This window comes from Acomys minous (assembly GCF_964271855.1).
Source record: "Acomys minous genome assembly, chromosome: 12".
Classification (NCBI taxonomy): domain Eukaryota; kingdom Metazoa; phylum Chordata; class Mammalia; order Rodentia; family Muridae; genus Acomys; species Acomys minous.
In genome coordinates this window covers 112,911,051-113,176,080 of record NC_140493.1, presented here as the reverse complement: position 1 = coordinate 113,176,080, position 265,030 = coordinate 112,911,051, and the positions used below count along the sequence as shown (strand labels likewise).

The window sequence follows — 265,030 nt, the reverse complement described above, 5'->3', positions numbered from 1 at the left end:
GGTTTTTTTGTTTGGTTTTTCGAAACAGGGTCTCTCTATGTAGCCTTGGCTGACCTGGACTCACTTTTTAGATCAGGCTGGCCTTGAACTCACAGCGATCCACCTGCCTCTGCCTCCTGAGTGCTGGGATTAAAGGCATGCGCTGCCACCACCACCCGGCTTCCTTTAGTGTTTTGTTTTTGTTTTTGTTTTTGTTTTTAATTCAAGCCAGGCAGTGGTGGTGCACATCTTTAATCCTAGGTAGACAGATCTCTGAGTTTTAGGCCAGCCTGGCCAGGAAAACCAGTACCACATAGAGAAACCCTTCCCCCCCCCACCTATCTCTCTCTCTCTCTCTCTCTCTCTCTCTCTCTCTCTCTCTCTCTCTCTCACAAACACACACACACACACACACACACACACACACACACACACACACACACACACACAGTGTGGCCTAAGTCCTCTACTTTAAGTCCCAGGATTTCATCTTCTACTTGTCACAGTTCCGTACAAAGCCGAATCTTCTGTTAGTCTTTGTGTAAGAGAATTAAGTTACGTATAGAACAAACTGGATCCGTTCGAGCAAGTTTGTAACCTGATTTACCCTGTCCACATAAAGACTGATAAATAAGTGTTTACAAGAGCCTTTTATTCGTCATATTAAAAAATTCAAAAATGCCTAACTGCTGATCAGCAGGCATGTGGCAAGCAAGCAGAGTAACCCTGGAGCAGCACAGACATCACAGCACAGGGCACCTCCAACAGGGAAGCACAGCACCCAGTGAAAGAACCCTCCAGTTCCTACCAGACACACAGCAGAGGGCCACAGGCTTAGTGTGTCCTTCACTGTGAACTCTACAGATTTGCACACATCACAACACATCAAAACACGTACGCTGAACACACTCAGTCTACCATATATGCCTTTAACCCTCAAAGGTGAGCACCATAACCTACAGTGTGGGTCAGCTGTGGTGTCTCAGCTAATGGCTTCCTAAGGGACCTTTTAGCACTTTAGATTCTGGTCCACAGAGCAAACCAACCAGGTTCAGAGAAATCTCCTCTACAGCAGCCTGGATCCTGTCTCAGCTGAGGACAGGTACAGGCCCCGCCCTCTCCCAGGACACCCATCAGGTACCTAGCCCTTCCTCACACCCTATTCATCCTTTGCCCTTCACAGCCTAGCACCCAATACCACCTGCTCCAGTGGACCAACTTCTAGACCAACACAGTCCTGAGCAGCACACTGCACTTGGGGACTGTTCCAGTTTGGGTTTCTATTGCTGTGACAAACACTGTGCCGAAAGCAACTTGGGGAGTAAAGGGCTTATTTGGCTTATACTTACACACTTACACAGCAGGCTTACACTTACACACTTACACAACAGTCCATCACTGAAGGAAGACAGGACAGAACCTTAGGGGCAGGAGCTGATGCAGAGGTCGTAGAGGGTGCTGCTTACTGGGTTGCTCCTCATGGCTTGCTCAGTCTCCTTTCTTATAGAACCCAGGACCGCCAGCATAGGTGTGGCACCACCCACAATAGGCTGGGCCCTCCCTCATCAGTCACTAATTAAGAAAATACCTTACAGGCTCGCCTACAGCCAGATTTGTATGGAGCATTTTCTTAATTGTAGTTCCCTCATCTCAGATGACTTTAGCTTTAGCCGGTGTCACATTGACATAAAACTATTTATTTAGCACAGGGATGCCAGGACTATGTTCATGCCTGACCTCCCTGCTTGCTGAGACCCCACACCTGGCTGCCAGTCACAGCCTTCCACAAACCTTGCACCTGCTACTATCCCAGTAAATCCTGCCTCTGGGCTCCAGGCTGAGAGACAAATACCAGCCAGGGAGAGGAGACCTTGGTCAGAGGCTCTGCGGTGCTACGATGTCACCAGCTCTCAGACTGTTCTCAAAGGCAGCAGCTGATGTGACTGGCACTTGGGGCTAGCCCACTGTCCTGAGACAGCAGCTGATGTGACTGACACTTGGGGCTAGCCCACTGTCCTGAGGCAGCAGCTGATGTGACTGACACTGGGGGCTAGCCCACTGTCCTGAGGCAGCAACTGATGTGACTGACACTGGGGGCTAGCCCACTGTCCTGAGGCAGCAGCACACGGGGTAGGTCATGTTCCACATGTATTTTTATAGAATGGACATAATAAAGTATGTGTAAGTTTTAGCCTGGTATGGAAACCTTAGCAACAAGTAAAATGTGCCAAAGCCACACTTAGCTACCAGTTATTTTTCCTAAGAAACTCCGAGAAAGGGCAGAGAACCTCACACACAACATTAGGTACCAATAATCGGAGGGCAGAACCCACAGGACACGGGGCCTGAAGTGCGGGCGGGGGGCTCGTGGCAGCAGGTGAGGGCAAGCCTGCTCACATCCTTCCTGGCAAGGAGGCTGTTCACCTTTTTGGGTTTTGTTTTGTTATTTTTAGTTGTTGTTATTTGCTTGTTGTTGTTTTTTTTTTTTAAGTCTGTCAAGATTGGTTATGGAGAAGTACAAATTCTGCACGGTCTGCACAGCAGAGCTGTCAGGAAATCTACCCTCAGGGTTTAAAGTGGTCAGGGACTTTAAAAACCGTACCTGGCATGTTCCTCCTAATCCAAGGTTCATGAAACCATGAAACATACCCTCTTCACATTGGCATTACAGTGTGAAACTACTCCTGGTACTTAAGACATGCAAGTAAAAATAATTTGATGTGATTTCTGGAAACAGTCGTTAAGGCAGTTGATTTTTATTCCTTGGCCAGATTTCTCAAATATGGTTCTTAATCATCTGATTAAACAGATAATCTGAACTTGGAAACACATTTTTATTGAAACACAAAAAGATACATAGTCACTTCAAATCCAAAATATCATTTTGAAAGGTCAATCCACTTGTGACACCTGGTGGGAAAGCTGTCACACAGAAGGACATGCCAGCTGTGCTTGTGGCTGTTCTCAGGGGCGGTGCCAAGGCAGAGCAGCACCAACCCGGGAGGACAGAACCAGGAGGGGACTAACGGCCAGAGGAGTTAGCACACAGAGGGACGCGCAGGTGCCGCCTTCCGTGCCGTGCACCGTGAGTGCTAAGTTGGTATTAGAGCAGTTTCCCGCTTCCTGGGTTATATGGTGACCACAGTATAATGAAAAAGGTGATTTTTAAAACCCAAGTCAAAGAGAACATTACAGTTACACACATTAAAACTTACCTTATGACCTGGAAACAGTTAGATATGTTGCCAACTGCAAAATAGTCTGCTGCAGTCAAAATATCAATGCCATGAGGGAAGGTACCCTGAAAAAGTGAAAGTGGAGAAAAAAGAAAAGGTGGGAAACGGCATCTGAAGCGACTGGTTACACGCACACAGCAGGGCAGCTGAAGCTGAGCCGCAAGGGCTCATGGGATGCCTAGCTGGTGTGTGTCGATATCTATCCTGACTGCCTGGCCAGACGCTGCACTTAGTACAAATCATCCTCAAACCCAACTGTTTCAACTTGAGAGGCTGCAGAAGTCCTTCCTTTAAAGAACCCTGGCTGAGGTGTCACTCTCGGGGCTCGGCCCCCCTTTCTGGTCTCAGCAGTGCTGAGGTGTCACTCTCGGGCCTTGCTCCCACTTTCTGGTCACAAAGACAACAGCACAGCCCTCCAGAGCCTGTGGAGCAGGAGGGCCAGTGGAGGGCAGGCAAGCCCCTGCCTGGCTTTGAAACCTGGACGAGGGCTACACCCCACAAGCTACCATGACGACGGATGAGGCTAATAGAAACAGCCATTCTCAGGGACAATAGCTAACCTCTGAGAGTATTTTTTTTTTAAAGCAGCCATTCAGTCCCCAAACTCAAAAACAAGAGGCAGGCCCTCCATCCTCACCTACTGAGGACACTCCTACTAGGGCTCCAGCCCTGAAATTGTCACATTATTGGTATTACCCAATACTACCACCTATGATAAATAAATAAATAAATAAATTACAATCTATATAAATAACTTTACAAATGTAAGTGTAGAAAGCTTATAGCTGTTGACCCAGAGGTGGCTCTATCCCAGTAGTACATGAGGGTCCCAACCTGTGCACAGAGCTGGTATAAGTCTGTCAAGCCACACCAGGAAAAGCGACAGGTACCCACCAGCAGCCTTGCCTCCACATCCCTAACCCTCACACAGGGAGGAATCTACTCAAACGCAGGGTACCTCCCCTCTGCACGGCCAGCTAGCACATCATACATCCTAGCATCTACTAGCACATACACCCTTCACCCTTCCCAGGCTAAGCCTGCATCCCCAGGGCCTCCTTCACCCTTCCCAAGCTAAGCCTGCATCCCCAGTGCCTCCTTCACCCTTCCCAAGCTAAGCCTGCATCCCCAGGGCCTCCTTCACCCTTCCCAGGCTAAGCCTGCATCCCCAGTGCCTCCTTCACCCTTCCCAAGCTAAGCCTGCATCCCCAGGGCCTCCTTCACCCTTCCCAAGCTAAGCCTGCATCCTCAGTGCCTCCTTCACCCTTCCCAGGCTAAGCCTGCATCCTCAGGGCCTCCTTCACCCTTCCCAAGCTAACCCTGCATCCCCAGGGCCTCCTTCACCCTTCCCAAGCTAAGCCTGCATCCTCAGTGCCTCCTTCACCCTTCCCAAGCTAACCCTGGTGCCTGATCAATAGTACCTCACACTCCACAAACACTACCCACTAACGAGCCCTCTTGAGACAGGAGAGAGGGGCCCCCAATCCTCTTCCTGTGAGAGTGATGGCCTGAGGTACCTGATGAACCAGAAAGTTATCCAGAGGTTGAGCTGGGGCAGCTCCTGGCTCTGCCTCAGTGCACATCTCTATGTGATGGACTGGGAGATGTAAACGAAGTGCACTTTTCTATCACAGCTAAAAGAGGACAGAGGAAGTTCAATGTTTAAAGAAACTGATAAAGATACCATCTGGCTAGATTCTCTCCAGATATGTGTGTTCTTAAAATCAACATATACTTTCAAATTATATTCCCCCTAGGAAAACGCTGGTCCGTTTAGAACTAGCGAATCATGTACCATGAGGCACGCTGCTCCAACCACTGAAACCACTCAGTGAGGCACAAGACCCTGCCTTGGGTGTGCCTGCTTGCTGGATGAAGAGTGGCTTTGATTCTTTATACAGAAGTAAAACATTTTGCTTTACTAAATGCCTTGGATTGTATAGTTGTCACGGAGACCCCACTCATTTGTAACAGTGAGAGAGGAGCCCACAGCCCAGCAACAGGACTACAGCAGCCTGAGTCACAAGAAGAGAACAGCGCACGACTGGGCAGGCAAGTGGGAGCCCAGGTGTGGCTGTGACAGGAAGAAGAATGGACAGGTCTAAACTGCTCAGCCCAACACCAGACTAAGCAACACACTAGGCCCCTGTCTGGCCACATGGCTGTCCTTCCTCCCTGGAAAGAGGCCTCAGCACCCTGTAGCCCAGCTTTCTTACTTGAATACAGGGTAGTCTGGGGTCTGGGCAGGACACTTGCACAGAGCTGTAACCTAGGAACCCTCCAAGCAGCCACAGAACTATGCAGCCCCACAGTGGACATGGCAGCTGCCCATGGCTAATAACCTGCAGACCCCTAGGCTTCAGGAAGGGCCGGAGCACACACACATTCACACACCCCTGTCATAAAACCCACTGAACTAGCTACTTGGGGGTCTTGGCCTGGAGGGGGCAGGCAGGCAGGATCTAAACAATTCTGGCGTCAACGCCTACGTCATAAGCAGACCAAGCCAAGCAGGAGAATCGCTCGGCAGCCTGTTACTTACTAGACTACTCCCAGCACCCTCTACTATAAACACATGGCTACTCACAAAATTCTGACCCACCATCACGCACCCAGGCCATCTATACATGTGTGTATTCTGCACATCATTATCGCGCCTGGCCACCCTACCTTCCTCACTTGTAGCATTAGCAAGCGCCCTGCCCACCCCCTATCAGGAAACCTGTGGTGGTTTGAGTAAGAATGGCACCTCGACTCATATGAGTGAGTGCTTGGTCCCTGGAAAGAGGCCATAGGGAGTGGCACCACTAGGAGGCGTGGCCTTATCGGAGGAAGTGCGTCACTAGGGGGTGTGGCTTTGGCCTTGTTGGAGGAAGTGCGTCACTAGTGGGTGGGCTTTGAGGTCTCAGAAGCTCAAGCCAGGTGTAGTGGCTCGTGGTCTCTTGCTGCTGCCTGCTGATCTGGATGCGGAAGGCTCAGCTACCTCCCCAGCACCATATCTTCCACCATGACAATAATGGACTGAACCTCTAAAACTGTAAGAGAGCCCCAATTAAATGTTTTATCTATAAGAGTTGCTGTGGTCATGGTGTCTCTTCACAGCAGTAAAACGCTAAGACAGACCCTTAGAGCAATCGTTCTTAGCTGGTTCCTCTCAGGGACTGTTCTTCCGTGACCCTGTCTGTCTTGGTGGCTCCCGCCGTGCCCAGACCCTAACCCAGTGGTTCTCAACTGTCCTAATGCTGCAGCCCTCAAACACAGTTCCTCAGGTTGTGATGACCAACATGAATTACATGAATTATTTTCATTGCTCCTTCATAATTGTAATTTTGCTCCTGTTATGAATCACAGTGTAAACATCTGTTTTCTGGTGGTCTTAGGTGAGCCCTGGGAAAGGGACATTTGATCCTCTCCAAAGGGTTGAGAGTCACTGCCCCTGCCCCCTCCAGCCTTCTGCCAGACTGACCACAGACCCCAGTGTGCCAGAGTCTTACACGTGAATAAACCAAACCACTTTCAAGGCCTGTGCTGGGTGTCAAGACACCCCAAGCAGAGCTATTAACTCCAGTGAACATCAAGGGCATCTCTGGGGTCAAGGGTTCTGGAAGGTGAGGCCAGAACTTATTCCAAAGAAGCCAGCCTCTAAATCACAAGCTAGGGGAGGGCTAAGGGACTCACTCACCTGCTAAAAGCCGCTTGGTGCCTGACACATACATGTACAGCCCACGGCGTGAGGCAAGATCCTAACCCGCATAAAACACTCATACATGGGTCTCCTGAAAGACATGGGAATCCGTGCTTCCCGGTCACCTTACGGCAGGTCTTGGATCAGAATTGCCACATTTATTAGCGTGCTCTGAGGCGAGGCTCTCTCATTACCCACACCCAGCACCACAGCAAGATATGAAACTAAAGCTGTCAAGATTCCCAACTAAGCCTACAGGAAGTTTCAGAAATAAAGATTTATAAAGTGGCCATACCTGTCTCCCCACGTTCTCCTGGAAGGCAGCCTAAGGAGCAAAGAGAACAAACACAGGAGGTAAATGAGGTTTGCTTCTGCTAAACATCAGAAGATAAATTCAAAACAAACACAGTACAGTGTAAATGACCCATGGCTTTACTTTTTAAATAAAAGTCCTCGTTGTTGGCTGACCAGAGCCCTGAGGGCGGCTTGTCACTGTTTCTATGTCCTAGTGTGCTTTAAAACCACAGTTCAAGAATTCCATTTGTAAGATTAGCTATAACCTGAAAGTGACCTTTCACTGGGAATACACTTTCACACTAACACCCCAATGAAGGTCCCAGGGTTCAACTCTGAGAACAAACCACATGGGTCAGTTAGTAGAAGCCAACTCCTAAACACTCATCTTTAGGAACTCTATGACCACAACTCGCCACTGTCCCCAAACTCTCAGGGCGGCCTCCTGTGAGCGCACCTGTCTCCAATTAGCTCTCAACTACCTGAGGCCTGCATGCTAGACACAGAGTCAGGGCAGGAAATGTCCCATCTGAACTTGAACAAAATTAAGTCCTTCTAGGTAAATCCTGTACAGATGTCTCTTATTTCTTCAGTGACAACTTTTCCATCTCCCTCACTGCCCTACCTAGGACTGTCTCAAGCAAGTGACAATGAATCCTCATGCCTGGTTTATTGCCCAGTAGAGTTTTGAATGTCCCCCAAAGCACTCACAGCTGAGTTCCAACCAGGACTAGAGACAGGTGTAGCTTCATACGGAGCAGGAGCGGAGCTACACACAACAGGCACCATCAAGCAAGCAGAGGGAAGGTAGTGGTGACAGGAGAAACACCCTCATCTAAGATGACACTGTGGCATGGTTCAGGAGGTTGAGAGTACTCACAGATGCACAGAAAGAGAACAAGTTTAACCCCAGAACCCCAGGAACTATGCATCAACCACACAGGACTGGTAAGCACCAGGATAAAACTATCTCCAGGACAGACCTTCATGATGGGGGGCCAAGGTACAAAGTGACTCACCCTCAAGTGGCTCTCAGAATTTTCTAAGATGGGGAATACAAGATGCTTTTTGCTGCTTACCACTTTGCAACTTTTGAAACACACCCTTGGCAGCTTACCTTTTTTTTTTTTTTTTTTGTATCTGAGAATGCTTTGCCTGCCTGTATGTATGTCCGGGATGTCAGAAAAGGATGTTTGCTCCCTTAGAGCTATTGCTATGGATGGTTGTGAGCTGCCATGTGGGTGCTGAGAATCAAACTGGGTCCTCTGGAAGAGCAGCCAATGTTCTTTAACCCTGAGCTCCAGCCCCTTCTGTTAATTCTTTTGTTTTCCAAGACAAGGGCTTCTCTGTGTAGCCCTGGCTAGCCTGGAACTTGTTCTGTAGACCAGGCTGGCCTCGAACTCAAGAGATCTGCCTGTCTCTGCCTCCTAAGTGCTGGGATTAAAGGCATGTGCCACCACGCCTGGCCCTTGCAAACACCAAAGAAAGATGATGTAAGGAAATACAATGTCAACTTAAATATAATGTAATACTTACAAGCAGAGACATCTTCAAACAAAGTAAAAAATTAATGTAAGATTTATGTTGAAAAAATCTTGAAAAATAAGAGGTCAGGGGTCACCCAACACAATGAAGGCCACAGACCACATGGACATCACTACAGAATATGCTACTAACACACACAGAAAACAGAAACATGCTGGGAGCAGGGTTAAGTGGTCTGTAGCCTTTACACTGAAAATGCTCACCAAAGAAACAGACAAACAAGCCTAAAACCTGTTATGGAGATGATGATGCTGGAGGGTGAAAACAGCCCATACACTATGGAGGGTGAGAGCAGCCATAGACGAGGGGTTTGCAAAACACACACTATAAAGGACCAACATCCAGACTCCATAAGGAACTCTCAAAACTCAACAGTGAAAACTAACCATCCAATTACACAACGACTAAGACCTGAAGAAACACAGCTCACACAGGAGGACACAGACAACATCCTAAACAGCCTCTAAAACCACCACCCACTTATCAGCGAGGCCAGGAAGAACCGTGCGCTCCCCACCACATCTCAGCAAAGATGGAGAACACATGGCAATACAGCCACCTGGAGGATAGTTAGCAGCGCCCTAGAAGGTGGGACCCAGAGACTGTGCTCTAGGCATGCACCCTAAGAAACAGAAACTAGGCTCCAGGGAAACCTGTATCAAAGTGCTCATGATAACCCTCTGCCAGCAGCACCAGGCTTAACAAACCAGGGCTCGGGTAGAGAGCAAAGCCACTCACAGCAGAAGGCGATGGCTTCCCAACACACTGAACACACTCAGTGAGAATTCCGGTCCCAACGACCGCGCTGCCTCAGCAATGTAAGCATTACAAAGTTGAAAAGCAGACTGAGAGTTGCTAGCAGTTAAAGAGAGAAGCAGCCATGGTTTAAAAGGATCATGCAGGGGCCTCTGTGGTGGTGACTACTGTTGCCTTCATTGTAGGGGATCCACAGATACGTGGGAGATGCAGCCACACAGAACTCACGTACAGGACCCATGTCCACAGGACTCACACAACTAAGAGTCCTGACTAAGACAACTGAATTGTCTCCGCCTAACATGTGATGTTACCCAGTAGAGAGAGTAAAGTATTGCATTCTTGTAATTCCTCAGGGGAATCTCAGTAAATAAAAGGCAAAGAAACAAAGAATGAATTACAATGAAACATCAAAGGAAATACTGGGTGATGGATTTGAAACTCGTGTGTGTGTGTGTGTGTGTGTGTGTGTGTGTGTGTGTGTGTGTGTGTGTGTGTGTGTGTCCTCATTTCCTCTCCATTCCTCATTACAAGCGTCCTGCAAAGCCACACCCACTGCCTGTCATCAGGAGAGGAACCTGCCTTTTCACAAACTCAGCACACCTAGCCTGCTGGATACTATCTAGAACCCTGGAGTAACTAATAACAATGTAACTCTAATTCTTTCCATCAGGCAAGCCCAGGGCTCCACTGGCAGCCCCTGTGCCAACCACCAGGCAGCCAGGGACCTCTATGAGGATCCAACACAATGACCCTGTTACCTTAGAAGCAGTGTGGCCACCAGAGAAGGGACCCAGGAAGAGGGGCTGGGACAACCAACAAATGAAAAGTAAGCCCACAGAACTAGCAACCTGTGGCACTCCACTGCTCACACCTCCTGGACTCCGGCATCTCACAACCTTCAAGAACAGATTCAGAAATTCTATTCTTGAGAACACTGACAAACTGAGTCCAACATAAAAGAAAGGACTTTGAACAAGTGGAAATTAGACCAACAATAATAGGTTGGCTCAAAGTCTGAAAATCAAGTATACAGTATACCACATGAACACAACAAAAGCCAAAGGCCACTTGATTACCTCAAAATTAAATATATATTCATGATTTTTAAGCATGAATAAAATCAAAGTAGCTATAGGAAAGAACTTTTCAGCTGCTAAACATGCAAGTCAAACAGTGCTCCCTTTTCCCAGCCCCATGCTTCTGTCTGACCTCAGGAGCCCCTCTCCATCCTACTCTGAGGCCTGGCTCCTCGTCACACAGAATGTACCCGTGACATGGCCAGCTCATCCACAGCTCACTACACCAGCAACCCTGGCCTTTTCCTCAGTCTCAAAGCAGTCACAGAAGTGCACCACTCACGTCTGTCTCCATGACCACCTGAGTCAAGGATGTGGAGCCCCTGTGCTCAAACCATGAGAACGCTCAACTCCACATACCTCACAGCCAACACCAAGGATCGTTGCTGCACCCCCCTCAGCTCCTTAGCACCCCAAATGTGTTCAGCTGCTGGCCTGCTGAAGCATCACCGCACCCCTGGATTCCTCATCTGAGGTCCTGAGTTATAGCCTCGCAGAGCTCTCATGGCCCTGGCCTCGATCACTCACTGATCACAGCAGTCAGGTGTGTGTGGAGTCAGCCGCGGCTGCAACATCCTCAGGCAGACAACCCTAGGAAATCGCCTGTCTCTGGCCCTTGCAATTCGTGAGACTCGGGTCTCATCGTGGGCTCAGATAAGGAAAGCTACGGGTAGACGAAGCAGGAGAGTCCAGCAAACACCCCTATTGGTACCCAGATCTACTTGAGCTGCTTCTATCCAAACCCACCCCAAAAGCCGGACCTCAGGGGGCCTGGGTTCTGAGCTTGCAACACAACACGCAGCTGCAAGGCCAAAGCCCTCGCAGGGAGACGCACCCCGGCGCAGCCAGGAAAGCCGAGCTAACCACAGCTTAGTAACAACAGCTCCTCCTGGGGCACAGAACCTCCTGTCCTTCCTGGAACAGCCGTGCTATGCCATGTGGTTAGAGTCACAGGGTAAATTCCTTCTCCTCCTCAGAGCTTGGGCTACCCTGAACTTGGTCTGGTTAATAAGCAGGAGCCCGTTCACCTGTGCTTGTTCAACCCTGAGCTCCCAAGAGGCCACAACAAATGCCCTACAAGAGCTACCATGGTGAGTGTTTCACTCAGGTCTCTCGTCTGATCTCCTTGGCTCCCATGGGGTACGGGTTTTCCAAGGAGACGGAGGCCCACATGCAGGACACGGGCGACAGTTACAACCCTACCTCCAGAAAAGGAAGGCACTGGGACAATGAAACTCACAGAGGCTGCTCTTCTGCAGTTCACATTTCGGTCAAATACAGCAGTGATGACCAGTGCACTGTAAAAACAAGGAAAATTATTAATTAAAATGAAATATGCAAGGCCTGGGAAAATAGCTCAGGCAGTAAACTGCGTCTTGCAAGCATGAGATCCCTCATAATAAGAATGCTGGTGAGGTGGTGTGTGCTTACACTGCCTGTGCTGGGGCTGCTGCCTTTAACCTGACAGCTGAATACCAGGCCAACAGGAGCTGCACCCAAAGCTGTTCCCTGGCCTCCAGTGCGTAATCAAGGGCACAGACCACGTGATGTCTTTGCACTGTTCACTCATGCGAGCCTCAGACAGCAGGAAGCTCAGGGTTCTAGAGGCTGCAAGAGATCTAAGTGAACTCTAAGACGTCAAGCATTACAGCCCCCGCCCACCTCAACACGCGTCCTTAGATGGTAACCCTGAGCCTCTAGTGCCCTCTGTCTGCTGGGATCACGTATACAAGAAACGCCAACGTGACTGGTGCCAGAGAACAAGATTTGGCAGTATGTAAATTGCCACGCCTGGGTGGCTGACACCAACACTCCCAGACCACACCTGCCTATGCCTCCAAACCACACTGAACAGCAAGGGCTCTCTGCACCCTGCAGGCAGCTTGCCCCTTGGAAGCACCGAAACATAGGTTTCAACATTTCCCACAGGCTTAACCCACTGTGAGGCATGATGGGGCATGCATGGGGTTGAGAGATATGGGACACTGTGAGGATCAGATGAGGTCAGCAGGATGGAGACCAACGCTGGATCCCTTGGAGAGTGACACTGCCGTTGCCTCAGGGCTCTGATGGCGAGAAGGCCACCGCCACCACTACATGCAGCCTCTGGACCCTGGACCCCAGACCACAAGTCAAAATAAGCCTTTTCTTTACAGAGCAGTGTCCTTCAAGTATTTGATATGGTAAAGAGAAACCTGCGAACAGGCAGTCAGCCAGTTACAGCAGTCACCATGGAAACACCACATGGAAGGCAGGGGCTAGGTCTCAATCTTTCCTACAGCCGGAAGCAGTAACATCACGCCAACCCAGCCTTTCCCAGCTCTCATGACACCCAACAGGCTTTAATTAAATCTTTTCTCTATATACCAAGCTTCATTATTGTCAAAATCAACAAAGTCCTTGCTCGTTCCCATCTCTCCTGCAGCCACCAGCAGTTACTGTGATGGGTCCCACCTGCAAGGGGACACTGCCCAGGGAAGCACTTCCCCGTCTGGGATTGGAGCCCAGGGGTGGTCTCTGCAAACAGCTGGGTGCAAGGCCTAAGGGCTATGGACCAGCCAAGTCTGTCTTTCGGCCTCATTCCCAACTTTCCCAGCCATGCAGTGGGCACTACTCCAGGCCCAGGAGGCAGAGCTGTGAGGCCTCAGACCTCACCCCCGAACGCCCACACTCTGCGGCACTACCTCCTATGGGCCTAGGCAGGAAGCCTCCACACAAAGGTTGGAGCCCTGCACTCAATCAAAGGGCACTCAACCTGCCACAGGAGAGGGCTAGTGCAACAAAAAAATATAACAAAGGACTGCTCTGTGGTTCCAGGACACAAATGCGAGGGGGACAGGGGCAAGCTTTCCTGCTTTGTGGTAACCGCACCTGGCCACACTGAGAAGAGAGGAAACCCAATTTATAACAACAGAGAGTCATCCTACCTCATCATGAATGTTTTAAAACTGTTTCTGCCTTAACACACCACAGCAGCTTTCGTCAACAGTCTTCAGATCATAAAACTGACTGAGGCCTGCACACTTGTGGTTTCCCAGTGACTCAAGCCATATACATAACTGTTGTTAAAAAGATGATGATACATTTTGTGAGTGGTGGTGGCACATGCCTGTAATCCCAGCACTCGGGAGGCAGAGGCAGGTGGATCTCTGTGAGTTCGAGGCCAGCCTGGTCTACAAAGCGAGTCCAGGACAGCCAGGGCTACACAAAGAAACCCTGTCTCGAAAAACAACAACAAAAATATATTGCTGCTCCCCCACAAAATTCAGAGGACATCTTAGAAGACGGGGGGTCAGGGGGAAGAATGTACGAGCTGCGGTATAGGAAGAGTGCTGTCAAGTCTTGGTGGCCACTGAACTCACGAACTCGCTGCTGCTGCACATATCTGCACAAGATGAAGCAAACAGATCAGTCAGCACGTTAGCAGACAGCACTAACTGGACCCACTGGACTGCAGAAAGAGAAGAGGACTGGAAGGTGGGAGGAGACCTGGTAGGGTTGCCAGGACAGTGGGATGGCAGAGCTGTGGGTGGGCAGGAGCAAGATACATTGTATAAATATGTGAGACTGTCAAATGTAATTACAAGATATCCTAGTTTTTTAATTAATTTATTTATTAATTATAGTGTTTTGCCTGCGTGTACATCTGCAGGCCAGAAGAGGGCACCAGATCTCATCATAGGTGGTTGTGAGCTACCATGTGGTTGCTGGGAATTGAACTCAGGACCTTTGGAAGAGCAGCCAGTGCTCTTAACCTCTGAGCCATCTCTCCAGCCAGAGACTCTATTTTTTTAAGAGTACATTTGGTATTTACTCTAAATGTGCTATTAGAATAGAAATTTAAGTACTGTTCTATATTAGAGCCTTGCTTTATTTTATTTATTTATTTATTTGTTTGTTTGTTTTTCGAGACAAGGTTTCTCTGTGTAGCCTTGGCTGTCCTGGACTAACTCTGTAGACCAGGCTGGCCTCGAACTTACAGCGATCCGCCTGCCTCTGCCTCCCGAGTGCTAGGATTACAGGTATGCGCCACCACTGCCTGGCTGAGCCTTGCTTTTTAAAACCATGTTTTCTAGGAAAAGAAATTAAGAATTTCTGCTTTCCTTTAATGTCTGCCTAGAGAAAGTGTAGGCTGATGGGACTGAAAGGCCATGCAGCAGGAACTTCCTGTTCGTGTGTCTGGCTCAGCTACTATGTGAAGCCGTGAACTGACCAGGGAAGAGGGGATGAAACCGTCTCAGGCTGCTCTGTCCTCTCCAACATCATGCACATGTCCATTTGACCTGACCGCCTAAATCCCAGCCAAGTGGCTTCCGCACTGCTCTGAGGCCGTGACCTGTGGACAAACTACTCTGCCCAGGCAGGGTGACCGAAGTCAGAGTCCAGGTGTTCACTCTAGAGGAGTCAGGCCATTCGGAAACTGATGCTGTTTTTTTCATAGCCCTCTACACAGCCTATCCATCCAGGCACTGGGCACCGGATGAGGAAAGCCCCCGCTGGTACGTAGCCCGCTTCAGCCAAGTGTGGTTGGAAAGCCAAAGCTGTGCAAGAGGCTGATGGCAGCATTAGTTTCCATGTTTTACTTCCTTCCTCCTAGGGATGAGGTGCTGCCAAATTCACCTTTGTTTCCTAAAACACTTTCCACAGGTTACTAGGTAGCTCTACAGCTGCAGCTGAGGCCTGATCGGGTAGGTGGTCCTTGTCCTTCTCAGCTGTGTGGGAGGCTGAGGAGGTGACACACACGCACCTGTGTGGGAGGCTGAGGGGGTGACACACACGCACCTGTGTGGGAGGCTGAGGGGGTGACACACACGCACCTGTGTGGGAGGCTGAGGGGGTGACACACACGCACCTGTGTGGGAGGCTGAGGGGGTGACACACACGTATCTGGGGGGGTGAACACACACACATCTGTTGGCATCTCACCTGCGCTCAGCATCAACACAAGAAGCCCTCCTTCCATGGGGACCATGTCCAGCTGGAAGGCAGCTGTAGCAGGCCTGGCCACCTGCTTTACTTATGGAGCCACCCTTCCCACAAGCACGCCAACAGGTCTCTGTGTTACCAGGCTCCTCAGAGCCTAGGAGCCAATCTTCTCCAGGCAGTCAGATTGCTGGAGAAGTTCTTCTTGGTCTCTGACACTGAACATACACAAACTGCTCCATGCAGACCTCTGGAAGGTATGAGTGAGCAAAGTGACCCATAGGCCATAAGGGCTGGGACATGGAGGCAGAGTCCAGCACAGGCTGTCACCACAGAGAAAGCCTGTGTGTAACAGGTACCAAACACAGGCAAGAGAAGCAACAGCCTTTCCCGCTACCATCAAGTTAGCTTTTCCTTAACCAGATGCCTTAGAAGTCACTGCTTCATGAAGAATTTTCTTTCTTTTTTTAAGGAGGGGAACCAGGACAAGAACTCGTTCTGTGGCCCAGGCTGCCTTGAACCCACAGTAATTCTCCTGCCTTAGCCTCTCAAGGGTTAACACTGCAGGCATGAGTCAGGACTTACACGTTTCTCAGAGGTTATACTGTGGTAATGTAACAATGCTTGGAAAGCGGTGCACTGTAAGTAATAGTAAGCTTCTACGTTAATTAAGACAAGCCTGCAAGTACTTATGAGTACAACAGGATTTTTGTTTGTTTGTTGAGACAGTTTCTCTGTGTAGCCTCTGTATATCAAGTTCCAGAATTGCTCTATAGGCCAGGCTGGCCCCAAACTCACAGACATCCACCCACCTCTGCCTCCCGGGTGCTGGGATTAAAGGCATGTGCGGCCACTGCCTGGCTATAACAGGTTTTGAAAGACTTCCAATTTGGGCTAAATTCTTTTTGTAACTGTGCGTGCCTGCGCGCGCGCGCATCCCATGCATGCTGAGCCTGAGGATGCCAGAAGAGGGCTTCAGATTCCCTGGGACTGGTGTTACAGAGAGTTGTGAGCTGCCATTGCAGGGCTGGAATTGAACCCAAGTCCTTTAGAAGAGCAGCCAGTACGCTTAGCCAGCCACTGAGCCATGTCTCCAACCCTGGACTAAGTTCCTAAAAACCAACTTCCTACTTTTAGAACGAGACTGGCTTATTTAGTAATACAAATATGTTTCGGGCGCAAGAGCGTTAATGATACTAGTCCAAAGGAAATAGGAAAGCGTCTTCCTCTTTAATCATCAACAGGAGGATGATCTTGAGTAAAAGTCATTATACCCCTCACTTCAGAGAAAACCTACAGAACCACCCCTGGCGCCCACAGGAAGCCGCCACCCGAGGCGAGGTGCTTGTGGCTGAGTCCACCTGCTTCATTTCTCTGGGTGATAGCTCGCCAGGATTTACCAACACAGAAGGGTTCCTCTCTCTCTGGTATAAGCCAAAGGAAAGTGGCATGCCTCAGCCTGCCCCTCTCCCCCTCCCCACAGTCTTACACCCCGGTCCAGCATGTAAAGTGAGAACAGCATTCACCCTAAACTCATCTTTTTTTCCCATTATTGTGATGTTGTACAGCACTCAAAAGCAAGCACACTTGCTTCTACAGGAAAACAATAGCATCTCCATTCGAAAGTGGGTTTTTAAAGAGAGAACTAATAACTCGTGTCCATCTGTGCCATTTTATGTTGCAAATCGCATTAAAATATACGCCCTGTATTTTACTGACTTTTCCTAAGCCATATAAGCAGAACAGAGTGCTTTGGGGTCACAGCCAAGACAGGACAAAGTTGGGCCTCACAGACCAAACCTGTCTCCAGTTGCTGGCCTTCTCCTCAAAACTAGAGTTTTTCTCTCTCTGGAAGCTAGGCCATTCAGAGAAGCCAAGAAGAATAAGACATAGCTTTGAGCAATGCTTGCTATTTCCTTATTTTTTTTTTTTTTTTCAGGACAATCTTGCCCTGGAGGAAGAGATCCTACAGAGCCAATCCCAGGCCGTTCACAAGCAGCCCACGCTGCCATGCCGGTTTGCACGGTGGAGGTGAGAGTCAGGAGCTGCCCCTGGCGCAGGCGGGCCTGGGCCTGGGCGTAGGGAACGTCAACAGAGCTCAGCTTACAAAAGAGTTTCAGGTGAGGAAATCACTGGACGGTGACAGGCAGAGCGTTCTGGCAGCAGCACTTTGCTTTCTTTTCCTTCCTGTAGACTGGATTTTGACTTCTGGTTAGAAAGAAACATCTAGATAATACACAACCATCTCATCACATTTTCACCTCACATCTTACTGGTCCTGCGCTGCGCTGGACTTTTCACAAAGCCAGATTTGTGCCACAAAATAGTCAATCCCACTCCACCTGTCTTTTTGCTCAAAGCCAAAGAAAGACAGTTTTCAAAGGCAATAAAAACAATTTCAAAGAGATAAAAGTACACCTTAAAAATCGTTGAAAATTCCTAATGTAGAGTTAGCACTGTGGGGAACAACAATTAATCAAGTTTCTTCAACCAGAAGTTAGCAAAGGCTGCCGCTGCATCAGGCGCCAAGGCGCAGCAGCCTCCTCATACCACTTCCCTGGTTCTTTCTGACAGATATTTCTATTTTATTCTGGGAACTATATTTGGATCTCAACTGTACTTTTACAGGCTCCACTGAGGGGTTTGTGAAAGTAAAGATACCAAGATTTTATCATGTGCCAGCATTAATGGGCTTAAAACCTGGTAATTAAAAAGCATGGTCACTCATGACAAACCTCACAAGCAGGTCTGCAGGGCACACCCGACCGATACTCAGACGGCACAGTGCTCCAGGCAGGAGGTAGTGCTTGCCCTAAGCTCACTGGCGCACCTGACTCACCAGGTGCCCTCCCCCGCTGATGCCTGGAGTCAGATGGGCCAGGAAGGGCCAGGCACAGGTTCCTCAGAACCTGTCCAACCGGCTAGAAATCTGCAGCAGAGCAGCTCCAAAGGGCACCGCTGCCCATCGGAGGCAGGTGTGGGCAAAGGGACCAGAAGAAGCCTTCTCAGTAGAAACTCCACAGCAGCTACCACTGCCTGCTGCTGGCTGCTAGCTTAGGAGAATCAGGCATCTGTGAAGGAGAGGGCTGGCAGCCCAGCAGCCAGACAACTGCTGTTTCCAAGCACACCATACAGACATGAGCTCCACAGCAACACCTCAGGTTTGTCCCACAAGTCAGCAAGTCCAACCTCTCCGAGCCCAAAGAAACAAGGGCACCCACAAGAGTTTGTGCAGACGACAGCCAGAGATTGTTGCATACCAACTACTCCTCGGCCAGGAAATTCAGTGTCGTTCCAGAGACTGATTTGTACGTAAAGTGAAGGCCATTGCTACGCCCACCCACTAAGTCCCACCAGAAGCAGCAGTCTACACATCACACCTGACATCTCAACCTAACACCTCCCCGTGGGACATCCCACACTCAGAGAAAGCTCGGCTCACGTAACCTCTGGGAGGACCATGCCGAGCTCCCTTCTGCAGTCCTTGGCAGTAAGCCTCATGGCCAAGAGCTTATTATTTTTTGGTGTTTCTTCCCCCTGAGCATGAAAAGAAGACAAGAGTGTGGAGTAGGAGACAGGCAGAGAGCCAGGCCTGACCCTGACGTGGCACTGACGGACTGCCAGGAGACCGTGACGATGGGGAGGACCCTGGGCTCTGATGTGCAGTTAGTTGCTTCTCTTCCCTGAGTGGTGAAGGATGACCCTGAAGCAGCAGATTCCTTCAGCAGCTATGGAAGCTCCTCACCATAGGAAAAGCTGGAGTTGAGGAAGGCAGGACAGAGCCCAAAGACACAGCAGCGAACTTCAGAGTCACGCCTACCACGCGTCATGCCTACCAGCCCTGCTTTCCTTTTCTCTTTCTTTCTTTCTTTCTTTCTTTTTCTTTCTTTCTTTCTTTAAGGTTTTTCAAGACAGAGTTTCTCTGCACAGCTCTAGCCGTCGTGGAACTTGCTCTGTAGACCAGGCTGGCCTCACACTTGGAGATCCACGATCCACCTGCCTCTGCCCCTAACTGGTGGGATTAAAGGGGTGCGTCACCACTGCCCAGCTTATCAGCCATGCTTTTCAAAGACTGCTTGTTCCTTTACAAAATCACCCAGTATTGTGATACAAGTTCTGCAGCATGAAGTGAAGACAGGCACTCTCGTGGGAACTGTGTAACCCTGGCTTTTCACTCTGGACCAGGTGCCCACAGGTCCCTACAATCGTGAGGAAGTTGGCTGGGACTTCTCATCTGTGCCTCTTGCCTTCAAAAGCAACAGCACGGCCTTGAGTCCCTTACATTTAACGAAAGACAATGGTGAGACAGCCGCACGCACATTCCCTCTGACACGGCCACATGCTCGCAGGCCAGCACCTGTCCCCATTATCTCTTCCTCCCTCAGGCCGTCCTACCTTCCTACCTCCTGCTCAGAGAGGGTAGAAGAACATGGCACGGCAGCCTGAGAGATCGCTGCTCTCTGAATAGAATATGTCAGGGTTGCTTTTACTTTGAAGCAGGAAGCAACTGCACATCAGAGCCAAGGGTCCTTCCCAGCCTCACAGTCTCCTGGAAGTTCCTCAGTGCCACGTCACGGTCATGCCTGGCCCTGGGCCTGTCTCCTGCTCCACACTCTGACCTATTTTCATCTTCAGAAAAAGAGAAAAAAAAAAAGATAAAAAGAAGACGGCGACAGTGCCAGCAGCTACCCACCTGCCGGAGTCCTGTGGACTGAGCAAGACGCCGTTGATGTGAGGAGCTGCACCGCGCTGGGATACTTGTGAACAAGACAAAAACCTTTTGGCTACATATACAATACAGTGTCAGAAAGTTGAAGGTGAGGACAAGAAAGCAGCTGCAAGAACCTTCCTCAAAGCCACATAAGTAGCAATCTGCATGGCAATAGGGAGGGCAGCAGAGCGGCCACAGCGTGGACAGACCATGGACAGCTGAGGGAAGCAGAGCGGCCACAGCGTGGACAGACCCTGGACAGCTGGACTCTTGTCCCTTCCCACTCACAGCCAAGTCTGCAACCAATGGCACAGCGTCCTGAGACCCACACGTTTGTCACGTTACACACCATCAATGTATGCTTATGCTCCACAGAACCAGTCCAGAGCAACTGCTCCTGAGAGCAGGTGGCTCCAGTAAAATGCCCAGCAGGAACATTCTGGAGCTGTGCCTTGGGATGAGGGGTGGGGGGAGGGGGATGTTCCAAGAGGCCTGGAAATTTAGCATCTTAGCTCACACTTCCAGAATTGTGGGATGTTTTGTCTGTTCTGAGTCCCTAGGCTGTACGTCCAGTGCTTACACCTCACTTCACTCAGCAGCCTGCAGTGTGAACAGTCCTGGAGAGCTCTGCGAGGCAGGGGAGAGGGCAGCACCCTCAGAAGCGGAGCCAGGTGCTTGGTCGCTACGCTGCAGCATCTCCAGCCAATGCGGGCCAAGGCCCCAGGTGTGGGGCGGCAGCTCCAGGTCTGCAGGCTCTAACTCTGGGCCTTCATGCGCCAGGGACGCTACCGCAGTTCCCTTGCTTGACTTTCATGGTTATTTGTTTTCTTTTCCCTTGGGAGGATGCAGAACACGAGTCCTCAGCACGGGTGACTCTATCTCTGTGCGGCAATTGGCACAAAACATTGGGGTGGGGGTGGGACGACAATGTTTTCTTTCCTTTGAACTTCATTTTGTTTCTTTCTGAGGAGGCAAAGGTAGGCACCGAGTAGCTCAGGGAGTCCACCCTGACGCGAATGTCGTTAACGGGTCCCCGCTGCCTGAGTCATTGCATGCTCACTCGGGCAAGGCCTACGGTTTCATCTGTCCTCAGCACCTTGTGGCTGCAGAGTCACTAGCAGCGTGGAATCCGGAGTATTCTAGTGACTGAGCGTTCCTCTGTTCCCATACATGTCACCTTTCTAAATATTCAGCAAGGTCTGAAGTGGGACCTGGGGCCCATTTGCTTCCCTGGACAGCCGTGTTTGGGACCCTCTCTCTCCACATAGCAGATCCTGTCCCATCCCACAAGACATGGTAGTCATTTCCTGTCTGATCCACCTCTTAAAGGGGAAGAGCGGAGCCCCAAGATGCTGGTATTGGCAGCTGGCTGTATCGAGCGGCTGACCGGAGGCCGACAGATTTATGTTTGTCTGAGGTACGTCTGCCATGTGGCACAATCACCCTTCAGCACAACCGACAGGCTTTACCTTGAAATGGCTGTCACAAAAGGTGTGAGCTCCTGGGGTTCATAGGCGCGTGCAAAGGCCCAGCACACATAGCAGGCAGCATCCCTGACGTTGGCCCCAACGCTGCAGGCACCTCGCTTCTCATCGTAGGTCAGTGCCTTTAAGATCACCGTGACAACTGGCAGGAAACAAAAACAATGAGCAGCTGATGGCACACCATGCGGCAGAAACACAGATAGGCCATGCACTCAGGCTTGCAAGACTCAAAATCTGCTCAGAGAGCAAGCAAACAAACAAACAAATGACAAAAAGGAAAAACCCTGAAAGGAAAGCAAGTCCACCAGCCCAAAGGTAAAGAGGCATTTTTTAGTTTCTCAAGCATCGCACAAAGTAGTGACCCTACTTCAAAACAAAACCCACAGCTGGGCTGCCAAGCTTGTGGCCACACCAAGAGAGGACAGAACTCAGAAGCCCACGCCAGGATAGAAAGGGGAGTGGTCGTGACACCCACAAATGAGGCAGAAGGATGTGAAGACATGGGACACCATCCTAGCTCTTGTTATCACAGAGGGGAGGAAGCACCACCATGGGGCCTGGACCACAGAGGGGCCTGGACGTCCCAGGCCTGAGGAGGCAGACACAGAAAGCCAGTCTTAGTTGCCCTGTGTGCACAGGATTGTCACTTGTTTCACTATCTCAGCTGTCTACAGCAGCCAAGAGATAGGGTCATATGAATTCCTCTTCTGGTTCTAGTGAAAAATACAACCAAGCAGTTAAAACACATGCACGCATGAGACAGACGCAGACACACACACACACACACACACACACACACATACCAGTTGATACAAAGAAGTGAGAGAATTTAAGATGTGTGCAGGAATGCTGGAACATTAACTTATTACTGTATTTATAGCATTCCTGAGAATTTACTCAAAGGACTCTTAAGTCAGTGTATCACAGACATACTTGCTCATAAACGCTTTTTGTTTTGTTTTTGTTTAAGACAGGGTCACAACACGTAGCTATAGCTGGCCTCCAACTTGCTATGTAAATCAGGCTAGGCTAGCCTCGATCTCGGCCTGCCTCAGCTTCCCACTGCAGGGTTTGAGGGTGTGTGCCACCGTCCCCAGCACATTCACCGATGTTTATTGGCAGCACTGTTCAAAATAGCTAAGTTACAGAACCAATCTAGATGCTATCCGTCCAGAGAAGGGTGGGTAAAGGAAATACAGTACATTTAAACAGTCACATTTTATTCCACCATAAGTAAGAACAAATCAAGGGGCTCAGTCAGTGAAGTGTCTGCAAAGCAAGCCTGAGGACCTGAATTCAGCTCTCTGGCGCCCATATAAAAGACAAGCATGTTAAGGTGTGTAACCCCAAACCTGGGTACATGAGGAGACAAAGGACCTCTGGAGCTCGCTGGACGACCAGCCTAGCCACATCAATGAGTTCAGGCTCAGAGAGAGAACCTGTCAGAAAATGAGAAGGACAGAAGGTACCTGACACTGATGTCTGACTTCGGAGTGTGTGTGTGTGTGTGTGTGTGTGTGTGTGTGTGTGTGTGTGTGCGCGCGCGCGCGCGCGCGCGCACGCAAGACACAAATGAAATCATGCTATTTACAGGAAAATGGATCCAACTGGAGATTATCATATTAAGCAAATTAACTCACTTAGGCAAATGTCGTATTTTTCTCTCATTTATAGATCCTAGATCTTATGCAAAAATCACATATACATATGACATGAAGGTAGAAGCAAAACTGTTTGGGGAAAAACAAAAAGGACCTGACAGGAGAGAAGGGAAAAGGAAATGTGGTGAGGAACACAGTAAAAGTAGATTATACACTTTTATGAAAATGTCTTTATGAAAGCCAGTACCGAGCACAACAGCTATATGCCAACAAAAAATTAATTAAATAAGGGCCAGTCAGTAAAGCACTTGCCACACCAGCATGAGGACCTGAGTTCACGTCCCCAGTGCACACGTAGCCTGGTAATGCTAGCCCAGGAGGGACGGAGAAGAGACGGTCCCTGCAGCCTCACGGACAGCTTATCTCGCCAAATATGAAGAGCCTTGTATTAAAAAATACTGTAAGAAGAGAAGACACCCACAATTGCCCGCTGGCCTCCACAACACACATACATATTATACACACATCTACCACACACAAAAATAATGAAAACAAATGTTACTGTGCCTGCTCTGTGTGCTCCTGTGTGTGTGAAGTACAGCTTATGAGAGATGTGCACTGCTCTCATAGCTGAGACTTTGCATTTATTGAGTCACACAAAGGAATTTATTTCTATGTGTAGGAGGTTGTAGGTGGATGTGCTTGTGCACATGTGCAGGTCAGAGGACATCCTTCAGGAATTATTTCTGTCTTTCCACCATGTGAGATCCAAGAAGTAACTTCAGGCTGTCAGAGTTGGTAGCAAGTGCCTTTACCTGAGCCATCCCAACAGCCTGGAACTTGATTTTATAAGATCAATTGCTAATCTGTTTAAGTCTCTTACAATGGAAGGTGTAATACAAAAACTTAAGAAAAACTTTGATTTTTACAGAGCAAAGAGAGATTATTCTTTTAATGTCACGCTAAATGGACTTTTCCAGAGGAGAATGCTGGCAGTCTCCATTTCTTGATCCCAGCCAGACAATCATGCAGAGACAGCTCTCACTAGTGTTTTAAAATGTGCTTAAAACAGGACTGGAGGACTAGCAATACGGTTCAGTGGTACAGAACTGGTGCCTAGCGAATGTGAGGCTGGGTTCAAATTCCAGCACCAAACCTGAAGAGAAACAGAGGAGCACCCTGCTGGCATCCCAGTTCTGGCAGTGCCCACAGCTAGGCGTTCTGTGACATGGCAGGAGCTGGCCACCAACACTGAAGCTGGCATGAAAATCAAAGACTTTAGTTATTTACTAGCAGCCCATGCAAAGGACATGCGAGTGTCCAGGGACTCTTACGCCCAGAAAAGTGGAGCATCTGCTTCCAGGACTACATGTGTGCCACCCTCAGAACCCCCAACAGTGCATTCTATACCCTGACCACACACGAGTACCAACTCTGTGTCCCCAGACAGTGTGAAGACTGGAGACTGGTACTGTCAGGTGTGTGTATGTGAGGCACCTCTCTCTAGCATCTCTATCAGAATATAGCACCCAGAAATATATAGGCAACACACACACACACACACACACACACACACACACACACACACACACACACAACTAACAAACAAACAAAACTTGAAGGACTATCAATGTTATAAAAACAAATCCCTGCCCTTTTGCTTCTAAGGATTTTTCTATATAAATATCAAAAGTAGTCATGGTTCGGTGGAAGCTATTTCATACACTTGAGGTGCTTCAGGGAAGCTGTAAAATGTACACAGGACACACACATCCTAAGGGAGCACTGTTGCCTGTAGTGCACCCTCATTAAGATGCTGAGTCACCCAGCGTGGTCCTGCTGAGAACCCACCTCTCCCTGACAAGTCACAGCATCAGGACATCTGACTTGGGACAGACTGTGGTCTCTAGATGTCCAAGACACAGCCCGTATTCCCAGCAGTTTCTCACGTAAGCGGCCACCCTGAGGTCTTGGGCATCATGGAGAGCCTAGGAAGTAGTCATCCCAGGGCCAGCTATTCCCGCCTCCTCACAGCCGAGTCAGCCCCACCCACAGGAACAGCTCCTACACCCAACAGCTCGGCCCAGCCCCACCTCCTACCATGGCAGAGCTGGCTCCTCTGGGTCATTCTTGAGGTCCCTGCCAGCTCCTACCCAGCTCCCAACTAGCCCTACAGTCCACCTCTCTGCTGGACAGCCACTGCAATGTATGTCCCAGAGACTCCCTACAGGGCCTCTCTGCCCCCGAGGGAGGAGGCGCACCACCAGGCAGACTTTCTGGAGCAGGAAGCAGTCTAGCAGCAAGCCAGTTACCTGACAGCCCTCTCATTACTCCTGTACACACCTCACGTTTCCCCAAACATGGAGCTAATGGTTAAATATAAACCTAGCAAAAGAGAACCAGCATGGCTGCTGTAGATTAGGAATTATATCTACAATTATCTTAACCTGAGCTACATCCAACCTGCACTGCTGAAAAGGTCCTCTGTTCTACTGACACAGGCCAAGCTGAGCTGGAATTACTCCTAGTTTGCTACTATACAGCTCAAATTCACAACTCTGTTAATTAGCAGGGCTGCCCACTAGGGAGCAAACAATGTCAAGAAAATTGGCTGTGGCACCTGTGGGAAGGTAGTGTCCATATACGTGGTATCCGCTGCCAGCTGGACTCCCTGGAGCTCATACAGGCACCGCAGCCCAGATGCTCTGGGCAAGGCCGGCCAGCAAGCCTCTGGCCTCAGGGAAAGCTGAGTGTGTTCTCTAAGTGTCAACTTATCACTCCACAGGACAAAATCAATTTCCAGACAGGCAAGTACGAGTGGCAGTGTCAGCATTCTCAGTGTCCACCTCACATCTCCCCTGCACCGTGCTAGCAAACTGTCTGGCACCACCCAAGAGCAACCCCAACAGGCAAACACAGACCTCATGCACCATAGAGCCAGCCACAGCACGCCCAGGTTTCCGTCCCCAAGTTGAAGTGAGATAATTTTGGAAACTAGCCCTTTTCAGGGACTAGTGACAAAGCCACCCATGAGAAAATCAAGTGACGGGTCTGTACCCACTAACAGTATGTGGTGAAGGACTTTCTCAGGGCGTAATCCTGTTTACTGTTCAGAGAACTGAAGGCCTAGGAGGTCTCCAGGCGGTTCCAACTGCCCATCCAACTTGAGAGGCCACTCCCACCCTGCCTGTCCCTAGGACCTTCAGAGGCCACCATAAGCTGAGCCTCCCGTGCCTATGTCCTTCTACACGTGTAAGTTAGAAAAGCAGAAAGTAAAGCTCATGAGGGCATCAGGCCCCAAAGTCACCCAGCAAAACCCTGACTGGTTTCCCCCCTTTCTGGCCCACAACCCAGTAGTCAGCAGTCTTCAGGGACAGCATCTGGCTCTTCTTGTGCTGAGATATCTAAACACATCCTCCACAGATACACAGCCGTCACCAGGAGGTGACAATATGGTGTGAAGCAAGTGCCACCAGCAACTGGCTGCTAAGTGGAGGCTGGCACAGTAAGGGCAGGATGCTATGATACAGATCACTGGAAAGGACCTGATTCGTAGAAAGGACAACTTGAGAAAGCAGTAACAGCTTCTGTATCAAAAAAAAAAAAAAAAAAGGCCGGGCGTGGTGGCGCACGCCTTTAATCCCAGCACTCAGGAGGCAGAGGCAGGCGGATCGCTGTGAGTTCGAGGCCAGCCTGGTCTACAAAGTGAGTCCAGGACAGCCCAGGCTAACACATAGAGACCCTATCTCGAAAAACAAAAAAACAAAACAAAACAACAAAAAAAAAGGCGGGGGCAGGGGGATGCCAGACTTGACTACTGCCTCTGATTCATCCAAGGTAGTGAGACTGTCATGAGAAGACGGGTTGGGCCTGTCTGCTGCTCCTGAGATGGCACCTCTGTGGATGATCTCCTGAGCTGTGTGCAGCCTCTGCCATGTGAAAGGTAGGCCTTCAGTTTCCAGCCCTGCTATTCAGAGATCTAGGAAACAAGACCCAGGGTATCTTTAGGGGCTACAAGGGCACTGAGCACTCACAAAGCTGGGCTCGGGGAGGGGGGGATGGTGATTTGGGACAGGAAAATCTTTGCCTTCAACCTTTATATAATCATTATCAGACAGAAATTCAGAAACAGCTCTTCCCAGATTCAACAGGTTTAAAATAAGGAAACTATTCAATAGCTTTGAACAAAAACCCTTTCTCCTGGTTCCAATTACACACTCCAAATGCATGTCAAATATATATATCATACCCCAGAGGGCTTCCTTTTGGCAACTTGGGAGTCCAGCAAGGTAATTTAAACACCCTTCTCTCTGGACAGCATGTCATTTGCTTAACGCAGGCTGCCTAGGGAAGAAGCGGCCTCCAGGTGAGAGACGTGATTTAACCCCCAGAGCCCCACACTCCTCACTGCAGGGTCTGTACAGCCTATAAGCCAGGGACACACGGATATAGGTATCCTTTGCATAAGTAGAAACAACTAGCCCATAAAAATCACCACACAGTTATATCTCTTGATAGCCACTCAGCCATATTAATTTAAAACAAGTTATCACACTGGGCAATCGTGGATCGTGCAGGTTCCTGAGGTGTGTCTGGTGCAAACCCCAGGCTTTGCTCGACCTTCATAGTCAAACTCGATGGTAAAGAACTTGCAGAGATAAAGTATACAGTGGCCTAAGCAATCCCAAGAGGACAGTATGAAAATGTATGAAAGTCACCTCTTCCAGTGCAGCCCAGGAGGCTAACAACAGGCAAGGTACTGGCCATGGGCAGACAGGCACACCACAGGGAGCAGTGTCTCCCAAGCTATGCATAAATCCATGCAATACCCTGAGCTACCACATCCCATGAGTGGAGCCACACTTAGACCCAGCCTGAGCGTCAGAGTCCTAGCTTCCGAGATCAGGTGTGGCTGCAGGACCTGCCCCTTGTACCAAGAGCCATCGCACCGGCGTGAGGAATGTAGTCCAACCTGCTCAGGGAAAATGTCCCTTGAATACGCTGAAGATGAGTAGAGTGGTGCACAGAACATCTGGCTCCGTAGACCTCTGGGTTAATCTCCCACAAGCCATGGCAGAACGGCCCCAGAGGTCCCTCACCGACCTGCAGCGGCAGCATCTGGCCTGTGGCTATGGAACCCTGTACTGTGAGGGAAGAGAAGCTGAGCCGTGTGGATCTGGCCTCCCTTGAAGAGCCAGGAACGACTCTCCGCACATGGGGAGCACACTTTCCACGCCCAGTGCTGCAGGGCACCTCAGTGTTCACCCCCTGAGCAGGTCATTACAGTAAGCCCGCATTTAATCTAGAAAAGGGCTCTGCACTCATCTGGGTCCTAGAAACCCTCCAAATGTACAACCAAGAGCCAAGGCCCGCCTGTCACGCAACCCAGACAGGTGTCCTGAGGATCCCAGGAGAAACTCCCACAGCAGGTACAGTTACCAGCTTGCAGCGCCCTTCAAAGGTGCTGCCTCACAGGAAATTCAGTCACAGGGGAAGGCACTTCCACTAAAGGTGCAGTCTCACGAGGGGAGGACCCTTCAGAAACGCTAAACCCGACCCACCTACACCAGCCTCCTGGGTGGCACAGCAGATTCTTCTAGAAACCGTGACAAGAAACACAGTAAAGTGCCCATGTCCACCCACTTCCGTGCCTGTCAGCTGGAGAATCAGATGAAACGCACAGGACTAGTAAGAAATATGGGCACCTATAAACACAACCTCCCTGATGGACGTGAGGGAGTGGACAACAGAGGTGCGTCAGTGGCAGTGAGTGTGGCAGTGAGGGGACACAGGTCATGTGGTGACACTATATTAGAATCTCAGCTACAGGGGTAGTTTAGGCAAAGTCACATGTGGGGCTGATGGCACACGACACAGACAATTCACTGTTGAAAATTTGAAAATTAATTGTTCAGTATAAGGTATTTTGTTATAGGAGACCCTAAGAACGTCAAGAAAGCACGAAACCCTGAAAGTCATCCTGCTGAGTGTGGTTTAGCACCTGTCCAAATGGAGAGCCCAGATGTGCCTCTCCACGTGTTACTGGAAGGCATGGTGAGTGGTCAGGGATCTAGGACACCAACGGACGTCCACTAGGCTCATACACAGATGTCGCAAGGCTTTGTCCTGGCACACACAGCAAAGCTTCCATGTGAAGCCAGTCTTGCTAGCACTCTGCAAGCTGGGATCACAAAGTGGATTGCTGTGAGTTCAGGGTCACCCTGAGCTAGTGAATGACCTTGTCTTTAAAAAAAAGGAAAAAAAGAAAGAAAGAAAAGAAAAGAAAAAACCACACAAACCAAACCAACCAAATAAAACAGCTTCTGTGAGAGCCCACGTGGTGATGGTGACAGGGAGGACAGAAAGCAGGGGTTCACTGGAGCCTCCATGGATGCCAGGGGGTTGGCAGCAGGGATACCAGTGCCTCCCCAGGGCTCTGCGCGTCTCTCCAGAAGGAGCCCCTACCTGCAGGGCTTACTCACAGGGCAGCTAACTGGCAGCAGTTCCACCTCCCAGTCACGCTCACACCCTGGACATAGCAGCTACCACAGGTCTATGCTGCCGGCCCTTCCAGCAGAATGGAAGGTCATCTTCACAGGCAAGACGTGGCTCCGCATCACAGAGTGTTGGTAGAGCGCGGGAAACAAGCTGCAGCTGCCACAAGGGAAATGTGGGATCCAAGTGCTGTCGACAGTTGAGGCTGAAGGGAACACCCAAGCCACTTCACCAGCAGAGGCCAACTGAGGCCTACAGTTATAGCCCAGACAAGACAACTCAAGCGAAGGGCAAGCAGGTCAGCCTTCCAAGACACCATTGCCTTTGGATTCCATCTTACTTGTCTTGACCCAGTGTTCCACAGTCTGGCCCATGACAGAGCATGCACACAGCTCCCACAGGCCCCAACCCACCTACCCATGACTGAGTATACACACAGTACAATGGACACCATTTCTTCTGCCCATGATAGAGTTATGCACACAGCACCACAGGCTCCACAGCACATGTCCACAGCAGGGGATCCTCACAGCTGGGTCTCCCCTTCTCTGTGTTCGCTACGACTAGACCAGCCAACAGCCCCATGAACCCCATCTTGTATTACTCAAACTAAAGCAAGCAAGGCCAGTGCAGCCTCCCAGGGGAGCAGGACACAGGATAAGCTTCTCTCAACTGCCCAAATACACAAGGACCACAACAAACAAGGTCACTGCGCTGCGGTCAGAGGCCGTGCCAGGAGCTTAGTGGTGCCCAGCAAGGGCACAGTGAAAGACCACCAGGCTGACAAAAAAAAAAAAAAAAAAAAAGACTCAATACCTCCACCATCGTCAGTCAGCCAGTATATCTGCTGGCTCTCAAGGTCACTGGAGTGCTGACTTCCCGGCAGGCCAAGCCCGCCCAGGTTTATACTCAGGACTACACTAGTCTTTTTAAGTGATCCTAGTGGTTCTTTGCCAATTAAACACTCCTGGAGACCCTGTGACACCATTTTCAACAAGACCTAGCATTGGCTCCCTGTATCTCTGCCATTGGTTCCTGTCCCAGAAGCCGGGACCTGTCAGTTCCTGCCTGCTGCCACCACCACAGGCCACCAAAGAGGAAGGGCATGGCATGGCATAACCATGAGGCAGGACCGAGGGCGTGCTCTGTGCTGATGCCGTGCTGCTGGCACAGAAACACCCACAGCTAATGACAGAGTGGCGGTACGAGGGCATGAAAGAAGCAAAAACAGCGTCCAGGAGGATTAAAGGCTAAACCAGGAAGTCGAGACCAGTTCTACCTGACTTACAGCCAGGGTCCCCAGCCCCTAAGGGCAATGCCACCAGTGGCCCAAGATAGTGACCCTGGCTCTAGCCTCTGGGAACATCACAGGTATTTCAGAGACAGCAAGATCTCAGGAGACTGCAGTGTCAGAGAAGTGCCCTACGCCAAGGCAGTAGTGTAAGAGATGCACAAGACTCCAGGAGGAACAAGTGACCCATGATCACAGAGGGCACCTCAAACATGGTAGCACGTCCTTAGTCATGGTTAATCTCAAGCCTGGCACCCATCTTTGACTAAGTGACTGGAGAGGTTCTGGTGTGTCTACAGGTTTCCTGGTCATGACCTGGTGGGTACAGCCTGCGGAGTAGGCCTCAGACTTGCCATCGCACTGCCTAGCGGTCAGCCTTGGCCACCAATTCCAAAGGATGCTCAGCTGGTATCTGCAATTACGAAATCTAAGCCCCACGAAAAAGGCGGCGAGTACCTATGGCCTGCAGGGACGGCTCACAGGCACACAGCATTCATTCTTCATGTCGCTCATTTCCTCTGCAAAGCCAGGTCACTGAAGGAGAACAGTTATGGTTTACAAGAGTCCGAAGCGAATGAAAAGGCTCGTGTGCTAAAGGCGAGGAGGCCCAGCTGTTGGAGCCAGTCACTGAGCGGTGACCAGACACGAGGGTGCTGACTTAACGCACTCGTCTGCTGATGGATGTCTAACTTGATGGGACTAATGGGCAAAGGAGGAACGTTAGGGGGCAGACGCTTTTGGAGGAAACAGGTGGGTGAAGGAGTTCTATACCACGGATCCCCATGATAGAACAGAGGACACCCCAAAAGTTGTCCCCTGACCTCCATGTGTGCTCCGACATGCATGAAAGACATACAAAATAAAGATAAACCTTACCTTAGTTTTTTTTCATCAAATGTCATCAATACTATCAAAGTGTCTAAAATAATAGAAAAATGTAGGCAGAACAGCACCCTGAGTGTACTGCAGAGCCAAACAGGGCAGTGTCACCCACACTCCTAAGTATCACAGCTCAGGGCTGGCCCTATGCTGATTTCCACTTTCAAAAACACACAAGCCATGTAACACAAGTAGAGAGGCTGTATAATGTGCTGACCCCTATAGACACATGAGCAGTAAAAACTGGGGCACATACTACCTTGATATGTTAACACTTTCCTTTACTGAACAACATGTTAGTTCACAGAGAATACCAACTTCCAACTAAATAATTACCAAATAAAAGCAAAAAGATTAAAGACACTTTTAAAGGTTTCAGCTTTTTGTTTTGTTCTGTTTTTGAAATGGATTTCACCATGCAGCCCTGGCTGACTTTGAGCTCATAGAAATCCACTTACCTCTGTCTCTCAAATCCTCAGAGTAAAGGTGTCAAAAACCAGGTAAAAGCCCGTTCTCAATGCATGTGTGCATGCACTCAGACACGTTCACACACCGTGCGCAAAACAAACAAAAACACTAAGGAGAATGGTAAAAAAAAAATATATATATATACTGATGTAACACAGATACTACTATCAAGGGTATAAGAAGACCAACAGGATGATAGAAAATATCTGCAAATCATCTATCTAGTAAGGCTTTGGTCTCCATACTACATAAACTCCCCATAGCACTAGGCAGACTGGGGCAGGTAGATCACAAGTTCAGGGTCATCCAAGAAACACACACTCTCTCTCAAAATACAAATGTCTCAAAAAATATACATACATATAATATATATATATCAAATGTCTCTCAGCACCCCCATTCACACCAGGTATGGACTGCTGGAATTTTTTGAAGTCTGTTTTCTTTGGAGACATTACATTACGAGGTAGGCCAGGGTGTCCTCAAGTGTGTGTTCTGCTTGCCTCGTTGTCCTGAGTGCTGAGGAGACAACAGATGTGCTATGATACACAGCCTAAAACAGATGTATCTCTGGACGAGGTATTTGCCCAAACAGGTAGATACAGAAACAGCAACAAGTACGTGAGAAGATGCTCAATATCATTAGTTACTGAGGCAAACGCAAGCCAAAGTCACATCAAGACACTCCTTCATACCAACAGACTGGGCATAAAGGTTGATTTCCTTTTTTCAGAAATAAAACTGTGGTGCTTGCTACGAGAGGTATACGACAGTACTGTGCTGTGAAAAAGCAATTTCATGGACAGAGGACTGTCGTGAGATCTGCTGTGAACCAAGAGGTAAGGGAGGGAAACTATAATTCAACCAAGACTGCTGTAGAAATGCCCACAGCCAAGAGGCGGCAACAACCCAAACATCACTGTATTCAGTCTTTAAAGGAATTAAGTTCTAAAACAACTTTGAATTCACTGTATCCAGTGAAAGAAGCCAGATCCAGAACTTCAAACTTACTAAATCACAGAGACAGAAAACAAACTGGTAGTTGTCTGTGCTAGGGAAGGACATGGTGACTCTGACTGGGTTCTGGTGTCTTCTGTGGTGATAAAAATGCCTTAGAATGAGACAGAAGCAATGGCTGTGTAACCCTATATCCCACATGTCACTGCCTCACTCACTTTAAAGTGGTCAATGGATCTGAAGATGGCCCACGCAGGAGTGAGAGGACCTGCATTTAATCCCCAGAATTCCCTGGTTTTTGTTTGGGCTTTTTGTTTTTTGTTTTTTTAAGGGCCAGACATAGTAGTGTGTTCTGTAATCTCAGTTCTGAGGACATCAAGACAGACAAATCCCTCGGGGACAACTGGGCAGCTGCCCTACCCTACGAGAGAAGCTCCAGGACAATCAGAAGCCCTGTCTCCAAAACCAAGGCAGAAAGCCAGAGGGGGCTGGTTCAGCGGTTAAGAGCACCTACAACTCCAGGACAAGACTCAGGTTCAGTTCCCAGCACCCACACCGGGCGGCTCACCAACAGCAACTCCAGGTCCAACGCCCTCCTCTGGGCCTCTACAGGCACCTGTATACATAAGCACAAGTTTAAAACAAAACCTTTAAGAAAAAGGTGAAAAGTGCCGGAGAAATGACACCTGAGATTGTCCTCTGGCCTCCTCACACTTGTGTTTACACACATGTTCGTGCACACACATATGCACTCACACGTATATACAGAAATCCAAAGAACGATTTTGTAGAACACTACACAAAATATTTAAATAAAAGATGAAATTGCCGGGCATGGTAGTGCACACCTTTAATCCCAGCTCTCGGGAGGCTGAGGCAGGTGGATCTCTGTGAGTTTGAGGCCAGCCTGGCCTACAGAGTTAAGAAAAGAAGCAGTGAAACCATTATACAGAAAAGGAGGAGAGGAAGCAGATCAAAGCACACGCTTGTAATCCCAGCACTCAGGACGCAGAGGCAGACGGACCGCTGTGGGTTCGAGGCCAGCCTGGTCTACAAAGTTAGTCCAGGACAGCCAAGGCTACACAGAGAAACCATGTCTGGAAAAATAAAAACAGAAAAAAAAGATTAAAAGACTCTCACTGCACCAGATAGGAAGTGATGGGCTCAGGACACAGCCAAGCAGAAAGAATAACCTTGAAGATCAAGCTTGGTAAACAATGTGACAGCAGACAGCAGGTGCACCACTCTGGGGAGGCCAGTCAGGGAAGAAGGGCTGGGTCTTCTGCACATCTCTATCTGCTCGCTGATATTACTACCATATTTCTTATGCTGGTATTATGTGTAGCATGAGGAGAAAAAATGGAAATCTTAATGTTCATTTTTAATTTTTACCTGTCCCTGTGCAGTTTAACTAGCTTCTGTCTGTAGCTGTGAGCAAAGCAAATGCACCCGGGAGATCAGGTTCCTGAGCTATGCACGCCTGGAAGACTAACATGTCCCAAGCAGGGCTAGAAAACCAGGCCCCAGAGCCGCATGGCTGGGCTGGGAGAACAGGCAGGTGAGGAAAACTGTGGGAATCCTCAAGACTTGGCCCAAGTTCACAAACCCAAACGGAGTTTCCCAATCAGAGACAAAGCCAGCGCTGCTCAGCGTTTCAGGTTTCCCTTTAGACACAGAGCCCGGGCGCCAACCAACACCAGGAGGGACTGGAAGAACTGGGGACTGTTGACACAAACACAAACAAAAAAGCCTTTCACCCTCCACCACTCACCCTGAAGGCTCTTGAAGAGCCACAAGGAACCTGGCTCTACACAGCTTAGAGGCAAAAGAGGCAGGAGAACACGTGCCCTACACAGGCTGCCCACAGGCCACACTCTGGTGCAGCCAGGCCTCCCACCACAGGTCACCTCTCAGCGAGGCACCAGTCACCCTCAGGAGCCCTTGTAGAGAAAGGGTCTTACCTACCTACTCAACAAAATAAATTATCTCCAGTCTATAAAAGCTCAGGGTGGCATCGCCTTAATAGAGAAGCAGAAACCTAAGTGACAGTATCACACACCTGACCCTTCAGGGTCCCTGGGGCCTACACTCACCCCTCTCAGGGAAACAAATGACAAACAAAATGTCCTCTCACACTCTGGCCCTGTCCCACTAGAACTGCCCAACTTTGTATTGCCAAACTTGGTGACAGAGTATGTAAAACCCACTGATAGTCTTAGTTTTCCTTAAAATAAGAAACCAAGTCCGAAACATACCAGGCATGTTCAAGGAGCAGCCCATGGGGTGTGTATGGACAGGGAAAGTGTTAAATGCAGCCCTGGCCCTTCACAAAATAGTAAAACTACTTAAAACACTGAGGGAGGTTGTGTCTGTTTCAGTAACTTAACTACAGGTTCTCAAGTAAGACCTCTGTAGACGAGAACGCTGTGCTCCAGGTCAAAAGGCTGGACAGGCCTGAGTCCCAAGGCCTGCCCCGCTGACATGTCCACCTTCTGCCTGTAGCAGGTGAGGACCCCTAAGGCTGCAGCACAGGGCACAGGCCTCACTGCCTCACCAGCGGTCACAGCCCGTATCTGGCCAAACATTTTGGAGAGGTCCTGGGTAACAAGAAGAGCAAGGAGGGAGGAAAACAGATCATCCCCACCTTGGCCAGATGCCCCGCTGGGCCGGCAGAAGCTCTACTGAACACCAGCCCCTGTCCCCTGGGCCTTTGGCTTTGAGCAAAGCAAGAGCAATGCCTAGGGCCAAACCCAAGTCTAGGAAAGTGTCCAGACCACTAGGACCAGAGCTTTCCACAGCCCAGCCAGGGCTTACCTTAACACAGATGGAATAGAGGGAGGCTTGGGAAAGAGATGAAGGATGCTGGGATGGGACCAGCCATCACCTCAGGGCTAACAAGACTACGACCCTTAGGGGCTTGGCAAAATACTTTGTTTCCACTACAACCCAAACTGAGAAGAAATTCAAATTAAGAAGCCCTGAGAAAGAATGGTGGCCCACGCCTTTAATCCCAGCACTCGGGAGGCAGAGGCAGGTGGGTTGCTGTGAGTTCAAGGCCAGCCTGGTCTACAAAGAGAGTCCAGGACAGCCAAGGCTAACACACAGAGACTCTGTCTCAAAAAGCCAAAAAAATAAAAAATAAAAAACTTAAGAAAGAAAAATAAAAGTAACTTAAAAAAAAATTTTTTAAAGAAGCCCTGAGAGACAGATGCCATCTTCAATGGGGGAAAAAGGCCATGGAGGCAAAGCCAAAAACAGGCAAAGCCAAAAACAGGCGAAAACCCAGGGTGGACCCTGGGCCTCCTGCTACTCCTCCAAAAAGCTCAGAAGTACAAGACTGCCACAAACCCCTAAATCCTGGACACCACCCCCAGGAATCTGGAACTGGGCAGGATGGAGCTGCGCTGTCCTTCTCCTGCTACCCAAGGACCTGGACTCTACCCACTCACATCACCAACACAGAGCTCAAGATCAGGAGAGACCTGAGTAGAACCCTGCCCCTGGGGCCTTGAAGGACTCTGGGAAGCTGAAATCAGGCTTGTGGCAGCACTAGAGCAATTTCCATTTCCTTTTTACTTTCCGGACGTTCCTCACAAAAAGGAGCACACAAAATTACAGGAAATAATCATCTTGTGACTATTTGTAAGGAGGTCAAAAATATAAATGATTGCCCTTCCTTCTTCAGAGATGGTTTGTGAGACAGGCTGCTGTGTGAAATGACTCAGCCAGACCTGGCAACCTGCGAGCTGACCCTCTTAGCCATTTGTATAGCCCTGTGCCGCTCTGCAGGAGACTGTGAGCTTAGCCCAAGCACAGGTGAAAGGGTGTTTAAGGGACAAGAAGGGACTAAGAGCCACACTGTGGAGGGGTGCCTATGCTACACACCTGACCACACGGCTTGCCTTCCATACCCTGCAATGCAGGAAAGTGTCCTTCAGACGCCCGCTGCCCGCCTCCCCACCCCACCCCCTACACCCACCCACCCCCGGGGAGACCTAGGAAAAAAGGCTCTGGTGCAGAGGCGCCTGTGTGCGCTCTGCTGGGCGCTGCTGTCCAGAGCTGGCAGCTGCCCACACCCACTTACACCCCAGCTCACCTCCATGCCACATGATGAAAGTGTTACCTACCAGGCTAGCTTCCTGGGTCAGGTTACTTAACCCCTCTGTGCTCCTTTAACTCTTGTAAAGCAGGTGCACGGCAGTTCCCATGACTACAAGGAATGATGCAAGTGGCACTAGGCACAGGGACCCACACGGAAGATGCTCAGTAAATACCAACCGCCATACCTAGCCCTCTCCACAAGACTTTACTTACTTCTCAGAAACTTCATCAAGACATCTAAGGCATGTAAAGGAGTTCAGCCCTCACTAAAGACAGAAAGGCTTCCTTTTTGTTGTTGTTGTTTGTTGTTGTTGTTGTTGTTGTTGTTGTTGTTGTTGTTGTTGTTGAATAGCTTGGGTGTTTTGCCTGCATTTATGACTATGCACTGTACTCATGCCTGGTGCCCTCAGAGACAAGAAGGCGCCATCAGATCCCCTGGGACAGCAGCCATAGATAAGTTTCAAGCCACCATGTGGGTGCTGCAAATTGAACCTAGGTCCTCTGACAGAACAGCCAGTGCTTTTAATTGCTAAGCTATCTCACCAGCTCCCTCCTTCCCTTTCTAAGGCATAAGCTAAGAGGTCCAAGAGAGCTGGGAACATAGCAACAGGAAGAAGCGCTGGGAGGCCACAAGCACATGAACCAAAGACGAAGCCCAGCCACTCCCTGCCCTACACAACAGAATCCACAAAAAGCCCAAGCTCATGGCTACCATCAACTCAGGGAGCGCTTTCAGCCAGGAGCAATGGAGAAGCCCCGCCCTGCAGGAGACAGAGCGGAGTCCCTGCTTGAAGCCCACAAGCCATCCCATCCTGTCAGAACCACCACTGAAATGTTCAGAGCAGTTAGAACAAGGGATCAAAGCAAAGCCACTAAAAACTCTCAGAAACCAGAGATCCTGACTGTGAAATACGCTTCCTGGAAATGTTAGAAGATACAGCTAAGGAAACAGAGACTATAAACAGAAAGACGAGGTGACTATTATTTACTCTCATAAAGCTGGAGATTGCCCTTCATCAAATTCAGATGCCATCAGGCCACAGATGCCAAGCCACGTAGGATGATGGTGGCAAGGCTGGGCCTCAGAACAGGCAATGCTCACTAAATGCCACTCTTCAGAGCCAACCACCTGCTGCATGAGGACTCTCTGTGAAACAGCATTACGTCGACGTCTGCTCAAGTGTTCACTGGTGGAGTGTGGCATTAGCCACTCTATGCAGTGCAGAAAATGAGACACACAGGGTTAGAGGAGAGGGCAGGAGACGCAGAGGTCACACAGCAGCAAAGGCAGCACTGACCCAAGTGAGAAGTGTCGTGGATCCTGGGAGTGTGCTCCCAGACAGGAAGGAGACCGAGCTCCCAGGAGGATGTAGAAGGTAACACAGAGCAGAACAGCCAAGCCTCTTTTGCCACTAAGGGTGGGGGGGGCAGGGGGGGTCAATTAAAAAACAGCTGAAATCAGTATTGCAAATTGGAATAAAGGAGTAAATAACAAATACTCCATGAAAGGTGAGTGGGGGGGGGGGCGGTCAGACACCCAGCAGTTCCTAACCTTCCCTTGAACCCAGCTTGCCCCAACTGTTCCATAAAAGTGCACCAGAAATGGGGCCAAGCTGGCCTCTCAGCCTTGCCTCTCTGACTTCCTGTCTTGAAGTCCTGAGACGTGGCAGAGCAGCTGGGCGACGTCACCATACTGGGGAGCCTCAGCAAACACCCAGGGAACAGGAGCACTGCCTCAGGAGCCCAGTTTGCAATCCCTCCAAGACCACAGAACGCAACAAATTGGTGAAAACCTCAAGCCAGAGTGTAGGCAGTTTGCTACCCAGCAAGAAATGCAGGCATCCCAAGGGACATAGAAACAAGACAAAGTAACTGAATCAAGTTTTAAAGAATTAAACATACAGGTGAAGCCAAGTGAAATCTTAAGCCTTAAACAGGCAGTGGGAAGGCCCCAGTGCTCCAACCCTAGGGAACCGGTCCTTGTGTGTTTCGGTGCTCTGGCCCTTGCCAGCAGCTTCAGATGTGACCAAGCGCCTGGCAAACCATCACACTGTCCTTTCCAGGTCCCCAAACTGACATCACATTCCAGCCTTCACTGCAGCCTGTACAAGCCTCAGAGCAGATAAGTAAGGGGGTGAGGGCGGTGGGAGGGGGACGAAGGGTGGAGCGGGAGAGGGGGGAGAGAGGAGGGAGGAGGGGGCCCCCAAAACTTAAAATCTGAGTTACTGCTTGAAGAGGGGGGTGTGAAGGTGCACACACCGCCGACGCCCAAATGACAGACAGCACATGTCAGCTCCACAACCAGGGCAGGCCCTGGGCATGTTCCAGCAGGCAGGTCCCTGTGACAAGGCAGCAAGGTTAGCATCCTCTCTGCCACCTAAGTTCTCCCAGTGACCTCGACAACAATTATAGGGAAGAGGGGTAAAAATCACAAAGGTGGTCAGAGGCTTCCCTGGCCCTCGCAGGAGAAACACTGTTAGTGTTGTCTCTGGTGACATGTCTTTGGAGATAAATTTGTGTTTCTCTGCTGTATGTGCACACGCTGGGGCACTGGGGGTTACTTCTACACCTGGATCGTTAATGAACAACAAATGCTTAGAAGAGATGTACATCAGCACTGAACTCTGTATCCTGGGATCCTGACTCCTCTGCAACTGGGCAGCCCTCACCCCCCATCCCCCCCGCCACCCCCACCCCACACAAGGTGAACCTAGACCCCTACGGGGCTCGTAGAGTGGCCCAGGGCTCTCTGGGTCCCTGCTCAGTGAGACTGAGTGGAGCTCAGTGGGTGCAAACACTTGAATTGTAGCTGCAGGCAGAGGAATATCAGGTGCATCTCTACGCCCCGAGGGCTCAACTCCTACACTTAAATCCCTCCCACTGGAACAGCCGGCTCCAGTTTCACTGAGCCAGCCAGCCAGCCAGCGTGAGAACAGATCCTGCTCCTCAGCCCTCAGCACCGTACACAGAAAGACTCCGTATCACAGCACTGTCCACCTCCGGTAAGTACTTATGATTTCTTCAAGTTTTCTTTCAAAGCTGCTCTATAATGTGTCTTGTCTAGGTAAATCGCTCGCTGTTGTCTCCTCTCTGCCGCTCTGTTCCCTGAGGGTTACTCAGAACCTGGCAGGTGCATCGTGGGGATGCGGACCACAATTGCAAAACTCCTAATGGGGTTGATACTTTATTCCAAGACTCTGAGCAAGCTTATTTAGAAACTAAGCCTTATTTTCTGCTATAAATTTATTTGAAAAATAAACCAAAACATGAATTTATACTATTGCTTAGCTGTTTCCTGCTCTTCAAAGAAATAACAATAAATTTCAAGATAAAAGAGGCAAAAATCATATATGTACATAGAGATATAACTATATTAACTGCTGGATTGCATTTCTAGTTTAATATCTACAACTTTTCAAGTTTAAAATAAGTGCTGCTTTGACAAAACCTTTCAAAAACAAGAAGCCAACAAAGTTTAAGTTTTTGTTTGGCTATTAAGGTTACTCAAGGGGGGGGGCATTTTATTTTCTTATATGAGACTTCCCATAAATCTGTATGAAAATACTTACTGTTGGAATAATCTGCCAAATCAGACCAAGTCAGACTGCATTTAAGCAGAATCGCCTACATTTGTTGTCCTGGTGTTTGCTGAGCTCTCTGGTATTTTAGACTGGTGTGGTGAGGAAACATGAGGCAAGGTGAGCTCCGGTGCAGTGCTGGTCTGGGGGCTGTGTGCGCTTTGTGTACTAACACAACAGAGCCTATCTGCTTTCTGAGTTTTTTCTTCCGGACATACTCTAGCAAACTGCTTCCTTCTAAGGCTATGGCCGTCCTAAGTTCACCTTCATCTTAAAGAACAGAAAGTTTAGGAGGGAGTGGCAGCCAGTCACTGCAAAAGCTCAACTAAAGGAAAACTCACAAATCCCGTTCTTGCGACACGCCGGTGGGTAGGCGACAGTGGCGTGCCCGGCAGTGGTGCAATAACGCCACATCACAGCGCTGTAATTACAGCATGCCCTTCACGACGGTCCACCTGCGAGGCTTCGTGCCAGACAGCTGGACACCACCAGGAGGAACCTTACAGCACTGCCTCGGTCTGCAGGTCAATTCACAGGGCCCGTCACATCGCTGCCCTATAAAGCAAAGCTGTAATTACCTCCATTGTGCCCTATCAGAGTTCTTTTCAATTATTCTTTCTCTTGTCTGATTTCTAAGTGCAAGCCCCTTAGAAACTTCTAAAGTGTGCCAGCCACTCACTGCTGCCTTGACACCAGCGGCTACGATCTGCTGGAGTTTAGTACTTTAAACACAAACAGAACCCTGTGGCCAACTGAAACCACACAGTACTCACTGTGTGGGCAGGTGTCCCGGATGGCACACTGTGGGCAGGAGCAAGGTTGCTCTCAGCCCAGGGCCTGTCCAACAGCAAAGGCAAGCAGTTGACTATAAGAGATATTGAAGTCTCAAGTCACACAGCTGATGTATGTCAGCAGAAAAATTGGGACAGATCTTACAGATCTTAAGCTAGATACTGTTCATGTTTTTAGGTCACTGTACTATTGTAGATAGTCTATACTGCATTGCAAGATGATTCAGAGAAGAAAGTCTTGGGCCAGCGTTGTCTGGGGAGGCATGTCTGAGAACAGGGCTTACCCAAGGAAGACACAGGGCACCTGAAAGCTCTCTACCAAAAGCCCTTGGCCTAGGCTGGGTGTCTGTGAGAAGACTCCCTCGTGAACGCCCTGGCTATCAAAGGGAAGTGAAAGGGAGGAGGTATGGTGGCAGGGAAACTCCTCTGGAATTGTGTCAGCATCACATATGCTAAAACTACAGTTCCCAGGCAGTCGTAGCTCTACAGACAGCTTTCCAGAGACGAAGTCCCAAAGCAGTAACAGGGCCACCCAAAAAAAGGGACAGTCACATGCCCTTCTTATGCCTTTAGGAAAAGCTTCACCTTTGAATACAAATCCAAACTTACTGTAAACAGGCAGCATTCTGTTTGGGCAACAATGTGCGCTTTGGGGAATATTTAACACCAGCAGCTGCCCGACAGCACAAAGTCCAGCAGGTATAAACTGACCAAACAGGACTTACTGTAAGCCTCCGTGCCCACAGACATATGTGCCTGGGTACAGCCGTGGCTGTGGGTTAGTTTCTTCATACTCATAAAACTCATTTGGTTAGGACAGAGAACTCACAGGCTGACATCATCATCCAAAAGCTTACAAAAGCATCAATTTTATCCCACTTACTTCTCTAACACAGTCGTTTTATAGACGAGTTACACCCGCCTTACACCTGCCTCCAAGCAGTGAGCTCTCTGCTTTAATTAGCAATTGTGAAATCCTGAGGGGTCAGTTTATCCAAAGTTACTGAAACTATTTCAGTTGAGCCTCGGCTTCCATGCGCATTCCCTTTCAGTTTCAATTAACCTCAGTAAATATCTCAGCCCTTGCACAAGAGCCGCTGGAGCTCATCCCACCCAGCCTGCTCGTGGTCCTGGGGAGGAGCAGGCCAAAAATTTAAAAGGCAAAAGCTCACAACTTCAGATAGCGGTCCTTTCTCTCCTGTGTGTGTGTATGTCTCTCTCTCTCTCTCTCTCTCTCTCTCACTCACAGGCAGTAATAATTATTATTTCAGAGAAGAAAGTTACTCTTTAGGACAACATATGGTGATTTGTAAGGCATAAGGAAGCCTTACTTATTTAATCACTGTAGGTGTTCAGTGTTTGACCATGGTGCCGTCATGACTTCCTTCCGAGCCTGTCCAGTGCACACAGTGTGCTGCCCGTGGCCGTCCTCAGCAGCTGGGAAGCAGCTCACCCTCGATGTATGTTTGCAACTGTCATCATTTTGATCGCGATGCTCCCAGCTAGTGATGAAATCATCCGGCTCAGATCTGTGCCATGACATATCCTACACAGCCCTGGGAACCGGACTTGCAGAGGTTCTCACGCCTTCACACTCCAGAGTGTACTGAGCGTGCCAGCACAGGCCCACTGACTTATCCAGCTGCCCTCATCAGCTTAGTCAGACACGGCTTCTCAGGTCCCCTGACAGAGGCAGGGAGCACGCACTTCAGGTACAAGCTGGCCACACAGAAAATTTCTTCACATTTTTTCCTTTTAATAGGAAGGAAGTGAAAAAGTCATAAGGCTATTATTAAGTGTTAATATGATCAGCTTTGACAGGGTGCCTTGTAGCTTCTGAGGCAAAAGTCAAGGGGCCCCTTTGACAACTCAGTCTGTCATACCCCCCTGAAAGAGCCGAGGATCCTAGCTTCCTCCCAGCCCTAGAGCACCTCACATTGTTTTGTTGTTGTTGTTATTGTTTTGTTTTTGTTTGTTTGGGAGGGTTGATGTTTTGGGGGGGTTGTTTTTTGTTTTGTTGTTGTTGTTTTTGTTTTTTGAGATAGGGTTTCTCTGTGTAGCCCAGGCTGTCCTAGACTCACCTTGTAGACCAGGCTGGCCTCGAACTCACGGGGATCCACCTGCCTCTGCCTCCCGAGCGCTGGCTCACCTCACATTCTTATCCGGAGTCTGTGCGTCACTCACTGCTCTGCAGGCCAGCTGAGCCACTGTTCACCCAATAGCTCCTTACCAGCCCTAAACCCTGGTGACAAGGTAGTTGGGGAAGGGCATTTCAGCTCTTTGTGGGCTTGTTTTTGTTTTTTGGTTTTTGTTTTGGAAAAAAAAATCTTGCTAAGCAGCACAGGCAGGCCTTAAACTTGACACCCTCTACCTTAGCCTCCCCTAAGTGACAGAACTGCTGGTGTGCACCACAGTGCTGGACAGAGTTCTTTATGTTTAATATATATTTTATTTATATATGTTATATATATTTAACACACAAATAAATAATTTAGAAGAGAAACCAAATAAAACCAGATACCATCCTCAGAGTATAAAGAATCTGTTCCTATAGCTGGCCAGTGTGCACGCACATACTGAGAGCAGGGGAAACAGACAATAGTCTGACTAATCCTAAGACTCTAGTTCTGCTTCTAAAGGCGAGTGTCTGGCTGGGTCTAGAGGGCATGGCTCACAAACTCAAGTTTTGTAGCTGAAAACATTCTTCTTAAATAATTTCCACTGAATATCATTTTTAAGTGTATAAAATACTTAGCAGGAGACCCTTCCCTTTCCATATGCCCTGTACAAATCAAGGTGCCTGGCCTCAACAGCTCCACCCAGAGTCACCCAGGCAGGCAGCTGCACTAAGTGCTCAGCTTTGGGCTAGGAAGCACTTTAAGAGCTGAGCACAAGGGACAGCTGGAGCAGGATGGCGTCCTCCCTCCGCCTGGACGCCACCGCTCTGGTCTCCTGAGAAGGTATATCCCAGGAAGGGCGAGTCTACCAGCTAGCCCCAAACACTGGTGAGTAGCAGGACATAATGTCACTCCCCGGTCTGCAAATCATCCTAACAGCACTGCAAACTGTGTCAACCCAAATTAGCATTCACGTTTGTACTGAGCCAACATAAATGCTACTTACTACAGCGAAGGGTACAGGTCAGTGGTAGAACATTTAGCCAGCATGAAGCTATGAACCTGAGCCTCTCCGCCCCTCCCCCACAAAAAGTTTGTGACTTTTAGAAGCAGTAGAATGAAGTCCTATGTCTTAAATATGTTTAATTTTAACAATTAACACACAAAGTATAGCGGCAGCATAGCCAAACAGGGCCTTGTAGCATTAAGTAAACCGTGCCAGAGCACACTCACTAAGTGTCTGCACTCAGAGGGGCCTCTGGTACAGAATCCTATCTGAAACCCAAGGAAATGGACGAAGGGAAAGTCTAGATCGCAGGATAAGGTCCTCAAAACTCAGAGAATCATCTCTAACACTGTGCTCTCTTGGTCCCCAGGCAACTCTTGCATGTCAGACTTTAGACAGTATCGCAGGAAACTGACAGCCAGCAGGGCAGCCTCCTGGGGATGATGCAGGAGTCACCTGATTTCTAGGTCCAAGGCTCCTGGTCTGCCCTAGCATGACAGTGCAGACACTGACCCGTCACCCGGCACCTGACGCCAGTCTCTGTCTGCCTCCACAGTTTCAGGTGCCAGATGGAAGGAACGTCTCTTGTTAGGCCCTCAGCACGTGGAGCTGGCTTCAAGTAAGGTCTCCGAGCAAGAGAGAAGACCAAGATCGAGCCCTTCAAAGCCACCACAGCCTGGTCAAAGAGGGGTCAGCAGTGACCACACACGGAGCAGAACAGAGTCCCACACAAAGGACAATGAGTCTCCTGAAGGAACGGAAACCAAAAAAGCCGCACTATATTCCACGGCCCCCAGGAAAGCCATTTAAGTACAAATGCTTCCAGTGTCCTTTTACGTGCAATGAGAAGTCACATCTTTTCAACCACATGAAGTATGGCCTCTGTAAAAACTCCATTACCTTAGTGTCAGAGCAAGATCGCATCCCCAAGTGTCCCAAGTCTAGCTCACTGGACCCTAAGCAGACACACCAGCCAGAGCCCACCTTAAAGCCAGCCACGTCCAAGTCTCTCACAAATGGACTCTCCAGTTTTGATCCAAAGTCTCAACAGGTCTCTGCAAAGGAAGATGCCAAAGAGAACCTAGAAACACAGGCTCGAGTGACCCACAAGGGTCCCCAGAAACCAGCCCTACAGAAAGAAATGACACCAGAAGGCATTGTGAGCGCCCAGCCTTGCCTCGAGAGTGGGGTTAGGCCTTCAGCATTTGTTCCAGTTGGAGAGCACAGACTTAGGGGGCCGGAAGACGCAGAGGCTCCTGAAATGCTGGCATTAGCCAACTCTACCACCAAAGCCACCCCTTTCCATACCAAGTCTGCATTCCACACTCCTGGTTACCCCTGGAAAGCTGGCCCCCCGTTCCTCCCACCTGAGTTCCCACATAAAATCCCATCTACAAAAGGGTTTGGTGCCATCTCCCCCTACATGCACCCTGCAATCCCAGAGTACCCTCATCCCTTCTACGCAGAGCATGGGCTGGCTGCCATCTACCCCCCCTACCTCCTGACTGGGAACACGCCTGAGTGTGAGACCACCCTGCTGTCTGTCTATGGGGCCCAGGACCAAAGGCACTTCCTGCCTCACCCTGGACCAATCCCAAAGCACTTGAACACATCCCCATCAACGTATGACCACTACAGATTTTTCCAGCAGTACCACTCTAACCTGCCACTTCCTTACGGGTTTTACAGACCAGAGTCTGCGTTTCCACCATACAGCCTGAGGCTCCCGCCTGTTAGTGGGATCACACGAGACCAGAGCTCTCGCCTGCTTGAAGAAGTAGCCCTGGCTTACCCAGCCTCAGGTCCCTCGGAGTTAAACCTTTCAAACTCCCACAGAAAGCACACAGAGGTTGAGAAGGAAAGTCCAGTTCCTGAGGCAAAAGATCCTTCTAAAGACGGGCAAAGGGATGCAGAAGAGGCCAAAATGAGCCCCAGAGCAGGGAGTGCTGCCACAGGCTCCCCAGGACGGCCAAGCCCCACCAACTTCACACAAACAAGCCAGACATTCGAGGGCCTGTGTGACCTCTCAAACAAAGCGGCCTCCTCGGGAACCCTGGAGCGATCCCAGCAGCCTGAGCAGAGCCTCACCGCCTTCAAGCCTGTCCAGAGAGGCTCAGAAAGTCCTCACTCTCAGCCTCCTGCAGACAGAACAGAGTCTCCAAAAAGGTAAGAAACCTTCTTCAACAGTCTCCAATGTAGTTTTGTCCAACACCAAGTCCACACTTGCTCAGAATCCTTTATATGATCACTTTGCTGAGATTTCTCTTGATTTCTTCTAGCCTTCAGGCCATGAACAGTGACCCTCCAGCGCAGACGGGGACCAGTACCTCTTTCATCACAGAAGCCCCACCCTCCAGCCCAGAGGACCACTCCAGAATAGCCCCCCTCAATCTCTCCAAGAAGGTGGAGGCACACCCTGCAGCCACGTATGGACCCGCGTATGCAGGCGATGCCCAGGCAGACACCCTGGGCTTCTCGGAGCTGCAAGACCTGCCACTCAATCTCTCTGTAAAGGATCCCTGTAATGCCTGGGCTCCGAGGCCTGTCCTCCCTGGCCCACCACAAGGCGCAGAACCTGCTGCGGCGGCGGCGGTGGCGGCAGTGGCTGCGGCTGCTCTAAAGACTGAGACAAAATGTTCTGAAGATAGGACAAGCCATGTGGAGGCACAGGAAGACAAGGCCCACAGCAGGACCACCCCAGACGCACACACGGTGGACAGTAGTGACGAACAGAAGCAGACAGCAGCTGTGGCTCTCTGTCAGCTGGCAGCCTACAGCCCAGGGAACGTCCGAGTGGGTGATGAGGAAAGCACATCCCAGGAGTCCACTTGTCAAGATGCGCCCACCCTGAGTTCCACAGACAACCAGGAGGCTCAGTGTGACCTCAGACCCAAAGGGCAAAAGAGGACAAGTCAAAGGGATGCAGGAAAATCCCAGCAAGGAACTAAAAGGCCAAAGCTGAATGAGACTGTACCAAGAGTGCTCACTCTACGTAAAAGAACCCGGGTGTCCTGAGGCCTCACAGCCTCAGTGCTCTGGCTAAAAAGATGCCTTTCACACTATGTTCTGAGCAGCATCTTCACTTTTTTGCTTTTTTGGAGGAGATGCGGTCTTGCCCAGTTGCTCAAGCTGGCATCAAACTTGTGATCTCCCTGCCTCGGCCTCCTGAGTGCTGCGCAGCCAGTATACCCACAGTTACCTTCACTTTTTATCAAGTCAATTTTTATAAATACAGTTTCTCTTTTCTTCTCAAAAAAGACAAAACACTGTAATCTTGTTCAGGTTTTTTTTTTGTTTTGTTTTGTTTTTTGGTAAACATTAAGATAAATATTAAAAGGTGTTTCCACTTCTGGCTGTAAAAAAGAAAAAAGAAAGAGAGAGAGAGAAATCTGCGTGGCTTCTGCTCTCCAAGGCTGATGAATTAAACTGTGCCATCCTGTTTGTAACTCACCAGGGAAATATACAGAACTAAAAACTAGCTCAGCAGTGTGCGTCAGCTCACAGAAAAGACCTCTCACATATACTATTTTTCAGGACTAGAGAACTTTTACTGTTTTACTGTATTCCTATTAAATATAGTTTTGTGTTTTGATGCCAGAAACATCTTCAGTTTGGGCATCAAGTGTTACATGTAAAGTGCTGTGATTATTTCTGACTGAACCATCCACAAACATTCAGATTTTACGAATAATTTATTTCTATGAGGGAGATGCAGCGCTGGTGAAGGTATAATCAACTTATTCTATTTGCTTATGATGTCACAGCAAACTTTCTCACATAGCCTCATGTTCCAACTCCCTAAGATGATGTACATGTTGATTTCCCAATAAACTCATCGTGAATTTCAAGAACACATAAACCAAAGATCAGCATAAGCTCTATGGTATTCTTTAGTGTTCTTCTGTAACATTCAGCAAGAAAGACTTGGCAGCTGAGGGCAATGAAACTAAGAAAGTGCTTCTGAATTGGCAAATCAATTAGTAGCCATAGAGTCCAGGCATGTACAGATCTTCACCCCTACGGCTTTTCAAAGGCCATCTAGGGGCCCCAAGTCTCAGAAGACAAGATCAGGAGCCCTGGCAACTAATGCTCCGCAGGAAGGGTTCTACCTTTCTCACTCCCAATAGCCCCTCTACCTCTGGACAGAGGCAACCTTTCACCATGCACTCTAGAACCAAGCTGTAGACTGAGCACAGGAGTCCATGGTCCCTTGTTGAGAAATCCTTTTGTCCAGCCACACAAGACGCCGCCCAGTGAGGCTGAGCAGCATTCCACCTTCAGATGGTATTAGCAATAGAGAAACACTTTGCACCTGGTTAAGTGCATCATCTACAGCTTCAAATGCCAACATATAAAGGGGATACTGGGTTTTCATGACATCATGGGATACGTAAGACCAGTGCTGCAAGCCATCTGTAAAGGTGCAGCAGGGTCCGACTCATGGAAGCAGGCCTGTGTTACAGCCTGGCGAGGCAGGGGGAGACCTTCCCATGCAAGCAGCAGGAGACCGTTAACATACACTAACCCAAACTTACTCCTTATGACATAAAACCAGCAAATACAATCATCTTAATTTTCCACCCTGGCTTTTTTTATGTTTGCCAAACATACACCAATATGTTTGGCAAAGAGCAAAACGTGACCCCTCCTGCTCCCCAACAAGGAAAGGCCTTCAGGAAAGAGGAGTGAGCACTATGCCCCTGACCCAAACAAAGCCTGGCGTTTACAAAGTCCTGCGGCATGCTTAACCCGTATGAGAACTCAGCCCTCCATTCAGGAGTATGGTAGACAGCTTGACAGCTTGCCCACTGTCTGTACCATCCTAAATAGCAATCGAGGAGAGCCTGGCCAGCTGCCACCCGGGCCTGAGTGAGGCTTGAAACAAATAGGAGGTGCGCAGCCTGTAGAGAACTGCTCTGTACAAGGTATGCTGGAAAAACACCACCCTGCAGGCGCAGCTGCTCAAAGGGACACTTTCAACAGCATCCCCACGACAACCAGAGAAGACATTCTATCTGCGTATAAAACAAAAGGGTTCCCTATGACTACACTTAAAAAGGGAAAAACAGACCAGAGTCTTATTTGTTTCCCGATTTTGACCTCTCTACATTCACATATGATTGACTTAAGAGTAAAAGCTGCTCATTTTACAGACGAAAAAGAAAAAAATAAGTTAAACAGAACTATCATATAGCCTAGTAATCCTACACCCGGTGCACTATGTAGACCTAAGAACAAATCTGAGAGATACTTATTTCCTCTCACAGCAGCCAGAAGATGGGTCCCCGGGGAGAGCAAACACAGTGGAGCATTGCTCAGCCTTACAAAAAGAGGACATTCTGACACACCACAGTAGAAGAGCCTTGAGATCATTACACTCTACCCACAAATGGCAAAATACTGCACACACTTTATGCTTACATGAAGAATTGGCAAGACTACAGGGCTAAAAAGTGGCATTCTGCGGGGTGGGAGACAGGTCACTCATATGAAATAGGTGTTCTGGAGCCAGGTGTGTGGCGTGGCTGTCCAACAGTGTGAGCTAGCGGGTGTGTGGCGTAGCTGTCCAACAGCGTGAGCTAGTGGGTGTGTGGCATGGCTGTCCAACAGTGTGAGCTAGCGGGTGTGTGGCGTGGCTGTCCAACAGTGTGAGCTAGCGGCTGTGTGGCGTGGCGGTCCAACAGTGTGAGCTAGCAGATGTATGGCATGGCTGTCCAACAGTGTGAGCTAGCAGATGTGTGGCATGGCGGTCCAACAGTGTGAGCTAGCAGATGTATAGCATGGCTGTCCAACAGCGTGAGCTAGCAGGTGTGTGGCACAGCTGTCCAACAGTGTGAGCTAGCAGGTGTGTGGCACAGCTGTCCAACAGTGTGAGCTAGCAGGTGTGTGGTGTGGCTGTCCAACAGTGTGAGCTAGCGGGTGTGTGGCGTGGCTGTCCAACAGTGTGAGCTAGCGGGTGTGTGGTGTGGCTGTCCAACAGCGTGAGCTAGCAGGTGTGTGGCACAGCTGTCCAACAGTGTGAGCTAGCAGGTGTGTGGTGTGGCTGTCCAACAGCGTGAGCTAGCGGGTGTGTGGTGTGGCTGTCCAACAGCGTGAGCTAGCGGGTGTGTGGCGTGGCTGTCCAACAGTGTGAGCTAGCAGATGTATAGCATGGCTGTCCAACAGCGTGAGCTAGCAGGTGTGTGGCACAGCTGTCCAACAGTGTGAGCCAGCAGGTGTGTGGCACAGCTGTCCAACAGTGTGAGCTAGCAGGTGTGTGGTGTGGCTGTCCAACAGTGTGAGCTAGCAGGTGTGTGGTGTGGCTGTCCAACAGCGTGAGCTAGCGGGTGTGTGGCGTGGCTGTCCAACAGTGTGAGCTAGCGGGTGTGTGGCACAGCTGTCCAACAGCGTGAGCTAGCGGGTGTGTGGTGTGGCTGTCCAACAGCGTGAGCTAGCAGGTGTGTGGCACAGCTGTCCAACAGTGTGAGCTAGCAGGTGTGTGGTGTGGCTGTCCAACAGTGTGAGCTAGCAGGTGTGTGGTGTGGCTGTCCAACAGCGTGAGCTAGCGGGTGTGTGGTGTGGCTGTCCAACAGTGTGAGCTAGCGGGTGTGTGGTGTGGCTGTCCAACAGTGTGAGCTAGCGGGTGTGTGGCACGGCTGTCCAACAGTGTGAGCTAGCGGGTGTGTGGTGTGGCTGTCCAACAGCGTGAGCTAGCGGGTGTGTGGCACGGCTGTCCAACAGCGTGAGCTAGCTGATGCCAATGAGCAGAACACTTGGAAATGGCTACAACACACATATTACTGTTTTATTTTTTTTTAGCATGTTTTTTAAAAAGTGAACAATGGAATATGTCAAAATCCATTGAATTACATTTTTAATGAGTAAACTATATCTCAATTTATATTTTAAAACAAAAAGCAAAAACCCTTCCTAAATAATCCCAGCAATGGTCTACTGTGACTGGTCTCTTCCCACACCACCTTCGACAGGGCAGGAAAGGACAGACAGATACAAGACACAGACACACAAAGCAAAGTACAGGAAGGCAATTCACCCAACAGCAAAGCCCGAGGTGCCACATCATGGTGCTCACCTCTTTACAAACTTTGGGTGTCTAACAGCTCAAAAGGGCACAAATGCTAAAAACTAAACAACAGTGCAACTCTGGGCGTTGGTCAACATGGTCCTGCCAGAGGCCTCCTTGCCTGGCACGTCCCACAGATGTATCTCTGGGCCAATGGAGATCGCCAACCCTCCTGCCTCCTCTCCCCGTCTCTCTTCCACAAGCATTTTTCCTAATAAAAACTCTTGCATATTTAATCCTATATGGCATTTGCTGCTTAAGAGGACCCAGACAGATGCCATAACACTATCCAAATGTTCCTTGTTGAATGATGTCATGCAGTGGGACAAAACAGGAGCTCTGCACGGAAGTGTATAGCTGGCCAAAACTGATAGGATCAACTTTTACAGAACTCTGGAAAGTAATCAAACATTTATGGCAACCAGAGGCATAGGGAAGGAAGGAAGCTCCTTAGTTTCAGCACTCATTGATACTTTATCATACCATGTCTGATGCTGAGATACAAGACAGACTGCAGGAACCCAGCACAGACAGTCACTGGGTCATGGATACAGACGTGGATACAGTGGGCCTCAATACATCTGACGGGCAAGTGCCTGGCTGTATTGAGGAGGTTTCTTCTGGAGGTGCCTGTTAAAATAATCAAAATATTCTGTTTTCAACAAAAACAAAAAAAAAACTGCAAGGCAGAAAAAGAACAGGAAAGTATAACCCAAACACAGGGGGGGAGGGGGAGTCTCTGATGCAGCCCAGATATTTGAACTTATCAAAGACATTTAAAATAGTCAAAGGAAAAGCGCAAAATGCCAACAAAGAGACAGAAATTACAGCAACTAAACAGAAGTTGTGAAGTTGAGAGATGAGAGCTGGCACGGAGGGCGTGATGACTGCTGACCACGTGACAGGGTCTACAGCGCTAGGAGACAAGCTCCTCGACTGAGTTAACTAACTCCTCCCAACGTGGGATGCACCAGCCACGAGCAGGAAAAAGTGAGCCAAGCACCAACACCCGCCTTTCCCTGCTTGTTAACTGTGGGTGCAATGTGAGCAGCTGCCTCACACTCCAGCTGGCATGCCTTCTGCAACCAAGGTGGACTGCACTCTTAAAATTCCTAAGCCAAAATAAGCCCCTCCTTCTTTAAACTACCTTTGTCAGGTGTCTGGTCACAGTGATACAGAACCTAACTAATACAGGGGCTCACAGTCAACTGTGCACAAGTAAAAGGCAAAATCAGTAAACATTTAAGACAAGAAACTGAATCCCTCAGTATGAGGAGCGGGGAAGAGGAACAGAACCTAAGAGACCCAAGGGATACAATGGGACACAGCTACACACCAAGATGAAATCCCAGAGCGAGAGGGGGAATGTAGCAGATGGAACATTTAAGGAAGTCAAAGCTGAGCACATCACAAGTTTGAATGAAAGACACACGCAGAAGGCACAAAATCCTCCATTGAGTAAAAACAGCAAAGAAAAGATAGGAGGTTTTAACCAAGTATCCAAAGACGTGAGAATGTTTAATTTCAAAACATAAAACTGAGGGTGGGGGGTGGGGAGAACCAACCACAAAATTAGTAACACAGGTGTATACTCTATCAGACTATGAACACTAATCAAATATAGCCACAGAGAAAACATAGCCAGAACTCTACACAAGCCTACGCAGGCTAGTCATGAAATGTTCAAGGAGCAACCCCCTCCCAACCAAAATGACAAGGACTAAAACCAATGAAGCACCCGAGCCACCTGAGGCAAAGGCTAAGGACCAATGAGGCACCCGAGCCTGAGGCACAGACCAAGGACCAATGAATGAGGCACCCAAGCCACCTGAGGCACAGGCTAAGTGGTCCTTCGATAATGGCTCAAGTCTTTATCCATCAAAGCAAAGATCAAAAACAAACTCAGCCCGACTGTGTGGGGAAGCACATGTGGAAGTGCCCCATGCACATGCACGATGGTAACTTGGCAGAGCTCTTTAAAGACGGCCTCACTGCTCCTTCCTAAGACTTGGCCCGGTCTGCGCTCCCCACGGCTGTGGTAAAGCTGATCTGACCTCCCTGACTTCAGCGTGCCCCAGGAAGCTCCCATTTCCTCTTCTGGCTACCAACATGCTCATCTACACTCTGTCCTCCTGGACCACGTTTATCCAAGTACCTCACCCTGATGTGTGCGTGTTCCTTTTCCTCCTTTTTGAAGAGACAAGGTCTCCCATTTAGCCCAGTCTGACCTCAAACTCACGGTAACCAACAACAGCCTTGAACCACTGATTCTCTTGCCTCCACTTTCCAAGGGTTGGGATTTAGTGCTGTTGCTTCCTATCCATTTTTGCTAAACTGACAGAAAGCCGCATGGTATACAGTGGCTGTGAGAAGAAGCGAGCGTTCAGCTGTGCCCTCACAGAAAGCCGCATGGTATACAGTGGCTCTGAGAAGAGCCGAGCGTTCAGCTGTGCCTCTTCTGAGGTCTAAAATGAAAACATAAAACCATCCTTAAGATGCTCAATGTTGCTGTCACCATCTTCACAAAGGTTTCAGAGTCCCTGTCACCCTTGTGTGACATGACAGGAGATAATGCAGTGCGCCCCTGGCACAAAAAGAAGCTTCAAGGGGGTTCAGTTCGCATGGAGGCTTGCAGGACAGGAGGGAAACTCCCAACAGAGAGATCACTGACTACTTTATTCCGCGTCATGTTTTACAGTTTGAAACAACAGCTTGACATTTCTCACTCATGACAGTCCAGCTGGTGGGATGTACGGTGTCTGAGGTCCTGAAATATGGCCCAGCACACACATAAGCTAGTCCCACAGAAGAAAGCCAAGGAGAAGCAGTACTGCTTCAGGTTCCACAGCATAGCCAAGTTGTAGAACCTCATTAACTAGGTTTCCACAGCTGAGTTATCTGCAAAGGCCTGCTGCCCTCATGAAATGAGCCAGACCAATACATGGGCCTTAATGGTCTAGAAAACCCTCCCACTGCTCCTAAACACTGTGTCTAGTCCTTTCTGACAAAAAACAAAACTAAACAAAAAAACAAAAAACAGAAATAAAAACCAAGAGTGTGACTTTGCCACACTTACTACACTTCCTCACCAACAAGGCAGTCTTAGCTGTAAGAACAGTGCCCAGTTTCAGCCTTCCTCCCTGGTCATCAGGGATGCACAAACCCAGCCATGATGGCCCACAACAATTACGTTGGTAATTATCTTTTAAAAAGAGGGAAGGCGGGGCTGGAGATATGGCTCAGTGGTTAAGAGCACTCGCTATTCTTCCAGAGGTCCTGAGTTCAATTCCTGGCACCCACAAGGCAGCTCACAACTGTCTGTAACTCCAGTTCCAGAGGATGCGACTCCCTCTCACAGACACACATGCAGGCAAAACACCAATGCAAACAAATAAATTAAAAAAAAAAAAGAGGTAAGGCAAATAAATAGTGGTGAGGATGTGAGGAAAGTGGAGCCTTCACACGTGACTGGGGGCAATATATAACAGTGCAGCCATGTTAGAAGAGTCTGCTTGTGGGGACCTGAGCTCTAGACTCTTTCCCTCCTGTTGGGTGGCCACCCTAGTCACGATACGAGGATTTGGGCCCAGTCTTACTATATCATGGTAGGCTGTGTTCAGTGACTACCCTGGGGAGGCCTGCTCTTTCTTTTCTTCTTTCTTTTCTTGTTTGTTTGTTTGTTTGTTTGAATTAGGGAAAAAGTGGAGGAGTTGATCTGGGGTCTGGGGAAGAGGGGCTGTAGGGCAGGGAGGAGTGGAGGGAGGGAAAACTGTGGTCCAGATACAATGTATGAGAGAAGGAAAAAAGCTTTAAAGAAAAAAGTCTTCTTGCTTCTTGAACTGATCCATCACTTCCACTCCCGGGTCTACATTCAAGACAAATGATAGCACATGTCTACACAGAAACTCAGACACGGATGTCCACTGAAGCATTACTCAAAAAGTAGTAAGGCATAGACAACCAAAATGGTTACTTAAACTGCCAAGACTAAGCAAAAGCTAGCGCTTCTACACAGTGCAGTCCCCAGCAGCACCAAAGGGGTGAAACACCACTTAGTAACCATCAGAAAGTACACAAAGTTCAGACCCCGAAGAACAAACACTGAAGTCTGGTTACACGAAATGTCTGAAAAGGGCAAAACAGAGCAGCAGACGACGGCCAGAGCTGCCCAGGCTGGGAGCAGAGTGGGAGTGGCTGTTCTGCAGCGCAGGAGTTCAGCCTGAGGCGACGAAAATGCTCTGAAGTCAAATTACATGATGTTGCACAATCCCAAATATGTCCGAGACCACTGCAAACTTTAAGTGGGTGACTATACAGTATGTAAATTATTACAATAAAACCGCGCTTTTAAAAGCATACGGCTAGGTAGACTACTGCTCTAGACGAGCTCCCTGTGTCCCAGCGCCCAGTGCTAGCACTACTGCTGGGCATCCGTGAGGTGCAACCCACATAGACCAGCGGCTCTCAACCTATGAGTCACAGGCCCGTTAGGGGTTGGCTGAACAACCCTTTCACAGGGTGTGCAGCAAATACTTAACATTATGGTTTATAACAGTAGCAAAGTCATAGTTTGGAAGTAGCAACAATATAACGTTATGCGTGGGGGGTACCACAACATAAGGAACTGTATTAAAAGGTGGCAGGCAGCATTAGGAAGGTTGAGAACCGCTGCTCTAGACCACTCTTCAGGAGGGTCTTCCTGTCCTCTGCCTCCTTCCCTCCAGCTGCACACGAGGACCACGGCTGCAGCGTTACTCCCAACAGCTGGGTTCACGGTCTTTCTGCACGTGCGCTGCACTGAGCCCCATCCTGAAGCTTAGCCCCACTGTTGCTGTCATCCATCAGGACACTGTCCCTGCAGGCACAGTAACCCACTGTGAGGGCACCAAGCCCTACAGCTTCAGGGGTGACAGTACCCCTCACGAGTGAAAAATGGTTCCAAAGAAAGAAAACCAAGTATTTCCAGGGTCCATGGCCATCCAAATGCAGCATGCAGCTGTGACAGGCTAAAGAGGTAAATCAGTAAATTACAAAGGCTGGCATAAAAAAGAAGCCCGGGATATGCACACACCACGCCTTTCCCAGAAGCACTGCTGTGCAAGGCTACCCATACTGAGGGGCAGATGCATGCACTTCAGTTACTTACCCTCTGAGAGTCTCGATGGCAGCAAGAGGCCTCGCCTGCCCAGCTCCGCCAGTGCCAGACAACCACCATGCCAGGCCTTATCCGTCTCCTGGAAACTGAAACCAGAGTTCTAATGTCAGCTCAGGGTTAAAGCCCACAATTTTGCTTTTTGGTTGTTTCTTGTTTTTGTTTGTTTGTTTTGTTTTTCAAGACAGGATTTCTCTGTGTAGCCCTGGCTGTCCTAGACTCCCTTCGTAGACCAGGCTGTCCTTGAGCTCACAGCAATCCCCCTGCCTCTGCCTCCCACAGTGCTGAGATTACCAGCATTGCACCACCATGCCCAGCTCAAAACCCACAATTTTGCAAGAAACACAGCTGATCCACTATCTGGGCCCATGAGCCTTGCAAGACAAGTAAGTAAGACACTCAGACCCACTGTGAGCCTAACTGCCACACCAATGCTACTCTTCACAACGCCCAATAATAATGAACGGACTTTGTGTCAGCTCCAGACCAGCACAGAGACATCTGCAGCATCAGACCAGACCACAATCCTCCAGCCTCAGCACACTCTTCAGACACAGAGTCAACAGAGATCCCACCCAACTCAGAGGACAAAGGAACAGATGGATGCTTTTAAATGGCACCAGTTACCTGAGTGATCACATTCAAGATTTTTAAAAAATGATAAAATAAAATACCCACTGTGTCACATGCCTCTAATCTCAGTACCTGGGAAGTGAAGACAGAAAGGTCACAAGTTAAAGGCATCTCAACTACAAAAGTTCAAGCCTAGACTGCTGAGATACATGAGAGCCCAGCTAAAGAAAGAAACAGAGATGGGGAGGAAGAGGGGGAGAGAGGAGGGAAGGGAAGGGGGAGGGGGAGAGAGGAGGGAAGGGAAGGGGGAGGGGAGGAAAGGGGAGGGGAGGGGGAGAGGGGAGGGAAGAGAAGGGGGAGGGGGAGAGAGGAGGGAAGGGAAGGGGGAGGGGGAGAGAGGAGGGAAGGGAAGGGGGAGGGGGAGAGAGGAGGGAAGGGAAGGGGGAGGGGGAGGAGGAGGGAAGGGAAGGGGGAGGGGGAGAGAGGAGGGAAGGGAAGGGGGAGGGGGAGAGAGGAGGGAAGGGAAGGGGGAGGGGAGGAAAGGGGAGGGGAGGGGGAGAGGGGAGGGAAGGGAAGGGGAGGGGGAGGAGGAGGGAAGGGAAGGGGGAGGGGGAGAGAGGAAGGAAGGGAAGGGGGAGGGGAGGAAAGGGGAGGGGAGGGGGAGAGGGGAGGGAAGGGAAGGGGGAGGGGGAGGAGGAGGGAAGGGAAGGGGGAGGGGGAGGGGGAGGGAAGGGAAGGGTGTTAAGTTTGGCTATGTTCCCAGGATGACTGCAAATTTATAGGCTCAAGCGACCCTCGACCCTTGTACCTCAGCCTCCCAAGTAGCTGGGACTACAAGAACTCAGTTTTGCACCCAACTGAAACAAGGTTTCCCAAGAAACATTTGCTATTTAAACTCTGAGTACTGCAGAGTTCTCTTCAGGGTGTGGCCTATTGTTATTACAATGTGAGTGATTGTTCTCAGACTGGTCAGGGCTGCTCTGAAGTTTCTGTACTCTGTAGCCAACATAAACATGGAAATGCACATCACACACACAAAAAGCAAATCACATGACAGGCTTTTACCAATTCTGGCTGAATTCATTTGACAGTAAAGAAATGTGTAGGGAAATCGTCACTGAACTGTACAGCCAACAGCTACCTCACACATGGGCTATGAAGAGGTCACTCGTGTTTACAGGACGGACACAGCTTGGGCCTTCACAAGCTGCTAGTCGCACCTGTCCTCCCACTCACCACCACTAATAATGACTCGCTCATGATCACAACCCTCAAGTGCCAAATGTCTTACCAGGTGTCTGCTCAGAGGCTGTGATCACCTCAAATCTTGGAGGGTTTGGGTGTTTGTTGTTGTTATTGAGACAGAGTTTCATGTAGCCCAGGCTGGACTCAAACTCACTATGTAGTTGAGGCTGGCCTTGAACTCTTGCTCCTCCTACCTCTATCTCTCAAGTGTTGGGATTATTCCATTTCCAATCTTTATGTCCCTCAGGGTTTCAAATGGAGAGAGATGCTGCCTCACACCTTCCATGAAGATTATCAGCATCAAGGCAATGATGGCTCACATACAGCAGCCAACATCGTTTCTAAACCGCATGGGCGCCGTGAGGCTCCAGGCAGGTGGGCCTGAGAAACTGCTATCACTACTACAGCCTCATACAACAGGGGTCCACAGAGAGAAAGCACAGAATGCTGAGACGCTGAGAATGGGCCTCTGCAAGGACCCAACACCCTAACCCTTCCAACCAGCGTGCTTGCTCCATGTCGCACTGAGGGTTCAAGAGCAGCAATAACGCCTTTCCTCTCCCTAGAACACATGCACAGAGCAGGGTTCACGTCTGTATCTATTACAACAAAAGACACATAAGAAGGTTAGTGAGCTAGAGTCCAACGTCAGACGGGGACTGTGAGCCAAGAGAAGGAACACAGTCTGGAGAAGTAGAGCACGCCAGGGCCCTGTCGCCCCAAAGGGAGTGGGCTCAGGGTGCAGGAGAAACTGGAGGCAACAAAATGTAGGGGAGCGGGGCGGGAGGGAGCTACCTTAACAAAACGTCCTAAGTGACCAGAGGGAACGTGTAGAAACACCCTGAGAGGGACAGCAACAGTGCTTGGAAAGTGATGGAATCCCAGCCCTTCCTAAACCTCTGCTCACTTGGAGAGCAAAAGGGCCCTGCTGTCCTCGGAAGCCAGCGCGAAGTCCAGGCATCACCTGCCAGCACATCCATCCCGTGACCCCCAGGAAGGAGCTCCAGGGACAAGGTCTAAAATCTACAGAATCTTGAGAAAAGAAGCTATGCATGTTTTCTTCTCTCCACACTCCACAGTGAAATCCCCACAGGAGTGTCTTCTGCCCGCACTTCTCCTAGACTTGCCATCGTCCCAGACAGACAGTCTCTGACACTCTCTCCTGTAAACTGCAAACTGCCACTGAGCAGCGAGGCAGAGTGGACCAGCGAGGACCAGAGTGGCTGCTGGTGCGCCGTCTCTAAAGACACGAGGGGGAGCTCAGAGGCTGAGTACACGCTTCCTGCCACCAGTCGCAGGCACACAGACTGACAAGCCCAGAACAGTGCTGCCAACAAACGTCCATGAGCAGTGAGGGTCTGGACAGGGTGGACGCCCCTTCTCAAGCCTCCACTTCCAAAGCCCAGAAAGAAACCGTCACACCCAGAGTGCTAATCACTGGGAAGGGAACAAAGCCAACACTCCTGTCCATGACTGCACCCTACCAGCCCACGGCCCCAGGGGCACACCTACCCATATGCCATCACACGCACAGGCCATGTGTCCCACACACCCAAACCGTCCAAGCACAGGCCTCAGTCACTCAAGAGTAGTAGTAGCCACTCTGGTTAGGAGCAATGAGACATAAATCCAGAACATTCCCTCATTCTAAGATGCTCTGCCCACCCACAGTACAGGCCAAACACCTACACTTGCAGGTGAACACCTACACTTTCATGGGTTCAACACTGACTTCATCTCTTTCTAAAGGTACATAATACATGACAGTGTTGAAAAGAACAACATATCAGATAACTGAAGTTGTCAAGTTTAACTTGAAGAAATAATAGGCTTTGGGGTTCTAACAAATAGCTCTATTGAAAGAAAATATAATAATGCAAAGGCAAAAGGCCACAGTTTGCCTTTGAGGGTGGTGACCTACCTGAAACAGTCCAACACAGACCCCACCACATCATCAGCCAGCTCTCTGGGAAGCCTTCCAGCCATCCGACCAATTCTGAAAGAGAAAAGCCACGGTCCATCACCCGTGCATGGCCATCTTGAGAAGGTCTCCCGTCACCCAGAGGCAGGCAGGCCTTGATACTGCTCAGCAGCCATGCCAAGGGCAGGGCGGGTGGTTCCTCAGGCTCATTCACGGGCACGCGGGTCACCTTTCCCTGAGTAATGCGGACACTGAGCTCATCGCTGACAACTGCCTGAGTACTAGATGGATGCTGTGGGCTCCGGACTCGGCCCTCTCACCTAATGGTCCTACATCCCCAACAGGATCGTCCAGGTCCTGCACGGAGTAAAGCCGGGGACCTCAAGCCAGGTCCCTAGAAGGGTCCTCTCAGTCTGTCTCACTGCGCACTGGTCTATCCCTCCCAGCAGAAGGACTTTGGGCCAAGATATATCTACTGTTGACATAACTACAAATTCCCATGGCGGCCCATTCCAGTCTGTGGAGAGCTTCACACTTGTGATGCCAGGGAGAACTGTGAGGAAGAAACAGCACAGCCTCATTTTGTGTTAGCTGTACAGTTCTCTCAACAACCTAAACACTGAATTTGTATAAACCAACTATTACTAATATCAGCCTTGTTTCATGTTTTCTTCTCTCCACAGTGAAATCCCCACAGGAGTGCCTTCTGCCCGCACTTCTAGACACGCCATCGTCCCAGACAGACAGTCTCTGACACTCTCTCCTGTAAACTGCAAACTGCCACTGAGCAGCAAGGCAGAGTGGACCAGCGAGGACCAGAGTGGCTGCTGGTGCGCCGTCTCTAAAGACACAAGGAACAAGCACTGCCTCTGCCTCCCGAGTGCTGGGATTAAAGGTATGCACCACCATGCCTGGCTTTTTAATTTTTTTTTTAATTTATTTATTTATTTATTTATTTTGGTTTTTTGAGGCAGGATCTCACTATGTAGCCCTGGCTGGCCTGGAACTTCCTACACAGATCGAGCTGGCCTTGAACTCATAGCAATCTGTCTGCCTCTGCCTCCCAAGTGTTGGGGTTAAAAGTATGTACCACATACCCAGCCAGTAGTTATCTTTAAATGTACGTTATATAAAACAATAGCTCTATCATTTGAAAATCTGCAAAGTATTTACAACTCTCAAAGCTCACAAAGTTTTTCAGGAATGAGGAGGGAACACAAGGACACACGTGCCCTCACCTCCGCCCTCACCTCCAGCACTCAGCAATGCCCCCACCCAGGGCAGTCATACGCACCCTTTGGCTGCAGACCACCGCACGACTGTGTCCTCATCCTTCAGCCCAACCAGTAGCTGCTCTGCAAGAACCAAGACACAAGGAACCATCAGCCTATATAATGCTCAACCCTCTTGCTTGAATGTGGACTATCCCACCATCCTACACGCTATGTAGGAAGACACTTGCAGCTGTGTGTTCTATGTTGTCCATAGGTCGTGAACTACGCTGAGAATCTTCATGTTAGCCAGCCACTGGTTACACGTGAGAAGCTGGGGCAGTTCTGCCTCAAAGACAGTTTGGAAATCCCACCACTCAAGAGGCAAAGGCAGGCAGATTTCTATTGAGTTTGAGGCCGGCCCGATCTACAGAGAGCGTTCCAGACAGTGAGGCCCTTTCTCTAAAACGTAAGAGTCTTAGTTGTATTTTTTTTTAACATGAGCGGTGACTTGGGACCAAACGTGAGTTGTCAAGTTTGGTCCCTTCATCCACTGAGACATCTTGCATGCTCAAGAGGTCTTAATTTTATTTTAAATGTGACCCTGTGTGTATGAGTGTATCGCCTGCATGTATGTATATGTACCAGGTGAATGCCTGGTACCTGCAGATGTCAAAAGAGAAGTCAGAGCCCTGGAAACTGGAGTTACAGATGCTGGGAACCAAACCAGAAGGCATTCTAAACAGCTGAGCTATCTCTCCAATCTTGGATCTTAAATTTAGTTACAAGGACTGTTTTTAAACAATCACAGAAAAAGGCATTTCTGCCACTTTCCAACAAGAGGAGCCAATAGGACAATCAGCAGGCGGCAGCTGCCTCCCCAGGTAAAAGAAGGGGTGCGGTCTTTAGGGGAGCAGAGGGTAAAGGAATATGCCTAAGGCAGGTGGGCAGCAACGGAGGAGCACTCAGCCTGGGTCTCTGGAGCTAAAGGATGCTTAGCAGGCTTGGTGTTGCGCCATAGCAACCACACGAGCAACACCACTGTGGTCAAGGACACGGTGCACATGGCAGGTGGAGAAAGTCTGGAGGAAAAGCATGAGTGGTCAGAGCATGAGAGAGGCGGCCGGCCAGCTCTGCCCTCTCCTAGCCAGGAAGTGCTGGTTGAGAACCACACTTTATGCATCACGAGGCAGCAAAGAGGGAAGAGTGGGTGGGCAGCAGTGAACCTGAGGCTGGACAGACTCCAGGCCAGGACCCTGGTAAGTGTGGAGACCTACAGTCGTTTGAGGTGATCCCTGGGGAAGCGTGCTTGGACAGGACAAAATCATGGAGGCCACTTCCCTGAAGACACCCAGGGAGAGAAAGTTAAGAGTCAAGCTCCAGCCGGGCGTGGTGGCGCACTGGGGAGGCAGAGGCAGGCGGATCACTGAGTTCGACGCCAGCCTGGTCTACAATGCGAGTCCAGGGCAGCCAGGCCTACACAGAGAAACCCTGTCTCGAAAAACCAAAACAACAGTCAAGCTCCAGAAAGGCAATGTGGGGGTGTGAAGAGACAGTGGAAAGCTGGGGCTGCTGGGCCGAGCGTCCACGGAGGTCAGGTCAGTGACCATGTGCTCGGTGTGGTACAAGAAGTAAACTAGGAGAGAGAGGGGGAGAGTACGCAGAGAGGGAAAGCCCGACTGTGCTGGAGAGGCAGGCACGCGTGACAGTGCTGTGGGCTGCACTTACCTATCACACTTTCCACCCCCTCGGGGACATCATAGTCTTCATCACCATCAGAAGTCACACTCTCAGACGGCAGCTTCTGCTCACTCCTACCCGGTGCAGAGAGCTGCAGGTTGGCAGCCAGAGACCGGCAGCCACGCTGATACCTACGCAGAGCAAACAGTTCAGGTTGGTAGGTTCAACCTGGCCCTAGGAAATCTCTCCCACCACAGAGACTGGAGGAAAAGGAAGACCACTGATGTGATATCAACAGGACAGACTCACAGCCAGCCAACCTAGGCCAGACGCATGCCCTCACTCTGAAGAACCCTCAGCAACAAAGCTTCATGGCAGAAGGCAATGGCAGAGCTGGCCGTAGGGTACACATGGAAGCTACCAGGCCCTTGCCCTTCCTGACAAGCAAATGGCTGCCTTCTCCAGCTGTGTGGCCTTCTGGCCTCAGCCTGGGCCACAGGTCTACGAGGCCCACTCCTTACCTATGGGCCAACTGCAGCTCTGAACAGATCTCCCAGTTGCCTGGGGAACCAATGATAACATGGCTCATGGTCACCAGTCTGCCCACCATCTGGCTTAGCCTTGACCAGGCAACTCCTCCAAAGAGTCATCATGCCTGAGCAGCTCAGCTACAGAGTGAATTCAAATCAGGAAGGTAGCTTCTGCCTGGCTCTGTAGGCTATGGAGAGGCCCAGGGGAGCAAGGCAGGGCGCTTCCGTCCCCACAGAAGACCACGTGCACTACCCTTCGCCTGGACCCCACAGGCGCTGTGTGGGCGCAATGTTGTGTATGGTGTTAAAGTTATCCTTGTATTTGTTCAAATGTGGCTTTCTCTGCCCTTATCTGGTTGCAATCCGGACATGACATGGTAATGCTTATTCTAAGAATCTCCTGTCTCAAATTCGTGTAAGCACTGCTCCCCGTTTATTCTCTGAATTGTCAGTAATTGACAGAAGAGAGAACAGGGCTGGATTTGTGTTTCCAGAGAGGGGTCAGATCCATTTGGCCATGAGTAGCCATCCTCAGACACCACGAGAGAGCAGCTGGAGGAAAAGAAGCCTTAACATGAGAGTGTCTCGGGGACTGCGGCTGAGAGGTAGTTAGATTAGCCTAAAGAGCTAAAATAGATTAGTATTGATCAATTATTGACATAAAAATTATTTAATAAAATTAAAGTCTCTGTCTCTATTATTTGGGGCTAGCTGGGTTAAATAAAAATGGCCAACTCTGTATATCACTCATCAGCACTGTGAAGACTGCAGCAAAAACGCAGCCACACCTGACATGCTGGGTGGCCACACCTGAGGTGCTGTGAAGGTGTGGGGTTAAGAGTGCATGCCACCATGCCCACCAAAGCCTAATTCTACTAATAGTTATATCATTACATGAATGAAAATAAAGACAAAAATAATGGGAATACTAAATTATTTTCTTTTTTAAGCCTGTGAGCATTAACTGAACACATCTGTTATGTCTCTGAGTACACTTCTGAACACATAAGCCAGCTAGAGTGTAGGTGAGTCTTGTTCAATCAGCTGGCACCCTGGGCAAAACAGAAGGCTGCCCCTCCCACCTGTCAGGCTCCCACCACATCAGAGGCTCCTCCTGGGTCTCCAACCATTTGCCCTTCAGATCTTGGGTTTCAGCAGCTCCCATACATTGTCCATATCTGTTCTCAGAACACCACAGACACTCACAGATCACTAGCCTAGTGAACAGACTGGGTGGAGCGTACGATGAGCATGTGAGACATCTCTAAGCCATAAAAGTAACCATTCCCAAATTACACACAGCAACCATCAAGTGCAGCTCATCAGCAGAACGCATGCATGAACCCTGGGTTCAAGCTCCAGCACCACAAAAATAATCTTAATAGGAATAGCAGCAGCACCTTCTGGTCTTGGTGGCTCATGCCTAGAACCCAGCACTTATGACTGAGGCAGGAGGAGTGTGAACTCAGGGACGCCCTGAGCTCCAGCAGCAAGGCTGTCTCAAAACAAAAAAAAACAGAAAACAAAACCCTGTATTGTAAGGCTTTATTTTTGTACACGTAATAATGTAACTATTAATAGAATTAGGGTTTGGTGGGCACCTGTGTAGCCCCTCAGTATGGCTGTGCAGCACTTTGGGGGGGGGGGAGGCGTGGCGGGGGTTCTGTGTAGCCTTGGCTGCCCTGGACTAGCTTTGTAAACCAGGCTGACCTCAAACTCAGAGAGATCCGACTGCTTCTGCCGCTATGCCGGGCTGCTGCATAGCACTTTTGTGCTGTTTTTCCTGCAGTCTTGAAGAGACTATGCCCATCAATAAGCAAAGACACTTCCATTTCTGAATAAACCCGTGACAGAGTTTTCTGAGTGCCGACCAATCAGAACCAACGACCTGGAGGTCCAACTAAGCAGCACCTCAGGGACAGGCAGGGCGAGCTTCTCCCATCACCACCCACACCTCAGCTACTCTTCACGCTTCAGCTACTCTAACTGAACACACTGGGTCAGAAAACAGCCAACAGGAAGAGCACCGAAGAAAAACGAAAGCTGCTTGCTGTTCAGCCCACACAGCCTCTCCTCTTGAGATGAATGCAAGGTCACTGGCCTATCTTACCTCCATGCGGCCACCTTTGGCTTCAGGAAAGTCAGCCCCAGCCTCTGGACAAGCTTCACGCCGAGCTTCCGCAGCAAAGTCTCACTGCTGTTGGGGAGTCTGCATCCATCAAGGCACTGGAGCACAGAGTGGGCTGCAGATGAGAACGTGCGATTGATATGGCAGGAGGTGGCATGCATCCCTCAACAGGCCAATCCCATGGGCCACACTGAGGCCCTGAGCCCCTGGCCAAGAGACCCTTTTCTCCCCAGGCTACCTGCCAAAAACAGAGTGAAGCTTAGTGTCCCTACCATGCAGCAAGAAGAAGAAAAGGCCCAGAGCACTGGGGAAGCCATCTTGCTGCAAGCAATCATGCAGCAACTAGGTGGCCAAGACACAAGGACACGTGTGGGCAAAGAAGTCATCCAAGTGTCCTAGGGCTTCTGGGTGGTTTGTGGTATTCATGGAGTGCTCACTCAGCACCGTGCTGCAATGGAGGTGATGCTGGCAGAACACTGAACCCAAGCAGAGCATAATGGAAGCTCCCTCTCTGAGACCCCAGGCTATGAAAGCCTTTCACGGGACTAAAGCCAGGCGGAGCCTCGGACAGAAGCTTGGGGCTAGGTCTCTGAGACGGGCCTGAAGTAAAAATACACAAAACTGGCACCAGCCATATACAGGTGAAGAGAAAAGAAGACAGAGCCAATACAAGATGCCTGGACAGCCGGGCGTGGTGGCTCACGCCTTTAATCCCAGCACTCGGGAGGCAGAAACAGGCGGATCCCTGTGCATTCGAGGCCAGCTTGGTCTACAGAGTGAGTTCTAAGACAGCCAGGGCTACACAGAGAAACCCTATCTCAAAAAAAACAAAACAGAAAGCCTGGGTAAAGGCAGGACTGAGTGACAGAGAAGTGCGGAGAGGGGAGAAGGACAGGAAGCACAGGAATACGCTGAGGAGAGAGGAAGAAGTGAGGCTGTGCAACGGAGACGGTGACAAATGAAGTGACAGGCTGAGAGGGGAGGGACATCAGGAAGAGACAATGGAAGGAGTGAACGGGTACAATACAGGAAGTGGCGGGCAAGAGAGGAGAGAGGAAGCAACGAGGAAGGGGAAGAAGTGACGGGGATCAGAATGAGACGACAGGAAAGAGGGAGGACGTGACCTGAGGGAATGAGTGAAGGGAAAAACAAACCAATGGAGTAAGAGTATGAGGTGATGGGGGGGATGAGAGGATGAGGAGAAGGGATAAAACGGAGAGAGGGGAGGGAATAAAGTAAGGAGGAAGGGATACAGAGACATGGAGAGGAGAGGGGGATGCTATGATGAGAGAGAAGATGATGGAAACAGGGAATGAAGGAGCCGGGATGAGGTGACAGGTGAGGTGACGGGGAGAGGGATGAGGTGACAGGTGAGGAGATAAGGTGACAGGTGAGGTGACGGGGAGACGGGATAAGGTGACAGGGAGAGGGATGAGGTGACAGGTGAGGTGACAGGGAGACGGAATGAGGTGACAGGTGGGTGACAGGGAGAGGGATGAAGTGACAGGTGAGGTGACAGGGAGACGGAATGAGGTGACAGGTGAGGTGACGGAGAGAGGGATGAGGTGACAGGTGGGTGACAGGGAGAGGGATGAAGTGACAGGTGAGGTGACAGGTAAGGAGATAAGGTGACAGGTGAGGTAACAGGGAGAGGGATGAGGTGACAGGTGAGGAGACGGGGAGACGGAATGAGGTGACAGGTGGGTGACAGGGAGAGGGATGAGGTGACAGGTGAGGAGACGGGGAGAGGGATGAGGTGACAGGTGGGTGACAGGGAGAGGGATGAGGTGACAGGTGAGGTGACAGGGAGAGGGATGAGGTGACAGGTGAGGAGACGGGGAGAGGGATGAGGTGACAGGTGGGTGACAGGGAGAGGGATGAGGTGACAGGTGAGGTGACAGGTAAGGAGATAAGGTGACAGGTGAGGTAACAGGGAGAGGGTGGAACAGTGGGGGTACATGATGGAGAGATGAAACAGGGTGAGAGGGAGAAAGTGGTGAGTACAAAGGATGATGCATGCCAGCAGGAGATAAGAGGACAGGGACGGCGACTGAGGCAATCTGGTGTCACATGGGAAACAAAGCTGCTGCAGGCCCAGGTGACCTGAGGGCCATGTTTACTGTTCCCAGGCCCCTCCAGGATCAAGTCAGGGCACTTGGGACACTGCAAACCCAGGCCTCCACCACGAAGCCTTCACAAGTTTTCTATATTTCAAATAAGTAGAATAGTTTATCAAAGTTATATTAAAGAACACTGACGGCCCCGGAATGCACGAAGCCCGGGTTCTTACGTGCCTACTGACAGCCAGAGCACCGCACTTGCCTGTGTTCCCACAGCTCAGCACAAACATGCGCTCCTTTGAATTAATCTTACCGTAGGGAAGACAATCTTCGCGTTTTCCATGCTTAAATATTTGAGCCTGAAAAAAAATAGTATGTTTTAAATACATTTCTAAATTTAAAATGTACACAAGTTATTGGAACAAATTCATTGCATCTTCCTGAGGTTCCGCTGTGCAGACACCACCGAGCCCCAAGTGAAGAGGTTCAGTCCGTGACAGAGGAGAGTCTAGAAAAGGAATCTTCCAACAGGTCCCCCCGGCAAGAGCACATCAAGGGAGTCTAGTCCTCCGAGGAGCTCGGATCCTAACCTGCAGTATACAAGACTGAACCAGGAGGAGGTGGGACAGTCCATCCACAGCTACAGATCAAAGGGTCCACACAAAGGGAGAAGCCACACAGTCTTTCCTTACCTCTCACCAACTTAGTCAAGCCAGGAGGAGGGTCCACCCTCCTCACTCTCCTCACCTCTCACAGAACTGGCTTCCACCCTCTGCCACAGTTTACCCTTCAATCTGGTTCCTCCCAAGCTCGCCGCCCCCCATGGTAGCCACACAACATGTACACAGTAGCATGAATGAATCTGAGGGCAGCAGCCAAAAACTACCTGATCTTCACTAATTTTCTCTCAGTAGCACACTAAAACACAGGTCTTCACTAAATTACTGGTTCTTACTAGAACATTGGTCCTCTGTCAATTAAAACAACAATTCTCTCAACAGCTGCAATCTGTTCTTGACCTCCAAATTGTTGCAAGCATGCACCCACACCCACGCCCACGCCCACGCCCCACACATGAATAATATATATTGTTTTGGTTTGGTTTTTGTTTTTCAAGACAGGATTTCTCTGTGTAGCCTTGGCTATCCTGGACTCGCTTTGTAGACCAGGCTACCGGCCTGCCTGTGCCTCCAAGTGTGATTGCTTGGGTTACAGGCGTGTGCCATTAAGCCCAGTGAACAATGTTTTTTTATTAATCTATTTATTTACTCAATCTACATCCCGGTTGCAGGCCCTCCCACCCCTCTCCCCACTCCCCATCTCCCTATTCCTCCAAAAAGGGGAGCCTCCACCCACCCACCCCGTCAAGTCACAACAGGACTGAGTTCATCCTCTTCAGCTGTGGCCTGGAAAGGCCGTTCTGTCAGGGGGAAGTGATCAAAAAGCAGGCAGCAGAGTCCATGTCAGAGACAGCCCCGCTGCCCTCCTATGGGCCCTCACTACACACTGGCCTTCACTAGAACTCTGGTTCTTCTCACTGGAACAACAGTTCTCTTTGATTAGAGCTCTGATTTCACACATTTACATGCATTAAAAACATAAGTATGGGCAGAATGGTGGTTCATCCCTATAATCTTAGCACTTGAGAGTCAGAGACAGGAGGATCACCACAAGTTCAAAGCCGCCCTGGTCTACACGGCAAGTTCCACGGTAGTCTGAGCTACATAGGAAGAACGCTGTCTCAAGAAACAGGCAAACAAGACATAGGCATAAACACACGTTAACACGCAACTCGTTTAAGCTGGCATAAACAGAAGACACAGCCATCAGCAGTGAGCTGTGTTCTGTCCCCTGAGCTCCATCCTCCACATCTTCCCAGGAGGCCTGCCTGCCAGGACAGACCCCTCCCTGTCAGGACCCCCTAGGGCACAGCAGTCAGCAGTGAGCTGCATCCTCCAGGCCAGGGCTCTGCCAGCCTGACAGTCCCAGGGTCACCTGCTGTCAAGTCCCCTTGAGCACACCCAACAGCAGCTCCCCTGCCTTCCGTTTTCCAGCCCACGTCTCTGCCTACATCCCAGGTGGCCAGCTGGCACCAAGAACAACCAAATGGCTAGAGGCCAGCGTGAGCCAAGGCAGTGCGGCCCCACCGGAGCCCAGCTGTCCTACTGCAGCACGCCCTGGGTCTCCTCACACAGCCGAGGCACAAGAAGATGACCTGAAACCCAACCTTGCGAAGATGATCGAGGCCTTTAAAGAAAAAATTAATAAATCCCTTAGAGAAATACAGAAAATACAATCAAATAGCTAAAAGAAATGAATAAAAGTGTTCAGGACCTGAAAATGAAAATAGAAGCAATAAAGAAAACACTAATTAAGGAGATCCTGGAGATGGAAAACCTAGGGAAGAGTAAAGGAACTGCAGGTGAAAGCATCACCAACAGTGTACAAGAGACAGAAGAGAGCAGGGCGCGGTGCCACACGCCTTTAATCCCAGCACTCGGGAGGCAGAGGCAAGAGAGTCGCTGTGAGTTCAAGGCCAGCCTGGTCTACAAAGCGATTCTGGGACAGCCAGGGCTACACAGGGGAACCCTGTCTCAAAAAACAAAGAAACAAAGAAACAAAGAGATGGGAAAGATAACCTCAGGCACTGAAGATACGATTAAAGAAATGAATGAGTCAAAGAAAATGTTAACGCTAAAAAGTTCCTAACACAAGAGATCGAGGACACTATAAAAAGACCAAACTTAAGAATAATAGAAATAGGGCTGGAGTGATGGCTCAGTGGTTAAGAGCACTGTCTGTTCTTCCAGAGGTCCTGAGTTCAGTTCCCAGCAACCACATGGTGGCTCCCAACCATCTGTAATGAGATCTGGTGCCCTCTTCTGGCATGCAGGCAAAGCACTGTATATGTAATAATTAAATAAATATTTTTTTTTAAAAAAAAGAATAATAGAAATAGAAGATGATTCCCAGCTCCAAGGCCCAGAAAATATTCTCAACAAAATCATAGAAGAAAATGTCTCCAACCTACAGAAAGAGATGGCTATAAGCATACAAGAAGTTTACAAAACACTAAGTAGATTGGACTAAAAAGGAAAATCCTCCCATCACATAATAATCAAAGCATTAAATGCACAGAACAAAGGAAGAACTTTAGAAGCAGCAAGAAAAAAAGGTCAAGTAACATATAAAGGCAGACCTATCAGAACCACACCAGACTTCTCAACAGAGACTCTGAAGCCAGAGGGGCCTGGACAGATGTCTTGCAGACTATGAGAAACCACAGATGCCAGCCCAGACTACTATACCCAGCAAAATTTTTAATCACCATAGACGGAGAAAACAAGATATTCCATGGCAAAAGCAAATTTCAACAATATCCATCTACAAATCCACCCCTACAGAAGAAACTAGAAGGAAACCTCAAACCCAAGGAGGCTAACTACAACCAAGAAAACACAGAAAATAAATAATTCCACACCAGAGAAAACAAAAGAGTAACACACACCGCCACCGTCGCCCGCCGCCGCCACCACCACCACCACCACCACCACCAGGAATTAATAATTATTGGCCATTAATATCTTTCAACATCAATGGAAACAATTCCTCAATAAAAAGACAGGCTAACAGAATGGATGTGAAAACAGAATCAGAATCCAGCATTCTGCTGTATATAAGAAACATACCTCAGCAACAAAGATAGACATTACCTCAAGAGTAATGGGGCTAGAAAAAAAAGTTTCCCAAGCAAACAGACCCAGGAAGCAATCTAGAGAAGCCATTCTAATATCTGATAAAATAGACTTTCAACCAATATTAATCAAAAAAGATGGGGAGGGTCCCTTCATACTCACAAAAGGAAAAGTCCACCAAGGTGACACCTCAACTCTGAACATCTATGCCCCAAATGCAAGATCACCCATGTTCGTAAAAGAAACATTACTGAAGTTTGAATCACAAATCAAACCTCATACATCAACAGTGGGAGACTTCAACACTGTAAGTGGACAGGTCAAGACAGAAGTTAAAGAGAGAAACAATGAAACTAGCAAACACTGTGAATCAAGTGAACCTAACGGCTATCTACAGAGCATTTCACCCAGCACAAAAGAACACACCTTCTTCTCAGCACCACAGAACCTTCTCCAAAACTGACCATATACTCTGTCAAAAGCCTCGACAGATAAAAGAAAATTAAAATAACTACTTGTATCGTATCAGACACTCATGGGTTAAAGAAAGAACAACAGAAACCTACAAACTCGTGGAAGCTGAACAACTCTCTACTCAATGAACACTAGGTCAGGGAAGAAATAAAGAAACAAATTAAAGATTTTCAAGAATTCAATGAAAGTGAGGGAACATGTCCAGACTTAGCCAGGCAGTGGTGGTGCACGCCTTTAATCCCCAACCTTGGAATGCAGAAGCAGGTGGATCTCTGTGGGTTTGAGGTTAGCCTGGTCTACAGAGTGAGTTCTAGGACAGCCACCGAGAAATCTTGTCTCAAAAGCAAAACAAACAACAAAACCTTCTGGGACACAGTGAAAGCAGCGCTAAGAGGTAAGTTCACAGCACTAAGTGCCTTCATAAAGAAACTGGCCATCTTACAAAGAGCAACCTATACACTCAATGCAATTCCCATCAAAATTCCAACACAATTCTTTACAGACCTTAAAAGTGCAATTCTCAACTTCAATATGGAAAAGTAAAAAGCCCAGGATAGCTAAAGCAGTCCTGTACAATGAAAGAACTTCTGGAGGCATCACCATCCCTGATCTCAGCTGTACTACAGAGCAATAGTAATAAAAACTGAACAGCATTGGCATAAAAACGGACAGGTTCATCAATGGAATTAAACTGAAGACCCAGAAATAACCATACAATGGGAAAAAAAAGAAAACATCTTCAATAAATGCTACTGGTCTAACTGGATGCCTGCATGGAAAAGAATGCAAATAGATCCATATTTATTACCCTGCACAAAACTCAAGATCTCAACATAAAACCAGATACACTAAATCTAATAGAAAAGAAAGTGGGGAAAGCCTTGAACTCACTGGTACAGCAGACAACATCCTGAACAGAACCCCAACAGCTCAGGCTCTAAGATCAACAATTAATAAACGGGACAATGCCTGTAATGCCAGCACTCAGGGAGGCCAAAGCCGGCAGATCTCCACGAGCTCGAGGCCAGCCTGGTGTATAAAGTGAGTCCAGGACACCAAGGCTACACAGAGGAACCCTGTCTTGAAAGACCAAACAAACAGGGCCTCATGAAACAAGGCAAAGGACACTGGTTAGGAAAAGATCCTCACCAACCCTACACCCAACAGAGGGCTAGTACCCAAATATATAAAGAACTCAAGATATTAAACACCATCAAACCAAATAATCCAACTATAAAGTAGGGTACAGAACTAAACAAGAATTCTCAACAGAGGAATCTCCAATGGCTGAGAAGCACTTAAAGAAAGGTTCAACATCCTTGGTCATCAAGGAAATGCAAATTAAAACGACTCTAAGATTCCATCCTACACCCATCAGTACGGCTAAGATCAAAACCTCAAGTGACAGCATATGATGGCGAGGATGTGGAGCAAGGGCAACACTCCTCCATTGCTGGTGAGAGTGCAAACTTGTACAACCACTTTAGAAATCAATATAGCCCTTTAGCAGAAAATTGGGAATAGTTCTACCTCAAGACCCAGCTATACCATTCCTGGGCACATACCCATAAGGCACTCCACCATACCACAACAATACCTGCCCAATTACGTTCATAGCAGCTTTATTCATATTAGCCAGAAACTGGAAACAACCTAGATGTCCCCCAACCAAAGAATGGATAAATAAAATGAGGTACATTTACACACTGGAATACTACTCAGCTATTAAACACAAGGACATCATGAAATATGTAGGCAAATGGCTCAAACTAGAAAATACCAACCTGAGTGAGGTAACCCAGACACATGGTCTGTGCTCACTTAAAAGTGGGTATTAGCCATAAGGTACAGGACAACCGTGCTGCAGCCCACAGACCCAAAGAAGCTAGGTAACAAGGAGGACCCAAGGGAGGAGGCTTCAATCGCACTCAGAAAGGGGAATAAAATAGACAGCTGAAATGGATGGAGGGAGGAAAAAGGATGGGAGGGGGGTAAGGAGGAAACTGAGGGTGAGGATCAGGTGTGGGGAGCGGGGGCAGGGGGAGACTTAGAGATTCCCAGGGGTCTGGGGTGGGGGTCGCCCTAGCTAAGACTCCTAGCAGAGGGGATATGGAGCCTGAACTCACCACCTCCTGCAGCCAGGGAGGGAGGGGACACCAACCCACACACAAAACCTACCCAAAATCTGTCCTGCCTACGAGAAGCGTAGGGATAAAGATGGAGGAAAGACTGAAGGAAAGGCCCAACTTGAATCCCACCCCATGGGAGAGAGCCAACTCCTGACACTATTAAAGATGCTCTGTTGTCTTCTGAGAGGCTCCACCCAGCAGCTGACAGAAACAGAAGCAGAGACCCACAGCCAGACAATAGGCAGAGCTCGGGGTGTTTTGTGGAAGAGTAGGAGGAAGACTAGAGGGAGCCGGAGGAGTCAAGGACACCACAAGAAAACCTCCAGAGTAAACCAACCTGGGCCCATGGGGGCTCACAGAGACTGAACCACCAGCCAAAGAGCATGCATGGGCTGGACCTAGACCCCGCACATATGTAGCGGATGTGCAGCTTGGTCTTCACATAGGCCCCCTAACCACCGGAGCAGGGGCTGTCTCTGACTCTGTTTCCTGCCTTTGGATCCCTTTCCCCTAGCTAGGCTGCCTTGTCTGGCCTCAGTGGGAGGGGATGCACTTAGTCCTGTGTGACTTGAGCTGCCAGGGCTGCTTGGTACCCATGGGGGGCTGGGGGGAGGCTCTGTCTCTGAGGAGAAATGGGAGGGAGGAGGGATGTGAAGGTGGGATTAGGAGGAGAGGAAGAAGGGGGCTGTGAACAGGTAGTAAAGTGAATGAATGAATGAATGAATAAATGAAAATTTTGGCATAAACACATGTGATGGCATACAAGACACACACACATAGGCACCAAGCTCACAACCAGGTGCTGTCAGGGTCTAGTCATCTGCTTTGCACCCTCTTCAGTCCATACATACATAGTCTCATTGCCCCCCCCACACACACACACAAATAAATAAATAAACAAACAAGTAAACAAATAAAGACTGAGTAAGCTTCCTCATAGAGATGCTGGATAGAGAAGCTGGAACCAGCCTGCCCAAGTGCTGCTGGGCACAGCCAACTATCCTACATCACAGGCCAGCACTGCCTGGTCTCCTTTCCTCAGTCTGTGAAGAACGGACAATGACAATACCCACCTCGCTGAGCACCTAAAGCACATCTCTGTTATTCGCAAACACATTCCCCACAGAACAGAAGACAGACCTGGATGACAATCCCCTACCAAGTAAGTACAGAGTTGTGTTCAGTGCACATCAGGGTGGCATCTGCAGTGGACAGGAACCAGCAGGGAGACCCACAGCTGGACAGGAACCAGCAGGGAGACCCACAGCTGGACGGGAACCAGCAGGGAGACCCACGCCTGGACAGTGTGCACAAACGGGGTTTGCAATGCTTGACGAGTGCTGAGTCCTTATCAAACCCCACCTGGTCTTCTGCTTGTTGTTTGTAATGATTTTCATTTTTGTGTGTTTGTGGCAAGATTTGTTTTGTTTTGTTTGAAAAAGAGAGAACATAAATGTGGGTAGATAGGGTGGTGGGAAGAGTTGGGGGACAGAAAAAGATACGATCAAAATATATTGTATAAATTGTGTTTGTTTGCTTGCTTGTTTTTTCAAAACAGCGTTTCTCTATGTAGCCATGGCTATGTATGAAAAGTGTAACTAATAAATACCTAAAAAAAAAAATTTTTAAGAAGTGTTCCCTGGATTTAGTTCATGTGAGAGAAAACCAGAAGTTACTTCACACTAACTCAAACACATCAAACACCATATATTTTACATATAAGGTATACATTTAAAGAATCAACATCTCTCAAGCAGAAATATGGAGGATTCATGTGGGGGTCAGAAAGTGTCAAAACAGCTCCTGGACCAGTGGGTAAGTGAGGACAGCCTCATCACATGTGGGCACAGCGGGCAGACAACGCCCTGGCAATAGGCACACGGCCATGTGGCACGCTCCCACACCTGCAAATGCCCAGTCCAGCTTCTACTGCCTACCCGCCCCCCACCACCCCGCCACACAAGCCAAACTCAGTGCCTGGAAGAGGGAGAAGCAACAATCTAAACCTTCCTGAGAACAGCACCAACTCTCCCCACCCTCAGCCATTCTAGGGGCTTCAACCTAGATTTCCAAGATGGCACTAGAGTGCACGCTCAGAGAAAAGTCAGGAAGACAGCAACTCTCAGTGTAGCACCCAAGAAAAAAAGAAAGGGAAACCTTCCCTGGGAGAAAAATGAATACACGACTTTGATTTTTTTTTTTCACATAAAAGGCATCTTCACAACACTTAGGGGGTTGGAGCACAAAGAAAACAGGTTACAGCCAGCATGGGCCACACCGCATTTAAAACAATTGGGGTTTGTTGTTGTTGTTGTTGTTGTTGTTGTTGATGATGATGTTGTTCATAGCACTTCTCCCTCTTTCCACTGCTGATCAGTGCTTGCCCTGCCCTGGGGGAGAGTGACTCTCAGCTTCAGAGGAACCTGAACAGTCACACTGATTCACACACACACTCCACTCTTGTGAACAAATAGGAACCAGCTAAAGCCACCTGCTTTTCTGAAAAGCACAGGCAACACCAAGGCAATTACACCACCAACAGCTTGGGGAAAAAACACCTCTCGGCACAGGAGGAGCAACCACATCTGTTTTTGTTGTTCTAGAAACCAGCCCAATGTAAGGTGCAAGCGAAACAAGTTTCCCAGCAATCATCCTAAACCACCACCACACCTTTCTACTGCGACCCACCCAAGCTCGCTTCCCCTCCCTGGGGCATGCTCTCCAAGCCTGTAAATCACAGGCTGAAGAGCCACACAGAAGCAAGTTCACTCTGCTGCCAAGCAAGAGGTGCTGGTTTGAGGCTCCCTGAAGGCACTGCCAAGTTCAAGCCAAGAAAAGCAACTCCACCCCAGGCCCTTGGAGAAAGGTCCCTGCACTGGAGCCCAGGTATGGCTGTCACTGAAATGCAAGGTCTCTAAGAAGCTTACCCATCTGAAACCTTGCGAGCACTAACCAGCACTAGACCAGACTCAGAAACCACAGCATCAGAAGAGCAGGTTACCAGAAGGCATTCCAAGTCCTGTTCTGTCTCTCGTGAGGGCGCTACTGTACGCGCCCATGCCACCTCACAGATGGGACAAGGCCCACGGCGAAAAACCAAGTCTCCTCTACTGCCTTAACACTAAGAAAGTTCCGCATAATGAGAGGCTTAGCAAACCAGCAATGATAGAAATATAAGGCATTTTTAAGCATGTCACACAGGAGATCAAAACCCAAGCAGAAACAGAAAGCCCAGGCTGAGCACCCAGACAATGCCAGGTTCTTGCCTAGGCCAGAGGATCTACCTCTATCGACTTCTTCAGCAACGCCAAGGCACCCACAACAGCTCACTCCTGAACTCCGCTCCCCAGCATCGTAGGGAGGAAACTCTTTTCACTAAGTAGAGCCTAGAACTTTGCAGTCTGGCACATCTGCTGGCTTATAACAAATACAAGTGAGAGATGCTTTGTAGGACTCACTGTCCAAGAGCTGAGGCTAGAAGGGGAGAGCTCAGATACAGGCAGAGCCCAGCCCCCAGGAGCAGCATCCAGGCCAGAGGTGTCACCTGCCCAACAGGCCGACTGCTGAGATCAGTCATCAGTGCCCTCCCTCACAGCCTCATGGCAGCTCTACGACCACAAAAGCTGCACTGAAGATTTCTAGCTTGAGTGGCTCTGCAGAAGACGACCTCTGGGCCACTTCTGGACTCCTAGGTCAGGCCAAATTCTCAGGATATAAGCCACCCCCTGGGCAGTTGCAGGTTTAACCATATCCCAAAGGCAAGACTTCCAGGAAAGAGGGCATTTCCTTCCTTACTGGAGAAGCAAAGCAAGTTCCTCTTCCACCACATAATGAGAGAGATTGTACCACCGGCAGAAGAACGTCACACGTGAGAAGATGAACCATCAAGTTCAGATTTGTTTATGCATGTGTATGAGACAGGGTGTCCCCTATACAGCCCAAAATGACCTCAAACTCAAGATCCTCCCGCCTCGGCCTCTGACTGCTACATGACCAGCATGTACCAGCGCAGCCAGCTCAAGAGAAGCAACTCTTCATAGCAAAAGACCCTCACACTCGCCCACACCAATGTCCTGCGTGAAGTGAAAACTCACGGATGGGAAAGACCTCTGACAACAGGAAAGGGACCAATGTGGAAGGCAGCTAACTCCAGCCCCTCAAGTCTGTGTTACTGCTACTTATTTCAATTTTGAGTACTTTTTAAGCAGAAAATAACCATTTCTCAATCAATTGACAAATGTAAAAAAGTGTGGTAACGCTCCTCCCACTGAGAGCCCGGGCCTGAGGGCAGCCCCACAACACGGGGCTTCCCAGACTCAAAGGCAGGAGCTGCGTCCAGAGAAGAACCCGGGCACGAGGAGGAAGGAGGAACGCCGTATGGCTGAGGCATCTGAAGTCAAAGACGAAAACCCAAAGCTCCCAAATGCAGGCAAGGTCGGTGCTGGCCCCACGCAGAAGTCAGGGAACTGAGCGAGACTAAGGAAGCACAGGCCAGGAGAGGCTTGAGGCTGTGCCAAACCCACGGCACACGGAGGCGGGGAGGGGCAGCACAGAGGCCCTCCATTACTTTGGGCTCACTACAGAAGGCACAGACCCTCTGTCATAACGCAGCCCAGCAGGCACGTGCTGCTATGGAGGGCTCTCCTGACAGGGTTAGGCTGCCAGCACAACCTACTGAAGGGTCCACACACATAAACCAGAGTTTACAGACTCTGTGGAAAGAACCAATGGCAAAACAAAGCATCAGCTGCTCAAAGCTCTTAAAAAGAGCAGAGAGAAAACAACTTCAGGGAGCTGATACAGGTGTTTCTCATTGTCCCCATGACAGGATGACTCAGCAACAGGGCTGGCTGGCCAGTGGCCCAGCTGCTCCGATGACCAGACATCGGTAACCAACCACACAGATGTTCAAAACCAGGCCAGCAGATGGGGCAGGCTTGAGTGAGGGCAAAGGGACTGATGAACTGTAGCATGAAGGCTTGTGAGGGGGGGGTGTGTGTGTGTGTGTGTGTGTGTGTGTGTGTGTGTGTGTGTGTGTGTGTGTGTGTGTGTGTGTGTGTGTGTGTGTGTGTGTGTGTGTGTGTGTGTGTGTGTCTCACACACACACAGTGTTTCTGTCTGTCTCTCTCTTACATGGTCTCTGTCAGTCTCCCTCTCACAGTGTTTGTCTCTATCTCTCTCACAACATCTCTCTCTCACATCTCTCTGTCTTTGTCTCTCTCTCTCACTCAGTGTTTGTCTCTCTGTTACATGGTCTCCGTCATCTCTCTCTCTCTCACACACACACACAGACACACACACACACACACTCAGTGTTTCTGTCTCTATCTCTCTCATAACATCTCTGTCTCTCTCTCCGTGTCTCTCTCTCTTTCACACACACACACAGAAAAACACACACAGTGTTTCTGTCTCTCTCTTACATGGTCTCTATGTCTCTGTCTCTCTCTCTCTCTCTCTCTCTCTCTCTCTCTCTCTCTCTCTCTCTCTCTCTCTCACACACACACACACACACACACACACACACACACACACCCCTACTGTCAAGCTTCTACATTTACGAAACTAAGGAGGACAAGTGATGTGACAACAGGCATGAGGTGAGGTTGTGACTCCAGGTGTCTCAAGTGTACCCCTGCCCACAGAATGGGCACTCTAGAACAAGGACAGACCGCAGGAAACAAAAATCAAGGGCAAATCAGAGATGAGATGTCAACAGGCAAGGCCTGAGGGAAGCATGTGAGAAAGAAGGAAGGCCAAAGAAAGTAAGGGCAAGCAGATACCAACGCCTGCCCATGGGCCAGGTGAGGGGGCGGGGAGTGGAGCTGGGAGGTGTTCAAATGGCCTGCAGCAAAAACCACAAAGGCTAAAGGTAGCACTGGCCTCCTCAGCCTGCAGACTAAGCCAGCTCACACCAGCAGGTGGGCAGACAGCACTTTCTAGTCTTTCAAAGGGATGAGGAGGATGAGGCCTGGGACCTACAGATCCTTTCCCATGGCAGCTGTGGAACCCTGCACTGCCTGCATGTCCATGCGCGTTCCTCCCGGGCTCACCAGGGCTCACCTATGCACAGAGCTGAGCTGCCTGAAACCAGATACGGTACAGCTCAAAGCCTGAATCTACAGAAACACAGCATCCAGTGCTGCACCCCACACTATCACACATATTCTCCACAGAGCCTACTCTGGGGCTGCAGGATGGCTTAGTGGGTAAAGGCTCTCGCTGCCACGCCTAAGGCCAATCCCTGCAACTCATACAGCTAAAGGTGAGACTTACTTCTAGAAGTTGGCTCCCACACGAATGCCACAGCCACAAAATACATAAACACGGTGAAAAGAAAAGCTGCCCTGACACAAAGACACAACCACCCAGACACTATGTGTGCCCTTGACACCATGAGCGTCAGCATCTCTAGAAACAGGCTCCAGAGAAGCCCACAAGACCACGGGCAGGCCTAGCTCTGTTGAAAAGGCATGACCAATGCTGGTTAGTCAGTCTGCACACGCTCTGAGGCAACAGAGGTCTTCCAGATAGAGCAAGGTCCCACACCTATGCCTCAGGTGAGATGATATACCGAGGAGAGATGAAATCCAAGTATAGCTAAAGCCTATTTGGAGGCCAAGGCCAGGACTGGCTGGTCAGGCAGCTGAAGGCCCAGGATACGGGTTCCTCAGGCCTACCCACATAGTTTAGCTAGTCAACAGTCACCTGACCCAGGCACCTGACCCCTTCATCCTTTAAACCACATGTCTACAGTCTCCTGGTACCTGCCGCACCACAGCCTGGACGGACCTATGGATCGCAGTGCCCTTGGCTTTCTTGAGTTGTAATACCATTGTTTGTGAGGTTTCTGTGTTTCAGTAAAATGCTGTGGCTTTTTGTTTTTCTCCATGCTGGGTGAGCCAGGGCCCTCAAGCATGCTAGACAAGTGGTCTCTGGCACTGAGCTACCCCAAACTATACGTCTAGTAAGAATTGTACCTTTAATCAATAATAAAATAAAATTTGAATTTTGTTTTGTTTTTCAGGTCAGTTTTTCTATGTGGCCTTGGCTATCCTGATATCTCCCCTCCCTTCTCTCTTCCCCCACACACCTCGGTAGACCAGGCTGGCCTCAAATTCAGAGATTCACCTGCCTCTGCTTCCTGAGTGCTGGGATTAAAAGTGTGTGCCACCACGCCTGGCAAATTTTTAAAATTTAAAAATAAGAAAACTTAACTGCGAAGGACAGATGGCAAGCAGAAGAGTGTCTCCTGCCACCAATCTACACACGCAGCACCTTCCCACCTTCCCACCAAGCAGCCTGTTCCCCCATCATGGCCACTGCAGGGGATGCAGAGATGGCCCCACAGCGGTCAGAACCTCCAGGTCTCAGGGAAACCACAAGCACACATTACCAACCAGTAAGCAAAGCTAAAATACATGTAAGTGGCAATGTTTTATTTTAAATATTTTTTCCATCCTCAAATATCCTCCATTTGCATTAATACTAATTTCAGGAGTAAAGGGGCCTTCCAGAGAAATGATGTTGCCAAACACTTGTTTCCTTCCCACAAGAGTTAAGAATCAATGCTGCGAGAGGACTGTGCTTCGAGGGAAATAAACTCAATCCTAGTTTCGATGTGACTTGTTCAGAGTTCACCTGTTTCGCCTAGCCCACACTAATGAACAGGTGGATACAAATGAAGCCAAGTGCATCAAAGGAAACATGCAATCCTGAAGCTCGGTGCACCTGCAAGTTTCATCACGCAGACACCCAGCCCTCTGCCTTCAGGTCTGACAAGCCCATGGTGAAACTGCCCCACCCACCCAGCCTAACTTCCTCCTGCCCGGGAGCCAGATCAGACCCAAGTGACCCTCCAGGCGAGAGACAGAAGCAAAGTGGGAGACTGTGGGGACTGCTGCCCCAAGCAGCTGGAACTCCAGAAGCTTCTGTGGGGCCATGCCAGGCACTGTGAGCCCAAGAGGAGACCACCAGAGCTGTTGATCCACAGCAGTTTCATTCATCCACTTCCCAGGATTTCAGTTGTCTGCGTCAGACAATTGCTCACCATGCTCGGGGCAAATCTCTCTAGATAGAGCAGAGGTGCTGTTGCCAAACCAGCAAAGCGCTGTGCCCCAGGCAGGGCTGGTCTCATCGCCTCCTCCCTCGCCAACACACCCAGCTTGTGGGGGCAGGGTAGGGTAGAGACTCAACTTTCTAAGCCTCTGGGAACCCTTTTTACACCTCAGGAGGAAGGAAAAAGAGACAATTTCTCTCCCTCAACACTGGAATTTGAAGATGTCCAAATAAAAGGCACACATGTCTAACTGGTTTAAGTCACTAAAAGGAATCTCAACCCACTGGCATAACTGGCAAGGAGTGGGGCAGGAACCAGCCCACAGTGTCTGCGCGCAATCTACACAGCCTCCAGATCAGGAGAAACAGAAAACCTGGGAAGACACAGAGAGACAAGAAACAGGTGACCAAAGAGAACAAAAAGGCACTCGGGAGGCAGAGGCAGGAGGATCGCTGTGAGTTCCAGGCCAGCCTGTCTACAAAGTGAGTCTAGGACAGCCAAGGCTACACAGAGAAACCCTGTCTCGAAAAACCAAAACAAAAAACAAACCAAAAAAGAAAAAACAACAACAACAATAAAAAAGAACGAAAAGGCTGTAGGCAAGGTATGTAAAACTAGACGAAAAGCAGCCATTGCGGAAACCCAACAGGCACTCTGACCGGGACCTCTATTGCCCCCTCAGTCAAAGCCCGCTGGTTATCACCACCTCCCACAGGAGCCTACACCCCCTAAGCAGGAAGCCTGTCTACCCTGCCAGCCACAGTCTCTATGGCCAGGGCCAGCAGCACAGAGCACAGAAACTCCTGGACCAGGCTGCTGAGAAGCTCGCTGTAGACCCTACAGCCCCTCAGAAACCCAGACTGCTAGCTAGGTACAGTGATACACACCCATAACTAACAAAAGCTACCCTGAGCTACAAAACATGGTCCTTCTCACCATCCCTAACACCAGAAAGCACGCAGACAGCTGACAAAACCGATCTAAGACTAATCCCCTGAGATTAATCATGTGTCACATGTACACACACATATACACGCTAGATAGATCCAACATGTTTCCCCCAAACACCACCGTGGATTACCAGACTTTAGCCACATTTCGCCAGACCTTCCTGTATTTTCCTGATGTAAAACTTTTCAGCAAGGGCTGGAGAGATGCTCAGAGATTAAAAGCAGCGCTGCTCTTCCAAAGGTCCTGAGTTCAATTCTCAGTAACCACATGGTGACTCACAGCCATCTATAATGAGATCTGGTGCCCTCTTCTGGCATGCAGGCATATACCCAGGAGGAATACTGTATATATGATTAATTAATTCATTTTTTTAAAAAACCTTTTCAGTAAGATTCATGCCAAGCCAGAACTGTTGGCACACACCTGAAATTCTAGCACTCAGAAGGAAGAAGCAGAAGTATCAGCACTCGTTCAAGGCCAGCCTGGTCTACAAGTCTCAGGCAAGCCAGGGCTACATGGTAAGACATGCCTCGTTTTTAAAAAGTGGGTAGGAAACCAGGCATGGTGGCACACACCTTTAACCCTACCCCTCAGGAGGCAGAAGTTGGTGGATCTCCGAGTTCAAGCCCAGCCTGGTATACATAGGAGTTCCAGGACAATCAGGGCTACAAAAAAAGACCCTGTCTCAATAAATTAATTAATTAATTAATTAATTTTTTAAATGGGGGTAGTGGTGGGGTGGAAAGTGTACAGCAGGTAGGGCAGGGAGGAAGAGAAATGGCTCAGCTGGACACAGAAAACCTTCAACAAGTTGTTTTGAAGTCATTATTATTGTTGCTATTGTTGTTGCTGGGCTCAAAAGATGGTTCAACAATTAAGAGCACTTGGATCACCACACAGGTACATCACACACACAAACAAAACTGTAACACAAGTTTTGGTTTCTTTGTAAACTTAGTTGTGTTATGTAAATATGTTTTTTTTTAATTCCAAGTGTGGGATTTTAGTTTGGGCTTTAGTTTGTCCACAGCTGATAACTGTCTCCTGTGGGACGTGGTCTCTGCCAGCTGGTAACGGCCTGCCTTGTGCAGCACGGAGAGGGGCGTGGTCTAGGATTCTCCTGGAGAGACGGTGTGGTGTGTGGTGTGTGGTGTGTGGTGTATGGTAATTTGGAGAGACCAGAGAAGGATGGCTCAGCTCAGAGGAGGCTGCTCGCTGCGTTTGCTGTTGGTGGAGGTTGGTGTTGCCCCGAAAGAACCCACTGACCCTAAACAGCCGGGGGAAGTAAAGGTGTCTGCGCCCCCTCTCCCTGCTAACGTTCTTTCTCATACCCGGGGTGAAGGGTTGGTGGAAGGGAGGTAGAGGCTTCGATACCCCAAATAAAAAAGGGTTTAAAAACAAGTGTCAACAACAAACAAATATAAAAAAATTAATTAATTAAAGATTCATGCAAAACATGAAGAGCTCACACCCATATCTCTTAAACTAACCATTTCTACCGACCTCTTCACCAGAGCTGCCTATGAGACGAGGGTACAAGACCTACCATGGTTTATAAATCAGCAGCCCATCCTGTCCGCTTCGCTCCTTACTCCATGCTTCAGGGGGACACAGCCTACACCAACCTCTACTGCTGCAGTCAAAAGGGAAATCACAACAAAGCCCGCTTTCGTCACCGCTCCACACAGCTGGAATAAAAGCCTCTGGGGTCGGACTACACACCTGTACTTGCACACCCCAAAGATGTCTCCACAGACAGAACCTCACACTTCACCAATATGACAAAACAGGCAACAATGATCTTTTATATTTAGTCCGTGTGTGTGGACATGTGTGTACTACAACTGATAAGTGGAGGCAACCATAACTTTTCTAACGATTTAGCCAGGCGTGGTGGTGCCCGCCCTTAATCCCAGCACTCGGGAGGCAGAGGCAGGCGGATCGCTGTGAGTTCAAGCCCAGCCTGGTCTACAGATTGAGTTCCAGGACAGCCAGGGCTACGCAGAGAAACCCTGTCTGCAAAAACAAAAACAAAAAACAAAGATTTATTTCTATCTATGGGTGTGTGTGTGCGAGCATCTGTGTGTGTGCGAGCATCTGTGTGTGTGTAAGTGTCCCCAGAAGCATCAGATCTCCTGCACCTAGTTACAGGGGGTTGTGTGCCTCCCCACAGGGGTGCTGGAACCCCACTGGTGCCCTCTAGAAAGGCAGCACAGGAGCTCTCTCAAGCGCCACAACCATAATTTTTAAAAAAAGACTTCAAAAACAAATTATTATATTTTTTAAAAACTATCAGGCGCTGAGTAAAAGCTATATGGCTCAGTTGCTTGCCTAGCATGTTTAAGGGTCTTGGTTTGACACCTCAGCACTACCAGAAAGAGACGGGGAGAGAGGGGGAGAGAAAGGGGACACTGTGAGTCAAGGAGTATCAAACACCTCTCAGTACTATCTGCTGAGTTAAATATTATCATACGCACTTTTTAAAAACTACTGATATATACCCAAGAGAATTATAAACATAAGTTAAATTTAAAAATAAAAACAAAAACTTCTTTTATGTTCCCAGTGGCATTAATCACAACAGTCAAAACCAGTCACGTAGTAAAACATTTTCTGGCCATAAACAAAGAGTGAAGAACTGACGACACGTGGCAACTGACACGTGGCAACTGACACGTGGCAACTGACACGTGGCACAGGGTGGAGAGACCTTAAGGATACCGTGTTCATCAGTGACAGAAGCCCATGCTGCATGACTCTGTACATGCCCAGTGTCCTGAAAGTCCCCTCCACAGACAGATGCAGTCGGGGGCCCCTGAGGGGAGACAATGGAGGCTACACAACTGTGGGCATAGATAGCAAAACGAACGATCCAACTGAAGTGTTCATCGCAAGCACATCATGTCTTGATTTCAAGCTGCTAACACAGCAGCGTGGGAGCACAGGATAGGTTTCCCCCCTGGGTGTGCTGAATGGCAGACCTCTGCAATGGCAGCATTCCCCCATTCCCACCAGCAGGACACACAGCTGCAGACGCAGGTGGAAGGCGTCCAGAGAGCCTCCACTCACCATCCATCCTCAGTCACACGGCCCTGGCCCTGACACCTCCCACCCAGCATCAAGATCTGTGTAGGTGTGCAGAAAGCCAAACCCAAGATGCCTTCAAACTTCTCCAAAGGATGGTGCTTCTGAGTGACCTGTCAGCTGCCACTACCGCCAAGACAAGGACAAGAAGCACTCTCAATCTCAGCCACTGCAGGAAAAACAGGAAGAGGCTGCTGACCCTGGAGCCCTGACCCTGGAGAAGGTTATGTGCAACTCTGCAGAATGGCCAACCTCAGAGACCATGGCCTGACAGAGCTACCCGAGCCTTCCTCTAGAATGCTGACTCTTAATACCACGGCGCTCCAGAGCCTCTGTGACCTTGTAGACAAACTCCAGACATGGAGAGGTACCATGACCCTCTGAACTCTGACCACCTAAGACAACAAAACCTTAGGATCCACCTGTGACCTCCTGAATGCTGGTCCAGAAGCCTCCTAGCCTTGCTCACAAGGCTACATCCTCTTTGTGATTTCACACTAGAGCTTTTCTTCTTCTCAATATTAAAAAGCCATATACCAGACAAGCAGAGAAGACCAGCACTTAGGCAGGTTGGGCACAGTGGGCATCTCCAGGTGGGTCCCCATGTCTAGGTACTAGAAACTCTGCCATCCACTTATCCCACAGGAATTGGATGTCAAGCCCTCCGCCTTCTTTCACTAGGGCTAGCTTCACTAACTGCTCCACAGCAAAACTAAACAAACCCTGCAAGGATGTGGCTGCAGTTCCACAGGCACCGCTGCCCTCTAGTGGTGAAGCACAGCTCTGCAGCGCTCTCCTGTGAGCCACCACTCCAGACCAGGCTCATACACAAAGCACACAGAAGTAGAAAATGAAAGCACAACCCTGTGATGTGAAAGAATTGAGCTCCAGTAACTTGGATGTAGAGTGAATGGAACCATCAGTTTGGGCGCAGTGCCAATCCCTTCCGTCCCACAGCTCCACAAGCTGTCCCTGGGGCAGAGCTCACCAGGGCCTGCAGCATCCCATCCATGGCAATGACACCTTCAATGGTCTGGAAGGAAGAGTGGGACAAGGTGCAAAGGCTCCAGTCTAAAAAGCTGGCCATCTTTCTCTGCTTGACGTCAGGCCGTGTGATGAACCTGCAGGGGGGAACACACACAGGAGATGCTCAGTAAGACTCCAGTGTTGGAAAGTCGCCCACATCCCAGTCGCCTTAAACAGGTCAGCGGCTTACAAACATGGAAACCAAGTCCCTGACCGTCATGGCCCAGCAGCCGGTTCCCCATCAGAATCTCTCAGGAAGTTACTCACAGGCCTCACCACCCTGCCCACTTCCCTCCTGGCCCCAACTCACCCAGATGCTTCACAAATCAATGGACATCTTTATCCCCATCACGACCAGGGAACACCTGCCTACCTCCCAGCCCCAAGTCCTTCCAAGTATACCCCCCTAACCTCAGCATTCATCCTCAGCAGCCTAGTCCAACAGCCAAGCCCAGCCCAAGGACCGCTCTCCACCACAGCCTTTACAGGTCACACAACCTCCATCCAACACCCAGCTGGCGACCTGAGCCCAGACATCAGGCCCACAAGGAGGGGGAGAAAGAGAAAAGAAAGGGAGAGACAAAGTGGAGAAGGGTGGACAGAAGGTGCTGCCCCCCTAAAGGAGACTCAAAGACAACCGCAGGGGACTGACTGCCAAAGGAAAGCTGAACAAGGAAGGACACCAATGAGGTAGCAAAGTCTGTGTCGGGGGGAAGGAGCCACGAGACGCACAGCTGTAAGAACAGGGTCTGATGACTGTCCTAACTGCAGTGTCAGGTAGGAGCACAGAAACTGAGGTGTCAGCAGGTGACCGTAAAGTAGTTCCTTGTGAATAATGGAACTGTCTGCAGGGAAGGGAGGTACGAGTCCTGGGGACTGAGTGGTCCACTTTGGGGTGTTCCACATGCAATGCCCAATAGGGAGTCACATGAAGTACCAGCCAGTGTGTTCTGTGAGGCCACAGTTCAGAGACAAGTCAGAAGTCTGATATCCGCTCACCCTCTGGTGGCCTGACTATCTACCCAGTCCTGGTCACTGCGCCTGACTAGCCAGTTAGAGTTCCATCCACAGTCTTGTTAACAGATCCTCTCAGCACACACCGGCTGGTACCAGCAGACTGCGCTCCAGCCCCACCCAGAACTCGTACAGCCAAGCACAAGTGGACCGCTGGCACTCCTCATCATCCGATCAGTGGTAAAGACCCCACGTCCTGTGGGTCACATCTCACAGGGCACCCTCGGGGTTCAGGCGACCCTATTTCCATACAGCCTGGCCCAGTTCTTGCCTGACCCAGTGCTCCTCCTGTTCACTGTAGGTGCACACGGGCAGGGCTTTTCCCTAAGCAGCGCCTACACAGGCTGGTATTTGTCCTCCACCTTCATCCTGCCAGGGCAAAGTACACCATTAAAGATTAGAAAAATGTGAAGACGCTTGCTTTGTTACCAGGTGCTAAAGAAGAAGCAAAATTGAGGCGTCACCAGGCCAAGCTGCAGAAGCAACAGGGCGTCCAGCGGCACTGACAGCGACGAAGAGGGAGAGCAGCAGTGTTGGCATGTTGTGTTGAGATTATCCCTGTACTTATTCAAATGCTGGTTTCTCTGCCCCTTATCCAGACATGGCATGGTAATGCTTATTCTAAGAATCTCCTGTTTGAAATTCATTTACGCATCACCCCGCCCTCCCGTTTATTCTCTGAATTGTCAGCAAAGCTGATCGGCCAATAACTGAGCAGAAGAGAGAACAGGGCTGGACTTCCATTCTCCGCGAGGGGAAGGGAAAGGAGAAATCTGACCATGAGGAGAGGCCCAAGACAGCTGGAGCAGAGGAAGCCTTACAGTGCAGGGGTCGGGGATCCTGGCAGGGAGGTAGTTAGGTTAGCTTGCAGGGTTAATTTAGACTAATACTGCTCAGTTATTGTGCATGGAAACTTGTTGGATAAAACTAAAGTCTATGTCTTGATTATCTGCAGCTAGCCGCGTTGGATTAAAAACTGCCAACTTTAATATATACACTCAACAGGTGACCCTGGTGGCTACCAGCAGCAGAAACAGAGGACAGCGCCTTTAAACAGCAACAACTCAAAGCAGGCATCGTACAACAAAAGGCAGCTGGACAGGTCAGCACACGGCTGGAACAACAATGACAGCAAAAATAGAGAAAGACATGAGTAGGGAATTCAGACTACAAGACAGAGGCTGTGAGGAGCCAAAAAGATACCTACAAGCCCTGTGTTCCTGAGAACCGTCAAGGCCGAGGGCCTCAAACTACCCAAACACTGAACATTACCAAGCACTTAGGAATCCCAATACCTACACCTCAACACCACCTGATGCCAAGCACTGAGGGGCACAGACACTCCTAAAGCTCAGGGTCCCGGAGCCTTTGGCTTTGTAGGACTCAGGACACCTGTATCAGAAGCTTGCACAGGACCCCTAACCCTGAGGACACCACCCGGGGCTGCTTCTGCCTGCTTATCCCTGAAATTTGATTCTATCAAATGCTAAGGTGCACAAGACACCAGCAGCAGCACTGGCGTTTCCACTGCCCACCTGGGAATTCTACCTAAGCACAGCTAAGGCGTCCCCAGGCGGCTGAAGCCAGTGGCTGGATTAACTTCAACACGGCCTCAGAGTGAAACGGCAAAGGACAAGTAACAAAGCCCACTCTGTAAGAATCCGTGTGTTTGTATGCTTCAAATTAGTGCAAAATAAAGACTAACTGAAATATGAAATATCCACACAGTGATTCTAGAACTAGTAGTTAGCTATTAGAAGGGAAACTCCTCCTGGCACAAACTCTATGTCAGTGGTTCTCAACTGTCCTAACACTGCAACCCTTTCATACAGTTCCCCATGTTGTGGTGACCCCCAACCATAGAATTATTGTCATTGCTGGTTCATAACTGTAATTTTGTTACTGTTATGAATCATAATGTAAATATCTAATATGCAGGACATCTGATATTTGACCCCTGTGAAAGAGTCGTTCAACCCACAAAGGAGCTGAGAACTGCCTCTCGATACTAAAGAAATTCCAAATGGAATTAATTGTTACAACAACAACAAACACAGAAAAACATAAATTACTCCTAATAGGTTAAGATTTAAGTTTTAACAGTAAAAATAGCCAAATACATTTTTTTTAATTCTGTTTGACATTAAACTTAAAAACTGGACTGAAGAGATGGCTCAGGGGTTAAGAGCACTGGCTGCTCTTCCAGAGGTCCTGAGTTTAATTCCCAGCAACCACATAGTGGTTCACAGCCATCTATAATGTGATCTGATGCCCTCTTATGGCCTGCAGGTGTACATGCAAGAAAAACAACTGTATACATAATAAATAAATAAATCTTTTAAAAGTAAAATAAGCTGGGCATGGTGGCGCATGCCTTTAATCCCAGCACTTGGGAGGCAGAGGCAGGCAGATCGCTGTGAGTTCGAGGCCAGCCTGGTCTACAAAGCGAGTCCAGGACAGCCAAGGCTACACAGAGAGACCCTGTCTCGAAAAACCAAAAAAAAAAAAAAAAAGTAAAATAAAATAAAATTTCAATCTTTATTAAAAAAAAAAACTGGACTGCAGATTTTCACCCTTCCCTTTGTTCCTACAAACCAACCCTCCAGCCTCACCCCAGCTCTACAACTGAACACCTTCTGCAGCCTCCCCTGCCCCCTGACCTCCCGTGGACCCCACAGATCCTAACCTTTACCCCACCCCCAGCAGGACACCCTGCTAACCCCAAGGCCACTCCTGCCAGGGACCCAGCAGGACAACACTAGAACGTCACCTCTCCCTCAGCTCCTCTAGGTCCAATCCCCCAGCCTCACCCCCTCCTGCGTCTATGGCGCTGTCCTCCCTGACCCATCCTCAACAGATCACAAAGACCTTCTCTTCCTTCCCCCAGCATCTCCCACGATCCCAGCCCCCAGCACCAGCAGGCGTTCCTGGGAACACAAACTGAGCAGGCCAGGGAAACAGGTAAACTGACTAAAGACCCTCACCACTCCCTTCTCTCCTCCAAATTTAATTCCCAGTCTCACCTCTGCTCAGCAACAGAACACTGGCTGCAGCTTCCTCCTGTTCACATCTCCTGTGGATTCCACAGACTCCCCACCCCACACTGCCACCGCCCAAACACACTCTCCCACCCACTGCTTTAGCCTAGTTCCAGACACCAGCGCAGCAGGCCCGCTGCTAACCCACAGGCCGCTCCTGCCAGGGACCAGGCAGGCTGACAGCATATCTTCACCTCTTACTCTGTTACCCCAGATCCAATCCCCAGTCCCATCCTGAATTCTGTAACAGACACCTGCAGCAGCCTCCCTGCCCCGCCCGCCATCTCTAGTCGACCCGCAGGTCTTCCCCTCCTAACTCCACATCCCTCCCTACCTCCCACTTCTCCCCCCACCTGCTGCTTTAGCCCAAGCCCCAACTCCAACAGGCTCTCCTTGCTAATCCACCCACAGGCTGCTCCTGTGAGGGAACCTCTCCTTCCGCTCCTCAGGTCCCCAGCTCTGGGTGTGGCCAGCCCTGGGGTGACCGCTCTTCACTATCCGATTCCAAGGAGACAAAACCAGTAGACTCTGGCTGACACTCTGCTCTCTCCGTCCTGGGATGCTTCAGACTCCTAGCATGTCTCTAATACTAAGTGTGAGTCCCAATACCCAGAAACAGACTTTCCCGGGACCCCACTGGCCACACCCATCGTGGCCACAGCAACTCTTATGAAGGAAAGCATTTCATTCGGGCTGGCTTGCAGTGTCAGAGGGTTAGTCCAGTCTCATCGTGGCGGGAAGCACGGCAGCGTGCAGGCAGACATGGTGCTGGGGAAGCTGAGAGCTCTACGTCAGCCATCGGCAGGCCGCAGGAAGTGACTGAGACACACTTCCTCTAACAAGGCCACACCTCCTAACAGTGCCGCTCCTTATGGACCTATAGGAGCCATTTTTATTCAAACTACCACACAGGTCCACAGAAAAGTTCCTACCAAGCAACACACAGCCTTCACACTCCACTAAAAGCCAAAGTGGAAACAGAAACAAAGGAACAAAACACCGCCCAACAAGGACAAACCCAGATATAAGCTCCCCAACCTATGATCATGCCAATCCCAGATGCCTGGACGCCAGAGTAAAAGTCCAATCAATAACTTCCAGGGCACTGTGTCTCCACTAGACCCCAGCAGCCCTACCAAAGCAGGCCCTGAATATTCCAACACATAAACAGCCTGTGCAAAGAGAACGGAGGTCCTTAAAGAGGAAATGAATAAATCCCTTGAAGAAATCCAGGAAAACACAAACAAACAGTGGAAGAAAATGAGTAAAAATTTTCAAGGCCTGAAAAAAAAAAAAGGCGGTGGTGGAGCACACCTTTAGTCCCAGCACTCAGGAGGCAGAAGCAGGCAGATCTCGGTGGGTTCAAGGCTATCCTGGTCTACAGGACAAGTTCCAGGACAGTTAAGAATAGACAGAGAAACAGTCTCTCAGAAAAACAAACAAAACCCAAAACCGCCAGGTGGTCGTGGGACATGCCTTTATTCCCAGCACTTGGGAGGCAGAGGTTAGTAGACCGGCCTGGTCTACAGGGCATCTCAGGGCAACCAAGGTTACTTACACACACACACACACACACACACACACACACACACACACACACACACACACACACGCTTCACCAGCAGAATATAAGAGGCAGAAGACAGACTCTTAAGCACTGAAGATATGACAGAGGAAATAGATACATCAGTGAAAGAAAATGCTAAATCTAAAAACTCCTGACACAAAACATCCCAGAAGTCTGGGGTGCTACAAAAAGACCAAATCTAAGCACACTAGGACTAGAAGAAGGAGAAACCCAGCCCAAAAGCCCAAAAAAATGTTCTCAACAAAATCATACAAGAAAACTTTCCTAATCTAAAGAAGGAGATGCCTATAAAGGTACAAGAAGCACACAGAACATCAAAATAGATTGGACCAGAAAAGAAAGTCCTCTAAGCACCTAACAATCAAAACACTAAACATACAGAGAGAAGAAAGAATATTAAAACCTCCAAGGAAAAAAGACTAAGTAACATATAAAGGTAGACTTTCAGAATTACACCTGGCTTCTCAGTGGAGATTCTAAAGCCAGAAGGTCCTACACAGATGTGCTGTAGACTCTAAGAGACCACAGATGCCAACCCAGACTATTATACCCAACAAAACCTTCAATCACCGTAGACGGAAAAATAAGATATTCCATGATAAAGCTAGATTTAAGCAATATTTATCTTCAAATCCAGCCTTACATAAGGCGCTGTTATCATCAAGAATGAGATGCCATGCAGCAGATCTGAGATGGAGAGATTTATTGAGGGAAGGAAAGGGGGGAGGGTTAGGGCCTGAGTGGGCCATGAGGGGAGAGAGGCAGAGACAGGGAGACAGAAAGGGGGGAGCACCCCTCGGGGAAACAGAAAGGGGGGAGCACCCCTCAGGGAGACAGAAAGGGGGAGCACCCCTCGGGGAGACAGAAAGGGGGGAGCACCCCTCAGGGAGACAGAAAGGGGGAGCACCCCTCAGGGAGACAGAAAGGGGGGAGCACCCCTCAGGGAGACAGAAAGGGGGAGCACCCCTCGGGGAGACAGAAAGGGGGGAGCACCCCTCAGGGAGACAGAAAGGGGGAGCACCCCTCAGGAAGACAGAAAGGGGGAGCACCCCTCAGGGAGACAGAAAGGGGGGAGCACCCCTCAGGGAGACAGAAAGGGGGAGCACCCCTCGGGGAGACAGAAAGGGGGGAGCACCCCTCAGGGAGACAGAAAGGGGGAGCACCCCTCAGGAAGACAGAAAGGGGGGAGCACCCCTCGGGGAAACAGAAAGGGGGGAGCACCCCTCAGGGAGACAGAAAGGGGGAGCACCCCTCGGGGAGACAGAAAGGGGGGAGCACCCCTCAGGGAGACAGAAAGGGGGAGCACCCCTCAGGGAGACAGAAAGGGGGGAGCACCCCTCAGGGAGACAGAAAGGGGGAGCACCCCTCGGGGAGACAGAAAGGGGGGAGCACCCCTCAGGGAGACAGAAAGGGGGAGCACCCCTCGGGGAGACAGAAAGGGGGAGCACCCCTCGGGGAGACAGAAAGGGGGGAGCACCCCTCAGGGAGACAGAAAGGGGGAAGCACCCCTCAGGGAGACAGAAAAGGGGGAGCACCCCTCAGGGAGACAGAAAGGGGGAGCTGAGAAATAAGAGTGCAACAGAGATGAGGTGGCAGATTGGTCTTTTTAAATCTGGCACACACCTGGCAGCAGGTGATAATGTCAGAGGTTGTTAAGCAACCTGGAGGCAGGCTAGCAGATCTGCTTGTGAACTAACAAGACCCACATGGGGAGACGGTACGGCAGAGTCGGCGTATGTTTAGGTGGCTGCTGAGAGACGGCCTCAGCACAAGCCAACAGCTGTAGGTCTCCGTGTCCTTGTTTGTTTGGGTTTTGTTTTTTAATTTTGGTTTTTGAGACAGGGTTTCTCTGTGGTGTAGCCTTGGCTGTCCTAGACTCACTTTGTAGACCAGGCTGGCCCAGAACTCACAGCAATCCACCTGCCTCTGCCTCCCAAGTGCTGGGATTAAAGGCATGCACCACCATTCCCGGTGAAGCCTCCATGTCTTAAATAAACAGCAAGCGGGATTTGTGAAAGCCCAGAAATACAAACACAAAAGGATATGCCTTCTTAGGCCTAATGGTGATGGTGCCACACGCCTTTAATCCGACAACACGGGAGCCAAAAGCAGGCAGATCTCCGAGTTGGAGGCCAGCCTGAACTGCAGAGCAAGCTCCAGGACACCCAAGGCTACACAGAGAAACTCTGCCTCAAAAAACAAAACAAAAACAAAAAATTAGATAGTATGTATGCCTTCTTCTCTGCACTTCTGAAACTTTCTCCAAAAATTAGCACATATACTCAGACACAAACCAAGTCTCACCAGACACAAGACTGGAGTAACCCCTGCACCCCATCAGACCACCACGGACTAAGCTGTGTACCAACAACAGAAACAACACCAAGCTTAAGAACTAACGGAAACGCAATGACTCTACCGAGTGAGACATGGGTCAAGACAGAAATGAGGCTTTCTAGAACCCAATGAAAATGAAGACACAGTGTACCCACACTTAGGGGACATAACGGAGGCAGAAGACACAGTGTACCCACACTTAGGGACACAACGGAGGCAGTTCTAAGAGGCAAGTTCACAGCTAAGCACCTACGTAGAAATAAAAATTAATAAAATAAAATAAAAAATTGGAGAGATCTTAAGACTAGCAACTTAACAGCACACTCGAAAGCTCTAGAACAAAAAAAAGAAATCTCACCCAAAAGGAGTAGATGGGAAGAAATAATCAAACTCAGGGCTGAAATCAATGAAACAGAAACCAAAAGAATAATACAAAGACTCAATGAAACCAAAAGCTGGTTGTTTGAGAAAAGTCAATAGGTCAACTAAACCTTATTCAAATTAACTAAAAGATGGAGAGAAATGTCCAAATCCGCAGTGGGAGTGGAGACATAACAACAGCCACAGTAGAAATCCAGAGAATCGATCACAACGACACACTTACTTCAAAAGCCTGTACTCTGTTCAAATTGGAAAATCTGAAAGAATCAGGTGATTCTCTCAATAGGTGCCACTTACCAAAGTTAGCTCAGATCAGGTAAGCAATTTAAACAGACTTACAGCCCCTAGTGAAATAGGAGCAGTCATCAAGTCTCCCTACTAGAAAAAGCCCAAAGCAAGACGGTCTCAGCACAGAATTAGATGACACACTTTCAAAGAAGAGTTAATACCAATACTCCCAAATTATTCTACAAAACAGGAGCAGATGGAACACTGTCCGGTTCATTTCATGAGGCCAGTTACCCTGATACCCAAAGCACATGAAGACCAAAAAAGAAGGAATTAGAGACCGATTTCCTTTATGAACGTAGATGCAAAAATACTCAATAAAATACTTGCAAATAATATTCTACAACACATTAAAAAGATCATCCACCATGACCAAGTAGGCTACATCCCAGAGATCCAGAGATGGTTCAATATACAAAAATCAACAAATGTAATCTACAGATAAACAAACTGAAAGGAAAAAAAAACCACATCATCACCTCATTACATGCAGAAAAGGCCTTTGAGAAAATCCAATGCCCACTCATGATAAAAGTCCAATACCTCTTCATGATAAAGTCCTTCCCCCCCCCGTGGTGGGGAGGGGGATTATTCTGTTGTTTTGTGGCTGGAGAGACAGCCGTGGGTGCTAGGAACCAAACTCTTACGTTTCGGTTGTGAGCCTAGCCTTCAACAGCTGAGCCGTCTCTCCAGACCATGGGTCTCTGGTTCTTGTGGCTTGACTTGGGGATCTTCTCCATCTGTTGGTTTGCCTTGAGCCAACTTTGATAGACGGGTTTTGTTTCAGCTTATTATTTTGTATTCTGTTATGTTTTGCTGTTATCTCTTAGAGACAGAAAAGGAATGGATCTGGGTGGGAGGGAAGGTGGAAAGAAACTGGAAGGAACAGAGGAAAAGGAAACTGTGATCAGGGCGCATTGTGTAAGGAAAGAATCTGCTTTTACTAAAAGGGGGGAAATAAAATAAAGACATAAAAAATCAGAGTTTAAAACTTTAGTCTAGAGCTGGAGAGATGGCTCTGTGGTTAAGAACAGTGGTTGCTCTTGCAGAGTCCCAGCACCACAGGGCGGCCCACAACCATCTCTAACTCCAGTTTCAGACGATCTGGTGCCTCTTCCGGCCCCCATGGACACCATGCCCAGACACGCATGCAGGCAAAACATCCACACACATGAAATAAAAGTAAGCAAATCCTAAGGAAAAAAAAAAGAGTTCAGCAAAGCACAGTGGTGCACGCAGCACAGAAGAGGCAGCCAGGGTTATCATGAGTTTAAGGCTTAACTACATAGAAAGCTCAAGTCCAGCATGGGCTACAGCTTAACTACACAGAAAGCTCAGGTCCAGCATGGGCTACAGCTTAACTACACAGAAAGCTCAGGTCCAGCCTGAGCTACAGCTTAACTACACAGAAAGCTCAGGTCCAGCCTGAGCTACAGCTTAACTACACAGAAAGCTCAGGTCCAGCATGGGCTACAGAAGAAGACCCTGAAGGAACAAGAAACAAAAACTGGGGAAGGGGAAGGTTCCAAAGACTGGAGGAAGAAGGAAAGGGGAGGAGAAATTTTAGTCCAAACAGAACAAAACAGGGCAAATAATCACTTGAGAAATCCACCCCATAGACAGTGTTCATGCTAATGGAGAACAGGCAGCTCCCAAATCCCACAGCAGTCACATTACAAAGAGTATAAGATGCTTAAAACCAGAGGAAGTGGGAACGCATAAGCAGCTGGTTACTCTTAGGGTGTGAATCTAAAATGTCTCCCCGTGCTGATGGCTCTCTGGGGGAAGGTGCTGAGGAGCGAACAGTAACAGGTCACTAAGAACAGAGGAGCAAGTCTTAAAAGTTATCAACTGGAGCCTGGCTCAGGGAGCTCTCCGCTTCCTGCTGTACGACACAACAGCCTCCCCAGTACATGTGCCCACCATGACCTTCCCTGCAATGAGGTTTCTTTCAGATATTTTCATCACAGAAATGCAAATGTAACTACTACGGATACCAGCTAAATATCTTACATGAAGAAGGCATGCGTGGTCCAGCTCAGGGCTATTTTCCAGGCTGTCTGGTGCCCCGGGGCTTAAGAGAGGCACTGCCAAGCAGAACACTGGAGCCCGGGATTTCCTCCTCTTGGGGTCTAACACAGAAAACAGTCCAGGCTTCGGAACAGGGCTTCCATCACACTCTCACAGTGACAGAGGTGACACACATGAGACACAAAGAGAGCAGACAAACAGGTTGCAAAGACAAACAGACAAACAGGATGCTACTTTTTAGACTCCTGCACGTTCAGTTTAATTATAGCTGTGAAAAAGCAGAAATACAGAATATGTCTCTAGAACTCATATGTTGGATTTTTTTTCAATTTACCATTCCAAATTTCTTTTTCTCCATGAAATAGACCTTGCTTTACCTTCCTTTGGTGCTTTCTTTGCTTCAGAGGCAGCATCATTACGTGGCCTACAATGGCCTCCAAAGCTCATGTGACTGTCCTGCTTAGACACTACAGGGGAACAGCACCTAAGCCAGGACAGATGAGCAGGAAACAGTAGCTACTCTTTCAAGAGAAAAGCTGGGAACTGAGGGGTCAGCACAGTGACTAAAAGCACTGGCTGTTCTTCCACAGGATCCAGCACCCACACGGTGGCTAACAACCATCTGTAACTCCAGTCCCAAAGGACCCAGTGTCCTCTTCCGGCTTCCAAGGACACTGCACGCACATGCTGCACAGACATACATGTAGACAAAATGCCCACGTGTATAGAAAAATAAAAATACAACTTATGAAAAAAATTAAATAAGCCAGGCATGGTGGCGCATGCCTGTAATCACAGCACTGTGGGAGGCAGAGGCAGGCAGATCACTGTGAGTTCAAGTCCAGCCTGGTCTACAAAGTGAGTCCAGGACAGCCAGGGCTACACAGAGAAACCCTGTATCGAGGAAAAAAAGAAAAGGGTATATGTATATATGTATGTATATATTTTTATACATATGTATGTGTGTGTACATATATATGTGTATATATGTATATGCATATACACACATTAAAGAGTAAAACTGTATGCTCCTCGTCAAGGCTGAGTTTAGCACTGTAGCTCTGGTCAGCATTCACTGTATCACTCGGGCCTTGAACTCACAGAGATTCACCTGCCTCTGTCTCTGCCTTCTGGGTGCTAAGATTGAATCTCTGAGTCATCATATGCCTGACTTCCTTATCTCCCTGTGACAGCTTCTGTATTTTTCTGTATGCTATTGTCTAAGTCGCTTTGCAACAATATATGACAATAAGAGCTATGGGGGCCCAGAGACTGCTACCAAACAACACAGGCTACTGCCATGGTTCCTGGGGGGTCCAGAGACCCCCACCAAATAACACAGGCTACTGCCATGGTTCCTGGGGGGTCCCAGAGACCCCCACCAAACAACACAGGCTACTGCCACAGTTCCTAGGGGGTTCCAGAGACCCCCACCAAACAAAGTAGGCTACTGCCATGGTTCCTGGGGGGTCCCCGAGACCCCCACCAAACAACACAGGCTACTGCCACGGTTCCTAGGGGGTCCCCGAGACCCCCACCAAACAACACAGGCTACTGCCACGGTTCCTGGGGGGTCCCAGAGACCCCCACCGAACAACGCAGGCTACTGCCATGGTTCCTGGGGGGTCTCTGGGACCCCCACCAAACAACGTAGGCCACTGCCACGGTTCTGGCACACTCACTAACATGACAGTAAGGCTCTACTGCTAAAGACGCCACTCCCTTTAATCACAGACATGAAGACCTTAAGCGTCCCCCTTGCTGGCTGCTTTCACAGTGCTACAATAGTGCAGGCCCATAGGTAAAACAGTGGCATGAATTTTACAAGTGTAACCAATGGCTTTCTAAGATAATTTAAGGCCCACTCCACAAGAAGGAACTCTTGTGTGGTGCTGGATACAGTAGCTCGCGGCTGAGTTCACTGGCCCTACTAGTATCACTTTGCCAAAGGGATACAGAATTCAAACTGCCTTCTAAATGTTTAACCTTGTTCCCATAGGCTAGTAACCTCTCACCCTTATCAGAGAAGACCATTATGCAAACGGCGGCAGTTACTAGAGGCTCACAACTGGTCAAAGTACGGAGGGTAAGTGACTGTGGAGTGCTCAGCCTAAGTGGGAGTCTATAGAGGACACCACTGCCCACTCCCCAGAGTGCTCAGCAAACATCATACAAGTGAGGACAGAAAAATCAGAAAAGCCAGAGGGCTGGAAAAATTGCTGCAGAACTGCCAGGCGGTGGTGGCATATGTCCTTAATCCCAGAATTAGGGAGGCAGAGACAGGCAGATCTCTAAATTAAAGATGGTCTACAAAGTTCCAGGACAGCTAGAGCCACACAGAGAAAGCCTGTCTCAAAAATAAGGTGGGGGGGGGGGTTTCTGGGCAGGGCTGTACACTCATGAACTCACTGCAGCTGTGGCTGTCAGCATAAAACCTAAACAAGATCAAATCAGTCAAACCTACAGCCCTGAGAAGGAACTCCTGCGGCCCCACCCTTAGCTGAGGAACTTCGGACAGTCAGGAGGAGATAAGGGTAGCAGTGCCCGTCAGCATCAGCGGTCACTCCATGGTGGTTGCTCACACTGCAGTGACAAGCGACTTATATCCACGCACGTACAGTGGGGCATTTACCAGAGAAGCTGGCGGAGGGAATGAGGGCACGGTAGACATCATCTAAATTGATGCACTGAGTTCGTGTGTGAAATTTCCAAATAATATTTATTAAATAATTAACAATTTCAAAATAAAAGTAAACGTAAACTTTAAAAAGTAAAAGCGCTGGGCGTAGTGGTGCACGCCTTTAATCCCAGCACTCAGGAGGCAGAGGCAGGATTGCTGTGAGTTCAAGGCCAGCCTGGTCTTCAGAGTGAGTCCAGGACAGCCAAGGCTACACAGAGAAACCCTGTCTCAAAAAAAAAAAAAAAAACAGTAACAACAAAAAAAGTAAAATAGTAATTAGAAAAAACAGAAAGTTACAGGAAAAGTAAAGCATTGGTTTTTGGTTTGGTTTGGTTTCTCTGTGTAGCCTTGGCTGTCACAGCAATTCTCTCTGCCTTCCTGAGTGCTGGGATCACAGGCGTGTGCCTCCACGCTCACACTTGTAATCCCAACAGCTGGAAGACTAAAGCAGCTGACCAGTATGTCTGAGACAAGCCTGGGCCACCCTCAGCTAATGAAGGAAGCATGTGGTTCCAGAGCCACAGGCAGAGAAGGGTCCGAGATGCAATCAGACAGCACCCTCGGACAGCACGCTACTGTGCACAGGCCAACTCTTTACCACACCAAAAAGATAGCTGTGGAATACAGGTGGCTCAGGGGCAGATAAACAGACTCACGAAGCACCTGTGGAGCCATTGCTGTGACCTGTCAGTCTCCTCACACATGCACACATGAGCGTGTGCATCTGGCCACGGCCTCCCCAGGTGGGCGGCTGCACTGCACGTGAGCGTGTGTGTCTGGCCACGGCCTCCCCAGGTGGGCGGCTGCACTGCACGTGAGCATGTGTGTCTGGCCACGGCCTCCCCAGGTGGGCGGCTGCACTGCACGTGAGCGTGTGCGTCTGGCCACGGCCTCCCCAGGTGGGTGGCTGCACTGCACGTGAGCGTGTGCATCTGGCCACGGCCTCCTCAGGTGGGCACTAACTACAGCAGGTGGACGGACGCTTGTTCTGCTTACGCCAGCACAGAGCACTGAGGCCCTGCTGCTCCAGGCTACGGCTTCTCTTGTACGATCCTCAGAAACGGACAAAAGGGTTTCAGTTTTACCTCCTTGGCCTGTAGATACTCTATGGAGTGACAGCTGGCATAAATCTACCCCATCAGGTGTTTAGTAAGAACAAACAATAAATACAGGGTAGACAATTCAGCTGGTAAAAGTGTACACACATGCACAAGCAATAATAATTCAATACAATATTTTTACTAAATGTAATTTTTAAAAAAGATTTATTTATTATTATGTATACAGTGCTCTGCCTGCATGTACATCTGCAGGCCAGAGGAGGGCATAAGATCACATTATAGATGGTTGTGAGCCACCATGTGGTTGCTGGGAATTGAACTCATGACCTGTGGAAGAACAGTCAGTGTTCTTAACCTCTGAGCCATCTCTACAGTCCTAAATGTAATTTTTAAAATTTTTAAATAGACAATAGTTTTCATTTTACAAAGTTAGCAAACAATTGCAAAGTCCCACCCAGCTGGCAAATACTGAAAAGGGAGGTTTCAATTTACTTAACCTTTGCAGTGACTATATTTTAAGCTCCTAAAAACAAACAAACAAACAAACAAACAAACACTCAGCCTACTTACAGGAACTCGTGCCAAGAGATGAATCAGAATACTGCACCATTTCATGTGGAGTATTCAGAAATGGCCAAGCTACAAATAGGAAGCAGGCCAGCTACATGTCCAGCAGTGACACTCGCATCCATGTGAGGAAGGTAAGAGTTCAGGGGCAGTCAAGGCCTCAGCCACAGAGAACACACGGTCACCAGACGTGTACCAGAACACAGGCGGCCACACCTCCCAGAGCAGGGCAGAATATGCAAGTTACATTCTCCAAAATGCATGGATTCCTTTGGTTATGGTTTAACTCTGAAATATCCCGAAAGATCATGTGGTCAAATATGCTTGCCAGCTGATGGGCTTCTCGGCAGTGAGGGCCTGGATCCCGAGGACTCTAAGCTCAGCAACCTGGCACTGCTGGCTCCACTGATGGCTCATAACTGATGTCATCGTACATAGTACATGCCAGCACAGCCGAAGGAAATACTTCACTTAGGGTATTCCCTGAGAGGGTTGTGTTTTGTCCCTGGCTGGTCTGTCTGTATGTCCGTCCCTCTCTACTTCCCAGACACCACTCTCTGCTATGTTCTGACACAGCACAGACCCAAAGTGTTCTTTCCTCCTTCACAGATCTAGGGTTCCATTTCCAGAGCACACACGGTGGATCACAATCTCCTGGAACTCTAGTTCCGTGGGATTCAACACCCTCTTCTGACCTCTACAAGCAATGCACACACATGATGTAATGCAGAGGAATGTTAGTTCAAAACATGGCTGCTCTGACAAGAGATCATATCCAAAGATCTTCTAGGTCTGTGCGATCCGGCTGGACTACAAACACGCCTTTAATCCAGGAGACAGAGGCAAACAGATCTGAGTTCAAAGCCAGCCTGGGATAGAGCAAATATCAGGTGAAGAAAAGCTTAGGTCAACACATGGTGGTACACGCCTTTAATCCCAAATGAAGGTAAAGTTAGTGTGTAGAAGGAAGCACCCATGTTCGAAAGTGATGTCTAATTGAGTGGCAGAAAATGCAGTGAATCAGAGAAGGATTGACAAAATAGGACACGGCCAACTCTCAGAAGATGAGAGAGGAAAGGGAAGCTATTTAGGAGGCAGTTTTACCAGGTTGTAGACCAAGAGCTCAGGTGAAGACAGACTGAGCCAGAGAATGAGAAGGAGCCAGAAGATTAGAGCAGGTTGCTGAGTTAGTTTGAGGCTGAGCAGAGCAATTCCAGGCAAAGAGAGAAACCAGATTAAGTAAGTCAGCTGGGAGAAGACTTTGAGCCAGAACAGCTGAGTTGAACAGCCAGCCCAGAGCTCAGAAAGAACAAGAAAAGGTGAGCTTATCAAGCAGTAAGTCTCAGAGGCTGAAACATTCTAGGCCTAGGTGAGCAGACAGAGGCAGTAAGCCTCCCAGATGACAAGTGAGCCAGGAGAATAAAAGTTACTTTTACAATATAAAAACTGATGTATGCAAAACACCTACACACATAAAATACAAACTGAAGAAATCTTTAAAAAAAAAAAGGATTAAATCTAAAGCAAAAAGGACACTGAATGTTAAGAAGGAAATAAAACCACACAATGTTCTGAAGGAAGATGAACACGCCAACTGCACACAGGCTCCATAAGCTCCAGGCTCCCTGAGGCCTCCTGAGAGGCACCCAGATAAGCAAAGATGCCTGTGATGGAGCAGTCAGCCATGCTGGCGTGGGCTTTACTGATGACGCTCTCACTGGGTCATTTCTGCTCCTGTAGGTAACCCCTCACCACCAGTCCTGTACCCCAATAAAACTCACTAGTTGCCCAAGTTGGACTTTCATCTGTCATTCTACGCCCCTGTCTGGAGTGAGCAGACGTTTGCTCAAGTATCCCCAGCACAGTGTCGCACAACAGCAGGCAGGAGAGGGTGACTCTGGGAGGGCTAGGGAGGAGACAGGGAGTAAGTCCAATGTAGGAAATTCTCCAATAGCATGTTTTAAAGAATCCTACCACTCTCACATTTCACAAGACAAGTTCAGTCAGCCCTCACAAGCATCACCTGCAGGCTGTGGTGATCACCTGAGCCCACCAGAGAAACCATCTCCCACTTGTTATTTTCAGCTACATGGGACATTTGTAAGATTTCGTTTTGTCAGAAACTAGGATTTTACCCAGTGAACTACAGCATAACCTTGACAGAGGATTTTATTCCTGAACCATAGCCATGTGTGCCCATGATCTCTCCAAGCTCCAGCACAAACTGCTTCTGAGGTGACTACTGCCTCCTCACGGGGACCCCGCAGCTCTCGTACTAAGCACACTTCTCCTCAAGCGCCTGTAACCCTGTGCGTCCCAAACCAGCACCAGGCAGCCCAAGGCCCGAGTGACACCTAGGATGCCACAAGCCAGGGCCAGTCAACCCCTCAAGCACAAGGCAGCACAAAGGTGATCACTTCAGAGTCAAATGTTTCTATGACAACCAGAGCTGTCTGTTTCCGAAGAGGAACAGGATCTACGCTGCAGGAAGGTCTTAAAGAGACCTCATCTGAAAACAGACACACATGAAACATGTAACAGTGTGTAAGACAGACAGGCTTAAAATGTACAGTCACACCTCAGTCAACACCCATGCACAGCTGGGACTTACTTGGACACAAGGACGGCAGCTGCATCTCGTGCCTTGTCACTGACCACCAAGTAAGACTGCAAGAATTTGACAAGTTTCAATTTAGTATTCTTAGCTTTACCTTCTAGGTTTCCTATAATTATGCATTATTTATACAATATTCAAAATTAAATGTAAGTCAAGTTTCTCTAACCACTGTTCCTAAAACCCCTTACACATCACCACTTTGCTTAATAGATGTTTGTATTATCAGTAAAGAACTGAGATTTGAAGTGATTCACCTGACCTCTACATAACATCACAATGTCAAAGTGACATGGGAATTCACCCAAAGCAAGCCGAGATAACACTGAAAAGCAGGAGTTTCAGTTAAACGACTTTAAATATATTAACCAAAAGTTTATCTAACTAAACCATCATTTCAAGACAACATATGCATGAGTAAATCCACTTCTACTGTAAAGGTCTGTGTGGTCATGTTAGACAAGTGCACATCTCACTGTGAAGGTCTGTGTGGCCATGTCAGACAAGTGCACATCTCACTGTAAAGGTCTGTATGGTCACGGTTAGACAAGTGCACATCTCACTGTAAAGGTCTGTGTGGTCATGGTTAGACAAGTGCACATCTCACTGTAAAGGTCTGTGTGGTCATGTTAGACAAGTGCACATCTCACTGTAAAGGTCTGTGTGGTCATGTTAGACAAGTGCACATCTCACTGTAAAGGTGTGTGCTCATGTTAGACAAGTGCACATCTCACTGTAAAAGTCTGTGTAGCCATGTTAGACAAGTGCACATATCACTGTAAAGGTCTGTGTGGCCATGTTAGACAAGTGCACATCTCACTGTAAAGGTCTGTGTGGTCATGTTAGACAAGTGTACATCTCACTGTAAAGGTCTGTGTGGCCATGTTAGACAAGTGCACATCTCACTGTAAAGGTCTGTGGGGTCATGTTAGACAAGGGCACATCCCACTGTAAAGGTCTGTGTGGCCATGTTAGACAAGTGCACATCTCACTGTAAAGGTCTGTGTGGCCATGTTAGACAAGTGCACATCTCACTGTAAAGGTCTGTGTGGTCATGTTAGACAAGTGCACATCTCACTGTAAAGGTCTGTGTGGTCATGTTAGACAAGTGCACATCTCACTGTAAAGGTCTGTGTGGTCATGTTAGACAAGTGCACATCTCACTGTAAAGGTGTGTGCTCATGTTAGACAAGTGCACATCTCACTGTAAAAGTCTGTGTGGCCATGTTAGACAAGTGCACATATCACTGTAAAGGTCTGTGTGGCCATGTTAGACAAGTGCACATCTCACTGTAAAGGTCTGTGTGGTCATGTTAGACAAGTGTACATCTCACTGTAAAGGTCTGTGTGGCCATGTTAGACAAGTGCACATCTCACTGTAAAGGTCTGTGGGGTCATGTTAGACAAGGGCACATCCCACTGTAAAGGTCTGTGTGGCCATGTTAGACAAGTGCACATCTCACTGTAAAGGTCTGTGTGGCCATGTTAGACAAGTGCACATCTCACTGTAAAGGTCTGTGTGGTCATGTTAGACAAGTGCACATCTCACTGTAAAGGTCTGTGTGGTCATGTTAGACAAGTGCACATCTCACTGTAAAGGTCTGTGTGGTCACGGTTAGACAAGTGCACATCTCACTGTAAAGGTCTGTGTGGTCATGTTAGACAAGTGCACATCTCACTGTGAAGGTCTGTGTGGCCATGTCAGACAAGTGCACATCTCACTGTAAAAGTCTGTGTGGCCATGTTAGACAAGTGCACATCTCACTGTAAAGGTGTGTGCTCATGTTAGACAAGTGCACATCTCACTGTAAAAGTCTGTGTGGCCATGTTAGACAAGTGCACATCTCACTGTAAAGGTCTGTGTGGTCATGTTAGACAAGTGTACATCTCACTGTAAAGGTCTGTGTGGCCATGTTAGACAAGTGCACATCTCATTGTAAAGGTCTGTGGTCATGTTAGACAAGTATACATCTCACTGTAAAGGTCTGTGTGGCCATGTTAGACAAGTGCACATCTCACTGTAAAGGTCTGTGTGGTCACGGTTAGACAAGTGCACATCTCACTGTAAAGGTCTGTGGGGTCATGTTAGACAAGTGCACATCTCACTGTAAAGGTCTGTGTGGTCACGGTTAGACAAGTGCACATCTCACTGTAAAGGTCTGTGGGGTCATGTTAGACAAGTGCACATCTCACTGTAAAGGTCTGTGTGGTCACGGTTAGACAAGTGCACATCTCACTGTAAAGGTCTGTGTGGTCATGTTAGACAAGTGCACATCTCACTGTAAAGGTCTGTGTGGTCATGGTTAGACAATGCACTCCTCACTGTAAAGGTCTGTGTGGTCATGGTTAGACAATGCACTCCTCACTGTAAAGGTCTGTGGTCATGTCAGACAAGTGCACATCTCACTGTAAAGGTCTGTGTGGTCAGGGTTAGACAAGTGCACATCTCACTGTAAAGGTCTGTGTGGTCATGTTAGACAAGTGCACATTTCACTGTAAAAGTCTGTGTGGTCATGTTAGACAAGTGCACATCTCACTGTAAAGGTCTGTGTGGTCATGGTTAGACAATGCACTCCTCACTGTAAAGGTCTGTGGTCATGTCAGACAAGTGCACATCTCACTGTAAAGGTCTGTGTGGCCATGTTAGACAAATGCACATCTCACTGTAAAGGTCTGTGTGGTCATGGTTAGACAATGCACTCCTCACTGTAAAGGTCTGTGGTCATGTCAGACAAGTGCACATCTCACTGTGAAGGTCTGTGTGGCCATGTTAGACAAGTGCACATCTCACTGTAAAAGTCTGTGTGGTCAGGGTTAGACAAGTGCACATCTCACTGTAAAGGTCTGTGCGGTCATGTTAGACAAGTGCACATCTCACTGTAAAGGTCTGTGTGGTCATGTTAGACAAGTGCAGCACATCTCACTGTAAAGGTCTGTGGGGTCATGTTAGACAAGTGCACATCTCACTGTAAAGGTCTGTGTGGCCATGTTAGACAAGTACACATCTCACTGTAAAGGTCTGTGTGGTCATGTTAGACAAGTGCACATCTCACTGTAAAGGTCTGTGTGGTCATGTTAGACAAGTGCACATCTCACTGTAAAGGTCTGTGTGGTCATGTTAGACAAGTGCACATCTCACTGTAAAGGTGTGTGCTCATGTTAGATAAGTGCACATCTCACTGTAAAAGTCTGTGTGGTCATGTTAGACAAGTGCACATCTCACTGTAAAGGTCTGTGTGGTCATGTTAGACAAGGGTACATCTCACTGTAAAGGTCTGTGGTCATGTCAGACAAGTGCACATCTCACTGTAAAGGTCTGTGTGGTCATGGTTACCTCTGCTATTTGCAGAATACGGTCCATTATGGGCATTCGTGTCTCTCCAGGTTGAGCGGGGAGGTTCCCATCAAGGCGGGAAAAATCAAAAGGGATCAAGCAGGTCACGGAGAGCCACAATAAAAGCATGTAGCGTGTTTCCCATGTCTAAGGAGTTAAATTACAGTCAGAATGATTCCAAGAGAAAACAAAGCTGCTCTGCATGGTTGTACACACCCTGAATCCGCACACTTAAATGGCAAGGCAGCGCAATTGCTCCAAGCCAGCCTGATTCACATACCGAGTTTCAGGCCAGCCAGGGCTACACAGTAAAACCTGGTCTAAAAAAAGAAAAAAGAAACAAAGAAAGAAACAAAGAGGAGAAGCCACTAGGCATTTTGGGATTCACTCACATTTAATCCCAACATTCAGGAGGCTGAGGTATGAGGATCTCAGGTTCAAAACCAGCCTATACCAGATAGTAAGGTCTAGGTTAGTCTGGGCTACATAACAAGAACCTATCTGAATTAATAATTAGAAAAAGAGAGAGATACAGCCATACCCCCACTGACCACCCTAGTGGCCTTCCCACCAACCCAGTGTCTCCCACAGGCCCTGAGACATCACCAAGCCCACCATCACAGTGACCACAGCTCTGTGCTACACCCTGGAAGCCACGGGCCTGCGCTGGGAAAGACTCACCTCGTGATCTTTAGGGTTCTGACCTGTGAACATATCTATCACAGGCTGAACATCAGCCACTTCATGAGGAAATAGACGCAGAAATACTTTATATCCACGCACCTGCCAAATAAAAAGACATTAGAATACAGAATGTACACTATACTATATAATTAGAGAAAGAGCAGCAAGGTTGTCATCCAAAACCGTAACCCCACAATGACTGAGGAGGCTGGCACATTGCAGTGACACAACTCAGCCGACCAAAGGGACAAGAAAGCTACCTTCATCTCTTATTTATTCGCTAAATATCTTCTGTACCAATGTGGCTGACAAGTCAAACCGTGTGCATCAGAGATTAAGCCATAAACTAGAAGCTTCTGCTCCTACCCTGCTCAGAGATTACTCTGACATTTTTTTTTTCAAGACAAGGTTTCTCTGTGTAGCCCTGGCTGTCCTGGACTCACTTTGTAGACCAGGCTGGCCTCGAACTCACAGCGATCCCCCTGCCTCTGCCTCCCGAGTGCTGGGATTAAAGGCGTGCGCCACCACGCCCAGCCCTATTCTGACATTTTTAAAAATAAATATTCCCTGTGTGCCTCAAATGGTCCCACTAACACTTGTATAAAACGTGCAGTGTTCCAGCAACAGCCAAAGACCTCCCCCTGCCACACAGTAAGAATGCTAAAACATGTTTCCTGAGACTCACAGACTTCACAGAGGTTACTCTAAGTCACTCTCGAGTCTCTAAGTCTGGGGCCAGCACATGGCATCCCCAGGGAACTTGCAGAGAAAGGAGACCATCAGCCCGACATCTTCTTCCTCAGACAGGCAGTATAGCATTCCCCGGTAAACTCATCCCCACACTACAGCTTAAGACGCACTTCTACTGTTGGGTGCTGCCGGTGCACACCTGTAATCCCAGCACTCAGGAGGAGGAGGCAGGTGGGGATCTCTGTGATTTGAGGTCAGCCTGGTCCACAGAGTTCCAGGACAGCGAGAGCTACGTAGTGAGACCCTGTTCCAAAAAGAGGGGGAGGAGGAGGAAGGGGGAAGAGGAGGGGAGGGGAGGAGGAGGGGGAGGAGGAAGGGGGAGGGGGAGGGGAGGAGGAGGAGGAGGAGGAAGGGGGAGGAGGAAGGGGGAGGGGGAGGGGAGGAGGAGGGGGAGGGGAGGGGAAGGGGGAGGAGGAAGGGGGAGGGGGAGGGGAGGAGGAGGGGGAGGAGGGGAGGAGGCACCAGCAGCACTCCTGTTTCCACCAAGCTTTTCTGCTTTTTCCTTATAACTAAGAGACGCCAAGATCACTAAGACCCAAGACCCAACACGGACTACGAAGAGAAAAGAAACCCACAACTTGTGTTGCAGAACCATGTTCCCCTAGAAATAACACTTAAAGGCTACTTCTAGAGCGAAGTGTCTGTCCACTGCACAGCGCACACAAGTGTTACCTTGGTGATGATATAAAGAAACTTAAAGGCCAGATGTACGAGCGCAGGCAGAGATGTCTTATCCTGTACTAGGTCCAGCAACGAGTTCATCATCCACTCTAGGGGGAAAAACAGATATGGAAGCCATCTCAGAAAGCCATCTCACTTTAGCACACACTCCCATTCTTAAAATACAGGGAAAATATCTAAAGTTGGTATCTGGACACCAAGTTTTACGGATGATGCTGCCTGTTAAAACCGCTCTGGTTTACTGAAAGGCTAGGTTGAACTAATGCAGTAAGATGGGGGAAAAGAGGGAGAGGAAGGTCGTGCAGGGTTCAGCCTTCTCCTGTCCGTACAGAGGCCATGTCCAGAACCCAGTACAGGGACAGGTTACAGCAAGACAGAACGGAGAGAAGAAAAGAGCTCAACATGGCTGTTACCTGACAGCCATGCTGCGCCACTGATGACCCTGCTGGCCTCCCTGCCAGTCCAATGTCCCAAACAGACCCTTACAGGCCATCAACCACAAACTCTGTACTGTGCCCTGCAAGTCTTCCTAGGGCACATGGCCCTGAAGCGACCTTCAAGAGCTAGCACAGTCATTATGGGTTAAAAGGCACACCCTTTGTATTATAAAAGACGTATTTTAAAGGATAAATATACAAAGACTAGAGTTCTTTTTTTTGTTGTTTTTTTTTTGTTTTGTTTTGTGGCTTTTGTTTGTTTTTTGAGATGTGATCTCACCATGTAGCTCTGGCTGGCCTGAAATTCCCTATGTAGATCACACTGGCCTTGAACTCTGGAGATCTGCCTTGCCTGCCTCTGTCTCCCAAGTGTTCAGACTAAAGGAGTATATTACCATGCCCAGCCTCATTTTTTGATTTCTTTAAAAAAAATATTATTATTTTTTTTAGTATCACCTTGAGAGACAGCCTAACAGTTAAGAGCAGTTTGGTTCCCCTGGGACTCCGGCTCTGGACTGACAACTGAAACCTCAGGGTCCATGAAACCCACTGGCCCTTCTGCTGGTGCACACACAGGTCCCAGCAGGGCACGCAAGGCCTCTGCAATCATACCGAACCATAGAAATCACCACAGCTTCTATGCTTACCGAGGTGCGGGTCCAGGAGGTGGGGCTGCTCCTGGTATTTGTTCATAATTACTAAAAGGGAAACAACGTGAAAATCAAATCAGCTGAGCCTTAGAAAGCCTTCTGTTGCCTCTCTGCCGTAATGGGGCAGCTCACACACACACACACACACATCCGCCCCTTCCTACCCCTGGTCACACCCCGGACACACCTGACTTCTTCCTCTTAGATGCTACACAGATGCCCTGCACCTGTCAGCTTCCTGGGAGCCGGCGTGACCACACCTCCTACTTGACCTTCCTCTCGCTCTGACCTTCCTCCTGAGTCCTCTTCTCACACATCTTCGGACACCTCAACTGGTTTTCTTCCCCACCGCCTTCTTCACTCTCCACAACTCCACCTTCCCCCCAGTTCGACTTCAATGCTACCGGGCTAAGCCTGATGCCCTCCCATCCCAGCTGTCTTCAAACCAGTGACGGTGCGGCCTCCCTAGCCCTGGCTACCTCTTATCCTCCACTACCAGCAAGTTAATCTGTTTCTACCCAATCCAATGATTTCCCTCCACTAAGCCCACCACCCTGCTTTTCCCTAAAACTAGAGCTCCATCACTCCAAACCAATAAATAAGTAAATAAATAAATAAAGACACCGTGGAAAGAAAATTTTCAGCTAAGAAAGCCACAGCGATGATTTTGCTCAAGCACAAAATTCTAGTCATCAAAGGGTTCATCTAGAGACCCGTTCCTGGTTTCTTTTGTCGCTGCGATAAAAACTGACCAAAACCAACTTGAGGGGGAAAAAAAGAGTTTATTTGGCTTTCACAGCCCGTCACTGAGGAAAGTCAAAGAATGGATTTAAGCAGCAGAAGCAGGGACTCTGGAGGAGTGTTGGCCGCTTACTTCCTCCCAGGCTCAAGTTCAGCTATCTTTCTTAAACAGCACAGATCCAGGGGTGGTACCGCCCACAGTGGGCTGGGCCGTCCCTCGTCAATTAATAATTAAGAAAATCCCGCAAAGACGTGCCTACAGGGCAATCTGACGGTGGCACTTACTTGAGACTTCCTCCGAGGTGTGTTTTAAGTTTGTGTCAAGCTGACAAGAACTAGGACAGACAAGTGTCCATTACAAACGACTGTAAAGGCCTCCCTAAAAATTCAGAACCACTGAAACCTTAAAGGCACTGTCCACTCTCCTGGCCCGCCCGGAGCCGAGGTCCTAGTTAAACCCGGCGCCCTGAGTCTGCAGAGGCGTGGCCTCACAGCGGAGCCCCACAGGAGCACAGCCCCAGGGCCAGACCGCTCCCCTCCGCCTGCCGCGAGCGCTCGTGGGTGGCAAGTGTGAACCATCCCGGCCACCCTTCTCGTTCCCTCCCTAGCCAGGCAGAGGTCCCACGTGCGCTCTGCTCAGCTCCCGGACCCGGCAGGGCAGGCGGGATGCTTGGCTCCCCGGGTCCCTTCCTCCCAGGGCAACCACCGCCCGCAGGACGGCGACTCGGGGCCCCGCCCGCACCGCGGAACCGCTCCTCCGCCACCTCCCGGGCTGCGAGCTCGCCGTGCACCGCGGGCAGGCTGCTGAGCAGCGCGCGCGTCTCCGCGCTCTCGCCGAACGCTTCCAGGGCGGCGCCGCGGACGAGCGCGTCGCCCTCCACCTCCTCCTCCTCGGCGGCGGCGGCGCCCGCAGCCGGCTCGTCGCTCGGCACCATCCCGCCAGCAGCTTCCATCAGGACCATCACCGGCAACCGGGAAAGAAAGGCGGCGCCCCGCGAGAGCCGCCAGCTCCGCCCCGAGACCTTCGACCCTCCCTACGGGGCGCGCCAGCCGACAAAACAGCTCGCGCGAAGTCGGCTCAACGTGCAGATAACGCGTGCACACGTAGGCGGAGGGCGGCACAAGGGAAAAGAAGCCTCCAGTGTTGGGTGGGTGGGAGCCCGGCAGGGGTGGGGCCATTGAGGGCGTGGTCTGAGCAGAGAGCTGCCCTGAGCCTTACACGGCGGTGGGGGGCGAGGAACGGATGGCGAGGTTGGGGACCGTCTGGGAGCGTGTGGACAAGGGGGTTAAGGAAAGGACCCGGCTTGAGATTGGGGTGGGAATCAGGAAGGTTTTGAGCTAGTGTGCGTGCACAGTGCAGGAACGCTGAGCAGGTAGAAAGGGCCAGAATGGAGCAGAGGTGTTGTTCAGGATGAAGGCTTTTGCCATGACCTCTTAAACATCGGAGCCACGCTGGCACCCAAGGCAGTCCTGACAGGGGGTGTGTGCTGCACACTGCTGGCCCTGCGGTCACCAGCAGAACAGACCTCACTGCAAAGTGTGCTGCTGGAGCGGTGAGATAGCCCCAGGGCTTGAGTGTGTGACAGGGTCCCTGACTTTAGTAGCTCCCTGGTGCCATTCGGGCTGTAAAATTCAGCATGTAGACAGCACTGACCAGCCAGACTAAAAGCAGAGACTTAATCCTTCAAAGTCCGTAAGTCTGGGAAAGTCCCTAAATGTACTAACCTTGCTTTTTTACTTCGGCAGTTCTGCGTGGGACTAACTGTTGTTATTGGCTGACGTATGTTGCAAGAACATGGTTTTTGTGGTAAAATCTCACCCTGAGAAAGGTTCAATCTTGTGCTGGGATCCCGACTACCCAGTGTAGTCACTGGCTGACTAATAAAGACTTTCTATTGGCTTACATCCATATTGGAGCAGTCTTCTCGAAGGTATTGTGGGGTATCAACAGGTTTGGTCACCACATAATGGAAGAAAAGGACCACAAGTTGGGGCTGGAGAGATGGCTCAGTGGTTAAGAGCACTGGCTACTCTACTATGGGTCCTGAGTTCAATTCCCAGCATCTACACGGTGGCTCACAACTATCTGAAATGGGAGCTGATGCCCTCCCTCTTCTAGTGTGCATGAAGAAAGAGCACTCATGTATATAAAATACATACATAGGTAAATCTTTAAAAACTTGAGCACATGAACACAGAAAATAGTGTCTAAAAAATAAATAAAAAAAAATTAAAAAGAGAGGTGCTGGAGAGGGTCCACGGTGGTTGCAACTGAATGACCAGAGCCACGGGAGCCGACTGGACCTGGGGCTTCAGCGGCTGAGCTTGCTGGGACCAGAGATGCTGAGGTATCAGCCTGAGCCACATACGCAGCTCCCTCAGGCCTGCCGCACTGCAGAGCCCCACAGCCTCTAGATGAACTTGTTGGAGGCAGACTCAAAACTGGCCCAGTCAGGGCCCACTTTGGCTTTTTATTAGGTCCCAGCCCCGCTACCTGAGCAGCTGCCTCATCACTGCCAGGGACGGGCTTCTGTACTCCCGCCCAAAGTGGTTCCAGTGGTTTAGGTAGTTGAAGAGCTGGTACAGCAGCAGACGCTTGTCGAACCCTGGAGCCTTCGGGATCTTCTGGTGGTAGGCAGAGAAGAAAGATCTGGGGAAACCCCCAAACATCAAGGCAATTGCCAGCTCAAACTCAGAATGCCCGTAGAAGGAAGCCGGGTCATAAATAATGGGTCCCTGGTCATCCTCAGCCACATTTCCAGCCCAGAGGTCTCCATGGAGCAGGGCAGGCACAACCTCTATGCCGGAGAACAGATCCGGGATCTTCACCTGTAAGAGAAATTAGTGCAAACATGGGGCTCAGAGGCCCGTGGGCTCATTATCCAGAGCTTGGAAATAGGGCGGAGAGCCATGGATTCATCCCGAGTCCAACCAAATAACCTCCCAGGCCCAGTGAAGAGGCTCGCCTGATTCCTGAATGTAACTCTGTTTAGCATTCTGGTCGCTACCAAGTGAATCCAAAACCTCACAGAAAACCTCAGAGGTTGGTCTTGTGCTGTAAGCATATGAGCCAGTTTGGAACCTACTCTCAAAACTGTGTTTCTCGTTTTTATTTTATTGCACCTCTTCTATTACATAACATTTCTCTGATGCACGTCCACCCTAGACAAGTTCTGCGACCCTTTAATACAGTTCCTCGTGCTGTGCTGACCCCCGACCATAGTATTACGTTGTTTCTACTTCATAACTTGTATTACGAATTGTAATGTAAACATCTGATATTCCTACAGGGTAGGAAGGTGGTGCCTGATGTCCCTACAGCCCGACCAGCCCACTCACTCTAACAGCAGTTTTCCCTGCTCTGACTCAGCCGCGAGAGGCCTCAGGTGCGTTTGGTAGGCTCATAGGAGACAGCGTCTTTCCAGAGAAGGGTTGTGCCCACCTGTAGCCTTGACCACAGTTCTTGTGTCTCCCTGTCAGCATAGTCTTTTTCGATGAGATCCAGCTGTGCTTGGAGCCGGTGTTGGGTGAAAAAGGTTGGCCAGTCTTCCTGCCATTCATTCACCTGGGCAACAAGAGGAGAAGCCGACGCTGTGACTCGTGGCCCCAGGGCGGCTTTAGTGAAATCCCCAGGTGGCCACTAAAAACACAGCAAACTCAAGTGAACCAAGTGCAAATACAAGTGGACTCATCAAACAGTTTACCCAAAAGAAGGCAGAATTGGGGGTTGCCTTAGTCACTGTTCTGTTGCTGTGAAGAGACACCATGACCAAATCGTTTAATTGGAGGCTTGCTTACAGCTTTAGAGCGTTTGTCCATTACCGCTGTGGCGCAGAACACCACATGGAATGCACAGGGCTGGAGCAAGAGCCGAGAGCTACATCCTGATCCACAGACCAAGAGACTGGCCAGGCATGGTGGCGCACACCTTTAATCCCAGCACTCGGGAGCCAGAGGCAGGTGGATCTCTGTGAGTTCAAAGCCAGCTTGGTCTACAAAGCAAGTCTAGGACAGCCAAGGATACACAGAGAAATCCTGTCTTGAAAAAAACAAGAGAGAGACAGGGACAGAGGGAGGGAGGGAGGAAGAGAGAGAGAGGGAGAGGGAGGGAGACACACACACACACACACACACACACACACACACACACACACCAATAAATAAATGACTGATAGAAATAAACAGATTGGAAAAACAAAGCAAGAACCAACTATAGGCTGGAGAGGTAGCTCACCAATTAAGAGCACTTGTCCCCAGCACAAACACAGTAGCTCACAATGGTTGGTAACTCCAGTCCCAGGGTGATCCAGTGCCCTCTTCTGGCCTCTCTGAGCACTGCATGCACATCGTGCACATGCATATACACTTGCAGGCAAACACTCGTACACATAAAAATTTTACATCTTTTTAAAAGATATATACAATATTGTGCCTGCATGTGTGACTCCCTACCAGAAGAGGGCACCAGATATCGTTATAGATGGTTGTGAGCCACCATGTGGTTGCTGGGAATTAAACTCAGGACCTCTGGAAGAGCAGACAGTGCTGCTAACCTTTGAGCCATCTCTCCAGCCCTTAAAATCTTTTTTTTTTTTTTTTAAGAAATAACTCATTGCAGGCTTTGATTTTTTTAAACCTACCTTACCTGGGGTTCTCTAATGCCTCTACCTCCCTTGCAGCCCTCCGACCCAGGACAGGAGAGAAAGAAGGTTAATGGGGCAGGAGGTTAGACCCCTTCAGACTCCTCGGGGGGATTCCACTCCTCGTCCTTGACAAGATTCCAGCAGTCAAGCTAAACAGCAAGCCAGCAGCAATGCAGCAGCAAACAAACACAGCAGCAATGCAGCAAACACAGTAGCAACCATAGCAGCAAACACAGCAGCAACTACAGCAGCAACCTCAAAGTGTTCTCTGGAACATTGCTCTTAAACAGCTTCTGGAAGTTAAGTGATGCGAAGCAAAGAAGCCAAGAGATATGAAGTGATGCAAAAAAACAAACAAACAAACAAGCAAACAAACCACTCTCTCTTTGTTTTCTGGGACACTTTTTACCCTCCCAGAGTCCACACAAGAACTGACAGGGACCACGAGCCATCTCACAAGTCTGCCTCCAGTGGGGACAAACATCACACGTCCTCACATGAGGTAGCTCCACATCCCATACACAAAACAAAAACATGTTTACATCCACTACGAGCTATGTTCATATAAGTCAAGTTATACACATCAAAGGATAGAAAATGCATACAGTTGTTCATGATAGGCAAAGAGCAAATAATAAGAGGAAAATGGATGCCAATTTATATCAGACAACACATACTATCATCAAATAAAAAGAGAGCTGTTTCACACTGAGAATATGGCCAAGTAGTGAGCAGGATCTGGTAGTGCTGGGGGGTTAGGGTTGTTATTGTTGCTTTGGGTTTTACCTTGCATCCTAGGCTGGCTTTGAACTCCTGCCTCTGACTCAAGATGCAAGGGTTACAGGTGTGTGCCACCGCCCTCCATGATGCTCCCAAGTTCTTATAACTCTACAATAGGGCTTCAAAATACAGAGAATAAAACAGCTGGACTGCAAGGATAAACAGGTGAACCCTCTCAGTCTGATACGGTCTTAGTTACGTCTTCATCCTTATATGAACGTATGAATATGTGACTATGTGGACATATGGATAACACACATGAGCATTACATGTACAAACATATAAAGTATTTATGCTGGAGGTGACTGTATTCAGAAATAAGGGTTTCAGCACCTGGGGAGCTAATGCAGGAGGACCAGTATGGACACGATGCTCTTAGGAAGACATTAGGGTTAACTGACAGAAATGTGAGGTCACGATGTGGCAGGGCTAGAAAAGAAGCCCTATAGGAAGAGAAATGCACCCAGGCAGTGGTGGCACACGCCCTTAACCCTAGAACTCAGGAGGCAGAGACAAGCAGATCTCTATAAATTTGAGGCTTGCCAGGGTTACATATTGAGTTCCAGGACAGCCAAGACTACAGAAAGAAACCCTGTCTCAGAAGAAGAAGAAGAAAAAGAAACAAGAAGAAGAAGAGGAGGAGGAGGAGGAGGAGGAGGAAGAAGAAGAAGAAGAGGATGATGATGATGAAGAAGAAGAACCAGCCATGGAGGTGCATGCCTGTAATCCCAGCACTCGGGAGGCAGAGGCAGGCGGATCTCTGTGAGTTCAAGGCCAGCCTGGTCTACAGAGAGAGTCCAGGACAGCCAAGGCTACACAGAGAGACCAAAGCCAGCCTGGTCTACATTTCAAGTTCCAAGCCAGATAAGATAATATAGTGAGACACTGTCATGGCTCCCGGTGCATGGGGGCTCTGCATTTGCCAGAAGGTGACAAGGTCACAAAAGACACAATTTCCTGTTGGGAACAGAAGGCTAGCATTGGCACGCTCAGTGGTGCACCTCAGATGGAAGGAGGAAGGACCATAGTTCCCAAGGCTGCAGAGGGATGTGCTGAGCTATCGGTGCCACTGGGCTTTGGGACTGAGGAGGGCCTGGTTCCTCCATCCGCCAGGTGCATGGTCTCTGGGGATGTCACTCAGTCTCAGTGCATCGGTTTGGATTGGTGAGGTCACCCAGTGCACTGCCAACTGCGCCAACCGGCACCCTGAGTCAGACAAGGCGCTTGGAATGTCGCTTAGTTCTCAGTAGGGAACACAACCCATAAGTTCCCCAGCCAACTGGATTGGTGTTTCCAGTAGAGTTAACTGGACGCTCTAGAGTCTAAGAAGTCCACGTCTAGTGTTTTCCCATCATGACTGCAACACCCCTCAAGGGCCCACTCAGCCCAGCAAGGGAGTAGGACGCCTCAGGGCTTGGGGACGCGTGGAGGGAGGCACTACGACGTAAAGAACAATTTTGTTGTTACTCAAAGTAGGTGCACCAGGAGTCTGACGCCCCGACCACAGTTGCCTCAGGATCCCAGAGTCTGAAGGGAACTCAGAGACCCTCTGCCTCCCTGACTAGCTCTATCCTTATCTGCTTCATATACAAGTCCTAATACTTAATATCTGAGAAAACAACACTTCATCAGCCAAGTCTTTGAAGCCCTTAAACACAACTTGTAACTCAAGACATCAAGCCATGCTTGTCTATGGTAACAGAGGCCTTGCTAGTCCCTAGCTCCACTCATGTGTGTAACACCAAGATTTTTTTTAAGTTTATTTATTTATTATTATGTATACAGTGCTCTGCATGCATGTGCATGTTCAGGCCACAAGAGGGCATCAGATCTCATTATAGATGGTTGTGAGCCACCGTGTGGGTGGTGGGAATTGAACTCAGGACCTCTGGAAGAGCGGACAGTGCTCTTAACCTCTGAGCCATCTCTCCAGCCCCGAAAGTAGGGAGTCTTGACAAACCCTCTGTGTGCTGCTGTTGGGACCTAGATTCACAGCTGCCTATTGGCTGGGATCCCTGAGTGTGCCTTAGGCATCATAAAAACCTTGCAACAAGAAAGAATTAAAGGGAGCTGGAGAGATGGCTCAGAGGTTAAGGGCACTGGCTGCTCCTCCAGAGGTCCTGAGTTCAGTTCCCAGCAACCACACAGTGGCTCACAACCATTTATAATGTGATCTGATGCCCTCTTCTGGCCTGCAGGTGTACATGGAGGCACTGTATGCATAATAAATAAATAAATAAATAAATAAATGGTTAAAAAAAGATTTGAAAATGTTGGCCCTTAAAGCAGTAACAGGATTAAATTGAAATGCCTCTTCTACAGAACTGTCCTTAATAAAGCAAATATGGTCTAATAATGGCTTCTCTGAGGAAGGGGTAGGGCAGGCCGACTGCCTAGGAGAAAAGCCTCCATTAGATCTTGCTAAGTTTCTAAGATGGGGATTCAAGAGGCTGTGGTGTTATTCAACCTGAGTAAGAAAGAACGGAGCTGGAGACATGGCTCAGCTGGTAACAGTCCTTGCTGGTCTCCCAACGGACCAGAGTTTGGTTCACAGCATCTCCATCAAGTGGTTCACAACAATCTGTAACTCCAGTTCCAAAGGGAGAGACACCACCCTCCAGCCTCCTCAGGTAAATGTGGCGCACACTCTCTCACACACACCACCTAAGTAAAAATAAATCTTTGCAAAAATGGGTGAAACCAGACACCCTGCCTCACATATGTAATAGTAACACATGAAAGACCATATCAGGAAGATTGTGAGTTCCAGTCCAAAATATGGGCCAACCACACAGGGAGAGTATCATTCTACCATTAAAAAAAATGATGTTCTTACACATGCTCAGTGTAGATTGACCTCAAAATCACTGTGGTAAATGAAAGAAGCTGGACATGGGTCACATGTATATAGTGTCACCAACATAAAGTGTCCGGAACAGACAAAACCATACAATGGTCAGTAGATTTGTGATGCCCAAGACCAAGGAGAGGTGGTGATGGCCAGGGACCAGGAGAGTGATGGCCAGGGACCAGGAGAGTGATGGCCAGGGACTGAGGAGAGTGATGATGGCCGGGGACCAGGAGAGTGATGGTCAGGGACCAGGAGAGTGATGGCCAGGGACCAGGAGAGTGATGGCCAGGGACTGAGGAGAGTGATGATGGCCGGGGACCAGGAGAGTGATGGCCAGGGACCAGGAGAGTGATGGCCAGGGACCAGGAGAGTGATGGCCAGGGACTGAGGAGAGTGATGATGGCCAGGGACCAGGAGAGTGATGGCCAGGGACTGAGGAGAGGTGGTGATGGCCGGGGACCAGGAGAGTGATGGCCAGGGACTGAGGAGAGTGATGATGGCCGGGGACCAGGAGAGTGATGGTCAGGGACCAGGAGAGTGATGGCCAGGGACCAGGAGAGTGATGGCCAGGGACTGAGGAGAGTGATGATGGCCGGGGACCAGGAGAGTGATGGCCAGGGACCAGGAGAGTGATGGCCAGGGACCAGGAGAGTGATGGCCAGGGACTGAGGAGAGTGATGATGGCCAGGGACCAGGAGAGTGATGGCCAGGGACTGAGGAGAGTGATGATGGCCAGGGACCAGGAGAGTGATGGCCAGGGACTGAGGAGAGGTGGTGATGGCCGGGGACCAGGAGAGTGATGGCCAGGGACTGAGGAGAGGTGATGGGCAGTGACTGGTAATGGGAATTGCTGCTCAGTGATGAAAAGATTCTGGAACGAGACATAATAATAAATCTAAACCAGTCACTGTGATGCATGCCTGTGATCCCAGCACTTGTGAGGCAGAGGCAGATGGATCTTTGTGAGTTCGAGACTAGCCTGGTCTACAAAGCAAGTCCTGAACAGCCAAGGCTACACAGAGAAACCCTGTCTCGAAAAACAAACAAACAGAAAATGTATAGCTATAACACGTTAGACCTTGTCTGATTTCAGAGGCTAAGCAATCAGGCCTGGTTAGAACTTGCACACACTGAAGTGAATGGTATACTTTAAAATGGGGAGTTTTGCCCGGTGGTGGTGGCACACGCCTTTAATCCTAGCACTTGTAAGGCAGAGGCAAGCAGATCACTGTGAGTTCTAGGCCAGCTGGTCTACAGAGTGAGTTCCAGTACAGCCAGGGCAGCACAGAGAAACCCTGTCCCAAAAAATAATATATATGCATGTATGTATACATACACATGTAATGGACAGCTTTGTGTTACACGAATGATATCTCAATTATATCTCAATAAACAACAATAATTTTAACAGCCCTGAAGAGGACCTGAGTCCTTAGCCTTGTCCAGGCTACCTTCTTCAGACTCCTAAACTGGCCAGGTTCCCTCCTCCAACTTGGCCTTGCATGACTGTTGCCCACCTGGGGTGCTGACCAGCTGACATCAGCGTCTGCTCCCTCCAAGCCTGGCTCAGGGAGCCTCCCCGTCCGCTCTGCATCGTAAGTGGCACAACCTGCACTCTGCCTTCAGACATAACGCTCTGGTGTCTGGAGAACTGGCGCTTTGCTGCACACAAGGGGTCAGCGGCCAGCATCAGTCAAGCACAGGAGCCTCAGCAATGGCCGTCACGGGGTAGGGATGCCCTCACTCTGACACTCACCTGTGGGATGAAGCCACAGCATGTCACTGTGTTGAAGCCAAACTTGGTCACAGCCTGGGGCTCAGCAGCCCCACAGCCTGTCAACAGAAACCCTGGTGTCATGAAGCTGCTCATCCTTTGTGGGAACCAGCCCTAGGGAGAACGCCCCACAGGTCTGGCTGCTGCATGCACACAAACAGCTTGAACACAGGTGATGTGAGGGTCACCACACACGGCAGTGACTAGCCAGCACACAGACTGGCCAGGACACTATACCCTAGAGCAACAGACAGACTGAGGGACTGTTTGTCAAAATTCAGTTCTATTCACTTACCAGCCCCATTAAAATGATTTAATCATCTCATTTTCACAAGGTACATAGGGTTGGAGAGATGGCCCCAAAGTTAAGGGCACTGGCTGCTCTTCTGAAGGTTCCCAGCACCCAGGCTGAGCAATGTACAGCTGCTGCAGCTCCACCTCCAAGGATCAGATGTCCTCTTCTAGCTCCAGCAAATATTTACACACATGTCACACACACACATACACACACACATCACACACATACACACACCATACATGTTACACACATGCATGAACACACACATCACACCCATGGGCACACATGTCACACCCATGGGCACACACATGTCACACATGAACACACATGCACACACACATAGCAGCATGCGCACACACACATGGGCACACACACACGGACACATACACACACATGGGCACACACATGTCACACATGAACACATATGCACACACATGGGCACACACACCAGCACACACACCCCAGCACACACACAGCAGCACACACACACACATGGGCACACACACAAACACTTTTTAAAAGGCTGTTTAATGCAGCGTAAAGGGGGAGGGTATGCCCCCATTCGCTCCATTACTGAAATGTCACCAAGAAGCACCGTGAATGCCCATCTAAGGCAGCTGATGGGCCAGGCCCAGGCTAAAAAACCAAAAGCAACCGAACTCACCCACTGTGCTCTCCCGGGCCTTGGACTTCTCCCTGAGCTTCTGGTTGTAAAGGTGCAAGTCGGCCACCTGCTCCCCAAGCTTTGCTGCCTGACTAAGGAAAGAAGAAAGGCAGTGGCTAAAATAGCAAACAAGTGGCACTACACCGCATGTCCTGTTTGGAGAGGTGTGTTAAATACTTGAAAGCTACTCTAAACAGCACGGTAATAAACCCTTCTAAAAAGACAAAGTATTGTAAGGGACCTTGTGACAATCCGCCCCCCCTCCTTATTTATTCATTTTATATGAGTGCTCTGCTTGCATGCACACCTGCAGGCCAGAAGAGGGCGTCAGGTTCCAGTACAGATGGCTGTGAGCCACCATGTGGACCCCTGGAAGAGTGCTCTTGTCCGCTGAGCCATCTCTCCAGCGCCACACACACACACACACACACACACACACACACACACACACTTGTGATCATTTCTGTAGCATCCCATCAGGCACTGGCCATCTGGCACAAAGCCTCAGTAAGTAAGAAGGCCTCAGCTCTCAACTTTCAGAAATGAATACAGGAGAAGCCCTGAGGCCACAGTCTCACACTGAGATTTGAGCTGCGGCAACTCCCTGCTGATAAAATGTTGATGCCTTTTTTTTTAATCCAGGGTTTGTCCCGCCACATTTCACACAGTGAGCATGCGTGATTGCAAAGGTGCTAGGCAACGCATCAGCCTCTCAGCCCAAACTGGATCAGTATACTACATAATTCGAAGCACGGGGCTTGCTCAAATACACTTACTTTATTCAGCCTCACCACAGCTAAACTAACTCAACAAAAACAAACAAGAAACAGCAATTATCTTTGTCTTGATTAAGAATGGACTGTGTGGGGCTGGAGAGATGGCTTAGTGGTTAAGAGCACTGTCTGCTTTTCCAGAGGTCCTGAGTTCAATTCCCAGCAACCACATAATAGCTCAAATTCATCTATAATGGGATCTGACACCCTCTTCTCATGTGCAAGGGGACATGCAGATAGGGCATTCATAAACTAACAGAACTAAATAAGTATTTTTTTTAAAAAGAATGGACTGCGGGGGCTGGAGAGATGGCACAGTGGTTAAGAGATCTGGCTGCTCTTCCAGAGGATCCTGGGTTCCATTCTCGGTGCCCACACGGTGACTCACACCTTCTGTAAATCCAAGTCCAAGAGATCCGATCCCCCCTTCTGGTTTCTGCAGGCAGTACACAAATGTGGTGCACAGACATGCGTGCAGCCAGAACACCCATACACATAAAATAATTTAAAATTTTTACTAGAGAAAGACAAATTGGCTTTGTTATTCTTGTAAGAGTTGAAGAAGGAATAGATGTTTCACTTTCAGGATCTCAGGTCCAGTAAGAGAAAAAAAAATAAGATAAATAAAGGATGGATTCCAGAGGCTGGTGTTGATCCCCAGTGTGGGATGGGGAGCAGGCTAGTGAGAGAGCAGGATGTTTATCCCCTTAGAAGTCAAACCACTTTGTGAGGGAGCTTGGACGTTGTCAGCTGAAAACATCCTAGTCGAGACTTTGAGAGGATATGTATGTATGTATTTATGTATGTATGTATGTATGTATGTATGTATGTATGTATGTATGTATATGAGCCCAAAATAAGAGGCTAGAGAGAGAGAGGACTTGGGATTGTTTTGGCTGTTCATCAAGACTTCAAGAGACACTCCTAGAAAGAACTGCTCCAGGGAAAGCTTCAAGGCTTTGGACTCCAGCTGAGGCTTCAGGTTCCAGCTGCTGCTCCAGGTTCCAACAGCAATTTGGTGGGATGGCTGGTTTGCTGAGGTCCTGCTGATTACGCCAGGAGAATCGTACCTCGGAACTAATATCCTTAGTGTTCTTTAATCTCCTTTTCCTATTGTTTGGGTTAGCCAGGTTATAAGGGAGGTAGGCTCATTTAATAAGTTCATAATAAAATATAGTCGTTAAGAAAATTGAGCCAGGGCTGGAGAGATGGCTCAGAGGTTAAGAGCCAGAGGTCCTGACTTCAAATCCCAGCAACCACATGGTGGCTCACAACCATCTACAATGTGATCTAATTCTCTCTTCTGGCATGCAGGTGAACATGCAGGCAGAGCTCTGTATACTTAATAAATAAATAAATCTTTTTTTAACATTTTATTTAATTTTTAGTTTATGTGTGTTGGTGTGAGAGTGTCAGATCTTGGGAGTTATAGACAGTTGTGAGCTGCCATGTGGGTGCTGGGACTTGAACCCGGGTCCTTTGGAAGAACAAGCAGTGCTCTTAACCACTGAGCCATCTCTCCAGCCTCAAATAAATCTTTTTTTAAAAAATTGAAAAAAGAAAGAAAGAAAGAAAATTGAGCCTACAGGCTGGGGCTGAAGAGATGGCTCATCAGTTAAGAGCACCTGCAGTAGCCGGGCATGGTAGTGCACGCCTTTAATTCCAGCACTCAGGAGGCAGAGGCAGGTGGATCTCTGTGAGTTCAACCCCAGCCTGGTCTACAAAGTGAGTCTAGGACAGCCAAGGCTACACAGAGAGGCCCTGTCTAAACAAACAAATAAACAAACAAAGAGCACCTGCAGTTAAGAGCACCTGCAGTTAAGAGCACCTGCAGTAAAGGGCACCTGCAGTTAAGGGCACCTGCAGTAAAGGGCACCTGCAGTTAAGGACACCTGCAGTTAAGGGCACCTGCAGTAAAGGGCACCTGCAGTTAAGGGCACCTGCAGTAAAGGGCACCTGCAGTTAAGGGCACCTGCAGTAAAGGGCACCTGCAGTAAAGGGCACCTGCAGTAAAGGGCACCTGCAGTTAAGGGCACCTGCAGTTAAGGGCACCTGCAGTAAAGGGCACTTCAGTAAAGGGCACCTGCAGTTAAGGGCACCTGCAGTTAAGGGCACCTGCAGTAAAGGGCACTTCAGTAAAGGGCACCTGCAGTTAAGGGCACCTGCAGTTAAGGGCACCTGCAGTTAATGGCACCTGCAGAGGGACCAAGGTTCCCAGGACCTACATGGCAGCTCAAAAACATCTGGAATCTCAGTTCCAGGGGACCCAGAACCCTTATTTAGCCTCTATAGTTACCAGACATGCACACGGTGTGCATACATGTAAGCAAACATATATATGTATATATAATAAATCTTTATATTAAATGTTTATATTAAAAATCAATCTTTAAAAATGGACTCTGACAGCCAGGCATCCTAACACTTGGAAGCAGGGCCAACGTGGTCTGCATTGTGTGTGAGTTCCAGGCATCAGGGCAGGCTACATGGTGAGAGCTTTAAAAAAAAAAAAAAAGACTCTGCCAACTGGACTGGGTTATGTAAGCAGCTCAACAGAGACTGCTGACCAGTGCTTCTCTCTCTCTCTCTCTCTCTCTCTCTCTCTCTCTCTCTCTCTCTCTCTCTCTCTCTCTCTCCCCCATTTCTGGCTCTCCACCGGTGGTTTCACCTGTCTATTTCTGCATGTGTGTCTCTGTGTGTCTTGTGTTTCTGCTTCTGTCCACATGTGTCTCTCTCTTCTCTCTCTCTCTCTCTCTCTCTCTCTCTCTCTCTCTCTCTCTCTCTCTCTCTGTAATGTCTCCCTGTGTTTGTCAGCCTTTCCCTACCTCGTGTCTTCGTGTGCGCACACGGCCCTCTCCCTCCCCCTCGCACAAATGCCCTCACCTGCTCAGACTCTTCATCTTCAAATGCTCCATCACGAAGACAGCCCCACCTCCTGGCAGGTCGATCACCTTCATGGGCTTCGGGACCCTCACCAAGCCAGTGCTGCGGAGGGCCTCCAGGCTCGCCATCTCCCCCTCGAACATCTGCCGGGCCTGCATCCAAATGCCACGAGCTCTGTCAGGGACTCTAACAAGGGCCTTGCTTGTCAGACCAAAGAACTCACAGCCCTTTTGACACAAGCCCCCAAACGGACCGCCTTCACTTGCTGACAAACGACATCACATTCCCCTCCCCTCCCCCCCCCCCCCCCCCCCGCCAAGGCCCCAGGGAGCTGAGAGGACAAGCCTCACTCTAGATTAGAGCGGTCTATGGGAAGACCCACACAGCAAAGCCTGGCTGTGGACGGTGCACGGGTCACAGGGGGATGCGAGGGGTCATGGGAGGAAGGACACAAGTCAAGCGGGGCCTGAGTCATCCAAGGTATTGCTTTCCTCCCTGCCTCTAAGTGGGGGCAGGCAGCGCTGGGCCTGGTAGACATTACCTGGGCTTATATTTGGGTCAGAGTGGGGAGGTCTGCAGGGCCTGGCTCGGTTCTAGCAGGAACCGTCTACCCAGCCGTCCATCAAGTTTTTGCTAGGACCCAGAGGCTTGTTTTTAAGCTATTTCTACAACTATCCCATTTATTTTTAGGCCAACTTTCATATTGCTCACTGTTCCTTGGTTAAAGCATGAATTTTATTTATGTACTTATTTATCTGAGGTCCCGGGGACCGAACCCAGGAAGCTGTGCGTACTGGGCAAATGCTCTACTACTCCTCTTCAGCACCCCCACCCCCAAAAATAAACCATGTATTTATTCATGGGGTTTGTGAGTACGTGTACATATGGAGTCATGGGTTGTTTTAATTAAAAGTAGACGATGCTGTGGGTAAAAGCACTGAAGCCTGATGACCCAACTGCAATCTCCAGAGCGCAAACAAAGATCAGATAAGGCAGTGCACATGTGTAATCCCAGCCCTCTCACCACATCTGTAACCCCAGCCCTCCCACCACATCTGTAATCCCAGCCCTCCCACCACATCTGTAACCCCAGCCCTCCCACCACATCTGTAATCCCAGCCCTCCCACCACATCTGTAATCCCAGCCCTCCCACCACATCTGTAATCCCAGCCCTCCCACCACATCTGTAACCCCAGCCCTCCCACCACATCTGTAATCCCAGCCCTCCCACCACATCTGTAATCCCAGCCCTCCCACCACATCTGTAATCCCAGCCCTCCCACCACATCTTTAACCCCAGCCCTCCCACCACATGATGGCAGGCAGAGGCAGGGTAATCAGCTACAGTCTTTCAGGCCAGCTAGCCTGAAACATGCTGTGTGGCAGCAGAAACAAAGAGAAACCTTGCCACAGAGCAAGGTGGAAGGACAGAACCAACTCCCAAAAAAGTTGTCCACTGACTTCTATGCATAGCATGGTGTGTGCAAGCCAGAGCTTTCTCTCTCTCTCTCTCTCTCTCTCTCTCTCTCTCTCTCTCTCTCTCTCTCTCTCTCTCTCTCTCACACACACACACACACACACACACACACAACACATGCATACACACAAAATAACTGACATTTTTTTAATTTAAAAATGAAACTTGAAGCCAAAACACTTATTACCATACATGAAGATAACGTTTCCCTTTGTTGTTGTTTTATTTTTGTTTTTCAAGACAGGGTTTCTCTGTGTAGTCCTGGCTGACTCATTTTGTAGACCAGGCTGGCCTTGAACCCACAGTGATCCACCTGCCCCTGCCTCCTAGTGCTGGGATTACAAGTGTGTGCCACCACGCCTTTTAATTCAAGTTTTCAAGGGAAAAGTCAGACAGGTATCCTCAAATTGCCAACCTGCACTTGGGACCAAGAGACATGTGTGTTGAGCATCCTGGGTGGGAGGGCGCTTGCAAACCCCTAGGGTAAACCTCCAAATGATGCCAACAGTACAGAGAACGCAGGGTGATGCTAACCCTGACCCCATCTCTAAAGACAGCAGGAGGGACTAAGAAGGGCGGCTCTGGGACTCTCTCCTCCCCCACAGTGAGCACACCCACAGGGGCTACTGTCCAGAACTACTCCACACAGGGCAGAGAAGCCCTGGAGCCCTTCCCCCCAGCAGGGGGAGCACGGAGCTGAGCCATCGGCAGAGTCCTCTCAAAGCCTCTGGCTAACAGTTTCCATTTGCCTTACAGTTTGCCCTGCATTCTTTTCTGGTTAGTTTGGTTTGGTTTTGGGTTTTGTTTGTTTGTTTGTTTGTTTGTTTTTTAGTCAGCTTCTCCTCATGCAGCCCAGGCTGGCATGAAGCTCACCATCCTCCTGCCTCAGCCTCCCAAGTATTAGGATTATAGATATACAACACTATGCCTGCCTCCACACTTTCTTAAACAGGAATATCTTAAGGGTCCTGGAAACCAACAGAGCCTGTGAGGATAGTGCTGGCCTGGCCCTGGGAATCCTGTCTCTCCACACCTGTTGGGAGAACACAGGAACTGAGGTCAGAGCAGAGACCAGGCATGGGCAGAAGCAGCTTGCTGCTGAGACTCATCTCCCCCGCGGTCAGTGATTATAGAAATTTAAAGCCCTGGGGGGGGGCGCAAAATAAAGTGGTCATGCAGGCAAGAAATCCTCCAGTCCCAAGAGGAAGCCTGCAGGTGCTGACCCCTCAGCAGAGGGTAAGGACACCACTTCCCGGAAACCTGCGTTCATCCACCACCCACCCCCACCCCCAAACTCCATCCTTGCCCACCGGGCAGCGCACCTGCGTCCTGCGGTTGACCTTGACAAACACCCGGCCAGTGTCAGTGTCGTAGGCATAGCCCTCGCTGATGCCCCCGGCCCGGGAGCTCCCAAAGGCCCGCAGGGTCGTGGTGCGAAGCTCCGTGCGCAGCAACCGCTCCATGGAGACCAGAATACGAGGAGATAACGCAGACCAGGGGACTACAGTACCAGAAGGAAACACTGGGGCGGAGCGCGCGAGCGCGCAGGGGGCCGGGACAGGGACGGGGGAGGGGTGTGACGCCAGCTGGCTCCTATCCCTGCGAGCTCCTTGTGCACCAGCGCTGAGGCGGGCGGGGGAAGAGCGGGAGGGATTGGAGCAGACCGCTGTTTCTCAGTCCAAGGCGGTCTCCACCCCGGGCTGCTATGGGGTTAGGAGCGATGCAAAGGCTCTCGACACCCTCCTGCTAGGCTCCTGACTCATCGCAGAGAAGCAGGACCCCAGACATGGTCCTGGGTGCTGTGAAAGCCAGGGAGACAGACGGGAAGGAAGTGTCCCTGTGTCCGCACAGCATGCATGTGCAATCCCAGCACGTCTGCACTCATCTGGGGTCCACCTTAGGACTTGTGCTCTTCGCACAACTGGGTGAATCGGGCGTGCCCGCAGGAAGGTTTGGGCCAGGGCTTCTTTATCCTTGCAACATAAGGCACAGCTATTCTATGGAGAGGCTCGTACAGTCCAGATAAGGGCGGAGTCCCAGCCGTGGGGATACCCTAGCTAGGCCCTAGTGGCAGCTTTAATGCCACAGGGCTGAGTGATAGAGGCTGCTCTGGGAGTTGTGATAGCAGCAGCCTACCCCACCCAGGGCGGAGGAGACTCTGGACCTCAGACAGCCATGACAGGAAAGAAGCTTCAAGATGTATGTGCTCATGTGTACATGGATGCGTGCGTGCACACACACACACACACACACACACACTCAGGAGAGGTTGCCTCAAATCCCAGCTGCCACCACGAGCTACTGGTGCCTCTCCTGTACTGTAATGTCTCCAACTGACTATAAAGGAAGATTAGTAGGGTGCGCTGGGCACAGGTGAACACCAGCTTAGTTCACAGATGTCCTCTGAGAGGGTCCTATAATTAGTTCCCAGCACTCTCTGAAGAAACACGCATAGAAAAGTTACCTTGCACCAGACCTAGTGTTGAGGCACAGCTCAGAATATTTGAAACTCAGTCTGGTTTTGGGCTCCATCCTCCAAACCCTAGTCTCAGGCCCTAACAGGTCAAGGCTCTTCCCAGCGTGCACCCTAGAAAGCCTGACTCCAGCCAGGGATAGTGTCAGAGGCCTGTAACCCCAGCACGCGGGAGGCAGAGGCAGGCGGATCTCTGTGAGTTTGAGGCCAGCCTGGTCTAAGGAACAGGAAAGCCAAGGCTACACAGGAACACCCTGTCTCAAAAAGCCAAAACCAAACAAGCAAAACAACAACAAGGAAAGTCTGACTCCACCGCGCTGCTCAACGCTTCCCTTGGGGCCTGACAGCTCTACAACTGTTTCTTTATCAGACCCCCTCACACTAAGGGTGAAGCTACAGTGTAGAAGCCCAAAGCACGTGAAGAGATAACGTGTGTGTGTAATTGACATGCCTATCTTAGGAGCTCCACCAGGCCTCAAAGGGGCAAAACCTGTCAGTGCTGGTCATCCCCGTGGTCTCTGTGACCTGTCCCTGGCTCAAAACTGAGACTGGGTTTTCCTGGAGGCTCTTTAGTAACTCCTGTGTCTGGTGCCTGTTTGGCATGACTGCAACCTGAGCTCAGCAGACACTATCACGCAAGATACATTGATATGGCCTCCTAACGTGGCTCGATCATTCCCCATCGTGGAGGCCAGAGTTCCACCCCGAGGGCCTTGTCTAACCTGGTTCTAGAGGCAAGCACCACTTCCACTCTTCCCTCTGTGCTGGGTGGCACGTGGCTCCAGGGACTGACCTAACGGGTGGTGAGAGAGTGAAGAAAAGACAAGCCCATGAACACACAGAAAAGCCCGAACAGGGTGGCCTGGGCTCTCTGATGGAGGAGCTTCAGGGTCCCAGAATCTCAGCCTGTCTGTTATTTACAGCTGAATAAGCAGGCAGGGTTTGTGGTTTGCAGTTACATCAAGGAGGCAGGCTTAACTGGTCTCCGTAGGCGCAGTCTCTCTGTGTCGGGGAGCAGTCTCTGTTGGGGAGCAGTCTTCAGGCAGTAAGTATCTGGGAGGAAAAGTTGGGGTGGACATTTTCCTCACTCAGACTCCATGAAAATTTTGTTATCTCCCTGAGCTTCACTTGGAGGAAGGGCTTTGCCAAATCCTCGTTAATCTGAGGCTTTGGCGTTGACAGTGCAGGCTCATGTCAAAACACAAGCCCACCCAGACCTCCTCCGCTCCCCACACTACTGGTTGTGACTTGGTTGTTTTGAACACCAGTCACCAGCTGGTGGTGTTATTTGGGCAGGATTCAGAGGTGTGGCCTTGCTAGAGGAAGCGAGTCACTGGGGATGGACTCTGAGGTTGGAAAGCTACAGGCCACTCCGGGTTCGCTCTCTCTGCATCACCTGCTGCCATGTGGTTTGCTCCGTTGTGGACCCTAACCCTCTTTAACTGTCAGCCTCACTCAACTCTTCTATAAATTGCCGTGGCTGTCATGTTTCATCACACCGAAAGTAACTAATACAATCCCCTTTCGAAACAGAAAGAAACAGCAGTTGCACCTGTTTATTATCACAATAAAGCATCACGTGTGGTAGTGAATGTAACTGGGCCCCATAGGTCATTAAGGAAGCGTGCCGCTGTGGAGGCAGAATCTGAGGTCTTATAAATGGTCAAGCCACGTCCAGTGGGACAGTCTCTTTCCACTGCCTTCGTGTCATGACGTAGAGTCCTCAGCTCCTCCAGCACCGTGTCCGCCCGCACTCTGCCGTGCTTCCCGCTGTTATGATAACAGACTAAGCCTCTGAAACTGTAAGCCAGCCCCTTCACAAGACTCGCCGCGGTCATGATGCCTCTTCACAGCAATGAAACCCTAAGACACAAAGCTTTCTAGCAAACAGCTAAGATAAATGTTGAGTACATAGCCGGGTGTGGTGGTGAACGCCTTTAATTCCAGCACAGAGAGGCAGATCACTGTGAGTTTGAGGCCAACCTGGTCTACAAAGCAAGTTTAAGACAGCCAGGACTACACAGACAGACCCTGTTTTGAAAAACAAAAAACAAACAAGCAAACAAACAAATGTTGAGTACATAAATAGGGAAATATACTAGTCTCAGGCATCACTGAAAATGAAATTTTATTCAAAATTTTAGGCAAAAATATTTATCAAGATCAATGTCATTCATGAAGCTTCCCATTTCTATAGTGTTAAAAGAAAAAAATTAATCCAATGTTCATAAGCTTCAAAAGAATGACAGCGTTAGAAAACAAAGCTGGATGGAGCTGGATGGAGCTGGATGGAGCTGGATGGAGCTGGACGGAGGTGGCACACACTTTAATCCCAGCACTTGGGAGGCGGAGAAATAGGAGGATCTCCAAATTCCAGACCAGCCTGGTCTACAGAGTGAGTTCCAGCACAGCTAGGGCTGCACAGAGAAACTCTGTCTCGAAAAATCAAAAAAAAAAAAGAAGGAAGGAAGGAAAGGAAAGGAAAGGAAAGAAAAGAGATAAAGAAAAGAAGGAAAGAAGGAGAAAAGAGAAGAGCACAAAGTTGCCATACCAGGAGTATCCCAGGCTCCTAAACTGAGCTGAGACAAGTTACCCTTAAGGTTGGTAAGTTGCTCAGTCCCCAAATCAGTCTCCAGACCTGCTCAGTGGTGGCGTTTGTTTTTTTAAACCTTATTTTATTTGGGGTATCGAAGCCTCTACCTCCCTTCCACCAACCCTTCACCCCGGGTATGAGAAAGAACGTTAGCGGGGAGAGGGGGCGCAGACACCTTTACTTCCCCCGGCTGTTTAGGGTCAGTGGGTTCTTTCGGGGCAACACCAACCTCCACCAACAGCAAACGCAGCGAGCAGCCTCCTCTGAGCCTCTGCCTCAAAACGGTCGTCTCCATCCACCACTTCGAGCTGCTCCCCACCTCCCGCCACCCTCCACACCGTTCTCTCCAGTCTCTGCTCTCCTGTTTATCCGCCTCAGTGCCCTAGACCACGCCCCTCTGTGTGCTGCACAAGGCAGGCTCTTACCAGCTGGCAAAGACCACAGCCCGCCTAAGACAATTAACAGCTGTGTTCAAACTAAATAAATTAAAATAAAAGAATATTTACATAACATAACTGAGTTTACAAAGAAACCAAAACGTCCATTACAGCTCAGCTTATAGCAGGGACCAGAAGCACTACATAAGCAAAGGGAATGTCATTGATTTTACAATTGGTCATCACTCATATCTTCTGGATCAGGTCTAACAATCAAAAGCATCACTGTGAATGGCTCAGAAGTGTTGACAATTCACAACAAGGAAGAGATGGGGGATGGCACACTGGCCGCATCCCGCACAGTGGACGCCCTTTACCACGCCAACACGGTCACTCAGTTCTCGACCTTGCAGCAGAGTGTGGCTCTTCACCGGCTGTGTTTGCATCACCAGTGAGGCCCAGTCTAGCCAGGAAGTCCAACGTACACCTAACCTTTCCCCTGCCCAAGCTAACCAATACTATATAAAGTTTAGGGCCCACAGAACCAACTGACAGGGAGCCTGTGAGGCTGACCCAGATCCTCTGCATATATGCTATGGCTGAGGAGCTTGGTGTTCTTACGGAAATCCTAGCAGTGGGAGCAGGGCTGTCCCTGACTCTTTGCCTACTTGTGGAACCCTTTTCCTCCTACTGGGTTGCCTCATCCAGCCTCGAAGTGATGCTATGTTCCTGGTCTTATTGTAGCTTGTTATGCCATGTTTGGTGGTGTCCCTTGGAGGCCTGCTCTCTCCTGAGGAGAAGTGGAGGGGGGGTGATCTGGGGGGGTTGGGGGGCTCAGGGGATGGTAGGGAGGGGAAACTGTGTTCTGAATGTAAAATGTGAGAGAACAGGGAGGGAAAAGGAGGGAAAAAAGAAAAGAAAGAAACCATCAATGGGCTGGGCGGTGGTGGCGCACGCCTTTAATCCCAGCACTCGGGAGGCAGAGGCAGGTGGATCGCTGTGAGTTCGAGGCCAGCCTGGTCTACAGAGTGAGTCCAGGACAGCCAAGACTACACAGAAAGACCCTGTCTTAAAAAAAAAAAAGAAAGAAAGAAAGAAAGAAAAAGAAAAGAAAAGAAAGAAGCCATCAACGGATCTTAAGCTGTGGAGTAAATGGGAAGAATTCATAAGGAAAGGGGCTGCGTCCCCTTGACCAAATAGTTGGATCTGGTCACCTGACCCTGAGCACTTTCCCTCAGTTCACAGTGATGCTTGTGATGTTAATTAAGACTTGATCCTCTTACCAGAAGACCCAGCACACTCACACGAAACTCCCTCTGGTGGGAAGCCAGCTCACTTGCTGAGATTCCTCATTATGTTTAGAGAGGATCCTCTGTACCCAGATCCAAAATGGTTCCAGTGGTTCAGATAGTGAAACAGCTGGTACAACTGCAAGCGCTTCTCAAACCCTGGAGCCTTCGGGATTTTGCTGTGGTAGGCAGAGTAGAAGGAGCTGCTGAAGCCCCCAAACATGCCGGCTATCGCCAGCTCATACTCTGAGTGGCCATAGAAGGAAGCTGGGTCAAAAATGATGGGGCCAGAGGGATCTTCTGCCACATTCCCTCCCCAGAGGTCTCCATGAAGTAAGGAAGGCACAATTTCCAGATCACGGAAGAGGCCAGGGATCTTCAGCTGCGGGGAGGAAGGTGGAGCCTTAAGCAAAGTGCTCAGCGCACGTGGAGACTGTGCTTCCTACACAGAAGCCACACGGATGCCACGCTGCCGTGGTGCCTCCCCTGTGTCAGGGCTCAGTGGGGCAGAGGCCCTGCTCACCTGCAGAGCCGACCACAGCTCAAGAGCTTCCCGGTCCCCAGACCTCTTCTCCACCATGTCCATCTGGGGCTGAATGCGCTGCCTGGCGTAGAACGTGACCCAGTCCTCCCGCCAGTCATTCACCTGCACAGTAGGGGAGAGAGCGGGCTTTGTCGGAAACACCAGGGCTGAAGGAGGCTTGCGTGCCCAGAGGTCCCAAAGCAGAATGGGCTGCGGGAAGCAGGAGCAGGGGCAGCAGTCACAGGCGGCTAAAGAGGGGAGGCATGACCAGGCCACACGGAACCCAACACAGGCTGAGCTGGAGGTCCCGTGTCCCAGGAGGAACGGTAAGCCGGGTGCGCCAAGGGAGCATTGCAGCCTTCCAAGCCTGAAGAGCCACAGTCTAATTAGAACAGCTGTGGAGCAAAGGCCAGCACTCGCTGACCCCCTGGATCCCGTGGCTTGTCCTGAGAGTGATGAGAAAGGTCACGTGGAGCCTCTCTCAACAGCCAGGCCACAGGCGCTTACCACCCAGGAGGGAAATAAGATAGGCATGTGAGGATAAGTCAGCTCAGAGCAGGACATGACACCGGACAGACACCATACACATAAGCACACATATAGGCACATGCACATAACTGCATGTGGACACACACGCATCATGAGTTACAGGCAAGGGAGGAAGGACCAACGCCGCCTGACATATGCTCTGAACCCCTAGAACCTGAATCCCCATGTAAGACGGGTTACATATAACCTCCTGAGCACGCCCAAAGCTACGGCTCCTGTGCCACCATAAAATACCTAAGGGTTTCTATGTTCTGCATTCTCTCTCCCTGGCAACGCGCTTTCCTGGCTTCCTCTCTGTCACTGTGATAAAACCAGACCATCCAACAATTCCAGGTTATAGCCCATCACTCCAGGAAGGTCAAGGCAGGCCCAGACTAAAGACAGCTGCTCACATCCAGAGTAGGGAATGGTGCTGCCCAAATTCAGGTGGTGCTTCCTTCATCAAGTAACCCAAGTGAGAAAGCCTCCACAAGTACGCCCACAGGCCACTTCAGATAACCCCTCACTCTGACGTTCTTCCCAGATGATCCTCGGGGACATTTTGTTGTTGGTTTTGTTTTTAGAGACAGGGCTTCTCTGTGTAGCCCTGGCTGTCCTGGAACTTACTATGTAGACCAGGCTGGCCTCGAACTCACAGAGATCTGCCTGCCTCTGCTTCCTGAGTGGTGAGATTAAAGGTGTGCGCCACCAGGTCCGGCTTCCCAGATGATTCTAGATTGTATCAAGTTCAAGTTGACAATTAAATCTAATGGTCACAACTGTCATCCTATCTACTATACACACACACTAATTAAAATAAAATAAATCTCTGAAAATAAGCTGGGCATGATGGTGCACACCTTTAATACCAGCACTGGGAAGGCAGAGGCAGGTGGATCTCTGTGAGTTTGAGGCCAGGACAGCCAAGGCTACACAGAGAAACCCTGTCTCAAAAAAACCGGAAAAACTTACAAAATCTCACAGAAAAGGAAGAGGATAATTTCCCCGCTTGTTTGAGCAGCCAGTCTGTCGGTTCCGCGTCACTCACCTGAGGGAGGTACCCACAGCACGTCACTACGTCAAACCCAAACTGGTCCACAAAGAGCCGCTCCGCCTGTCCACATCCTTTCCCTTTCATAAAAAGGAAACGAACAGAGGTGACTCGTTTATCCCCTTGTCCCAAGAGCCCCTCAGGCCCACTCTTGGAGCTCAGAGTTGTTGTTTTGGTATCAATACGCCCTTCCCCCCAGTGCTTGCACCCAGAGAGAAGCAAGACCCTCAGGTCACTCAGAGCAGACTTAATAACCGAGGGCACTAGCTACTCTAGAAGCAGAACCAAGTACCAGATGGTGCACAGGGATGGAGGGATGGGTAACAGTGTCAAAAATAAATAGATAAGAAATATATACATTTCTTTAGAGAGGAAAAATATCAACCCTATAATCCATCAGGAAAGGATGTTTTTCAGTGGCAATGTAGTTCCATTTTTGACAGATAAAACTATTACGCTTTTAAGTGACTCAACCTCATGTGTCTCCCCAAAATTAAGAAAATCCCAATCAAGTGAGCTTTGTGCTGCCTGGAAGCAACAGGAGAGCCAGGGTTACAGGGCGTGTTAGTTAGCAGATCTTCACAGGACAAGGAGACGGGCTGGCGTTACCACCAGTGCATCGCGGCAGGATGGACCGGCTAGCAGGGCTCATCAGCAGAGCTCTACACAGTAGATTCCAGACTGATTATCTGCTTTCTGGCTGTCAGCTACTCTGTCTAACAGAGTCAGCACATGAGCTAACACCGTACTTTGTTAGTGCTGTCATTCTGAGCCTCAAGAATGGTGTGTGCATGGAACAGAAGAGTGTTTTGTTTTCGTTTTTAAATGTATTTATTTTTATTTTATGTGCATTGGGGTTTAGCCTACATGTATGTTTGTGTGATGGTGTCAGATCTTGGGGTTACAGACAGCTGTGAGCTGCCATGTGGGTGCTGGGAACTGAACCCATGTCCTTTAGAAGATTAGTCAGTGCTCTTAACTGCTGAGCCATCTCTCCCGCACTGAAGACAGTGTATTTAAAGGCAACACTTTGTATCGAAAGCCAAAACAACTTTGATTAGTAAGATGTAAAACAGCCATAACATCACATGGCTTCAAGTCCAGGGGTATTTCCTGTTTTTCAGTATGTCAAGGGTACACTGTGACAGTTGCCGCCATGGCGTTCACAGCACTGCAATGTGCAGCCTTGGGGTGGCCACCCTTTGCTTTGACATCAGCATAGGCTATACATAGCATCACTGCATCCCTGAGACCCTTCCAGGCAGTGCCCCTAGGGCTCACGCAGCCCCTCACGCACAGTGCCACCCTCCTTCAGGAGCCCCTAGGGCTCACGCAGCCCCTCACGCACAGTGCCAGCCTCCTTCAGGAGCCCCCAGGGCGCACGCAGCCCCTCACCCACAGTGCCAGCCTCCTTCAGGAGCCCCCAAGGTGCACGCAGCTCCTTACCCACGGTGCCAGCCTCCTTCAGGAGCCCCCAAGGTGCACGCAGCCCCTTACCCACGGTGCCAGCCTCCTTCAGGAGCCCCCAGGGCTCATGCAGCCCCTCACCCACGGTGCCAGCCTCCTTCAGGAGCCCCCAAGGTGCACGCAGCTCCTTACCCACAGTGCCAGCCTCCTTCAGGAGCCCCCAAGGTGCACGCAGCTCCTTACCCACAGTGCCAGCCTCCTTCAGGAGCCCCCAGGGCTCATGCAGCCCCTCACCCACGGTGCCAGCCTCCTTCAGGAGCCCCCAAGGCACACGCAGCCCCTCACCCACGGTGCCAGCCTCCTTCAGGAGCCCCCAGGGCTCATGCAGCCCCTCACCCACGGTGCCAGCCTCCTTCAGGAGCCCCCAGGGCGCACGCAGCCCCTCACCCACGGTGCCAGCCTCCTTCAGGAGCCCCCAAGGTGCACGCAGCCCCTTACCCACAGTGCCAGCCTCCTTCAGGAGCCCCCAGGGCTCATGCAGCCCCTCACCCACGGTGCCAGCCTCCTTCAGGAGCCCCCAGGGCGCACGCAGCCCCTCACCCACGGTGCCAGCCTCCTTCAGGAGCCCCCAAGGTGCACGCAGCCCCTCACCCACAGTGCCAGCCTCCTTCAGGAGCCCCCAAGGTGCACGCAGCTCCTTACCCACGGTGCCAGCCTCCTTCAGGAGCCCCCAAGGCACACGCAGCCCCTCACCCACGGTGCCAGCCTCCTTCAGGAGCCCCCAGGGCTCATGCAGCCCCTCACCCACGGTGCCAGCCTCCTTCAGGAGCCCCCAAGGTGCACGCAGCCCCTTACCCACAGTGCCAGCCTCCTTCAGGAGCCCCCAGGGCTCACGCAGCCCCTCACCCACGGTGCCAGCCTCCTTCAGGAGCCCCCAGGACTCACGCAGCCCCTCACCCACGGTGCCAGCCTCCTTCAGGAGCCCCCAGGGCTCATGCAGCCCCTCACCCACGGTGCCAGCCTCCTTCAGGAGCCCCCAAGGTGCACGCAGCCCCTTACCCACAGTGCCAGCCTCCTTCAGGAGCCCCCAGGGCTCACGCAGCCCCTCACCCACGGTGCCAGCCTCCTTCAGGAGCCCCCAGGACTCACGCAGCCCCTTACCCACAGTGCCAGCCTCCTTCAGGAGCCCCCAGGGCGCACGCAGCCCCTTACCCACGGTGCCAGCCTCCTTCAGGAGCCCCCAAGGTGCACGCAGCCCCTTACCCACGGTGCCAGCCTCCTTCAGGAGCCCTTCTCCAAGCTGCTTGTTCTCAAGGTGTAGATCTGCAAGCTGGGACCCAAGCTTGGCGGCGTGGCTGAAACCCAAATGCAGGAAGTAAACAAATGACACACAAACAGCAGATAGATCCGAAAGGTCTTGAGGCACATAAAGCAAGTTAAACATTCTACTGAAATAAAAGGGGAAATTGGGTGCTGTAGCATACAACACGAATCCTAAGAAGAGCCGGGCACAGGCCTGTGATCCCAGCACTCAGGAGGCAGAGGCAGGAGGACCGCTGTGAGTTCAAGGCCATCATGGTCTACAAAGTGAGTCCAGGACAGTCAAGGCTACACAGAGAAACCCTGTCTCAAAAAACAAAAACCAAAACCCAGTTATGTTATATGAATATGTTTCTGTCTTAATCCCAGGTGTGGATGGCGTTGCTTCACTTTCTCCACAGCCGTAACTATGATATATCATAGTTAACTCATGTACTGGTAGGGTTGAGATCGTTGCCAGCTGAAGAGGGTTTAATTCTGGGGCCTCTGGAGAAGGTATAAATGGGGGAGCCCTGAGAGGGCCTGTGGCGGCGGCTGCTCCCCATGCTGCTGCGGATTCCTGCTGCTGCATTTGCTATTGCTGGTTTGCTGGATTGCTGGAGAGTCTGATGGCTGAGACTGGACTTGCCTAGGAGCCCGATATGCCCCCTTTCCTCCCTAACCTGCTTTCTCACCTACCTAGTGTTGGGGGATTGGAAGGGGTTGGGGTGGAGAAGGGTGGTAGATACAGAACCTATAAAATGTCTACAAGAGAACGCCTGCAAGACCCTGTTCCAAAAACAAAGCAAAACTGAAACAGAGGGTCCCATATTTTGACCACATTTCCTAGTCTTCTTAGACTTTGCAGCTGTCTTCTGCGATCACCTCACTTCTCTGACTTTTTGGCGGAGCATACACGCCATTCATAATATACAGCTGTCATCTGTTGTGGGCTCTGTACAGCACCCCCCAAACACAAGATTCCAAAGTTAAAGAACCACAGGGGAAAAAACAAAGCCTTTGCTTTTAACAAGAAGAGATGTTGTCCAGACTGACCTGCTCAGATACCGCATGTCCAAGTGCTCCATCACTAGCATGCTCCCGCCTCCTGGGGCATCGAGAACCTTGATAGGCTTGGGCACCCTGACTGTGTCTGTCTTCAGAATGGCAGTTAAACTCACCATCTCACCTTCAAACATTCTTCTAGCCTGTCAGGAAAACGATGAAAGAAGAGGCTAAAGTCACCAGAGATAACCTTTAGTCATGATTTCTTCTGGTGTTACAATTTTAAACTGCATTTATGCCAGATCTGGGACTCAAGAGAAACGGAAAGTTCTTCTGGGGTACTCGGCAGAGGAATCAGCTATAAGTGCTGAAGTCACACAGGCATAAGCAAGCTTGTACTCCCAGCTTGGGGCTGCGTTTTTTGGTTGCTTGATTTTTGTTTTTTGAGACAGAGTCTCTGTGTAGCCTTGGCTGTCCTGAAACTGGCTATGTTGACCAGGCTGGCCTCAAACACGAGGAGAATGGCCTGCCTCTGCCTCCCACGTGCACCAAGCAATTAATCTTGCGGCATCACCATCATATGAGATTCAAGAGTCCAGATACCACTGAGTGGAGGGTGGCACAAATGCCTTTAATCCCAGCACTCGGGAGGCGGAGGCAGGCTGATTTCTGAGTTCAAGGCCAACTTGGTCTAAAGAGTGAGTTCCAGGACAGCCAAGGTGACACAGAGAGACCCTGTCTCAAAACAAAGAGCCCAGATAGCAACAGAAATTCGGCTTCTTACTCAGAGCATTGCCCACATGAGACAGCTGTCTCCACCCTGGCTTCTGCCATCACAGAGCTATTCTGCCTGCTTTTTTGTGTTTCTGGGCTTTGTTGTTGTTTTTGCTGCTGCTGCTGTTTTTAGGAGGCAGGGTTTTGCTGTGTAGTCCACGTTGGCCTCAAACTCACAATCCTCCTGCCTCAGGCTTCCGAGGGCTGCTTGATCATTTTACACAGAATCATACAGGCTCTGGGATCTGGTGTATTTTTTATACCTTCTCATGTTCACTGTCTCACAGTGTGAGCACACCCAGATGGGATCGCGCACCCTGCTGAACAGGGCCACCACAGAAATCCCTCTGCTCACTCTCCTAGTTGCTACCTCTGTGATCTCGGGCAAGTCACTCAAGCTTTCTTTGCTTCAGTTTCCTCACCTATGAGAGAATACTGAACGTCTTAGGCTTTACAAATGTTATTACTCACTAAGAAGGTCAAAGTTACTGAGAAGGAACTGTGTCCTGCACAGACCCTTCATAGCAGTCTCTAGAATATGAAGGCAAAGCTAAACGCACGCAGAGGTACTGGTGATAGAGAACACATTAAAAAAGAGATGTTTTCAGAGGCAGGATTTCTTTCTTTTTTTTTTCAAGACAAGAGTTTCTCAGCCAGGCATGGTGGCGCACGCCTTTAATCCCAGCACTCGGGAGGCAGAGGCAGGCAGACCTCTGTGAGTTCGAGGCCAGCCTGGTCTACAAAGCGAGTCCAGGACGACCAAGGCGACACAGAGAAACCCTGTCTCAACAAAACAAAACAAAACAAGACAAGACAAGGTTTCTCTGTGTCGCCTTGGCTGTCCTGGACTCCCTTTGTAAACCAGGCTGGCCTCAAACTCACAGCGATCCCCCTGCCTCTGCCTCCCGAGTGCTGGGATTAAAGGTGTGTGCCACCACACTCAGCCAGCAAGAGATGTCTTAAAAGGAACTGTGAAGTCATAAAGAAGCAGAGATCTTTTACAGAAGTAATTTACTGCTTGTGTGGTCTCAGTATTCTAAGCTAAGAACAGAGATACTCATGAATAGACCTATGGGAAAATTAAGCCACAGTTGGATCATTGTAAAAAACAAAACAAAATCTAGAAACAATCTAAAAATGAGATAAAAATCAATTACATACATTCACAAGAGTCAAATAAGAGCAATGAAGTGGGAAAACAACTTAGACCAGGCAGATCCTAGCAAGGCATAAGAAACCAAACATAAGAGCAGCCAGGCAGCCTTAAAAGCCTTACCTCATAGCAAGCAGAGCAAGGAAGATTTCCCAACACAAAAGTTATGTTTACAATAGCAGATGTTTATCTTACAGTGCACCTGCATAACTCATACTCTGTATTCCAGAGCAAACAAGAAAATGACCAAAGGAAAAGGAAGACCGGAAAAATTGAAAGTAGACTTTGAAGTGGAAATAGCCCAGCAGTGGAGCTGGAGAGATGGCTTAGTGGTTGAAAGTGCATACTGCTCCTGCAGGGGTCCTGAGTTCAGTTCCCACATCAGGTAGGTCCAGGAGAATCTGATGCCTCTGGTCTCCATGGGCACCACACTCACATCCCACACACAAATAGACGCATACATATCGTCTTTAAAACTGAATAAATAAATTTTTTTTAAGAACTCAGCAGTATATGTTGGCTAATAAGTGGAATCCTACCACTTGAGGGGCTGGGGATTCCACAGTAAGTTCCAGATTAGCCTGGGTGGAGTGTGTCCCAGAAGCAACAACAAACAAACAAACAAACAAACAAGCCACTTCCTCAGAGAAAATGCAGGCTCTTAAGGAGGCATATCTGTTAGTTCAAGGACAGTCTGGTCTACATAGCAAATTCCAGGCTCTGCTAGAGCTACATAGTGAGATCCTGCTTCAAAAAATAAAATAAACAACTACAACAACAACAACCACAAAAATCAATTTGAAAGAGAGAGAAAAGAAAAAGAACCCACACTCAAGTCCAAACAACATTTTAAAAACATCCCTAGAGTTGAGAAGGGAGCTCAGCGATACGGCACTTGCTTAGCATATGCCAGGCCCCGAGTTCAACCTCTGTCATCACAAAGAGAAGAAAAGAAAAATCAAGGTGGAGATGCAGAGGTGTGTGTAAAGGCAGGGTGCAGGGAGGCCAGAAGAGGCGGGTCCCTCGGAGTCCAGGACACACCAAAGGCTAGTGCTGAGGGCAACTTAGTGCAGAAGTAACTTCAAGGACAGCTGATAAAGTTCAACTCATGTCTGACGATAGGGGTTGGACGCAAGGCTTGAAAATAATGATGTTTCAAAGGTTAACATACAGGCGTGAAAGAAAAATGAGCACTAATGCACGCCGCCGGGCTCGTGGCTATGGCCTGTAACCCAGGCACTCAAGAGGCTGAAACAAAAGGACTGAGTTTGGAGGCCAGCCTCGGTTACGGAAACCAATTTTAAGAAAAGAATAAAAAAGGCTAGAGAGGCGGCTCAGCAGTCAAGAGCACTGGCTGGTCTTCCAGAGGAGCGCGGTTCAATTCCCAGCTCCAGTTCCAGGGGGTCAGACACCCTCAGATACACATACATGCAGGCAAAACACCAATGCACATAAAACTAAAAAAAGAAAAGACTACTTTGAAGGTGTGTGAGGTATGGCGCTCAAAAGGACATCTCTAACTCCTACATAAGCCATCCACCCCCACCCGCCTTCCTTCCAGTCAAGCCCTGGAGTGAACCGCTTAAAGTGACAAAGGGACAGCAGCAACCAGCAGCACACGGGAAGCGGTGGAGCTCGCCCCGATCTTTCCCTAGGGCACCTCAGAAAAGTTCACACTCAAACAGAGCACGGCGGGGCGGAGCGCATTATTCTTGACACTTTGCGATCTTTGATCCGTTAAGTTTGAGTCTCTGCGAGTTAAAAATAAGGCCCCGGATAAACGCGTGTGCTGCTGTGACGTTCCTCAAAACCAGCCAGATACGAAGGCCCTTCTCAAAGAAGCGGGTACCGCTGTGTCAGACAACACCGGGCGCCGCATCCGCGTGGGCAGCGGTTGGGAAGCCCGAGGCCAGGGTGGGGCGGCCACGCGTGGACAGCGGCCAGGGCCTGTCGCTGAGGACCCGGCAGGGACCTGGACCCACAGCTGGAACCCCCCGGGGGGCTCGGGGTCTCAGGCACGCGCCCCGGACCCAACCCGGCCTGGCCCAGCGCGGGGGGCCCTACCTCCGCCTTGGAATTCACTTTCACAAACACCCGTCCTCTGTCCGTGTCGTAACTCTGGCCCTGGCTAATGCACCCGCCTCCCGAGTGGCCCGAGGCTTTGACTGAGCTGTAGCCCAGCTCCTGCTTGAGCAGCGTCTCCATGATTAGCTGCGCGACAGGAAACCTGGGCCAGGCCTACACAGAAGCTGGTGCAGCGGCGGGGCGGGGCAGGGCGGGGCGGGGCGGGGGCGGGGCAGACACAGGCCCGTGACGGGATTGGGTGACCAGAAGGAAGGGGCGGGGAAATCAACTCCAGGATGGTGCGAGAGGAAGAGGCGGGTCCGCCTGGGGAGGGGGCGGAGACACCTGTGGAGGGGCGTGGCCTGTGCAGGTGAGAGGCGGAGCGACGTCCTGGGGGTTCTCTCTGGCGCCACAGAGCCAGGGGTAGTGGGTAACGCTCCTGGCATGGAAGCTCTGGAAACTCTTCTCTGTTCAAACTGGTTCAAACCAGTTCCCAGACGTCCGTGAAGACGCTCCGTGAAACCGTTAGTGAGGTGAAGCTGGGACGCTAGGGATTTGCAGAGGGTGACCCAGTCCCTTCTCAGGCTGTGCTGGCCAGGAGCCCATTTCCCAACCCTGATGAGGCCTGACCTCCTTGTGGGAGGCATGGAGCCCCCTGTGCGTGCAGATAAGCACGGGGGGAGCCAGGAATGTAACCCACGTGACTGTTCCTTCAAAGGAGTCTGGTGACCTTCGTGCTATCTGTGCGCCTGAGACCAAACCAAATCTTCCCCCAAGACCCTTTCATGAGCTTGTCTGTATATAGAACCTATCTCTAAGGAAGATGCTGTTCATCCCACTGGTCAAGAATAAGACCACTACCACAGCGTAAACCCAATTTTAAAGCAAGCTTTAATTAAATGCTGGCCAAATGGATATAGTCCGGGCAGGTCCATACCCAGGTCCCCAGGGAAATGGCCCCAGTCATACTTTGCAGGGCCTTACAAAGGCAAGAGCCCACAGTTCACTGCGTTTTGCGTCAGATCCTGTCCGTGGCAAGCATACATTCTGACATGTTTCCTGCCTACATACCTCCCTTCCACATGTGACCAAGCATGTCTGGTAGAGTTGGGCCAAATAAACTGAAGTAAAAAATGTGGCTTATTTCCCATAAACAATAGCCACTAACATCTTAGGAAGTATCTGTCCTTCGGCAAGGGGCTTACAGGCCATTGGCATGGATCTCTTCGGCATAGTAATTAAAACTTTGTTTTTCTCTGAAACAGGGTTTCTCTGTGCAGCCTTGGCTGTCCTGGACTCACTTTGTAGACCAGGCTGGCCTCGAACTCACAGAGATCCGCCTGCCTCAAACTCACAGAGTGCTGAGATTAAAGGCATGCACCACCATGCCTGGCTAGTAATTTCTTTATTACTGTGACCAAATGCCTGTTGGCTTTGAGTTTTCAAAAACCTACTTTATTTGGGGGTTTTTAAATGCCTCTACCTCCCCTCCAACCCACCTTCTGTAGGTAAGAGAGAATGAAGGTTAACAGGGGCGGGGAATGTGGACCTTTTTAGACGCAGTTCCGTGGGTGATTCCACTCTTGGTTGTCCAGTCAAGTCGCAAACACCAAACAGCAGCAGCACAGAGTTCTGTGGAGTGTAGCACAGTAAGGGGAAGCCCAGCAAGGCGACGTGAAGACTTGCCGCTCTGTTTGTGCGCTCCCATACATCCCCTCTAAGAGTCCACACAAGGATGTTTTCCAGCTGGCAAAAGCCACACCCCTCGCACGAGACAGTCTTCAGCTGACAAATATCACGTACCTTTCATGAATCTGTCTTCAGACTAAGATCATGTGCGCTCTTATTAAGTCTGTTTTCAGCTGAAAATGAACTAAAAACATTTCTACATCCCACATATGAGACCAAAACAAAACAAAACAAACAAAAAACACATAAAAGAAACCAAAACTTCCACTACAAATGCCTGACCAAAAAAAGTAATGGACGATGATGGTGATGATGATGATGGTGATGATGGTGATGGTAATGATGATGGTGATGATGGTGATGGTGATGGTGATGATGGTGGTGATGGTGATGGTGATGATGGTGGTGATGGTGATGGTAATGATGGTGGTGATGGTGATGATGGTGATGGTGATGGTGATGATGGTGGTGATGGTGATGGTGGTGATGGTGGTGATGGTGATAATGATGATGGTGGTGATGGTGATGGTGATGATGGTGATGATGGTGATGGTGATGATGGTGTTGATGGTGATGATGGTGATGGTGATGATGGTGATGGTAATGATGGCGATGGTGATGATGGTGATGGTGATGGTGATGATGGTGGTGATGGTGATGGTAATGATGGTGGTGATGGTGATGATGGCGATGGTGATGATGGTGGTGATGGTGATGGTGATGGTGGTGATGGTGATGATGATGATGGTGGTGATGGTGATGATGGTGGTGATGGTGATGATGGTGATGGTGGTGATGATGATGGTGATGATGGTGATGATGATGATAGTGATGATGGTGATGATGATGGTGATGGTGATGGTGATGGTGGTGATGGTGATGGTGATGGTGATGGTGATGGTGATGGTGGTGATGGTGATGGTGATGATGGTGATGGTGATGGTGGTGATGATGGTGATGGTGATGGTGGTGATGATGGTGATGGTGGTGATGATGATGATGGTGATGGTGGTGGTGGTGATGGTGATTGGAAGAGAGTTTGTTTTGGCTCACAGTTTGAAGCTCACATCATGGCAGGGAAACCATGACAACAGTGCTATGAGGTAGCTGGTCACATTGCACGTGCAATGAGTAAACACAAAGGGGTGAACAGCAGCATTCTTCCTGAGGCTCTATTGTGGAATGTCCAGCCTCTGCCCCACAAAGGCTTGTCTGCCACTAGAACTGGCTCCCTGGGTCTGATAGACTCCTCACATGGCTGTTATGGTTCTGGCCCCTCTAACAGTCATCCCTGGCTGCCGAAAGGGCCCCAGGATGTATTTATCTGTGGTGGGTGTGTGTGAGGGGGGTAAGCATGTGTGTGCGGGTAAGAGGACAATTAGCTTTCTTCTACCACATGGGTTCTGAGGGTCACTGGCTTGGCAGCAAGCGGTCTTTCTGGTCCCCCAAGGTATCTGTTCCAATTTTACTATAGTGGAGCTGCTGGAGAGCACTTGGACTGAAGCCCATGGCCCAGGGCACAACCAGACACTGTGAGGATACATCATGTTGCAGGGGGAGGGGGTACTGCACGCAGTGCAAGTCAACACGACACACACTTGAAGCAAATTTATAGTGATCTGATCCAGTGTCCACCTCATACTCTGGCCATCTGGGGACATGATGGTGGCTGTAGGGATCATGGGTACCCTATAATCATTCTCCAGTGGGCCCCCAGATAGTCCTTTAATCACCCCCAGAGGTCCTCGGAAGATGTCAGCAACATCTGGATGGGCCACAGAGTGGTAGGCCCTGTCCAGTGGCCGCAGGATGTCAGTGAGGATCCCTGGGCAGTTTTAGCAGGCTCTGAACTAGCCTGGGCTGGTCTGTTGGAAGGAGTGTGGGTGAAGTGGGGCAAACTACAGGGGAAGCTTGAAGGTAGGCTTTTCAGATGGGGGTGTGGCTGCCCTGGTGAGGCAGGGGTGGGCGGGCTGCCTAGCTGTGTAGGAGAGGAACTGTTGACGGGGCAGGCTGGGGCACAGGGACCAGGGCTCTGCTAGAAGTTTCTGATAGAAGCTCTGGTGCTTCTGGGGCATCCACACGTTAGTGTGGCCTAAAATAAATTTTCTTTCTATAGTAAGAGAGCAACTGGAGTATGGCAATGAGTTTTGGTGAGTCATCAGCCAACGCACACCCACTCTGTGCCCAACTGTTAATTTCAATTTACTTCTCCTGAGAAAGGAAAAGAAACTAGAGTTTGTTTGTTTGCACAAGCCCTTGGTTTGAGATAAATATGGTCAATCCATGTTTACAGGTCTTCGATTTATTTCTATTTGGGCACCAGAGAAAGTTACCAAAGGGATTGCTTTCTTCTAGTTGATGAAGATAAAAATCTAATTTTATGGAAAGGTATTTCTTGCATATGGCCTGGAATTTCCCCTCCACTCTACAATAAGGGACCTCCAGCCTGAAACTGTGCTCTAGGCCGGAGGATGGGGGAATGTCACCACCCATCAACTGCTTTGAAAATTACAGAGCAAGCTTTCTTTTGAGATACAACCCATGCCTTGATGGTCTTCAAACAACTAACCAGCCAAGGTATGAGCTAGAATCTCACCCCTTCCTATACCCTAAGGCACAAACATCCACACAGAAACCTGCACAGGACATCCCTAGCAGCTGGGTGCATGATAAATGGACAAACGTATTTACATAAGGAAGGAAACCCTGGCGTGTGCATGAACCTTGAGGTGATCATGCTACATACAATATGCCCGATACAGGTGCCAGGAGTGAGCGAACTCATGGAGGTAGAAGTTGAGTGGGGGATGGAGGAGGGTTGTGCAGTTTAGTGGGAACAAACCTTCAGCCTGGGGAGATGGACAAGTTCGAGAAACCGGTGTAGAAATGGCTACATAACTAAACAGAGCTACAGTGGGATGAGGACGTAGCTCGGGGTAAAGCAAAGTCCTGGGAGGGCGTCCACAGCACAGAAAAAATAAGGTTAAAACGGTAAATTTCATGTTACATATATTTTGCTATAAAACTAAGGTTACCCTGGTTACTTACTTAGACAAGGTCTCATTATAAAGCCCTGGCTGGCCCTGACGTCACTGTCTGCATTAGGCTGGCCTCACTTCACAAAGGTCCGCCTGTGTCTGTCTCCTGGGGTTAATAGTGAGCAGCATCATTCAAGGAGGAACGTGTTATACTTACCCTCCACCCAGGTGGCTTCTCTGAGCCTTGGCTGCCTCTGGCATCAGTGGGAGCTGTAATCCCTACCCTGAGGGCTGTTGAGAGGTACAGAGGGTGAGCCAGGCACCCTGACACGGATACCTTGTCTGTTAGCCATCCTTTTTGGGGGGGCTTTGAGACAGGGTTTCTCTGTGTAGCCCTGGCTGTCCTGGACTCACTTTGTAGACCAGACTGGCCTTGAACTCACAGCAATACATCTGACTCTGCTTCCCAAGTGCTGGGATTAAAGGCTTGTGCCACCACTGCCTGGCTTTATTTATTGTATATACAGTGCTCTAACTGCATGTACACCTGCAGACCAGAAGAGGGCACCAGATCTCATTATAGATGGTTGTGAGGCACCATGTGGTGGCTGGGAATTGAACTCAGGACCTCTGGAGGAGCAGACAGTGCTCTTAACCTCTGAACCATCTCTCCAGCCCCAGTCCTATGTCATTTTATACAAAACATGAATACTGAACTCATATTTGGCCTGGAGCCTCTCCGTCAGTATATCAAGGAGTCTTTGATTTCCCTTTCAGGTGGACGCTACCATGTTTTAGCTGAGTAAAGACCAGTCTCAAAGTGACCGTTATGACAAGAGCCATGGGATGGGAAGAAAAGGAAGCAGGCGTCACTTGTCACCTTTCCAGGACGTGTTCTGGAAGTGCACCACAGCCACGAAGGGCCGAGAGGCCATGGAGTGTAATTCCTGGCAGTGACTAAGGGATTTTCTTCCATGTGAATGGTGTCTTGTCTGCATGTGTGTCTGTGCACTGTGTATGTGCCTGGTCCCACAAGGGCCAGAGGAGGGCGTCAGACCCCCTGGAACTGGAATTACAAATGGCTGCGAGTCACCATGTGTGTGCTGGGAATTGAAACCTAGACCTCTAGAAATGCAGTCGCGCCGTTAACCCCTGGGCCTCCTTAGCACCTACCTGAGGCTACTCATGCAGGGTAAGGAACTCAGAACGGTAGTGAGAATGTGGGTTTCTTTAAAAACCCAACTGTGAGCCGGGTGGTGGTGGCACACACCATTAATCCCAGCACTCAGGAGGCAGAGGTAGGCAGATCGCTATGAGTTCGAGGCCAGCCTGGTCTACAGAGTGAGTTCCAGGACAGCCAAGGCTACACAGAGAAACCCTGTCTCGAAAACAAAACAAAACAAAAATAAAAAACCAATCCAATTGTGTTTTATTAATATGTTTCTGTTTTATAGTATATGAATATGAATATCCAGGTGTGAGATTTGGGGCCCCTTCAGTTAGTCCACAGCCGTTAGCTACGATTGTCTCCTGCACTAGCAGGGCGGTGATCTGTGCCAGCTGCAGACATCTTAATTCTGGAGAATCTGGAGAAGGAATAAATACCGGATCCCAGAGAGGGATGGGGAGGGGGCTCTGAAGAAGATGGTTGCGCTCCCCTTGCCGCTCCTGGCCGCTGTTGTTGCTGTTTGATGAGAAGTTGGAGACTCCTTGGTAATAGAGATTGCCCCGCCCCCGAAGAACCCGCAGGCCCCGCCCCCGAAGAACCCGCAGGCCCCGCCCCTCAAGAACCCGACAGGCCCCGCCCCCGAAGAACCCGACAACCCTAATCAGCAGGAAGTAGTCTAAAGCAACCTATGTTCCCTGTCTGCTCCAACCTTCTGTCTCTCCTACCTGATCTTGGGGTGCTGGAAGGGATCGTGGTGGAGAAGGGTGGTAGATAAAAGAACTCAGTGATGTGTCATAAAACACATACGCGTACACAGAACAGGAAAGTGTCCTTTCTTATCGAGGTGGCCAAGGACCCGCAGCAAAATGGAACTAAGAGATAGAGACAGGGAGGTAAAGGCCAGCTATTTTCAGAGGATTTTTTCCCATGGGGGGCAATTCAGAGTAGGAACGATATTCTACCTTTCTCTCTGTCTCCTAGTCTTTCACGTTTCTGTTTTGTTTTTGTTTGTTTTGAGGCATGGTGTCATGTAGTCCAAGCTGGCTTCAAAATCTATGTGTGGCCAAGGATGACCCTCGACTTCTGATCTCTCTGCCTCCACCTACCAGGACTACAGGCATGTACCTCAGTGCCCGTTTTATTCAGTGCTGGGGATCCAACCCACGACTCTGTGCTTGGTAGGTGTGTTAGTCACTGTTCTATTGCTGTGAAGAGCTGCCATGACCAAGGCAACAGCCCAGGCCCCTCTTCTTATTTTAAACAGTGGCTTCACCAGCACCTCAATCAGCTGATCAGTCAGTAACTTGTTAATTTGGGAAAATAAACTGGTAATCAAAAATGAACATTTTGAAGTCCAAATTGGGGGCTGTGGACATGACTCATCTGTTAAGAGTACTTGCTGCTCTTCCAGAGAGCCCAAGTCTGGGTCCTAGCAACCACATACAGGCGGGGCTCACAAGCACCTGTAACTCCATCACCAAGAGACTTGACACCTTCAGACCTCTGTGGGCACCTGCCTAAACAACAGTGCACACTCACACAGACATACACACACATACATTTAGAAATAATAATAATAAATAAAATCGTAAAAAATTAAAATAAAATCAGAATGAATGCAAATTTTTGTGTATAGACATTGGTTTTGTTTTGTTGACGTAGGGTCACATTGTGTAGTCCCAGTTGGCCCCATAATCATTAGTTAGCCCAGGCTAGTCTCAAATGCACTATCCTCCTGCCTCAGCTGCCTTACTGTTTGGGATTTGTATTAGGCAGGATTCTCTAGAGAATAGTGTGTGAACTAATAGAATAGAACAGAACTAATTGTGTGTGTGTGTGTGTGCGCGCGCGCACGCGTGCATGTGTGTGTATGTATGTATGTATGTAATAAACAGTGAATTATAAGATTGGCTTACACAATAGAGCCTATATGACGGAGAGGCTGAGAGTCTAGAAGCTGACAAGACAGGAAGCAAGATGTCTCAGCAGGCCCTAATCTAATGCTGCAGGCATGGAAGATTCCTGAAAAGTTACCAATGTTCAGCCCTTGCAGGAAGCTGGAGTGTGATGTCCATGGAGGAAGGCACTGCATAACACACACGCTCACTCAGGGTGAAATGAAGGCACCTCTTCATGTCTGAACATCCTCCTGCAAGATGGCAACTACTCAGTCTTCGCATTTCCCCCCTCACAGATGTGACAGGAAGCGTGTTTGTTAGGTGCCTTCAGATCCTACCAGGCTGCCAAGATCAGCGATCACAGGATTACAGGCAAACCATCAATCACACTGGCTCAAACCTTAACTCAAATGCTGCCATCTCACAGGAATGACACTGACATCCTGGTGAGATACAAGTTGTGACAGACAGAAGGCTACAGTGGAATTTATTTAATGCACTAAGGTAGCACTTCAGCTGGCAAAACAGTAGGGAAAGGCTGTTTTGGGAACAGGCATTCTAAAAGGCTCTCTAAGAGAGATTTCTCTGTGTGGGCAGTCAGGCAATGTTGCAATGTCACAGTGCCCTGAAATAATTGCAGTTAGGGCTTCTCTTGGTTGACAACAATGTAGCCTTGAGTCAAAGATAGTTTTGTTCTGAGTCAGAAACGGCTCAGCCAGATCACCCATCCTAGATGGGCAGTGGTGGCCGATGCTTTTTAATTCCAGCACTCAGGAGGCAGAGGCAGGCAGCTCTCGAGGCCAGCGTGGTCTACAGAGCGAGTTCCAGGACGGCCACGGCTATACCAGGAAACCCTGTCTGCAAAAACCCTGTCTCAATTACCCATTATAGACCGGCAACCATCCCTTATAACAGGGGCTTATTATGGTCAATTCTTTTTGAAAAGATAATGGTTCTGTAGGGAGGCAGCAGTCACCTTGCTCTGAGACCAGCCTGTTCGAAACATTTGCTCCTTTACAGAGTGGAGGACACCGAGTGCAGGAGGTGCTTCCACTTCAGGCAGTAGCAGAGATGCTAAACTAGGATTGCTCTTAATAACTCAGAGCAGAGAGCAGGCTTTGTCCAGCGGTCCACTACTCCCTAGGGGGAAAGAGGTCAAAGACAGGCAGGAGACAACGGCTCCCTGGCAGCAACCTCACAGGCACATCACGCACACACGAGTAGACACACTGACATGCATGGACAGAAACCCGTGGAGACCTCGAGGGACCCAGAAGCAGACACCTTTAGATGTCCTGTGTCCATGTGTCCAGTTGGTGCTGGAACTCACAATTGCCTGTACCTCGCGTTACATCTGATGCCCTACACGGACACACGCGCGTGTGCCTCAGCTCTCAGGCTAGCATTAGAAGCTCTGTGGAGCTGCGGGACAAATCCTTGTTGCCAGGCAGGGACTCAAACACTTCCCACACCAATCTAGAGCCAGCTCTGGCTGAGCACCAGCACGAGGGGCGGAGTAAACACTGGCCACGTCCCTCCTCGCCAGTGCCGCTCTCCCGTTGGATGTGGGAGCAGACCTCTCCCTCCTTCTGCTGCTTCTGGCTCGGCCTCCGGACCTCCATTGGCCGAGGCAACAAGTCTTCAAGCGAGGCGGTGGGCGCGGTGCGGAGGCGTTAAGAACTAGATGGACGAGCTTCTAACCAATGAGCATGGGTATCCACCTCAGCAACTGACACTCGCCAATGGCGAGGCAGGGTGGGCGGAGCGCCGGGGCTGTCAAGCGCCCCCGGTCCGTGGGGAGTTCGCGGGGTCCGGGGCGCTCGGGGACCCGCCGCCGCCTGCGCACAGCCTGGGGCCGGCATGGGCGGGGTGGCTGGGCCGGCACGATGAGCTCCCTGGGCAGCCCGGTGCGGGCCTACGATTTTCTTCTTAAGTTCCTGCTGGTGGGCGACAGCGACGTGGGCAAGGGAGAGATCCTGGCCAGTTTGCAGGACGGAGCAGCCGAGTCTCCTTACGGCCACCCGGCGGGTGAGCGCGGCCACAGCACCCCGGGGCGCAGCGCTGGGGTGTTGGTGCGAGCGGCCTCTCCAGCGTGGGTCTACCCCCCCCCCCCCGGAGCGGCTGGGCAGGGCTAGGTCCCGCATGCTGGCTGGGGAGGACAAGGCTCTGAGGGCAGAGTCCTCAAAGCGGCTCGGGGTGGGCGTCGAGGGAGACCGCACAGGTGTGAGCGACGCGTTTGGGAGGCGTGCGTGGGATTGCGGGAGGCGTGGGCAGGGAGGCAGCGGGTCCTAGAGCAGAGCAGGAAGACCACCGGCTCCGGGGCCATTACCTTTTGGTGCGTGGGACTGCAGACGTAGCCTCTGGTTGCAAGCACCAAACTGCGTCCTAATGGACAGGACTTCGAGGAGAAGGAGGAGGAGGAGGAGCCTAAGTGACCCTGTAGAGAAGGAAGGAACCCAACCAAGAGGCTCAGGAGACCGGGCACAGGTTAGACCAGAGGGCCTCAGGCTCAAAGGCAGTAAGCCCTGTGTTCTAGAAGCTTGAGGTTTGGCTTGAGGTTTGAGACCCTACACCCCAGAGGAACGAGCCGGTTTCAGAAACCTGGGCAGAACATCATGTAGTGACCCCCTCCCTCAGACTGCGGCTGTGCACAGATGTCCGCGACTGCCTTTTGGAGTTGTTGAGGGGGTTTCATCTCACCCTTCCAGTACAGACCCTGTCCTGAGGCCTGCCACCCTCTGTTCTCTGGGCTTGTAGACTGCTTCCTGCATCTCCAGCCCAGTGGCAATGCCACAAAGGCTAGCGGGGCTCTAAAACTGTGTGGTTCAATGCCGGTAACTGCCAGCCTGGACAGCACAGATTTAGACCTTTCCTTTCCGGTAGGACCAAGCTCTGTCAGACGTCTTTACCCCGAGAGCAGAGGTGTGTCCAGAGCGTCAGGTGCTGCTGCTCAGTGAAGCACAGGCCTCAGCAGAGGCAACAGAGTAGAACATTTAACAAGCTCAAAAATAGGCACATGAGTCCCACAGCAGATGACTGATATGGGGAGTGAGAAAGCTGTTGCCGGGTGTGGGAGCAGACTTGCTACTGATTGGCTTGAGTCAGGCCCGCTGCACTTCTGTCCCTTTCCTTTGTGACTGTTGTCAGCATGGTCTGGGAGATTGCAGAGGGCTGATGCCATGGGTTGTGGCTTTTGTGGACTTTTTTTGTTTAGAGACAGGGTCTCTCTGTGTAGCCTTGGCTGTCCTGGACTGGCATTGTAGACCAGGCTGGCCTCGAACTCACACCAATCTGCTTACTCTGCCCCACCCCTGCCCCCAGTGCTAGGATTAAAGGCGTGAGCCACCATGCCCCGCTCTTCTGTAGGCTTTTGATTCACTACATATTTCTTCTAGGGCTAAGACAAGAGCTTGGGAAGAACAGGCCAGGTGCGGTGGCTCACACCTGTAATCCAGCATTCAAGAAGCAGAGGGGAAATTGCCATGATTGAGGCCAGCCTGGGCTACAGTATGAGACTCCCGTCTGGGAGGAGAAAAAAAAAATGCGAGGGAGAAAAAGAAGGAGGGGAGAAAAAAAGGGGAGACCAATAAACAAATAGAGGAGAAACAAACACCGAGAAGCGGGGGTCCTCGTTTGTTCTCAGGGCGTTTCACTGTGAGAGTCTCCGTACTCTGGCAGGTCGCAGCTATAAAGTCAGAGTGCTCTGTATTTGTGCAGTGTTTAAATGGATTCAGCACCAGCTAACTCTCTTTAAGCATAGCAACTCCTGAGTTCTTAACAGTGCGCTTAAGCAGCTGCGGCTGGGTTGGTTATCGGGGAAGGACTTACACTATCTGAGTTGCCTGCACTGAGAACCCCGCTGACTGTCTTGGACTATGTTTTGGCTGCACGAGGTGTTCTTAGACTACTCCGCTCTTCTCCTTCAGCACCTGGTAGCGTCTTCACTGTCTTTCTGGCATTTGATGAATGGCCAAAGCTTCATGTTAGCTGATTTCCCAGATCTGCCTTTTCTTACAGAATGTTTGACGCCTGTTTTTCTTTGCCTTACCTTGTTTAATCAGGTCATGACTCAGACTTCTGATACGCTGTATAAGTTCCTAGATAAAAAAAAAATATTTTCTTAGCCAGGCAATTCTTAGCCAGGCAATAGCTTTAATCCCAGCACCCGGGAGGCAGAGGCAGGAGGATCTCTATGAGTTTGAAGCCAGCCTGGTCTACAGAGCAAGTTCTAGGACAGCCAGAGCTACACAGAGAAACCCTGTCTCCAACAACAACAACAACAACAACAACAACAACAAATCGTAATTTCAGAGGAATTTTATGTTCATAAAATAGCTCCTATTACTTTTGTATTAGTTTCTTTTTTGCTGTTATGAAGAATTACTACAAACTGGCTAAAACAACAGGAGTTTAATTCTCTCACAGTTTTGGGGTCTGGTAATCTACACAGTTTGGCCGAGCCAAAGGTAAGGCATAAATAGGACATTATTTCTACATGGAGCTCTAGGACAAAGCCTTCCTGTCTTTTTAAACTTCTAGAACCTTCCTGTCCACCACCCCCCAAGGGTTCTTGGCCCTTTCTTGGTCTCCGGAGACGCTGGTCACCAGTGCCGTCCTCTCATGTCCCTTCACTGTCCTGCCTCCTCTTTTCACTTCAAAGGACACGGTGATGGTTTGTTTTTTGTTTTTGTCCACGGCTACAATCTGAGACAGCGTCTCTATCTCCACACTGTCTATGACCACCTCTAATTCCACTGCATCTTACACGCCCTTTGCCAAGCACCCTAACAGAGTCACAGATCACGGGGCTCGAACACCAAGCACCCTAACAGAGTCACAGATCACGGGGCTCGAACACCAAGCACCCTAACGGATTCACAAATCACGGGGCTCGAACAACAAGCACCCTAACAGAGTCACAGATCACGGGGCTCGAACAACAAGCACCCTAACGGATTCACAAATCACGGGGCTCGAACAACAAGCACCCTAACAAAGTCACAGATCACAGGGCTCAAACACCAAGCACCCTAACAGAGTCACAGATCACAGGGCTCGAACACCAAGCACCCTAACAGATTCACAGATCACGGGGCTCGAACACCAAGCACCCTAACGGATTCACAGATCACGGGGCTCGAACAACAAGCACCCTAACAGAGTCACAGATCACAGGGCTCGAACACCAAGCACCCTAACAGAGTCACAGATCACGGGGCTCGAACACCAAGCACCCTAACGGATTCACAAATCACGGGGCTTGAACAACAAGCACCCTAACAGAGTCACAGATCACAGGGCTCGAACACCAAGCACCCTAACAGAGTCACAGATCACAGGGCTCGAACAACAAGCACCCTAACGGATTCACAAATCACGGGGCTCGAACACCAAGCACCCTAACAGAGTCACAGATCACGGGGCTCGAACACCAAGCACCCTAACAGAGTCACAGATCACGGGGCTTGAACGTGCTCATTGACAACAGGCCTGCTGTTCTGCCCCTCACTGCAACGCTGGGTGTCTCTTTGCATTTTCCATACACATCCATCGCTCTCCACTTGCTTTAGTGGGTTTGTTTGTTTTGTCTCTGTCATCTGCTTTCAGTGACTATCATGTCTTTATTGAGCATTTCGATTTTAGTAAATATAGTTTGCAGCTGTTCCCAATTAGGTCGTTTATTCAATAATGATGTTGTCATTTCAATTTTTTTTTCTTTATTTTTGCTATTTCCTTTTTTTTTTCAATTCAGTTTTTACATTTCATTTAAAAATCTCCTTGAGGGGCTGGAGATGGTTCAGTTAAGAGCACTCTCTGCTCTTCCAGAGGGCCTGGGTGAGATTTCCAGCATCCACTTGGTACTGAAACTCACAACTGCCTATAACTGTGTTTCCCGGGGAAGCTAATCTCTTCTTCTGGCCTCTGTAAGCAGCAATCATGGGCACACTGCACATACATGTATGCAAGGCAAGCCATTCATACACAGAAAGTTTAAAACAATGAATCATGTTTTGTTTTGTTTTTCTGAGACAAGGGTTTCTCTGTGTAGCCCTGGCTGTCCTGGACTCCCTTTGTAGACCAGTCTGGCCTCGGGGGGAAAAAATCTTAAAAAGGAAAAAATGGGGTCTGAATAGATGGTTCAGTGGTTAAGAGCACTGCTTGCCCTTCCCAAGGACCTGGGTTCAATTCCCAGCACCTGCATGGCAGCTCACAACTGTCTGTGACTCCAAGATCTGACACCTTCATACAGACGCACATGAAGACAAAGTACCAATGCACATAAAATAAATTATTTAAAAAACAGAAAACCGGGCTGGAGATATGGCTCAGCGATTAAGAGCACTGGTTGCTCTTCCAGAGGCTGTGAGTTCAGTTCCCAGCAACCATATAATGGCTCACAACCATCTGTATTCCTGATGCCCTCTGCTGGCGTGCAGGTGTACAAGGACAGAGCACTCATATACATAACATAAATAAATAAAATGCTTTAAAAAAAAACCAGAAAACAATGGTGCAAAACATCTCTTTGAACTCACAGCTTTGCAACTTAATGTTTTTGTTAACTTGCCGTGCTGTCAAAGCAGTCAGAATGGACTTTTTTTTTGTTCCTTGCTATCGGCCATGTTTTCCTTCCTCTTAGCATTTTGAAGTGAGATACACACACGGAACAGTGCACATTCTGTCATTACATAGCTCAGTGCGCTTCCACAGACCTAACGCACCATGTCACCACCCCCGGGGTTAAGATGTGACACTGCCAGCCTAGTGCCCATTGTATTGTCCCTCTGCCAGGCACAGGGTGGCCCTCGGCATAGCCACAGTCCTGAATTTCGACAGAACGGACCACGCTTGCCTGGATTTACACCACGCCCGGCCTCCCTGTCAGCTTCTGGGGACTTTCCTGCGTTTTGTGAATGTCACTAGTGGTGAGGAGGGGACGTGCATTAAACAGACCCTGACTATGACATCCACTGCTTCCCAAATGTTTCCGGCAAAGCAGACGTGCCATCTTCTCTGAGTATTTCCTTCTTGGCGATGCCTCCAGCTTCTTTTTCTCAGGAAAATCCCCCTATTTCCTATTCACCAAGAGGTAATAATAATTCCAATTGTTCAGAGTGTGCAAGAATCACTTCATGAAACAGTTATATTATCTGAGGGTGAGTGATGCCCGTAGGATGGCACAGTGGGCTCAGGAGCTGTCCAGGGAAGTCCTCTTCTTCCACCCAGGGAACGTTAAGGCTTCTGTGCTCACTGGCACAACGATTAATATCTGCTCCTTTCTCTTTGCTCGGGACAGATGCTCCTCGCAGAGCTGTGTGTTCCTCCTCTTCCTTTTCTGCAGGCAACCGTGCATTTGCTCATTTACAAAGCTACCCTGTAGGTTTCCCATGGCAACCTCTTTAAGACTGAAAACATGATGTACAAAGTCATTGCTCCCCAGTGTGAACTCAAGAGTTCTTACCTGAACCCATGCCCTCTGGGGAACCTCCCCAAAGTGCTGCTTTACAGACTATGGTACCACTTATAAGCATATAGTAAATTTTAATTTTTTCCACTTATGGTTATTTTTATGTATATTTTATTATAATTTATTCACATCACATCCCAGTTGTTATTTCCTCTCTCTTATCTTCCTGTTCCCACCCTCCCTCCCTCTTCTGTCCTATTCCCCTCCCCTAGATTTCTGATGGGGGGGCCTCCTCCCCCACCATCTGGCCACAGCCTATTAGGTCTTATCAGGACAGCCTGCATCGCCTTCCTCTGTGTGCCTGCAAGACCATTTTGCCAAGGGGCAGTGACCAAATGGTGGGCACCAGAGTGCATGTCTGAGGTTCAGCTGCAGTCCCCCCTACCCCCCACTCATAGAGAGTCATCTGTCCGTTGGCTACATCTGAACAGGGGTCTAGATTCTCTACAGGCGTTGACCTTGGTTGGTGCATCAGTTTGTGCAGGCCCCCTGTGTCCAGATCCTCCTGCCTGATGGCCTCCCAGTGGAGCTCCTGCTCCATCCCAGACCTTCTGTCCCCCAGTCTTCCCTACAATTCTCAGCACTCCGCCCGGGGCGACCCTCAAGTCCCTGCATCTGTCCCGATGCCCCACTGGGTGGAGTCTCTCGGAGGATATCTATGTTGGGCCAATATCCACTTATAAGTGAGTATATACATGTGCGTCTTTCTGGGTCTGAGTTACCTCACTCAGGGTGATTGCTTCCAGTTCCACCCATTTGCCTGCAAATTTCAAGATTTCCTTGTTTTCAGTGGCTGAGTAGTATTCCATTGTGTTAATGTAACAGTTTTTTTTTTTAACCCATTCTTCAGTTGAGGGACATCTTGGTTATTTCCAGATTCTGGCTATTACAAATAATGCTGCTTTGAACATAGTCGAGCAAATGTCCTTGTTGTATGGTGGAGCATCTTTCAGGTATGTGCGCAGGAGTGGTTAAACTGGGTCTTGAGGTAGCACTATTCCCAATTTTCTGAGAAAGCACCAGTTGATTTCCAAAGTGGATGTATAAGTCTGCACTCCCACCAGCAATGGAGGAGTGTTCCCCTTTCTCCACATCCTCACCAGCATGTGCTGTCACTTGAGTTTTTGATCTTAGCCATTCTGATGGGTGTAAGATGGAATCTCAGAGTCCTTTTGATTTGCATTTCCCTGATGACTAAGGATGGTGACTCCTGTGAAGTAAGTGGACGGAGTGTTTCTCTTCTTTAAAAACAATGTATAGGGGCTGGAGAGATGGCTCAGAGGTTAGGAGCACTGACTGCTCTTCCAAAGGTCCTGAGCTCAATTCCCAGCGACCACATGGTGGCTCACAAACATCTGTAATGACTTTCTGGCATGCAGGTGTACATGCAGGCAGAAGACTGTATAAATAATAAATAAGTCTCTTTTAAAAAATAAAAAAAATAAAAACAATGTGTATGGGGTTCGCCTGCGCGCATGTCTGAGTGCCACACTCATGCAGTGCCCGGAGAGATCACAAGAGGGGCATTGGGAGGCCGGGCGTGGTGGCGCACGCCTTTAATCCCAGCACTCAGGAGGCAGAGGCAGGCGGATTGCTGTGAGTTCAAGGCCAACCTGGTCTACAAAGTGAGTCCAGGACAGCCAAGGCTACACAGAGAAACCCTGTCTCGAAAAACAAAACAAAACAAAACAAAAACAAACAAACAAACAAAAAAACCAAGAGGCATCGGATCCCCTGGGACTGGAGTGGGTGGTGGGAACTGAACCTGCAGCGTCTGGAAGAACAAGCACTCTTAACTAACTGAACCATCTCACCAACTCGCGCAGCACTTTTTTTTTTTTTGGGAAAGTTTTCTTGATATTTACAGATGTTCGTAAGTAAGTATGGCACGATGGGTGTGATCTTTGGGTAACTTGGATGGTTTTAGTTTTGTTTTTCCGCAGCATGATTTTTTTTTCCTAGCATTTTATTTATCTATCATATATGCCATGGCGTATTTGTGAAGGGCAGCACACAGCTATGGGAGCTAGTCTTTTCCCTTCTACCACGTGGGCTCCAGGGGTGGATTTCAGGTCATGAGGCTTGGTGACAAGTACCCTTCTTCACCAACCACCTCACCAGCCCACAATATTATTTTTCTTTTATGAATGAATTTGGCTACGTGCTTTCTCCCCCTCGCTAACTAGACTCGGCATTCCATGGTATTAAACTCTTGGTGGGGTGGGGTGGGGGGGTGTTAGTTGTTGCTGATGTTGGGACAGTTTCACTGTGTGTCCCTGGATGAAGCTCACTATGAAGATGAAGCTGGCCTGAACTCATAGGGATCTGTCTGATCTGAGTTTTAGGATCTAAGGCTGGGGCCACCGTGGCTGGCACAGATATTAAACTCCCTTTACCCAACCATTAAAACTTTACTGAAAAACTGACATCAAAATAGGAAACCATTATTGAATACCTTACAAAACACAACATGGTTACAGTGTCTCGGTAGAGCAACTGGACTCAATGGGGACTTCCTGTGCGAGTGCAGCAAGTTTGCATGCATTGTTCCTGCTGCTCATGTCTAAACAACGGGCATGTGAGCCTGGCCTGTCCTCCTAAATGCTGGATTAACCTACACAAAGAATCCCTGTTTGAACACGGCTGGAGCTGTGGTGATCTGGTGGCATCTGAGACATTTTACATCCATGAAATAAGAATGTGGGCTCTGGGGCTGGCGCAGTGCGAAAAGAGTGTTCCGTATCTGTTCGCCACATGCATGCAGTACCTGATAGGGCCAGAAGAGGGCGCTGAGTACCGGGAATTACAGATGGTTGTGAGTTGCCATATGCGTGCTGGGAATTAAACAATGCTTTTTTTCGCGGGGAGGGGGCGGTCAGAGACAGGATTTGCCTGTGTAGCCCTGGCTGTCCTGGAACTTGCTTGCTCTCGAGACCAGGCTGGCTTCCAACTCGGAGATCTGCCTGCCTCAGCCTCCTGAATCCTGGGATCACAGGCTCGTGCTGCCATTGCCCAGCGGTCGCAGACGGTGTTAACCACAGAGCTGTCTCTCCAGCCTACTTATTTTAAACTCCTAACACAGTGTATAGAATCCGGACCTCCAGCAGGTACCCAGCTGAGCGTTGGGCCCTTTGCTAATGGGGAAGCTGCCATATGGCTTTTGTTCCTAGTCTCAGCTGGGAGAGTAACAGCAATACGCATGCACCGTCAGGAGCCCAGGTTGGGAGATGCTCCCTTTGCGTGTCAGTGCCAGAGCTTGACAGCCAGGCTGAAGTCCAGGGTGCTGTGGCCTCAGCAGCTGATGGTCATGTGTCAGAAAGAGTCCCTAATGTTGTTAGTAAATAGTTACATAGGTGGTGGGGCAATCCCAGCACTCGGGAGGCAGAGGCAGGTAAATCTACAAGTTCAAGGCCAGCCTGGTCTATAGCAAGAGTTCCAGGACAGTCAGAGCTGCACAGAGAAACTCTGTCTTGAAAAACCAAAATAAAGCACTTGGGAGGCAGAGGCAGGTGGATCACTGTGAGTTCAAGGACAGCCTGGTCTACGAAGTGAGTCCAGGACAGCCAAGGCTACACAGAGAACCCTGTCTCGAACTGCCCCCCCCCCAAACAACCAAAAACCAAAACAAACAAACAAAAATTTGCTATAGTGTATGGTTGTGCATTCTAATTCCTTCCTCCAAACATGACATCTGAATTGACAATGTGTTATTTACACTGTAGCTTCTGGCGGGATTGGTTTGATTGGCTTAACTAAAAATAAAAGCAAAGCAGGTTTACAGAGAAAGACTCATAAATATCAACATTAAATAGTAATTGGCTGTGGCCTGTAGATTATTATTAATACAAAAGGTTATTGTCATATCAGGAAAATATTCATTGACTACTATGGATAGTACACAGTTTTCTTAGATTGATAAATCCTATCCACAGGTGGGATTGATTTCTTCCGGTCAGAATGCTGTGTGTTTGGGGAGGCTGCTGACTGGAATCACAGGACTGTACTGCCACACCTGGTTTATGCAGGACTGAGCTTTATGCCTGCACTTCCCTGGTCGCCCCACAAGCCTGCAGGCAGCACAAAGGCTTTGCCATTCATCTGTTTAACTTGCCTTTATCCAATCTTTCTTAATAACATTTTCTAAATTGCAAAGGAGAAAAGAAAGATAAACATGAAGATAACCTTTTAAAAGATTTATTTATTTATTATGTATACAGTGTTATGCTTATCAGATCTCAGAGATGGTTGTGACACCCCCCATGTGGTTGCTGGGAATTGAACTCAGGACCTTTGGAAGAGCAGCCGGTGCTCTTAACCTCTGAGCCATCTCTCCAGCCCCCATGAAAATAACTTTTTAAAAAAGATTTATTTTTATTTCATGTGAATGAGTGTTTTGCCTACACATACGTCTATACACTATGTGCATATAATGCCCAAGGATATTAGAAGTGGGTATTGAGCCTTTTGAACTGGAGTTATAGGGGCTTTTTGTTTCTCTTGGTTTTTCTTTTTTTTTCCCCCCTAAAGATTTTATTTATTTATTTTTATGTATATGAGTGTTCTATCTGCATGCACACCTGCAGGCCAGAGGAGGGCAATTAGATCACATAGATGGTTGTGAGCCACCATGCGGTTGCTGGGAATTGAACTCAGGACCTCTGGAAGAGCAGCCGGTGCTCTTAACCACTGAGCCATCTCTCCAGCCCTTCTTTTGGTTTTTCAAGACAGGGTTTCTCTGTGTCGCCCTGGATGTCCTCGAACTCACTTTGTAGACCAGGCTGGCTTCGAACTCACAGAGATTCTCCTGCCTCTGCCTCCTGAGTGCTGGGGTTAAAAGTGTGCGCCACCACCATGTGGGTGCCGAGAACTGATCCCAGGTCCTCCTCAAGAGTAGCCAGTGCTCTTACGCATTGAGCTGTTTGTCCAGCCCAACATGAAAGTAATTTTTATCTACTACCTGTAATAGCCTTTTATTTCTAATAATTGACATTATTACCCATTCACTATCCTTCACTACATTAGAGGAAATTCAAGTTACATAGAGAGGAAGTGGAGATGTGGCTCGGCAATTAAAAGGGTTAGGGTTCAAGAGCAGCCACACACTGACCACTCAACCCCAGGCTCAGCTCCATGGGAGTCTATTTGAATGCTGAACATCACAAACTGGACATGAACTAAACACAACCTGGCTGGTCAGGGCCATAATCCAGGCTCCAGTGCCAGACTATGATCTTGGTCAGCTTCTAAGGCAGACTTTCTATAAGAAAAACCGTAACCAGGTAACAGTCAGGTAACCATGTGGGGAGCAAGGGGGGGTCAGCATTACGGCATTTTGACCAGTTAAACACAAGAATCGATTTTGTTTGCACAGTGTTCCAGGTGGCTAGACAAAGCGTTTTAAGCTGACTGGCTGATTTAAGCTCTTGGGGGCTTTCCAGCTCTCTGGGCTTAAAGAACACAGCAGGACCTTGTGGTCTTAGCGCTGATAGAACGTATATTTATCTTTAACCCAAGCAGAATGTGTATTTATCATCTACTGTTTTATTCCAAGCAGCAAGCATTGACCTTTCCTGGGCTCAGGCATGTAGGGCCTGAGAACGTGATTTCACCCTTATAATCAAAATGGAGACTTGGAGTAAAAATGGTTTCTGATGTGCTAAGAGCTGGTGTTGCCAGGAGCTGCCATCATGCTGGGAGCTCCAGTGGGTCTCAACGGAGGGGCTGTGCAGGTTAAGCAGGTAACAGCAAAAGCACTGGATGCTCTGCTCCTCCAGAGGTCCTGAGTTCAATGCCCAACAACCACACAGTGGCTCACAGCCATCTAGAATGAGATCTGGTGCCCGCTGCTGGTGGTCAAGCGTACATGCAGGCAATGTACTCATACATAAAACACACAAAGAAATAAACCTTTAAAAAATAAAATAAAGGTAGCTGGGCGTGGTGGCGCACGCCTTTAATCCCAGCACTCGGGAGGCAGAGGTAGGCGGATCGCTGTGAGTTCGAGGCCAGCCTTGTCTACAAAGTGAGTCCAGGACAGCCAAGGCTACACAGAGAAACCCTGTCTCGAAGAAAAAAAAGGGGGGGGGGGCTTGGAGAGATGGCTCAGAGGTTAAGAGCATTGACTGCCTTTCCAAAGGTCCTGAGTTCAATTCCCAGCAACCACATGGTGGCTCACAACCATCTATCATGAGATCTGGTGCTCTCTTCTGGCATGCAGGCACACATAGGGGCAGAATATTATATAAATAATAAATAAATAAAATCTTTAAAATAAAATAAAATAAAATAAAATAAGCCGGACGTGGTGGCTCATGCCTTTAATCCCAGCACTCGGGAGGCAGAGGCAGGCAGTTTACAAAAGGAGTCTAGGACAGCCAAGGCTAACACAGAGACCCTGTCTCAAAACAAAACAAAACAAAAAAATAATAAAATAAAAATAAAACAAAAATATATACAGATACACAATCACATGTATATATATACATATATATACACACATTTAGTTACATTATAAAGTTTCTGTTGCCGTAAAAAAATTGAAGGATATTACTCAAACTATAAGAAAGTATATTTTAAACCAAGCAGTCGTGGCAGACATCTTTAATGCCAGCACTTGGGAGGCAGAGGCAGGGTGATCTCTGAGTTGGTGGCCAGCCTGGTCTACAGAGTGAGTTCCAGGAGAGCCAGGGCTACATGGAGAAACCCTGTTTCGAAAAGTCAAACAAAAGAAAGTATATTTTAGAAGCATAGGTTGTTTATTTAGGTTATAGGTTATTAATTTCATACAAAGAGTTATAAATGACATCTACTGTAATATTGTCATGTGACAGGGAGACCGGAAGGAGACGTAATGGAATGAAAGTGCAAGTGCAAGGACCGGATGTCCCAGTGGGTGGTCGGAGGGAAGTAAGACTGTGGGCGATTTCACTAAGTTTTCAAAGTATTACTTTGTTTCAAAATAGCTTTTCCATATGCTTGTTTTCTTTTTTAGTACTGGAGACTGAACCAAGGGCCTCTTCCATGGTAGATATGCTTTCTATCTCTGAGCTATAGGCCCAGCTCTTGTTTTTGTTTTGTTGAGACAAGATCTCATTGTTCAGACCAGGCCAACCTCAAAGTCAGGGTCCTCCTGCCTCAGCCTCCCGACTGCTGTGGTTACAGATGTGCGCACTGTGTTAGTGCCCGTCTCACTGTATGTTCACTTCCAGAAGAAGGTCCGGTGGCTTCCAGCAGCTGCTGGGACCCTCCCTGCTCCAGGGTCTCGTCAGCTCTGCTCCCTGAATAGACACTTGTGGAAACCACCAGGAGTTGGAGTGAGGGTGGAGCCTTGCACTCTGGTCTCCCACAGGGCCAAGCCTCAGAGTGTCTCCCTGAGAAGATGACAGTGAATAGAAAGGCAGGTGCTGCTACTCCACGTGGGAGCTGGGGCCTAGTGGGAATTTTGCCCTGGCTAGAGGGTGTTTCCCTGGCTGTGGTAGAACATGGGGGAGAGAGCCGGGCACAGAGTCAGGCCACTGAAGTCCTCATGAGCACCCAGCTCTATGAGCTTGTTCCTACTTGGCTAAGATGTCGGACAAGGCTGAGCTGGGATCCTTGCTATGGTTTACTTGTACAACGTCCTATAAGTATAAAGGTCACGTGGACTTTTGGGAGGTGACTGGATTAGGGGTTGGACTTCCTCAGTGGGCTGATTAACCCCTTGATGGCGTTGTTAGGAGGTGGGAGACTATGGGAGCTAGCTGAAGAGAACAGGTGCTTGGAAACATGTCCCTGGCCCCTTCCTGTCTGCTTCGTGGGTGCCATGGGCTTAGCAGCGCTGTCCCGCCACACACTCCTCCACCTCAGGGCCAAAGCAAAGGAATCAGCTGACTGTGGACTGAAATTTAGGAAACCGTCAGGCAAATCCAAATCGGTCATCCTTTAAGTTTTTTTTTCTTAGGCATTTTTGACAGTGGTAGAAAATTGATCAGCTGAGCCGTGCCAGGCCCTGAGCAGGAGAATTTAGGCCATGGCTTTCCTTAGTTCCAGGGAATTGTGGCCACAGAATGTCCGTCTCAGCACAGAGACCAGGGTTTGCAATGAGCTAGTGTGCCCTAAGCGGTCAGCGGAGTACCAAGGAAGGAGGTGGCTCTGTGCCCTGTAGAGCCCTCTCCTGAGACGATGTCACCTTCTAGGCCTCTCCTGCTCACGTCTGCTCTCAGCATTAGGGTCAGTAGCTCACAAACCCCAGGATGACTGCTCCCGTGTGCTCTATGCGAGCCTGTTTCCTTCATGTTTCCCAGTTTTCTGCAGGGGTGAAGGCAAGACAGGGCCAGGGCCTCAGACTCGCAGTCGCCTGCCCTTCCCAGCCATGATTGCCTAAAGTCAGGTCCGAGCATCTTCTAGGCTCATGGGGAAGGCGGCTCCCTTTTCCAGCCCAGAACAGACAGATGGCTTGCCATCCTTGGGCAGAGTGAAGTCACAGCCACCAGAGCCACCTTCTGAGCTAGGTTCCAATGAGGCCTTGCCCTTCCCACTGCACACACAGGGCACGTGTTCTCTATGGTGTCTGCTGAACCAAAAATGAGCCCCAGGAAGGGCACAGGGCTCCTTCTAAGACAGGTAATGGAAGGCGTGTAATAACACAGTGGTGCCCTCTGTGCACAGTTAAACAGGGCGCTGCTAAAAACGGAACATTGCTTCCCTCACCTCACTTGTCCACATAAGCGAACTGCAAAGATAAATGGTGTGGCCTGGGCAGGGTGCCAAGAGGCCAAGCTCATTCGGAGGCGGCCAAAGTCACATATTTAAGGTCGGAGTAAACCATTTTAGACTGACCTTATTAAAGTGCTTTGGGGATATTCACAACGGTGAGCAGCCATCACCACTACCTCATCCCAGTAGGAAGCCAGACCAGCTGCACCCACGAGCCTCCAGCACATTGTAATCCAACCCGCTACGTTACTCAGAAGTCTGGTGCTCAAAACCAACATGTTATAAATTACATTTCATCAATACTTGCACCATAAGTGATCCTCTTGTATGGAGGGGCACGTTCCTGTCAGCTCACTCCCAGACATAGGAAGCAGCAGCTGGTGGAGGCGTCAAACTAGATGACAAAGTCACTGATTCATCCACGTGTGCTAAGAATAGTCTGGTGCTTGATTTTTTTTCTTTCTTTTTCTGTGTGTGTGTGATTTTTTTCTTTTAGGGTTAAAATTGTCTCTCTCTTGATAACCCTATTATTCTGACTCATTCAGTGAACACTTCTGACAGGCTTTGTTTTAGGAGCTTCCTTGAAGCCAGGCACAGTGGCGCACACCTTTAATCCCAGCACTCTGGGAGGCAGAGGCAGGCAGATTGTTGTGAGTTCAAGGCCAGCCTGGTCTACAAAGTGAATCCAGGACAGCCAAGGTTACACAGAGAAACCCTGTTTACAAAAACAAAAACAAAAAGAAAGAAAAGCCAGATAGTGGTGGCGCATGCCTTTAATCCCAGCACTTGGGAGACAGAGGCAGGTGGATCGCTGTGAGTTCGAGGCCAGCCTGGTCTACAAAGCGAGTCCAGGACAGCCAAGGCTACACAGAGAAATCCTGTCTCGAAAAACCAAAAGAAAAAAAAAAGAGAAAAAAAGAAGCTTCCTTGTATTTTAATCATATTTTTCATTATTTATTGCATATATGCACACACACACACACACACACACACGTGTGTGTGCCATGTCACACATGTGGAAGTAAGAGGAAAACTTGCAGGAATGAGTCTCTTCTTCCACCAACTGTGTCCCATAGAACAGTCACCATGATAAGCTCCCATGAAGATGCAAGCCTGTTTGAGGCAGGTGCTGAAGGGGAAACCAGTGCTGCACGTGGCCAGGAGGAAATCAAGTGTGTTTGAAGGATGGAGGACGGGTCTGACAGCTGTCACATTCAGAGACGTACTTCTGAAAGAAAGGTGTTTCCTACCTAGTCCAAACCCCGACAGAATCCACATATCCTTCTCAACAGAGAACCGAGAAATCACAAAGAACCCAGGAGGTCCATGTGCAGCAGCGTGTCTGGCCCAGAGAAAGTAGAGAGATTCTGACAGCAGATTTAGATCAACAGGAACTTGATGAGGGAGGGAGGGAGGGAGAGGGGAGGAAGGGAGGGAGAGGGGAGGGAGGGAGGGAGAGGGGAGGGAGGGAGGGAGGGAGGGAGGGAGGGAGGGAGGGAGGGAGGGAGAGGGGAGGGAGGGAGGGAGGGAGAGGGAGGGAGGGAGGGAGAGGGAGGGAGGGAGGGAGGGAACGAACGAGCGAGCAAGTGTGGTGTGTGTAGACATGCCATGGTACCTACTTTGAGTTCAGAGAACAACTTTCAGGAGTTGGTTCTATCTTCTGAACATGGCCACCAGGTATCAAGTCAGGGCCTGTGTGGCAGCCCTTGCCCAGTGACCCATCTCATTGATCCAGAGCCACTGCTTAATGGGCTGAACAGACGCCACGGTTAGAACACCCGGCGCCCTCCCAGAAGGCTAATAAACAGCCATGTGCAGTTCTTACTCCCATGTCAGGCTGCTCTGTGGCCAACCAGACACTCACACAGACACACACACATAAATGAAAACAAAAAATAAAAAGTGAGCAACAAGTCAGAAGTTCGTACACGAAGACTCGCACAGTGTAGTGTGGACGGTTTCACGGGTCTGGCTAAAATACCAACGCAGCTATTCTGTGGGATGCGTCTGTCCATGCGCAAGCGCAGGGGAAGAGACAGGGCTAAGCTAGAGGTGTGGAGAGCGTTGCAGTTTTACTTCCCATGGTGGGAAGTCAGTTAATTCTGCAAACTGCAAACCCAGAAGTCAAGAACACAAGAGTGTTACTAAAAATTGGAGACATATAGCAAAATAATGATTAATAAAGGTTAAAATGTGGGCAGACGTGTCAGCACATGCTATGATCACAGGGAGCTGAGGCAGGAGTCGCCACGCATGTGAGGCCAGCATGGCCTACACACTAAGAAGACCTTGTCTCAAAAAGCCAAATGAACAAAAAGCAGAACAGTTTTGTGAGTGTTGGGACACTTCTGTAATCTTAACACTTGGGAGGCAAGAAGGTCAGGAGTTCAAGACTAGCCTGCACTAGATGAGATCCTATCTCAAAAAGCCAAAAAATTGGCAAAATAATGTCCACCTGGAGGGGGAACGAAAGAAATTTAAATAGGGAGTGGGGCGTGGGTGGGGTAGGATGGCCTGCCGTGCTTCTACTGGGTCTCAGAAGGAACTGACCAGAGAGGGGCTGTCAAGGGTGAGAGGGGCCCAAGGCAAGGAATGTCTGAAGTCACAGGCAGGCCAGCACCGTTTCCTTTCACTAAAGGCTGGCAGGTGCCCTGCTCCTCACTCTGGGTTTCTTAAAAAGAACAGCGGTGTAAAGTAACCTCTCCTCACCTGATTTACTTGTCATCTCCGAGGCTGACTGCCTCCGTCCGCTAACCCAGGCCTAGTCCTGGAAGCTTCTAGCCTCTGTACAGTCTAGCCTAGGCTTAGAATGTTTTCAGCCTCTGAGACCGACTGCTGGATAAGCTCACCCTGTCTAGTTTTTTTCGGAACGCCTGCTGGCTGTTCAGTTCAGCTGTTCTGACTCAAACTCCTCTCCAGCTGACATTCAAGCTGGCTTCTCTCTCATGCTCTGCGTTGCTCTGCTTGGCCTCAAACTCACTCCAGCAATCTGCTCTAATCTTCGGGCTCCTTCTCATTCTCTGACCCGTTCCCTCTGTAAAGCTGCCTCCGCTCGCTCTCATTCTGAGCTGCTCCCTTCAGTAGCTCCTTTTCCTCTCTCTCCTCCTGAGAGTTGGGCGGATCCTAGTCTGTCAAATCTTCTCTGATTCGTCACCTTTTCTGCCACTTAGACATGACTTTCAAACATGAGTGCTTCCTTCTACAAACTTTACCTTCATTGCTTGGGATTAAAGCTGTGCACCAACACCGCGCGGTCCTAAGCTTTTCTTTACCAGAAACTTGCTCTATACGAGCCTCTGAGATCTACTTGCCTCTGCCTCCTGGGATTAAAGGTGAGTGCTACCGCCGCCCAGCCTGTCTGCATTCCAGCTGGATCACACAGACCTAGAAGGTCTTCGGATGTGGTAGCTTGCCAGAGCAGCCATGTTCTGAATTAACATCCCTCTACACAGCAGAGTTACTCATGTCTAAGGAGTAGGATTTGTTTTTCCATTGACTCACCTATGCACTGGCATGAGGACCATCTCCTCTCGGCAGAACGGCAGCTTAACAGGAGACAGCCGGGGACTTAGGACCTTACTCTGAGACATAGACTGAGAGCTAAGAAGACTGGGGCCTGGGTAAGGGAGTTGGACCAGAAACAGGAGAGCGTGTCACAAGTGGCTGGGGCGGGAGATCTGTCCTCAACACTGGGAAAACGCGTGGCAGAGCACCTCAGGTGGGTTCAGGGGGATGTCAGCCACTGTTCTATCCACGTGGAGCCAGAGCACAGAGAGCACCAGCCCTTGGGCATCTGCAGCCCTGGGGGGAGCCAGCTCCTTCCTGCCTTGCTGTGCCCTGTGCTCTGGGGCTGCTGCACTTCCCCGGGAAAGCCTGCAGGGGGCTGCACCGAGCTCCAGGGCTGGTCCTTTAGTGTTGAAGATCAAAGGGTGCATGGCGAAGCTGTTAACCTGACTCACACAAGCTCTACTCTTCAGGCTGGGCATTGCTTTAGTCTCAGTACTAGGGAGGCAGAAGCAGGCCTCTATCTTTCAGCTTGTGCCCTGCTGGGTTATAAAGCAAGTTCTAGGCTAACCAAGGTTGCATGGTGAAACTCCACCTTAAAAAAAAAAGAAGCCAAATGGTTGTGGCATGGGTTACAAACTTTGTGGCATTTGTGACACAAAGGGTGCACCCCATGCTGGTGTCTTTACTGGGCTCATATTCTGGGCTCTATTCTCAGGCTGTTAGTATGTTCTAGTCTCCAGATCTGGCTGTCACCCAAGGGCACCCGAAGTGAATGCACAGTTTCATTTTTTTTTTCTTTAAAAAAAAAAAAAAGAGTCGCAGGTAGCCCAAGTTAGCATGAAATCGTTACGTAGGTCAGGATAATCTATCTGGCCAGTGCTGGGGCTAGAGGCTTGCATCACCACACCCAGCTTAGGAGATAGTTTCTTCTTTTACATTTTTAATTTTATGTGTATGTATCTGCATGTACGTGCGTCACTATGTACCGCGTCCCCGCAGAGGCGGGAGAGGACGTAGGAGCCACAGGAACTGCAGTAGCGGGTGCTGGGATTGAACCTGCAGTCCCTTGAAGAGCAGCCAGGCTCTTGATCCCTAAGCTGCCTCTTAGCCCCACTAAGTGGTTTCTTTAAGAAGCACAAAAATGAATTCTGGCGCAATGAAGGAGGGTATTTTTGTTTTTTGAGGCTGGGTATGATGGTTCGTGCCTGTCACCCCAGCACATGGAAGGTGTGAAGCAAAAGGGAGAATAATTTGAGGCCTCGGCCACACCAGACTTTGTCTCAAAACCAAACCGAAACAGAAGTTTGGGGGAATCTGGAATGCAGCCCGGGGAAGGGCACCTACCTGTCAGTCCTGAGGTCCTGAGTTCCATCCCTAGCAAAACACAGGCACGCACGCACAAACACACACACACCCCATACACACGCACACATACACACATACACCCCATACACACACATACATACACACACACCCCATACACACACATACATACACACACACCCCATACACACACATACATACACACACACACACACCGTACACTCACACACATACACAAACACACACTTTTGCTCCTGGAGGTTGTCCTCTCACATCCATGGGTACCACAGTGGCACACTCCCTCCACCCTCACACACACACACACACACACACACACACACACACACACACACCCCTCCACACTAAAAGTAAAATTGTAAAATAAGGTGTAAAGTCTGGTCTGAGGTTAATCTCTGATCTTCACACATGCTGGGCACACTTGGGCCCATGTGCACAAACATAAGATATATACATACAGCACACACACACACACTTGAAAAGAGAGGAAAGTAGAGAAAACTGCCTGTAATGTACAGTCTAGAGGCCGCCTGCTTGAGGCTGCTCCCAGGCCTACCTTCCCTTCTGCCCTACCCTGCATTTCCTTCGCATTCCGAGCGTGATCCCTGGGGCACACACTCCTGCTTCCAGGCCTGCTATTTTAACTCTGTTAAAGCTGATACGAGCTTTCATGTACAGTTCAGGGTGGCTAGGACAAGGGCAGAGGTAAGGCAGGACAGATAAAGGGTACAAACCCACCTGGCCACCCTGCTACAGCAGATCCTCAGCCACCATGCTTGCTCTGAGGACTGACCATGGTTCTTGAAAGTAGAAGGGCCAAGTCTGCATCATGGGCTCAACCCAGCCCCCCACCCCACCCCGCTCAGTGCCCACCCTCAAGACAGCAGTAGGGGGTGACTAGCCCCACCCCACCCTGCTCAGTGCCCACCCTCAGGACAGCAGTAGGGGGTGACCAACCCCATCCCACCCCACCCTGCTCAGTGCCCACCCTCAGGACAGCGGTAGGAGGTGACCAGCCCCACCCCACCCCGCTCAGTGCCGACCCTCAGGACAGCAGTAGGGGGTGACCAGCCCCACCCCACCCTGCTCAGTGCCCACCCTCAGGACAGCGGTAGGGGGTGACCAGCCCCACCTCACCCTGCTCAGTGCCCACCCTCAAGACAGCGGTAGGCGTGACCAAGGCCCAGCATACCCAGCTGGGAAGCACCCAGACACCGAGCTGATGACAGATGCCAACATGGATCCCAGAGTGCTTGAATCTGAGTAGCTGGTGAGGTCACTCTGGGAGCCAAGGGAATCTTCGGGGTAAATAGTCAGGGTCTTACGTTCCTGCTTGTGAACTTGAAGCTATACAGTGAGAACCCTTTCTCTCTCTCTCTCTCTTTTTAAAATTTTTATTTAATTTTAATTTATGTGCATTGGTGTGAGGGTGTCAGATCTTGGAGTTACAGGCAGTTGTGAGCTGCCATGTGGGTGCTGGGAATTGAACCCGGGACCTTTAGAAGAGCAGACAGTGTTCTTAACCGTTGAGCCAACTCTCCAGCCCCTTTTTCTCTCTCAATGCAAGAGTTTCACACACTTCACAGTTCTGTTACGGGTGATGACTGAGGAAATACAACCAGCCCCAAACTTAAGATGTCCTTAACCCTTTTGCAGGGGTTGATCACAAGACGACCACCATCCTCCTCGATGGCCGAAGGGTGAAACTGCAGCTTTGGTGAGTTGGGGACCATTCTAGTCAGGGTGTTCTAGCCCGGGAGCCAGGCCCCTCAGAGCCAGCTTGAGCTGGTGTCTTTCCTCAAAAGGTGTCCACACAGTATCTGCATCTATTGAAGCCGGTTTCCCTGTTATTCAAGGATACGTGCACCCAGGCTAAGCTATGTCCAAGAAAGAGCCCTTGTTGACAAAAGATACCACACTGTCACCTGCTTCCTGTTTCACTTCACCGAGCTGTCAGGGAAGTACAGTGACCAGGATAGCTTGCTCCTCCCACCTCTAGTTCAGCGTGTACAGCACAGAGTTCAGAAATTCCTAGTGCCAAGGGCAGAGGACTTGGTGACAACCTGGGCCGCAGCTCCCTCTGCTCTGGCTTCCCTTACAGGTACCACACGAGTCCTAAGTTCAGCTGAACAGCCCATCTTCCTTTTTCTCCAGGCCCTGAGCCTTCATCATCCCTCCTGAACCCCCTTGACCTGTGGGAGTTATGTCTGAGGTTGCACCTCTAGCCCTACTGACTCTGCACAAAGATGCCGAGGCCATAGCTGTGTGTAAGGCCTAACATCACAGTGGAACTGGTCTCTCCTGAGTCTGCAGCGCTTGCTGTTTTCTTAGGAAGTCAGGCCCATTTTATTGTACTCCTCCAGAGGCCTTAGGGACTCTCACCACGCTCAAAACCAACCACAAAAGCTGGAGAGATGGCCCAATGGTTAGGAGCACTGGCTACTCTTCTAAAAGACCTGGGTTTGATTCCCAGAACCTACATGGTGGCTCACAACCATCAGTTCTGGAGGGTCTGATGTCTTCTAGCCCACTCAGGAACAGCACGTATATGGTGCATAGACATAATTGCAGGCAAAACATCTATACACATAAAATAAATATAAATTCAAACAAAACAAAAACCAACCCTAGTCCGTGTCTGCCCTGAGGCCTCTCTCTCAGGTGGTACCAGTTGCCATGGTCACACTGACCTTTCTTCAGTCACACTCCCACTGCAGTGTCTTCATGTTCAGGACCAGGCCCTCCGTCAGCCCCCAGCCTATTTCTTCTCCCACGCCTGTAGAGGGGGCTGTGGCCATGCGCATCACCCAAGGCCAGCAGACATTAGTTTACTGTCTTCTCGCCACAGACACTCCATGTGGGTTCTGTTGAGGCTGGTTCTGAGATCTTTGATTGCTTCACTCCGAACAGTGAGATAGTCCTTCCCATGGCTTTGACAACAGGCAGTGCCTCTGGCTCACACCCTCCCGAGGCCCAGCCCTCCTCTCAGGCGTTGGGTTAGTCACCAGCCACAGATGACGTAGAACAGAAAACACATCGATTCCATGGGTGCTGTGAAGACACACCTTGTACACGCAGCCAGAAACTTCACTCCCGAGAGAAACGCTGAGGTGGGAGTGCTCACACCGCGCGCAGGTGTGTCCACACAGCTTTAAACAGGCCTGAAGAGTCAGTGCACCCTCTCCAGAGTTACCACGGGAGTGCACAATGGCGGGGACCCACCCTTGTGGGAACAGCCTTTTGTTCCCCCTCCTCCCCCCGTAGTTCCTTGGCGTGCCAAGCTAGCCTTCCGAGAGCCAGACTCCTGCTGTGTGTCATCATCTGCAGAGTGGATCAGCTCAGGGACTTATCTGGAGGATCTGCTTATGGTGCAGCTGGCGTCAAGGAAGGATCTTCCCCATCTTGAAAACATCCTACACTCTGTTACAGATAGAGCCCAGGACCTTGCTTTCATGAGGGAAGTATACTGCCGCCAAGCTATACCCTCAGCCTTAAAATAATGTAAAATTATATTAGGTTTACTTAAATGCCTGAGAATCATGTTAAAACTCAGTTAGGTTTCTAGTGTGACTTTTTTGTTATTTTTGAGATAGGCTCTCACTAATGTCGCCCTGAGTGGTGGGAACCTACTATCTAGACCAGGCATCTTGAACTCAGAGATCTGCCTGCATCTGCCACAGAGTACTGGGATTAAAGGGTGTACTCCAGGCCTGGCTTGGACTTTTTGTTTGTTTTAGTTTTTTCAAGACAGGGTTTCTCTATGTGGCCCTGGCTGCTCTGACTTGTCACGCTGTAGTCCAGGATGGCCTTGAACTCAGAGATCCTCCTACCTCTGCCTGCCAAGTGCTGGGATTAAAGGTAATCACCACCACCACCTGGCTCTAGTTTGACCTTAACGTAAATATTAGAGACTGCCAGATAGGTCAGTATTGCTGCTCTTTCAGAGAATCTGGGTTTGGTGCCCAGCACTACATGTGGCTCAAGGTTACAAGGAACTCCAGTTCCAGAGAGTCTGACACTCTCTTCTGGTTTTTGCAGCAGGCACACAGTGCCCCAAAACTCACATAGACACACAGACACACACTACTCATTCTTTGTAAGTAAATGTTAAAGCTAGGCTCGGTAGCACATGCCCATAGCCTCAGCACCTCGGAGGAGGAGGAAGCAAGAGCCACTGCACGTCTGAGTCAAGGCTGGGTTACACAAAGAAACGCTGTCTCAGAACAAGTCAGAGGCTGTGGTGTCCACTTTTAATCTCCTCAGTGGTCAGGAGTTTTCTCAGAAAACCAAACAAGGCCTTCAAGATGACTCAGTGGGTAAGAGTGCTTGCCACCAGCCTGAATTTGATCCTCAGAACTGACATGGTGGAAGAAGAGGCTCCCACAAATTGTTCTCTGACTTCCACACATGTATCATGGCTTGTGCATGTGTGTATACACACACCCACACACACACACACACAAGACAATTAAAAGGAGAATGAGCCCAGAAGGATATGCTGATGCCAGAAGATTCAGGGAGGTGGTTGTCAGGGAGGACACCGATTCCCTTTTAACAGTCTCCACCATCTTTTTCAGGGACACCTCAGGGCAGGGGAGATTTTGTACCATATTTCGCTCGTACTCCAGAGGTGCACAGGTAAACAGCATTCCAAGCCTGGAGATGAAGTTGATTTTTGAAAAATAGTATTTACAAATCCTTACTTAGCCATCTCCTTTATGAAAATTGGAGGATAAGGCAATTAGGCTTATATATATAAACAGACGTGGCCAATCACAGGCTACAGTTTGGTGGCTTGTGTTTTTTCAGCATTTCAGATGCGGTGTGTGGGCATGCTTTCTCTTGAGTGCCTGAGTGTGTGTACATGCGTGTGCATATCTGTACTTGAACTTCTTGTGGCTGTGCAAACATGTCCATGTGTCCACTGGGGGGGGCTTGTTCTGAATTAGGTGGTAATGTCCCCACATCCTACGCCCCAGAGCAGCTTGTGGATGTGAGTTCCAGCCTCCAGCTCAACTTGGTATTTGAGCATCTATCAGTGAGTGCATGAAACATCATTGGAAATAATAATGTAACTCCTTTAAGTAGATAAATAAAAATTTACGCTTTTGTTACAGTAAGTAAAATGATTAGTTAAGGGACAGGCATAGTAGTGCATGACTTTCACCCAGCACTTGGGAGACAGAGGCAGGTGAGTCTCAGTGAGTTCCAGTCCAGCTTCATCTATGCAATGAGACGCTGTCTCGATTTTTATTAAATAGCTGGTTTTGTCTCTGCCAAGTCTCTGGACCAAGCTTGCCTCTGTGCTCTTCTGTGTGCTGACCTTTGTGACTTCTCCCCCAGGGTGTGATCCTGGTCTATGACATTGCCAACCGATGGTCTTTCGATGGCATCAATCGATGGATTAAGGAGATTGATGAGGTAGGATACATGATATAGGCCAGGGGTTGACCCATGTGGCTGTTGGTCAGAGGTTCAACAACACAGAGGATGCTTCATCTCACAGCTAGACCCAACAGTGTGCTCTCATCTCACAGCTGGACCCAACAGTGTGCTCTCATCTCACAGCTGGACCCAACAGTGTGCTCAAAGGACTTTTAAGGCTCAGGAGACTGGGCTCTGCCGTGCCTCTGTTCGGGCATGCTGGTTCAGGCATGGGTGGGTAGGGATGGGACAGCCGTTTGCCCAACTACTAGTGGAGACCTACTGGGTGAGCACCAAGCCCGAATGCTGATTAGGGTCTTGTGGCTTTCCTCATGTTTTAAAACAGCATTAATTTTCACCAGGTTCTGGAGGACAGAGATAGGAAGGGCCATGCTCTTTCAAAAGCTCTAGGACAGGGCTCTTCCTGCCTGCACAGCTTCTGGTGGTTGCAGATAGCCTTGGCAGTCACTGCATCCTGTGACATCATTGTCACGTGGCATTTCCCTGTTGCCCCCCCCATGTCTGCTCCCCCTCCCCCTCCAATTCAGTAAGACATCATCTCCAATTATTATATACACAAACATCCTACTTGCAAATAATGTACCTTTTGGAGGTTCTGGGTGGCCATGAATTTGTGGGGGTGTTCCACTCAACCCATTTTCCTTGCCTTTCTCACACTCTAGCATGCTCCTGGGGTTCCTAAAATCTTGGTGGGAAACCGGCTGCACCTGGCCTTCAAGCGGCAGGTGCCCACCGCGCAGGCGCAGGCCTACGCTGAGCGCCTGGGCGTGGCCTTCTTCGAGGTTAGCCCTCTGTGCAACTTCAACATCACAGAGTCCTTCACGGAGCTGGCTAGGACCGTGCTGCTGCGGCACGGGATGGACCGTCTCTGGAGGCCGAGCAAGGGTACGCCAGGAGGGCCAGGTGTGAGGTGGTTCCACAGCCCGCCTGGGGCCTTCATGGAGGGTTCTGATCGCCACATGCAGGTTGTGACACACACACACACACCCCAAATGTATATTTTTAGCCAGGCGTGGTGGTGCACGCCTTTAATCCCAGCACTCAGGAGGCAGAGGCAGGAGGATTGCTGTGAGTTCGAGGCCAGCCTGGTCTACAAAGTGAACCCAGGAGAGCCACGGCTACACAGGGAAACCCTGTCTCGAAAAAACAAAAACAAAAACCAAACAAAGGACAAATGTATATTTTTAACAAAATGTATTTGAAAGGGATAATTGTTACAGCTTTGGAAGAAAGCGCATGAGATTTTTCTGTGGCCTGTATAGGTCAGGGGTGGGGGCAGAACAGGGTTTGCCACATTCATCAGCGACACAGCCGCCCACCTGAGGTTCCCAGTTAAAGGCAATCAGACTTGTAACACTCTCTAATCATAGAAAACAAAGTAAGCCGTTCTCTTTTTCTTTTTCAAGTACTGAGCTTGCAAGACCTCTGCTGCCGTGCTGTGGTGTCCTGCACGCCTGTGCACCTGGTAGACAAGCTCCCTCTCCCTGTCGCCTTAAGAAGCCACCTTAAGTCATTCTCCATGGCCAATGGCCTCAACACCAGGATGATGCACGGCCGCTCCTACTCCCTCACCGCCAGCTCCAGCCACAAGAGGAACAGCTTCCGCAAGGCCAGGGCCAGCCGCCCGTCCCAGAGCCCCCACAGACACTGTGCCAGGAACAGCTGCAAAATTTCTTAAGAGTCCTGCCATCCCAGCTACTCAAAAGACCGAGGCAGGAGATCACAAGCTCAAGACCCATCTCGGCTACAGAGTGAGTTCAAGGCCAGCCTGGGCAACTAGTGAGGCCCCGCCTAGAGACTGAAGAGTGAAAAAGAGGGCTGCCTCTCTGGGGGAGAGACAGAGACCTTTCCAGACTTGAGGAACACACCTCCGTCTCCTACGGTAACGACACTGCTTCACTTGGAATGGCCACTGACGTGGTACGAACGCTCAGTGTGCTGTGACCGACACCTCTGCGTGGATGTGCATGAAGCTCTTGTTCTCGACTTGTGTGTGCAAAGGCAACGGTCAGTACTCTGCTCTACCCTTGATAATATGAAATTCTGAGTGTTACTTTTGCCATGACTGTTGTGCAACTCTTTCCGTTTTCTGCTTTACACGGCTGATGAGACGTGTGTAGTGAACACATAGTCAGGGGCCTTCGGAAGCAACGAGGGTCAGACAGTCCAGCATCAGCTGCTGTTACGAGAGGGGCCTTTTGTAAACCTCCTCATGCCAGAGCCCCAACTTATGAAAATGCTGCAGCTGCACCCAGAGATTGTGTGCAAGTCTGACCCATTTGGGTAGGACATGGATTTGATAAAGTTTTTGCTATGTTGTTTACTACATTTTGAGATTAATAAGTAATCTATATTCATATTTTTCTGTAATCCCACACTTTTTGTACAAAGTACCCTACAAGTTATGATGCCATGGGAAGAAAAAGCCAAAGATACCCCCAACTCTGTATGCTGGACACAGCCTGCACTGTTTCACGGATTAGCAAGGAGAAAGGTATTTCAGAAAACAGTATTTAAGGAAATATTTCTCAATAAAGTGGATACCTGTTCCCCTCTTGACAGTCATGGTATCTCTTTCTATATTTACTTATTTATTTATTTCCGAGACAGGGTTTCTCTGTGTAGCCTTCGCTGTCCTGGACTCGCTTTGTAGACCAGGCTGGCCTCGAACTCAGTGATCCGCCTGCTTCTGCCTCCCCAACATCACAGCTCTTTTCTCCACTTGGTTCCTTGCCTGTCTCATGGTACTAACCACAAAGCCTGGTTGTTTTTTTTTTCTGTGTCATCTTTGGAAAATATTTCTTCCCAGAGAAGCAATGCAGAGAGAAAGCAGTGCTGGCTGTGGTGGCTAATGCCTGTTATCTGGAATTCCAGAGTTAGAGACTGAGCTCTTGTCTCAACAGACTAAACTGAAAGTAATAAAAGACAACGCTCTTGTGTGTCGCCTGGTAGATGTCAGAGGCTCGTTACAGCTGTGGCCAGGTACTTCCCTACAGATGAACCCTTGCACTCTTTGCCAAAACCATTCTGGCATTACAAAGGCTCACGCGTCTGTCTTGTCTGGTCCTGCTCCTTAGGACACTGGACACGGTGAGGGACTAAGATTAAACTCAGAACTCTACCTTGTTAGTGATTTTCGAGGCTCTAGATCTGTAGTAACAATGTCCTCAGAAAAGACGGAGCATGGGGCCACGGGAGGCCAGAGGCTGGGGCCATGCAGCCTTGTGGAGGCGAGGTGATTCTACATCCACAGAGGAACAGCGAAACCTGAATAAACAAGGCCTCCCCGACAGCGGCCAACCTGTGGACACCTGCCGGGGCCCTCACAGCCTCCCACCACCACTGATGAGGACAACACCTGGGAAGTGGACACTCACAGCCATGCCTTAGCAGCGCTTTCCTTGGTTCATAACCACAGAGGCGCCAGGCAGGCGCTGCTGTCAGCTTCCTGAACACTGGGACCACAAGCATGAACCGCCATGTCCAGACCTACAGCCTTTTGGAAGCCTGATATTTGCTGAATGATTATTTATATTAATATTGAGCCATGTTATTATTAAGGCAGCAGTTATTCAATAACTTGCTGTTTTATAAATAAAGACACAGAAACCTGTTAGTTTTGTTTTTAATTTTTAAAATTTTTTAATTTTTTTGTTTTTCGAGATAGGGTTTCTCTGTGTAAAAGCATTGGCTGTCCTGGACTTACTTTGTAGACCAGGCTGGCCTCAAACTCAGAGCTCCGCCTGCCTCTGCCTCCCTGAGCTGAGACTGATCTCAGGTGTATGCCACTGTACCCGGATACTTGTTAGATTTTTAATAAGCCTTAACGCACCGAGGCTGGCCAGATATTAACCCTCTAAGTGATCTTGTCTGCTCCTCACCAAAATCCCCATCAGTGCTTGCACCCGTTTTCCAGCTGGGCTGCTTCTCTCCATCATGCCGGTCCTCAGAGCAAGCTCCTCTGGCCACGAGCTTCTAGTTCATGGTAACCCATGCGACCTGCTCCTTCCTCCTCCATCCTCTCTCCTTGTGGCCCTCCTGCACCCCAACCCCAAACCCCCGGACCCTGGCTCTGCCTACCTCTCTTCTGGCCAGTCCAGGCTGTGGGCAACTTTATGTAGCCAATCAGGGATAATCTGGGAGGCAAGGTCCACACAATGTCATTCTGGAGATGTGAGGAATTGCTGGTAGACAGCACAGATCTTGGGGGACAAGCCATCAACATTTGAATACACAGAGCTCCAGATCAACGCCAACTGTAAAAGTAACTTTCATTCTGTTTCAATGTCGTCTGGGAGGCTTACTGCCTCCTTCTGCTAGCCTAGGCCTAGTCCTGGAAGCTTCTAGCCTCTGAGACTTACTGCTTGATAAGCTCACCCTTTCTTGTTCTTTCTGAGCTCTGGGCTGGCTGTTCAACTCAGCTGCTCTGGCTCAAACTCTTCTCCCGGCTGATTTACATACTCTGGCCTCACCCTTGGCCCAGAATTGTTCTGCTTGGCCTCAAACTAACTCAGCAATTTGTTCTAATCTTCTGGCTTCTTCTCATTTTCTGACTCGTTCTGTCTTCGCCTGGGTTCTCTCTCTGCAAGAGGCAAAAACTGCCTCTTAAGTAACTTCCCTTTCCTCTCTTTTCTTGTGAGAGTTGGGTGTATCCTACTCCTCTTTTTTTCTTTTTTGTTTGGTTTGGTTTTTTTGAGACAGGATTTCTCTGGTACACGGAGCTCTGGCTGTCCTGGACTCTTTTTGTAGACAAGGCTGGCCTTGAACTCACAGAGATCTGCCTGCCTCAAGTGCTGGGAGTAAAGGTGTGCGCCAACCACACCCGGCCTCCCTCTTTCTTCTGGTGTGAGTTGGGTATACCTATCTTGTTAGATCTTCTGGTTTGTCACCTTTTCTACCACTCAATTAGACATCACTTTCTTTTTTTTTTAATAATTATTATTTATACAGTGCTCTGCCTGCATGTACACCTGCACGACAGAAGAGGACATTAGATCACGTTATAGATGGTTGTGAGCCACCATGTAGTTGCTGGGAATTGAACTCAGGGTCTCTGGAAGAACAGATGGTGCTCTTAACCTTTGAGCCGTCTCTCCAGCCCTAGACATCACTTTCAAACGTGGGTGCTTCCTTTATCAAATTAACTTTACCTTCATTGTTTGGGATTAAAAGAGTGTACCACCGCACCTGGACCCAAGCTTTTCTTTACCTGATATTTGCTCTATACTAGGCTGGCCTTGAACTCAGATCTGTTTGCCTCTGTCTCCTGGATTAAAGGCGTGTTTGTATTCCAGCCAGACCCTGAAGGTCTTTGGATGCGATCTCTTGCCAGAACGGCCATGTTCTGAATTAACATCCCTCTACATCGCAATAGATATTTATAGAAAGCACAGGCTGCCCAGAGGTCTTGGCCCTCCACAGAAAATCAGTGGTAACTGGGGAGGCAGGAAGGACTCGTCCCCAGGGCCTCTGGGGGTGAACGGAGGTCTCTTTACACTTTGATTTTGGACCTCTGTCTTCTGGGACTGTTGTAGAATAGATATCCACATTTTATGCCACCACAGCTGTGACAGTTTATCACGGCGACCTGATAAATAGAACCAGGAAGTGCTACAACAAATCAAAGTGCATTTCTGTAGAATGAAAGTTACCAAACAGAATATATTACACAGCAAGTATTCGTGTTTCAGTGGTGAACACACAAAGTATAACTGAAATAGACGGTAAACTGCAGCGAACCTTTGTTATTTTCCCGTGTTACCCACTGGGAAGTCTGAGCATTGGGTACCACATTGATCCCAGGTGTGTGTGAGCTTCTCTCTTCAGACATTGAGTTTAAAAATATATCACATACAATGATGCCCTCAGTTGCCCTGTGAAAATTTCCTGCCAGAAAGCTTTGTGACTTTTACCCGATATTAACTACGCTATTGGGCTGCAGAGATTGCTCAGCAGTTAAGAGCACTTTCCACTACTCTTCCAAAGGGCCTGAATTTGGTTCCCAGCATCCACATCTGTGGCTTATAAAAATCACCTGTTGCTCCACCTCCAGAGATCCAACATCCTCGTGTGACCTCCAAGGCTACCCGCACCCACTTAGACAAAACATGTGCAATTTAGGTGCCGCACTGTGTGTGTTTCTGTAAAGATTTGGAGATACGGGATTCATGTTGCTGGAAAACAGCTTCATCAATTAAATACGAGTTTCATAAACAAAATCAAAGCGGCCTGTAGTGACCTGTACACACGTTCACTCACTCACAGAGGAGAGACGACAGAGTGAATGGGGCGGGGGGGGGGGGGGTGTGGGGTGTGTGTGTGTGTGTGTGTGTGTGTGTGTGTGTGTGTGTGTGTGTGTGTGTGTGTGTTAGGGAGATGTCTCTTAGTGAATCTGTGTCTGTGGGAGGGCGTGTCAGACGGCGGCTGGGGAGCCCTGAAGACATAGGGGATAGGCTGTCCTGTGTTTGTCTGTCGGGTAACGTGTGTCCATTGGAAAATGCAGGTGCCATCACCAGGAGGGAGGCTGCCTCTGGTCGAATGCATGCTCCGTGAGAACGCGGCGAGGGCTGCAGGGTGTTGTGTGTGGTGGGCGGGCGTGTCGGGCGGGGTCTCTTCTCTGCCAAGTCCTCGGTCCTCTCAGTCCTGCCCAGCTCGTGAGTGCCTGGGAACCTACCTACCTTCTTCCCCTGCAGCGTCTCCTCGCGGAGCGTGTCCGACGTCCCCGGCGCTGGGCGCTCGCTGGCTGCGCGCCGGCGCACGCGCGCGCCAAGGGGGACCCGCCCCCCCGCGCTGACGTCACGCGCACGACGTAAGCGCCAGGACCCTCGCTTCCGGCCTCGGCGGCCCTAGCGCCGCGCGACGGTGTAGCTCGCCTGGGTTTGAGCGGTATGCGGTGCTGAGGAGCCGCTGGCTCTACGACGCCGTCATGAACCTCCTGCCGTGTAACCCCCACGGCAACGGGCTGCTGTATGCCGGCTTCAACCAGGACCACGGTGAGACCCCGGGCCCAGCCCTTCCGGGAGCCCCGGACGCTAACGGGAGACCTCCGCCAGGCCTGAGCGCTCACACTCGCTCCGGCGGCTCTTTCAGGGGACGCCCCCCCCCCCTCGTCCCGCCCCGCCCCGCCCGGCTGCCTGGAACCCGCGGGCGGCTTCCCACCGGGCGTTCACGTTGCCATCGGTGCCCTAGCACGTCCTGCCTGTCACGGAGTGGAAGTTTGTCATGGCCCGTGTGAAGTGTAGGTCCTTCCCCCTGGAGCGGGTCCACGCCTTGCCCTCTCCTCTAGTGTTTTCTTCTGCTCAGTGGGATGGAAGTATTCGTGGGATCTGCCAGTTCGGAAACTGCCTTTTGAGATTGGGGTCTCCGGGTTCTTGCCCTGGCATACAGTGCTCCAGGGTGTGGGCGGGAACTCCTCTCGGTGGGGATTGTATCCCCCCTTGCTCCAGATGTCAAATTGCCCTTTCTGTTTTCTGTTTTTGTTTGTTTGTTTTCTTGGAGGCGGTTTTTCTGTGTGGCATTGGCTGTCCTGAACTCTGCAGACCAGGCTGGCCTTGAGCTCAGATCCCCCTGCCTCTGCCTCCGGGAGTGCTGGGATTAAAGGAGTGTGCCACCACACCCAGCTAACTTCCTTTTTCTGACTCTCCCTCCAAAGGAAGGAAAAAATGGGTAAAAACTGGCATTTCGGGCCTCTAAGAGGTTTAACATCATAGCTTTCATATATACGATTTTGAAGGAACTTAAGCAAATGTCTCGTTTGTCTCAGAAGATGAACTTAACTTGAATTTTGTTGTTGGGACAGCACCTTGCTCTCTTGCTCAGGCTTGTCTGAGCTGTGCTCAAGGGATCTTCTCGGCAGCCTCTGGAGTAGGCGGCATCACAGGCTGATTGTACTGTTTGGATTTTTGAGCTGGGGGTCTCACTGTGCAGACTGGCTGGCCTCAAACTCCACTGATCTTCCTGCTTCTGCAGCACCCCACCATTCCTCTAGGTGTTTTAAATAACTTATTTTGAGGTGCTGGGATACAAACAATAAATAATTCCAAGTAGAGAGTACTATTGTGCCTTTCATCTGTATGTGTTTACAGGTGCTAGGCACGTGAGGTTCAGGGATGCATTCAATATAATCAATACCCGTAGGAGGGCAGTACTGTTTCTAAGGGTAAACCACGGTAAGACAAGGTCCAGACGGTCCTGCGATGGGTGTAGAAAGCTTTCCTTTAGATCTAAGACAGACAAAATTATTATTGTCATTTGAAGGCGCAGACAGCTCTTGGAAGAGAGCAGTTAGAGTCAAGTATGGTGGCCTTGAGCCACCGTGGGATTACTGGCCTGGTGGTGACTGACGTGTTAGGCTTGGTCCCGTTGTGGGGACTGTGAAGGAGCATTTAGCCTTAACATGTTAGGGGAGAGATGGACAGTGGGTATCATCTGATTGAACATTCTGAATTTTCAAGAGCAAGAGATCAGTAATTTTTTAAAATAAATTTTGGTAATTAAACCTTTCACAGAATTTACACACAGTTCCTTAAGAAATTAGCTTTTAAGGCCGGGCGTGGTGGCGCACGCCTTTAATCCCAGCACTCGGGAGGCAGAGGCAGGCGGATCGCTGTGAGTTCGAGGCCAGCCTGGACTACAAAGCGAGTCTAGGACAGCCAAGACTACACAGAGAAACCCTGTCTCGAAAAACCAAAAAAAAAAAAAAAAAAAAAAAAAAAAAAAAAAAAAAAGAAATTAGCTTTTAAGCTGGGTATGGTGGCACACACTTTTGATCCCAGCATTTGGGAGGCAGAAATAGGCAAATAGCTGTGAATTTGAAGCCAGCCTGGTTTACAGAGTGAGTTCCAAGACAGCCAGCGCTACACAGAGAAAGCCTGTCTCTAAATACCAAAGAGAAAGAACAAAGGAAGGAAAGAGAAAGGAGGAAGAAAGAAATACCTTTTGAGCTGGTGTATTGCCTTAATTACCTTTTTAGTGCTATGATGAGACACCATGACCAAGTCAACTTACACAAGAGTTTGTTGGGTGTTACAGTTTCAGACCTAGAGTCCATGACCATCAGGGCAGCAGGTATGACGCTGGAGCCGAGCTGAGAGCTTACATCTTATGCACAAACAGGGAGACAAAGACAGGGAATGGTGTGAGCTTTTGGAATGACCCTCAGTGCACGCCCCAGGGCACACTTTGTCTAACAAGGCCTTATCTCCAAATCCTTACAAAGTAGTTTACCATCCAGGCGCCAGGTGTTCAAAAGTATGAGCTGCTCGGTGGTGGTGGCGCACGCCCTTAGTCCCAGCACTCGGGAGGCTGAGGCAGGAGGATCGCTGCGAGTTCGAGGCCAGCCTGGTTTACAGAGTGAGTCCTGGGCAACCAAGGCTACACAGAGAGACCCTGTCTTGAAAACAAAACAAAAGTATCAGACCTTCACAGGGATGGAGTGGGAGCTCAGCTTTTTGTGACTTCATAGTTTGAGCCCTAGTGTTTCCCGTAACTGGGAGTGGTGGTAGAGTCCTGTAATCTCAGCACTGAGGAAGCCGAGGCAAGAGGATTAGGAGTTCCGAGGTCTCAAAAAGAAATGGACCCCCACCCACCCACCCAAGACAAGAGTTCAATTTGTGGCCAGGCTGGCCTCCTGTCTGCCTCCCAGAGTGCTGAGGTTACAGGTGTGAGCCACCGCACCCAGGTAAAAAGAGGTAGACTTTGATAACAAAAATTTTTGGCTACAGTTAAGCCTTACAATGTGAATTCACAGGAAGCAGTTGTGTCAGTCACAATTTGGTTTTGTTTATACTAAGTTTTAGATTTACTCTTGGTTTTTTGTTTTGTTTTTTTTATTTTTGAGACAGAGTTTCTCTGTAGCCCTGGCTGTCCTTGAACTCGCAGTGAGACCTTCTGGATCACTGACTGGATACTCCTAGTGTTTTAAACACTGGTTACACAACTGGATTTGGAAATCACCTGTGTGTGGGTGTGTGTTTGTGAGGGAGCATACTTGTGTCTGATAGTGGCTATGTGCGCGTGCACATCAAGCACACGCGTGTGGAGGCTAGAGGCAGCCTTTGGCTGTCTTCCCTTGTCATTCTCCACTTGGGTCTCACTGGGCCTGACACTTGCCCTTTCAGTTAAGCTAGCAGGCTAGTGAGCCTCTGAGTCCTCTGGGATCCGCCCGTTATTGCCCTCAGTGATAGGGTTATAGGTATGTGGGCCTGGACTGCCTTTTATGCAGGAGCTGGGGACCTGGACTCAGTCTCTCACGCCTGTGCAGCAAGCACTCTGCTGCTGACCCTTCTAGCCACAGAAATCACTGTTAGGCACCTGCAGGGATACGATGAGTTGTTCAGAGCACCTGCTGGTTTTTTTTTTTAGAGGATGGGGGTTTGGTTACCGGTTCCACCTTATGTCAGGTGGTTTACAACCCTCCAGGGGATCTGATGCCCACTGCATACACATGATACACATGCAAACAGGCACACAGACACATATAAATAAAAATACATTTAAGCCAGGCCTTTGATCTCAGCACTGGAGAGGCAGGGACAGGAGGATTTCTTTGAGTTTGAGGCCAGCCTGGTCTACAGAGGGACTCCAGGACAGCTAGGCCTATACACAGAGAAACCCTGTCTCCAAAAAAACCAAATACATACATAAATAAATATATTTGTTTTTAAAAACTAAAGTATATGTGCCTATGATTTTATTTTTATTTATTAGTGAAAGGTAGTACGCCCAGTGTTCAAGCAGCAGTAGGGATTAACATGTCTTGTTTATATTTCTTGCTTTAGGGTGTTTTGCATGTGGAATGGAAAATGGCTTCCGAGTCTATAACACCGATCCACTCAAAGAAAAAGAGAAACAAGGTGAGGGATGAGGGTCACCTGCTGGGCCCCCGTCAGCACCCAGGCTAGAGACGGCGTACGTGAGAAGTAAGCAGAGCTTGGCCCTTGGAGAACTGGGGCAGAGCTGTCCCTCTTTACCGGAGGTCCTGTATTAGGAGACAAGTGTGGCCAAGCTGCATCCCCGCCCCCCCTTTTTTTTTTGGTTTTTTGAGACTGTATAGAGTTAGAGGATTTACTCTCCCTCCAGAGTGCTGGCATTAAAGGTGTGCGCCACCACTATCAGCCAGGACACCACATTTTAAGAAATTTGTATGTACAAAGCTTTTTCCATCTTTGAAGTCTTTTTTTAAAGCCCTGTTTAGTGTGTGTGTGTGTGTGTGTCTGAATGCTTGCCTACATGTGTGTGCCAAGGCCAGAAGAGGGTGATGGAGCCCCTGGAGCTGGAGTTAGAGGTGGTTGTGAGACAGGATTTCTCTGTGTAGCCTCCGTTATCCTGGACTCACTTTGTAGACCAGGCTGGCCTCGAACTCACAGAGATCCATCTGCCTCTGCCTCCTGAGTGCTGGGATTAAAGGTGTGCAACACTACCACCTGGCCCAATTTTTTAAATAATAGTATTGCCTTAGGTCTTGTGGGTTGTGGGAGTTTGTGTGTTCTGGTTATCATTCTGTTATGAAGTACATAGTTTATAGATTTTTCTCTCATACATATATATTACTACCAGTGTGTGTCTGTCTGTGTATATGCATGTGCCTGGGTGCGTGTGGAAGCCAGCGGTCAATTTCTTGTGTCAATTCACAGACGCTAACCAATTTTTAAAAATAGGATTTGCTTTTTAACTGGTACTCTTACAGGGCTGGGGCTCACTGGTGGGGCCAGGCTGGCTGGTCCTGATGCCCAGGGATCCCCTTTCTCTGCTTCCCCACGAGCTGCCATGCTCTGCCCACTCTTTTCTTTTCCCTTCCTCCTTGTATCCCCGCTACACCTCCCTCCCTTTCTTTCTTTGTGGTTGTGGGGATCAGTCTCAGGTCTGCAGACTTGAGTGAACAAACTGTACTTACTGAGGCATCTTTAGCGCCTGCAGAGAATGTCAATGCATGAGCGAGCGAGCGTGTGTGTGCGTGCAAGCTTGTGTCCATCCATCATGCTAAAGTGTGCATGGGGCCGTCAGGGTAATTTTCAGGAGTTGCTTCTTTCCTTCCACCATGGAATCCAGGGACTGAATTCAGACCGTCAGATTTGTGCCGCTTTTACTTAGTAGTCCTCACAGGGCCCCGTGCAAGTTTGGTTTGGTTTTTTTGTTTTGTTTTGTTTTTTCTTGTTATTCTGTGTAGCCTTGGCTGTTCTGAACTCACTTTGTAGAGCAGGCTAACCTCATACTCAAGAGATCCGCCTGCCTCTGCCTCCCAGAGGCTTTGCTTTCTGCCTTGCTCTTGTAGTCTGAGGTACTCCAGTGTGTCACAGACGAGAGAGGTCTGTGCTGCCGGTCCTGCTGAGCTACGTGAAGGAGGGAGTTTGTCCCCAGGTCTCCGGGGGCTTCACTTGAGAGAGCTCGGGGCTTCCTGTTGCTACAGCAGACATGGGAAATCTTAGGGTGTTTCCCTCTGACTTAATTCGGGACCCTCCTTCCCTTCTCCCCTATCCAGGCCCTTGTGCATACAAGGTAAGCTGCACCCAGCCCTGGGGGTTCTGAACATCTCGTGCCTGGTAGAATGAATGGCTGGGACAATACACACGCCTGTAGGCACCCCACACACAAAGGCACCCCCCACATGAAGGCACCCCACACACGCAGGCACCCCACACATGAAGGCACCCCACACACGCAGGCACCCCACACATGAAGGCACATAGCCTTTGCATTAAAGCTTTGAGTATATTTTCATTTATTTGTTTACTTCTGAGAATGTGTATACTACAGGCTGCATTTTGCTCCTTTTGTTCATTTTAACTTACTGTGTGGTGCACACACCAGTTTTCATTTGTATGCTTGCCATGGTGCACATGTTGAGGCAAGGAGAGTTTTGTGGGTTCTGTTCTTTTTCTCCTGCCTCTATGTAGGTTCTGGGGATGAAACTCAGATCGTTAGGCTTGCCATGGCAGCTCTTCACCAACTGAGCCATCTTGTGTTCTTAGCCCTCCTGCCTCACCTGAGAACTGGGATTACGGACACACATCACAGCTGCTTGCTTCTTCAATGACAGATCTTGCTGCATCTTAAATGGGAACTTGGGAACTGGGCATGGTGGCACACACCTTTAATCCCAACACCCAGGAGGCAGAAGCAGTTGAATCTCTGAGTTCTAGGTCACTCTAGGACAGCCAAGGCTATGTAGAGACACTCTTTATTTTTTATATTTTATTTTTTGAGACCCTGTCTTTAAACACACACAAAAAATTATACATACAGACACACCTTCGTGGTCTACAAAGTGAGCCCAGGACAGATAAACCCTCTCTCAGGGGAGAAAAAAGATTTTTAATGGTGAAATGCTAGCTTGGACTTCTGGGAACAGGAGAGCATATAAAAAGCTAGCAGAGGCTGGGAGAGGAGAGGAGGGCACAAGCCAGGAGTAGGATTGGGGATCCAGGAGGCAGGAGAGTGGGCACAGAGAAGTCAGTCGGAGAAGAAGGTAAATTGCGCCAGCTGAGTAAGAAGACAGTTCGTGACAGCTGAGCCAGGAGGCGCTGAGCTGAGCCAGAGAAGAGCCTGTTTAAGAGATGTTACAAGAACCCATAAAGCAGCCAAAAGAATAAAAAATAGAGACTAAAAGCTAGGACCCTGTCTCAAAAATAAGCAATAAAGTAACAAAATGTTGAGTATTGTAGTTTTCACTTTTTTAAAAATTTGGTAACATTTTAACATATCTTTTTTAAAAACTGTCTTTTCAGAATTTTTAGAAGGAGGAGTTGGCCACGTGGAAATGTTATTTCGCTGTAACTACTTAGCTTTAGTTGGTGGTGGAAAAAAACCGAAATACCCTCCCAACAAAGGTATAGTAGTCCTGCCTTTAAAAACCTTGTCACGTATTAGTATTCTGACCTCTGTAGAAAATCCTGTGTCTGCAATCACATGAGAGCCTCTCTAGTAGTCCCTTGAGGTATTGAGGGTCAACCACTGGGAAAGTAGCTTCCAGAAAGTGCCTGGATGGGTGGGAAGGCTGCATGTCAGCTGCTAATAAGAGGAGTGAGCTGCACCTGTAGGTTGCCGTGGAGAAAGTCGTGGTTGGGGTAAAGCAAGCTCTAGGAAAGGCTTTTCCCTGCTGAAAGCCATGAGCTCATTGTTCACGTGGAACAAGGAACCAGGCTGGCTGTGGTGCAGGGTCACAGCACTGCTGTGGGTGTGTGTAGGGTTGGGGAAATTGCCGTTGAGAGGTGAGGGGTAGAGAGCTTTTCTTTTCACTGTAGATGTCATGCCCTTTGTTGAGCTTAATCTACCTTTTATTTGAAGGAGAAAGTGAAAGTTCCCTACAGGAAGAAGGCTAGAGGGGAAGGAGACCTACAGAGGAGGAAGCAGTGTAGGGAGCATGGAAGGTGCTTCAGGAGGGATGGCAGAGGCATTGAGGGAGACTGGGAGAGACTGGAATAGCTCAGGCCTGACGCAGGGACGGATGAAAGGGCTGTGAGGGTGGAGGGCAGCTCAGGGTGCAGGGTGTGCCTGCCGTTCTTGAGGCCCTGGTTCTATCACCAAATAGCAAAGAACAAGAAAAGAGAGTGGAGCATGTGCAAAGACAGAGGTGACTGGGCCAGGCTCACCGGCCCCAGTGGAGTGCCGTGAACGCGGGAAAGAGCCAGCTCTCACGTGGGATTGGCCCTGCCGCTCTGCCTCTGTTTAGACTGGAGCAGAGAAGAGAAAGAAAACAGCAGTGTAGCTGTGAGCTGGAGGTCTGCCTCCTTCTCCTGACTTTGTGGTACTGGGAGGTGAACCCAGGCGCTCTATTCCCAACTACTTGTCACTGTGTTTAACGATTGTTTAAATTATTATTTATTTATGCATGGGATGGGGAAGAGAGACGTTTCCAGAATTGGTTCTCTTTCCATCATGTGGACTCCAGGTCTTGAGCTCAGGTTGAGACTCTGTGGCCAGGACCTGTCCACACCGAGCCTGTCTGCTGTCTGCCTTTCCCGTCTCCCCGTCCCCCCCCCCTCCCTCCTTTATGGTGCTGGGAACTTAGCCTAGGTTCTCAAGACCGTGCTAGCCAGTATTCAACAGTGCCTGGTGTACCCAGCCTTTCCCCCTCCCCAGACAGGGTTCCTCTGTGTAGCCCTGGCTGTCCTGGAACTCACTCTGTAGACCAGAGAGATTCACCTGTGTCTGCTTCCCACGTGCTTTCTCAGTCAAGTTTTAAAAGTCTATTTATGTGCATGTGTTTACATGTACAGCACGTGCCTGTGGGTGTCAGAGGAGGCCAGAAGAGGACAGTGGGGTCCCTGGAACTAGATTATAGGTGACTGGGCTGCCAGACTCGGGTGTTCAGAACTGAACTTGAGTCCCCTGGAAGAGCAGAGAGCACTTGCAACCAGAAACCACCTCTCCAGCCTCACTTTTCATTGTGTCCCGCAGGCTTCTCGCTGCCGTTTGTAACCACAGTCAGGGTTGCTGTAGCTCAGTCGGGGGAGGCTGTGCCTGCAGTGTAGACGCAGGTTGCTTTCCTAAGACCTTGGTTCTGCTTGTGTCTGTTGCATAGGGGTGGGGCACAAGTAAGGAGGGGAGGGCTGTGAGGGTAAACCCCACCTCGCCTGTGAGCATGGCCGAACCCCGCCATTGCCAGGTACGTCTTCCGGGTGTGTTTGGCCCTATGCCTCAAGTGTGATCTGCAGTTCAGCACCTGGGCTGTGACACGATGTGCGCTCTTCTGGTGTTTCAGTGATGATCTGGGATGATCTGAAGAAGAAGACAGTCATCGAGATAGAGTTCTCCACAGAGGTCAAGGCGGTCAAGCTGCGGAGAGATAGGTGGGTTGCTGTTACTTTTCTCAGTGGACTCTCATTTAAAGTAGACACATTGCTTTTCTCTGTTAATAACTGTAGCTGTGACCTACAGCGGGGAAGCAGGGTTTTTCTTCTGCCCTGAGGAAGGCTGGGAGTTTGTTTAGCTTCTAGACTCTGCAGGATCTAAGATATTCTGGGTAGACTGGGCATGTCCACAGGTGCACGTAAGGCATCTGAGTGTCAGGCAGGCCCTGGCAAATGCTGGGTGTCCCCATGTTGAGAGTAGAGGGGAACTTGGGCGCTGATCTTACCTGGTGAAGGTAGCAGGCTCGCCCAGCAGCGCCCTCTTGTTGACAGGGGGAGAGCGGACCTTCATCACGTGGTCTTTAATTTGATGAGATTTACGTGCCACGTTAAGATTTCCATGTCTGTCAGCTGTAGAGAGAGAACTTAAGTGTGTGTAGGAGCTGAGCTCGCTGCTCCTGCATCATGCTTAGGTCTGTTAAGGGGTGCTCAGAGGCCTTAATCCTGCAAACACTTGACCCCAACAAACAATCTTCTGTTTGAAGAATTGTTGGGTGGTGTCTTGTTCTGTTTTTGTTTTAATTTGATGAATCAGGGTTTTACTAGGTAGCCTAAGCTGGCCCTAAAGTCTTGCTATTCTGCCTCGGCTTCCCAAGTGGCAGGAGGGACTTCAGGCCAGGCATGTACCACTACTCCTGGCACAACCTTCTTAGTTATAGAAATGTTTTAAGAGTATAGGAGTGTAATTCTGTGATGTGTGTCACCTTGCTGATCTCTTGGCGAGATGTCTGGTCATGATGTTTCTCTAAGCTCACAAGTGTCTTCCAGGCTGACCTCTGCAAGGTGAGGGGCCACTCGGCTGTGTTCAGCCCTGTGCTTTAGTCTTTTTGGCTACATTGGGACCTGTTTCTAAAAGGAGCGATGGTACACACCTGGAATTCCAACGCTTGGGGAGTGAAGGCAAGAGAGGAAGTTCAAGGCCTCCCGCAAGTGTATCATACACTCAAGGCCAGTTTGAGCCATGTGAGACCCTGTCTCACAAAATAAAACACAGTAGGTGTGTTGGTGTACACTTTTAATCCCAGCACTCAGGAATCAGAGGCAAGAGACTACTGCAAGTCTGAGGCTGAAGCTACCTAGCTAAGCTACAGAGTGAGACCCTGACAACAAAACAAAACAAAACAGTAAAAAGCCCAGTCCTTTTTGTATGAGGTACTTTCTGTGTCCTGAGTTTCAGTATGGGAACAGAAATCACAAAATGCTTATTTCTCTTTTGAGGAGAGGAACTCTGATTGCGTTTTTCTTTCCAGAATTGTGGTGGTTTTGGACTCCATGATTAAGGTGTTCACATTCACACACAATCCCCATCAGTTGCACGTCTTTGAAACCTGCTATAACCCTAAAGGTGAGATCTGGAGAGGAGGAGCCCCAATGGGAAATTGATCCACGTGGGGAGAAAGGCAAGGCCTGGGTGCCCTGGCCCCAGCTTTGGGCCCTTGTCTGAGCAGTGGCACTGGGGGTGTCTCCTGTCACACTCAGGCTATCTGTGCAGTGGCACTGGTGGGTCTGTCCTGCTCACACTCAGGCTGTCTGAGCAGTGGCACTGGTGGGTGGTGTGTCCTGGTCACACTCGGGCTGTCTGAGCAGTGGCACTGTGGTGGGTGGTGTGTCCTGTCACACTCAGGCTGTCTGAGAAGTGGCACTGTGGTGGGTGTGTCCTGTCACACTCAGGCTGTCTGAGCAGTGGCACTGTGGTGGGTGTGTCCTGGTCACACTCAGGCTGTCTGAGCAGTGGCACTGTGGTGGGTGTGTCCTGTCACACACAGGCTGTCTGAGCAGTGGCACTGTGGTGGGTGTGTCCTTTCACACTCAGGCTGTCTGAGCAGTGGCACTGTGGTGGGTGTGTCCTGTCACACTCAGGCTGTCTGAGCAGTGGCACTGTGGTGGGTGTGTCCTGTCACACTCAGGCTGTCTGAGCAGTGGCACTGTGGTGGGTGTGTCCTGTCACACTCAGGCTGTCTGAGCAGTGACACTGTGGTGGGTGTGTCCTGTCACACTCAGGCTGTCTGAGCTGTGACACTGTGGTGGGTGTGTCCTGTCACACTCAGGCTGTCTGAGCAGTGGCACTGGTGGGTGGTGTGTCCTGTCACACTCGGGCTGTCTGAGCAGTGCCACTGGTGGGTGGTGTGTCCTGGTCACACTCGGGCTGTCTGAGCAGTGCCACTGGTGGGTGGTGTGTCCTGGTCACACTCGGGCTGTCTGAGCAGTGCCACTGGTGGGTGGTGTGTCCTGGTCACACTCGGGCTCTCTGGAGTGTGCTAGCTCTTGCTTCCCTGCCTGCCTGAGCTGAGCCCCTTTAGCGACCTGGGTGAGAATTCTGAAGCCACATGCACACCACATTCTGGGCCTCTTCCTCTGCTGTGTGCCTCCCTAGTGGTTTTGAGCCACCACTAACCACACTGGAAGCTGCTGAGCTCTGGCCTTTTCTTCTTTTCTTTGGAGAAGACTATTTATGACTGACTTGTGCGTTCAATTGTCACCCTCGTGCTCTTTTCGCCCCCCCAGTTATGTTGTATCATAAATTACATTGCTCACCCCACCCATCTTTCCCTTCATTTTTCTCTTTTCCTTTTTTTCTCTTTCCCCTTTTCTTTTGAATGAAGTCTTACTAGGTTGCTCCGGCCAGTCTTGCACTTCAGGACTCAACTTCCAGAGCAGCTGACGTGCCAGCCAGATTCAGCTCTGAATCCGCTGGCTTACTGAGGCAGACGCACAGCCCCTCACTCACAGCTCCTCCTGCTTCAGCCTTCCCAGAGGCTGTGCTCAGCACACACGCCCTGCTGAGAGTCGCTGTCTTTGACACTGGCTGTTTTGTTTTCTGTGTTACTTTACTTCCTTCTGTTTGGATCAGTAAGAATCAACAGTCTCTTTTGGAATCTCCATTATTTCCCGGTGATCTACACACCAGGACCATTCTGCCATGATTACTGAAACTTTGAAGTTAATCTGCAAATTATGTAACATCAACCTTCCAGTCTTTACCAAAACCATTTGTTTTTTTTTTAGGACTTTTGTTCTACCTCATATAGCGCTCCCTGTCGGCCTGTGCGCTGAGGGTAGCAGTGTCTTTGCAGATTGTGGATGACTTAGACAGAGGCACAGCTGACTTTTCCAGCTGTGGCCTTGGGGGTGCGTCTGGGTCTCTGCATATTGTGGCACGTCTGTTTCTAGATCGACCCCTAAGTATTTAAGGGTCTGTGTTATTGCTAATGGACTAGCTCTTAAGTTGTGTCATTTTTCATTGTATTTGCAGCAGCTGGTATTATGAAAGACAGGCACCTGATACATGGTCACTAGTAAATTATCCAGCAAATGTTCCCAGTTATAAAGTCTCACGGGCAGTCCATTGTCAGCGTTGGCTACTCTTGCCAGGGGCAGCAATTCAAGGTTCTCCACAATGGTTAAAGTGTGGCCAGGGACCTGAGGGCAGGAAGTAGGTGTGCCATTGTCATCTCCCAACCCGTTTTCTCTGTCTCTGCATAGGCCTGTGTGTCCTGTGTCCCAACAGTAACAACTCCCTTCTTGCCTTCCCCGGCACCCACACTGGCCACGTGCAGCTCGTGGACCTGGCCAGCACTGAGAAACCACCAGTGGACATCCCCGCACATGAGGGTGCCCTGAGCTGCATTGCTCTCAACCTTCAGGGAACAAGGATTGCAACTGCATCTGAAAAAGTAAGTGCAGGCCGTCCCCACCAGTGCCATCTAGTGTTGGGCAGGTCTAGGCCAGGCCGTCAGACGAGGCTTTGTTTCCTGTTCGTCATTGAAGTCTGGTAAAGATAGAAGGGATGCAGACCTGGGAGTGGCAGCTGCTGGAATCCTACCCCCCCACTGGAAGGGATGATACAGAGTTCCAGGCCACCAAGGGCTACAGAGTGATGCTTTCTTCTGTCCTGGTTGTCTGTTGACACTTCAGAAGTGTCTTTCACACTTGCCTAAGGACATTTCTGCATTGCATTGCCACAGTCTTTAAAAAAAAAAAAGATTTATTTATTATTATGTATACAGTGCTTTGCCTGCATGTACACCGGCATGCCAGAGGAGGGCATCAGATCACATTATAGATGGTTGTGAGCCACCATGTGGTTGCTGGGAATTGAACTCAGGACCTCTGGAAGAGCAGCCAGTGCTCTTAACCTCTGAGCCATCTCTCCAGCCCCATCCACAGTTTTAAGAGTTGGGACATTGTACTTTAGAGGAGGGGTCCATAATAACTGGAGAAGCATGGCAGCAGACAGCTAGAGCAGAAAGCTGAGGGGTCACATCTGCAAGTGAGACCCTGAGGCAGCCCACACTGTACATGAGGCCAGCCAATGAGGTTTCCAAGCACCCACAGTGCCGCGCTTCCTCACGCCGCGTTCTGACTGCAGCTGTGAGCCAGGTGTGCACATCTGGGCCTGTGGGGGAACACTGCTTATCTGAACGCCACAACCATGTTACCCTTTATTTTCTCTGAGGTGAACACTGAAATTTTATACCTATTTTTAGACTAAGGGGGCAGTGGGTACAGGGATTACTTTGTGAAGTTGGCTCTCTTTCTACATTTGTGTGGGTTTCAGGCATTGAACTCTGGATGCCAGGTTTGTGCTACCACTGACCACCTGCACAGGCCTCTGAAAATTTGGTATATTTTTACTGTGATTTCCACTTAGCACAATAAACCCAGTATCACTTTGAGCAGGGCATGGTGGTGCATGCCTGTAATCCCAGCACTTGGGGAGGCAGAGGCAGGTGGATCTCCAGGCTAGCCTGGTCTAAAAAGCGAGATCCAGTTCAGCCAGGGATACACACAGAGAAACCCTATCTAGGAAAAAACTAGAACAGAAACCAGTATCACTTTGTATGAAATTATTAATTGGAGTGAGCCCACAAGCCAGTGGTCCATTGGTGTGTTCAGCCCACTGAGAGAACAGGTCAAAGTTGTGCTCTGCCCTGTCTAGTTGTTGACTGAGCTGTTGCTGATAGGTAGCAGTGGTCAGTGCATATGTGGACCAGTAGCAGAGAGGAAGCAAGGCCTGTTTCTTTTTGTTCTGGTTACCGGTAGGCCCAGACATCTGCAAACATTGCTGTTCAGAGCGAAGTTCAGAGACACAGGTGGCCCACACTGGCCCGGAATTTGTGATTCTTCTGCCTCAACCTCTTGAGTGCTGAGATTACAGTTGTGTGCTACCCAGCTGACAAGTGCAGTTTTATGTAAATTTGGAAATAGGCCTTTTCAAGCTGGAGATGTATGTGGCTCAGTGGATAGAATGCTTGCCTAACACACAAATCCCTGAGTATGGTCTCCAGAACTGTATTAGCCCTGGGAGGCAGAGGCAGATGGGGCCTAAGAGGCCAGCTTGGTCTATGTACAGTGAGCTTCAGGCCAGTCTGGGTCACATAGTGAGACCCTGTCTCAAAAGCAGCAAGTGTGCAAGTTTACAAGCACCGTTATTTCCCATCACTCAGTTAAAAGGCTGAGGCAGTAAGATGAGCTGTAGGCTAGCCTGACCTATACGGTGAGTTGTTATCTTTTAAAAATGGGGGTCGGGGCTGGTATGGTGGTACACACTTTAATTTCAGCACCTGGTGAATGAGCTTGAGGCTAGCCTGATCCACTAGTGAGTTCTAGGCTACCCAGCTAGAGCTACATTAGTGAGGCTCTGTCTCAAAACAAAAAAATTGGTACATACGATGCGTACCTGTAAATCCAGTACTTAGGAATTAGAGAATCAGGTCTGAGATATATATATATATATCCCTGTCTTAAAAACAAAACAGCTGGTGTAGGTAGGGTGGCTGATTGGGCAGGTTTTTTTCATCTCCTTTTCCCCGTAGATTATCCATTTTCAGCTTCACGCTGTATCCAGGCATGTGCAGGACATGCTGTGCATGTGCACTCGTGCAGGCCACAGGTCAGCTTTGGATGGTCTTCAGGTAACCTTGTGTTTTCAGGTGGCCTGCAACTCACCAAGTAGGCTATGTGACCGACCAGTGATCCCTCTGTCTCTGCATCCCTAGTGTTGGGATTACGGATGTGTGTCATTTCTGGCCCTTTAAAAATGGGTTTTGGAAAAAAGCCAGGTCTGGTGGCGCACGCCTTTAGTCCCAGCACTCAGGATGCAAAGGCAGGTGGATCACTGTGAGTTTGTGGCCAGCCTGGTCTGCAGAGTGAGGTCCAGGACCGCCAGGGCTCAGGCCTTACAGTCCTGGGCAAGCCCTCCACTACTGAGCTGAACCCCAGTGCCAGTTTAGGATGATTTGACTCAGTAATTGGGGGGATGTTTTGTTTTGTTTCATTTCCTTTTGGAAGTCTCACTAAGTATAACCATGGCGAGCCGTGACCGTGATGTCTTCTGTGCCATCATGCCTGCCCCAGCCTTATCATGGATATAAATATTCAGTAAGCGCACACTGATGTCTTCTGTGCCATCATGCCTGCCCCAGCCTTATCATGGTATAAATACTCAGTAAGCGCACACTGATGTCTTCTGTGCCATCATGCCTGCCCCAGCCTTATCATGGTATAAATATTCAGTAAGCGCACACTGATGTCTTCTGTGCCATCATGCCTGCCCCAGCCTTATCATGGTATAAATACTCAGTAAGTGCACACTGATGTCTTCTGTGCCATCATGCCTGCCCCAGCCTTATCATGGTATAAATACTCAGTAAGTGCACACTGATGTCTTCTGTGCCATCATGCCTGCCCCAGCCTGATCATGGTATAAATAATCAGTAAGTGCACACCCCGGCCCCGTTGCTCACCTGGGTGTTAGGAGACATTTCTACCCAATGTCAGGGGGTTTCATTTTGTACAAACCCCTTTATATTCTTTCTGCCGCAGGTTTAATCTAATATTTATATTACAAGTCTAGTAAGGACAGGCAGGCTAGCACTTGCAAGCTGATGCAGGAAAAGTTGAAGCAGGGAAAGTTGGCTTCAGGGCCAGCTTTGGCTACAGTGTAAGACTCTGTGTTCCCCCCCCCCCCAAAAAAAAGGTTAAACAAACTAATAACTACAAGAGTGTCCCTGTTTTTCTGCAGTGAGGCTGTTGTTTGGGGGTTTGGTTTTCATTTTTGTTTGAGACAAGGGCTCACTATATAAGCCAGGCTGGCCTCAAACCCAGAAGTCGGCCTGCCTCTGCTTTACCAGCATTGGGATTAACAGCGTGTTCTACCACGTGTGCCTCCCCCCCTTTAAACAAGTTAATTTTAAATGAATAATGCTTTGTCACTGGTTTCTGCAATAATTAATGTTTTCTTCCCCAGAATTTCCTCCGGCTTCATCTTGTTAGACTTGGTTCTAACAGCCTTGGCATTGTTAGGGCTGAGCAGCAGGTGGATCAGGTGCCGTTCAGGGTCAGGGGTTGCTTACTCAGCTCGAGAGCAAGGCAGTTTCCCTTCTGGTTCTGCACAGGGCTCCTGCTGCCTTGCCAGGAGTGGTGCTGGGAGATGGCTTATTATAATACAGGGTTGCCAGGTCATTTCCACAAAAACTGACCACTGATGCTTGTCCCAGTATCAGAATTGACTAAGGAGTCGTTACTTTTAAGGAAACTTGTTTTTTTGTTTTGTTTTTTAAGTTTTGAGTCTTTTGAGCACAGTTCTTTCCGGAGGTTAATGCAGTTGACATGGATAGTCTGCCTTTGCTTTTGTGCTACTTAATTCCTGAGGCGGGGCGGGTACACATGCCCCTCCTCTTGATTCCTGTCTGAGATGACATTGTTCTAGCAAGTGACAAGTCTTTGAGTGAAGAACTGGAGCAGGCAGGGGTCAGTCAAGGCCACCCCACAAAGAGATGTCTTCTGACCCCTAACTGGGGGTGAGTTAAGAATGGAGCCCTGCGTGCTGGTGCACGCCTTTAATCCCAGCACTTGGGAGGCAGAGGCAGGCGGACAGTGTAAGTTCCAGGCCAGCCTGGTCTACAAAGAGAGTCCAGGATAACGGAGGCTACACAGAGAAACTCTGTCTTAAAAAAAAAAAAAAAAAAAAAAGGAAGAAAGTTGGGGGCTGTTGGGGCCAGTGGGTCTTAATATAAATGGTTTCAGACTAATGAAAAGAGTTATAAATTGTTGATAATAAAACACTTCACTGTTTTTCAAAGGGGACCCTTATAAGAATATTTGATACTTCATCAGGGCATTTGATCCAGGAGCTAAGAAGAGGGTCTCAAGCAGCTAATATCTATTGGTAAGGACGTCACCCTGGGAGAAGTGACCCGGGGTGGTGGCACAGGTGCGAGGGTGTGGCTGAGCTGTTAGGTTATTAAGGATGGAATGTTGCAGGCCTTTGTGCACCTTGTTCGTGTGGGTGTTCGTCAGCTTCTGTCCGTCTATTCCAGCTGACTTCCCTGTGATATCTTATGATAGAGACCTTGCTGGTTTCTTTATAATTATTGTAGCCAGTTGGTTTCGAGAGGTCCCACGGTGTCTGTGGTGCTAAAGCCCACCCTGGCAGGATTTCATACCATGGCTACAGCGAGAGCCTAGCACCACCCTGGCCATCATTGAGCCAAATTTGGGAGACTAACCTGTGTGCTCTGGCCCTTGGGTTCTGCACACTCCTGCATGCCTGCCTGCTGTTAGTTCAGAATGCATGTGGCCATTGCCTGCTGCAACAAGATAGCCACTTCCTCGGGTCATTGTGTGCCTTTCTCACCGAACCTCCTGAAAGTGGCGTGGGGCTCATCTCGGGAAACCCCACACCTTTTACTGTGCACAGGCATCAGCGGTTGTGGCTGTGGGCACTGGTGAACACACTGTTCCTGGACTGTTGGCTTTGGTCCTGGCTCCGCAGTGGATGCTTCAGGTCACCACGGCTTTTGATACCGCAGTGCAAACCTGGGGTGTGGGCTGGTGCGCTGTGTATTGAGGGCGAGAGAGCTGGATCTGGGGTCCTCTGTTTCTGCGCAGACACAAGCCTGTCTGGTCTCTCCGCAGCATCAACTTCAATCAGGACGCTTCTCTCATCTGTGTGTCCAGCGATCACGGCACTGTGCACATTTTTGCAGCTGAGGATCCAAAAAGGAATAAACAGTCTAGGTGGGTTTTACCTGCGGGGCTGTGGGAGGGAGTGCCCACCTGTTGCAGTGTTAGCGGGTTGCCTCTGGCTCTTAGAAGGGTAAATCCTACTGTAAGTTGAGGTTGAGCTCTTCACGTCTCATTAATTTGGTGTATAGAGAGTTTGGAGCTGAATGCAAGTTGACCTTGTACCCACTGTTCCACTCACCCAAGGCAGGTTGGATTCTGAATGCTGCCAGGCTCTTAGAGGGTTAGTCTGATAGCAGGAGAGTCCTGTGCCCTTCACTGTACTGAAAGCCTTGCTTTCTTGTTTATAAAACCATGAATTTGTAAGAAATAGGATCCTTTCAGCCCAGGGCTAGAGAGATGGCCCATCACTTAAGAGCACTGGCTGCTCTTTCAAGGGGCCCTGCTTAATTCCCAGCACCCACAGGGCTCAGCTGTCTGTAACTCCAGTGTCCAGGGGATCTGATGCCCTCTTTTGGCCTCTCTGGGCAGAGACATATGTGCAGGCACAACATCCATACACACAAAATATAATCAGTCAATTAGAAATAACAGTCCTGGCCGGGTGTGGTGGCGCACACCTTTAATCCCAGCTCTCGGGAGGCGGAGGCAGGAGGATTGATGTTGAGTTTGAGACCAACCTGGTCTGCAAAGCGAGTCTAGGACAGCCAAGACTATACAGAGAAGCCCTGTCTCATAAAACAAAAACAAAAAAGAAATAACAGTCCTAAACTGTAAAAGAGTTTTTTTTTTTTTGGTCTTTTTGAGACAGGGTCTCTCTGTGTAGCCTTGGCTGTCCTGGACTCGCTCTGTAGACCAGGCTGGCCTTGAACTCACAGCGATCCCCTGCCTCTGCCTCCCAAGTGCTGGGATTAAAGGCGTGCGCCACCACGCCCAGCCGTAAAAGACTTTTTAAAAAACATTTGTTTTTACTTTTATTTATTATTTGTACAGTATTCTACCCACATGTGAGCCTGCAGGCCAGAACCAGATCCCATTATAGGTGGTTGTGAGCTACCATGTGGTTGCTGGGAATTGAACTCAGGACCTTTGGAAAGACAGGCAGTGCTCTTAACCTCTTGGCCATCTCTCCAGCTCTGTAAAAGACTTGAGTTTTCAGCAGCCGTCTGGAGTTAAGCCAGAGTGACCCCTCTAATGTAACTGTAAATGTAAATTCTCTCTTCTTGTCCTTGTAGTTTGGCATCAGCCAGTTTCCTCCCAAAATACTTCAGCTCCAAGTGGAGTTTTTCCAAGTTTCAGGTTCCTTCAGGCTCTCCATGCATCTGTGCCTTTGGAACAGAGCCCAACGCAGTCATTGGTAAGTGGTCCATCCTGTGGGAGGCCTCAGCACGTGCTCCAGGCCGCACAGACTCCTAAAGCTCCTTTCTTCCTTCTGTGGCTGGCGTGGGTCCTGCTCAAAGCCCCCAAGTGTTTAGGGTACTACTAGTACCTGCCTTCCTGGTTCCCAGGGATGCTTTGAGAGCAGATCTGGGCATTGTGAAGATGACGCAGGGCTGTGTCCCTACGCTAGCCTCACAGATGGACATGTGCCCTTGCAGGCGACAGCTCCTGGCTAGTGTGCTCAGGGTTCTTGAGGTGTTGGGTTATTGTGGGCGGGGACAGTCATGGATCGATGTGGTCTTTTTTCCCAGCTATCTGTGCGGATGGCAGCTACTACAAGTTCCTGTTCAGTCCCAAGGGCGAGTGTGTCCGGGATGTGTGTGCACAGTTCCTGGAGATGACTGATGACAAGCTGTGACTGTGCCTGTGAGTGCAGCTGATGCCACCACCCAGCGCCCTGTGGATTCCTGGGACTGGTGCCAGTGCCCCAGGCCTCTGGGGAGGGCTCAAGGACTCCCTTGAGGACCTTGGTCTCGAAGCCATACGTGGTTGTCTGCCTTCCTGAACAAGGCTTCTCATTCGCATAGTAAAAGGGATCATCGTCTTGGCTCTGCGGACACCGTGGCTCTGGGCATCTGGGGCCACTGCTGGCCACTACCCTTTAATTCAACTGTGATGTTAGCATTAGTGGTACCACCATACCTTCATGCCAGTAGGCTCCCTGCAATCCCTGGGGACTGTCCAAGCAGGAATCATTGGAAGCTTGTAGGAGTGAGTGTGCCATGGCTCACGCCCTAGAGTGCCCTCTGCCGCACGCGAGGAGCACTGTCCAGAGCACGCTCTCATCTTGTTGAGCCATTACAATGATTGACATCCCAGACCTGCCACAGAGCAGAATGCTTGCAGCACCTACTTGAGGCGCAGTCCTCAGGCTGCAAGGGGTTAAAACAGAACTTCCCATTACCTGTAGGGAACAGAACACCACATAGACGTTAAAAATTAGTCCCAGAAGAAAGCGTTACTTTGGGGCCTTCACAGTGCATTGTCCATGTGCCTCTAGCTGGCAGTTGGGAGCAAACTGCCTTGGCTTGTGGGTCTACCCTGTCTCTTCTTTCCCAACACCCATAGGAACACACACTAACATTGGGGATGGCAGGCACATCCTGGTACTGGCACAGACTGTGGGGTCTGTGTTTCTGTACCACTTGAGGTATATGTTTAGTTTTTTTGTTTTTGTTTTTTGTTTTTTTTTTTTTTACATATCTTCTAAGCAGCTCAGTTTTGCGGTTTTGATTGCAGGTTTTGCAAACATTTAATTTGTGCACAGCAGCAGGTTCTCAGTTCTGCCAGTCCCTTCATGCTCCTGTATCGGCTAACTGTGGATTTGATGTCAAGTATGCATGTTACTTTATGTGTATTTAATCATGGAACTTAATTTTGCACACTCGTTTGTACTGTTTTCTTTGAAATAAAAGTGACTAATTTGTTGTACTCCATCTGTAAAGAGCAGAGCCACATGTAATGAAACCGAATGTCCTCATCCTGAGTGTGTGATGGGATTGGGGTCCCGCACCTGCCGCAAGGCAGACCTGTAGGTGTAAATGGGAGTAGGGTGCTGTTATGTGGGCGCCTTGCCAGCACAGCCACTGCAGAGGGACACAGTGGGATGTTTGTATGGTTTAGGTCCAGACAGATAGCAGGTGCAGACAAACAGCTCGTGAATCTGGTGCCACTGCCCCATGCTATAAACCAGCTTCGTGCTCCCTGCATTCAGAGGTGTCAGCATGCTGCCTCTTGGGAAGATGCTGTGAGGCACCATCGTCTAATGTACTTTGGCTGGTGTTAAGCTGGTTTGTTTAATGTTTTGCCAGTTTCGCGAAATGGGCAGTGTGATGGTCCTTCAGTGTCCCCAAGGGCAGTCTCAAAGAGAACCCAGGCAGAAGGCTGGGTCTATCCAGTTAGTGATTCAGTACTGGGGAGACAAGCGGGTGGCAGCAGATGGTGCACCGGGACGTGAGGCAGTGCTCTGCTCCAGAGCCATGGCATCGGCATGCCGTGTGGGGAGGGTTAGGGTCCCGCCATCTGTGGTCCCCAGGCTGAGGCTGTGGCCGCCCTAGTCAGCTTCCCAGCCCACACCTTCCCTCAGACTCCCTCGGCACCAGAAGTGGGTGACAACTTTTGATGGACCATGGGGTCTTCAGGCTCCTGCTCCTTTTGTGGATGGCAGGGTGGGGGTTAGGTGGGGACGCCTAGTGCTGCCGGCTCCCCGGATCTGTACTTCTCTCTGGGTAAACACAATTAATATGGACTGCCAGGCGCTGTAGGTTTGCAGAGATCAGCAGTGCTTTCAAACATCCACTGCTTTGTGGGTCTTGACCCAAAAAGGGACAAAGAATGAGTGCCTTCTAGGGGTTCCAGAAGCTACCTGCTGGCCGTTTTTCCTGGGTGTGGCCTAGCATGCGAGGCGCAGACCCAGGGCATGGATATGCAAAGCTGCACCTTGTTTGCTGACTTGCCTGGACCTCTTAGCAAGCTAAATGCCACCTTTTTCCTGCAGGTGCCAAGTTCACCTCAGAAGCCACAGCCTTACCCGGTTGAGTGACAGTGGCCCTGGATAGACCTGGGTGATGGCTGCTGCCCTGTTGGTCAGCATCACTGTAGGACCAAAGGTTCTTGTTTAATGTTCTGCTTCTGCAGGCAAACCATGCCTCTGGGCGGGCACAGTCGTGGGTAATAGACGAAGTCATGGTCCATAACCTCTGTGCAGTTGCCTGTATGAGGCTTTTGGGGCACATTTTGGACCTGATATTCTGCCAGAGTTTTTCTCTTTAAGATGGATCGGAAAGTACTTAGGATTAAAAAAAATAAAGACAAATGTATGTTATCTCTTGGGGGGGGGGCAATCAAGACAAGGTTTCTCTATGAAGCTCTTGCTGTCCTGGAACTCACTCTGTAGATCAGGCTAGCTTCAAACTCAGATCCACGCACCTCTACCTTTTGAATACTGAGATTAAAGGCATGCCCCGCCACTGCCTGGCTGTATGTAGTTATTAGAGTGGAATATACAGAACTCACATCAGTCCACCTGGGTCCTCTGAAGAGTGACAATTGCTCTTAACTAAGTTGTCTCCCCAACCCTCTTTTCTGACTTAATTTTAAATTATATGCATGAATACCTTTGATCTTAGCACTCTGGAGGCAGACAGATTTATGTTAGTTCAAGTCTAGCCTGGTCTAAATAGAGCTCCAGGACAGCCAGGTCCACACAGGCAAAATTATGTGCATGAGGTGGGGGTGGGTGCTGCGCAGCGAGCGCCCTGTGCACGAAGCCACAAGAGGACACTGGACACCACGAAGCTGGAGTCAACACAGTTTTGAGTCTCCTCGAGGGACTGGGCGTCCAGCTTGGGTCCTCTGTAAGAACACCAACGCTCTTCACTGCTGAGCCATTTCATTACCCTGGTCCTCCTGGAATGCTGGGGTGAGAGGCCAATGACACCACTTCCTGCCTCTTTTGATAGTGGATCACACTGGATTTTCGTTGTTTGACACAGGATCTCACTTATATAACCTTGTCTGTATGACTAGGTTGACCGCAGCTCACTAAAATGCACTTGCCTCTACCTCCTCAGTAGTGGAATTAAGAGGTGTTAGCCACCCTATCTGGCTTTTACTTGGATGTGTATAATGCTGGGGACCTATTCCAGGATGCCACAAACCTCAGGAATGCTAGCCAGTAGTTCCTACCATGGAGCTACGCTCACAATGTCCCTGTGAATCAACAACCTTCTACCAACTCTGCTGCTCTGAGAATTCTACCTGATCATGGTGTCTTTGATATTGCTGGATTTAGTATGTTTAAAAATATTTGAGGAAGCCGTGGTGGTGCACACTTTAATCCTAGCACTTGGGAGGCAGAGGCAGGTGGGTCTCTGTGAGTTCGAGGTCTACAAAAGAGAGTCCAGGACAGCCAGGACTGTTACACAGAAACCCTGTCTTGAAAAACCTTAATTAAATAAATAAATAAATAAATAAATAAATAAAGTATATATTATATATATAATGAGGGTATTATACTGGTTTTTAATAACTTAATGCTTTTTGTCACACCCTCCTGTTGTGAATTTCTAATTAGTAAATTCTGTGACTTGTATCATTAATTTTTCAACACAATTATCAATCACAACATGGACAAAGGATTTAACAAAAGCAGAAGTAGAGGGGAGGGAACAACATATTAACTAGTAAGAAGTGAGTTTGGAAACTTAGACATTCCCTTGTGTGTGCTGGCGGTGCTGGGCCACACTAGGCAGCAGGTGTTCGTGTTTTTCAGTGTGCGTTTTTCAGTGTGCGTCCTGGGGAATGAACTCGGGTCCTCAGCTTCGGCAGCAAGTACCTTTACCCACTGAGCCACCCGCTTAGGCCTGTGCTGACCATGCTTTGTTACTGTCTGCAGGTACCAGGAGAGCATTCTACCAGTGCGCTTTGTACCAGCCGTGCAGCGTCATCTTTAACTGCTATGCTATTTCTGTTTCCAGGATATATGTTGTCTGTTTCCCTCCCTATTTTTTCCTTCTCTGCATTTATCTGAGTTGCTCACAGGGAAAATCAAAATCAAAATTCACCTGTGGATTTTTAGCTTGTCTTTACTAGGTGTTCCTAATAACTGTGTAGTACAGAACACAAAGCTAACTTTCCAGTATGAGTTTTACTACTTCAAAGCTCTGGTCCCTTCATAACATTATCAACATAAATGTTCTAAGACAATTCTGAAAACCAAATTGCAAGTTTTGATTTTAATAGAGGAAAATTACACAGATCACATTTTAAAACATGAGAAAATTAATTTGCTCAAACAACTGTTTGCCTCTTTCATTCCTGAAAGTTGAAAATTCTCAGCTTTTACCTATTATAATCAGTTAAATGAAAACAAAACAAAGAAGCCCAAGGACTTCCGTAGCAGCTGCAGCAGCTAGCTAGCTCTGTTTTTATTCTCCAGGACACCTTTGCTTTGCTTGTTCCTTAGGCCTTTAAACTGTCCGGTTTTGCTTACCTGCAATGGCTGTGCTCCCCATACACGGACCTGCGACCACTGGTCCCCTCTGTGTCTATGATGAGTTTAGTCTGTACCTATGGACCAAAGCACAACCAAGTTCCTATTTTTCCCCCCTTCTTTTTGGGGGACAGGGTTTCTCTGTGTAGCCCTGGCTGTCCTGGACTCACTCTGTAGACCAGGTTGGCCTTGAACTCACAGTGATCTGCCTGCCTCTGCCGGGATTAAAGGTATGTGCCACCAGACCTGGCTCCTATTTATTTATTTATTTATTTATTTATTTATTTATTTATTTTAAAGCTAACTCTTCAGATCTACAACTTGTTGATGTATTAAAAATCATCTGCTCTGAGCCGGGCATGGTGGCGCACGCCTTTAATCCCAGCACTTGGGAGGAAGAGGCAGGAGGATCGCTGTGAGTTTGAGACCAGCCTGGTCTGACTAGAGTGAGTTCCAGGACAGCCAGGGCTACACAGAGAAACCCTGTCTCGAAAAACAAAAACAAAAAAAAAAAAACAAAAACAACAACAAGTATCTGCTCTACCATAGGAAGCACAGCTAGTTCTAATAGTATCTGCTTTTATTTAAATTTTGGTCATATTGGAGTTGATAGCTGTCCTCTTTAGGCTAAGCTTTCTTTGGCCATTTGCTTACTCTCTGGAATCTGGTCAGTTTCACCTTAGCAGGTGTAGCACAGACAACCACAACTTAAAACACTTGCACACTGATTTTCACATAGCTGCCTGTGCAGTGGTAGCTCTCATGAAGACCCTGTGCGCTCAGCCTTGTCGGAGCCTGTGTTGCCCATCTGTGCTCCCGGTAGTCTCCCCAGCACGGGCTAGAAAGTAAGATAGATGATTTATCTGCTCATCAAAAGACAATGATACTCTGTATTCAATTAAAATTAATAAAAATATTTTATTGAATTTCAGGAACTTGGTACTTTTTAAAAATTCCAAATCTTTGCACACATATCAGCACCCTGCTGCCTCTAGAGCTGCAGGTGCTCAGACTTGACGATTGTCACTTTCCTCCTTGTGTCACACAGCATAGAAAACCCAAGTCCTGATGCTCCCCAGCCCCTCTCAACTACTACGGCTACTGTGACCACCCCCCCAGCAGAGGACAAGGAAGTGGGGTGGGGTGCTTACGAAGGCCAGCTGCTGTCTGTGAACACATTCTGCAGTGTGGGGAATATCTATACAAAATGGCACCACATTCCGGAATGCACTGTTCCCAGGACACAGGTGAGTTTCCCTTTGTGTTCGGTGTGGCTCAAGCCAAAGCTGCTCAAGTCAGCTAGTCCCTGAGGGAGCTTACGAGTTTGGTAAAAGTCAAAGAGAGACTCCTTAAGCATTCAACACTGAGGCGCCACCGAGGGCCTGGGAGCTGCTGCAAGGTCGTATGTCCCCACATCAGATATTTGAGGGCTAAAACATGAGCCCAGCTTGGTGTGTGGAGGGGCTTCTAGAAACTCAGATGAACATAAAACTACAGCAGTGCCAAACACTGGGAACAAAGTCTGGGTTCAGTACTGTTAATGTACGGTTTACTTCTGCCCTCTCCTTGACAGCATTACATTCCTATGTGCCAAAGCAGCAGCAAGGCCAGTACAGCAGCAAGGAGAAAAGATGAGTGTGTGCCTGTGGCTGCACAGGCACACTTCGCTCATTTGAGACTGAAAAGGTGGCCTTAAAGAAAAAAAATCCTCCTTATATCTTTAAAAATGTTCTATGATCCCCAAAACAAACTCCTGCAGACCCATAAGGTCTGTTTGGAGCTCAGAGGTAACAAGTCTGCAGACTTCACTCACACAGAGAACGTCCACCCAAGTCCTGGTCAAGCATGCTACTCACAGATTTCCCCAGATACACAGTATGTCCAGTTGGTGATGCCTGAGCTCACCCCAGTAGGGCAGCCTCCTGCCAGAACACCACGTCAACTGAGGCCCACGATCTGGACCCACATGCCGGGCACAGCACAACCCAAAGTACTTTCAAGTACTTTGCAAACTGCAAACCTTTAGGAAATACACATCCCAGGGTTCCCTGCAGACAATGGGGGGAGGCACATACATGTTCTCACTCACATGACGTCTCACCTTTATTGTTTAAGTGGCTGAGTTATATGAATCCAGCTGTGTGCAGTGGCTCCATAATGGGAACGCGCACCATCTGCAGTGACACCTGACAGCTCCATACTGTGGGCGAAGCAACACTTAGAACAGACTTAGCATATTTGGTCTTTATGTAAATAATGTTTTAAATTGCCTAAATAGACCATTCTGAGCCATTTCATTCTACCAGGAAAATACAGGGTTCCCCCCTCTTAAAAAAATTAAATACCAAAATAACTACATTTAAATAAATAACGTTATGATGATGACATTAGGGAAAAAAAAACAACACAACTCACAATGAGGCTAACACCCTCTGCCTGCTGCTTAGCTCCAGAACGCTCTGGAAAGGTGAGCAGTGCTCCTGACTGTGGGCGGGCTGCTGGCCTCCCACCTCTCCTCACCCTTCCCTCTTATTTTACTTACTATATGCCAGAGGTCAGGGTCACTGTGGGCAGGACTTTGTTCTGAAAAGCCCGAGAAACCTTGAGAATCAGAAATGGCCTGAATGCTTGATATGTGGCCACAAAGTCTTTCTTCCAAGACCCTCCAGCTAAGTGGCCTCGCCTCTTGCCATGACTGTGTCATGCAGATCACCAGTCAGAAGCCGGAGCTAACCCCTAAGATTCCCCAGGTTCTGGAAGAGATCTATGACCTTGGTCTGAAAAGATGTGGCAGAAGCCTGGCTCTGTTCTCCACAGAGGGAGAAAGGCTGTTGCTTTAAGCATACACACTCTGTAGGAGACTTGTTTTACTAGGGTGGGGAATCACGCCAAGAACAAAGGCGACATAAAGAAACACACAACAAAACCCGCAAGCAGGAGCAGGTGCGTGCAGCCGGGAGGCTAGACAGCTCCCAGGCCTCTTGTCCAGATGCCCCCTTGCCTCAAGGGTCCATGCAGCCTTAGCCCGCCCACCCTTGACAGTCAAACTCATCAGATAACTGCTCTAAGTGGAAATGGGCAAGCAGGTGACATGGGGAATGCCACCCTACACAGGCAAGACAGACCAGAGCAAACCATTCCACGGCAGAAAACAAACCACAGAACAAACAAAATGATGCTCTTTCCCCCAAATGAACCTCAAATTTCCAGGGTAGAAATGGAGTGGTATGAAATGTCAAAGACCCCATTATTTAGTAGAGAAAGGACGTCCCCAAGTACTCTAATTCCACATGTGGACAACAAAATACTGTCTTGTCTCTCAGCCACAGCCAGCAGGTCCTATGAGGGCCAGCAGGTGGCTGTGGCTCCGTGCCCTAAAGGAAAGCCAGCGAGATCCACTTGCAGCAGGGCTGCATCCTCACAGGAGACTCAGTCCTTTGGGACCTGGAGTTCTTGCTTGTAGTAAAAGCTGCGCCCACAGACAACAGCCCAGCGAGTGCTCTGTAGGAGACCCCACCTCTGGAGCCAGGGCTGCTATTGTGGGTCTGTTCAAGTGTAACCTGTCTTTAAGCTAGAATGTTAAGGCCACCTGGGTTCATGTCTTCAGTGCTGAGGTGAATCCAAGCGCAGGGCCCTGTACCCACTGAGACGTGCTCCCTGCATCAGTGAGAGGCAGCGTCTCCTTTTGGCACCACAAAGTTGATGTCTGAAGAGAAGGTCTCCCGGCAGCTAGTTCTGGGTCCCCTGGTCTCTCACAGCTGCTGGTGCTGCGTCCACACTCAGGGCGATGACAATGCTCTCGCCATCTTCTGATTTTATCCGCTTGCACTCTAGCTGCTCTGTCTGGTCACCATTCTGGCGCTTTGTGGGCAGGGACGCGGATGCTGATGCGTGGGTGGCCAGCATGTGGAGAGGACTCGCCACTGCTGAAGAGAGACAGTGAATTAGAGCCCCAAGCTGCAGCATAAGCCCTTGACCAGAAGGCCACCCTCCAAACCTACTGAGCTTTTTGCACAGAACCGCAGGGATGGCCTTCAGGGCCAACGGCGAAGGCCCCTAAGCAGAGGCGCACTATAGCACAGGTGACCTTTGTAGCTTCTAAGAGAGCACAGGCTGCTCAGGCATCAGCACTGTCAAGTCACCGGGAGGACAGAAGGCTGTGCTCTCCAAAGAGGAAATAAGGCTGTGCCCTTCTGCTTTCAGAGACAGCCATTTCTCACCCGTTCAAGACATTATAGAGCATTTGTCTACAAAAAAGGCACTCTTACAACTCACCACCACGCCTGAGAACCTGAGTTCCATACTCAGAAGATACGTGGTGGAAGCAGAGAGCTGACTACCACAAGCTGCTCTGTGACCTTCATGTGCCACACAGGCCCACCATGCAATACGTATGTTCTGTGGGGTAACCCCTCCTTCCTCTGAATCACAGGGAGCAACAGCATACCCCACCCTGCCTATCCAAAGGCTGAGCTTCCAGCTGGGGCAGCAGGCAAGGCCGTCTTGTATGTCAGCGTGACCCTGAGGGTCTCTGCTGAATCTGCCGTGTAGACGAACACGGAGCACAGCACCTTGTGTGCCAACCTAGATGGGCCTCACCACATTGGCTGAAGAACAAGACTGAAAGACCCTCAGCGAAGGCAGGGTCCTGTTTCCACACAGCCCTAATACCGCAGCCATCTTCTTTTCTGTCTGGAAGGTCTGACTTAGCTGGCCTGACACTAAATGAGTAGACTCCTTAAGGCTTATTTTTCACAAGTGTGATCCCTCTGCCTCAGCCAGTGGCATATCCTACCAGCATATACCATCACAACCTGCAAGCTGTCTTTTAAGTGCATTTATAGTAAGCCCTGCTGGTTGCTTCTCTAGATACCTCCAAAATACAGATACCAATGGGGGGCGGGGGCGCAGGGCACCACTGTTCTTTCCAGCTTAAGCTATCCCTATCACAGCTGGTGGCGTTCCTAAGACATGCTGATCAACCCAGGAAGAGCACATTGGCTGCTTCAAACCAGCTCAGCACCAGGAAATGTGACCACAGCATGAACACAGCCAAAGAGGAAGTGAAGACCCTGCTCTTGTCCTACTCAGCCTGATTGTTCTTACTGCTTTTCTAAGGTTGGGGATAGAACCCAGGGTCTTGTGCACACTAGGTAAGCTCTGTCACATCTCTAACCACTGTCCATGCAGCGTGGGAGGGGCACATCCAACTGTCAGTGCTGGTCATGTCATGGAGAAGGCACCAGCCATCCTTCCCAGTGCTTCCTGATGTGGCCGGTCTGAGCTCAGCCAGCTGTGCAATCATGGCTAAAGGATGCAGGACACGGTGCTGAGGGTCTGCCTGGGCACATGGCTATCTCCAACCTGTCTTAGAACTCAAAAAATTTGACTCCAAAGGCTTATGCCAGACAAACTCTTCCTCAGCAGTTTGTGCGCTTCTGCTAAAAATGGCTTCCACACAGGTCCTGCCCTGGCCACTCCCCGAGCTGTGAGGAAAAAAGAGGACAGGAACATGAACAGGAGAGCCTCCCCACCCCACCCCCCAAGTCTATGAAACTGGGAGCACAGCACTCCTACCTCCTGTCAAGGTTTGCAGACATACAGAAGACCATGGAAGTTTAAAACTAGAAAGACAGATGCCCTCAAATCCATGTATCTGGCAAGTACTGTGGACCACGGACTCAGGACACAGCATCCTGCTGTGGCTTTAGGTCACATGGCTGCAAGAGCACGATGCAGAGCTTTGACAGGAAGAGTGCTCTCAGGGTAGGTGAGCGTCACTGAGGGACTGACCGCACTATAAAACAACTGCCACCCTCGCCCTGCCGCGGCAGCAGGAAGGCCTTCAGTAGTAGGTGGTGCCTAGACACTGAGCAGGCCAACAACCCTAAGAGCCAGTAACTTTGTGCTAGTCATGAACTATCTAGTGTTAGATACTGTAACGGTAACACAATGGGACAAAGACAGGGAGTCAGTCAGTCAGACTTCACAGTGGTTTAGTTTAAGTACAAGTGATCACTTTGAGAACCATGACAGAGCAGCATTCCTTACCCAGCCAGAGAGAGCAGCAGGGGTACAAGTACAGCCCCAGGAGGTAGGTGACCCTGATGGAAACAATGCCTCCTCTTCAGGGCAGGGGGCGCTGCGGGCAGGGCAGGGCAGGGGGTGCTGCAGGTAGGGCAGGGCAGGGGCGCAGGTCCCTGCAGGTAGTCTTGGAGCAAACAGCTCCACTTATCCATGCTGGTGCACATCTTTAACCCCAGCACTCAGGAACCAGAGGCAGGTAGATTTGAGTTCAAAAGAAATGTCTCAAAAAATGTGAAAGAAGCTGATACAGACCTTGCCTGGTTTAATCCCCACCACTACAAAATTACCTACCTACCTACCTAACTAACTAACTAAAGTTTAATTTCTAAAGTTGGTGAGATGGCTCAGTGGTTAAGAACACTGGCAGCTTCTCCAGAAGACTGCAGTTCAGTTCCCAGCACCCACATGGTGGCCCACAACCACCTGTAACCCCAGCTCCATGAGCCCCAACACCTCTGGCCTCTCTAAGTACCAGCTGGGCAACGGGCACACAGATGTACATGCAGGCAAGCACCTATGCACAAAAAATATTGTGAGCACTGTTCTTTAAAGACATTTACTACTTACTGTCTGTTTATATATTAATTAGATTTATAATCACATATAATTATCATTTATGTGCCATGGTACAATGTGTAGAGGTCAGGATGTGTCAGAGTTCTCTCCACTGTAGGGGTTCTAGAAACTGAACAGTCTCAGGTTATGATGGACCATCCCAAGGACTCACTTCACAGTACTACTAAAACAACAACCAAGACAGACAGACAGACAGACAGACAGACACATGGGGGGGGGGGAGAGAAGGAAGGAGAGAACATGAACTCAAAAGGGCCCTAAGGCACTGGGTAGGACCATTCATGTGAGGGAGGTGAGGACTGGACCTTGACCATACGCCCCAGGAGAAGGGGGCTGAGAATCTCACCCATCTCCTAAGCAGACTCCATGTCCAGGCACCAGGAAGTCACATCAAGGTTTCCAATACAAGACCTTGGATATGGGTGGGTACAGGCACACACACATGTGTGGGTAGGTCATCTTTTTCTTTTCTTCATTTATTTTTGCCAAATGTCTCACTCGGCTTGGAGTGTTTATAGCTAAGCATGGTGGTATATACTATAGTTGCAATTAGCTAGGAGGCTGAGAACCCGGAACATGCCAGGCAAGCATCTAGCCACAGAACCACACCCCACCACAAAACACTCTTATAAGGAAGCACCAGCCCCAAAGACCCCCGAGTCCTGAGTGAACTCAGGGTGAGCTGCGATCAGCTCACTCCTCTTCCAAGGATCCAACATCACCCATGCCAGGTGGCTCACAGCCAGGTGAACTCAAGTTTCAGGAGTAAATCTTTAAAAACAAGAACGGCAACAAAAGAGTGCTCCACAAGGCAGGTTAGAGGAGAACGCCTGGGCTCTCACTAGTCTTGGCCTGCACCGCAGCTCCTCCCTGGAGTCTCCATGGATGGGGCTCCACAAGATTCCAGAGCAATAAGAACCAAGAGCAGCGTCCTCACCTGCAGTGTCTCCAGTGTGTGAGAACCCACAACACAGGGCCCAGGTGGTGGCACTCCATGCAGCTTCCTGCGCTACACTGGCCATCTACAAAAGGTTAAGGATCTCTTCTCTCCGCCCCGTCTCCTGACAGACACCTCCTTTATGGTCACAATTCTGAACATGAAGTTTCCCCTGACAAACTGGCAATAGTAGAAGGTTTCTGAATAGGTAACGACCACCCCTTCACCCAAAAAAACCAACCAACCAAACAAAACCCACATAAGGAATCTGAGGTGCAGCAGCCTCGGTTCTGAACGCACGAGCACTTTGCACTGCTTATACCACCATGCAGCACAATGGCAGCAAAGGCTCTGGCACACACCCTGACCCGACTCACAGGTCTTTATGAAGATATGCACTGCTGGGGCTGTGGCTGGAGAGATGGCTCGGAGGGGAAGAGCACTGTCTGCTTTTCCTGAGTTCAATTCTCAGCAGCCACATGGTGCCTCACAACCATCTATAATGAGATCTAGTGCCCTCTTCTGGCATTCAGGTGTACATGCAGACTCAATATCATATACATAATAAACAAACAGTCTCCTTATAAAAAAGAAAGAAATGTAATCTTTACTGTATATACAAAGTTTTCTACTATCATAGTAACACCGTGCTCTAATTACAGGGGAAGGAATAATGTTTCTCTACCGTCACTCCCAGCATTTAAATCAAGTCAGTCTATCTTTGTATTGCACCGTTGAACTGTTCAAAAGCTGTTTCAGTTGCTAATGGTTTTCATTTCTTAAAAAATAGCGAGTGCTCTTATCACTGAGCAATCTCTTTAAGAACACACCAGCTCTGAAAAACGTGCAGCTGTTCTAAGTCCTACAGCATCAGACAGGCAAGATTTAACTCTATGTACTAGTCAGTAAGCACACGCCTCTCTTTACTGTGCAGCTGATCTTGTCTTTACCGGCCAGCATAAGATGGCTGAGCACGTAAGGCACTTGCTGTCTACATGGGACAACCTGAGTGTGAACCCTAGAGCTACATGTCACCTGACCCTCACACACACACAGCACCCGCAAGGCAGCTGTCAATTCCCTCTAACTCTAGTTCCAGGGGACCTGACGCCCTCTTCACGAACACTGAATCAAACACCTAGCGACAAGGGGTGTGTGTGGTAGAGAGTTTTTATGTCCTACTCTAACGCCCAGAGCATTGTTGCACTGCCTACAACTTAAAACTCGAACATCTCTACAGACAGAAATACAACGTCAGGATAGAAGCAAACACGCAGTACTCCTTCAACGAGGTAAGAACCTCTGCTCCCAGATGCAATCCCGAGAGCCAGCGAGGACAAATGAGGCTGCTTACCATTGTTCACCTGGCTGTGCACTGCTGTAGGCATGGGTACCACATGAGTTCCGTTTTGCGTTACAGTTTTTATTGGAAGCTGGTGTTGACCTAAAGGCGCCTGCTGCACTATGGTCACCGTCTGCACAGGGGTGCCCTGTGACGTCTGGATGATCCGGCTAGCAGTGCCTAGTGTGGCTGGGCTAACTGCAGGGACAGGCTCTACTTTCACTGAAATAAAAGAAAAGGTGGAAATGATACACTGTTGCAAAGCTTAAAAACAAGTAACTATGGTATAAGCTTAATTCCAATACTGGTGAGCCAGGACTGCCACAGCTACTGTGACTGATCAAAGAACAAGATCCTAAGTGCAGGGTCCAAGACTAGTCTGGGCAACTTGAAACTATGTCATAATTTTTAAAAAGGAAGCGAAACTGCTGGGGACATAGCTGAGCAGCAGAACAGTCGCCCGGCATGCACAAGCCCTGGGACAGCTGGGGACATGGCTGAGCAGCAGAACAGTCGCCCGGCATGCACAAGCCCTGGGACAGCTGGGGACATGGCTGAGCAGCAGAACAGTCGCCCGGCATGCACAAGCCCTGGGACAGCTGGGGACATGGCTGAGCAGCAGAACAGTCGCCCGGCATGCACAAGCCCTGGGACAGCTGGGGACATGGCTGAGCAGCAGAACAGTCGCCCGGCATGCACAAGCCCTGGGACAGCTGGGGACATGGCTGAGCAGCAGAACAGTCGCCCGGCATGCACAAGCCCTGGGACAGTTGGGGACATGGCTGAGCAGCAGAACAGTCGCCCGGCATGCACAAGCCCTGGGACAGCTGGGGACATGGCTGAGCAGCAGAACAGTCGCCCGGCATGCACAAGCCCTGGGACAGCTGGGGACATGGCTGAGCAGCAGAACAGTTGCCCGGCATGCACAAGCCCTGGGACAGCTGGGGACATGGCTGAGCAGCAGAACAGTCGCCCGGCATGCACAAGCCCTGGGACAGCTGGGGACATGGCTGAGCAGCAGAACAGTCGCCCGGCATGCACAAGCCCTGGGACAGCTGGGGACATGGCTGAGCAGCAGAACAGTTGCCCGGCATGCACAAGCCCTGGGACAGCTGGGGACATGGCTGAGCAGCAGAACAGTCGCCCGGCATGCACAAGCCCTGGGACAGCTGGGGACATGGCTGAGCAGCAGAACAGTCGCCCGGCATGCACAAGCCCTGGGACAGCTGGGGACATGGCTGAGAAGCAGAACAGTCGCCCGGCATGCACAAGCCCTGGGTTTGACCATAATATCGATAAAAAAAACATCTGAAGCCCAGTGATGGAGTGGAGAGTTGGCTCAGGGCTGCTCAGGGCTCAGGGCTGAGGGCTGCGGGCTGCTCAGGGCTCAGGGCTGCTCACAGAGGACCTGACCCCAGCACCATAACCTCCAAGGGCCCCTGAACCATGTGCGTGCATGCACACGTGAGCACACACAAACATATTTTAAAATTTTAACTCGAGTAAAGCAGTTAGAGATGTAGCCTAGTGATGCAGGGTTTCTCTAGGATGTATGTGGGCCCAGGCTCAATTTCTAGTACTGCCACCCCCAAAAGTCAGTAAGGAAACAACCACCACCAAACCCCCAAGGAACACATTAAAGCAGGCAAGGCCATGGCCATGGCCTTGTGGCTCTGAAGGAAAAGCTCACAGGAGACGTTTTTTTCTTGCTCACCTTTGACTTCTCTGTGGTCGCCATTCTCTTGTGGTTCTGTCTTAGGAGGAGCCAGCACCGCAGCCTGAGTGACCACAGCTTGTCCAGCAACTGTGTATGTGTTTGCTGGGGCCAGTCCAGCCACACTAGTGACTGACACTGCTGGTATTTGATGGACAACATGTACCGTCTGCACAACAGGTGGCTGAGAGGTGGATGTGGTCACCGGGGTTGCAACAGTGTAGGTGACAGGTTTAATGGCCGGGGGTAGCTGCCGCTGGACAGTAATTAGGACGGGCTGACTAGAGAGAGGTGACCCTGTTGGGAAAGAACATGGCAGTGCTGAGGCATGCATGGCCCTGGGTCTCACAGCTCCCACACTAAGCTCTTACTAACATCAACACTAGACTTTGAAACACAGAACATTATTAATGAGACACAAGTATCTTTTTATTAAATTTTTTCAAGATGTATTTTTGTTTACCTCTTTGAGCGTTTTGCTTGCCTTTCTGTCTGTGCACCATATGTATATGGTGCCTACAGAGGTTAGAAGACAGCATTAAATCTTCTAAAACTGTAGTTATAGATAGTTGTGAACCACACAATGTGGGTACAGAAACCAAGTATGAAGCAAGGACCACTGCGAGAGCAGGGAACACTCCTAACAACTAAGCCATCTCTTCGGCTCAGAATGTGGTATCTTAACAAGGATGGTTTAGTTTCCATGTCTAGTTACTAAAAACTGTTCTGATTTCTGACAATACACTTATGTTCCTCCTTCAAAAATATGCCCTGTACAGTGGGCCTAAAGACACGTGTCATTTGCACCCAGGACCAGAATTTCTACCCTGGTAGGACAGGGACACCAAGCGTGGTGTCCTTTTGGCAGGTGGCAGGGCAGGGCTTCTCTGGGACACCCTGCCTAGTGGCCAAATGCCTATCTGCCCATCTTACCGAGGCACAGTTATTCTATATTGTGGCTGTGCAACTAGACTGGAAATACTCATCTGCTCATTTGTGTTCCAATCAGTGCCAAAAAATACTGATTTTTTTTTTTTTTTAGTTTTGTCTTTAGGAACAGGTTATCAGTATGTATGCCAGGCTGGCCTTAACCTCTCAATCTTTGCCTCAGCCTCTTGGGTACTATTACAATAAAATACTACCACTCCTGGACACTGATTTAAAAAAAATTTTTTTTCCCAGTATCACCAGTTTTTTCTAAAACCTTCCACCATCACTCAGGTATTACACAAAGTGCCAGGCACCAACTACAAAGCTTCCTGAGGGTTTTACGGCTGCTTCATGCCAAATGCAGGTGCCTATGTCTGGTCCCACTGCCTGACCCTTGCCACCTCTCTCCTGTGGGCTCACCTGGTGCACTCTGGGCAAACCGTGCTTCCTGGATGACGGCAAGTTTAGGCTGTGAGGCGCCAGGCTCAGGCTCCAAAGGGGCTGGGGAGCCTTCCCTCGACAGGCTCTCAGGGGTCTGGGCGCCACTGGAGTGAGCAGACAGCACTCCTGCGTGGTTGGGAGAAGCTGGGGCACTCCTGAGTCACCAAAAGAAGACAGCGGGTTTTCACACTGGTACTCTGGAGGGAACTGCTCACTTAATCTAAGGAGTCTTCTGTTTCCTGGCAGCTGAGTGTAGTTCTGTGTCTGACCTTCTCTGGACTCACCTACAGACTGAGCTGGGGATCCAGTGAGCCTCAGGTGGACAGTATCAGTGTTATCCCGCAATGTCAGCGGCTGCTCAATACCCTCCCTGAGTGTTCCTACGCAGCAGGAATCGGTGTGGGGCCTTAAGGTTTCTAGTAAGCTCATCTCTTTTAGATCAAAAAACATTGATAATGAAGGGAAAGTGTCTGGCTTTAAAATCAGGCAAATGAGAAATCTTGAGTTTACAGGAACTAAAGGCCGCTTTAAAGAACTGTTCACATGCCAAAGAAAGGAAAGCTACCGTGTAGTCCCATGACCTTGCCAACTGCAGTCTAGTCACTTTGAGATGCACATCCAGTTCACGGAAACAGCGAGCAGCACAGGCGGAGCACACCACCCTTTCCCAGGTCCCACCCAGCACCAGTCAGGGTATCTGCAGACAACATGCTGAGGCGATGCTATTGACCGTGGGTGCAGCCCCCGGTGCCTGAGTCCTTACCTAGAGGAGAGCGGTCCCAGGGGGGTTCTAAAGCAAGGCACGCCCCTAGGCCGTCTCTTCCTAAAAGCCTGCTCTAGCAGCTTGCTCTCGGAGGCGGGGTCTATCCTCCAGAAGGAGCCTTTGCCTGGTTCTTCCTGGGAACGTGGCACTTTGATGAAATAACGGTTCAGAGAGAGATTGTGGCGAATTGAATTCTATGAAATATAAAAAAATACGGAGAGTTCACTTTGTTGAGCAATGAAGATGTGCCCAAGTCCTAGTGCCCTGTAAAGCGAAACCCAGATGCTCAGCGACACACACAACGGCAAGGCTTCCCCGCACCTCTCCCTGGCGCTTGGCAGCCACAACTCAGGGAGTCTGGGGTTGGGAGGGGAACCTGGGCATGGGCAGGGTTAAGTCTCTGACATTTCCCATTTCTGTCTCCTTCAAGGTAGGAAACAGGCCTGTCACTGCCACCTTGTCTTCTGCTAGGTGGAGTCAAGTCTAAAGAGCCAATCCTTTTTGTCTGGAGACAAGCTGACACAAGCCACACCTCTAAAACACTTGTTAGCTCGTGTTTCTGCATATGATTAGCCATTTAAAGCATACTAGTATGGTACAAAGGAGTTATTTAGCAAGTCAGCCAAGACCAGGAGTGTTAAGGACCCCACCTTCCCCCCAGTGCTCTTCTCTGCATCTGTAAAGCACACCAGGTGCTTGTTTGACCTTCATCTTAAAGAACTCTACTGGGGAAACAGAAAACTCAACTGCTAAAGCCATCATTCTTCTTCAGAAAGTTCAGCTTCAGGTTTCCCAAGGGTCTGAGACAATGCCTGTTGTGACCTCAATTGTGACCACCCCACTGCAGAGCACACACACAGGACAGAAAGTCATGAGGTAACAGCTAATATACCATATTCTTAGGTATTTGAGTAATTTAAAATCAAAGTTTCAAAATGGTAATAATGCAAATAAAATCTGGGGATATGCAAAGGCCTCAGTGTTCTTCCCGTTAGTCTTCTAATAAAACTAGCCATGGCCTGGAATTCTGACTTGTCACAGGCAGTTTAAAAACTCTAACAAATATTTAGCATTCCTTTACAATCAATCCCAGGGACTATTCCAGAACCGACTAGTCACAGGCAGGAAACAGGGCCTGAGCTCCTCAGAGGCAGTGTGAAGGGGCCCGGCTGTGTCTGGCTCGTTAAGATTTAGAATACTTTAAATAACCACGACATACATGCTGCAGTGTTGTGTTATCAGGTACCGCTGACAACCTGCCTTTCTTCCAATTCTGGAAAATCAAAGGGGCTGCTCTGGTGCCCATCAGACACAGAAGGCCAGCCCTCAGCAGCTGCATTCAGACCTTTCGGGTTTGGAAGACAGGCAGAGTCAAACGCTGTATGTTAAGAGAAGCAACCCAAACAAAGATGACACAGGGTCAGCATCCCTAATTCAAAATTTTGAGGAAACATGATGCTCCAAATAGAAAATCCCCACTTGCCCTCATGTGCCAAGCTGCCATCAAGCATGAGTACACTAGAAAAATTACATAAAATCACCTTCAGTCTATGTATACAAGAAAAATCATGGGCTGGAGAGATGGCTCAGAGGTTAAAAGCACTGCCTGTTTTTCCAAAGGTCCTGAGTTCAATTCCCAGCAACCACAATATGCTCACAACCATCTGTAATGAGATCTGGTGCCCTCTTCTGGCATGCAGGTGTACATGCAGGCAGAACACTGTATACATAATAAATAAATCTTTAAAAAAGAAAAAGAAAAGAAAAGAAAAATCAATGAATACCATGTTTAAATGGTTTTCTTCCCCAAGGCAAATTCCAAAGTCTGAATCACTGCAATCTGACAGCAGATGAAAGCTAGTCAACTCAGAAGCACCACCTGGAAAAGGGAGTCCTTGTGGCTCTGTGGTTCCTGCAGACCCCCATCCCACACTCAGGGCACACAGTGGCCCACGGGAACACCCTAGTTTGCATGTCATTAGCATGGTGGGAAAGTGGCAGAGGCAAGGAGGCTTTCTATGCACCATGGCATAAAGCAGGGACTTCAATCACCCTCCCCCTCACTCAGCTGTGCAGTGCTGGGGTCAGGGAACTGGTGCTTCCAGTTCTGAGTAGTAACAGCTACCAGCAGCTGGGTCTGCATGCAGTGTGAGGTCACCTGCAATCCCTCAGTCAACTCTCTCTGTGTAGCTTTAGGGTCACACACTGTGGTTAAGCCTAAGATAAATGTGCCTTCAATCTGCCTTACAAGTATGAGAACCCTAAGTGCTAGGTTCGGGTAACCTACGCACGAGTGTAATCTTAAGAGTAATTCTTTGTCTTTCATCAAAAACAAAGAAGGACACAGCCCTTCTATCTAAGTAGGAAGAATGAAACAAGCCTCGTCCCCCTGCCCAGCTCCCCCGGCTCAGCACACGCCCATCTCATGGGAGTCCCAAACCAAGCTCTGGTTCCTTTACAGGGTGATGGTCTAATTTTTCCTACTTTTTGGTAGGTACAGCAAACATCCTACTCCAAGCTGGGTAAAATTATAAAAAAATCATTTTGGAAGCAGGCACGAGAGTACATTTGTAACCCAAGTTATTTTATTTAGAAGGCTGACACAGGAGTATCTCAAGTTTGAGGCCTACACAACACAAGGAGACTTGACAGTCAGGGTGAGATGGAGAGGTGCTGGTGCTGTAGCAGAAATTATAAACAGAAATATTCTGGGGCTGGAGAGATGGCGCAGCAGTTATGCACACTGACTGTTTCTCCACAAGACCTGGGTTCAATTCTCAGCACCCACATGACAGCTCACCACTGTCTCTAACTCCAAGATCTGACACTCATAGACACATGTGCAGGCAAAACATTAACGCACATAAAATAAAAATAAATAAATGTTTTGTTTTGTTTTGTTTTTTGAGACAGGGTCTCTCTGTGTTAGCCCTGGCTGTCCTGGACTCGCTTTGTAGACCAGGTTGGCCCCCAACTCAGAGCGATCCACCTGCCTCTGCCTCCCAAGTGCTGGGATTAAAGGCGTGTACCACCACCACCTGGCTTAAATTATTATTATTATTTATTTTTTTAAAAAGAGAAACATTCAATCTTTCTATAAAATCACTCAAACTGCCCCTATTTTGATAGAATTTCCTCTGCGATTTAAGAAACAATTTGTTTGATACGCAGCTGTGCCCACCCCCCACCCCCCCACCCCCCCACGCCGTGTCCTGAAAGTTCTGAGAGGCAGGCAGTCTTTCGCATCAGGGTGCGTGAGACGGGGAGGGACTGCTCCCTCCTCCCAACACCCTGTAGAGAACAGGTCTCAGGTGGAAACCTCCTCTGTAACTGTTGTGTGCCTACCTGTGTGTATAGGCCAGAAAACCTTCCTTAGGAGCCAAACACATTGGTATTTTTGATACAGGGTCTCTAACAGGCCTAAGGCCCAAGGGAGTCCAAGGGAGCTGCCCACATTCACCTCCCTAATTCCCTGAGTTTCTACATGGATTCTGACAATGGGACTCAGGTCCTCCTGTACTAGTTGTTGCTGTTGATGATGTTTTTAAACCAACTATTTCTCCAGCCCTGGAGATCCAACTTTCTTACATGAGCTGTTCTGTTGAAAGGCCTTCCCCTGACCCAAAGAAAAATAGTAATAAATTGGTCTGACATAAAGAGATTTAAATGACAGCTTTTGGAACGGCAGCTGAGCTCCATGGCAGTACAAGATCAGATGAGTGTCGATGGTCCAAAACCAAGAATAGTGAAGGGATGATAGGACAAAAAGCAGACTAGTGAATCTACTTAGGGCCGTAATTGTTACTCACAAAATTATTTTTAATTCACTATTATAGAGTTTTGTATATTGATTCAAAATGAGTTTAATTTTGATACTGTGGTACAGAACTAAAATTTAAGATGATTCTTCATCTTAAACACATTATATACATTTCTACTCTAATATGAGGTATTGTATGCATATAATTTAAGTAGAATACAAGGTTTACCTCCAATACTTTGAAAGTGCTATTGCAGGCTAATTAGGATAAGTAAGTTATACAGCTGGGCGTGATAGCACACGCCTTTAATCCTAGAACTTGGGAGGCAGAGGCAGGTGGATCGCTGTGAGTTTGAGGCCGGTCTGGTCTACAACGCAAGTCCAGGACAGCCAAGGCCACACAGAGAGACCCTGTCTCAAAAAACAAACAAACAAAAAACAAAAAAAGGGGCAAGCTTCGATACAGGCAGAGTTGATGGCCAAAGTCTGCCAAGACAGGGTAAGCAAGTCCTCAATAATTCCTGCCTCACATATATGTCAGAGATATTGGGCCAGAAGGCTGAAGATGATGCTCCAACGTTATAGAGTTTTGGGTGACTGTTCAGGCAGCAAACCGTCTCTGCCATCTTCTCATTTGGGAAGCTGCTAAAATGCACTTCCTGTTTACTCAAGTAATTAATTTTATTCCTTCTCAAGTCTCTGATGGGATTGAAGACCAGAGAGTTTAGTTTTACAATTAAACTTAGTTGTTTAGGGGTTAAGATGTTTTTAAGTCTAGACATATGTTTTAAGTTGATCATGACAAAACATGAGATACTGATTTACATTCATAATTTTAGATGGACCAACATAGGAAAGATGTTTTCTTCAAGGCCACCAAATACAACTAGCCAAAATACTGTGAGTGTAACATATATATCATTCCTGATTGTTTCATGGTTCTTCTTGCTGTAGGTAGTTTATTGTATATATGTGCAATAATATAAACATGTAAAAAAATAAAAAATAATAATAAAGAAAATTTAGAAAATAAAAACTCATAAGGAAAACTTGATAAACTAAAAACAAAACTAAGAACAGGAGCAAGTTAAAAGTGCATGCCCATTGAACCAGGCACGTGGTGTACACCTTTAATCTCAGCACTCAGGAGACAGAACTAGGCAGATCTGAGTTCGAGGCCAGCCTGGTCTACAGAGCGAGCTCCCAACAGCCAGGGCTACACAGAGAAAGGCTGGGGGTGGGGGTGGGGGTGGTGATGCCCGTGAATTAGCACAGGTTCTGGACCAGGCCATCCTCTCCCACTACATAGCTATCTGAACCAGGAGGAATGAAGCATCCCTGGAACAGCAACACTCAGGTGAGAACGCACGAGAGGCACCAACAACTCAGCAGCCCTTCAGTCACGCTGTGCTCCCTGCCCTGAGCGGGTGTGAAGTCACTCCCAGCTGCCAGCAAGAATCAGTAGCCAGGGTCTGTCCCAGATATGTGTCCTAAGGCTCAAGCTGGCCTTGTCCTTCCAGTCTCTTTAGATCTCAGGGTCCTCAGGGCAATATACCCCAGAAGCACACAGACACAATCAACCACACCCAAGTCTTACTCAAGTTTTCAGAACTACTCCGTTCCAAATCCCCTTTATTTCAAATTATCAAATATTGAATGTTTAAGAAACAAAATAAAAAAAAAACTCTAGACTTCAAGGGTCCTTGCACGCTCACACTGACTGTGTTCCATGCTCACCCAAGGAACAGACTGGATAAAGCAATATTCTTTGGGGCTTTTGAAAATCATCATAGTGGTGCCGGGCATGGTGGCGCAGGCCTTTAATCCTAGCACTCAGGAGGCAGAGGCAGCAGGGTCACTGAGAGTTCTAGGCCAGCCTGGTCTACAAAGTGAGTCCTGGACAGCCAAGGCTACACAGAGAAACCCTGTCTTGAAAAAACAAAACAAAACAAAGAACCCACAATACAGCTCTTGTTTTTTGTTGTTTAATATTCTGCATTCCAAACTTACCCTTTCCCATATCAATTTCCAAAGTTTTCTACGCACCCAGTAAATGACAGATACAGAGAGAAAAGCCTGTGTAGTGTGTGGTGTACACCTTTACACCTGCACTTGAGGCAAAGCCAGGCACATCCCTCTGAGCTGAAGGCTAGCCTGGTCTACACAGTGAGTTTCAGGACAGCCAGAGAACTACAAAGTGAGATCCTTTCTCCAAAACAAACAAAACCCAACCCAACCAAACAACAGCCACCTTGCAGGGAACCCACACCCAGCGCAGCAGCAGTGTGAAGAGGCAGGAGGCAGGAGATGGGTGGCTGCAGCTCACACTGTGTGCATCTCTGTATGATGTGCAGGCCAAGTATCGGAACTATCCTAAGAGGCAATGGTGACCCCAGGTCAACAGCTGGAAAAGTCCCTGCATCCCTGAAGCAGAGATGCATGAATATGGAGGAAAGAACGGACTTCAGTTTAAAACTCTCCAACACTCTCAGCATATAGAAAAGGAACCAGCTCAGGCTTTGTGCACCTCAGGGAAAGCCTTATTTCCCAGACAGTAAAAACGTCAGTTTCCGGTTCCTCCAGAACTGTTGCTTTTTCTGTACCAAACGAAGAACAGGACCTCTCGGCCCTGGGCTCTCTCAGTGGAGAGGCCACTGTACAGAACACAATGAGAACCAGCAGCACCGGCGGCTGAGACGACTTACCTGCCAGCCCTTGTCTGCCGTCCTGTAGTACGGGTAGTTTTTAGTGATGTGAGTGTAAATCCCATTTAGAGTGAGCTGTTTATCAGGAGCCATCGTAATTGCTTGTACTATCAACTGTGCATAGGAGTAAGGTGGCTTTGAGTCATCCTGCATTGGGAAAAAAAATCACCTAAGATTCAAGAGTATTTTAGGCATTCTTACAACAGTGTATTTATTATAAAAGTAATATAATTGGGAAAATTTGAGAAAAGTACATTTAAAAATTGTAGAACAGCATAGAAACACTGAAAATCACATCAGGAGCCAGTCAGCACTCCTTTAACCCCAGCTCAGAAAGCAGAAGCAGGGAGATCTCTGAGTTCAAGGCCAACCTGGTCTACAGAGTAAGTTCCAAGACAGCCAGAACTACACAGAAAAATCCTGTCTCAAAAAACAACAAACAAGGGTTGGGGATTTAGCTCAGTGGTAGAGCGCTGCCCTGGTGCTGGTCTTCAGCTCTGAAAACAAAACAACAACAACAACCACACCCAACCAACCAACAAAAACCCTTAAGGAGATAATTTTAATGACAAGAAAAAAAAAATCAACTAAAGCCAAGCGAAGCCACTGGACTTCAGTGCAGCACAGAGCGACACATTTCAAGGAGACCCCTGAGACATGGAGAGGAACTGGCACATCCAGGTGTGATGCAGAGCTGACAGGGATCGTAAGTCACAAGAGCACTCGAGGAGAACTGTCCAAATTCCCTGTCGAGGCTCTACACCTGAGGAGGACATGCCTGTCAAGGCTCTACACCTGAGGACACGCCTGTCGAGGCTCTACACCTGAGGAGGACATGCCTGTCAAGGCTCTACACCTGAGGACACGCCTGTCGAGGCTCTACACCTGAGGAGGACATGCCTGTCAAGGCTCTACACCTGAGGACACGCCTGTCAAGGCTCTACACCTGAGGAGGACATGCCTGTCAAGGCTCTACACCTGAGGACACGCCTGTCGAGGCTCTACACCTGAGGACACACCTGTCGAGGCTCTACACCTGAGGAGGACATGCCTGTCAAGGCTCTACACCTGAGGACATGCCTGTCGAGGCTCTACACCTGAGGACACACCTGTCGAGGCTCTACACCTGAGGACATGCCTGTCGAGGCTCTACACCTGAGGACACACCTGTCGAGGCTCTACACCTGAGGACATGCCTGTCGAGGCTCTACACCTGAGGACATGCCTGTCGAGGCTCTACACCTGAGGAGGACATGCCTGTCAAGGCTCTACACCTGAGGACACACCTGTCGAGGCTCTACACCTGAGGAGGACATGCCTGTCGAGGCTCTACACCTGAGGACATGCCTGTCAAGGCTCTACACCTGAGGACATGCCTGTCGAGGCTCTACACCTGAGGAGGACATGCCTGTCGAGGCTCTACACCTGAGGACATGCCTGTCGAGGCTCTACACCTGAGGACACACCTGTCGAGGCTCTACACCTGAGGAGGACATGCCTGTCGAGGCTCTACACCTGAGGACATGCCTGTCAAGGCTCTACACCTGAGGACATGCCTGTCGAGGCTCTACACCTGAGGAGGACATGCCTGTCGAGGCTCTACACCTGAGGACATGCCTGTCGAGGCTCTACACCTGAGGACATGCCTGTAGAGGCTCTACACCTGAGGAGGACATGCCTGTCAAGGCTCTACACCTGAGGACACGCCTGTCAAGGCTCTACACCTGAGGAGGACATGCCTGTCAAGGCTCTACACCTGAGGAGGACATGCCTGTCGAGGCTCTACACCTGAGGAGGACATGCCTGTCAAGGCTCTACACCTGAGGAGGACATGCCTGTCAAGGCTCTACACCTGAGGAGGACATGCCTGTCAAGGCTCTACACCTGAGGAGGACATGCCTGTCAAGGCTCTACACCTGAGGAGGACATGCCTGTCGAGGCTCTACACCTGAGGAGGACATGCCTGTCAAGGCTCTACACCTGAGGAGGACATGCCTGTCAAGGCTCTATACCTGAGAAGGACATGCCTGTCAAGGCTCTACACCTGAGGAGGACATGCCTGTCAAGGCTCTATACCTGAGGAGGACATGCCTGTCGAGGCTCTACACCTGAGGACATGCCTGTCAAGGCTCTACACCTGAGGAGGACATGCCTGTCAAGGCTCTACACCTGAGGAGGACATGCCTGTCAAGGCTCTACACCTGAGGAGGACATGCCTGTTAAGGAGCCAAACAGAGTCCACTGCTCTTTCCAGGCTGCTGGTACCTCCCAGCTTTTCTAACGTATCAAAATTCCACATGTACCAGTATTAGCCTCTGAGAACAGAGCTCCTAGCTTCCGTATGAACTTCTGGAAAATGCATAGCACCACTGCAAAATAGCAAAGCAATATAAATTAAAAGAAGCAATCTGCAATAAAGTGTATCCAAACGATACCACTTATCAAAGCTCATCCACACAAGGCCTGGGCTGTGCATACTGTTCATACCTAAAGTGCATTTTTGTTTGTTTGTTTTGCTTTGTTTTTTTAGTTTTTCGAGACAGGGTCTCCAGGCTGTCCTGGACTCACTTTGTAGACCAGGCTGGCCACGAACTCACAGCGATCCGCCTGCCTCTGCCTCCCAAGTGCTGGGATTAAAGGCGTGCACCACCACCACCCAGCCTAAAGTGCATTTTTTTATCTACTTATTTAACTTACTGTGTGGATGTGTGTCTAGATCCATGTGCGTGCACTGCCATGCAGGACAGAGAGAGCGGAAGCCCTTAGAGCCCCCACTTGAGTGCTGAGACTTAAACCCAGGTCCTCTGGAAGAACAGCTGAAACCACGTCTCCAGACTCTTCCTCAACCTTGCCTTTTATTTTTAGAATTTACAGTTTTAAAACAAACTATTGTTATGCTACAAAGTGAGTTTAAGACCAGCCTGCAAAGAAAAAGACCCTATCTCAAAAAGCAGAACAACAAAAATAAGAACACTGTCTAGGGCATGACAGCAGGACTGGGAGGAGAGGAGGGAGGGGGCTGGGTTCAGGCTGTAAAGTGATTTAGAAAATAAATTAATAATAATGATGATGATAACGCCACCACCACACATCTCAGCAGAGATGCACTTAGGGTAAGGGTAAAATCAGAAGGCACAGAGGAACAGAACAGGCGACTGATTGAACAGTCGTGCTTTGTTCTATAAGCTGATGTTGCAGAGACGGTTCTCAACTCTCCAAATGAAAAACCTTAACCACCCAGCCAATGCCCGCATCCAGAAGACTGCCACAGCCTACCTTACATGGGTAACATTTTGCAATCACTTAGCCCACAAAAGGCTCTGCCTAAGCACTCACAGCTCTACACTCCAAGGCTCACAAGTGCCTGAGTCCGAAACCTCCACCCCTGCTCATATGGCCATGCACTTCCTAGGGCCTTTTTCTTACTGTTTCTGAGCAGGTGTCAGTTCTTCTGCTGCATGTGCCCAGGACTCGAGCTCAGACCTTCCACTTAGTGATGATGCTTTATGCTCTAGGCAGTCCTGTTGGCCCTGGGTGGCCTTGAACTCAGAGGTCCGCCTGCCTCTCCATCCCAAATTCTGAAATTAAAGGTGTATGTTGCCAGGCATGGTGGAGCATGCCTATGACCCTAGCACTCAGGGAGGCGGAGGCAGGCATATCTCTGTGAGTTAGAGGCCAGCCTGATCTACAAAGTGAGTCCAGGACAGCTAGGGCTACACAGAGAAACCCTGTCTCAAAAATAAAACAAACAACAAAAAAAGGTGTATGGCACCACATTGAACATAAAAACATTTTTATTTTTAAATAACTTAACATAGAAAATGCTCAGAATATACTCATAGGGGCAGAACAAATTTTTCAAAGTGAACATCAGTACAGCCAGGACCCAGAAGCTCCAACAAGGCGCTCAGTCTACATCTCCTGCTGCTCAGAGATCACTCTTAGTTCTGCAGTTATAGCATCACATTGCTTTCTTCTTTTATAAGCTTTATTTATTTATGATGTATACAGTGTTCTGTCTGCATGTGTGTCTGCATGCCAGAAGAGGGGCATCTGATGTCATCATACATGGTTGTGAGCTGCCATGTGACCTCTGGAAGAACAGGCAGTGCTCGTGACCTCTGCGCTATCTCTCACAGTGACACAGGGTTAAATCCACAGATGCTCCTTCACAGATGCATGTGAGGTATGCTGCTTAGCGTTTGTCCACTTGACATAGATTGGCTTCAGTAGGGAAGAGGGGGCCTCAGCTGAGGAGTGGCCTCCGTCAGGGCAGCCTGCGGCGACCAGCTATGGTGCGATGTGAGAGGGGCCACCCGCCATGGGCAGCGCGCGGGCAGCAGGCCTGACGACACGGTATGAGCAGGCTCCTCTCAGGGACCCTGCCTCACTGTGTTCCTGGACCCCGCCCTGACTCTCCTCAGTGCTGAGCCACTGTACGGAAATGCAAGACAACCAAACCCTTCTCCCCCTCAAGTTGCTTTGGTCGGTGTTTTATCACAGCAACAGAGAAACTTAACGAAACAACACTGCGTTCCCAAAAGGACTTGTCCCCCAGGCCCAGGCACAAAACCGTAAACATTTACCTTTGGGCTGTCTCCACCTGAAGCTTCCTTTTCATTTTCTGGCTGTGAACTGTCAGCCATTAAATTGAGGTCAGATGGTATCACACGGCCCATTTTGTACCCTGAAGACCCTGCTCCCCGGGGACTGGACGGGCAGGAGTTTGCAGCGCTGTGAAGAGGGGTAAGAGGCTACTTTAAAGCAAACATAGTATTGCTCTTCGATGAAGATCTGAGATCAGGGGAAAAGTTTTTTGTTATGATTTTTTTTTATTATATGCTTTGCCTGCGTGTGTGGGTGCCTAAAGGAGGCCAGGACTGGGTGCTGGGTCTCCTGACGCAGGAACTACACTTCTCAACCTTCCTTATTGCTTGAGACAATGCTTCATTCTGTACTGCAGGCTGGCCTCCGTTTCTGAAGTACTGTGATTGTTAAGTGTGTGCTACCATGTCGAGCTTATCTGAGCAGAACTGAGAATAGGAAGCAGTATTTCCTAGGAATTCTTTATGGCATTTAAGATTGCTTTAGTATCACTGGGCGTAGTGGCGCAGGCCCTTAATCCCAGCACTTGGGAGGCAGAGGCAGGTGGATTGCTGTGAGTTCCAGGACAGCCTGGACTACAGAGTGAGTCCAGGACAGCCAAGGCTACACAGAGAGACCCTGTCTCAAAAAACAAAAAAAAAAACCAAAAAAAAAAGCAAAAACAAACAACAAAAAAAAACCTGCTTCAGTAGCAAATGTGTCAGGAAATGCAACTGTCAAGACAAACTGTGGGAAGGCAGTGTCCCGTTTGTTTTACCTGAAAAAGTAAGCCATCATAGCCAATATGAACTCAATTTTTAAAAGCTTCTGTGCACTGGTGTTTTCCCTGCCTGCATGTCTATGTGAGGGTATCAGATCTTCTGTAGCTGGAGTTGTAGACAGTTGTGAGCTGCCATGTAAATGTTGGGACTTGAACCTGGGTCCTCTGGCAAAGCAAGCAGCCAGTGCTCTTAACCACTGAGCCATTTCTCCAGCCCCAAACTTTAAAAAAAAAAGTATGTTGTTCGAAGTATTTATGTGTGTGTGGGGAGAGGGGAGGGGGGAGATTGAGATTTCCTGGAACTGGAATGAGATGGTTGTGAGCTGTGACATGCTGCTGAGAACTGAACCTGGGTCCTTCTGCAAGAACAGGAAGTGCTCTTAAACAGTGAGCCATCCTTCTAGCCCCTGAAAATTTTAAATTTCAGCTTTGAGTATGGTACTTGGAGACTCAGTCACTCTCAGTCTGTGAGGAGTTTTGGAAGAAATGTAATTAGATAATCTGTTAGCTCTTCAGTGAAAAAAATACTCTCTAAAAAATGGAAACACGAGCTAGGCGGTGGTGGCGCATGCCTTTAATCCCAGCACTCAGGGAGGCAGAGGCAGGAGGATCTCTGAGTTCAAGACCAGACTGGTCTGCAGAGTGAGTTATAGGGCAGCCAGGGCTACAAGGAGAAACCCTGTCTTGAAAACCACAGCACCCCTCAGCCCCTCCCCTAAAAGAAGCAGAGCTGAACTTGGAGCTGGGATCCAGAAGCAAGGGTAAAGGCAAGTGGATCTCTGTGAGCTCCAGGCTAGCCAGGTCCCTATGGCAAGTTCCAGTCCAGCCAGGGAGGCGGGGCTATACACAGTGAGACACTAGTTTTTTTGTTTTGTTTTGTTTGTTTTTTAAAAAAAGGAAGAAGGAAAGAAACAGCCCCAGCCTTGGTCCTAAGGGTTAGACCCCAACACCACAGCTCCCCTCAATAGTCTTCCCACCACTGAATGAAGGAACTCTCCGGTGCCCATGATTCTGACAACAGTGATGTGAGGGCTCAGTCCCCTCTAAGGCTCTAGACACAGCACAAGTCAGTGTAGCCGTAGACTCATAAGGGGCCGCATGAGGCAGGCCCTCTTAACCTGAGTCACGGACCGCAGCCCTTACTCTGGACTACAGAGACTCAGGACACTGCCTTCAGCTATCTGACCACTGCTGTGCCCAAACGATAATTCCAATCCCACAAACACGGCCCTGGTAAAACAAACCCAAAGGGACATAGACAGAACGGGAATCCACAACCTCCAACGGGTAAGAATTACAATTCTCAACACAGAAACTCTGAGCAGACTCCTGGTAGCCGGCTGCAGTGAGAACACAGGGTCACCTAGGGTGGAGGAGCCGCCTCTGCTGTACCTGATCGTGCCTGTGGGGGAGGGGAGCGGGCTGATGAGGTGCGCCATGCTGTCGGGAATGCTGATGGTCAGGGGCGAGATGTGCGGCTGCACGGGCTGCACTGGCGACTCAGGGGCTTCCTGCTTCTCTCTCTTCTCACTGGACAGGGCTGTGAATGTTATCTTGATATTTGTGCTCGGAAACCTGAAAGTGCACCTGGAAAACAAAACTGATGGTCAGTGCACGCCTGCTGCCACCAGAGCCTCAGCTTCCCTTAGGGTGAGGACGTGGCCTCTCTACTCACCCCATGGACACCAAGTCTCTAATGAGCAGACTCACAAATGAGGTATTTCATATGACGCTAGCCAGGCGTGAGAGTACACACCTGTGAACCGAGCACTTGGCAGGTAGGAGTACAAGTTCAAGACTAGCTCTAGCTAAACAGCAAGTTCAAGGGGTAACCTGGGCTACATGAGACACCCCGCCACTTCACCCCAAACAGATAGCAGAGAGGGATACAGAGACACACAGAGAGAAACAGTGCTCAGACCACCCAACAGAAAGCACAAAGTACAGAAGAAACCCAGCACCTACCAGGCACAGTCCCAATCAAGAGCTAAGTAAGAGCTTCCTTTACTGGAACAAAGGTTAGCGGTTTTAACATATGGCCTCTATCCTACACTTACACTGGCTGATGATGTCTCCTTCACTGTATTACAAAGGTCACAGCCAGCCAGTCTGAAGCTCTGAGCTAAGACCTAAGGCCTCACCCAACATCTATATTAGGGTATAAAAACAGATCTTAACACCAACACACAGCCTCATGGAAACCAACCATATTCAAACAGAAGTAAGGCAGTTTAAAATTAGAGAGGTCTCTTCATACAAAACAAGTTCAACTGACTTATCAAACTGTTTTTTCTAACTGGTTTTCAAGACAGTACTTCCAACAGATTTACTGAAACCCACCCACCTCCCTACAGCAGACAACAACGTCGGGGCCTCTGGGAAACCACTGCCTGCTCTTGGAGTTTCCTCACACAATTACAGTGGCTCCTGTTCTGCACTGCACATTTCAAGATTTGAGACCAACTCCTTCTCTCTTGTCCTTTTCACACCAACACCACCATCTTGGGGGCTCGAATACAGATTCCTCTAAAACGGCCACAGATCCAGCAAACCCTCTAAAAACATTTTAGCTGGAATCTTCTCTTCCCCTGTCTTTTTTCTTTTTCTTTTTCCCCTGCCTTTCAAGACAGTGTCTCACTATGTAGTCCAGCTGTCCTGGACCCTATGTGGACCAAGCTGTCCTTGAACTTACAGAGACCCTCATCCCTCGGCCTTGACCTCTGAATGCTGGGATTAAAGACATGGAGCCACTCCTGGTTTTCTTCCCTGGTTGTAATGCCTGTAATTGTATCTGTATTAAATATCCTCACCTCTCTTTAATGCTTTTAACTGTTGAGCTATCTCTCTAGCCCCTTAAAACACTTTCTTAAACTTCAGCTCTGAAGCTGGTTTGATGGTACAGATCTGTAACCCCAGCACTTCAGAAGTAGAGGCAGGAGGGCCAGGTCAAAGTCAGCCTGAGCTACCGGAGCCCTGTCTTTTTTAAAAAAAGCAAAACGGGTAAAATTTAAAAGAGAAAGACTCCTCTTCCTTCCTAGGCTACAGGAGTTTGAAAGCCAAGAAAGAAACAAGACACTTCCAGGGAGCCCATGTATATTTTCCCTGCCGACGGTGTCAGGGCCCTCGGCTCACCAGAGCACCCACACACGGATGGAATCAGTGAATCGATCAATGCTGAATCATTAGTAGGCAGTCCTTCTCCGCAGATGAACGTGTTTCTGTGCACATCTACCAGGGACCCTGTGTTCAGATTATCTCATGGACCCAGCAGCTTGTGCCGAGCAGCTTCAGTGGATCATCTAGTTTCTTTTCTTTTGGTTTTTCGAGACAGTGTTTCTCTGTGCAGCTTTGGCTGTCCTGGACTCACTCTGCAGACCAGGCTGGCCTCGAATTCACAGAGATCCACCTGCCTCTTCCCCTCTGAGTGCTGGGATTAAAGGCGTGTGCCACCACGCCTGCTGTGATCATCTGAGTTTCTTTACACAGCCAATTTTGTCTCGACTTTTGTCCAATCTGCCCCCTAATTCTATTAACAAAGGCTCTGGAAAGAGCTCTGCACCTACTGTCCTGTCTGACAATTTGCTGTTGGAAAGGTAGGCGCAATCATGGTTCAGGCCTGTAATGCCAGCAACTCAGAAAGTAGCAGCAAGAGATGTCCACAAGCTCCAGGCCTGGGCTGTGGAGTGAGACCCTCTCTACAGTAAAGAGTAAGAAGGCGAAGGTTAGCTCAGTGGCTGTGTGTGTCTCTAGCATGTATGAAAGAGAAGAAATAAAGGAGACAGCAATGGAGAACAAGCAGAGCCGATGGGCGCCGGTGTTGCATCAACCCAGTAGGAGAACCCACAACACCTGCAAAGGAGAAGCACTCACACAGGCAACACAGGTCATGAAATCCTGAAAATACAACCCCTCTCCCAGAACACAGTAGTGACTACCTGGGCTCCCAGGTAGGAAGGCGATGCCTGCAATTCTGAGGGTAAATCCGGGGCTCCATTCTCCAGACTGGAACGACGGCTGCCAGGATGCATGTGGACACCACACTCAAATCAGGCTTGTCCTATTCTCTATAAAGTACACTTCAAAACAAGCTTACTTGAAATAACAAGCAAGTCAGGAAAATGATCGGGGGCTGGCAAGATAGCTAGCTTTCTGGTGTGTGGACCTCATCACCTGAGTTTAAACTCTAAGCCATGGTGGGAATTAAGAACAGACTCCTGAAAGTTGTCCTCTGACCCCACACATGTCCTGTGGCAAATGTGCACACTCATGGACCCACAATAATTTTTAAAACAAACAAAAAAACCCAATAGTGTCCTTTTCCCCTAAATACACTACAGTTTAGGGCGCACACACATTGACTCTGAGGTGATACACTGAATTAAGTATCACTTTTGTAAAGGGTCTGAGCAAAATGAATGTGTAGGAGTGTCATTTTAATCACTAAAAAAGTTGATAATTGCACAGCAGTAAAGAGTTTTGGTGCACGCCTTTAATCCCAGCACTCGGGAGGCAGAGGCAGGCGGATCTACAAAATTGGAGTCCAGGATAGCCAGGATTGTTACACAGAGAAACCCTGTCTCGAAAAACCTAAAAAAAGGAAAGGGGGGGGGGGGAAGAATTTTACATATTTGACTCTGGGTAAAGTGTTTCAATTATTAGGACCCCCGATGAGGAATTGTCTGTCTCCCCCCCCCTCCCCGCAAGGCACCTGCAGTGACGAGTGCCACGAGGCCACCTGAATGTCTTATATTCCAACATTTCACATCACACCTTAGTTCAGAGGTGTCCTTAAAATGCCACTAGAGCCAGGTGCACACGTCTGTAACTGCAGCACTTGGGAAGGCAGAGGCAGGCAGACCTCTGTGAGTTCAAGGACAGCCTTGTCTACAAATCGAGTCCAGGACAGCCAGGGCTACACAGAGAGACCTTGACTTGAAAAACCAACAAAATAAAGCACAACAAGCCACTGGAACAGCTCATAAGCTCAGGAGAAGCTCAAGTCATCAGCTAGCAGGGCAACTTCAACACCTGCTGAAGTGCCAGAAATGCAGGGTGAGAAAATGTTGAGGCTGAAGAAGTTAACAGCACTCTGAGGTCGTTACACAGGAACATGGCTACAGCCACGAAAGGTGGATGCAGGGACCCTCATCTGGGTAACAAAAAGCCAAGAAGCACCCCCAACAGGAGCTCACATGAGGTCACCAAAAATATCCACTACAATTTCAGCAAAATTTTCTCAGAAGGTAGAGGCAGGTGGATGTCAGTGAGTTCAAGGCCAGGCTGGTCTACACAGTGAGTGCAAGGACTACATAAAGATAGTCAGTCCCAAACAAACGAGCACAAACCCAACCAAACAACAAATTTCTACTTCAAAGCATCCTTTTGGGGGCTGAAAGATGGCTCAATGGTTACAGTACTTACTGCTCTTGTTCCGAGGGACTCAATGTTACTTTCTGACCTCCATGAGAACCAGGCACACATGTGCATGGGCATACGTGCAGACAAGACACTCATACACATAAAAATAAAACAAATAAAAAGCATCCTTTATCTGGATGTGATGGCATACTCCTTTAATACTAACACGTGGAAGGCAGAGGCAGGCAGACCTCTGTGAGTTCCAGGCCAGCCAAGGCTACACAGTGAGACTTTGTCTCTTCTTGGGAGCTGAGGCAGGAAGGACAGCTGAGAGCTGCACACAGCCTGGGCTATACAGTGAAACCCTGTCTCAAAGGAACAAACCCAGCCAGGCACAGTGTCACATACCTATAATCTCAATACTGGAAAGCTGAGGCAGGACTACCAAGAATTCAAGGTCTGGGATAAATAAATAAATAAATAAATAAATAAATAAATAAATAAGTGTAAACAAATAACAATAGCAAATAAATAAATGTTTTCCAAATAATAAAAAAAAAAAAGCTTCCCAACTTAAAATCTACACAAAGAGCTAGGTAGGTATGGTGGCATGTGCCTATAATCATGACAGTCATGAGAGTGATGCAGGAGGACCAGGGTTCAAGCCGTCCTCAGCTCCCTATCATGTCAGTCAGGCTGGGCTACATGAGATCTTTTCTCACAAACGTACACAAAAGCACTTGAGAATATTCTTAGCAGCAGCAGCATCCATAATAGCTCCAAATAAAACTATTGTATGTGTTGATCTGTAGTAGATAAATTTTACTAAATTCACTTGCTTAAAAACTTTGCAGAAGCCGGGTGGTGGAGGTGCACACCTTTAATCCTAGCACTCAGGAGGCAGAGGCAGGCAGACCTCTGTGAGTTCGAGGCCAGCCTGGTCTACAAAGAGAGTCCAGGACAGTCAGGGCTACACAGAGAAACCCTGTCTCAAAACAAAACAAACAAACCAACATAAAACTTTATAGAAATGAAATGATCTACAGTTATGTTAAAGACACAGACTAATTTCATAAACACACCATTCAGCCCCTTACCTCAGAGTCCATTCCTTCTTCCACACACACTCAGAAGCGGAGATACCTAGTGTATGGTTTAGAATTCAGCATGGCTGTCCCAGAGCTGAGGAGAAGGCTCCGTGTTGGAGGGAGTGACAATGAAGATGGGTGCTGACGCTCTGCATCCTTACTGTGACAGGCCACAGACATGGCTTTCATTACGTTTTCCTCATCAGGAAACATCTATGTTTGAGTTACAGTGAAGCAGCAATGACAACAGAGGTTGAACTGTCTCCTGGTGACTCGAGAGGGACTGGAGAAATGCGCAAGCGAGATGAAGGGGCAGATAAGCAGCTGTGTGGGCTCAGAACCGTGGAAGGGCATGAGCTCTCTCCTGGGAGGGAAGGGGAGAAGCTGGAAGAGGCACCACAGGCCCGCAGGAGCATGCCCCCCTTAACACTTTACTCCTCCTGCTCGCCACAGGACACCTGCGTTTGTCCCTTATACAGGTTTATAGTCCCTTCTCCAAATTGCAAGAGCAAAGGTTCTGAAAATCTCATCTCAAATCCCCTGGCAGCCCATTCTGACCTGCATTGAAGAGTTAATTATAGCTTTCAGTTGTCCCACTTAGCGAGAACAACCTTGTGGTTTTGCCTTAGAAGTCTAAGCTTCTGGATCACACAGTGCTGGGAGTGTTAAGTCAGACAGCCCACACCGTGTCCACCAGACAGGCCTGCACGGTTCTCGTGTGACCCCTGCAAGTATTCTGTCTAACACAGTACCGCTTCTCACAAAATTTCTCCAAAATATCCTGATTTGTTAAAGACGCAAATTAGTCATTTATATAGAATGGAGTTAAGTTCACTAGGCTGCCATCCTAGACCCCTAGTTAGTATTTCTATCGTTACTGGTAGGCAATAAATACTCCCAGCATTCTTATTAAAACCTTTGATTACTCTCACAGCAGACTGGATTATCCAGAGAAGAGAGCTAGTAACTCCTGCCCTCTATTGGCCATCATCTCTCAGTTCCAACATGACTGCCAGGAGCAGAGGTTCACAGATCACTACATAAGAAACCTTGACTGGTAGTTTATACTACCCTTAGTTACAACAGAGTATAAAGAAAATCTCTTAACGCTTTACTTAATACACTACTGAATCTGTAACTGGGGGGAGGGGAGAATCTATTAAAAAGAAGACATTTCAGCCAGGAGGTGGTAGCACACACCTTTAGTTCCAGCACTGGGGAGGCAGAGACAGGCAGGTCTCTGAGTTCAGCGCCAGCCTGGTCTACAGAGCAAGTCCAGGACAGCCAGGGCTACACAGAGAAACCCTGTCTTGAAAAAACCTAAAAAAGAAAAAAGAAAGAAAAACAAACAAACAGGGCTGGAGAATTGGCTCAGAGGTTATGAGCACTGGCTGTTCTTACAGAGGTCCTGAGTTCAATTCCCAGCAACCACATGGTGGCTCACAATCATGTATGATATCTGATGCCCTCTTCTGGCCTGCAGGTGTACATGCAGGCAGAGCACTGTCTACATGATAATAAATCAACAATAAAAGCAGCAGACTGTACGGCATGCACACCTGGCTAACAGCCCGCTCCCACTTAGTATTCTCTTCTAATCCTCCAACCCTAGTTCCTGACATCAGAGAGGAACATGCGCATTCTGAGTACAGCCACTAACAGAAACATCTGTCTTCAGAGCTCAGCTCTGTGATCCTGGCCCTGGTGGTGGGGGAGGAAGACGGAGCTCAGGGTCATTCTCGACTACTTGAGCTCAAGGCCCAGTTTGGGCTGCGTAAGACTCTGCCTAAAGAATTAAACAAACAGGACTGAAGAAATGGCTCAGCAGCTAAAAGCACCAGGGTAGGTCCAAGAAAATCCAGCATCTCTACGGTCTCCATGGGCACCAATAAACATACAGGACACACAACACATAGATGCAGGCAAAACACTCATACACATTGAAAAACTTAGATTTTTAAAAAAGTGATCACATCTGATTATCATTTATCTGTATTAATTTATAATAAATACAAGTTCATAAATTGAGAAGCTTAACTTATTTATCAAGAATGCTAATTCTAAATTGTCTCTCAGGATTACTTGTATCTTTCATTTCTTCAACAAACACTTTATTCTTGCCTAGCACCACTCTAGAAAAAGTTCCACCTGCCAAATGAAGTGAACTAGAAAGCAAAGCCAGGGGCATTATGGGCTGCACAACAAACCCTGCAGCGTTACGAGTCTTCCCCGAGGACTCCCAAGGAGAGAGCACATGCAGGGTCACCCATGGCAAATGCACTCTAAGTTCTGTGAGCCTAGGTGGGCTGGATGCTCTGCACGGCTCACTACAGGGATCTCTGCTGTCTGTCTTGTTAGTAAACATGAAACTCTATGTGAGGAAGGAGAGGTAGCAGCCATCCTGGCCCAAGAGTGGGCAGCGGCCACAGCAGAGCCAGTCCCAGGAGAAGAGAGGAGTAAGTCGTGAGGGTCCGACCACATGGGGGAGGCGGCCAGGTCCCCGTGCGGATGGAGACCTTGAGGGCAGGAGGGGCTCTATACAAATGCTTCAGTGCGTCAGCTGCAGGACAAGGCCTAAGAAGAAAAAGACAGGGAAGCTATACAACCTCGTATTCCAATTCCCAAAGCTGCCTCAAAATTTCATTCTAGCCAGGTGTGATAGTTCACGCCTTTAATCCCAGCACTGGGAAGGCAGAGGCAGCAGCTCTCTGTGAGTTCAAGGCCTGCCTAGCCTACAGAGAGTTCCAGGACAGGACTACACAGAGAAATCTTGTCTTGAAAAACAAAAGAAAAATAAATCCATTTAGCTGAGCTAAAATGGCTCAGCTGATAGAATGTTTTCCTGGGATTTGTAAGGACCTAGGTTGGATCTCTTCCCCAAGTACCACAGAATGAACAAAATCTCATTCTAAAAGGCAGTTTGTCAGTTACCCACTTATGTACTGACAACAGGAAACATTTCACTCTTCTTAAGTCTTATTTCCCGATATCGAACTGTTCCTATTATATGCCAACTTTAGCCTCAAGGATTCTACAGTCTAGACACAACTCAAAAGGTTTCCTATCACCCACGCACCCTGTGCATCACCCACCCATCTTTTCTGAGATGATACCAAGACTAGGACTAGTTACATGGCAGGATTCCTAGCAACTTCTCAAAGAGCCAACAGGTGCCTTTGCCTGCATCATCCAAATCCACAGCAATACGCAGGTCCAAGAGCAGACTAGAGGAGCCAGTGTGCCTAGTTCAGAGCATGCACCAAGGGTGTGATGGCTTGCCCTCACCTCCCACAGATGAAGGTAAGAACCATCTTCCATCCCCCTAAATCCAAGAGAAACAATATTGCAACCCAGTCAAAATGAGGAACTAGAATTCTCTTCCTGTCTAAGAGGGACCTGGGTAGCACATTTCACTTACAAGTTTGCACCTCATCACCTCAGAATTTCAGACCCTGATGGACACAATTAGTCCATACAAAGAAAGAATATAATCTCCACAGCAAGCAAACAGCTCTGTTAGAAAGTTTATTAGGCTAATTTATTTTCTTTACCTTTTTTGGGGGGAGGGGGTGCCCACCACAGAATGTAAGAGTTGGTTCTCTCCTCCTATTATGTGGGCTCTGTGGACTGAACTCAGACCCTCAGGTTTGGCGGTAATCACCTCTATTCAATGAGCCATCTTACTGGCCTAAATTGATTTCGTTTCTTATAATCCCACCAGGCACTGAACCATCATTTTTAAAAACGGGTCTTGATTTCTTACTATAGGAAGACCATAGAATCCAAAGACAGCAAACAGAAAATCTTAATTTGTTCAGGTTATTACAGCTAATCTCTTTGCTCTACTTCAGCCAGAAATGCAGATGAGGACTGTCCAGCACATTTTCCTCCTTCCTGGGGGGTGAGAACTAAATCTGATCTAATATTATTAATTAAAGCACAGTGGTGGTTTGAATGAGATGCCCTACACTGTCAGATACTTGACTACTTGGTCCCCAGCTGTTGGCACTGTTCTGGCAGGTGTAGGAGACATAGCCTTGATGTAGTACGTCACCTGACGGAGGTTTCAAAAAACCCAGCACTTTCCAATGCCTTTAATCCCATCACCCAGGGACAAAACTCAGATACGGCTCCTAACTGGTATGTCTGCACACTAGAGACATCATGTACCATACTGACAGGTTACTTTAAGAGGCCTCCATAGAGTTACTAGAAAGTCAGTAATTTCCACTGGGAACAGGAACCAGAGGCAGCTTTTGCGGCTGCCAGTTAGCTCATCTCCTCACACGCAACCCTGACCAATACTGAACCCTAATTATGGGTATCATGTTTACTGCTGAACTGGCAACTGGGGTTCTTCATAAAGCAAAAAAGAGTCCAACATTTGCCTGTTGGCTTCTATTGCAAACTTTCCATATATGAAGAATAAATACCCTCTCTTTGAGAAACGAATCTGGACATTTTACAGACTTACAGAACTTCATCCTCAGTCCTAGCAACCCCCTGTGGTCAAGGCTACGTTCCGTGATGCATGGATCCCTTTGCAGGCTTAGCCATGGGAGGACAGGTTTTTACAGGGGAACTGGTACCTGTCTAACATCTCTCCTGACCAGGAGGTGGTAGCAAAGGAGAGCCTTCCCACACTGAGGAAATCACTCACAGCTGCCTATAATCTCCATGCCTAAACCATTCTCCCCATCCCCAAAAGAGGGCCTACTGAATCGGTTGGACCAATGGAATGGTCACAACATACAGGTAGTGCATGGTTTACTGATGGCTCATCAGAACTAAAGGAAAGCGGCAGCCACAGGCCAGGGATGGAAAGGCCAACCCTGAGGAAGGAGCCACAAAGTCAGTGCAGCACTGTTGGCCACAAGACAAACAAGCCAAAGGGAAACCTGTCTTCTCCAGTTCACAGCGTGTGCAACAGTACAGCTACATGGTCATTAAAATGGAAAACCGTAACTGGCAGATAAACGCCAAAGATATCTGGGTCATGGGAGGCACGAGCGGAAACAGCAAAACCTAGCAAGACTTATCAAATGTTATGCAGCTCATACAGGCGAGACAGAGGAAACATCAATGACAGAGTGGACAAATTGGCACCACGTTTATTTATTTATTTACTTTTATTTAAATTTTTTGGTTTTTCAAGACAAGGGTTTCTCTGTGTATCCCTGGCTACCCTGGACTCACTTTGTAGACCAGGCTGGCCTTGAACTCACAGAGATCCACCTGCCTCTGCCTCCCGAGTGCTGGGATCACAGGAGTGTGCCACTGTGGCCAGCTGGTACACAAGCTTTGCTCTTAGTTACCTGCTTCAGACTCAAACCTGAAAATACGCCCAGGAAGCAAGATAAAGCTTATTTCTAGCTGGATGTGGTGGCGCACGCCTTTAATCCCAGCACTTGGGAGGCAGAGGCAGGTGGATCGCTGTGAGTTCGCGGCCAGCCTGGTCTACAAAGCGAGTCCAGGACAGCGAAGACTACACAGAGAAACCCTGTCTCAAAAAACAAACAAACAAAAAAAGCTTATTTCTAGAATTAGTCAGTGCTCTCCCAGAGGACCCAGCACCCACATGGCAGCTCACAACTGTCTGTGACTCCTGTTTGAGGGGCTCTGACAGACACCCTCACACCTGCAGACAAAACACCAATGTACATAAAATAAATAAAAATAAATATAAGAAGTACTTAACCTGAAAACTGCCAAAAACAATCAAACCAAGCTGGACACTGTGAAAAGCTTGGCAGAAACAGCTTCATTATCTAAAAGGTTTACTGTGTTAGTTAAAACCTTTCCTTTTTATTTAAAGAAAAAGAGGGAAAAGCTACAGGATATTTGAAAATGCTGTGGACCCTGTTAAGATTGTGCTATTTATTAGAAAAACCTGTTTCTAGTTGTGGTATGGCTTATCCCAGAATACATGTTTTTCTTTTCTTAAATATTTATTTTTATTTATGAGTGCTCTATCTGCACGTGTGCCTGCCCACCAGAAGAGGCATAGGTTACATTATAGATGGTTGTGAGCCATCATGTTGTTGCTGGGAATTGAACCCAGGAACTCCAGAAAAACAGACAGTGCTCTTAACTGCTGAGCCATCTCTCCAACCCCGGAGCAGACACTTTTCATCCAAGAGCTATCTGCTTGTAAACAGTACTAAACTTAAGTCAATCACAGGTCAAGAGGTGGAGCAAGCAACCAGCTGACAGGAAGTGAACATAGGAAAAAACTATGAAGAGTAAGAGGAAGTCAGGAAGCTGGATAGAGAGATGCACAGGAAGAAGAAGGGAGGGACATTCAGTGTGAGGGGTTTGGAGACACTGTGGAGACTTCCCTTTCCTTTTTGGCTCAGGAGGAAGGTCAGTGGGTGCTTTCTGTCTTGAGCTAGCAGGCTTTCAGCATCTGGCTCCCAAGTCTTTACTGGTAAAGTCAAATGACTGATATTCTGTTAAAAACAACATTCCTTACCCAAGCATGGTGACTCATGTCTACAGTTCCAGTACCCGGTAAGCTGAGGCGGGAGGATCACTGAGAGATCAAGGCTAGCCTGGGCTACACAGTAAATTCCTGTCTCAAAAGCAAACAAATGGAATAAAATCTGGGGCTGAAGAATTGGCTCAGTGGTTAAGGGAGTATACTAACTCCAAGGATCAAAGCTCAGGTCCAAAGAGAACCAGAACAGCCAGGGCTACATAGAGAGACGCTGTCTAAAAACAAAAACACTGGAAGAAGAAAAAGTACACACTGCGAAACACCTTCTACAAGAAAGCAGAATAGCACGTTAATTCTAGCACTCAGAAGGCAGAGGCAGGAGGGTGGCACAAGCATGGAGACAGCCTGGTCTTTATAGAGCTCCAGACCAGCTTGGGACACACAGAGACTGTTTCAAAACAAAATAAATAAACTAAAAAAAGAGTAATACTTTTATTTTGAGAAATTGATTTCAACTAGTTTGACGGCGTTCTGTAGGAACCTGGGGGTGGGGAGACCAGGGTGGGGGAGTTGTTGAGCTACCAAGTCACTAAGCGCAGGCTGGTGCAGCCAGCACAGTTAGGACAAGGCTATGCTCCAGTCTCCCCAGGGCTCTGCAAGGACCATACACAGGATGAGTAAGAAGCTCAGCAAAGACCACCACACCACGCCAAGACATGAAGATGGAATCCAGGTCAGACAGGAGCCAGTTACACAAGGTCTGCAGGAGAAATAGAAACAAGCAACGCTGGCAGGAATACAGGGAAGACCAAGCCCCTCTGTCCAGCATCAGGTGAGGTCTGCAGTAGGTCCACCCTGTTCTTCTAACAGCCCAGGAACAATCTGTAAGCACCGCCATGAATACTGTGCCCCGATACATGCCACTGTGGGTAGCCCTTCATCAACCAAGGGGGGGGGGGGAAAAAGCCACTGTGGGTAGCCCTTCATCAACCAAGGGGGGGGCCAAAAGCCACTGTGGGTAGCCCTTCATCAACCAAGGGGGGGGGCTCAAAAGCCACTGTGGGTAGCCCTTCATCAACCAAGTGGGGGGGGGCTCAAAAGCCACTGTGGGTAGCCCTTCATCAACCAAGGGGGGGCTCAAAAGCCACTGTGGGTAGCCCTTCATCAACCAAGTGGGGGGCTCAAAAGCCACTGTGGGTAGCCCTTCATCAACCAAGGGGGGGGCTCAAAAGCCACTGTGGGTAGCCCTTCATCAACCAAGGGGGGGGTGGCTCAAAAGCCACTGTGGGTAGCCCTTCATCAACCAAGGGGGGGGGCTCAAAAGCCACTGTGGGTAGCCCTTCATCAACCAAGGGGGGGGGGCAAAAGCCACTGTGGGTAGCCCTTCATCAACCGCGGGGGGGGGGCTCAAAAGCCACTGTGGGTAGCCCTTCATCAACCAAGGGGGGGGGGGGGGCAAAAGCCACTGTGGGTAGCCCTTCATCAATGGGGGGGGGGGAGCAAAAGCCACTGTGGGTAGCCCTTCATCAACCAAGGGGGGGGGGCTCAAAAGCCACTGTGGGTAGCCCTTCATCAACCAAGTGGGGGAAGGGGCTCAAAAGCCACTGTGGGTAGCCCTTCATCAACCAAGGGGGGCGGCAAAAGCCACTGTGGGTAGCCCTTCATCAACCAAGGGGGGCGGCAAAAGCCACTGTGGGTAGCCCTTCATCAACCAAGGGGGGGGGGCAAAAGCCACTGTGGGTAGCCCTTCATCAACCGGGTGGGGGGGGGAAGCCACTGTGGGTAGCCCTTCATCAACCAAGGGGGGGGGGCAAAAGCCACTGTGGGTAACCCTTCATCAACCAAGGGGGGGGCAAAAGCCACTGTGGGTAGCCCTTCATCAACGGGGGGGGGGAGCAAAAGCCACTGTGGGTAGCCCTTCATCAACCAAGGGGGGGGGCTCAAAAGCCACTGTGGGTAGCCCTTCATCAACCAAGGGGGGGGGCTCAAAAGCCACTGTGGGTAGCCCTTCATCAACCAAGGGGGGCGGCAAAAGCCACTGTGGGTAGCCCTTCATCAACCAAGGGGGGGGGGCAAAAGCCACTGTGGGTAGCCCTTCATCAACCGGGGGGGGGGGGGAAGCCACTGTGGGTAGCCCTTCATCAACCAAGGGGGGGGGCAAAAGCCACTGTGGGTAACCCTTCATCAACCAAGGGGGGGGGGCAAAAGCCACTGTGGGTAGCCCTTCATCAACCAATGGGGGGGGGCAAAAGCCACTGTGGGTAGCCCTTCATCAACGGGGGGGGGGGGGGGGAGCAAAAGCCACTGTGGGTAGCCCTTCATCAACCAAGGGGGGGGGCGCAAAAGCCACTGTGGGTAGCCCTTCATCAACCAAGGCAGGGGGGGCACCCCGTCTCAGGCAGCAGGGGGACTGACTGAGGGTGCAGATCAATGGGAGAGCACTTAAACAACATGTGTGAGGCCACGCCTTTGACCCCCCAAAATAGAGATAATTATAGAATGAAGGTGAATTGCCTCTAGCATTCCTGCCTTGTTCTGTAGCATTACCAAACGCCACAGTTTTCTGGGGTTTGTTTAAGAATGCACTTTTCTCCTGTGAGTCAGGGTGTTACTTACAGGTACACTGGTGTACCATGTGCATGCCTAGTGCCCGGAAGACAGAAAAGGACAACAGGGCCCTTGGAGCTGGATTACAGCTGGTTTGGGGACTGGAACAGACAATGGATCCTCTGCCAGAGCAGCCAGTGCTCACAACTGCTGAGCCTTTCTCTCTAGCTGGCTCCCAAGCTTTGTTTTAAGATTTGTTTTTTTTTTTTTTTGGCACAGTGTCTCACTGACGAGCCTGGAACTTTGTAGACCAGGCTGGCCTTCAACTCAGAGACCTCCGCCTGCCTCTAATATTTATTTTTCATGTGTGTATGTACAACATGTGTTTAGGGGGTGTGTGCTAGGAACCAAATTCAGGTCCTCTGTAAGAGCAGCCATTGCTCTTAACTGCTGAGCCATCCATCTCTCCACCCCACAAAAGTCAAGTTTTAAAAGCCCATGTCTCAATCAATCAATAAATGCCTATTTCGGTAGGTTGGTGGGACATGTTTTTAATCCTAGCACTCAAGAGGCAGAGGCAGAGGCAGGTGGGTCTGAGTTAGAGGCCAGCCTGATCAAAAGAGTGAGTTCCAGGGGCGGGAGAGATACTCAGAGGTTAAGAGCACTGTCTGCTCTTCCAAAGGTCCTGAGTTCAATTCCCAGCACCCACATGGTGGCTCACAACCATCTGTAATGTGATCCGATGCCCTCTTCTGGCTTGCAGGTGTACACACAGGCAGAGCACTGTATAATAAATAAATAAATAAATAAATAAATAAATAAATAAATCTTGTCTTAAAAAAACAAAACAAACCAAAAAGCCTACATCAATGGCCAATGAAATGGCTCAACAGGTAAGGGCACTGGCTGCCAACCTGTGTTCTCTCTCTGAAACTCATATAGTAGAGAAAACCAACTCCTATAGGGTGTCCTCTAGCTGGTGTGTGTGTGTGTGTGTGTGTGTGTGTGTGTGTGTGTGTGTGTGTGTGTGTGTGTGTCCCCGTCCGTGTCCCCGTCCGTCCACTCTGACCCCTCTAACCAGATATGCAACACTGCGTACATACCATACACATAGTATCTTGGATGATTATCACTTAACACGGCTATGGTGACTCTAACACTTATCAACCACTCCACTCTCCCAGTAAAACAGGGTGGCAAAATTAGAACTCAGACTAAAAAACAAAACAAAACCCCAACCAGTGCTGGCCCAACCAACCCCTATCACCCATAAATGCGTCTACAGGAACCATGGCCACCACTGCTTTGGGACGGAGCTTCTCTTCTCATCAGGGCACAGCAGGAGCCAGCCAGGGGCCGCACACGTCCAGGCTCCTCCTCCAGCCTCAGGAGCCTGGTCAAGCCCCACTTAGGCAGACACAGAAACGCACACCAACACCAAAACACAATCACTTGTTGGAGTTTGGAATTTTAGCTTCTTTCAGAACTACAATACTTTTTTCCAAGGTACTTTGGAACCAGCTTTTGAAGCTTCACCATAACCATCACAAATGTTCAACTCAACCTTGACCTTGGAGTCTTTTCCTATTTTCTACAGAGAAAATTCCCCCCAGAAGACTGAATAGGCTCTCATTGGGCCAGTTTAGATTGTTAACAAAGGGTCTGCAGGGCTCTAGCACCAAGGTCCTGCCCTTCCACCACAAGGCTCACTCTGTGCATCAGTCAGAAGTGAGAGGATCTAAGACGTCAGACACTGTTGTGGGGGCAAATTTGAGATGTCTCTCTCCTAAGCCACAGACAAACCAAGCTTGAAAGAGCACTGAGGTCTCCATGGAGTTCACAGTAAAGCGAGAGCACGCCTGTCAAACACGCCGACAGTCACTGAGAAGCCAAGGATGGGGGGCGGTTTAGAATCAGGGGTTATACCAGTCCCCCTCGCTGGTTAGTTACAACGGGGACCTGCTACTCTGCTAGCACAGAGGGTACAGCAATAATTTGGGATACTTTATGTATACAAAGACTTCTGAGCTCTTTTTTTAAATATTCTTTTGGGTATGAAAATCTTTTGCTAGTTTAATGCTTGTAATTTCTAAGTATCTGGAATCTGAACATAGATCAGTGATTTCAATACATGTTCACCTTTTTATTTTACCCAAGAAGTGCTAACAGGTCTCAGGAAACTGAGCCCTTGAGATAAAATTCATTAGATCTAAGAGGATATCGGCATTGTGGTGCGTGCCTTTAATCCCAACATTCAGGAGGCAGAGGCCTAAAGATCTCTGGGCTTTAGACTAGCATGGTCTATTCAGAGAATTACAGGCCAGCCAAGGCTACAGGTGAGACCCTGTCTCTAAAGAGAGAGGGAAACAGAAGAAAGGAAAGAGAGGGAGGGAGGGAGAAGGAAGGGGCACTGGGCAGTGGGGCTGGGTGTCACCATCAGGGTAGGAAACCAGACTTCATCAAGGCCTCGTTAGGGTTACTATTGTAGTGATTAAAACAACAAGGACCAAAACAACTTGGGAGGCTAGCCTGGTCTACCAAGTGAGCTCCAGGACAACCAAAGTTAAAAATTGATGGCTCAGCAGGAAAAGGCACTTGCCATGAAGCCTGTTGCCCTGAGTTGCATCACCAGAGCCCACATGGTAGGAGGGACTTCCACAGACTGTACTGACTCCTCATGCACAGCACACACAGAAGGGGCGAAGGCAGGGGAGAAGAGAGGGAACAGGAAAGAAGTTTTCTTTTAAAAACTGGAGTTGGGTTGGGGGCGGTGGTGGTGGTGCGTATCTTTAAACCCAGCTCTCAGGAGCAGAGGCAGGTAGATCTCTGAGTTTGAGGCCAGCCTGGTCTACAATTTCAGGAGAGCCAGGGCTACACAGAGAAACTCTGCCCCAGATACAGACAGACAAACAGGTAGATAGAGATGGCTCAGCATGTAGCAGCTCGCCTCAGCAAGCCCAATGGCCTTAATTGATTCCCAAAGCCAGAACACAGCAGTTTCATCTGAAATCCCAGCACCCCTAAGGTGAGATGGGAGGTGGAGGCAGAAGAATCACCCAGAAGCTCACAGGCCAGACTGAAGTATACAAAGAGGCAGAAATAAGAGAATTCTACCTTAATAAGAGAAAGAGAACCAACTCCTGAAATTGAACGCTCATTTCCATATAAGTGCAATGGCACCCATGCTTACACACAGAAAATGAAATGTTTTAAAATGTTACAATGTAAATTACTTAAATCTAAGACAGCTTCACTATCAAGTAAATGTTAAAATGAATACAGAGGGGAGTTCAATCCTGGGCCCCAAATAGTAGAAGGAAAAATTATCCCTGCCACTTGCTCTCTGACTTCCATATGGGTACTGTGGCATGTGCACACTGACATACACAAAGAAATGTAATTTTAAAAAATACTGGGCATGGTGGTGCACACCTTTAAAGGCAGCACTCAGGAGGCAGACCTCAAGTTTCAGGCCAACACGTTCTACAGTCTACAGAGCAATTTCCAGGGCAAAAACAAAAACAAACAAACCATACCACAACAACATCAAGAGACAAGCATAGAGGTGTGTGTGTGTGGCAGGGAACAAATAATGTCTCAACAAATCCCTAGGCCACTGATGGGTTCTCAACATAGTAAAATGACAATTTCAGAGTGCGTGTCCTACCTTGCAATGTCCATAAGCCAGTCATAAAATGTGCCAGTGTGCTGAGTGAATGTGCATTTGACACCAACTTCACCAGACCCTACTCTTACCTGCTCAGTGAAGCAAGTCACTAAGCAAAGCCATCTCAACCTGCCTCACAGCCCTTGGTGAGCAAACACCCAAGCATTGTCCAGGGGGTGTTCTGACCAGCTCTGCCCGGATCCTTCCCAGCAAGGAGCTACCCTCCAGCTCACACCAGCCAGTCCCTCTTCAGGCAAGCAAGGTCTTTGCTGCAAACTGCTGATGAACTCCTAACACTGATCTCACCTCTCCACCCTTTCAAGATCCCCCTACATGCCAGGCAGTGGTGGCGCATGCCTGTAATCCCAGCACTCGGGAGGCAGAGGCAGGCAGAACTCTAAGTTCGAGGCCAGCCAGGGCTATTAACACAGAGAAACTCTTTCTCGAAAAACAATCAATCAAGCCCCCCTTACCCTTCATCCTCCATCCTGATGGCCCTGTTCCATGGCCACCTCTACCCAACAGCCCCTCCTTACCTCTCCCTCACAGATACTACCAAGGCTCTGTCCAGCTCATCAGGACCAGCTCACTCCAGAGTTCCTTCCACCCAGTCGTAAGCAGCAGCAGCCATTGCCTGAACGTGTGCAGTCTCTCTCCAGTTTTCGCTGACGTATAGAGCAAGCCTACAAACATGATCCTACCAAATACAATTTCCAAGTCAAAACCTATGTGAGAAGCATGGCTGTGTCATGACGCACTGCAGAGAGCCCATGAAGTCAGTCTCTTAACAAGCGTAACTTGCTTTACATATTAATGAGCTGAGGCAACTGACCATGGTGATGCATACCTCAATGCTCCCACTGGAGAAGACAAAGCAGGAAAACCATGGAGTTAGACACTAACCCAGGCCACACAGTGAGACCCTCTCAAAAAACACTTAGTTTCAGGCAACACTAAAATCCACTCGTTCTGCTTATGCTGGCTTAGTCTAGACTGTTACTGATTAAAATGATGGATTTGGGGTTGAAGAGACGGTGAGGCCGTGAGGAGCACCAGATGCTCTTCCAGAGGATTGGGGTTTGGCTGCATTCACATAGCAGCTCCACAGGACCCAATGTCCTTTTCTGGCCTCTGAAGGTACCAGGCATGCACGTGCTATAGACACATGGAAATAAAACACTCACACAGATAAATTATATAATTGACATTATCTTTCTTTTGTTTTTTGAGACAGGGTCTCTCTGTGTAGCCTTGGTTGTCCTGGACTCACTTTGTAGACCAGGCTGGCCTTGAACTCAGAGGTCCGCCTGCCTCCCTGAGTGCTGGGATTAAAGGCATGCGCCACCACACCTGGCATAATTGACATTTTCAAAGTATAAAAACCATTAGGCTCGGTATGGTGGCACACACCTTTAATCCCAGCACTCAGAAGGCAGAGAGTCAGGTGGATCGCTGAGTCCCAGGCCAATGTACAAAGACTCTATCTCAAATATGTACACCCGGGCTGCTGGGGGGCTGAGGTGGAGCTGAAGGGCAGCTAAGTGGTTAAGAGAACACACTGCTCTTGGAGAAGATCCAAGTTTGGTTCTCAGACCCACGCCAGCTCACAACCACCTCTACCTCCAGTTCTGAAGGAGCTGACACCAACACCCACACTTACACAATTTTTTTTTAAAAAGTCGCTAATTTTGACATTATATTTAAGTTTGCTACCATGACAACAAAACAAATTCAAACTTTCTGGTCCCACTGATATTTTCTCTTTCTTTTTATTTTATTTTTTAAAGACTTATTTAAAAAAAAAAAAGACTCATTTATTATGTATACAGTGTTCTGTCTGCATATGCACCAGCAGGCCAGAGGAGGGCATCAGATCACATTATAGATGGCTGTGAGCCACCATGTGGTTGCTGGGAATTGAACTCAGGACCTCTGGAGGAGCAATCAGTGCTCTTAACCTCTGAGCCATCTCTCCAGCCCTTTTTTATTTTATTTTATTTTTTTGGTTTTTCAAGACAGGGTTTCTGTGTAGCCTTGGCTGTGCTGGAATTCACACTATTGACCAGGCTGGCCTGGAACTCAGAGATCCACCTGCCTCTGCCTCCCTGAGTCCTGAGATTAAAAGCGTGCGCCACCACTGCTCAGCTACCCACTGATTTCTTAAAACTTTAGTCTTAGGCACTAAACTTAGTCACTAGACAGCAAAGGACCTTGTCTTTTCTGTTGCTGTGACAAAATACCATAACCAAGGCAAATTCACAAAGCATTTATTTTGGCATATTTTTATGTAGAGGGATACAAATTCGTTATGGTGGAAGGCACAGTAGCAAGCAGCAGCCATGGCAGCAGGGGCAGGAAGCTGAGAGATCAAATCTTGAGCCAAGAGCTTGAAGCAGGAAAAACAAACTACACTAGGAGAGGTGTTTATTCTCAAAGCCCACGCTTGGTGACAGACTCCTGCAAGGCACACCTCCTGCACCTGCCCAAACAGCACCCACTGGAGGCCAAATACTCAAATGTCTGTGCCTATGGAGGACCCGGCCAGTAAGGTGAAGCCAACTCCAAGTCTAGACAAACCCATATTGGGCTGCTGCACCCCTCCCAGCTGGGATTCCATCCACTCCAGCGCCAGGTTACAGGCTCACCAAGAGCTGGGAAGCTACCTCCACCTGCCCATCTTCAGGAGACCCCAGAGATGCCAGCCCAGGAGCACCAGTGCTTCCAGCAAGGCACAGGGTCTCTAAATAAATAAACGAATGAATGTATGTACGTATGTTATAATCCCTTGTATGAGGCTCGATATACTTGGCTGAAGAAGGACCTGCAGAATCATGTGGGCTTTTGTTTTGGGGGAAACACACCCCTGTTGTTGTCATGCATACTGAGTCCCAGCACCCATCCATCCACAGTACTGCTGGCACAGGGCTCACCATCTACTGCAGAGAGCAGTTACTATTCCAACCCTAGTTACTAAAGACATTCACCAAGGCCAGGATAGTCCTATGCAAATACGCATACCAAATACATACAGTGTATACTATTTCAATGAATCAGTCACACTTTAAAACTACCACACCTTATATTCTTTCAGATTACCTTTAAATTTTGTTTTCTTAGATAGGGTGGCACTTGTAGATCTGGCTAGCCTGGAACTCAAGCGAGATTCTCCTGCCTTTTTCTCCCAAGTGTTGAGTGGGATTAAAGGCATGCACTAAGATGTCTATGTGAGAGTGTCAGCCTTTGGAGCTACAGACAGTTGTGACCTCCCATGTGGGTACTGGAATTGAGTCCAGGTCCTCTGGAAGAGCGGACAGTGCTCTAACCATTGAGCCATCTCTCCAGCCCCATCTCTTTGAAATTTTAAAGTAACCTACAAAATACAAACATATAAAAGTTGGAACTAGAATAAAATCATGGTGGCCAGACCAAGTGGAAAGGTGGTGGTGGAATCTTTAATCCCAGCACTCCAGAGGCAGAGGCAGGTGGATCTCTGTGAGTTTGAGACCAGGCTGGTCTACAAAGTCAGTCCAGGACAGCCAAGACTAAAACAAAACACACACACACACACACACACACACACACACACACACACACACACACACACACCAGAAACAAAAACAAAAAAAACAAAAAACAAACAAAAACAAAAAAGAGAGAAAGAGAGAAAGAAAGAAAAGAAAGCATATTTGCAAGCAAAATCAGTCATGGTAGCTTGTAAATACCAGCACTCAGGGTTAGTGGATGCTAGACAGTGGTGGCACACATCTTTAATCCCAGTACTGGGGAAACAGAGGCAAGAGGATCTTTGAGTTCGAGGCCAGCCAGGACTACAGAGTGAGTTCAAAGACAGCCAGGGCTACACAGAGAAACTCTGTCTTGAGGCAAACAAACAAACAAACAAACAAAAATATAACACCTTGGGAAGGAGATTTACTAAGTGTTCAAGACCTCAGTGGCTCACGCCTGTAATCCCAGCCCTCAGGAGGCAAAGGCAGGAGGATCCTTCTACAAAGCAAGTGCAAGACAGCCAAGGCTACACAGAGGAAACCCTGTCAGGGGTGGGGGTGGGGGGGAAGCTCAAGGCCAGCCTAACACAATACTGAATTCCCAGTCTGCCTAGACTATAGAGGGTTTATTCCTGAAAACATGGAGTAGTCATGCCTGCTGTAGCAGTGCACACTGTAATCCCAGATCCTAGGTGGAAGCAGGAAGGTCTCTAGTTCAAGGTCACCTTGGTCTCCATAGTCAGAACATCTCAAAAATATAAAAATAAAAAATCTCAGCTTTAGCATACTTACTATATTTACAATCTTAAGCGTGTTTGCAGGTGTATATTTGGGTGGCTAGAGTGTCAACTCAGTGGTTAAGAGCATTGGCTATTCTTCAAAAACAAAAAAAAAACAAAAAAAAACAAAAACAAAAACAAAACAACAACTAAGGCTCAAGTCCCAGGGCCCACAGGGAGACTCCCAATTGTGTGAACCCCAGCTCCCAGGAATCCAAAGCCCTCTTCTAACCTCCGAAAGCACCAGGTATATGTGTGCTGCACAACTTATTCTTGTGGGAAAAAGATCTATACATATTTTTAAAAATGCATTCAAATAATTAGGAGCTGGAGAAATGGCTCATCAATTAAGAGACCGAGCTGCCCCTTCAGAAGATCTGAGCTTGGTTCCCAGCACCTATGGCCAGTGATTTACAACCACCTCCAACTCTAGCTAAGGGGCTCCTGATGCCTCTGCAGGCACCTACCCTCACACGCACATACCAACACAGACACATACTTACAAATTTTAATCTAAAAATTTTTAATTTAATTTGAAAATTTAAAAATAAATAAATAAATAATGCATAGGCCAGCAAGACAGCTTATGGGTAAAGCGTGTGTGCTGTGGTAATGCAGGCAAGGCACACACATAAACAAATTTATTTTATTATTTATTTACTTAGTTACTTACTTATTTTGAGGCAGGGGTTAACCCTGGCTGGCCTGGAACTCTCTATGTAGACCAGGTTGGCTTTGAACTCACAGAGATCCTCTGCTTCTCCAAGCTGTCCTCTGGCCTCTACGTGTGTACTGTGGCCAAGTGCAAGCAAGGCACGTATACACACGAGTGCACACACACACAAATGCAATTTATTTATTTATTTATTTATTTATTTATTTATTTATAGGCAGGGTTATCCCTGGCTGGCCTTGAACTCACAGAGATCTACCTGCCTCTGCTTCCTGAATGCTGGGATTAAAGGTATGTGCCACTATTCCTGGCAACAAATGTAATTTTCAATTTATTGTTTTACCTGTGTGAATATTTTGCCTGCAAGTATGTCTATGTGCATGCCTGGTGATCAAATCACTCAGAAGAGGGCATTTGATGCCTAAAACCAGAGTTACAGATGTTTCAAGCTATAATGTTGATGCTGCACACTGAGGCTGAGTCCTCCCTCAAAGAGCGACAAGACAAGTGTTCTTAATCGCAAAGGCTGCTAACTTAAGTAAATAAACAAGTAAATAAACTTTGTAGCCAAGCACAACTGTCACATGCTGGGACATCCTTCCAAGGTTAAGAAATATGGGGTATACACACATGAACCTTAGTTAAAAAGCACAGCTCTTACCAGTATGTCCAAAAACTGAAAGCAATTAAAAACTCCAGTCTGTGGCAAAAGCTATACTGTCAGTGATCTAAAAAAGAACCCCGAGGAATAATTAGAATTTCCTGGAGAGCAAAGTTGCTTTTCAAGCACAGCAAATGATAATTTTATCCAACTACAGAAACAAATGAAATTGTTTTGTATTGTGATTGACAGCTAGCTACAAGGCTCACTTGTCACTCTATGTAACCTTGTATTAATTCTCTAAAAAGCGAACAGTTTTTGTCCTGTTTTGATTTATGAAGACAAGTGTCTCACCGTGCAAACCAAACTACACTACACAGTCCAACCTTGCCTGGAACTTAAATTTCCACCGCAGCCTCCAGAGTGCTGGGATGACACGGTGAAGACACTACACCTGGCTACAGATGCTTTTTTAAAAAACAGACTGTGTTCAAAGTATCCAGTTTTCCCAGCTTTCTAAGGTTCTGGGCACTTTCTATCACGTTTGGAGTTTTCAATTTTTAGGCCATAAACACACACACACACACACACACACCTGGGAAAAGAGAATTGCTAGGCTTAAGGCACTACCTTCATTATTATTATTTTCTTTCTTTTCCCCACTGAAAACGTGACTAACAGGGGAGAAAAAAGTAACGGACATCTATTGATGTCAGATAGGTATTTTAAGTTCGGGGCAGTTTTTCCACCGCGCACAGCTTAACATCCCCCCTTAGGTGCGACCTCCCTGATGGCTGTGAACAACTTATGCAAACTCCCAGAAGGCACAGAGAGCCCGAAAACTTGCACCCACCGCCGCGGATGAGGCTGAGGGCAGGAAGGGTGATGGTCTGTGTGTCCAGGGAGGGCCCTGTCGGACTGGACAAAGGGCTGTGGGCTGGAATGCCAGCCAGTGCGTGGGGTCTGGCGGTGTGCGGGCAGGCTCGCGAGTGGGGGCCGAGAGCGGGGGGTGGGGCCGCGGGGGCGGATGCCGGGCATGGATGGTCCCTACGTCTAGAGGGTCCAGGCTGCAGGTCGGACCCGGTCAGGGCTCCGCTCTAGCCTCGCTCCTGGAGAGCGGGCCAGGATCCCTCCCTCCCCGGCGCTGACCTGGGGTCTCCCGAGCCCCGCCTGCCTGCTCAAGGGCAGTGGGTTCGAGGCCCGCCCTCCCCGGGGGTGGGTCAGGTCCAGGCCGCGGGCCCCCGCCCGCCACTCACACGCGCGGCAGCTGCAGCGGCGGCGCCCCGCGCCGCTGGAACACCCCGTCCACGAACACGCCGTTCTTGCCGAGACAGCGCAGGTAGAAGTCGCCGCCCGCGTCTGGCCGGGGCTGCGCGGGCTCCGGGGCCGCCGCCGCCGCCGCGCTATGGCCGCCGCCGCCCGGGGGCGTGAAGATCTCCAGGTGGCGCCGCGAGATGAAGCTCGAGTGGCCCATGCTCACGTCCACCGAGCCCTGCGACGAGTTGCGCCCGATGGTCACCGAGCGCTTCTTCATGAGGTACTCGAACTCGCGGCCTTCGAGCCGCGCCACGGCCCAGCCGCCCGCCGGGGATCCGCCGCCCCCGGCCCCGCCGCCGCCGCCACCGCCGCCCGCGGGAGGGGCGCCCGCGCCCGAGAGCGCCGCCGCGGCCGCCATCGCCTGCGAGGAGGCCTGGCCGATCCGCGCGGGCGCCCTGGCGGGCCGAGGCCCGGGCGCGGTCGTGGGCCGCGCGAGCCGAGCACGGTCGCGGAGACCGCCGGCCGGCCGGCGAGGAGAGCGGCGAGGGCGGGAGCTGGCGCGGCCGCGCGCCGGGGCCGCACGACGGACGGGCGCGCCGGCCAATGGGCGCGCCGCACGCGGTGGGGCAACCGGGGCCGCCCAATGGCGAGCCGCGCCGCACGCACGTACGTCCAGCGGCGTCCGGCGACGCGGGTCGGCCGCGGCGGCGCGGAAGACCCGGAGCGGAGCGCGGAGCTGGCGCGGGGACGCGCGCGCGCGCGCTCTATCCTGCGCTCGCTCGCTTGCTCGCGGGGTGCGCTGGGGTCCAAGGTCAGGACGGGCGCCCCGTGCGCCCCGGGAGCCGCCGGCCCGGCTTACCCTCCTCAGCCCTAGGCTGCGCGGAGCCGTGCGCGCGCGCTGCAGCCGGACCGCAGCGGACCGGCTCTGCTGCGCTCAGCCATTCACACCGGGGACTGACTGCGAGCCAGCGAGGCTGAGCGTTCCGCCGGCTTGTGTGTGACACTGCCCGTGGGAAGAGCGGGGCTGTGCAGATCGAGCAGGCTGGGAGGGGTTCATGAAGCCAGCGCCGGTACCGAGGTGGCGAAGGGCAGCCGCCGCCGGTGCACCTGCTCTGGCTCTGCTGAGGGAGGCACGTGGTCACGAAGAACGTCACACCAATATGGTGGCCACTGGGTGCAGGCGATGGGGTGCAGTGTTCTTTCCACTGATGCACAAAAGGAGTTCAGGTCAGGAAGAGTGGAAAGGTTGAGTGCAGGCTGGACAGGGGAAAATGAAGGTTTCTGGCTTAGAGCTTCTAAGTAGAGGCCCCAGGCGAGAGGCGTCGGAACATTTTACATTTTAAATCATTCTGAGTCTGAACTTATGATAAATTTAATGGAAATTAATGTCGTTATAGCATTTACATATCTGACTTGACATATCTGTGTCTGTAGTTACAGTATAAACTCCTAAGGGTTCAATCTACTTGTACTATAAATATGACAGAAAGCCATCTCATTAAATATTCGTTTTGAGGCATTGTAGGTGATGGCTATGGAAGTGATAAGGAGGTAAGTATCTAGAGACAAAACACAAAGGAAAAGGCGTAGTCAAGAGCAGGAAATGCTTTGCATCAACTGTTGACACTGCTGTGTCCTCCTGAGCCCAGGGCAGGTTTGGCTCTCAGCCGTGTGCATCTGTAATGGGCTAATCAAGCATCTGTCCGCAACAGGGCTAAATCTTTTCCCACTATACACCATATTTTTGTTCGATAACTTTTTACATAACCTTCGCTATACAGGTATCTAAAGCAAGCATACAAATCACTTATGTTGTTTTGTTCAGCTTTTGGGTTGGTTTTGGTGTTTTCTGTGTGTGTGTGGGAGGAGGTACAGTTTTACATAGCCCCGACTGGCCTGGAACTTACTGTGCAGGCCAAGATCGCCATGAACTCATAGAGATGCGCACACCTCTGCCTCGTGTTTGGATGAAAGGCATGTACCACCACATCTGGCCAAATCCAACACTTACAGTAAATCACAGATAGTTAAATGTACATGTACATGTAAGTTGCACCATGTATTACAGATGAGGCTTGTGTTCACGTGTATGTTTTGTGTAGGTGTGTGTGTTTCCTACGGTGGGGTCGATGTCAGGTGGCTTCCTCAGTGGCTTTTCTTCCATACCTTTTTCTGAGCCAGGGCCTCTCGATGAGCCTAGAGCTTACTGTTTTGTCAAGGCTGGCTGACCATGCCCCACGCCTACTGAAGATTTGATCCTGCGGGGCATAGAGTTTTTCAGAGTTGATCTGTATGTTTCGTTGGTTGGTTTGTTTGAGACAGGGTCTCACTGTGTAAACCAGCCTGGCCTGGAACTCAGTGTCCTCTTTCTCTGCATCTCAAGTACTGAGATTTAATGTGTACTCCAGCAAATTTTAATTTTATGATCATCTATGCTAAGAACACTGATTTATATAAACACACATACCCCAGAGTCCTGAGGATGACCCTGAACTGTGATCCTAAGAGCACCTCCTAGACGCTGGAATAAAAGGCACTTACCATGCTTTTTATGTGGTGCTCTGGATGGACCTCGGACTTTGTGTGTGCCACGCAAGGAAAACATATCTGATTTTTTATGAATAAATTCCACAGATGAATAATACATTCCAAATTGAATTTTTGCAAATATTCTAGCTCAAGACGGGGATAGCCCTGGCTGTCCCGAAATCCCCTCTGTAGACCAGGCTGGTCTTGAACTCAGAGATCCATTTGCCTCTCCCTTGAGTACTGTTACTAAAGGTTTAAGACTTTTTTATGTTTGTGTGCCAGGTGCGTGTGGGTGCCAGTAGAGGCCAGAAGAGGGTATCGTATCCCCTACAGCCATAGTTAAAGGTGGTTAAGTCACCTGATGTGGGTCCTTGGAACCAGGCTTGGGGCCTCTAGAAGACCAGAAAGCATATTTAACTGCTGAGCAGCCACCCCCAGCTTCCTGTGGGATTTGAAGAACATCCCTGGGCCATGGTGGCACTTGGAAGATGATGGTGGCAGGAGAACCAGTTCAAAGCCAGCCTTGACTAAATATGATGGTATCTCAAAACATGAGGGGTCTGTAGACAAAGGGGAAGGCAAGGGGAGCGGGAGGGAGGTGTAGATGTGGCCAGGTGTAGTGGTCCATAACTGTCTCAAAGGGCTGAAGAAAGGATGCAGGAAGCTTGAAGAAAATGATTTTTTGTTTTTTGTTTGCTTTCCTCATTTAGTTCTGGCTAGTCTCAGACTCATTATGTAGACTAGGCTAGCCTCCAGCTCAGAGGTCCATCTGCCTCTACCTTATGAGTGCTGTGGTGATGTGCCCTCATATCTGGCTGAAAAAGTCTGACTCTGAGACTTTCTCTAGTAGATCTTCTCTAGCGGTGATGTGAGCCTGTAGTCACATCTGCTTGGTTGGCTGAGACAAGACAGATCCCTGAGCGCCACTCAGAGCACCAGGCTGTTTCTGTAGGGAGAGGAGTGAACGGAAGGGGGGAGAGAGAAAGGGGAAGAAGGGACAAAGAGAAAACGCAGGGGGAG

At 49.2% G+C, this 265,030-nt stretch overlaps 7 protein-coding genes and 1 long non-coding RNA gene across 14 annotated transcripts in view; 4 read left to right on the top strand and 4 right to left on the bottom strand.

Moving 5' to 3' along the window:
- The window catches only part of TBCD (tubulin folding cofactor D), a 164,633-nt gene extending 50,777 nt beyond the window's left edge, over positions 1–113,856 (bottom strand). The window contains exons 1-17 of the mRNA XM_084750246.1: positions 113,576–113,856; positions 112,090–112,140; positions 110,997–111,094; positions 109,572–109,673; positions 108,891–109,037; positions 105,554–105,609; positions 87,920–88,052; positions 68,853–68,898; positions 66,462–66,594; positions 63,870–64,012; positions 62,225–62,285; positions 60,931–61,005; positions 57,186–57,280; positions 21,678–21,834; positions 11,815–11,872; positions 7,196–7,225; positions 3,195–3,280 (exon numbers count right to left, since the gene is read on the bottom strand). Coding sequence (XP_084606372.1) covers positions 3,195–3,280; positions 7,196–7,225; positions 11,815–11,872; positions 21,678–21,834; positions 57,186–57,280; positions 60,931–61,005; positions 62,225–62,285; positions 63,870–64,012; positions 66,462–66,594; positions 68,853–68,898; positions 87,920–88,052; positions 105,554–105,609; positions 108,891–109,037; positions 109,572–109,673; positions 110,997–111,094; positions 112,090–112,140; positions 113,576–113,795 — 1,691 coding nt within the window. The 5' untranslated portion in view covers positions 113,796–113,856. The remainder of the gene's footprint in view (positions 1–3,194; positions 3,281–7,195; positions 7,226–11,814; positions 11,873–21,677; positions 21,835–57,185; positions 57,281–60,930; positions 61,006–62,224; positions 62,286–63,869; positions 64,013–66,461; positions 66,595–68,852; positions 68,899–87,919; positions 88,053–105,553; positions 105,610–108,890; positions 109,038–109,571; positions 109,674–110,996; positions 111,095–112,089; positions 112,141–113,575) is intronic.
- ZNF750 (zinc finger protein 750) lies at positions 40,224–48,824 on the top strand. 2 transcript variants are annotated; one of them, XM_084750247.1, is made up of 3 exons: positions 40,224–40,486; positions 45,533–47,142; positions 47,256–48,824. In XM_084750247.1, the coding sequence occupies exons 2-3, from the start codon at positions 45,716–45,718 to the stop codon at positions 47,989–47,991; spliced, it is 2,163 nt and encodes a 720-aa protein (XP_084606373.1). In that variant the 5' UTR covers positions 40,224–40,486; positions 45,533–45,715; the 3' UTR covers positions 47,992–48,824. The 2 variants fall into 2 exon arrangements, with proteins under 2 accessions (XP_084606373.1, XP_084606374.1); XM_084750248.1 differs by having other exon boundaries at positions 45,347–47,142.
- On the top strand, positions 50,752–51,471 carry LOC311579582. The gene is made up of 2 exons (XR_014773198.1): positions 50,752–50,784; positions 50,859–51,471. It is a non-coding gene; the product is annotated as an uncharacterized lncRNA (long non-coding RNA).
- A 1,413-nt stretch (positions 113,857–115,269) lies between the features above and the next one.
- FN3K (fructosamine 3 kinase) lies at positions 115,270–130,579 on the bottom strand. 3 transcript variants are annotated; one of them, XM_084750288.1, is made up of 6 exons: positions 130,300–130,573; positions 127,500–127,685; positions 123,844–123,935; positions 122,864–122,940; positions 116,276–116,398; positions 115,270–115,662 (listed from the first exon to the last, which is right to left on the bottom strand). In XM_084750288.1, the coding sequence occupies exons 1-6, from the start codon at positions 130,353–130,355 to the stop codon at positions 115,324–115,326; spliced, it is 873 nt and encodes a 290-aa protein (XP_084606414.1). In that variant the 5' UTR covers positions 130,356–130,573; the 3' UTR covers positions 115,270–115,323. The 3 variants fall into 3 exon arrangements, with proteins under 3 accessions (XP_084606414.1, XP_084606413.1, XP_084606415.1); XM_084750287.1 differs by having other exon boundaries at positions 127,500–127,651; positions 130,300–130,568; XM_084750289.1 differs by lacking the exon at positions 122,864–122,940 and having other exon boundaries at positions 123,844–123,931; positions 127,500–127,651; positions 130,300–130,579.
- A 2,982-nt stretch (positions 130,580–133,561) lies between these two features.
- Positions 133,562–145,714, bottom strand: FN3KRP (fructosamine 3 kinase related protein). 2 transcript variants are annotated; one of them, XM_084750285.1, is made up of 7 exons: positions 145,514–145,714; positions 141,574–141,725; positions 140,482–140,573; positions 137,809–137,891; positions 136,233–136,355; positions 134,363–136,091; positions 133,562–134,306 (listed from the first exon to the last, which is right to left on the bottom strand). In XM_084750285.1, exons 1-6 carry the CDS (start codon positions 145,652–145,654, stop codon positions 135,753–135,755), a joined length of 930 nt encoding a protein of 309 aa, XP_084606411.1. In that variant the 5' UTR covers positions 145,655–145,714; the 3' UTR covers positions 133,562–134,306; positions 134,363–135,752. The 2 variants fall into 2 exon arrangements, with proteins under 2 accessions (XP_084606411.1, XP_084606412.1); XM_084750286.1 differs by lacking the exon at positions 145,514–145,714 and adding an exon at positions 145,110–145,332.
- A 9,175-nt stretch (positions 145,715–154,889) lies between these two features.
- RAB40B (RAB40B, member RAS oncogene family) lies at positions 154,890–183,317 on the top strand. 2 transcript variants are annotated; one of them, XM_084750279.1, is made up of 6 exons: positions 154,890–155,274; positions 175,913–175,973; positions 178,834–178,894; positions 179,600–179,677; positions 180,364–180,586; positions 181,108–183,317. In XM_084750279.1, exons 1-6 carry the CDS (start codon positions 154,989–154,991, stop codon positions 181,377–181,379), a joined length of 981 nt encoding a protein of 326 aa, XP_084606405.1. In that variant the 5' UTR covers positions 154,890–154,988; the 3' UTR covers positions 181,380–183,317. The 2 variants fall into 2 exon arrangements, with proteins under 2 accessions (XP_084606405.1, XP_084606406.1); XM_084750280.1 differs by lacking the exon at positions 154,890–155,274 and adding an exon at positions 172,500–172,740.
- Positions 183,318–186,505: 3,188 nt separating this feature from the next.
- On the top strand, positions 186,506–207,392 carry WDR45B (WD repeat domain 45B). The gene is made up of 10 exons (XM_084750275.1): positions 186,506–186,693; positions 190,480–190,554; positions 193,426–193,527; positions 195,402–195,489; positions 196,800–196,894; positions 199,033–199,223; positions 203,634–203,719; positions 204,469–204,570; positions 205,752–205,873; positions 206,208–207,392. The coding sequence occupies exons 1-10, from the start codon at positions 186,627–186,629 to the stop codon at positions 206,312–206,314; spliced, it is 1,035 nt and encodes a 344-aa protein (XP_084606401.1). The 5' UTR covers positions 186,506–186,626; the 3' UTR covers positions 206,315–207,392.
- A 4,450-nt stretch (positions 207,393–211,842) lies between these two features.
- FOXK2 (forkhead box K2) lies at positions 211,843–262,018 on the bottom strand. Of its 2 annotated transcripts, none has more exons than XM_084750254.1 (9): positions 261,481–262,018; positions 236,962–237,156; positions 234,791–234,938; positions 230,205–230,351; positions 223,740–223,933; positions 222,956–223,131; positions 221,606–221,902; positions 219,904–220,113; positions 211,843–214,872 (listed from the first exon to the last, which is right to left on the bottom strand). In XM_084750254.1, exons 1-9 carry the CDS (start codon positions 261,897–261,899, stop codon positions 214,679–214,681), a joined length of 1,980 nt encoding a protein of 659 aa, XP_084606380.1. In that variant the 5' UTR covers positions 261,900–262,018; the 3' UTR covers positions 211,843–214,678. The 2 variants fall into 2 exon arrangements, with proteins under 2 accessions (XP_084606380.1, XP_084606379.1); XM_084750253.1 differs by having other exon boundaries at positions 211,843–214,875; positions 261,481–262,017.
- Positions 262,019–265,030: the final 3,012 nt, after the last annotated feature.

Excerpts from the sequence above, each read along its gene's own strand:
- RAB40B (XM_084750279.1), top strand. The coding sequence starts at position 154,989 with ATGGCGAGGCAGGGTGGGCGGAGCGCCGGGGCTGTCAAGCGCCCCCGG. Across the intron at positions 155,275-175,912 it reads TCCTTACGGCCACCCGGCGG|GGGTTGATCACAAGACGACC; the intron begins GTGAGCGCGGCC and ends ACCCTTTTGCAG. Across the intron at positions 175,974-178,833 it reads AGGGTGAAACTGCAGCTTTG|GGACACCTCAGGGCAGGGGA; the intron begins GTGAGTTGGGGA and ends CATCTTTTTCAG.
- FN3KRP (XM_084750285.1), bottom strand. The coding sequence starts at position 145,654 with ATGGAGACGCTGCTCAAGCAGGAGCTGGGCTACAGCTCAGTCAAAGCC. Across the intron at positions 137,892-140,481 it reads GAAGGAGGCTGGCACCGTGG|GGAAAGGATGTGGACAGGCG; the intron begins GTAAGGGGCTGC and ends TTTTTATGAAAG. Across the intron at positions 136,356-137,808 it reads GCTGTGGGTACCTCCCTCAG|GTGAATGACTGGCGGGAGGA; the intron begins GTGAGTGACGCG and ends CCTACTGTGCAG.
- WDR45B (XM_084750275.1), top strand. The coding sequence starts at position 186,627 with ATGAACCTCCTGCCGTGTAACCCCCACGGCAACGGGCTGCTGTATGCC. Across the intron at positions 190,555-193,425 it reads CAAAGAAAAAGAGAAACAAG|AATTTTTAGAAGGAGGAGTT; the intron begins GTGAGGGATGAG and ends CTGTCTTTTCAG. Across the intron at positions 196,895-199,032 it reads AACCTGCTATAACCCTAAAG|GCCTGTGTGTCCTGTGTCCC; the intron begins GTGAGATCTGGA and ends GTCTCTGCATAG.
- FN3K (XM_084750287.1), bottom strand. The coding sequence starts at position 130,440 with ATGGAGCGGTTGCTGCGCACGGAGCTTCGCACCACGACCCTGCGGGCC. Across the intron at positions 127,652-130,299 it reads AGGTCAACCGCAGGACGCAG|GCCCGGCAGATGTTCGAGGG; the intron begins GTGCGCTGCCCG and ends ATTTGGATGCAG. Across the intron at positions 115,663-116,275 it reads AACTGTGGTCAAGGCTACAG|GTGAAGATCCCGGATCTGTT; the intron begins GTGGGCACAACC and ends TTTCTCTTACAG.
- FOXK2 (XM_084750253.1), bottom strand. The coding sequence starts at position 261,899 with ATGGCGGCCGCGGCGGCGCTCTCGGGCGCGGGCGCCCCTCCCGCGGGC. Across the intron at positions 237,157-261,480 it reads CCGCTGCAGCTGCCGCGCGT|GTGCACTTTCAGGTTTCCGA; the intron begins GTGAGTGGCGGG and ends TTTGTTTTCCAG. Across the intron at positions 220,114-221,605 it reads CGACCACAGAGAAGTCAAAG|TGAAAGTAGAGCCTGTCCCT; the intron begins GTGAGCAAGAAA and ends CTTTTATTTCAG.
- ZNF750 (XM_084750247.1), top strand. The coding sequence starts at position 45,716 with ATGAGTCTCCTGAAGGAACGGAAACCAAAAAAGCCGCACTATATTCCA. Across the intron at positions 47,143-47,255 it reads AGAACAGAGTCTCCAAAAAG|CCTTCAGGCCATGAACAGTG; the intron begins GTAAGAAACCTT and ends GATTTCTTCTAG.